General features: G+C 43.3%; 3 protein-coding genes across 8 annotated transcripts; all 3 read right to left on the reverse strand.

Annotated features, from left to right (window-relative positions):
• Positions 1–979: 979 nt before the first annotated feature.
• Positions 980–31,108, reverse strand: PBK (PDZ binding kinase). 5 transcript variants are annotated; one of them, XM_055345735.1, is made up of 9 exons: positions 31,056–31,108; positions 29,821–29,985; positions 26,977–27,047; positions 22,135–22,228; positions 16,287–16,429; positions 15,390–15,559; positions 13,646–13,775; positions 2,422–2,598; positions 980–1,930 (listed from the first exon to the last, which is right to left on the reverse strand). In XM_055345735.1, the coding sequence occupies exons 3-9, from the start codon at positions 27,032–27,034 to the stop codon at positions 1,731–1,733; spliced, it is 972 nt and encodes a 323-aa protein (XP_055201710.1). In that variant the 5' UTR covers positions 27,035–27,047; positions 29,821–29,985; positions 31,056–31,108; the 3' UTR covers positions 980–1,730. The 5 variants fall into 5 exon arrangements, with proteins under 5 accessions (XP_055201710.1, XP_055201713.1, XP_055201715.1 ...); XM_055345738.1 differs by having other exon boundaries at positions 30,951–31,065; XM_055345740.1 differs by lacking the exon at positions 15,390–15,559 and having other exon boundaries at positions 16,291–16,429.
• A 37,986-nt stretch (positions 31,109–69,094) lies between these two features.
• SCARA5 (scavenger receptor class A member 5) lies at positions 69,095–192,092 on the reverse strand. 2 transcript variants are annotated; one of them, XM_055299926.1, is made up of 9 exons: positions 191,715–192,092; positions 187,477–187,594; positions 162,238–162,366; positions 117,264–117,938; positions 107,437–107,517; positions 105,261–105,359; positions 103,367–103,423; positions 80,184–80,378; positions 69,095–71,226 (listed from the first exon to the last, which is right to left on the reverse strand). In XM_055299926.1, the coding sequence occupies exons 2-9, from the start codon at positions 187,586–187,588 to the stop codon at positions 71,090–71,092; spliced, it is 1,485 nt and encodes a 494-aa protein (XP_055155901.1). In that variant the 5' UTR covers positions 187,589–187,594; positions 191,715–192,092; the 3' UTR covers positions 69,095–71,089. The 2 variants fall into 2 exon arrangements, with proteins under 2 accessions (XP_055155901.1, XP_055155900.1); XM_055299925.1 differs by having other exon boundaries at positions 80,184–80,381.
• A 30,234-nt stretch (positions 192,093–222,326) lies between these two features.
• On the reverse strand, positions 222,327–264,486 carry NUGGC (nuclear GTPase, germinal center associated). Its single transcript, XM_055345809.1, has 18 exons — positions 264,453–264,486; positions 261,124–261,225; positions 260,166–260,274; positions 259,146–259,368; positions 258,459–258,686; positions 255,273–255,482; positions 250,226–250,401; positions 248,819–248,837; positions 248,461–248,550; positions 240,491–240,596; positions 238,528–238,661; positions 234,391–234,555; positions 230,655–230,812; positions 228,628–228,766; positions 227,320–227,428; positions 226,500–226,636; positions 224,374–224,464; positions 222,327–222,466 (listed from the first exon to the last, which is right to left on the reverse strand). Exons 1-18 carry the CDS (start codon positions 264,484–264,486, stop codon positions 222,327–222,329), a joined length of 2,370 nt encoding a protein of 789 aa, XP_055201784.1.
• Between the last annotated feature and the right edge of the window lie 12,322 nt (positions 264,487–276,808).

Consider the following 276,808-nt stretch of genomic DNA (forward strand, 5'->3'; position numbering starts at 1 on the left):
TAGTTCTTGGGCATTAGTTTGTTCCCATTTAGATATTCCAGCTATAGCAACTGGAAACTTCTCAAGGAAAAAAAAATTTATTGGGTTGTGTATTAAAAAGAATGCAATTCAGGAGAGAATGGGCCAAGAGACACACTGCTTTGTCACCTTGGCAGACCTGATGAGATCATATAAAACTCATGTGAGGGTAACTAATGTCAACGTGCAAAATTGTATGTAAGCTTTTCCTACGAGTCAGCTTTCAATTTACTTTGTCACTTTACTGGTATGCTGATAGAAGATACACCCATAAAGTACTATTGCTTGATACAATCTCATTCTAAAAGGAACCTCCGGTGAATCCTAGAATTGTTTAAAGCTCAGCGTATAATGGTTCCTCATCTTTCCAAGCTTCCCGGAGTGCCAGTAATTTTTAAAACTTTCTACAGTCAAGTCCAGGTATTATCACCTCGTGTCACAAACATAATTAATTAAAAATGCTCGGGGGATGCCTGGGTGCCTCAGCGGTTTAGCCCTGCCTTCGGTCGAGGATGTGATCCTGGAATCCTGGGATCGAGTCCCACATCAGGCTCTCTGCATGGAGCCTGCTTCTCCCTCTGCCTGTCAATCTCTTTCTCTCTCTCTCATGAATAAAATATTTTAAAAAATAAAATAAAAAATAAAAATGCTCGGGGAGGGAGGGGAGCCTGATGGCTCAGTTGGTTAGGCATCCAACTCTTGATTTCATCTCAGGTCATAATCTCAGGATCCTGGGATCAAGCCCCACGAGCCTGCATCGGGCTCCCTGCTCTGCTGGAGATTCCTTCTCCCTCTGCCCACCCCCCACCCTAAATAACAGACCTTAAAAAACATGCTGAGGCAGCTGTGGCACACAGAAATCACCCTCATCTTATAGGCCGTTAAGAAACTCATTCACTCACATTCATTCAATACATTTAACGGTGACTCTCAAATTAATAAAATACAAGACACCTTCTGGTAACTGAAGTCTCCTTTATTCTATATCATCCTACTAGGATTTTATTTTTATGCCAGAACTACAAAATGCTTAAGATATAGATTACTAAATAAAACAAATATTTCAAAACAGAAAATACATCTAATAAAGCGAAAGCCAAAGACCTGGGGAGAATGGAGAGAGCAAGATAAGCCTTAACCAAAAACATCTAAATACCCAGGAAGCTAGTCTTGTGAGCCATATTCTCTCAGCTTCTGGTGACCATATTTAATAATAAGCACATCAGCCAAAAAAGGCCAGGAAAAAGTTAAATGGCTTAAAAGATAAGCAAACGTAGACTTCTTTTTGTACGGCACAAAGTGCTAATTTCAATAGATCCATTAAAATAATATTTGAGAAACAGTAAAAGTGATGGTCACTTGATCCAAATTAATGTTAGGCATAGAGTTTATAGCATTGTATTACTGCTAGTGTTTTATATATATATATAAACGTTCAAATACATAAGTAGCTAGTTTCCTGAACTTAATAGAAAACCTATAATCTCAAAAAAAAGAAAAGAAAACCTATAATCTCAAATGCTTATCATCAGAAGCATATTAACAAATACAACTGTTGAAATGTTAACTAGGCGCTGTGGTCCTAAAGTGGGTCACTTCCAAAAAGTCTAATAATTACAGCTTATCATAGTAACTCTATAGTGTATTAGAGTAAACAGAACAGTTCTATACATGAGCCACACGTAAAGGCAGTAGTCATGAATATGCGGGGATCACTGGACATCTATTTCCAAAGCTTCCACGATGTGTGCGGCAGAAGGACGATCTTTAGGATCTTCGTTAGTGCATACAGAGAAAAGCTCAATTACTTTCTGGTACGTTTCATCCAGTTCTTCCATATTAACAGGTGGCCTCGTCCCCAAAGCTGCATAGTATGCTTCATCATCAAAGTCGCTTTCATCAAAAGTTCTATCTGTTTGTGAAGGAGTTGAAACAAACAAAATAACTAAGTCATGGAAAAGCTTAGCAACTGCTCAAACTCACCCTTCCGAAACAACTCATCATCCAGGATGCTTTTCATCATATATAGGTGGTCTCTTCAATACCCGGCCGTGGTGGAGATTAGCATAGGTCATGAACCCCTCCCCTCTATGTATATAGAGTATACTGTAGGATAGCTTTCCAATCCTTTCCTTAGGTGAGGAGAGTTTTTAAAGAAACTTTGCTCCGCAGGGTCTTCTCAATTTATCTCCCTATTATTGTCAATTAACCTACATCTCATTTGTAGGAGATTAAACAGAGATTGCACCAAATTAGTCAGTATAAATATAATCCATATCTCATGCCATAGATTGAAAAACTTCCTCAAATTTTAACAATAGAAAGGTGAAATATAATTTTATCAGCTAATCTTTAGTTCAAACTGAAGAGACTGGGGTTTATGTTAAAAATATGGAGTGATACCTTCATCATCATCATCATCTGGAAGATTAATGTGTGGAATAGACAAAGTCATCATTTCCCACAGAGTCAGGCCAAAGGCAAATATGTCTGCCTTGTCAGTAATAATGCCATTCTCTTCCAAAGCTTCCTTGGGTTTCCAAGGCTCAGTGCCAATGTAACAGGCCTCAGGATCAGTCACTGAGACAAGTAAAACACAAGTAAGATGGTCATTAGAGCAAGCACTAGAAAACGGGCAAACGATTTAACAGGTAGTAAGGTTAATAAAGGTAGGCAATAAACATGAAAATGCACTCAATGTCATTACTAAGAATTATTTTTTTCCTTATCCGACTATTAAATATTCAGGACGCTGACCAGTTGGCAAGAGTATAGAGAAACAGCACTTCTCTTAGAAGGTGGCAGGAACTGGGGTGCCCGGGTGGCTCAGGCGGTTAGGCATCGGACTCTTGACTTCAGCGCAGGTTGTAATATCAGGGTCCTGAGATGGAGCCCCACGTTGGGCTCCCTGCTCAGGGGGGAGTTGGCTTGAGATTCTCTCCCTCTGCCCCTCCCCCCACCCCTCTTTCCCTCTCAAAAAACAAAAAACGAAAGAAAAGAGGAAGGAATACAGACTGTGGATGTCAAGAGCACAGACTGGAGCCAAACTGCCCTGCCTGGGCTCAAAGACATTTGTGAGCTATGTGACCTCGAGCAGTTCACTCAATCTCTGGGCTTCAGTCTCTTCATTTTTGAAACTATGCTGTCATTAGGCTCAGAGAAGTACCATTTCTTTCCTTCTGTAATTGCTAAATCAGAGGAAAGGGAAGGGGTCAAATCACACATTGGCTCCAGGAGTAAGAGGCCCACTCACATTGTCACTTACATTACAAACAATTTTTAGAATTTTGACTGGGATTGTGTTGAATCTCTACATCAATTTGGGAAGAATTAACATGTTAACATGAGTCTGCCAATCCCCAATCATGGTTTCTCCATTTCTTTACATCTTATTTAATTTTCTCAGAGGTCTTAGACTTATTAGAATTACTCTTAAATATTTTATGCTTTGGGGTACTTGTAATTAAAATTTAAAAAATTTTCATTTTCCAATGATCTCCTAACATATAGAAATATAATAGCTAACTTCACTTATTAATTCTAGTAGTTTGTTTTATAGATTCCTCCAGATATTCTACCTAAACACTCAGATCAACTACAAATATGAACAATTTTATTTCCTTTCCAATCTTGATGTCTTACTTTTCTCTTGCCTTACGTCAATGGTGGGACTGTAGAACAATGTAACACTGGCAAGAGCAGGCAAACTGGCCTTGTTCTCTTGGTTGTGGGGTTGCCTCAAAGTTCTCTGTATACATTTTCTGAGGCTAAGTTCTGTTCTGTGTCTAGATAGCAAGAGGGGTTATTTGTTTTTTTAACTATGAATGGAAGTTGGATTTTGTCAACACTTCCATCATCTATTGAGATGACCATGTATTTCTCTCATCCATTAATATTGTAAATTCTGTTGACTTCTGAACATTAAAATAACTTTTCTTTCCTGGGATACACCCTAGCCAGTCAGATGTACTACCCTTTTTATATATTGTTTAAGATTCATTTGCTAATATTTTGTTATGGATTTTTGCATCTATGTTTGTGAGAGAGGTTTCTTGAAGTTCTTTTTTCATTATTTCTCAGGTTTTGATACTGGAGTTATGCTGGCCTCAGAACAAATTGGGTAGTGATCTTTACTCCCTTTTCTGAAAAAACTGTATAAAGTCAGTATCATTTCTTCCTTGGATGTCTGATATGAACAGTGAAAACATCTAGGTCTGTATCTCACACATTTTGATAGGCTGTATTTTACCTTTTATTCAATTAAAAATATTTTCCAATTTCCCTTTTCATTTTCCTTGATGCTAGGTTATCTGAATCTGTGTTATTGAATTTCCAAATACTTGGGGTTTTCCTAGATTATCCTACTGTTGTTTTCTAACTTAATTCCATTGTGGTCAAAGATATGCTATTATTTCTTCCACATTCTTATACATTTTCCTTTTCAGATTGAAAACCTTTACTTCTGGGGCACTTGGGTGGCTTCAGTGGTTGAATGTCTGCCTTTGGCTCAGGTCATGATCCCTGAGATTGAATCCCACATCAGCCTCCTTGCAGGGAACCTGCTTCTCCCTCTGCCTCTGCCTTTTTCTGTGTCTCTCATGAATAAATAAATCTTTAAAAATAAATAAGTAAATAAAAATAAAACCTTTACTTCTGCTAAGAGTACAATAATCTCAAGCTCTTGAACATTTTACAAGGCAAAAGTAGATATATTAACTAAAAATGGAAGTTTTTAGTATTTGATGCTATAACTTTCATTTCTCCCTAAGGTTAGTATGAAAACAAACTGAATTGATATAATTTGAAAAAACCAGGGAGCATGTTTAATGAAAGAAGCTTCTCTTCAGAACTAAAGGAAAGCTCTGCCTTGAGGGCCTTAAGAAATGTACTGGGAAAGGAAAAAACAAAGAAACTAACATTTAAAGAACAAAAGGCAGGAAAAAAAAAAGAACAAAAGGCAGGAAAGAGAAGGAAATATGAGAATCCAGCAGTCAGGAAGGAGCCAGTAGACAAACATTAACACTAAGGGTGGGGGATAGACCTAGTAAGTACGTACACTATGAAAACAGAACAAAGATGCCAAACTAGGGGAGTACCCAGCACTGGGCAGCAAGAACAAAAGCTGTCTCTATGACAGCCTTCTTACTCAAATCTGCTTTAGGAAAGTAGTTTGGAAAGCAGTCATGTCCAGTATAAGCTCCCTGAAGGCTTTTCCCCATCCCGTTTGAATTTAAGAGGCACCTAATGAAATGTACAAGGTAAGAGTATAGACATGGTTTTAACAGCAGTGATTCTGTGGTGATAAGGAGGCACACCTCCCTCTAAGTCAGTCAAATTCCTACAGAAATGCACCAGGCAAAGTAGTTTTTTAGAACTCTGGATCTAATATATGAGCTCCAATTGGAGATGCTAGCCAAGTGCATTTCCTATGTCTGCTTATATTTGTCCAAGTGTGAGATTAGAATTTAAACATAATGGAAGTGGTTCCCCCTCATATGTTACTGATTAAGACTGCTTCTCTGAGAAGATGGGTTGTTCTGACAAAAGTTGGGCGTGATCATATATTGATAGGTCACTCATTCCTTTTTGTCCATACAGAAACAATTGATATTTTATTGTCCTTTGCTACCTTCAAAGAGCTTAAGCAGACATTACCTTATATCTCATGGACACTATATCAGATTGAAAAATAATTAGACTGGAGCTTCTCCTCATCCTTCAATTTTTACCCGAAACATTATTTAGGGAGGCCTTTCTCAATATCTAGGGTGTGTTAACTGAGGCTCTCATGTTTACATAATCCCTTTTATCAAAATAGTCATTATACTTTAGTATGAATCATTCAAGAGCAGCTTTCAATCCTAGATATGAACCCTAAAAGGGTAAGAACTGAAAAAACAGAAGAGGAAGGAGAGCTTCCAAATATATTCTATGAGGTCAGCATTACCCTGATACCAAAACCTTACAGAGACACAATCAATAAAACTACCAGCCGATATCCCTGATGAGCATTAAGTAAAAATCTTCAACAATGTATTACCAAACTGCATACAATGGTACATTAAAAGGATCATTCACCACAATCAAGTAGATTTTATTCTGGGGATGCAAAGATGGTTTAAGATGGACAAATCCATCAGTGTGATACACCACGTTAACAAAATAAAGGATAAAAATCATATGATCATCTCAATAGATGTAGAAAAAGCATTTGACAAAACTTGACATCTGTTCATGATGAAAACTCACAAAACAAAGTGGATTTGGAGGGAGTATACTTCAAAGCTACAATGGAGGCCATACATGAAAAACCCACCGCTAACATCAATCTCAATAATGAACAACTGAGAGCTTTTCCTCTAAGACCAGGAACAAATAACAATGTCCTTCTGTGCTACTTTTATTCAACACAGTACTGGAAGTCCTAGCCATAGTAATCAAGAAAAAGAAATAAAAGGTATCCAAATCAGCAAGGAAGAAGTAAAGTGCAGATGACATGACACTATACCCCTAAGAGTCCACCAGAAAACTATTAGAAGTAATAATGAATACAGTAAAGTTACAGAAAATAAAATATACAGAAATCTGTTGTATTGTTGTGCCCAAGATCGCGAATCCGAGAAACCGCCAAGGAGCCGACACCGATGCAATCACACGAGGGTTTATTACAAGCTCGAGCCTGGGTCCAAGTATACCCGAACACAGCAGAGCAGGGACTTGGACCCTGAGACTAAGAGGCTTAGCAACTTTATAGGGGCCAGTGGCCAATGGGATACACAGCAAGTTGAACAGCCATGTCGGTCCACACGCAGGTCGCCGACTGAATTACATCTTACCCTGTAGTATCCGTTTGAGCTGGCCTATTACTTTGGTCAGAATTGGCGCGCAGCTTTGGTGGGCACAAAGCAGGGTTACATTGTTATAAGCCAATTTCTGATTAGGGTGTGCCCAGTGGTTTGACTAGGGTGGGGCAGCGCCTTAAGCAATAAGCAGGTTATGTGGGGGTCATACAGGAGGTGGCAGGTGTAGCACAAAATGGTATCAGTCCTGCTCTGTTTGTCCAGGGGTAGGGGATTTTTGTTAAATTTCCTGGGTCCCACAGTATCTCTATATGCTAATAACAAAGTAGCTGAAAGAGAAATTAAGAAAACAATTCCATTTATAATTGAATCAAAGAGTATATAAAACGGGGTGGCCTGGGTGGCTTGGTCAGTAAAGCGTCTGCCTTCAGCTCAGGTCATCATGATCCCAGGGTCCTGGGATGGAGCCCTGAGTCAGCCTCCCTGCTCAGTGGGGAGTCTGTTTCTCCCTCTGTCCCTCCCACCTCTGCTAGTGTGCAATCTCTCTCTCAAATAAATACAATCTAAAAAATTAAAAAAAAAAAAAAAAAAAGTAAAATAGCCAGGAACAACCTTAACCAAAGAGGTGAAATACCTGTACTCTGAAAACTATAAAGCAACGATAAAAGAAATCAAAGATGACACAAATGAAAAAATATTCCATGCTCATGGATTGAAGGAATATTGTTAAAATGTCTATACTATCCAAAGCAATCTACAGATTCAATGCAATCCCTATCAAAACACCAACAGCATTTTCACAAAACTAGAACAAATAATAGTAAAATTTGTATGGAACAACAAAAGACCTCAAATAGCCAAAGCAATCCTAAGCAAGAAAAACAAAGCTGAAGTTATCACAATTACAGATTTCAAGATATACTACAAAGCTCTAGTAAAACAGTATGGTACTGGCACTAGCAGACAAACGGACACATAAAGGAACAGAACAGAGCCCAGAAAGAAACCCATGCTTATATGGTCAATCTATGACAAAGAAGGCAATCAATCAATGGTGTTAGGAAACCTGGACAGCTACATGCAAAAGAATGAAACGACCACTTTTTTTTTTTTTGGACCACTTTCTTATACTACATAAAAATAAACTCAAAATGGCTTGAAGACCTGTGAGACCTGAAATCATAAAACTACTAAAAGAACACATAGGCAGTAATATCTTAGACACTGGCCTTAGCAACATTTTTCTAGATATGTCTCCTCAGGCCAGGGAAACAAAAGCAAAAATAAACTAATGGGCCTACACCAAGACAAAACACTTTTGTACAATAAAGGAAACCATCAACAAAACAAAAAGGCAACCTACTGAATGGGAGAAGATATTTACAAATGACATATCGAATAAGGGGTGAGTATACAAAATATATAAAGATTCATAAAACTCAACATAAAAAAACCAAACTATTGATTTAAAAAAAAAAATGGCCAGAAGATCTGAATAGACCTATCTCCAAATACACACAGATGGCCAACAGGCACATGAAAAGATGCTCAACATAACTAATAATGGGAAAACTGCACATCAAAATCACAATGAGATACCACCTCACACCAGTCACAATAGCTGGTATCAAACAGACAAGAAATAATAAGTGTTGGTGAGGATGTAGAGCTCACCCTAAGGAGCCCTAAGGTACTGCTGGTGGGAATGCAAATTGGTGCAGGTACTGTGGAAGAGAGTATGGAGGTTCCTGAAAAAATTAAAAACAATTTCCTTATGACCACTAATCCCACTACTGTTGTTTACCCAAAGAAAACAAAAACAAGAATTCAAAAAGAAATATGCACCCTTCTGTTTACTGTAGCATTGTTTACAATAGCCAAGATATGGAAGCAACCCAAGTGTCTGTCAATAGATGAGTAAATAAAGATGCGGTATATATACACATATACATGTACATGTACATACACACACACACACACACACACACACACCATGGAATATTACTGAGCCATAAAAAAGAATGAGATCTTACTATTTCTGACAGGATGGATGGACCTAGAGAATATTGTGTTAAGTAAATTAAGTCCAGGAAAGACAAATACATATAATTTCACTTATATATGGAATTGATAAAACAAAACAAATGAACATACAAAAAAGCAGAAATATACCTATGAATTCAGAGAACTGATGGTTGCCAGAGGTGGGGGGGTTGGAGGTATGGGTAAAGGAGAGTGGGAGGTACAGGTTTCCAGTTATACAAAGAGTAAGTCATAGGGATGAATGGCACAACATAGGGAATATAGTAAATGGTATTGTAACAGCATTGTATGGAGACAGGGGTAGTTATACTTGTGGTGAACACAGCATAATGTACAGACTTGTCAAATCACTTTTGTTATACACCTGAAACTAACATAATATTATGTTGTTTAATTAATGTCTAGATGCTATAGTCATTAAAAAATACATATAGGGCAGCCCGGGTGCCTTGGGTCCAGGGCCTGATCCTGGAGACCTGGGATCGAGTCCCACGTCCGGCTCCCTGCACGGAGCCTGCTTCTCCCTCTGCCTGTGTCTGTGACTTCTCTCTCTCTCTCGAATAAATAAATAAATAAAATCTTTAAAAAAAATACATATAGAAATTTTTAAGACAGACTGTATCTATCCCATTTTCCTCTATATTCTTAGTACCAAGCATAGAGCCTGACTATTCAGTACTAAAAATATTTGTTCAATCAATCAATCTAGAGAGTACCACTGATAAAATCAGGCTTATCAGAGAACATCTTATATATATTATAGTTGTAAAATGTGAATGTATCACCTATTAAAACACAAAAGTTAAAAATACGTTTTAAAGATTTAGGTGTATTTTTTCCAAATGTTTCTTAATATGTACATATTTAAGTGTTATTTTATGATGTGTTCATTTAACTCCATATATTTGGATATACCATTCCTACAAATATACACCTATATAATTTTAACGATATTCTATTGTGTGGGGCTCCAACAAATTAAACCATCCTTTACTGATGGGCATTCACTTAAAGTTTCACAGACTGTTCTGCTACAAGGTTTATTTTTGTGACAAATTTAGTGCATACACAATTAAATATAAAGAGATTATTTTTTTTTTCCCAGTGCCTGTTATTTTTAAGTGATCAGGAATAAACTTCCTCATAAAGAGAAAACCTTAGCCCAAGAGAAGAGAAATGCCTCCTAATGCATGGCTGGTTTGGTAGCTTTTTTTTTTTTTTTAATTTTTTTTTGATTTATTTATGAGAGAGAGAGAGAGAGGCAGAGACACAGGCAGAGGGAGAAGCAGGCTCCATGCACCGGGAGCCCGATGTGGGATTCGATCCCGGGTCTCCAGGATCGCGCCCTGGGCCAAAGGTAGGCGCCAAACCGCTGCGCCACCCAGGGATCCCCTGGTTTGGTAGCTTTTAAGAACTACTATGCTGGGGAGCCCGGGTGGCTCAGCTGTTTGGCACCACCTTCGGCCCAGGGCCTGATCCTGGAGACTCGGGATCGGGATGGAGTCCCACGTCGGGCTCCCTGCATGGAGCCTGCTTCTCCCTCTGCCTGTGTCTCCGCCTCTCTCTCTCTCTCTGTCTCCCATGAATAAATAAATAAAATCTTTAAAAAAAGTATCTATTGAAAATAAATGCCCCCAGGGAAGCACAAACACAGGGTTTACAGCCACACAAGATGGACTGATGCTGGGTGCCGGTGAAAATTTCATGTTGTAGTAAGCAGGCTCCATGCACTGGGAGCCCGATGTGGGATTGGATCCCAGGTCTCCAGGATCGCACCCTGGGCCAAAGGCAGGCGCCAAACCACTGCGCCACCCAGGGATCCCTCATGTTGTAGTATTTTTATCAGGATTGTTATGTTTTTGTTACTGCTTTGTTTTCAAAGCTACATGGGTTTTGATGCTTCTGTCTCAATGCTGTTTCTTCTATAAGCCTACATATCTTTGGTTTTGTAGAAATTAATGTATCAGATTATTATAAAAAAATGCCTACACTGCCCGATTATTTTTTGGAATATGTTCCTGGGAATTAATTATAGGATCAAAGGGCATTTTGAAAGGGTTTTGTTCATTTTTAAAAAATACATATTTCCAAATTGCCCACTGTAGTAGTTACCAGTGCTGTGCATCAATTAGTTCATCTTCTCTTCCTTCAAGACACACAGAAGGATTGCACTTTCTGGCCTGTCAAGTTTGGATGGAGCCATCTGCCTAGTTCGGGTCAGTGAGTTGTGAAAGAAGTGACTTGTGTCATTTCTAATCTCAAGCACTGTGTCCATACAAGACTTTCTAGAGCAGTACTTCCCAACAGAACTTTCTGTGACAATAGAATGTTCTATATCTGTGTTGTCCAGTGTGGTAGCCACTAACCATACATAGCTACTGAACACCTGAAAAATGGCTGGCTGGAGTGGCTGAGGAAATGAATTTTTTAAATTAAAAAAAAATTAAGTAGCCATATGTGGTTAGTAGATACTGTAGTGACCAGATCTAGAGTCTTTTTTACCTTCCAGACATACAACAATGGCAATATTCCATATAGTGGATGGTCCAGCAGCTTATGTCCTAAAATGAGAATGGCATGGAACATAGCCATATGGACCTGTGACTTGAATAAACCTTGGTTTGAGGTCACTGAAGTTTTTGCCACCACAGCAAAACTTATCCTAACTTGAATGATACACCAATCTCAACTTCTACTTAGCCTGTGAGGGTGCATGTAAGCTATCCTATTGCTCATAGTAGCATAGAGAAATTTTTCAAAGAATTTTTCAGCAGTCATGGCTTTTTTTTTTTTAATCGTTTCTAGCTTTTGTGCCCAATATTATGGAAATATTGACCTACAATTTTTTTCCACTACTTTTTTTTTTTACATCTTTAAACTACGAAGATGGAAGGAAAACAGCTTTATTTTTTCTAAAATGTCCAGACATCATCATTTATCAATTCAACTACCTCTAATACTAAAATGTCACTTTTATCATATCACAAATTCGATATATTGGGGAATACCTTACTTCCTTATATTTTTCTGCCTATTTTATCATGCGTATCACTGCTTTAATTACTGTGGTTTTATAATACTTAACATCTTCTGAGGAAAATTCCTACTCATCATTCTTTCATGAATTTTCCTGGCTAAGTTTGAACATGTATCAGGGATAAACTGTTCATATGTTTATGAACTGTTTTATGTGTTTATAAACTATGAACTTTGACATTTCTAAAATAAAATAGATCACATTGGGCTAATGCAGAATTTATGGGCTTTTTAATTCATTCACTTCTGCTTTCTATTTTTAAACCTTCATTTTTTTCTGATGAGCTGAATACTCAAACTTAATTTCACAGGGCTAAATAATGAAAATGTTTTCTTCTGTGTAATACTGACCATATCAAATAGGTTTGATTTGTGACATTCTCATATTTTCTAAATATTATATTGGTGGAATTTGATTTCAGCTAAGAATTATTTACAAATATTTTGAATTCCTAAAAAATGTGAATGTCTTTGTTTCCAATGATGTCACTAATATCTGGATTTATAGCACCGAGGATAATGAATGTCAACAATTAGACTCTTTCTATTTTTTGTAATCTGAGGTCTTCTCTTATAAATTAATATATGTTCAATTTTAATAAATACTTGGATATATAAAGATTGACTTATTATCTACTCAGATCTTCTCTTAGTTGTATCTATTTCATCTATTAAGGATTGAGAAAATTATGCTTAAAAAAAATCTTAATTTGGTTTCACAACTTCGCCTTTTATTTTCAAAAGCTTCAACTTTGTAGCATTTATATGCCTAAAGACTCATAATAACCTTATCTTTATCAATGATTATAGACATCTCTATAAAGTCACTCTATTTTTCTTGGCTTTTTCCTTTGACTTAATTCATAGACTTTTACTTTAGCCAGAAATTAAAAATCCTAAATAGGGGATCCCTGGGTGGCTCAGCAGTTTGGCGCCTGCCTTCAGCCCAGGGCGTGATCCTGGAGTCCTGGGATCGAGTCCCATGTCAGACTCCTTGCATGGGGCCTGCCTTCTGCCTGTGTCTCTGCCTGCCCCTGCCTCCCTCCCTCCCTCTCTCTCTCTCTCATGAATAAATGAATAAAATCTTTAAAATAAAAAAAATAAAAGTTCCAAACAGCATTCACTAATGTTCCATTTACCTTATATTCATATAAAGAAACAAATGTAAATGTTATTTATTAAATAAAATGTTGAAAGCAGAGGCTTTCTTTACAAGACTGGCTCTTGGTTCTCACCAAGATTTCAAATTTCCCTGAGGGGGTCAGTATTTTTATGAGAGAGAGAAGAATGAGTTAGTTGGTGCAGGCCAAGGAGCAAAGAGCAGTAGATCGGCTTTTATTACCATCCCGCTCTCCTACTTCTACCCCAGTTTTGTCTTCTACCAGTTTGCCCAGTCTTGTTCACTACACCATACTAAATGAATTCCTTTATAAGACCTCATTAAAACTTTGTTTTCCATTCCTAGATCTTTTACCACGCAAAAATCCCAATCCAGGTTAGAAACCATTCCTAAAGTTGCCATCAGTTAAGGTAGATATTAATAAAAACACAATAATTTATATTATAAGTATGGCAAGCGAGGGGGCTAGAGCTTAGTGGAAGACAGACAGGAGAGATATTGTTTACTATATACTTTTTATATATAGGTTTTGATTTTTGAAGTAAGAAAACTTATAACTTATTTAAATATGAAAAAAATAGAAATTTTAAAAACTGCATAAAGTTTTAAAAATTCGAATACTACTTACCAGTCATATTTTCATCAAGTGGCAGAGAGACTCCTACATCACAGATTTTAATTGTTTCAAAATCACCTTTAATTACAACATTTGAAGACTTTATGTCTCCATGAAGCAGTTTCTTTTCTTGGTGTAGATACTAGAATAGTGGAAAATTTAACACATATGAGCAAATACATAATAAAAAGATACGATAACCTTCAAACAAAACCAACTTGAACTCCCTTCCTGAACTGCATGCAGGATTTTATTTGTCCACCATTCCAGATTATTTGAAGTCAGACAAGGGAACATCCCATGTTACTTTGGTCTGCCACACTGACCAGACATAAAAGAGTCTTTGGAAATCAATATCTATTTACAGATAAGCTAACTTTTTATTTTCCAACCCATCTCATATTTTATAGCAAAAGGAGGATACTGCAGCTTTAAAAATGTATCACAATTTTACTCGAGGCTAGTAAATTTAGAAATAAATTTGGAATCTTCATGGGATGGCTGGGTGGCTCAGCAGTTAAGCATCTGCCTTTGGCTCAGGACATGATCCTGGAGTCCTGGGATAGAGTCCCACATTGGGCTCCCTGTAGGGAGCCTGCTTCTCCCTCTGCCTATGTCTCTCTCTCTGTGTCTCTCATAAATACATAAATAAAATCTTTAAAAAATAAACAAATAAAGTTGGAATCTTCACAATGAGGCACACATTTCCCAAATTGTCAAGATGTTGCAGAACGACAGATGAGTAGGGGCTACATGTAAGTCACAAGCAAAAGAGGAAGGAGAAATGTCATCTAAGAATGTATTTTATTTTACATATTAGCTCTTAGAAACAATATTCATCCATAATCAAAAATAATCCTGCAAAGCTGTTTGTTCATGCATTAGCCTTTGAGCATCTACTCTGTGAGCTGGGCTTGAAATGAGTGGAGACAATTTTCAGTATATATTTTGGAACACACTGCTTAATTAAAATGTTGCTGATCATAAATTGAGTATGCTCAAGTATTTTTTAGTGAAATTTATTATTTTCACTATATACATTTAAAGTCATTATTTATTAAATCATTCAAATTATTAATTTAGCTTAGCTTACCCATTTACAATCAGTTTTTCTACATACATAATATATATTTAGAAATATTGCTTTTATGCAGTTTCACATTTCATAATTCAATTTAACATGAGACTTTGACATCAGTTTCAATATATGATCCACTTTTGAGTCATCCAACAGTGTTCTAGAGCCATCATTACTTCTGTTTGGGTACCTATGAAAAAGAATTCTTTTCCTTCCTTAACACTATATCTATTCAAAGGCACAACAATTTATCTGAAAAACATGGAGAGGTTCTTTTTTTTTTTTTTCAGTTGATCTACATATACTGATATCCAAAACTTAACATCTCACAAAGCAATCTTTAAGAGGCTTGTTTATCAACACAGGATTAGGCTATACCCCCAGGAATAATTACTAAATTTGTGTTAAATTGATTAATCCTTTTAACTAAATCTAACATATGATCTCTATTAAACAAAACTGCTTGACTTGGGTTATTTCAGGCTACGTAAAGGCCTCAAAAAATACCTTGCTGAACAAGATAAGGAAATAGTGCCCTCCGCAATATGAGAGAATCTATTGACTCTAACTTGGGGCAACTACCTCTTTCAGGGGGGAAAAAATTCCACCCTGTAATTAGGTATGTAAAGTAGTTCTTTCATGTTCCACAAAAACCATTTAAAATATAATGGCAGTTACCTTTAACCCTCTTGCCATGTTCAAAGCAACTTTTAAAATTATGGCTGCTGGAAAAGGATCTTGGCTGTCTTTATTTCGTTCTTCTATTAAGTCATTTAGAGACTTTTCACCTCCATATTCCATAGCAAGACATAGACTACCATCACTGGCTTCAGTGAAGGCACGATAACCTTAAAGAAAACAGGACATTTTCTTACTAGAATAAGGAAGAATAATAGTATTTAAGTTTTTTTACTGTGAGGGGACTGAAAACATATCTGGATTAACACTGACAAAATACAATGGGACAATTATTTATAAAGCTAATTTAGTAGCTATAATTTAAAATGACTTCAGTGTTTGCCAATAGTATTACAAATTAAAATATTTTTAAATGTTTTATGCCTTCCTAAATATAATGGTTTCACTAGTCCTATTTACATTAAAAATGAAAATAAGGAAATTATCTAAATGAAGATCATTTTATATTCCCAAATTCTTTACAGTACCAGCATCATAATGAGTGTATCTACTCCCATGAAATTTTAAAAATATATAAGCATCAGGGGCACCTGGGTGGCTCAGTGGTTGAGTGTCTACCTTTGGCTCAGGGCATGATCCCAGAGACCTGGAATCAAGTCCCACATTGGGCTACTCACAGGAAGTCTGCTTCTCCCTCTGCCTATGTCTCTGCCTCTTTCTGTGTCTCTCATGAATAAGTTAAAAAAAAAAAAACCTTAAAAAAATATATAAGCATCTAAAAATATTACGTAATTCTTATTTTGGAACATTCACAATAATCTGATTCTTGCCAAACTCCACTACTGTCTTCATTTTTATTAGTGCAACTGGTCAAGAGATTTTATAAACTGTTTCTGAATAAACGTACATACTGTTATAAGATAAATTTAAACTTACCTACAATGTTTGGGTGATGGAGGTTTTTCAAAATCTTAGCTTCATCTATTAATCTCTTTTGATACATGCTTTGGTAATGATCATTACATTTAGGGTTAATCTTTTTCACAGCCCAAGGAGAATGAGACAAACCTCTTGGAGATCTTAAAAAAATAATCAAAAAAATGTATAGAAAGAATAATAACCATAATGCATTTCAAATGACTAACAACTTTCAAATTTTAAAAAGGGCTCAATAATACTTTGTTTAAAAATTTTTCTTTAAAAAAAATTTTTTTTTTCTTTAAATATTTTCAACCTGGGGCACCTGAATAGGTCGGTTAGTTAAGCATCTGACTCTTGATGTCAGCTTAGGTCATGGTCTCAAGGTCAGCACAGTATCTGCTCAGGACTCCCTCTCCCTCTTCCTCTGCCTCTGCCCCTCCTCACCCACCCCCTCCCCACCATGAGCATTCTCTCTCTCTCTCTCTCTAAAATAAATAAATTTTTAAACAGTTTAAAAAATATTTTCAACTATCAACACCTCTGCTCCACATCCTTTTAATTGGAAGACAGATATATAGCTGATATATCTATTAATTCCAAGAGAAGTCTGGTATCTATTGCTGAAAGGGAGGGGTTAAACAGACAACTAAAAGGAAAAAGATGAAACATTATAAATTTCAAACTTCATAATTACTGCTGTTCTCTAATTTTTCCCATTTCAGCATGTCAGACTACCAACTCCCTATCAAACATTTAACTGTATGTACCAGAGGTAAGTTACAGAATGCTAAGTAATAAGTGTTTATATCCAAAAAGTTGAATTTAAAGAAAAGATGTACAAAAAACATTTGGCCCATATATGGTTGTGCAAAGAATAGCAGATCCTTCTTTGCCAATAAATATTGTGCCTCTACAGTAACCAATCCATCCTATACCCTTCACCATATACTCAAAGACATACATTTAAGAAGATAATAAACATAGAAGGATGCCTGGGAGGCTCAGAGGTTGAGCGCCTGCCTTCGGCCCAGGGCATGGTCCTGGAAACCCGGGATCGAGTCCCACGTCGGGCTCCCTGCATGGAGCCTGCTTCTCCCTCTGCCTGTGGCTCTGCCGTTCTCTTATCTCTCATGAATAAATAAAATCTTAAAAAAAAAAGATTTTATTTATTTATGAGAGGAACAGAGAGAGATAGAGAGGCAGAGCCACAGGCAGAGAGAGGCAGAGCCACAGGCAGAGGGAGAAGCAGGCTCCATGCAGGGAGCCCGACGTGGGATTCGATCCCGGGTCTCCAGGACCATGCCCTGGGCTGAAGGTGGTGCTAAACCGCAGAGCCAACTGGGCTGCCCAATAAAAATCTTAAAAGAAAAAAAGAGATAATAACAGAAATGAGAAAAAAATGTAAACCATCTATTTTTCAGGAAGAATCAGACATTTTAAAACTATTTAAGGTATAGGGACACCTGGGCGGCTCAGCGGTTGTGCACCTGCCTTTGGCCCACGTTGTGATCCCAGGATCCGGGATCGAGTCCTGATCCGGCTCCCTGTGAGGAGCCTGCTTCTCCCTCAGCCTATGTCTCTGCCTCTCTCTCAATCTGTCTCTCTCATGAATAAATAAATAAATCTTAAAAAAAAAAAAAAGAGTATTTAAGGTATAAACATTTTGAGATCTAAAGAAACAGGTAAAACAAAGTCAAGGAGAAATTTACATGATAAGGTAGGTAGTTATTCATCCATACAGCAAATTAAGGACAAAATATATGCACCATATGGGCACAGAGGTAATGAAAGAATCTTGACAGAGATAAAAGTTTTACCATAAGATAAAACAATAGACTGAGGGGATCCCTGGGTGGCGCAGCGGTTTGGCGCCTGCCTTTGGCCCAGGGTGCGATCCTGGAGACCTGGGATCGAATCCCATGTCGGGCTCCCGGTGCATGGAGCCTGCTTCTCCCTCTGCCTGTGTCTCTGCCTCTCTCTCTCTCTATGTGTGACTATCATAAATAAATAAAAAAAATTAAAAAAAAAAACAAAACAAAAACAAAAACAATAGACTGAACTGAGAATCCACTTGGTTGTGCACTAACTCATGAATATTGGCTCTATGATGGCAGGACCCTTTTTTTAAAAAATCAAAAAACATGCGCTCAAAGGATCACTAGATTTCTTAATTCACATACATCTATCACAAATAAGTTTATCCAAATTTTTTTTATTTTTAAAGATTTTATTTATTTACTCATGAGAGACACAGAGAGAGAGGCAGGCAGAGACACAGGCAGAGGGAGAAGCAGGCTCCATGAAGGGAGCTCGACGTGGGACTCGATCCCAGGTTCCTAGGATCACGCCCTGGGCTGACGGCAGCACTAAACCGTTGGGAAAAATTATTCTTAAACCTCCAGTTTTAGATAACAACAGCATTTGGGGATGACCTCTTCCATGTCATTGTATTATGAAAAATTTATTTTTCAAGTTCCAAAGGGTACCCCTCAGCTCCCAAGTATTTAGAATTCAGTAAACATATCCACCTTCACCTTTCCCATAACATATCTCAATCTACAGAATGCCAAGAACATATTTATAAAATCTTTTTTTTTTTAAGATTTTCTTTATTTATTCATGACAGACACAGAGAGAGAGAGAGAGAGAGAGGCAGAGACACAGGCAGAGGGAGAAGTAGGCTCCATGCAGGAAGCCTGATGTGGGACTCAATCCCGGAACTCTGGAATCATGCCCTGAACCAAAGGCAGACGCTCAACCGCTGAGCCACCCAGGCATCCCAAGAACATATTTATAAAATCATAATAAAATATTTTGCCAAGATAAAAGTTTGTTCATTGTAAAGACAAATAAAACAGGCAGATTTTTAATGAGATTGCACAAGGAAAAAAAGTAAGAGGCTCAAATAATGTTGCCAACAAAAATAGAGACAATCACAGATTCATCAGAGAGAAATAAATTTAAGTGAATAAATACTACTACTTTTACCCTAATATATTTAAAGGACAAAATAAACAAATTCTTAGAAAAATCTAAGAAAACTGACAAAAGAGAAAATGTAATCAAGAGTTTAAGACATTCCATAAGAAACACAAAGTCCAAATGATTTTATAGGTGAGTTTACTGAACTTTCAAGGAATAAATCATTCCATCTTACACAAACTATTCTAGGGAATAGAAAGAAAATGGGGTAGAGGTCTAATATAACCTTAATAGACAAATCAAATAGGGACAGCAAAAAAGGAAAATCACAAGCTCATTTCACTTAAATCATAGATGTAAAAATCCTAAATAGCAAAATGAATTCATTGGTTTTATTAGAAAATAATAATGTATCACAACTAAGTTAATCTAGGAACACAAATTTAACATAAAAAATAGAGACTTCGAGATTAAAATACCTTGAACATACACATTAATTTTGATCTCTCCCAAGCCCCCACTGAAATAAAAGCAAGTGGGTATTTTAAGACCTATACCCAATGAAAAGGATGGAAATAATGAAAAGGAGACAAAACACTTTTGGAAGCTTGGAAAGCAGATGAAAGTAACTGACCTAACAGACCTAGTGAACTTCTTGAAAGTCACTTAAAAAAGCAGGTGAACTCCTAGACACTCTCCCTGATTCTGCATCTCTAGCGCCTGTCTACCTCCTATTCCCCTTCTGACGACTGGAGACTAGCTTTGGAAGGGGTTAAAGCAGAGGGTCTTTAGCTTTAGCTTTACTGGCATAGCTGAGAACCCATGAAGCACACAGGAAAGAGTAATTCATGACCATATGCATACTAAATGCTGAATGTGTTTTCACATGTGTATATTCCTGTGTTACTAACATCCAGATGGGGATACAGAGCACTGATAGCACCTTAAATAAACTTGGGGTGCTGTCTGAAAATGGAAAACTTTCAGATAATTAATTAAAAACAAGACAGACAAAAATGAAAAAATATAAGTTATCAGAAGATAAAGTTGGAGAAATGTCCCAGAAAACAGAGCAAAAAGAAAACCAGGCCAAAAAAAAAAAAAAAGTAAGTAAGTAATAGGAACTCTAGAGAGAGAAGAGAATAATGGGGGTGAAAATTATCAACAAAGTAATTTAAAAAAGAATTTCCCAAAATTTAAGAGTAGGAATTTTCAGATTCCAAAAGGCTCACACCCATGACACCCAAGTATGTCATTGTGAAATTTCAGAACACTGGTGACAAAGAGAAGATCATAAAAGGTTCCAGCACAGTGGGAGGGACAGATAACCTAAAACAGATTACATAAAAAGCAGGAGCAATCAGAAAGGCTTCAGAAATCTCAACAGCAACACCACAGGCTAATAAACAATGGAACAATGACCTCAAAATTCTGGAGGAAAATTATTTCCAAACAAAAATTCTGACTCAGAAAAACAAAAAGGCCATTCAAGTATGAGAGTAAAATGAAAACATTTTCATAAATGCAGATTCTCAAAAATGTTATTTCCTGTGCATCTTTTCAATGGGGGCTACTATATGCCCTCAGTCAAAATGAGATGTAAACCAAGAAATATTAGATAAAAGATACAGAAAAACAGAGGATCCAATTCACCAGAGAAGTGAGGGAAATCTCTAGGTTACCAGTAAAAGAAAACCCCAGGTTGAAAGTCCGCATCAGGAGCAGTGGTGAGGTCAGTCAGTGACTACCATTTTTCAGTATCAACAACATGAAGCTTTCTAATTAAGTCTTACATACAATAGAACTTTGTTGGCAGCATATTACATTAAGAACATTTTTTCAAAACGAGGGAAAAAAATGAGACTAGCCAATGAACCTGTGAGAACCTTTTCTTTCAAAAACTTGTTTTTAGACACTAAAAAATGAATGTCTACAAAACAAATAGCACAGAAACATACAAAGGTGGTGTTTAAGCTACAAAACTTATTCAATAGCCACACACATATAATTCTATGCTATTCTCAATTCATTAGCTTTTTATTGAAGAAAGCGTTTCTATTTGGAAACAACAAAAACTTAGATGAAGCTAACAATATGCTAGTAGGATGATTCCAAGAACACATTAAGGAATATATGTTGACCTAAGTTGTTTGCCCACTTTATAACCATGAAACCAGGTACAAAGTAATGAGTAAAAGAAAAAACTTTTTAAAAAATGTCTGTTGAGGGATCCCTGGGTGGCGCAGCGGTTTGGCGCTTGCCTTTGGCCCAGGGCGCGATCCTGGAGACCCGGGATCGAATCCCACGTCAGGCTCCCGGTGCATGGAGCCTGCTTCTCCCTCTGCCTGTGTCTCTGCCTCTCTCTCTCTCACTGTGTGACTATCATAAATAAATAAAAAAAAAAAAAAAAAAAAAAAATGTCTGTTGACACTTAGAATTTTATTTTTCTTTAACATAATTTTCCTACTTTAAAATCATATATATGCCCTTCTTACTTAATAGTGTGACATAAGAAATAGAAAAATTCACGTCTTTAAATGAGAGTATGCTAAGAAGGCTACTCTCCGGAAAAAAGAGGTTAGCAGTCACTGACATCCCCGACATCGGTGTCGACTCTGAGGTTTTCCTATTAAGACTCCTGCATTGTTACCACACAGGAAACACCTTCCCTCTGTCTCTTTCTCTTCCCACACAAGCCAAGGAAAAATCGTAAGGTAAGTTCCTTCTCCTTTAATAATCAGTAGGAGAGTAGGAGAAAAGTATTACCAGGCAAAACTCTGGCAAAGTTATAAAAGGTTCTAGGACCAGAATGTAGCTGTCAGACAAGATCAGGAACATACCTCAAATCTAAAATATTTGAATTTTCATATTCTTCATTGTCTTCAAGTACAGAGCAACTATGGTTTCATGTGAAAAAGTTAGTCTGGAATGTTATACTCACCTTTTCATAAGGTATACATTTACCCCAGTACCAAAGCCAAGCTTCTGCATAAATGGAGAGGCAGGAATATTTATACATGGAGTTGAACATAATGCTAAACGTCAGAAAGAGAAATAAAAAAATATAAAATTAGTATTTAAAAAGACCTCTACGGCAGCCCTGGTGGCTCAATGGTTTAGCGCCACCTTCAGCCCAGGGCGTGATCCTGGAGACCTATGACAGAATCCCATGTCAGGCTCCCATCATGGAGCCTGCTTCTCCCTCTGCCTGTGTCTCTGCCTCTCTCTCTCTGTCTCTCACGAATAAATAAATAAAATCTTTAAAAAAAAATTTTTTTAATTAAAAAAAATAAAAAGACCTCTAATAAGAGCATCCTAGTATTTTCAACATAGGAGTATTAATTGGCATAGTCTTCTGTAGAGCAATTTGATACTATCTACACTAATTTTAAATGGATACCCTTTGACCAAGTCTACTTTTGGAGCCCTACCTCACAGTAACCCAGAAGCAAGGATCTGCAAACAGCCTATTTTTTTTTTTTTTTTTTGGCTCACAGGCTAAGATTGTTCTTAGATTATAAAAGTGTGGGGATCCCTGGGTGGTGCAGAGGTTTGGCGCCTGCCTTTGGCCCAGGGCGCGATCCTGGAGACCCGGGATCGAGTCCCACGTCGGGCTCCCGGTGCATGGAGCCTGCTTCTGCCTCTGCCTGTGTCTCTGCCTCTCTCTCTCTCTCTCTCTCTCTCTCTCTCTCTCTATCATAAAAAAAAAACTATAAAAGTGTTGTTAAAAAATAAATAAAGAAGAATATGCAAGAGTCCCTATGTGGCCCACAAAGCCTAAACTATTTACTGTATGCTGTTTGCAAAATTGTGCACTATTGCATGTGCCCAAAGGCATTACACACACACACACACACACACACACACACACACACACACGAATGCACACACATTTCAATATTGGGATTTGATTTTGTGACGGCAAAAAAACAAACAAAAACCTAAGTAATCATCATTAGGGTCATAATTATATTACAAAGCATTATGTAGTCATTAAAAAAGATGACATACAGTTTTACTTCTGTTCAAAAACAATTAAACTGCCTTCTTGCCATGAATAACTAAAACACTTGACAAAATGTAAGTTTTCAGACATCTGACATCAGGCAGAGCAGGGCTGTGAACTCTGAGAGAAGAGAAACAAATGATGTGAGCCCTATCATTGCCCTTACTTACTGCCTGAAGGCAATTTCTGGGCTCCAACACACAGAAAAATAGCCCAGAAGTGTTGCTGAATTCAGAAGAAAGATCAGAGGTCAAGGAGATCTAAGCATCTAGAATTACAGGGAGAGAACTACAGGGAGCCATTTGGAAGGATGGCTCCAGAGACCTGAAAAGAGGTTTTCCTTGGAGTGTTTGGTTATCTGCACGTACAATGGATGGAACTCCCCAAAGTAAGCGAAAATACCAAACCCAAGTAGTAGACTAAACAACTGTTGGCAGAACACACTCTAGGAATAGTTCAATTACCATCAGCCAGAGTGTGGTAACTCTGTAACACACAGGTATGGAGTAAAGTCCTCTAAATGATCACAATTTAACAGTACCACTGTATTTTTGCCCAAGAAAAATGTTTACAGTAAAGCTTAAAACCAAACCTCAAAAGAAACAAGCTAATGTGCAGGTAACTTAACTGGACCATAACAAAACCACACACCCCCTCCACGGAATAAATCTAGCACTCCACAATGTAAAATATCCAGCAGCCACTTAAAGAAATTACCAGGCATGAAAGAAGAAATACAATCCATACCAGGAGAAAAATAAACCAAAAGAAAGGTACCATAAAATGACAGTGATATAGAGTTAAGAGGTAAGAATCTTAAATCAGAAATCTTAAAAATGTGCTCAATAATGTAAAGGAAAATGTGAGCATAAGTGAAAAAAAAAATGTTAAAAGAAAACCTAATGGAACTTCAAGGAGTAAAAATAATACAACAGATAAGAAAAAGAGCATCTAAAGATGCTGTTAGAGAAGCATCTAGGGAAGAATGTAACTGAATTTTAAGACAAAGCAACAAAAACCACCAAAAATGAAGCACAGAAAAAAAGATTTAAAAAAATACAAAGAAATAATCAGGAAGCTTTGGGACAAGAGCAAAATATGAGATTTGATCCAACCACAGAGAATTACATTAAAGGTAGTCTAAACAATGTTGTCCAATAGAACTTTCTGTCATGATGGAAATGTTATATATCTGTGTTGTCCAGTATGGCAGCCACTAGTCACATGTGGTTATTGAGCACTCGAAAAGTAGCTAGTACAACTGAGGAACTAAATTTGTAATTTTATTTAATTTTAATTCATTTGAACCTAAATTTAAATCACCACATGTAGCTAATGACTAAACAGTCCAATTAAAGGCAGAAATTGTCAGAATGGATAAAAACAAAATAAGACATAACTACATGGTGCCTATAATAAACTCACTTTAAATATAAAAACACAGGAGTTAAAAGTAAAAAGTTGGAAAACATCCTATTCAAACAGCAATCAAAATAAAACTGGACTGGTTCTATTAATATCACATAAAGTGAACTTTAAACAGACAGCACAATACTGGATAAAGAAAGACATTTCATAATAGTAAAAGGGGTAAGAAGTCATCAAAGAAATAATCATCCTAAATGTAGGTATATCTAGTAAAAGCTCTAAAACACATATAGCAGTCACTGTAGAACTCAAAGGGAAAAGTAGATAAATCACAATTGTAGTTGGAGACACCCCTCTCAATTACAAAGTAAAATTAGTAGAGATATAGAAGACCAGAACAAAACAACATAAATCAGCCAGCTTGACCTAAATGATATTCATCGACCACTTTACCCCAGAACAGCAGGAAGTATGATCTTTCCAAGTACCTGAAACACTCACCAAAATAAATAAATCTTAAGTCAAGAAAGAAAATGTAAATACCAATATCAGACATGAAAAGAGGAGGTATCACCACAGATCCTATTGACATTAGAAAGGTACTAAGAAATATGAGCATATCATGGATAACATTTTGCCAGTATATTTGACAACTTGAAAGTGAAAAACTTCCTTGGAAAACACTAACAAAGTTTACACAAGATGAAATAGATCATCTGAAGAGCCCTGTATCTATTATCTGTGAAGTCACAGTTAAAATCTTCCTCCTAAGAAAATTTCATCCTGCACGGCTTTACTATCCTCAAAGGAAGAAAAATCAGTTAAGGAAAAAAAAAAAACCCTATCAATTCTACATATACTTTTCAAGGAAAGAGAAGGAAACCCTCCCCATATTACTTTAAAAATATAGAATAAGCTTATATCAAAACAAGAAAGATATTCCAGGGACAGCCCCGGTGGTGCAGCAGTTTAGCGCCGCCTGCAGCCCACAGTGTGATCCTGGAGATCTGGGGTCGAGTCCGCATTGGGCTCCCTGCATGGAGCCTGCTTCTCCCTCTGCCTGTGTGTCTCTGCCTCTCTCTCTCTCTCTCTCTCTCTCTCTCTCTCTCTCTCTCTCGCTCTGTATCTCTCATGAGTAAATAAAATAAAAAAATCTCTAAAAAAAAAAAAAAGATATTCCAAAAAAAGAGACAACTACAGTCCAATATCCCTTATGAACACAGAAAATATTAGCAAACTGAATTAAGCAACATATAAAGTACATTATGACCAAACTGACTTTCCCCCAGGAATGGAAGGTTGGTTTAACATTTGAAAATTAACATAATTTACCATATTTAAAGACTAAAAAAGCAAACTATCTCAATAGATTCTGAAAAAGCTCTTGACAAAGTTCAACATCCATTCATAATAATGAAAGATAATAAAAGGAAATCCCTCACCCTTATAAAGAATAACTGTGAAAATCCTACATCTAACATAAAACTTCACTGGGAACAAGGCAAGTATGTCCACCCACATCTCTTCTATTCATTTTTAAGATTTTATTTATCCATGAGAGACAGAGACAGAGAGACAGAGACAGAGAGAGAGAGAGAGAGAGAGAGAGAGAGGCAGAGACGTAGGCAGAGGTAGAAGCAGGCTCCCTGCAAGAAGCCCGATGCGGGACTCCATCCTGGACCCCAGGAACATGCCCTATGCTGGAGGCAGACGCTCAACTGCTGAGCTACCCAGGCATCTCAAGATCTCTTCTATTCAAAAATATACTAGAGTCAGTGACATAAGGAAAGGAAAAAGAAATAAACTAATACAGATGGGTAAAAAAAAAAAAGTAACACTGTCTTCATATATCCATCTATAACAGTACCAACTATGTATATAATAGCCTAAGGAACCCATAAAAAGCTAATAGAATGACTGTAGCATGGTTGCAGGATACAAGGTGAATATATGAAAATCTGTATACCAGAAATAAACAAGATTAGATTTTCTCCTCTATTATCTTCCAGAAATTGTATAATTTTAATCATTTTTGTAAGTGATGTAAATGGAGAGAAATCTGCATATGAATATCCAAATGTTTTTGTTGAAAAGATTATATTTTATTCATTGATTTGCCTTGGAAAAATATCTTTCTCTCACAAGAGCATTGAATGTATGAAAAGGGGAAAGGTAAAGTAGTTCATGGGTCAAACTGATTCTTTACTAGGGAGAATCTCCAAATCTGTTAGAATGTCGCCAAAAGATGGCCAAACCCTGGCCTATAAAATAACTCTTAATTGTTAAAATCAACATTACAAAGAGGACTTATGCTGAAATTATGTATAAGTAATAATTAAAGGATCAAACTCTAATAATGCTAAAACATTTCTAAAAGCGGTAACAATGAAAAAAGATTTTATATCTTACCAGATTTCTTTTTTTCCGATAATTTGCTTGGTGTCTTGAAATTATTGATTTCTTCCATTGTAATAAACACTCTAGGTGATGAAAAGAAATTCAAAGTTACACTGCAGTTATACAGAATACAACTCTAATTCATGAAGAAAAATAATCCTGTAACTCCTTTTCTCATATAAACATAAAATTTGAGAACGGAAAAAGACCATGATAAAGATTTGGCCTAATTTTACTTACAATGAGAAAACTGAAACCTAAAGAAGTATAACTACTTACCCAATGTCCTACTACCAGTGATTAGGTTTTTGTTTATTTGTTTGTATTAAAAAGTAATACACACACTTGGAGAAAAAAAAGTAATAAAAGCAATTGATTAAAAAAAAAAATCACCTAGTACAAAAGGTAAAGATAAGTTTCCTTCTCACATTTCCCAGGGGTCTTTGTTAACAGGTCTTTATACTTTATACCCTTTAAAGAAACTGTCTATGCAAGCAGCATTTACTCATAATAGCCAAAAAGAGGAAACAAGTATTCATCAGATAATGAATAAATAAAATATGGTATACAATACATAGAACAGATTATTCAGTCATAAGAAGGAGCCCTGATATATACTACAACATGAAACATGCTAAGTGAAAGAAGCCAGATGCAAGAGGCCACATATATGACTCCATTTACGGAAAATGTTCAGAATAAGCAAATCCATAGACAAAAAATAGATTATCAGTTGCCTGGGACTGGGGAGAAGGGAGAACATAGAGTGATTCCTAGTGGGAGTGGGGTTTCTTGTGATGATAAAAATGTTCTAAAATTGGGTAGGGATTTGATATATTCACCTCTGACTACCCCTAAAGTCACTACATTATATACTATCAGAGTGAATTTTATAATACGTGAGTTGTATCTCAGTAAGTTATGTAAAAATTGTTTAGGAACAGAAAATTTACATACTGCATATACAAGCAAGTTATTCAAGCTCTTTATTTCTTCTGTAACAATTGTTAAATAATCCTTTTTAATAAAAGTTTTATTTTATTTAAAAAAAATTTTTTTTAAAGATCTTATTTATTCATGAGAGACACAGAGCTAGAGAGAGAAAGAGAGAGGCAGAGACACAGGCAGAGGGAGAAGCAGGCTCCATGCAGGGAGCCCGACGTGGGACTGGATCCCGGGTCTCCAGGATCACAACCTGGGCCGAAGGTGGCGCTAAACCACTGAGCCACCCGGGCTGCCCTTAATAAAAATTTTAAATATTACTTTTTCTTTATTAAAAATAGTTTGGTTTCCTATTAAATTTACTGTAAAGCAAACTGTTACTACATGTCTGGAAGACTGTTTGGTCTGTCTATTTAAAAAATGGGAAGCTGACAGAGTGTTTGCATCCAAAATATATAAAGAACTTATACAACACACACACACACACACACACAAAATCCAATTAAAAATGGGCAGAAGACATGAACATTTTTCCAAAGAAGACATACAGATGGCCAACAGGCACATGAAAAGATGCTCCACGTCACCCCATCAGGGAAATGCAAATCAAAACCACAAGGAGACATCACCTCACACCTGTCAGAATGGCTAAAATCAAAACCACAAGAAACAGCAAGTGTTGGTAAAGATGTGAAGAAAAAGGAACTCTCATGCACTGTTGTGGGAATGCAAATTGGTGCAGCCACGGTGGAAGACAGTATGGAGGTTCCTCAAAAAATTGAAAACAGAACTACCCTATGATCCAGTAATCTCACTACCTGGTATTTGCCCAAAGAATACAAAAATACTAATTCAAAGGGATACAAGTACCCTGATGTTTACTGCAGCAAAGTACAATAACCAAATTATGAAAGCAGCCCACGTCCACCAACAGATGGATGGATAAAGAGGATGTGGACATATATACAGTAGAATATTATTCATCCATCAACAAGAATGAAATCTTGCCATTTGCAACACAGGTGGATCTAGAGAGTATAATGCTAAGTGAAATAGTCAGAGAAAGACAAATACCATATGATTTCATTCATGTGTGGAATTCAAGAAACAAAGTGGGGATGAAACAAAGACTTTGAAAAATAGACTCTTAACTACGGAGAACTAATTGATGGTTACCAGAGAGGACGAGGGTTGTTAAGATGGATGAAATAGGTTAAGGGGATTAAGAGTACACTTATCATGTTGAGCACTGAGGAATATACAGAAGTGTTGAATCACTATACTGTACACCTGAAACAAATATAACACTGTATGCTAACTACAGTGGAATTTTTAAAAATAAAAATTGGCAGGCAGAGAGAATATATGCTTAAATTTTGTATAGCGCTCTCAATAAATAGCATTTTTAAAAACTCTGCCAAGAAAAATCGCCTCAAAGGCCCAGCTTTATTTGTCAATTGACAAGAAGCTTGTTTGTTTTTTTAATGTAGCTACAATCCCCAGTCTTCAGATTTGCCTGAATTTGGAACACCAAAGATCTTTTTGTCATGCAAAAATACACAAATTTGGGCAGCCTGGGTGGCTCAGCCGTTTGGCGCCGCCTTCAGCCCAGGACATGATCCTGGAGACCAGGGATTGAGTCCCACGTCCGGCTCCCTGCATGAAGCCTGCCTCTCTCTTTCTCTCTCTCTCTCTCATGAATGAATAAATAAGATCTTTAGAAGAAAAAGACACACAAATTTGATCAAGTGAAACATTTAACTAAAATAAGGAACACGTTTTTCTGGAACAAGTTTCAGGCCTTTCCGGAACGATAAACTACTGTAACAGAGTGGGTGAAGGAGTACTTCTACTTTGGAAATAACTTCCCCACATGTGGTTCTGATTGCCCTTCTTCCATCTTCATTCACCTACCCTCACAGGAAGCAGTGAAGGAGCACCTCGAGGAGCTTTCTACGACTTCTACCTACCCATGGGAAGCCACTCTTCATTCACTAAGTCAACATACACTTACTGAGCGTGTACCATGTGTTAAGCACTGTTCTAGGCACCGGAGGGAGACCCAGCAGTGCACACGACCTAAACAAACAAGAAGATGCATACGTAAAATAGTATACTTTACGCCAGTACAGGGAAAAACAGGCCAATGAAGTGAGTCGGTGTCGGGAAACCGCTTGAAATTTGAGTTGGGCTGGTCGGGGGAGGTCTCCCTGAGATGTCCTTTGAAGGAAGTGAGGGAGCCAGACCCTGAAAATATCTAGGGGGAAGTCTGCAGGACAAAAGTAGTAAAATAGGGGACGCCCGGGAGGCTCAGCGGTGGAGCGTCTGCCTGCAGCCCAGGGCGTGACCCTGGAGACCCGGGATCGAGTCCCACGTCGGGCTCCCGGCATGGAGCCTGCTTCTTCCTCTGCCTGTGTCTCTCATGAATAAATAAATAAATCTTTTAAATAAATAAACAAACAAACAAATAAATAAATCTTTTAAATAAATAAAATCTTTTTTTTAAGTAGTAAATGCAAAGGCCCTGAGGCAGAAACGTTCAAGGGAAAGCTAAACTGGCAGGGCTAGCACAAGGGAGAAGGAAAAGCAGCCAAAGAGCTTGAGGATGCAGGATGGCAAATCACGTAGAGCCCTGAAGCCATAAAGACTTTAACTTTTATTCGCAGACCTTTGGCCACAGTAAGGATTTCAGCTCCTGCTGAGAAAGGAGAAGCTACCGGAGGGTTTCTAACAGCCTGTCCTTTGTAAGCTCCCGGATCGAGGGGAGACAGTCTGCGCCTCTACCTTCTACCTCTTTCCTGAAATCCCCCCGCCCCTCCCCCACCCCACCCCACCCCCACCCTAAGATTCGGACGCGCCCTCGGGCTGGGTCGCAAACGCTCCAGCGAGGTAACTCCCAGCCGAACGCCACACTCCCAACGCCGTCACCTCGCCCTCTGGGCCCGGAGCCGTCACGGAGCCAACGCAGAGGCCGCGGCGGCGGGGTCGCTCGGCCCCAACCCGGGCCCGCCAGCGGCCAGGGGTCCACAAAAAGCTCCCCTTACCGGAGGCACGCCGGGGAGGAGAGGTCTCGGCCAAGCCGGTCTTGAAATCTGATCCCGAGCGGCGCCCCCACCGCCACCCGCCAACCCACCAACCCACCAACTCACGTTAACCGTCTTTGCGACCGGACCCTCCCCACTTTCAAAACCGGCGCGCGCCGCTACTGCGCAGCCGCGAACTACGGAGTGGCGAGAAGGACAGAAGAAGCCGATTCGCCGTTTCTGCACCTTCTCGCTTCTTTCTCTGTTTCCAGGATCCCACCTTACTACCAAACGGGGATGCCTTGAAGACCAATAAAAGGAGCTCAAGAAAGGATAAACTGATTTTTATAGCCACTGTCAGCCTTTCAAAATAGCTTCGGTAAAAAAAAAAAAAAAAGAATATTTATCCATGTACTGAAGGCTGGAATTGTTCCCCAATTAAAAACACCTTTCTCAAAATGTGGTGATTATTTTATAAATTTGTACTACAGATTTATTTGGCCTTGAAACACTCTAAACATGCATTAGCTAGAGTAACAATCATTTTTTTGGCTACCAAGAAAAATAGATATTTGGAAACTTTGCTGACTCTTGTAATCACTACATTCAATCCAACGTTTGTTCACCTATTTCTAGAGCATCGTTGGTAGAGCACCTGCCATCTGCCAGGTGTGTATTGGATGCCCCCTGCATAGGATGGGCTATAGTAGTTACTACAAGAGGTGCAAAGATGATTAAGTCATAGAATGACCTCCCACTCAGGAGAAGCTTGGACTCTAGGAGGTGGGAGAAGAAGGAGAGGGATGAAGATATGCCCTAAGAACACACACACACACACACACACACATGCGAACGCACATGCACACAACATAATACCAAAAATACATATTATACATATTAATACATAATACCAAAAATATCTATTTTGTAGGTTATTTTGATCATAGATCAATTTTTTAAATTTAAAATCAATTAAATAACAGTGTGTCATTGGTTTCAGAGGTAGAGTGTAGTGACTCATCATTGCATATAACACCCAGTACTCATCACATCAAATGCCTTCCTTAATGCCCATCACCCAGTTACTCCATCCCTTTACCCACCCCACCTCCAGCAACTGTCAGTTTATAAACCCTATTTTTCAAATGAGGACAGTATGGCACAGAGAGGTTAAGTCATTTGCCTAAAGTCACAGAGCTAATAAATGGTAGGATCAGAATTTGAAATCATGTTGAGCTTAGACATCTTTTTTTTTTAAGAGTTTATTTATTTATTCATGAGAGACACAGAGAGAGAGGCAGAGACACAGGCAGAGAGAGAAGCAGGGAGCTGGATGTGGGACTCGATCTTGGATCCCGGGATCATGCCCTGAGCCAAAGGCAGAACCAACCACTGAGCCACTCAGGCATCCCAGAGCTTAGACATCTTTAACAAATGTGCTCAAAATCTCTTCCAACACACACACACACACATACACATACACACACACTTCTACCTTCTCATTTGGGCATCCTCTCCTAAAGCATAGATGGTCTCATTGCACCTTCCCTCTATCTGCTTGCTAATGTTTTTTCTACAGGCACAACATAAACCTCATCATCTTTTAAAAAAAATCTTTAATTTTCTTTTTTTGGGGGTAGAGATTTGTTTATTTATTTAGGGAGAGAGAGTGAGAGCATGCAAGGGTACTTGGGGGAGGGGCAGAGGGAGAGGGAGAGAGAATCCCAAGCAGACTCCATAAGCACAGAGCCTGAGGTGGGGCTGCATCTCACCACTCTGAGATTATGACCTGAGTGGAAATCAAGAGTTGGACGCTCAACCGACTGAGCCACCCAGGTGACCCCAAGTCTATAATTTTCTACACTTTTAATTAAGTCCTACATTTTTACAATTCTCTATTTTCTATTCTTACTGGTTAATAAAATCCTGCCTAAAGCCCGAGACTGAGTGCTTCTTAAATAACCAGTGCTTGTGAAAAGGAACTCGAGGGAGAGGGGGGTGTTGACACAGGTATAACACAAGGCAGAAAATATTCACAAGAAGGAAGGCCCTTGGGTAAAGACTTAAACCATCTTGTTCCCCATCTTGTAACCAAAAAAGTATCTCCAGAGATTATTCGTAGAAGCATCTGAACTTCACAAGCTTAATGTTATTGCCTGTGAAATGGAATCATTAATCTCAAAGTCTTGCATACCAGTCAGTTGTAATGGAAGCAGCTGCCAACTTGGATTGGCTATTTCTTCCAGTGTATAAATGGTCTGGAATCCTTGGTTTACGCAAAAGAACTGCAAACCCTATTTGGCTCTCGGTTGGTTGTGCCCAAAGGAATATCTGCATTGTCAACTTTTTTATGACATAAACTCCAACTTCTGTTCCAATCAGGGCCTCTCCTGCTGGCTTTCAAGAGCCTAATTTGAAGGAAAAAAAAAGAATATTAACATTTTTTTTTAATCTTTTCTACTGCTGTTACATTTGCATTCTCTTTGAGGCCATATGGATCTATTGATTGGCTAAAAGATTTGGTAGGAACGTTTTGGGAAGAGGGAGAAAAATAAATTACAACATTTCATCTTGTTACATCCGTACATCCAACCAGTCAACTTCACATGTGCCTGGGGTGGTGCTCAGGCATCCTGAAGGGTTTGTCAGGCTTCTCAAGATATGGAAATGCCTCTGTGTCACCCTGTTCCAGGGGGAGGACTTCAGATATGCCAAGTAGCCTGTTTGTTCTCATACAGCACTAATTTTCAGGAAATTCTTTTCAATTTGGGACAAAAGTGGAAATATCATCACAAACTCTAGCCTCATGAAAACATTTAACTAATATATATTTTTAAAGTAATCTCTACACCCAATATGGGTTTCAAACTCACAACCCCAAGATCGATAGTCACATGCTTTATTGGCTGACCAGCAGGGTGCCCCCTTAACTAATATTTTTGATGCAACTACTGCATGCCAGCCACAGGGGTACATACTGGGGAGTCAGCATGGGCAAGGTCAACAACTTGTCCCCTTGAAGAGTTTACTGTCTGCTGGGGAAGGTAGATAATAAATGAGTCATTAAAGCACTTGCGAATGTTGATCAAGGCTGTGCAGGGCATATGCAGGCTGCTGTGACAGAGAATGATGGGCAGTTGTGTAGAAGGTTCTACTGTACAGGGTAGTTGGAGAAGCTTTATCTGAGGAGATGATTTTAAATAGAGGTTTCACAGAATAGAAGAAGCCACTCTCATGTGGAACCAGGAAAAGAGTCTTCCAATCAGAAGGAAAGGCAAGCACAAAAGCAATTGGATTGTTTAGGGGGCTGAAAGCAAGAAAAGCTGACTGGGATATAGTGGGAGGTAGGTGACAGTTGGCCCAGGAATAGGTTGGAGAGCTAGGCATCCTCTTAGTGCAGTGAGAAGCCACTGAAGAGTTTTCTTTGTTCTTTTTGTATATTTTTTTTTATTGGAGTTCGATTTGCCAACATATAGTATAATACCCAGTGCTCATCCCGTCAAGTACCCCCCTTGCCACTGAAGAATTTTCACAGGAAAGGGGCATGGTCTGAATTTTACTTTAGGAGGATCACTTTGGCTAGAACACCTGTCCTGCTTTTTCAACAAATGATGCTAGAGCAAGCAATTGGACATCCATAGGCAAAAAAAGAAAAGAAAAATCTTTACCCAAACCTCATTTTATTAAAAAATTAACTAAAAATGTAACATCATCATGGGGCATGTGGGTGGTTCAGTGGTTGAGTGTCTACCTTTGGCTCAGCTCATGATCACAGGGTCCTGGGACTGAGTCCTACATCAGGCTCCTCACAGGAGCCCACTTCTCCCTCTGCCTATGTCTCTGCCTTTTCTCGCTCTGTGTCTCTTATGAATAAATAAATAAAATATTTTTAAAAATGTAGCATCATCCACCCCTACTTACATACCTAACTGAAATGCACATGAGTACACCAAAAGACATGTACAAAATTGTTTATAGCAGTATTATCTGTCACAGTCATACTGGAAAACCACCCAAATGTCCATCAATAGTAGAAAGGCTAAATAAATGGTGATATAGTTATATTGTGGAATACTATACAGCAATGTCACTATCTGCACTAAGGATAGTGCAGGATTCACCTGAATCACCTCACAATGCTGAGCAAAGAAGCTAAACACAAAAATATAATATGGAATAATTCCATTTATAAAGCCCAGAAACAAGCAAATGAAACCATAGTATTTAAGGGCATGTATTTAACTGGCAAATATATATATACAAATGTATATATACATATATATTAAAACCACCAAGACAATGACCAGAACAGTCAGGTTTGTTGTCATTTAGGAGGAAGGGAGCAGAAGTGATTGGGAGGAGGACAAGAAGGACTCCATAGTGCTGACATTCTAGCTCTCACCTGGGCGATGCTACATGAGGATTTGCTTTGATCAATCATTGAGCTCAAAATTTTGTTTTGAGTACATTTTTGTCATCTTTTATGATACAGGAACTTTGAAACAGAATAAAGGAAGGAAAAGAAAGTGCATGGCGGAAGGTGGGCCTCAGAAGGTGGACAGTGTGAATGGGCTCTGATTGTGCATTTGACTCTGCTGATGAGATGTAGCCACTGCAGTTTGGAAGGCAGAAGTGAGATGGATCCTCCTTCGTGCTCCTTCACCTATACCCCCTGACAAGCAGAATTGTGGCATTTGGAAGTTTTGGCAGCTGTGTTTAGTCACTCACTCTTGTGGACATGAAAAGACATCTGAATGGACATGGTGGTGTCTTCACTCCTGGATTACAGCTACAGCGGATATCCTTGAACCTGATACTCCCAGTCTCAATCTCCTGCCTGGCAACAGGCACAGATACCAAATATTCCCAAAGGGCAAGGGGAGAGGGAACAATGCAAGCAACAATATGGTTCACCATAGTATCCTATAAATCTTCATAACTGTGTAATAAAGTTCATCATGGCAAACAACAGGAAAAACACACATTCAAATGTAAGACATAAAACTCTAAAACTTCTAGAAAAAAATGTAAAACGTAAAACCATAAAACTTCCAGAAATTAACTGGTGCTACTTGGGGAAAAAATTCTGAACCAAGGGCTAGGTGAAGAGTTGGTGGCCCTGACATTAAAAGCATACTCTGTAAGGAGAAAAAAAAATGATAAATTGTGCCTCATCACAATGATGAGCAAAAAAACTTTTGCTCTGCAGAAGACCCTGTGAAGGGAGTGAAGAGACAAGCATGGTAAAAAAAATATATATATTTACGAACCATGTATCTGCAAAGGATTTGTATCTAGACTGTTAAATAAAACACTCTCAAAACTCAACAATAGAGAAAATAAACAATTCAGACAGAAAATGGGCAAAAGACATTGTAATAGGCTGAATAATGGCCCCCCAAAGACTGCAGGTTTTAATCTCTGGAATCTGTAAGCGTGAGCTCATTTGAAAATCAAATCTTTGCAGATGGGATTAAGTTAAAGGATGCTGAGATGGGGAGTTCATCCTGGATTATCCAGAGAGCCCTAAATGCAATCACATGTGTCCTTACATGAGGAAGCAGAGGCGATTTCACACACACACACACACACACACACACACAGGGGAAGGCAATGTGAAGATGGAGCACAGAGCAGAGATGTGAAGATGTGGCCCTGTGGCCACAGACCAAGGAAGCTGGCGGAGGCAAAGCACAGATTAACCCTCCTCCCTCGCACTGTATTCCACAAGGATCCACAAGCCTGCCAAAGCCTCCTGCTGTCTCTGAGACAATGTTTCTGAGGATCCTGTTTGCCCTTTGCACTTAATCTCACAAAGAAACCACCTTTGCCTAATTTTTGGGCATTTGCCTCACAGAGCACCTATGAGAAGTGGGGAAATGGTAAGACATCGGGCAAATATAGCATCTTAATACAGTTTTAATTATGTTTGGCTTCATCATCTGCCCCCCTCCCCCGAGGACAGTAAAAGACCACGTTAGTTCGGATGGATTGTGATCAAGAGACGGAAACATTGGAGCCCAGAAAAGAGAAGACGGGAATGGGAATATCCGTGAACTCTAAGAGGAATGCCGCTTGCCTGGAGCAGCATCCTGATGCTGGGGATCTGCCTGGTGCAGCTGCAGCCTTGGAGTAGAGCAGGAGCTGGGAAGCCCTCCACGCAGCTGCCTGCCCTGGTCCTCCTGAATACCAGCCTTTACTCATCCTCAGTGGCTAAAGATTTCCACTTGCAGCTCTCTGATTTTTCCTACCACCCAATAAGAAGGGAAAATTTGCTGGTTCTGGGAACATGGAGCTTGAAAAACAAGAAATGCTTTGGAAAATGTGCTGGGATCCGAGTGGCCTGTAATTGATGAGTTCCTTCCTCCACTGTGGTCCAAAGAACTGAGAAGATGTGACAGAGAATTCTAACCTCCCTCAGGGAAGCCGCCTACTTACTGCCTAACGAAGATGAATATTCCAGCCTCTGTGATTGTGGGAGACTTCTGGGCTGGCCCTGACATCTGGCCACATTTTGGGCACCCTGACATTGTTTTTGCTCCACAGTGTTCCTTGCTTTCTAATCCAGCCAGAAAACATTTTCTTGATTCTCAGCTTCTTGGGATAAATCAATACAGTGAGTAACAGGAAAGAGTTTTTAGTAGTTTATATTTTAAGTACTCAAATCCCCCCTGGAATGTATAGGGAACTTGGAATGGAAGTCCTGCTCACTTCATGCTACTGGAAATTATCCCACCTCTAAGGCAACAACATCTATTGAACAGATTGTGTGATGAGAAATAGACCAGATGATCTCAAGACATCTGAAAATCATAGGTTCAGGGCCTTTTCCCCAGGAAGATAGTTAAATGGAGAAGCTGGTCAGGCTGTACACATACGTACCATATATTAAAACCAATGAAGCAGAGCCATAAAAACAAGCTCAGAGCTTATTACCACCAAAACACCATTAACCAGAGATCACTTTTCCAGTAACATGATACACACAGTTTTTAAAAATAATTACTCCTCAGGAACTGTGAAGAGCTAAGCAGATATCAGAAGGGAAGGACCCCCTCCCCCACCAAATCCCCAATGCTGTGACCAGTCATGTACCTATTGATATTCCCAGCACAAATCAGCAATCCTGAATCAGAACAGTCCTAAGCTAGGTATATAGCTTCTTAAGAAGTGGCTGTTATAGTGAACAGGAGCTATTTATTTATTTAAATTGTAAGGGGGAACTAGGTAGACTTTGATGAAGCTCTTCCCTGAGTGTGGAAAGAGAGATTACACTTTGACAATCATTCATGCAGGGGCACTGGCTCAGTTGGTTAATTGCCTGACTTTTGATTTTGGTTCAGGTCATGATCTCAGGGTTGCGAGGTTGAGCTCTGTGTGGGGCTCTGTGCTCAGCAGGAAATCTGCTGGAGATTCTCTTTCCTTCTCCCTCTCCCTCTGCTCCTTCCCTGGCCCTACTGCTTGCTGCAGCACAGGCTTTCTCGCTCTTTTAAGTAAATATATCTTAAAAAAAAAAAACAAAAAAAAAAAAAACGAATTGTTAATGAAATATCCAGAAGTGGGTGAACTCATTCATCCCCTGCCTCCTTCTCTTATTCATTTCATTTCTTCATTCACATGATCCTGAGCCAGGTGCTAGAGATTAAAAAGATGAAAACAAAAACCAAAAATACCCTGTCTTCAGGGAGCACACAGACGGATTAACAAATAGATATAATACAATGTGTTAAGCAAAAAACTGGGAGTCTCTGTACCTGAGAACTCACCTCTGTACTTGAGGTGTGGGGAATGTTTCACTGATGTGGGTCTTGCAGGATGAAAAGTTTGCGTGACTATCCTACTGGTGGGTAGAAGAGGCTGGCAGGGCTCTCCCTCTCCAGGAGAGGACAGAGTTTATGGAGGCATGAGAAAGGATGTATAGTCTTAGAGCAATAAATAGCAGGGAAAGTGACTGGGAAAATAGGTAGAGCATGCGCTTTTCTGATGGTAGGAATTTGGATTTTGTTTTGTTGGTAGTGGGAAACCACAGAAGGAGTTAAAGCAGGAGAATTGTAGGAACAGAATCGCCTATTAGATGGAGAGATCTCCTTGGTGTGCACTGGTTGGGCAGACGACGGGATATTGCTTCAGAAGTCCAGGGGAGAAATCAAGAGGGTTAAACTGGCCACTGAATGTGTGTGTGTGGGGGGGCTGGGTGGACAAAATTAATCTGAGCAGTATTTGCAGGGCAGAATCAATTTGCAAGACTTGGTTTGCAGAAGGTCCTGCCAAAACAAAAGGTTAGTCCCTCAGAAAGAGTATTGGAACATGGTTAAAAGAGGGAAAGGGCCAAAGGGGCTTTCCCAGATATTGCTCCCCTGTGGTAGGAAGACAGAAAGCTGAAAGGAGAGGAAGCTAAGAAAGGCGTCCCCCAAACTGAACTGACATCACGTTGAGTTCCCCTTGTGACTTAGGTCTAAAAACCCATTAGTATGACATTCCAGGCAGGATCAAGACTGAAAGCATGCTTTTTTGCATCTTCTGTTAAGTTTCTTTCTTTGTCTTTCTTCCTTTCTCTTTTCAAAAAAAAAAAAAGACTAATTTGAAAAATGCATTTATTTTCATTGATGGCGAATCAAAATTCACATACAATGAAACACATAGATTTTATATGCACAATTAATAATTGTGTGTGACTTATCTCACACACAAAATGCAAATGTATACCTCTGGATAACAAATACTGCAATCAAAATAACATATATTTCCATCACCCAAAAAGTTCCCTCAGCCCCTTTCCTGATAATCCCCACCACCCGTAGGTAACCATTGTTCTAATTTTTATCATCAGATTAGTTTTACTTGTCTTTGAGTTTCACATAAAGGAGTTATACAGTATTTACTGGTATTTTGTCTCAACGGATATATAACAATTTGTTTCTGTAATTTTCTCTTGATGGATATTAGAGCTGGTTTCAATTTGGAGCTATTATGAATATAACTGCTATAAACATTCTAGTACAAGCCTTTTTGTGGATATATGTTTCATTAGTCTTGGATAAATATTGAAAGTGGAATTTCTAGTTCATGGAGTAGATATGTATATTTAACTGTATGAGGACTTGCCAACTCATTTTTTCAAAATTGTGTCATTTTATACTTCCACTAACAATGTATGATTTTATTTCTAGTGCAAAGTAGTACCGTGTTATGGTTTTAATTTCTACTTCCCTGATGACTAATGATGTTGAGCATCCTTTCACATGTCTATTGATCACTCACATTCTTTTCTAAAGTGTCTGTTAAAGTATTCAGCCTATTTTTTTTAATTGGTTGGTTGTCTTTTATTATTGAGTTGTAGGAGTTGTTTATGTACTCTGAATACAAATCCTCCATTGGATATATGTAATACAAATACTTTCTCCTAGTCTTTGACTTGCCTTTTGATTTTCTTGACATCTTTCGAGGAACAGATTTATAAATTTTTGATGAAATACAATTTAACATTTTTCATGGTTGGTGCTTTTTATGTTCTTTATAAAAAGACTTTGCCTAACCCAAAGTTGCAGAGATATTCTAAGTTTTCCTTTAGAGGCTTTATAGTTTTAGCTTTTAGTTTAAGTTTATGATCATCTCAATTTTTGTGTATGGCATGAGGTAGGGCTCAAGATTCATTTCTGGCACATACATATATATCCAGTTCTTCCAGAACTGTTTACTGAAAAGACTTTCCTCCATTGAATTATCTTGGTGACTTTATTGAAAATCAATTAGCAGTATATATGTGGGTATATTTTCTGAACTTTCTAATATGTTTTGCTGATCTATTTGTTGTCCTTATGTCAAAATCATACTGTGTTGATTATTATAATATTATGGCAAGTCTTTAAGATCAGGTCCTGGAAGTCTTCCACTTGTGTTTGTTCTTTTCAATGTTGTTTTGACTATTCTATGTTCTTTTCCATATAAATTTTGGAAATATCAATTTAAACAAAAAAACCCTCTTGGAATGAGATTGCATTGGATTCATAGATCAATCTGACATCTTAGTAATATTGTATCTTCACAATCATGTGAAGATTTACTTCACAAAGTAAAGTATTTCACATTTATTTAGGTCTTCTTAGCAATTCATTATAGTTTTTTTGTGTGTGTAGAGGTTCTGCATATCTTTTGTTAAACATGTTCTTAAGTATTTTATGTTTTTTGATGTTATTATAAATGATCTTGTTTTCCACTTTAGTTTCCATTTTTTGTTACTAGTATAAACTATACAATTGATTTTTGTATGTCAAGTTTATATCCTGCCATTTATTTTATTTATTAGTTCTACTGGTTTTTTTTTTTTTTTTGAGATTCCTTAATATACACAAATCATATACATGTATTTCTGAATTTAATTTACTGATATTTCATTAAGGATTTTTCTACCAATATTCATGAAGAATATTGGCCTGCAATTTTCTGTTCTAGTAATATCTCTATTGGGTTTTGGTATTCAGGTTATGCTGACCTTGTAAAATATTGTGAAAGTATTCCCCCCTTATCTGTTTTCTGAAAGAATTTAAGATTAGTATTACTTCTGCCTGATTTACAAATTATAAATTTAACTCTTAACAGATATGGACTATTCAGATTTTCTATTTCTTTTCGGTATCTTAGTATTATTGATTTCTAATTTAATTCTATTTAGTTAGAGAACAAACTTCATAAGATTTTTAAAAATTTATTGGGACTTATTTTTATGACCTAAAACTTGGTCTGAATTAGAGAAATTTCCATATTTAGAAACAGTATGTTCTGCATTTTGGAGTGTTTTGCCCTATGAATGTCAATTAAATCAAGTTGACTGATGGATTTGTTCTAAATGTAGAACAACATATATTTTATTTATATAGTGGCTTCTATATCCTTAATGATTTTCTGTCTACTTATTCTATCAATTATTTAGAGAAGGGTGCTAAAATCTTGAATTATGATTGTAGATTTGTCTTTTTTTTTCTTACTTAGTTCTATTAGCTTTTGCTTTATGTTTATTAAAACCTAAGTAGCTGCATGTTTTTTAGAGAGGCACAGAATATGAGTGGCTCAGTTGGTTAGGCATCTGAACTTGATTTTGGCTCAGGTCATGATCTCAGAGTTGTGAGATCAAGCCCCATGGAGCTCTGTGTTCTGTGGGGAGTCTGCTTGAGATTCTTTCTCCCTCTCCCTTTACCTCTCCCTCTCCCCCCACCAATAAATAAATAAATAAATATTTAAGAGGGAAAAAAAAGAGGCACAGAATGTATGGTTCTGTCTCTGTTATGTTAGTAGTTATTGATGCTCAGTCCCTAGATCCATTAACTTCTTGGAAGTTAAAGGTAATATTTTAATTCTATCAGTTCTTTTTCATTTAGTAGTTTCTTCTCAGCTATTATTTTTTTATGTAGTTATACCATTTGCATAAGTGCTTCATTCTTTCCATTTATTTATCAATTTTCAAAGTAATGAATTGGTTGAAATCATCCTTCTAAGGTGACCACTTAAGGTTTTTCTAAAAATATTATTATAAGTACATAGATTTGAACAGATCTGATGGCTTTTTAATCCACTGCAACTGTTGTCCTGACTGACACTCATACTGTAACATCTTTGGCTTTATGGGAGCCTCTTCAACTTGGCTTCTGAATCTTGTTTACATGACTTTAATAGTTTTTTGTAACTTCATCTTTGATTGATGTAACAAGATATTTCAGATTCATCTTGCACATTTCTCACCCAAGACTTGGTGTTGGCCATTGCTCCAAAAAGCCCCCATGTTTTTCTTTTTATTATTTTTTTTATTTTTTAAAAGATTATTTATTTATTTATTCATGAGAGACACAGAGAGAGAAAGAGGCAGAGACACAGGCATTGGGGGGAGCGGGCTCAGTGCAGGAAGCCGGTTGTGGGACTCGATCCTCAGACGCCGGGATCACATCCCCAGCCAAAGGCAGACACTCAATTGCTGAGCCACCCAGGCATCTCATGATTTTCTTTTTAAAGTGGAAAATGAGAGGCACCTGGGTGGCTCAGTTGGTTAAGCATCTGTCTTCAGCTTAGGTCATGATCTCGGAGTCCTGGAATCGAGCCCTACATCGGGCTCCCTGCTCAGTGGAGGGGGCGTCTACTTCTCTCTCACCCTCTGCCCCTCCCCCTTGCTCTTGTTTTCTCTCTCACATACATAAATAAATTAAATCTTAAAAAACAAATAAAGTGGGAGATGATATTTCAATTCCACAATATGGGTGCTAGGGATGACCTTTTGATGTGGTTCTTGTTTCTAGGTCTGTTTCTTTTTCTTTTCTCTCTCTTTTTAAAAAGATTTTATTTTTAAATAATCTCTACACCCAACATGGGGCTCAAACATACAACCCCAAGATGAAGAGTTGCATACTCTACTGACTGAGCCAGCCAGGCACCACCTAGGTCTAACTATTTCTTCAACAGACATTTAAACAGTCCTCTAGTTTTAGCTAGACTTTTATCCCCACTTCCAAAAGTGGCTACTACCACTGAATCCTAAGTTTTCCGGGAATTCTGTAGCCTTCTCCACTTCATTCAGCCTTTTCATGTCTGTTAAGTCATTCACCACTCATCCATCAGCTTTCCAGTTTCAAAAATGTTGTTGCTTTTGTCTCCCAACTTGTTAACCCACTCTTATAGATTTATGCCTAAAAAAGACAAAATAGCTTTATTCTTATCTCTTTCTCTTTGTTTTTTATTTATTTATGATAGTCACACAGAGAGAGAGAGAGAGAGGCAGAGACACAGGCAGAGGGAGAAGCAGGCTCCATGCACCGGGAGCCTGATGTGGGATTCGATCCCGGGTCTCCAGGATCGTGCCCTGGGCCAAAGGCAGGCGCCAAACCGCTGCGCCACCCAGGGATCCCTCTTTCTCTTTCTTAAAAGATTTTATTTATTTATTCATGAGAGACAGAGAGAGAGAGAGAGAGAGAGAGAGAGAGAGAGGCAGAGACATAGAAGGAGAAGCAGGACCCATGCAGGGAGCCGGATGTAGGACTTAATTCCAGGACTCTAGGATCACGCCCTGGACTGAAGGCAGATGCTTAACTGCTGAGCCCCCTAGACGTCCCACTTTATTCTTATCTCACAATTGGGGGAGAGAGTAAAAGAAGGTACATATGTCCAACCTACCATTTTTAGTTCTGAAAGTCTCTCCTTCACCTTTATGCTCCTGGTCCAAGCATAGGCTGCACTACTCCTTGGTAAATATTTATAAATAAAAACTACCCTCTCACAAGCCTTGCTTGTGACAGGATAGGTCAGTCCAAGACATGGGACAAGTTGTTCCTAGACGTTTTTCACTTCAGTCCCTGACTTTGTCTTGCATATTCCTGGCAATCACCTCATCATTTAGGTTTTAGATCCTAAACTGTGTTGTCTCAACGACTCCTAGTTTAAGCACATGTCTGGTTGATCTGGACTTTCTGATTCAGTCAGGGTCCTTTCTTGTTTATTAACCTTGCTAGTGACTGTCTGACCACCAAATCTTGACCCACAGCTCTGATTCCCAAGTAAGTTGCAACAGAAAGCCTGACGGCAGAGCTTTGCTATGACTGCCTGATTATACTGACTTTTAAGGCAGTTAGGCCTTCTCAAACAGAAAAAAAACTTTAGGAAAGGACCATTCTGATCTGTATATGAAGTATGGAATATCATCAGCCTAGATCTCCTTTTGGCTTGATGGAATCTGAGCTTTACTCTCCACCCTACAGTCCAGGGAAGAGACTTTTTTTTGCCAGAATTATTATTTATTTCAAAATATTGTATATTCTGAGAAAGGGGAGAGAAAGACACTTACATTGTTTGTTTTGGAAGATATTTTGCTTTGCCCCAGGTTATTTCTCATCTTCCAAATAATTTGTGGGATGAGTGGATTACCTGATTTCTCTTGTGAAAGGGAAAAAGGGAGAGAAAAATAACTCATAATTCTCTGGAGAAGCAACAGGGAATTAAAAATGGAAAAAGAGGCACCAGTTATACATACCATTTACCTCCAGCAAACACTGTGTAGGGGATGCCTTGACCACAGAATCCACAATGCCAGAAATGAATGCCGACTCCTTTTTTCAAATGTGACATATTTTCCACAGAATTTGATTCTGATCTTTGCTATGACTGCCTGTGGCCACTCAGTTACTGGAAACCTACAATGCCAGTCCTTTGCTAAGTGGCTTTGGCAAGGTCTTTCCTAGCATTTAATCTCAGTAAGAAGGCTCCAGAGACTTTATTAGCTGTATAAAGAATTATAGAGATATTAGCCTAAGTTGGATGAGGCCCAGAGCAGCTGTACCGCTCTTTAAGTACAGGAAAATTTCTCAGAGATATATTATGCTAAGAGAAAAGTATCCTGGGATTTAACCATAAATTATGTAAATAATGAACATAAGTATTCCTGAATTTTACAAAATCGCTATATTCCTGAAAATTGTTGTGTTAAATCTAATGTTTCATACTCAATCCTGATTCCCATTTAATACCTTATAATTTCAAAAATTTTTAATCTCTATTTATGGTTGAATGTCACTCTCATACTGTCATCTTTCAATCCCTCTATTCTCTAAGTTTCTTTGACAAGTACTTGAATATAAAAAATGTAAATATAGTATGATGGCCATGTATTTAGAAAAGAGTTGTTAAATATTTTGGTAAAGTGAATATTCAGTCAGTATTTTTTTAAAGATTTTATTTATTTATTTGAGAGAGAGGGAGTGAGAGAGCATGAGTGAGGGGGGAGGGTCAGAGGGAGAGGGATAAGTAGACTCCCCACTGAGCAGAGAGCCCCACATGACACTTGATCCCAGGACTCTGGGATCTGGATCCAAGCTGGAGGTAGACGCTTCACTGGCTGAACCACCGAGGCACACAGTATTTTGGTTTTTATATATTGATTGGAGTTAAGTCTTGGCTTCATCCAAAATGTACAGGGTAACTTGTGGAAACAAAGTTTGCCATTTTTATTTGTTTAGCTTACAGATTTTGATGGTGCCAAAATGCCAATTTTCCAATCCGTCTATAACAAATTTCCTACATGTGTACCATAAAAGGAGTAAAATTAGGGAAATAAATGATATTTTAGAAGGCTAAATGAATTCAATTTATAATATTTTGCTTCATAATCCTGAGATTATTACCTTCTTTCTTTATTGATGCTTAAATGCCCTCTTAGATCTAAAATTGTGGCAGTTTGTATAGATGGTTTTTCAAAGATGTCCTTATAGGACAAATATTAAAAATAGGCAATATATATAACAGTCTCTCAATTTGGAGGGAAAAGTAGCTGGTCAGTAAAATTCCATAGTGTGGAATCTGCTGGCTTGCTTAACCTTCTGAAATGTATTTTCCTGTAATTAATATGTACTGGCATGAGGTGGTGATAATGCTTTGACCATGCATACTTTATCAAATGAGATAAATATCCTCTTCCTTTTAAAATCCTAAATAAATTGCATTTCCTGTTGAAATAGGTATAGTCTATATATTTTCCATTAATAATTAACTATCATCATTCTAATCTTACTCTATTTCTCAATTTACTCCAATGCTTGATTAGCCTATATCTGTGCTTTTCAAAATAAGTTTTCAAAATAAATTTTGTACAGCACTAGTTCCTTGTATAATAGTTTTCCATGCTACATAATAAATTACCTCAATCCTAGCAGCTTTAAACAACAGACCTTTAGATTTCAACTTATGGAATGACAGCATGAAGAGTTCCACAGTCTCCAGCAAAACAAGCATAACTAGTGAAAATTATTCTTCAAATCTAATATTTAAAGCCTCAGGAAATTGTCCTTAAGAGTATAACAAATAAAGAAATATTTATTCAAGAAAATCTAGTAAAACTTGGTAGAACAGTGAGAGCATTTGAGCAATGACTCATTGCTTCCCTCCTAAACCCCAGCCCAATGTGACAGAAACTCCATTCCAGGCAGGTAAAACCAAGAACACAGGGCTCCCTCTTCTCCTAGTTTTCACTTAAGGGATATATGGATCTCCCTGGGAGGGGCAGACCATCAGAATTTTTCCAGCACCCCAGCTACATATTGGCAAGGATACAGAGAATCAGAGCTCTTGGTAGAAATGTAAAATGGCACAGCTGTCTTAGAAAACAGTATGACAGTTCCTCAACAGTTTAATCACAGAGTTACCATATGACACAGTAGTTCTACTCATGCATATATTCCCAAGAGAAATAAAAACATAAATCCACACAAAAACCTGGGCATGAATGTTCACAGCAGTACTATTTATAACAGCTAAAAGGTAGAAACAACCCAAATATCCATCAACTGAAGAATAGATAACCAAATGTAGTATATCTATACAATGGAAAATTATTCATTAATTTAAAAAAGTTAGGTACTCATCCATGCCATAACATGAATAAACCTTGAAATATTATGCTAAATAAAGGAAGCTAGTTGCAAGAGACCACATATTATATGATTTCATTTATATGAAATGAAAAGAATGGGCAAATTTGTAGAGATAGGAAGTAGATTAATGGTTTGCCTAGGGCTGGGGGAATGGGAGAATGACAACTGACTCTTAAAAGATATGAAGTTTCTTTTGGGAGTGGTCAACATATTTAAAATTGATTGTGGTGACGGTTTCATAGTGCTTGAATACAAACTATTGAATTATATACTTTGAATGGGTGAATTGTAGGATATGTGGCTTATATACCAATAAAGTTGTTATCTTTACCTACAAAAACCTACACTTATTATTTCATATTTTCTATGGATCAGGAGTCTAGGCATGGCTTAACTGGGTACTCTGTTTAGGATCTCACAAAGCTGCAGTGAAGATGTTGGGCAGGGCTGGGATCTTATCTGAGGTTGAGATCCTCATCTAAGTTCACTGGTTGTTGGCAGTATTGAGTTCCTTGTAATTGTAGGACTGAAGTCCTCAGCTTCTATAGGCTACCCTGTCATTCCCTGCACATGGCCCTCTCTGTAACATAACAGTTTGCTTCTTTAAGGCCACTTATTAGCTTTTGTGATTTTGAACAATTGATCTAACCTGTATATCCTTCATTCTTTGTTTGAAAATGGTAATAATAATAATAGTGATAATAATAATATCTTATTATTACAGTGGTGCACTACCTTCAAATAAAAAGCCAGTGCATGTGTGCCTGGCTTTTTCATATCCAGTCATTTAATCTTAGCTAATACAGTTAATAATAGCATATTATATATTATACTATTAATAGGATATTAATAAATGTTGCATAAAGAGTTCAACTTTTAAAAAAAGTTTGAAGAGTCCAACTTCTATAATGATGTATTAAAGATCTACAAAAACCTACTCCTCCATAAAGCCATGAAAATTGAGAAAAATTGCCAAAATCAACTTTTTCATAACTCTGAATATTGAAGATTTGCAACAGGCTGAAGAGCTTTTATTAAAAAAACAAAGACAGCTGAATCTTAGTAAAAAGAGTGAACTGTGTAGCACTTTAACTTACCCTATTCCATTCCCTTCTCCTCAGCTCTATGGTAGCCCTGAAAACCAACAACCTCACAATGATGGTATCCATGAATCAGCAGGCTAGCAACCACTAAAGGGGAAAATGTGTTTAAGTTCCCCTGAAAGTCCCATTCCCAGAGCATTGTCACTATTTGACCTGACTGGAAGTTCTCTGGAAACACTCATTTGCAGGGCTTTTCTTTATTTGATCTGACTCAGAGTTCGCTCAGTGTGATCAGCCTTTTCCCTAGGGCATTTGTTGAAAACAATTAGTGGCAATTGCTTAACATCACAGCTGGCTTTGGTAGCACTAAGAGTTGGGGCAAACAAACAGCTGACCAAAAATTGTAAAAAGAAAGCTGGGAGATGAAATTTTCATAGGGGCTTTGAAAAGCTCTGACACATTCCTGGGAATCTAGAAAGCCACATATATTTGTAGGACTGTGAACATGTTCAGGAAAGTCCCATGAAGGCTGTAATCTCTCACCTCTGCTTGACCCTGAAGCTTCATGCAAGCAGGGAGTGAAGGCCAAGGCAGTGTTGCAAACTGCTTGCTCTATCACTGAAGGCATTTCCCGAATGAACTCATTGGTTCAAGGTATTTAAGGAAATCGCTATCCTTCATTAGCTGACCACTAAGATAATCTACTTTGGTGGCTACACACTGACTGCAGACTTTACAGATATCACTTAGGAAAGTCACTAAACAAACAGTACCAATAACAACAAACAGTAAAAACAAAGAACCCTGTGGAACGTAAGGAGGGGGATCTTGTGAAAGAGCTTCAATTTAAAATAAAACTAAAGAATATAAAGTGGAGAATCTCACTCGTGCCCTCAGAAAGACAAAAGTTAAGGATTAAGATATTGATTTACTGTAAATGCCTGATTTACAGAAAACTGATAGTGTTGGAATTTTATTGGATAATGAGATGGCAATCAGAAGTTGTCTTAAATTGGGGTGCCTGGGTGGCTCAGTCAATTAAATATCTGCCTTCAGCTCAGGTCATGATCTTATGGTCCTGGGACTGAGACCTGAGTCAGGTTCCCTCCTCAACAGAGTCTGCTTCTCCCTCTTACCCTGCCCCTCCCACCTGCTCATGCTCTCTCTCTCTCTCTCTCAAATAAAGAAATAAAGTCTTAGAAAAAAAAAAAAGGTTGTCTTATATCATATATCAACCTTGGGAAGTTCCAAAGGCATGAGTGGTAGATGACCCAGGTCAGATTAATCTCCCAAAGTGGGCTGAATGAGTTTTGTGTTTGACTGGACTGATTCTGGCTGCTTGGGAAATTTTCAAGAATGGTCTTCATTTGTTTTTGATTTTTAGCTGACTCTAAGTGAAATGTTCCTTTATATTCCCTGTCTATAAATACAACTATCTCAAAGCCTTAGTAGACTCAGTTATAGCTTGCTACAATTCACCTGTTTTGAATTGCAATTCCTCTGCAGTCCCTGTATAAACTAATCTTTTTGAGTTTGCCTCAGTTTACCTCCTTATTTAGGCCAGCATTGATTTCCAGGGTTACCACAATATATTACTTATATGTCCAATTTTCAACAACAAAAAATTGTTGGAATAGCAAAGAAATAGGAAAATATAGTTCATACACAGGGAAAAAAATAGCAGGCAACAAAACAGTAACCCTGAGGAATACCAGATGTTGGAATTACTGGACAAAGAGTTTAAATCAACTATTATAAATATTTTTAAAGAACTAAAGACAACTGTTTAAAGAACTAAAGGAGAATATGAGAAAATGCCCAACAAATAATGAACATTAATAAAAAAGATAGAAGTTATAAAAAGAATGAAAACAGGAAGAGAACAAATGTGTTCTTTAAGAAATACTAAAGGAAGTGAGTCCTTCAGGGTGAAATGAAAAGCCACCAGAGAGTAATTTGAATAAAGAACATTGGTAAATAAAACTGCATAGGTAAATATAACATAGCTTTTGTTCATAAGCCTCTCTTTCTTTTATCTGATTTAAAACAATTGTATAAAGCAATGTAAGCAATGTAGTTGGCCCTTGAATAGTGTGGGGGCTAGGGGTGCAGTTGAAAATTCACGTGTAACTTTTGACTCCTCCAAAACTTCACCACTAATAAGCCTACTGTTGACTAGAAGCCTTGTTGATAACATGTTAACATATATTTTGTATATGTATTGTACACTGTGTTCTTACAATAAAGTAAGCTAGAGGAAAGAAAATGTTATTGAGAAAATCATAAGGAAGGGGTGCCAAGGTAGCTCAGTAGGTTAAATGTCTGACTCCTAGTTTTGGCTCAGGTCATGAAATCAAGATTCTGGGATCAAGCCTGTGTTGGGCTCTGCACTAAGTAAGGGGTCTGCTTGAGGACTCTCTCTCTCTCTCCCTCTGCCCCTCCCCCTGCTTCCACTCTCTCTCAAATAAATAAATAAATCTTTATAAAAATCATAAGGAAGAGAAAATGTATTTACAGCACTGTATCAAATTTATAGAAAAAATCTACATATAAGTGGACCCATGCAGTTCAAACTCATGTTGTTCAAGGGTCAACTATAATTATAAATTTTTAGTGATGAGCACACAATGTATAAAAATATAATCTGTATGATGAGAATAACAATACTAAGGAAAGTGAAGGAAATGGACTGTATAGGAGCAAAGTTTTTGTGTAATACTGAAATTAAGTTGGTATTAATTCAAACTAGATTGTTATAAATTGAGATGTTACTTATAATTTCCAGAGCAACCACTAATTAACTTTTAAAATATAAACATTTTTAAAGGGAATTAACAAAAAAGGGAATTAAAATAGTATATTAGAAAATATTAAAGAAAAAGGCAGTAATAGAAGAATAGAGAAACAAAAGACATAAGATACAGAAAGCAAATATAGCAAAATGGCAGACATAAATATTGTCTTATTAGCTATTACATTAATGTAAAAGGATTAAAACAGTCCAACCAAAGGCAGAGACTGGCAAAACAGACCTTTTTTTTTTTTTTTTTAAGTTTGGGGAGTAATGGCCAAAATAAAATGAAATAGGTTTCTTTACTTTTCAGAACCCTAAATTAGCTGAAGGATATGCTGGTTTACATCATTCTAATGAGTAATAAATCCTATCTTGAAGTCAAATTTCTATGCACTTTTGGTCAATTTTGTGTCAGAAGTGGTTTGTACATAGTATTGCAGATTTTGTTGTCAAAATTTCCTTAGTTTCTCTAACATAGTTTGGTTTCTGACTTTTTCTCTTGCAGCTCCCTCATTTTAGCTATTAAAAATATTTCTTTAAGTGGAACACATTATCACTTTTTAGTTCTCCTGGGTCTCTTTCATGTGGCATAAATTGGAAGGCAAAGAGTCAGTTAACAGTGTAATACTCCTGTTGATGAAAATAACCTGGAGACAATTCTTTTCAATTATTTTCATGTCTCCACTATGAAAAGGTATTTTCAATGTCAGCTATCAAGGTGTTACTTGCACATGAAAACATTTCTCCACAGTTCACTGAGACAGGGTATTAGACTAGAAGCCACAAATGTTTTATTCTAATTTTGTTATCTACCAACTGTCTCAGTTCATTCAGACTGCTATAACACAGACTGGGTACCTTATAAATAACAAAACTTTATTTCTCACAGTTCTGGAGGCTGGATGTTCAAGACCAGGGTGCCAGCCTTCTTCAGGGGTGCAGACTTCTCATTGTGTACTCACATAGTGGAAGGGTCTGGGGATCTCTGAGGAGTCTGTTTTATAAGAATACTTATACCATTTGTGAGGTCTCCACCCTCATAGCCTAGTCACTTCCCAAAGGCCCTACCTTCTAATGCCATCACATTGGACTTTATGATTTCAACATATGAATTTGGGCAGGGCAGTGGAGCACACAAAAAAAATTCAGACCATAGCACTAATTATGTGACTTTAGGCAATTTACCTAAACTTGCTGTGCCTCAGCTTCTTTACATAACGGAGATCATTACTGCCTAAAGAACCTCACAGGGCAATTATGAAAGCAAAATTAAATAATACATAAAGCTGCCTTAAATTAGGTTATACTATGCAAATATAGGGGCTTATTTTTATTGATGATGATAATCATGATGATTAATCACTGATTGACTACAAATGATTGGTTACTTTAAGAAAGCCTGGTTATTCAAGTCATTTATCCTTTTTAAAAAAAAAATATGGGGGAACCTGGGTTGCTCAGTGGTTGAGCATCTATCTGCCTGCAGCTCAGGTCATGATCTTGGGGTCCTGGGATTGAGTCCCACATGGGGCTCTGAGCAGGGAGCCTGCTTCTCCTCTGTCTGTGTCTCTGCCTCTCTGTGCCTCTTATGAATGAATAAATAAAATCTTTTTAAAAATGAAATTAAATTTTAAAAATTATTTATTTGAGAGAGAGAGAGAGCATGAGCTTGGGAGTAAGGGAGAGGCAGAGGGAGAGGGAGAAGCAGCCTCCTTCTGTTCCCTAATGCAGGGCTCAATCCCAGGACTCTGAGATTATGACCTGAAGGCAGACACTTAACCAATTGAGCCACTCAGGTGCCCCAAGTGAGTGATCCTCGATTAAACAGGTTTATTTATTCATTTATTTATAGAGAGAGAGCTGTTAGCATGCCAACCGAACAATGGTGTGATGTTCACTGCCTTAGAGAGAATTGAATGGCAGAGGGCCATTGTGTGATGGTGGTCATGCATAGTTGTAGATCCTAGATTCAGTTTTGGACATACTATATTATAATTTTTAAAAACTGACATACAGTAAAGTTCAGGGATTTTTTGGGGGTAGGCAAAGAATATACTTTTCTATGAATCTTGGCAAATGCATTGATTCACATAACCACCACTGTTATCAGGATACGTACTAATTTCATCTCCAAAAATTCTCACATGCTGAACTTTGTAGTCAACTCTTTCTGACTCCCACAACCTGGCAATCTGATATAGTCTTGGGCCTTTTAATTTTACCTTTTCAAGAATATCAGATAATTGGAATCATACAGTATATAATCTTTTGGGTCTGACTTCTTTCAGTTAGCATAACTAGTATTTGAGATCCATCTGTGGTGTTGTGTTTATCAATATTTCAATTTTAAAAATTCCTTTTTTAAATTATAAGATCTATACTCAGCATGGAACCCAATGCAAGGCTTGAACTCACGACCTGTGATCAGATCTGAGATCAAGAGTTGGATGTTTAACCATATGAGTCACCTAGGTGCCCCTAAAAAATATCATGAGTAGTATTGCACTATATGGGTACACCACAATTTGTTTAGTCACTCACCCATTGAAGGACATTTGGGTTTCCAGTTTAGGGCATTAATGAATAATACTGCAAGAAAGATTCGTGTACATCACCAATGTGAACATAGGTTTTCATTTTTCTAGGATAAATGTCCAGAATTGGGGTCGTTGCCTTGTGTATGTTTAACTATAAAAATATTGCTAAGCTAGGGACGCCTGGGTGGCTCGTGGCTGAGTGTCTGCCTTTGGCTCAGGCTGTGACCCCAGGGTCCTGGGATGGAGTCCCACATCAGGCTCCCTGCATGGAGCCTGTTTCTCCTCCCTCTACCTGTGTCTCTACCTCTCTCTCTCTGTGTCTTTCATGAATAAATAAATAAAATGTTTATTTTTAATATTTTATTTATTTATTCATGAGATGCACAGAGAGAGGGAGAGAGAGGCAGAGAGAGGCAGAGACACAGTCAGAGGGAGAAGCTGGCTCCACGCAGGGAGCCTGGCATGGGACTCAATCTCAGATCTCCAGGATCACACCCTGGGCCGAAGGCAGATGCTGAACTGCTGAGCCACCCAGGGATCCCCAAGAAGATAAAATATTTAAACAAAAACTGCTAAGCTATTTTCTAAAATGGCTGCACCATTTTGCATCCCAACTAGTGAAGTATGAGAGTTCTAGTTACACCACATCTTCATCACTACTTGGTAATGTCATTTTTTGCTTTATAAAAATGTGGCCATTCTAATGGATGTGCCTTGGGGTGGTTTTTATGGCACTGAATGAGCGTTTATGCATTTATACCCATGTGTATATCTTCTTTGCTGAAGTGTCTGTTCAAATCTTTTGCCTAATTTTTAATCAGGTTGTTTGCTTTCTTATTGATGAATAGGCCAACTTTGTGATATATGGGTGATAATAATGTAAGCCATTGGAAATATAAGCTTGAGGTTCAGGGGAGATGTCTGGTCTGAAGATACTCATTACGGAGTCAGGGGCATATAGATACCTGAAAGTCCAAGGAGTGCTTATAGAACTGAGTCTTGAGGAATTCCAGCACTTAGTGGCCAGGAGGAAAAGGTGAGCCTACAAAGGAGAGTGAAGATAAGCAGTCACAGAAGTTGAGGGAAACCTGAAATGTAAGTGTGGTGTGAAGGAAGCCAGGTGAGCATGATACAAAAGGAAGATGATAAACAACAGAGCTGAGTGCTGGTGAGTGATCATGCATTATAAACACGGCAAAAGGCCCATTTGGTTTACCAACTCTACTCACAACCCTTCTGACACCAAATGTGGAGTTTTTCACACCACCCATTTCTTCAATTCTCTGTAGACACCAACTGGATGTCCTGCAATTTAATTCAATTCTGCTAACTATTGGGAGTTAACACAGACACCACAGGTGAGAGGCTCAGTCCTAGAAGACTGCCCCACAAAATGCCAATCATAAGTCTGGGCCTCCTATATTTCTAGCCAACTGGCTACATATCTGGGCTTCCCATGAGTCTCTCCTTTGGACTGATCATTTTCTAGAATGGCTAAAAGGACTCAAGGAAACACTTCATTTATGATCACCAGTTTATTCTAAAGCATAAAACTCAGGAGCAGCCTGAGTGGAAGAGATGCATGGAGCAAGATATAGTGAAGAGGCATGGAGCCTCCATGGTCTCGCCAGGCGTGATGCCCTTCCAGGACCTCCAACCCAGAAGCTCTCCTAATCCCATGTTTAGGTTTTTTATGCAAGTTCCATTATTAGGCAAGATTGATTAAATCATTGGCCATTAATGGTTGATTCAGTCCCCACCTCCTCTGCCCCTTTCCAGAAATCAGAGTGGGGTTAAAAGTTCCAACCCTCACATCAAATGGTTAGTTCCTCTGGTAACCAGCCCTCATTTTCTAAGAGTCACCTCATTAGCGTATACAAGTATAGTTGAATGGGACTTATTATTAGTATCTAAAAACTCCTCTTCTTGTCCTTATCACTCAGGAAATCACAAGCACTTTGGGAGCTCTGTCCCAGGAACTAGAGACCAACACCAAGTTTGCATATTTCATAATATCATACCAACTTGGAAGTCACTGATAAGCTTCAGACTATTTCAGTGTCCCTAAAGGGATAAATGATGAGAAAGGGAGTAGGAAGTGAGGAAATGGAGTCAGCATTTTTTTTAATTATAAATTTTAAAATTTTAATTTAAAAATTTTTTAAAATAATTTTTAAAAAATTTGAGTATAGTGATACACAATGGTACATTAGTTTCAGGTGTATAACATAGCAATTCAACTTCTCTATACATTATGCTATGCTCACCACAAGTGAAGCTACCATCTGCCACTATGCATCACTATTATAATATCATTGAAGCAGGTCATCTTTTGAGATTTGGTTTTGAAGAGGAGAGAGAGGACAGCAACTGGAAGCAGATCAAGGAAATTGTGTTCTTATACTTTGCCAAAATTTTAGAATTTCTAAATTAAGACTTGACTCTTTTCATTCATTCACTAAACACATGAGTTCCTGCTATGTGCCAAACACGATGCCACTGATGCAGGCAGGACAAGTCTAAGGATCCAGAGGGGGTCCCACAGGATGGGTCAAGAGGGTCCTTGACTATGCTCAGGATAGAAATCAAACACGAGTCAGCAAGAAGTGAAAGCAGAGCTTATTGAAGATATATAGAGAGCAGATACATAGAGAGCATCTGGGAGATGCAGAAAGGAAAAGGAGAGTGAGTCTCATCTTTGTTTGGGGCCTGGGGTTTTTACTGATGATGATTGTGCTCCAGTGCATGTGTCCTCTCAGTCATCCAGAAACTGGTCAGAACAAGGTGAAATGCTCAAATGTCCATCCCAACCCCACCGCCTCCCAAGTCACTTATGCCCAGGAGCTGGGGATCTTGGGTCAAGGTGGAAAAAGTATATGAAGACCTCACCCAGTCACTCCTTAGATGATATCTATTGGGCTGGAAGACTCCAAAGAGGTCATTAACTCCTTGATCTCTACAAGGAGGACATACATTATCGATATGATAAGCTATGTGTAGGGCAAGGGTGCAGATCCCAGCAAGAACAGAAGCAGGAAAAGGAGCAAAAGACCAGTTTTTTCATGGGACCCCTTCAGTTTCTCCATCTCATTATTTGCTGAAGAAACAGCTACATATGATCAAGATCCCAGATGACAGGCAACTAGCTGTGTAGATACCTCCTGAGAAGAACAGTTCTGTGTACAACATTAAGGTACAAGTATATTCTTACCAGCAACATTTTTCTTGTGTAGATACTGTGAATTGTCTCTTGCAGGTTTTGAGGTCATAAAATATTGGGGCTGGAAGGGAACTGAGAGATCATATAATACAACCCCTTCACCTCACAAATGTAGACATTCGAGTCCCAGAGTGGCTAAAGAGCTTCTTGCCCAAGGACACATGTCTAATATGTGGCAGATTCATGGAAATTTCCACTACCCTTGCCAGATCGTACACACAAGTGTCAATTTCTGCATTTCCGAATTCAGATAGCTTAACCATTACTTTAAATGATAATGTTAATGAACTCCATGAGTCAGTGCTTATTTCCCATATTTTGCCAATTAATTGTGGTCTGGGGGTAAACCATTCCAAGGTCCTGGATTATAAAGTGCAGTGTCAGCTGCTTTTTCAAGGTAATTCATTCCAAAACTTGGACCAATTACACCTAATACAGTTGAGACTTAGCTGAATTTGTTTCTAAATGTCCTTGAATTAAAAATCAATAGTCCTGTTTATTTCCTCAATTGCAAGGCTAGAGGGAGCAATTGTGACATCGGCTGGGGCATCCACAAAACCTGGAGAAGAGAATACTCTGTCTGGATGTTAAGGGTCAGGCTTGAGGCAACCCTGCTGGACCTGGTGGATGATATGCTACAGTGACTATTTTGGGAGTTGGCCTTTCTTTGTTGTTGTGGTCAGATGACAGCAGGAAGAACCTATGGTGATTTCTGACCTTGACTCCCCTTCAGCAATCTGGACTGGGCTCTTACCATCTGGGAAGCATCAATTTCATTTGGAACCAGGAGCATCTTTTACCTCATCTAGAACTGGTTACTACCCCAGCCAGCAGCACGTCAAAGAGAAATGGGGAAAAAGCATCCGTTGCGCAAAACAGCCATTTTCATGTCTAAGTGGTGTAGCTCTGGGCAAGTGATATCGTCATTAAATATTAGAGCTGGAAAGCCTTTCTCAGCTCACAGAATTTGCTGGTACAGACAAAAGAGCCAGGTTTAGAGAACTGAAACATCTTACATTATTCACATTTGTGGCGCTGCCCACCTTGTCTCTCTGTTCTCAGCTTCCTCACCTGTAAAATAAGGAGGTTGAACAAGATGACCTCTAATACCCTTTCATCCCCTGACATTCAATACTCTGAAAGTTCCTTGGAGCCTTGCTACTTGACATGTGGTTGTGGCCAATCAGCATCGTGGCGTTACCAGGGAGACAGACCTGCAGAATCTTGGGTCCTGCCCCAGATTGACTGAATGAGCATCCAGGTTTGAACAAAACACCCAGGAGATTCATGTACACAATATGGTGGGCTTTAGAAATCTAGTTGATTTTGGCCCTAGATGTGTCTTTCCCTAAAGCTTTCAGTTCTCATTCTCTCATTAGTCTGAAGATGTCACCAGAGAGCCAGCAGTGGTCTTACTGGAGAGGAGGGAAATACACATGGCATTTTTCTCCATTTACTTGCTATCTACTCTACCCTCTGGCCCATCAGATTCCCTTAAACTCTTTGGCCTGTTACCCAGTAAGCTACAGAGAAAGACTACAAAGTGTATTCTGAAGCTGTCCACACTACAGATTCCTCAGTGTCTGCTTTTCCAGGAAAGAACTAGGTCCCTAGGGTAGGCTCCCATGGAGTGATTAAAAAGCTCAAAATCCTATGTTTGCTTAACAATTCTGGTAAATATGTGATTGCTATCATCACTCTAACAATGTAATACAAGGAAATATGGCTTGTTTTGGTACCAGAATTTATTTAATAGGGGATTTGTATTGTATCACATTATCAATCAATTCCTTATAATTTTAAAATAGAATCTCTCCAGTAAACCAAAGGCCAAAGTCTTTCAAGTTATTACGTAAATGTCATGATTTGTATAGCCCTTTAGATTTTGTAAAAGACTTGCAATTTAACACATATTTCTTAATCGTCATAACATAAGGTGTGTAAGAATATCCCAGCTTATAGATGATGATTCTGAGGCTGAGTTCCTAAGTTGAGGAACTAAGACTTGGATCCAGGTCTTCTAATTCCATATTCCATAATCTTTCTATTTTACCAAATGGTCCCCCACATTATAATAAAATTTCTGCCCAATGAATGATGTCAAACTATAGTTACACACCATTGAGATGTGTTTTTTTTTTTTTTGGGGGGGGGTGGAATTTTAACATTTCTGCCTACTAATCTTTTTTCCAGCAATGCAATTCACCAGTAATAACAGATTAGATAGTGGAATTTCTAGAGAAGATCCCATTATGTCTGTTGCTGGGAAGCTGCTACTGGGCAACATGGACTTCAGAAATAATAATATTCTAAAATACTGTGGGATGGGGATGTTTCCCCAGAAAGTAAACTCCACACCAGCTTCACCTCCCAACCATCTGCCTACCCAGCCCCCAACATACAAGTTCTCTTTCTTCTCTCTTTAGTGCAGAAAGGAGATTTTTCTTCCTCCCTATTTCCCATTCTTTCTTCAGATAGTAAGCCTCCCATATTTGTCAGGCCCTCTAGCAGGTGCTTATGACATAGTGGAGAACTAGTTCCTTTCCTCGTGGAGTTGACTGTCTACTGAGGGAATTAGACACTGAACAAACAGGAACAGTGATGTGAAAGGGGGAGAGCAGGGAAGCATAGTAGATGGTTATAAAGGGGCATACTCTAGTGTGGGGCTCAGGGAAGGCTCCTCCAGAAGTAGTATATTGGCTGAGACCTGAAAGACAGTACAAGTGAGGTTTAGGAGAGGGGCAGTGGAAAAAAATAAAAATAAAAAATAAAAATTAAAAAAAAAAAAAAGGAGAGGGGCAGTGGGAGGAAGGACTCTCTCTGCAGGGGCAACGGCATTGGGCCAGTCAGGTAAACAGAATGGAGGAGGGCAGGAGAGTGGGCAGTGGACTATGATGCAGCTAGAGAGATGGCCTGGGGCTGCATGGTCCAGGGCTTGGTGGGCCCCAACACAGTGCTCTGTGCTCCATCTGTTTAAACACTTCATGGAAGCAATTGGCTGTTATCCATATCTTTTGAGGAGCTTGAAAATTAACACTGATAAAAAAAAAAAGAAAATTAACACTGGATTATAATTTTTCATTTTTTTAAAACTTCAGAATTAGCAGTATACCTGAAAGTGAGTAGATATCAGAATGAAGGACTGCATGTTTACATCTCTTTTTCTTTCCATTTAACTTCCATATTAATTCTAATAATTCATCCATATTCTCAGTTTTCTGTGTGTAAGATCATATCATCTGCAAATACTTAGCTTTGCTTCTTTCTTTCCAATCCTCACACTTTTTATTTCTTTTTATTTTCTTACTGCAGAGGCTAAGGTTTCTGTTGCATTGCTGAAAGTTTGTAGAGATAGCTAAACATTTTTACCTTGTTTTTGATGTTTTAGAGGAAAATTGTTGATATGTGCATTCAGGTATATGTTTTATAAGCTTTTGATCAATACAGAGGGAAAGGGAGAAGCAGGCTCCTCTCAGGGCAGGGAGCCCAATGCAGGGCTCCATCCCAGGACCCTGCTGCAATCATTACCCAAGCTGAAGTCAGACACTTAATTGACTGAGCCACCCAAGCAACTCAAGTATTGAATTTTCTATCATCTATCCAGATAATCATACACATTTTCTCCTTTAATCCACTGATGTGATGATTACATTAATAGATTTTCTAATGTTAAACCAAGTTTGCATTCCTAAGATAAATGCAACTTGGCATGATGTAGAATGCTTTTTACATTTTGCTGGATTCCATTTGCTAATATGTTGTTAAGGATATTTGTGTCTATGCTAATGGGTGAGATTGACCTATAATTGTTCCTTATTCATGAATTTTTGTCTTGTTTTTGTCATGAAGGTTGTTCAAGTTTCATCAAATGAGTTGAGGGAGTGTTCTCTCTTTTTCTCTTCTCTGGAATTACTTGTTTGAGATTTGCAAGCTCTGTTCTTTGAATATTTGTTAGGGCTTACCTATTAAACCATCTGCAGATTCTATTTCTTTAGAGATCATTGCACTGTTCAAGTTCTTGATGCCTTTTTGGCATTGAAAAATTATCTCTAATTTCACTTCAATTTTCATCTAAATTTCATCTGAGTTTTCCAAAAACCATAATACAAAGGCAAAGAGTCTGTACTATGTGACTGCACTCTCTTGTTGGCTCCTCTAGCTTGGCCACAGCTGATTAGACCAAGTAATGTGTGGCTGGCATGCAACTTTTTAGGTGAGCCAGTAAGAGTGTGTCTCTTTTTTTTCAATCATTTGAGACCCGGCTGGAACAGACTGTCTTATAACTTATGTCTCCAGAACATAGCAGAGTGCTTGTCTTAATGAAAAGTTTCAATAAACATGTGGACATGTTATTTCCAGCTATTGTACAAATTAAGAAACTTAAAAGCAGGCCATCATTCAGTTTCTTAATATAAATTAGGCTTCTTAATATAAATTAGGCATAACATATACTGTTTGGAGGGAGGAAGGAGAAAAAAAGAAGTGTAAGGGTCAATCAACTAGGTGGAAGAGGTCCAAGGAGCCCTTGTTATATACCTTGAATATGTATCTATATGACCTTGAATGTACTTGTTCAGAAGACTGCTTATTTACCAATAGGCCTGCCTCATCTAAGTGCTTCTACTGGAAGGTGGGGTTTTTAGCACCTTCATCCCCCTTATTCCTCCCTACTTTCCCTTCTGGCAGGGAGGGGATCACTTAGCATGATACCAGCATTATGTTCGGTGAGGCAGTCAAGATAAACAACAGAAATTTGCTGGTATTTGCATTCCCTGCAAGCATTAGGAGTGACCATTGCTTCCAAGATAGCCTTGGTCCATGCAGCAGCAATCAGATGAAGTGAAGACAAGTTTTGCAGCAATATTTGGATTCAGGGTGTACTCATGATAGATTGTAAGAGTGGGACAGACATGCCATAGATTGATAGACATACTATTCACTATTGTAAAAGGAGATTTCAAAAAGAAGCAAGCAAGCCCAACTAAGAGTCTTTTTAAAAATAGGGTCAGGAGGCCATATGGGAAGAAGAATTTATGCACATCCTTGTTGGAAGAGCTATGAACTTTTAGAGCTTTTAAGCCAGCCACAAGCCCTCAGCCTGGACTTCACTTCCTCCTTACTATGGCAATTGGATCATCCCCATTCTTCACTTGGAAAGGGGTCAGTTCAGTTTAACAAGCTTCAATCCCTTATTTGCATATTACCCCAATCAACCTCACTTGATCTAATATCAATCTCTGTTTTGCATAGCAGACCTAAGTGAGAACTACTCTTATAACCTTTCTCCTTTATTACTTTGCTTCTCTCTGTGTTCCTCAGACAGTTTAGGTTTCTTCCTGATTTTATGTCTCCTGAATTACAATTCCGATTGCCCCCAAAAATGCCTGTTTGCTTAAATTTTCAGCAAATTCTTTCTTAATCTACACTCCAAAACACTGAAGAACAGAATAGGCTCCCCCCTCCTAACATGGTAGCACAAATGTCAGCAAGAGAATTAATCTAATTTTCTTACCCTAAGGAATTCCTATCTCCTTTCTTTGTGAGCTTCAGTAGTGTGTTGGACGCATAGATGAGGCACAAGATAGTTGGTTTATAAACTTATCTTTCATTTTGCTTTATGGAGAGCCAGAAACATCAAGGATAAGCATCATTTCCTAAATCTCTCAAGTCCAAAATTTTGTCTCCAGGCCTGTGGCCCTGGCCTTAGTCGAGACAGGAACTTAAACCTAACCCTACCCCCTGAATAGCTACATACACTAGGCAAATTACTGAACTCCTCTGGGCTTCACTTTTTACATCCATAAAATGGGAATAATAATAATTTTCTCCTCATGGAGTAGCCATGAGGATTGAATAAATCAATGTATGTAAAACATGGGGCACAGTGTCTGGCAAATATTAGGTAACCAATAAATACAGTTTCCTTTCTTCTCTTAATTTTTTTTTTCTTTTTCTTTTCTTCCCCTCTCACATTCCACATTCTTGATATTCCACAGCAGAGTCAATTACTGACTGCTAAAGAAGAGCTAATAATGACATGTTTGTTCAAGGATCACTGTTCATAACACCAACCATAAAAGAAAGGTCAGTTCTTACCCATTGCAATTTTCCCCACTCCTTAGGGTTGCACTAATTAAGACCACATTGGCATTATCTTGTCTTTTCCACTAGAATGAGAGCTTTCTGGAGGCAAAGAATGCTGCTTTCTTCATTTTTTTAAGACCCACTTTCCTATGTTCTAGTACTGTACCGTATGTATCCAGTTTGAATTAATTCATTTCCTTTCCTTTGAGAAGAGATGGATCCATGCCATCTAGCTTGTGGAGGCAACATGGTATGCCTTTGGGTTTAGATCTGAGCATAAGTCTCACCTCTGCCGCTTATTGGTTGTCATCCTGGTTTGCTTACTGTCTTTTCTCGAGGTCACTCTATCTATAAAATGGGAATACTTTTCCCAGGTGGCTCAGCGGTTTAGCGCCACCTTTGGCCCAGGGTTTGATCCTGGAGACCCGGGATTGAGTCCCACGTTGGGCTCCCTGCATGGGGCCTGTTTTTCCCCCTGCCTGTATCTCTGCCTTTCTCTCTCTCTCTCTCTCTCTCTCTCTCTCTCTCTCTCTCTTTGTATGTCTCTCATGAATAAACAAATAAAATCTTTTAAAAAAATAAATAAGATGGAAATACTAGCCTACAGAACTGTTTTAAGGCTGTCACAGGTAGAGTACCTTACAAATTTCAATTCTACTTCTTTGAGTCCAAATGAGGGGAGAGCCAATTTTATTTATTGATGTGTTTCAAAATCTTGGGTTTTTTGCTTGTTTGTTTAACTGTTTAAAAATGTGACCTAGTCTAGAAAAAAAATGGTGGCCTTTGGTGGCTCTCTTTAAAGGAGAGAGTTCCCTGGCAATGATTTTTTTTAAAGCTTCAATTGCTGTATCCATCAGGGTCCAGCCAGAAGGCAAAACCATACCAGTTATTTGGAAGAACATTCAATATAAAGAGCTGTTAACGAGGGAACTAAAAGTGCAAAAGGGGAATTCAATGAAACCATGGTGGTAGCAGCTGTAGGAAGCAACCATTATCCCTGTAGCTGTGAGAACAAGAAAAGTCCTGTAGAGGTGCCACGCAGAACCTGGACAGGATACTGGAGCTTGGTGCCAGTGTCTCTGAGAGAGCATGAGGAGGCTGGTTCCACAAGCATTGGGAAAACTGCAGTCTGAATCCAGCTGATGCTACAGGAAGGCACCTTGGATGTTACAGGAAAATGTCATGCTGGTGTGATGTTTACAGAAACCTCAAGCAAACAAGGAAAGCTCACAGAGGGAACAGCTTTCTCCCTGGAACAGCAGAGGAGCAGACAGGATCAAGCCCTTCTCTGTTCTTCAGCCTCACAGTCTCCCTCTGGTGCAGTGCAACAGGGAGCCCACAAAGCAGTACAGTTTGTGAAGTATCACAGAGTATCTCAAAGATGAGTGTTACGATGGGTTTGGAGCTAAGAGACAACTAACTTAAACATTGACACAGATGTTCAGAGTGGCCATTGCAAAGGACAAAGGAACACAGGTACAGGGCTTTGGGCTCTAAAAGAAGCAAGGAATTACAGTGGAATCTTTGTAAAAGGTTAGAGTTTGAATGGGCATTATGTCACACAGACAAGTAGGTACATGACTGGACAACTTATCAAATGTTTGTTTTGGTCATCATTTTAGTAAAATGAGCAAATATTATATGTAACTGTTCTAATAAAGACTTCTGGCTTGACATTTACTGGAATGAGTAGAAAGTTGATGGCTCTGGATTTTATATTGGCTGTGCTGTTCCAGCAAAAGCCCATATAAGGCAGCTGGTGAGAGATGACCCTAAATGAAGGCACAGTGTCCGAGGAGATTGATCAACTAAGTATATGGAACAACCACCAAATCACATACTCAAACGTCTTGTTTCTTAAATGAGGAATCTTGCTGTCAGAAGATACTAATGCCTACAATTGTAGATAAGAAGGTGACTGTAGGAGAGGGACTCCCACTATTTATAATAAGAGCCCTGATTCCAATCGCCTTTCTCTGGGTTTGTTTATATCACAGAATCTGAAGTTTCTGGTCCCCAACTTGAAACTCTAATTCCTCATAAAAAGCTCCACAAAAGTTGGTTTCATTGGTTTACTTGCAAAACATAAATCATCTCTTTTCCCCACTATTTAACCTCATGTCCTACTCTGACCCCACTCTCTTCTGACACACCCCTCTCTCTGCAAATAGGGAGACATCCCATCTGCCCTTTGCCTTCTACTGCCCAGTAATAAGCTACTTGTGAAGGACCTCAAAAGACTGTTCTTTGAGAAAGATTTCTTAACCTTCTGGTTTTCTATGCTTGTGTATGTTTCAGAAACACATGGAAGGAATAAGATATTTGTCTGATTGGAACTGGATAGCTCAGGAAATCTGTTCAGTGTAAATAGTAAATGGCTCTTAATCTTGATTCGGGAAATGTTACCCCATTTGCTATGATTAGCGTGTGCTGTGGTGGGACCCGCCTGACATTCTTCTTTGCATAAAGTTATACAGCTCCAAATGTCAAACAGCTTCCTTTTCACTCTGATTTGTGATACAAGAATAAATAAATATGTCAAATGATTTTAGAGAGGGAAGAAATTATACCCAAACATGATTTGAGTTGAAATCCTTAGCAATGAGGGAAGATTTTAGGAATCATTTCAGAAAGACCAAAGGTGCTGAGTAGAATGGGAAGAGAAAGAAAGACACCAAAAGTATTTGGAATCACAGATGGACTCCTTTTACGATGTAGCAGGAGAACAGACCCTGGCAACTCCATAACTTCACCCTCCTCTAACTCCTTTAGAGGCTCTGAAAAGCTGAGATCTCCCAGAACTGGCCAGAAAGAAAGAGACTGCAGCCTCTTTAGGGAGTCCATTGGGGGTCAGAGGGAGTCTGTGATTGTTCTGTGCGGGTTGGTCCTTGTTGTTTTTAAAAGACTTATTTATTTGAGAGAGAGAGCACACAGAGGGAGAAGGAGAAGCAGACTCCCCACTGAGCAGGAAGCTCGATGGGGGGCTCGATCCCAGGACTTTGGGATCGTGACCTGAACTGAAGGCAGACACTTAACCAACTGAGCCACCCAGGTGCCCTAGGTTGATCCTTGTTAAAGGGCTTGCTGTGCATTCACTCTATAGGCAATGCATCAGGATCATTTTAGCGTAAATAATGGAATACACAATGGTTTATTTCAGTAAGCAGGTTAACAGGACTCAAGGGATGAAATATGATGTATTCATAATTGGTCTATGGTCTCCATTTCCCCCTTCCTCAGATTAACCTCTTAGAATTCTAGTACCATGGTTGCTTATGTTATGTAGGGTGTTAGTTTAAGATTTCTTGGATTCATGGGATCCCTGGGTGGCGCAGCGGTTTGGTGCCTGCCTTTGGCCCAGGGCGCGATCCTGGAGACCCAGGATCGAATCCCACATCGGGCTCCCGGTGCATGGAGCCTGCTTCTCCCTCTGCCTCTCTCTCTCTCTGTGACTATCATAAATAAATAAAAATTAAAAAAAAAAGATTTCTTGGATTCAAGTCCTACCTTCTTCACTGTATGATCCTCCCAGGACTTGAGTCTCCCCTCCACCCCTACAGAATTGGGATGATTAGAACAGAACCAGTGGTTATAAAAATTCAGGTAGTCCATTCTCGTCTGTCACACAGCAAGTGCTCAAGGGGTGTTAGCCGTGGTATCTGTCATATGATTTCTGCTTATCTACTACTATTTTGAATGAATGGGCATGTATACTTACTGTTTAATCATCCCCATTTCCTATTGATGATTATTTGCATTACCAGAGCCACCCGTGCTACTGTCATCTCACTAGCAAGAAGATAATTTTTTAGACAATTGGGCTATTTGTGTTTTGCATAAATAGTTTGGCAGGCAACCACTGTCCCTTTTACCTGTACATTTCTTGCTGTGGGACATTATTATTCTCTTATGGTTAATGTCATGCTGAAAGCCTGTTAAAAGGATAAAAGCTAGAATGGAAGCTCAGTGAGGGCAGGAACCAAATGGGTCTGGTCTACCACTCTATCCCTTTTACGTAGTATGGGGCCTTGCACACAGTCGATACTCAGTGAATACTTATTCAATAAACATGCACATGATAGAAGGGAAGAACTGTCAGAACCATTCTCCTGTGGGTAGAGCATGAGTTTCCTCAGAGAGGAAGGTGCTTCACTGTGCCTGGTAAAATGGATCTGAATCCATCCGTCAAAGGAGGGAGAGTTCTTTCCCTTAGATCTAGAACAAGCTCCCAGTGACCGAAACCCTGGTAGACAACAGAGCCAGCACACTCTTCTGCTCACTGAGGAGAACACAAGGTGGGATAAGAGAGCATCCTGGTGTGGACACAGGTGAGCCTGAGAGGGAAGTGGGCCAGGCAAGGAGCCAGGAAATGTTTATTAAAGATGTTCGTTATTTTTCTGGAATTATTTCTTTGTTGCTCATCCTCAGCTTAACTTAGCCAGTAGTAGGAACAGCCCTCATGGAGAAGGACAATGACTCTTCTTTTTCTGCCCTGTCTAATGTCTATAGGGAACCACTGTCTCACTTCAGATGCTGGTGAGAACCAATCCTTGGGGCCCTTGTGTGCTGTAGTTAAACCAACCACCACGGTGGACTTGATATGTGGAAAGGAGCCCAAACTTTCTCTACCATAAGCACCCCTTAGTTTCTCCAGTTGCATTGTTTTATGACAGTCACATTTATATCAAATAGATCTATGGGGGGGCAAGGTGGCGGAGGAGTAGGTGTCCTCAACTCACCTGGCCCCACCAACTTACCTAGATAACTTTCAAACCATCCTAAAAACCTACGAATTCAACCTGAGATTTAAAGAGAGAACATTTCTAGCAAATGTCAAATGTGTGAATCACTTGTGTTTCTCTTCTTAAAATGGTTCTCCTTTCAACCCTTAGAATACCCCTCTCCCTTTCCTCCTTTTCTTCTCCCTTCCCTCCACCTTCCACTCTTTTTTGGAACTTAGATGGGGTTTGACTATAGCTCTATTTATCCCTCTCCATCAGCTCACACCCCATCCCCCCAAATAGAATAGGCTAAAGAGCTTTCAAGAAGGATTTTCAGTCCCCTAGGTGATTCTCCCACTCTGCCTGGAGGGAACTTGAACAATTCTCAGCTCTGCCTGAGCTCTGATAATGATACTTTCCTCAGAAGTTGTTTTAGCTGGCTGCATAGGGGTTCACACAGGTTGTTATTCAGCTGACAAGTCAAGGGAACCCGTTTCTGGAACTTTATTTGTATAGTTCTCTACTCTTGAGCACTGTGCCCTGCAAATTCCAGCCATCTTGGCCTCCTCTACTTTCGATCTTTGTTTCTTTGCCTTAGTAATATTTCTGGACTCAGGGCTCCCCTCCACTGTGCCACAGTCTGACAGAGAGCCTAAGCCAGGGTAAGCTCACTTCACCGTGTTGCCTTTTCTCAAGTATCACAGTCTTGTGTTACATGTTGTTCAATGTTTGAAAGTATATGTCTCAAGCACTTTGGACAATGTTCTGGTTATGACAGAGGGAAGATAATTATAGAGAGCACTCTTTCATTCCCAAGTATGAACTCTGGAGATGTGAATAAATAAATAGGTGTTCTTTCCTTGATTGAATAAAAATGCAATTCTCTTATAAGCCAGGCCTTGATTTTTCTGTTGCCTGGGACTCTTTCCTTAGGTCACCTACTAAGGCTTGAGATGTCATGTTCCACCATGTTCTTGGTCTAGACTGTGTTTTTTTGTCCTCCAGAAGTATGAAGACAGCTCCTCTCTCTCTCTCTCTCTCTCATTTCCTCTCTTTCTCTCTCTCTCAGAGATTGAGTGGGGGAAAGGGGCAGAGAGAGAGAGAGGGAGAGAGAGAATCCCAAGCAGGTTCCACATCCAGAGCAGAGCCTGACACAAGGCTTAATCTCACAACATTGAGATCATGACCTGAGCTGAAACCAAGAGTAGGACACTTAGCCAATTGAGCCAACCAGGTACACTTGAAGGCAGCTTCTAATAAGCTGCTCATTCTAACAATCCCCAGTGAGAAATAGTCAAACCATTAAGTTTTTACCAGCCCACCCCACACTCACCAGAATTTCAGGAGAAAGAATGTGATGCAAAACTTGTTAGTGACATGTTTTTAGCTTTATTGAAATTCTTTCTTACAAAAGGTCTGATGTATTTTAGGCCAGGCCTAATTTCCTTTAGTCCCTGAAATCCAGGTCCATGGTTATTTCCATGTCCTCTTAATATGTAAACTAGTAGACTTTTTGATTAAGGTTCAAACACTTATCATTGTGATTTTTATTTGATGTAAAACAAGACTTGTGAAAAGACCAAGTAAGAAAGTTATGTGGGTCTCCATCAATGGGATAACTGGATTCTTTGCCAGAACTGACTCGGAATTTATTTCCTTCAGTGTGACATCTCTCACCTTCACTATTTCTTTTTTTAATGCAAACTTTGTAATGCTCTGAGCTATGTAGTAAAGAGTGCCATGTTTATATATGCATACATATATTGGTTCTGGGAAAAGATGCATGAGTACATGCGTGTTATGTAAACATAGCAATTGATCAGGAGAGTCTCTGATCTTTAGGACATTAATGGATAACAAGCATATTGTAAGCAAAAAAACACCAATAGTACATATTGGTTTAGTTGTCAGCCAGGAGCTTTGCTGGTCCTGTACCTGGAGGGTCCCAGGTGTCACTTCCCCCAGCTAAGCCGATGCTCACCCCCATGTAACAGGAATTTGTGTATCCAAGGCCTGACTCAGTCTGTGACTCCCCCAAAGGAGGTAAGTCTGTGCTCACTTTCTACCACGTACTTTCCCCAGTCCTAGAACATGTATATGGTCTGGTTTGACTTCCTCCTCATGTCAAAAGCTGAATATGATCCCCCTGTTGCTAGGAGAAGGGTGTAGATTGAGGACTGGCAGAGCCTTGTGGCTCCTTCTTCTGCTAGAGGTTATAGGGAATCCTCACTTCCATACAGGATCCATCAGGACATGTGTTCTGATCACAGGAGCACACCCAAAGAGGCCTGGAAGGTTCAATATCATCACCTTCAAACAGCTCTGAGACACAAGTCACTTGGTTTTAACCCTGACTGCCAGGTGACTGAGTGTTGGTCTCAGTCTCACCGGACAGACCCCTTGTCATCCTCCAAATCAGCTTTCCTCCAATATGGGTGGTTGGCCTGGAAGCCAGTCCATATCTGATCTTATACTCTGTAGGTTTGAAGTATGGAATCTTGTAATCCCACATGTTTTGTACCTGAGCTCCCTGCCCAAGTGTAGTAAAGACATGCTAGGATTCAGGTAGAAAAAAATGGTTACAGTCATTCTCAGTCTTCTGGCTTTCTGGCCAGGTGAATGGGTCAGCTGAGTGCTATCTAGAGGTAAGGTCTTACCCAAGCTAGCAAGCCTTGTAGGAGTGCTGCAAAGTAGATAAATGAATTTAGCAGCCAAGATGCTACGTAGTACACACGGTAGTCACTTAATGAATGTCAGCTTTGCTCCCCTTCTCCAAACCCAGGCTGTCTCCTGCAGGTGATGTGCATTTCCCTCTCATTCCTACAGCTGGCCCATCCTCTATATCACTTCTCCGAATTAACAAATGGTGTACAGAGGCAAAGAGGGAAGAATGAATCGTTTGCTGGGAAGGAAGATGTCAAAACTCATGGCCTAACTAAGGGAATTATCTGAAGAGTAAATGACCTGTCGGGCCTCCCTCTCATCTCCACCTGCTGCATTTCTCTCCAGCATACTCTCAGCATTTAACTGACAGACCAAAGGGGAGCATGGATATAGAGTCCTGATGCGTGGTATTTAGAAGGCTGAGCAAAATGACGATCCAGTTGACCAGGGCTTCACATGCAGGACCCCTGGTAGAAGGGAGAGACAGGCAGTAGATCCCAGAGTTGCACTTTGGAGCTGATGTCCAAGAGGAGAATGACGACAGGCCACTATGGGCCTGGGACAGGGATTTGGGGCTAGGGAGGTGCTGGACTGAGCAGGGCAGAGGCAAGGTCCCAAGTGATGCCCCCACCCCAGGAATGCAGAAAGGAGGCTCGGCGGCAGGGTCTGGACTGTGGACTGTGGACTGTGCCCACTCTCAGTGTCTGTTGCACGTCACGCCAGCATCCTCAGCGTGCCCACAGTTTGTCACCCCCCATTTGGAGAAGCTGCAGCGGAAAATGGTATCTTCTGTGCCCTTGCAGGCGACATCATCCATCCAAATTCTCCCTGTGCCTGTGGGGACAAGTCCACATGGTTTCTTAGTAGATATGCAGGAGAGCAGGACAGAAGAAAACAGAGTATTGCTGTGTCTGTTCTTGACCAGGCTGTCCCAGGCTCTGCCGGCAATTCTCAAATCTGATGGTTCCCACCTGCCCTCTCCACCCCACTAAGACCAAATACTCATTTTCTAGGCCCAGTTTCTTGAGGGCAGAATAATTATAATGGTGGTCATGGCAGTATTCATTGGTATCTCTTATGTGTCAGACATCTCACATGTGTGATCTTCCATCCTTATCATGGTGCTGTGCTAGACATTAATACACTCATTTTATAGATGGAGAGCTGAGGCTCAGGATGCAGTCAGTCCAAGGTTGCTCAGCTTGTAAGCATCAGGGTCTGAACTCAAGACCAAGTTGGTCTTGGCCCACACTTTAAGTGAGACACCTTGTGGCTTTTGAGACACCTTGTGGCTTTTGAGATATAATGCCTTTCAGTCTTTGTTGATGAGTACTTAAGTGTGGCCTAATATGAGGGACAATGTCTGGCAGGTCTTGGATGGTACAGATACAGTGCCCCATAACCAAGTATGTCAGTGCCAACATTACCTCCAATCTTAGGAAATTTAAAGCAGATGGTTCCATTCTATGAGCCCAAAATAGTTGTGCTGGAATGGCAAGGGACCCCAGAATTTAACATTATAGCCAGACATATATTTAATGACAGGCAGAAGCATCCCTAATTATAAGTAATTAGGTCAGTTCCCAAAGCATAAAGTCCCTAACACAATCTATCAGTCCTATTTACTCGATCTTAAGGAGACAAACCTGCTGGTCTGCTAGTAGGCTTTAGTTGGCTTTCCTAGGATTGTCCCAGAGCCTTGAGAGATACAAACTTGGCACTGAAATTCCTCAATGAATGTCAGAGGAATAGGGCAGCTGGGTGAGGCTCCAGGAGGCAATAGAGAGGGCTTTTCTGGGGTCAGAGGGGTCAGTGGAGAGGGGAGTGGACTGCACCAGAAGTCACCTGGAGCCCCCACTGATCAGTTGGCAAGCCCATCACCCGTGGTGCTGGCATGCTTTCTGTGCTAATGGTCAGGCCAGGTCCCAGATGATGGGAGCCCATTTAGGAGGCCTCTGGAAGCATGACTAAGCCTCAGGACATTGACAGAAGCAGTGGCTTAGAGCCTGGTCACTCAAAGTGTGGTCTTGGATCAGCAGCATCAGCACTACCCAGAGTTTATTAGAAATGCAGAACTTTGGGTCTCACCTAGGACAAATGAACCAAATCTATATTTTAACCAAGGGGTTATACATTGAAGTTTGAGAAACACTGATGTGGCAGAAAAAGTAAGGATTTACAATAGGTGGGACAGATCTTGATTCAGGTCTCAGCCCCCTCTTGGGGACCAAGTTTTAAAACTTGGCAGGGGTTGGTGGGGGGAATCCCAGGATGTGAGATTTTCAGTGCTAAAACCAGGTACATTCTGGATAAACCAGGATTGTTGGTCACTCCAGTACCCTCGCTTGTTAGGTCTATGAACTGGCCCCAAAAAGTAAGGGGTTAAAAGTCATAAACTATTATGTCAACCTGAGCAAGTCAGATGAGGTAATAAATTGTTCCTGATTTTTAAAGGGCTTTGAAAATTACCAAAACCCTATAAAAAAGGTAGCTCAGGGATTGGCACCATGCACTGACCCTAGCCCTTCTCCTCCCTGTCCCATCTCTCGGTATCCAGACAACTTCTTCTTTTAGAGGAATTGTGGGGCACCTACTAAAAAAAAAACCCTCAAAACCATCATTCACTCTTGACCTGCATGGGAGAAATCCCTTTACAAAGAATGTCAAGGGAACATCTAAACCATTTTGCTGCCCACAAAGTCTACCGCATGAGCTATGTGGTTTAGACATATTTTCGTTATGCAGGGATTTTGAGTGTCTGTTGTCATGGGATGGCTGAGTAGTGAATGTGGGGACAGAGCTGGGAGGAGAGGCTCCCTTCCACTGGCTTGGCTGTTGCTTCTTCATAAGAGCCTCTTCCCTGGCCAGATACCCGGTGCCTCTTACACAATAAGCCTTTTGAGGCCCAGCAATAATTTGCAGATTAAATGTCTCCTGGAAAACACATCAGTTTACAAATTACCCAGGAAAAGCCTGCAGGCCCTAGAGCTCTGTGGGATTAGTCACACCCAAAACAAATAAAGAAGCAAATAAAGGAAGCTGACAAATACAGAACAGGCCCAAGGTAACCAGCTCAAATGCCTATATAGGATCACGAAACTCCATACTCTAGCTAGTGTTTTGTCAGGGAATTTTAGCTAATAAAATAAAGGTAGGGTCATTAAATCAGCAGCACAGTATAACAGCAGCACGGGGGCATTGCTGAACAGCCAGTTAACCCTCTGCTTACCATGTCCAAGAGCCTAGAACTCCCACTCTGTGTACCAATCATCATTTTAGCCTTAAAACGGACATCTGATGACTGGAAGTGTGGCCCCAAGACTGGGAGTGTCAGCATGACCTGGGAGCTCTTTAGAAATGCCTGCATCCACCCAGACTTGAATTAGAATCTGCATTTAAGAAGATCTCCATGATTCATGTGCACATTCAAGTCTGAGAAGCCCTTTCCTAGGTTAGGTCTGCACTTCCACACCGGTGTCTCTGCAAGCTCCCTCACAAAGCCCTGTGAAAACCAAGCAGGGTAAGGTACTCTGCTCCCCACTGTCCAGGTCAGAAAAAGGGAGCAATAGGATGACATTTATCTTGGGGGTGGGGGGCAAAATCGGAACCAGAGGCCAGGTCTTCGGACTCTTAGACACCAACCAGGGCCTGTCTGAAGGTGATATTGTTGGGACGAGTAAGTGGAGATTTTATTTTATCTGTATCATTAATTTGTTTGTTCATTCACTCATTCAACATATATTTGAAGGCCAATTCCATGCTCAGCACTATTCTGGGTGTTGGGACTCCATCGGTGAACAAAAAAAATGATGGAACAACAATAAAAACCTCTGCCTCATGGAGCTAACGTTTGAACTTCTACTTATTTCTTTGGAAGAATATTAATAGGAGGAATAAGCTACTCTGACTTTATTTGGAAGAATATTAATAGGAGGAATAAGCTACTCTGACTCCTCCAGGCTCCCATCAGAGCCTCACACAGAGGTAGCCAGGGCAGTGTTTCAAACAGATATTTAAGAGATGGGAAAACTCAGAAAGATTAAGTGACTTGTCCCATAACGACTAAGGGCAAGAGACATGGCCCACACGTCTGACGGGCAGGCAGCAGGGGGCTTGTGCCTCACGGTCCACAGTACACAGCATGAACATTAGGCTGGGGGTGGGAGACCCTGGGCCATTCGGCCCACTGTCTGCTTCTGTAAATAAAATCTTATGGGAACACAGCCCCACTATTAGATAATGTTTTGTGCCACAGAGCAGAGTTGAGTAGTGAGAGAAACCATTGGCCCACAAAGCCTAAAATGTTTACTCCCTGGCCCTTTAGTGTTTGCTGACTCGTGCACAAAGCCATCTCCCAGTATTTGGACTTTATCTTAGAAAAGAAGGGCAAAACCCAGTAATAATAGCATGATTAGAAGTGAACACTTCCAGTTCCATGACTTGCATTCTCCCCTGCAAATCTAATGCATTTGGACTCATCCTTACCGCCTTTTGTCTGTCTGTATGTCTATCTGTCTGTCTCACAGAAAGATTTTTCTCTGCAGATCCAAGGCTACCTCCCAGCTGGGCTATACTGGGCTCCTTCCATCTCTTCCTAGACCTCCTTCTGTCCATCACCCGCCATCTGCTCCATCTACATTTCCTCCCTCTCCAGCAGCTCTTAGACCAATTTAAATTTTAAAAACACCTTTAAGTCTCTCTCATTTGGCTCTTTCCTTGCTTTTTCCCAGAGAAACTGATACTTTGATGATTGAGCCCTGTCCAGGGAAAATTTTATGGTGCCAGAGCTCTAAGAGAACTGCCAGGGATTGGCAGTTTCTTGTATTCTACTGGGGAGGACTCAGGTTAGGTCGACACAGAAGTTCCTTCCTTCTTCCTTTCCTCCCTCCCTAGTCCCCTCCACCCACCCTCCCACCCTCCCCTCCCTCTCACATTTATCCAGTATCTATTATATCCTAGGCACAGTCTTGGGGTTTGGAGCTGTGAAGGTAAAGCCCTCAAGATGTTCACACACGCATCCAAGCCCAGGAGCATATAAAAGGTGCCACGATAGAGACATGACACCAGGGGAGCTCAGAATGGGGGGAGGATGGAAGCAGCCAGCAAAGCTCCCTTCAGGAGCTGATAATTGAGCTGACTTTAAAATTTGAATAGGAATGAGCTAGATGAAGACAGACGGGTAGGCATTCCAGACCGAACCTGAGAAAATAAGGAAACACGAAACAGCCATGGGAGCTTAGAGAAAACAAGTGTGTTCAGCATGTGGCTGAAGGGTGAGAGGGATATGGGAGGCAGAGTAGGAGGGGTCTTGTTGCAGAAAAATTCCACGAGGAGGAAGGTGACAGGAGCCAAGCTGGAGGTGGAGGTGAGGCAGCGGCATTTGCCATCATCCTTCAAAAGTGGAAGGTTTAGGGACGGCTGGGTGTCTCAGAGGTTGAGCGTCTGCCTTCAGCCCAGGGCATGATCCTGGAGTCCCGGAATCCAGTCCCACATCGGGCTCCTGCATGGAACCTGCTTCTCCCTCTGTTTATGTCTCTGCCCCTCTCTCCGTATCTCTCATGAATAAATAAATAAAATCTCTCTTAAAAAAAAAATACATTTCCAAAAAGTAGAAGGGCTAAGGCTAGGGGAGGTTATACGATCTACTCCAGGTCACCAGCTAGAAGCAGCAGATTTAAGATTTTTTTTTTAAAGACTTTATTTATTTCTTCATGAGAGACAGAGAGAGAGGCAGAGATATAGGTATAGGAAGAAGCAGACTCTTTGTGGGGAGCCCAATGTGGGATTTGATCCCAGGACCCTGGGATCATGACCTGAGCTCAAAGCAGACACTCAACTACTGACCATCCAGGTGCCCCGAATTGAAGATTCTAACTTGGGTTTGATCCACAGCCTGAGCTCCTAAAGCACTGCTCTACCCTGCTTGGGCTCCTAAGGCAAGAGCAGTAAGAGTAGGACAGGTTCAAGGGACATCAGAGTAGACACTGGGAAAATCTGTGGGACCCACGGACTGGCCAGATGAAGGGATGGCAAAGGGAAGAGAGTGAGATGGGGGATGGGCCAGCAGCCCTGGCTGGCAGGGCGGGAAGCACATCTGGAGGGCACAGAGAGAAGCTCAGCCATGGAAGGAGGGGCCAGGGCTTGGGAGACTGAGGCTGGAGATGAGCAGACTGGGATTAGGAGTCGGGGCCCTAGTAGGGAAGGGGGCTGTGGTCCGAGGGGCATCCCGATCTGCTACACAGCCCCACCACTGCCCAGAAAGGCCACATCCCCTTTCCTCTGCCCCCAGAGCCATCACGACATGAGAGCCTTCACCATGCTATTTAGAATTGGTAAACACACCTGCCTTTCCCTCTACACTGGACCTGCTGAGGTTGGAGAGTAGGTTTACTCAACCCTAGTCCCAGCACTGAGCCTAGTGCCCACCAATGGGAGGTGCCTAGAAGCTGCTGAGGAAAGCAGACTCTGTAGCCTGGATTAGAAGCAAGGGCTCAAATGAGCCTCAGCTAGGCCAGCCCCTTCTCTTACCCTCTGTGATATGAGCCCATTAGTGACACCTGGCCAGCTGACCTGTGGAGGTCTCGTTTATCACATGACATAAGATATTCGACCATGATGGGGAAATGACAGTGCAAATGTGACCTGCATGGGCGAGGAAGTCTGGATTGGCATTGACTGGTTTAAAGTCATGATTTTGGTGGGGCCTGGGTGGCTCAGTTGGTTGAGTGGCCGACTCCTGGTTTCAGCTCAGGTCATGATCTCAGGGTCCTGGGATATGGCCCCATTTAGGATCCGCACTCAATGGGGAGTCTGAGATTCTCCCTCTCCCTCTGCCCCACTCCCCCACCCCGAATAAAGAAATGAATCTTTAAAGAAAAATAATAAAGTGGCAATTTCAGAGCTTCCCCACACATCACATGCTACAACAAAATCAAGGAGGAATGAAAGAGGCCACAGAGTCTCAGTTTGAGAGGAACACTACCCATGACAGTCAAACGACTTGTTTTGGCTTCTTCCAAAGAGATGTCTGATTTTTTTTCCCCCACAAGGTTTTACTTCCACTTGCTAGGAAGGAGTCTTCACTGAAGCCAAGAATGGAAAAGAAGGACTGTCCTGACAGTTCCTATTGCTCAGGTAAACAGAAATGACATTTTTCTTGAAGAAAAGAGGCTGCCATGTGGCCCAAAGCTTTAAATGGGAGGAAAGTGCTCTCTCCCGGTGGGCTGCCCTCCGAGGAGCTGGACTCTGTGAACTCCCCATGCGCCCTGGCCTTCGGTGGAAAGGACAGGACGGGTGGGGCCGGTCAGCTGCTCTCTGCCAGCTGTCACAACAGATTTCACCCAGAGTCACTTTCTGTGAATGGGATCATCTTAGCCTGTTGAGACGGCTGTAACAAAGTACCATTGACTGGGTGGCTTCTAAACAACAGACATTTATTTCTCACAGCTCTGGAGGCTGGAAGTCTGGGATCAGGGTGCCAGCACAGTTGGGTTCTGATGAGGGCTCTCTTTTGAGTTGAAGACCACCTACTACTCTGTGTGTCCTTGGGGAAAGAGCAAGAGGGAACTGTTTGGGGTCCCTTTTATATGAGCATGAGTCCCATCGTGAGGACTCCACTGTCATGACCTAATCACCTTAGGATTAGGATTTCAATATATGAATTCAGGGGAGATACACACATTCAGTGTGTGGGTTAGGATTTCAATATATGAATTCAGGGGAGATACACACATTCAGTCTGTAACAGTGACTGAGGTCTATGGGATGAGATTCAGAAGCAGAATTACAGCAGCTGCTGGTGGGAATGAAGGGAATAGTGACACTGAGGAGTGGAGGGGGCCACAGCCAGTCTAGATATGACCTGGCTCTGTTTCCCTATCTGGAGAGGATGCATCAGCCCCTCGTCTCACGCCGCACCACGAGTCCCATTAGACATTCAGCACAATGGGTCGGGTAGCCGTGGTGTCAGGCAAGACAGCGAACATGCCTGGCTCCACTCCAATGACACAAGGAGCCCCCACAGCAGGGCCAGCTGCTCCTCCGCAGGTCATGAGGGGGACCTGGCAACTGAGTGTGAGTGGGTCAGTCCAAATCCCTCCCCACACCTGTCAGAACTTAGGTCCTCTTGACAGGTGAGCAGGAGTGTTTCAGATCCCAAGGGGCTCAAGCTGGAAGGCACATCACAGAATCCACAAGTCCTTTTAAGTTACAGATGGGGACGCCAAGACCCACAGTGAAGAAGCAACAAGATCACAGAGCCACGGGTCAGCACACTTTAAGATGGGTGTGGGGAGTACTGCATTTGTGCACATGGGACTATTGTTTTAGTTGTGAGTCCACACAGGTTTCTTCAAGTTCACAGTTTGATGGAGGAAAAAGCACATGTGAATGTGAATGCTATATTCGAGTGTGGAAGTGTAGGTGGTGCTGTGGATGTTTTCAGCACATGCCAGTGGTGTGTAATAAGTGATCCCATTTTGTGTGTAGACCTTCCTATCAGCTTGGGTGGTGGTCACAGCAAGCACGCCAAGGTATAGAGAGTGCCATGTGCTGAATTGTGTTCCCTCAAATTATTAAGTTGAAGTTCTAAGCCCTGGCACCTCAGAATGTGGCTGTGTTTGGAGACAGGCCCCTTAAAGAGGTGATTAAGGTAAAATGAGGTCATGGGGGTGGTGTCCTGATCTGATAGGACTGTGTCCTTCCAAGAAGAGGAGGCAGAGACACACAGAGGGAAGACCATGTAAAGACATGGGAAGAAGACAGCCAAGTACAATCCAAGGAGAGAGGCCTCAGGGGAACCCCAACCTGCTGATACCTTGATTGTGGACCTTCCAGAACTGTAAGAAAAATACTTTCTGTTGTTAAAGCACAGGTCTGTGCTATTTGTTTTTGTTTGTTTGTTTGTTTTTGTGCTATTTGTTACAGCGGCTGAGCAGACTAATACAGAGAGCTGGCCTGAGGGACAGACACAGTGCCGTGGAAGGGGCCGCAGCTGGGGTAGAGCTATCCTTCTCGAAGCAGAAAAGGGATGGATGGTTCAAATCAGCTGTCTGCCTGGAGAAGGTCTGCACCCCTCCCTCACAGCGTCTTATACCACCTGTTGAAAGGAAAGCAACCAAAATGGTGAAGGCTTTTGAGATCCTGTCTTGACATGAAGACAAGATGGAATTACTGGAGATGTTCACCTGAAGAAGAAAGAACTCAGAGAGGGTCAGAGACAGCCAGCGCAATGGATAAGAGCCTGGCCTCCTAAGCCACCTGCTAGGGTGTGAATCCAGGCCCTGCCACCTGCTAGCTGTGTGACCTCAGGCAAGTCATTCAACCTCTCTGTGCCTCTGTTTCCTCATTTGGAAAACAGGGCTGCATCTGTATCTACTTCCTAGTGTTGTAAAGACGAAATGAGTGAATATGAGTAATGTGTTTAGAACAGAGCCTGGACACAATGGGAGCTATCTAAGCACTCAGCCCTCGCTGTGCCCCATCACAAAAATGTCAGAGGCAAGTGGGAGAGTGTTTGTGCCTGAGTCACAGGGCTGCCAACGAGGGCCTGTAGGGGAGTGTGATGAGATGAGAAATAAAAGGGAGTCAATTCGAGAAAGGGGAGACTGTTCTAATAATCAGAACTGTGTGGGGACATACCAGCTTGCCTGGGGGACAGCGAGCCTCTCGCTGCAGGAAGTACAGGGCTGGAGTGCAGAGGCCAGGTGACACTTGGCGGGACTGCCGTGGAGAGGACTTGTGCCAGGATTCCTGGGCCCTCTCCCCGTGTCCTCCTCCCCCAGGGGACTTACCTTGCCCAAATCGAGCTGTCCGGTACACCTCCTCCACACCACGGAAGCCCAGCATGCGGCACACCACGTCGCCATCCTTCTTGTCCCAGCCGTCGTCACACACGGTGCCCCAGCGCCGCTCGTGGTACACCTCCACGCGGCCCTCGTGTGGCCCGGAGCCATTCACCAGGCGGATCATCACGGCCTCCACGCTACCTGCTGGGAGCAGCCTGTAGTCACCGTTGTGCTCTGGACACACCGGGGCTGCCCAGGGACCTGCCCTGACTTTCCTCTGCCCCTCACTCCACCCCTGCGCAGGGCAGAGGGGACCAGGACCATTGCCAGCAGAAACCCTGGGCTCTCACCCCTGTCCTGGATCTGCCTGCTTCTCTCTACCCTTTCTTTTTTTTTTTTTTTTCCTTTTTTCTTTCAGTAGACTTCCTTTTCTGGGGCTCCTGGGTGACTCAGTTAAGCCTCTGACCCTTGGTTTTGGCCACCATCTCAGGGTTGTGGGATGGAGCCCTGCGTGGGGCTCTGTGATCAGCACAGAGTCTGCTTAAGATTCTCTCCCTTTCTCTTTCCCTGCCCTTCCCCTTTTGCTCCTCTTCCTGCTCTGGTATGAGTGTGCAAGCTCTCTCTTTCTTTCGCTCTCTCTAGTAAATAAATCAATAAATGACATCTTTTGAAAAAGATAGACTTCATTTTTTCAGAGCAGTTTTAAGTTCACAGAAAATTTCCCATATCCGTAGATGGAACTAGAGGGTGTTATGCTAAGCAAAATGACTCAATCAGAGAAAGACAACTATCAGATGATCTCATTCATATGTGGAATTTAACAAACAAAATAGAGGATCATAGGGGAAGGGAGGGAAAAATAAAATGAGATGAAATCAGAGAGGGAGACAAACCATAAGAGAGTCTTAATTATAGGAAACAAGCTGAGGGTTGCCAGAGAGGAGGTGGTGGGGGATGGGGTAACTGGCTGATGGGCATTAAGGAGGGCATGTGATGGAACGAGCACTGGGTGTTATATACAACTGATGAATCACTCCTCTACCCCTGAAACCAATAATACATTATATGTTAATTAATTGAATTAAAATTAAAAAAAAATTTTCCCAAGTCTCTTTGCCCCTACACAAGCACAGCCTTCCCCACTGTTAATATCCCACACCAGAGCAGTGTATTTGTTATAATCAATGAACGTACACTGACATGTCATTGTCACCCAAGGTCCACTATTTACCTTAGGGTTCGTCTTGGTGTCCATTCTATGGGTCTGGACAAATGTCTAACGACATGTACCTACCATTATAGTATCATACAGAACAGTTTTATTGCTTTAAAAATCATCTGTTCTCCTCCTATTCATCCCGCCCCACTTCCCAGCCCCTGATGACCACTGATCTCTTTACTGTCCATAGTTTTGCCTTTCCTAGAATGTCACACAGTTGGAGTCATATAGTATCCAGCCTTTCCAGTTACACTTCCTTTACCTAGTAACACGCATGTAAGGTTCCTCCATGTTTTTGTGTGGCCTGACAGCTCATTTCTTTGGAACACTGAATAATATTCCATTGTCTGGATGTGCGACAGTTTATTTATCCATTCACCTCCCACAGGACATGTGCTTCCAAGTTCTGGCAATTATGAATAAAGGTGTTATAAACCCTCCTGTGAAGGTTTTTGTGTGGATGTAAGTTTTTAACTCATTTAGGTAAATCCCAAAGGAATGTGACTGCTGGATTTCTCTCCACCTTTTGGGATCTGGTGACCAGCAGTCATGCCTGCCAGGGAGGAGGGGGAAGCGGGAACAGAGAAAAGCAAGAGAGCATCCAGACTGTCCTAGCAGGTGGCCCTGCTATGCAGCATGGTAGGATGGGGAGGTCCCCAGGAAGTGTCTCAGCCTAATTTCCCACTGGGCTGTGAGCATGAAAGTGTGAAGCCAGACTGACCTGGTTGTGAATTCTATCCCTGCCACTCACTATCTATAAGTGGGAGACAGTAATTCATCAAATCAAAGATGCCATTTTTTGGAAGGCATGTCACTATTGTACATGCTACTAAGAAGGAAAAAGTTCTGCTAGTTACAGTGGCAAATTATGTCAATTGCTAGATGCTTCTAGGCTTCAGAGATGTGAAATTGTGTGTCATAGAATCAGTGAGATGTGGCAATACATGAAGAACTTAGAACAGTACCTGGCACATAGAAGGCTCTTCTTTCTACATGAATGACTTTATGAAAGACTCACACTCTCTCTAAGGGTATGTTCCCAACTCTGGCCATGCGGACAACACATAGCACTACCATGCAGACTAAATGAAATCATGTGGGGGCACCTGGGTGGCTCAGTCGGTTGAGTGTCCTACTCTTGAGTTCGGCTCAGGTCACGATCTCATGGTTGTGAGATTGAGCTCTATATAGGACTCTGTGTTCAGCGTGGAGTCTGCTTGTCCCTCTCCCTCTGCTCCCTCCCGACTCATGATCTTTCTTTCTCTCTCTTATTCTTTTAATTTAATTTTATTTAAATTCAATTAACATTTAGTGCATTATTAGTTTCAGAGGTAGAGTTCAGTGGTTCATCAGTTGCATATAACACTCAGTCCTCGTTACATCACGTGCTCTCCTTAATACCCATCACCTAGTTACCCCATCCCCACACCTATCTCCCCCCATAAAATAAATACATAAATAAAATCTTTTTAAAAATAGATGAAATCATGTGTATTGGGCTCTAGCATGGTGCCTGGCTCACTGCTGATCCTCAGCAAATCCTAGGCTGTTTCTCCTCTAATTGCTGAAACACTACACATTCATATCCATAAAGTCCACTTAGCACAGAGCCTGGCTCTAGGAATGAACAGTAAATGTGCTACACAGATGAATGAATGAAGATTCATTCCTTTGCAGTACAAAGCATTCTGTTATTTCTCCAAGGGAATATTTGGGGGACTCGAAGAATACCAGAGCAGCTGAAACAGGACTTAAGATCATCTCAAAGCCAAGGTCTGGCTGGGAATTTATAGTATCAGGTCATACTCATTGTTAGTGTCAGAGAACAACGGGTCCCCTCATGTTTCTTCCAAGGTCCTTTCACCATCCAGTGACAGGGTAGTAGACTTCAACCCTTGGGAACCAGAACTCCCTCACTTGACAAGATACTGGAGGGGTCGTTGGGTCTTAAATCTGGTCACACATCAGAGTCATTAGGAATGCCTGTGACATGCAGATTCCTGGGCCCACTTGGACCTACTGGATCAGAGTCTTGGTGGTGGGAGTTAGGGATCAGTGTTTATTTTACAAGTGTCCCAATGACATGGACAGGCATTTGGGAGTGACAGGAGTAGATGATCTGTAATGTTTTCTCCAGCTCCAGTGTTCAGTGATTCCAAAGCCAGGAAAAAGGTGGAAGAGGTAAAAGTTGCCTCTCTCTCTCTCTTTCAGTCAGAAACCACCTGGGACCTGTAGGGTGGTAGTGAAATCACCGTACTATGACATGGTGACAAGCAAGTGACATGATGCAGAAAGACCCTTATGGGAACTGCCAGAGAAAACAGCAAATCAGATCAGGTTCTGTGCCCACTAAGTACTGTACCTTTGGACTATTTTTTTCTTTTTTGGGGCAGGTGGGCTAGGAGATCCCCCCTTCCAATGACTGTGACCTTCACAGGTTCCTGGAGAAGATGGCAGAACTGATATAGCCCCACATCTGTACCACACGAGGAAGGGCAGGAGTTAGAATTGGCCACAAGTCTGTTATGTGCGGCCTGGGCTGGGGAAACCCCAGAGTTTTCTGCACTGGGGAACCAAAGAAGTCACCAGAAAACCACACCATCCTCAAGGCGCTGAAAGATCACAGATGGATGACTTCGAAAGGCTTCTTGAAATGTTAAATGGCATTTTCTACACATTCTTCATCCCTGACCATTCTCCCCATATGGATTTGCTGAAAACACAAGCTCCTACCAGGCTGTCAAAAACGGCTGAGGATGAGCAACAGAACACAGGAATCCTGGAGAAGGAAAACATGGAGAGAAGCTGGAAGGCAGAGACTGGGTCTGAGACGAGGAACTCCCCAGGGAGCGGGAATGACAAGCTAACCTGGAGCCAGCAGCAGCAAATGAGGCCTGGCCCCTGGCTGGGGGCATGCCCTGGGTGGGTTGGCCGAAGCTGAGATGTCAGCCCTGATTTCTCACAGACCTGCCTCGCCTCTGTCAGCAGCCTGTCACGGTGGCAGTGGGCCACACCAGGCTGGCCTCCAACAGAAACCTCAGTGTGGGGTCGTGAGTAGAGAGAGAAGTGAGACTGGAGAATGTTTTGGGTCTCCAAGCAAGCCAGGCAGAGTCCAGGGTGTCAGGTCAAAATAATAGGAAGGGGCTGGCTGTGGCACAGGAAGCCAAGGCTGCCGTTCAGAGATTCCCCATATCCGCTCTGCTCGGGCCAGCCTGAACTCACTTCATTCATGCCTTTGTTTAGCTAAATAAGTGACTAACCATCTGTTAAAGGTCTGGTCCTGTTCTAGGGGCTATGGATACATCCATGAACAAAGTCTCTGCCCTCAGGGGCTGGTATCTTAGTGCTAGTCAGCAGTAAAGATAGGAAACAAAAATCTAACTCTGGCCAGGTAGTGGTGTGTGCATAGACAGGAACAGAGGCACAGAAAGGGAACAGAGAATGAGAGGAGGTGTCATCTTGGATGAGGAGTCAAGGAAGGAGATAGAGAGTGAGCGGAGGTGCCATGTTGGGTGAGGAGATAAGGAAGTGAATGAAGAGTGAGGGCAGGTGCCATCTTGGGCAGGGACACAAGGAAGGGAATGGAGAGTGAGGGAAGGTGCCATCTGGGATTGGAGGGAACAAAGGTGGCCCTGAATAGAGACCTGAATGAGCCAGAGGAGTACTTGGACTCCCTCATCTCAATAAAACCCCTCTTTGTGCTCTGGCCGAAGTGTTTCTTGTCCTTTAAACCCCAGCTTACAAGGCCCATCTCCCCAAAAGCCTCTCTGCATCCCTCACACCTGGCCAGGGCCTCTTCTTCTTCTTTTTTTTTTTCAGGGCCTCTTCTATGAATGTATTTATCATTTCATCGTAATTGCCTATCTACCTTCTTAGGACACCCTGTGCATTCAGGGGACAGGTCAAATGGCCAGATACAGCGCTTATACACCAAGATGCCCAAACTGTACAAAATGAAGGCATTAATGAATGAATGAATGAATGAACTCAGATAACACAGACCCATGTGGGCAAGTCCTGTCTGTTGGACATAGCTTCTCAGATCCTAGGGCTTTGGTATGAGCTTGAAGAATTAGCCATCAGAGCATATCACAGCTCCCAAACCCCCTTTATTACATCACAGCTCCTTCTACTGACTCATTCACTAACGGCTTCTTTGGTGGGACAGTCCTGGGTTCCGGACCCCAGGGCTAGGCTATCGGTACAATGAACATACATTCCAAATGAGAAAACGGGATGTGGTCTGTCATACGATTATGGTGGGTACTGGAAAAAAATCTGGAATATGTCATCTGGATGCTGAAATATTGGAATTCACAGGAGGCTCCAATGTATATGGAAGTGGCAAAAGAATATTTGGAAACAGGACAACTTCAAAAAATTGGACACATGTGGTAACCACAATTATGGGACTCACAGCATCAATTTCAAGGATGTCTCTCTGATTTATGTCCCATGATCCCCATAAACCAAGCAAAGTTGTGGTCCCAAGACTACCATGCCTCCCAGCCCTAGGTTGGCTCATTGAATACTGGAACCTGTTCCTTATAACTTTTCCCAGACCCTCCAGATTTAGGGTTTCTCCACACAATGGAGGCTGAACACAGTCATTAGCTCATGGGATGCTGCATGCCCCAAAAGAATGAAAATGATTCTGAAATCCACATGACCTACCCTGGACTCATCCAAAAAACATGGCACATTCCATCCTAGTTCCATCTTATAGAACTTGCCAGTCAAGCTGGTTTTTGCATCCTTTTCTTTGCCACAATAAAAGTTCAACTCTGTGGATCATTCTCTTGGAAAGACATAGGCTAAGGTTTGACATGATGATGCGAACTGCACCAATGCAGGGCCAGGGACAGTCCAAGGAGCTATTCCATGAACAGTATCCCTGGCCTTCTGAAGAGCAGCAGGGGAGGCCACAGGCAAACATTACCACAGGCCTGAGCAATGGTGCCTTCTCCTACAACACATTTGGGGAATCACAGAATGACTACAACAGTGCCTCCCTCTCTGGCCAGGGAAGGACGTCAGGACTTGTTGGAAGGTTGGGGTTTCTGTGGGCAGAGGGTTTAAACTCTTTTTCCCAGCAGCTTCTGCCCCAGGGCAGAGCTTTCCCACCAAGCAACCAACCACCACTCGGAAACACTCTCCCCCCACGGATGTGTCAGCCCCCACAGAACCAGATGCAGTTGAAACGTGAGAGGCGGTTTCAGCCTGGTTTGTGACACCTCCCCCCACCCCAGGGCACTTCTTGTAAGTCCAGGGAGCTTCTTCCTCAGACACCCCCCTAGAGGGGTCCCCAAGGACTATGTGGGGCCACTTTAGGTCAAGGAGATACCTCCCTGCACATGACAGGAAAGGCGAATGGCAGGCAGAGATTTTGGACTGCACGAAACTCAGGCACCCCTAGGCTGATGGATAGAGGGCTGGCCCAGTTGGAGGGCAAAGGGCAGAGTGCTCATGAAGACCTGAGGCTGTTGCAACCGTAGGTGACTTCCCTGAAGAACTGCCTTTGCATTGTCTGAGAGGACCATTGACCTCTTTCTTTCTTTCTTTTAAATATTTTATTTATTTATATATTTGAGAGAGAGTGTGTGTGCATGATCAGGGGGAGGAGCAGATGGTAAGGACCAGGGAGAAGCAGACTCCCTGCTGAGCACGCAGTCAGATGCAGGGCTGGATCCCAGGAATTTAGGATCATGACCTGCGGCAAAGGTAGCCGGTTGCTCTACCGACTGAGCCACTTAGGCACCACCACACCCTGCCCTTAATCTCTTTCTTTGCATCCCACCTCAGTGAACCCTGGAAAATCTTTCCTGAGCAAAATGAAAATCAGCAACCCTACCAGACACCCTGCCCCTCACGGATCCCCATGGGGATATCTGATTTTGCTTCATAAAGGGAACCCTCTGGGTAAAGAGAAAATCATACTCATTCTTTTGTTCTGGGGTCTCTATCCTGTAGACTGGAATCTACCTGGACATGTGCCCACGGCTTGCAAATGGAAAGGGCAGGAGTGACTGCAAGGCTGGCCCCCACCCTGCTCTTTGCAAAAAGAGCACTGTCTGGATGATCTGAGGTTAACGGAAATCCCAAGGAATTATTTCTCATCAAAAACCTGGAGGACAACCTGGAGAGTTTTCTGACTTGATAGCCGGGCCAGTCCCTGGCCTGCTAAGTCTTGAGCAGAGCTTCTCCTAGTACTCTCCACAGCAGTGACATCCAGATGTTTACAGGTTCGGGCCTCTGTTTCTATTTGCCTTGCTACCCCAGATTTGGAGTCAGAGGGGCTCCCCATTTATTCAGAGGAGCAGAGAGAGAAGAGCCCTTTCAAAAAAGCTTACATTAGAAGTGGTCACTTCTTTGCCTCACTGTGTAACCCTAGGGGAGGAGACTGATGAACCAAACCCAGGGCAGAAGACCGGCCCTCTCCAGCTGGTCAGCCTCCCTGCCCTCTCCCAGATCAAAAGGATCAAGCATTTCACCAAAAAATTTTCCAGAGCATTAGTGGTTCTCATCTCTGCATGGAACTTTCTGCCTAGCTGCAGCACCAGACCATAGAACCTACCTCCTCATTCCCTGTCCTGCTTCTACCCCCAATTCATAGGAACAGTTTGGCTTCTCCTAAGTCTTATGGGAGGACCAAGAATGCAGCGATGCCCTTGTGAAGCATGGCTATTGCTGAGTTTGTATAGGAATATGAACGTGTCTCTGTTTCTGGGCAGGGGAAAGATAAACCAACCTTAGCTTTTGACAGCAGGGCTGATATTTATTGAAGTCCAAGGTGATTCTACTTCCTATGCAGAGATCTGGGGTGCTGAAGATGCATTATCTTTATTAATTCTTTACATACAAAGATATATATATATATATATATATATATATATATATCCTTATCAATGTATGTATTTCTCTTTTTAATTATTCATGTACTTATCCATCCAGATGCACTTACGGAATCCTACCACATTCCAGAATCGTAGTAGGGGCTAAGGATGAATAAGTGTCATCTTTGCCCTCAAAGCCATCTAATAAACTGACAGCCCACAATGGATAAGAGCACAGAGTGTCAGACCTGGTAGAGACGTCCTCAGTCCAAATCCTCACCTAGGGATGAGGGAACTGAAGTTCAGAGAGAGGAAGTAACCAGCTGTCACTGGACCCCAGATCCCTTTCTTCTTCTTCTTCTTCTTCTTCTTCTTCTTCCTTCTTCCTTCTTCCTTCTTCTTCCTTCTTCTTCCTTCTTCTTCTTCTTCTTTTTTAAGATTTTATGTATTTATTCATGAGAGACAGAGACAGACAGAGAGAGAGGCAGAGACACAAGCAGAGGGAGAAGCAGGTCCCATGCAGGGAACCCAACATGGGACTCGATCCCGGGTCTCCAGGATCACACCCTGGGCTGAAGGCGGCGCTAAACCACTGAGCCACCCGGGCTGCCCAGATCCCTTTCTTTCTAGACCACTGCTCCTTCCAATGTGGGCCACTTTCAGTGTTGCCTCAGCCACAACACGCAGTTGAGCTGGTCTGAGGTTAAACCAGTAGGGGGTCAAGATGATGGCAGACTGGCACTCCTCAGACCGGGGCACTGCTTGAGAGAGCTCAAGCAAAGCCAGCGATCTCTGAGCATTATGGAAAGACAGCCGATTTTCCCTTGGGCACAGGAATGGTGTTTTGTTTGTCCATGATCCCTCGATACTTAATATCGTGCCCAGTCGGCTGAACATGCTGATTAAGTGTTGGATGGGATGGAGGGCAGATGGGTGGATGGATGTGTGACTTTGTTAGTGGGTATGATTGGAATCCCCAGCTGAATGCCTCATGTTTCCTCTATGTCTCTGGATCTTTCCTGTATCTCTGGTTCCAGTCTTAACCTTCAGGGCCTGGCTGTTCAGAATGCACACTGTGCCCTTCCACTGATCCCACCAGCTCAGGCAGAAATGATGTTACCCCGGAATAGAGACCATGCACACCCTATGCACGTAGTGACTAGGGCACCAGACGCTGGGTTGCATCTACTTGGGCTTTCTGTGGTTCATTCTAAATTCCCTATTGCCACTTGATCTCTAATCAAGTACTGACCCAGTCCTGGGAACAGAGAGGTATATAATCATGTTTTTCCTCTGGACACAAAAATGTCACAAGGTGATTCCAGGCCATTCTCGCCAAGTGCCACAAGAAGAGATTCAAGACAGGTGGTGTGGCATGGTGAGGAGAGCAGCCAGTCTATAGGAGGGGACTGGTGGGGGCTGGTCAATCCATACTTCATCTTTTCACTTGTCATACTCATTTCCCAGGGTTGTTGAGGGGATCAGTGATGAAGATTCTCTGCTTGACCAAACCCTAGCCAGGCTCCTGAGCCCTCTCAAGTAGGCCTCAACTCTGACCCATAAAGTCTTGAACAAAAAATAACAATTTCTAATACCCTAAGGCCATATTCCCAGAATGACCCTAGCTTCCCTTCATGTGCCTGCCTGAGAAAACTCAAGGCTGTCAAAAGAATTTACTGTTTGTTCCATCCAGCCAACACCTGAAGATAGGGTCCTGTCTTCTAGCCTCCGTAGGAGGGGAGGAGCCTAAGGATAAGAACCAGTTAGCCAACCAAGATGGGTTTCACATGGGCCAACCCCCTTCCTGCTTTTTGTCATTTCTCACTTTTCTGACTCTACCAAACCCCACTCACTCCCCTCCTTCTTCCCTCACTCTCCCTTTAAAACACCCAGTCACCTCTGTACAGATGGAAGTTGCATTCGGTTCACACTGGCCTCTTTTCCCTATTGCAAGTGTATGTTACTAATTTAACATCTGTCCTGACCACTTTAACGAGCATCCAACTTTGTTTATCTTTGACATCAGATGTGATAAGACTGACATTAGACAAGGTCAAGGTGTACGCCACGCTCCCAGCCTGTGAGTACTTCCTTACACAAGGGTAATGCCATGAATGATTGGTCTGGCTCAAGAGCTCGAACCACTATACCACTATGATGATGATTATAGGACCACCCAGATTCCCTTAGGAAGGGGAGTTGGGGTCATATGGAGATAACTGGGCAGAAGCAGACTCAAAAAGAGGCAGGGACAGCGAAATTAAAGAGCCAAGGTGGAAATAAGACACTAGACTGAAGCATGAATCCCCACTGCTGTGACCCCCAGAACTGCCTGGGAATCTGGATGACCTTTGCATCCCAGGCTCTGCAAGGCCCATATGTATTATGAGTTCTGGTCTTCCAAAGTCTTCCCAGTGTCCTTACTATAAGCCCTCATTACTTGAAGTGACCCAGTGAGTCTCTGGTCCTTGCTACCAAAAATGCCCAAGAAAGGATCTGGGAGTGCCATCCATCAATCTAAGGGCTGGTTAGCTACTTACTTCTTGGGTGCTGAGTGGATTTGGGAATTAGGATGGAGGAAAACATGGTGGTGAAAATCCCTGTGGGGAGGCAAGTAGAAAAGGGGGGAGTAGAAAGAGGGGAAAGTAGAAAGAGCCTGGCTCTGGACTCAGAAGCAGTGTTCGAATTCTGACTCCACTATTAGCCAGATTCAACCTCTCTACACCTACCCTCTTCTTAAAATGGGTATAATAGTGGTGGTTGGGAGCAATAGCACATGTAAAGGACTTGGTATATCATGGGCACCCACCACTGTGATCTTGGGCACCCACCACTGTGATCTTCCACCCTGCCTGTCCAGTACTCCGTCCGGGAACTTGGACAAAGGTCCAACAGAGGCCCACAGGTCCACAAGTCACCTCTGACAGGTCTTTGTGTGTTTCTGAGGATGGCTGGGATACAGTGGCCTGAGCAGAGATCATCTCCTTGCAAGCTTCTTTGCAAAGTAATTCTGTTGTGTGGGGATTGGGGGTAGGGGGGCTCGCCCCTGCCATTGGATTAATCTCCCGACTTCCTCTGCTCTCCCCAGAGCACAGTTCCTGGCTCAGTATATTAAGGGAGAGGACAAGGGCGTGAGCAGAAGACTGGCTCCTGCTGTCAGCAACTTTCTGCTCACTAATGTGAGCTGAATGTGACTCTTTAAGCAAAGCAGCTCCAGAATGGTCCAGGAATGTAGCGCTCTGGCTGAGGTCGCTCTGGGGCTCTTAGCACAGACCTTACAAATCTAATATGCGGTGATTCTCTTCTCGGAACAAAAGTTTCTTTGCTCTCTTTGCCTTGTAAATATATAATGTAGGAAAAGCAAGGTCCTAGACAAAGCAGGCTGCGTCTGTCCCAGATTCCCCTGGCTCTGAATCGCTGAACCCCACAACTGGAAGGAGCCCTGGATGTCAGTCTTGAACACCCTATACCACCTTAAACCCAGGAATTCTCTCCACTTTGTACCATGCCTGACAGCTGCTCATCCTGCCTCCTTTGGGAACCCACGCCAGGATTTTACAGCCAGCATCTGGTTTCATTTACAGGGCGCTGGCATCTCTGGATGGCCCCGCTGTTTTTTCATCAGATTATTCCTTACCTTGTTTTACTCTATATGCTTTGGGCTTCACAGTTATTGGGTAATGAGATGCAGAATATCTTCCTCTTTCTCCAGCATCCAGTAGGAGCACAACCAAGGGAATAGCTTCATTATTGGGTCCTCAGCGGGTCGGAGAGGACAGCTTAATGGCCAATGGCTACCATCTCAGAACCGGTTTCCAGGGCTAGGCTAGCCTTAGAACTGTCTAATGCCCTTGGGGCCTGTCCACATCTGGCTCAGAACTGCCCCAAACCCCAACTACAGAAAAGCCATGCTCTGGACACCATCCAGGAGATTTCACGTCAAGGACAGGCACCAAAGACAACTAATATATAATCAGTTCCTACTCCACACCAGACACTGTGCAAAGTAATTCATACATGCATTCTCTCATTGATTCTTAAGGACAGATCCTTATCTTAATATTTTAGTTATTATGGGTCTCACTTAACAGAGATGAAAAATGGACCCAGAGAAGTCAAGCAACTTGCCCAGGGTCACACAGCTGCTACCAGGTAGAGCCAGGGAGAAGAGCAAAGGCCTTTTGTTTTCAAACCACAGAGCCAACCATCAGTCCTAATACTTCAGACAAATATTTCATAAGGGCTCTCTGCATGCAAAAAGGGCTTTTCACCTCCTGCCCAACAGCCTCATGGGCGTCTGCAGGAATTAGTGTCTTTAAGAGTAAGGGAAGGAGCCTTGGTGTTAAGACCGTGGTTCTCTGGCCTGGAATGCATGAACAACCACCCGGGGGTGCTTTAAAATCTAGCACTGCAGGGGACACAGCTTTGACCAGCTCACGGGTGATGTCAATGCCCATCGGGGCAGAGAAGCATTGCACGAAGGGACAGATCAGGGATCAAGCACCAGCTACACAACTTACCAGTTGTCGGGCCTTGTAAGACATGTGGTGGTCACCTCCTCTGGGAGGGTTCCCCTGATTTGTCGCTCCAACATGCGCTCCCCACATATGAGAAATATTATACCATCGTTCCCTCTTTCAGGCCTGTGTGTACTCATCATTGTAAGCTCCGTGAAAGCGAAAGCCATCCGGCACCCTTCTGGTCCCCATCTGTGGGAAATGTGGTCGGTCCTCACTTGCAGGCAGTCTGGCGGGGCCCCACAGATCGTACCGAGTGAGTGACTGAGTGATCGGCTGTATGAATGGGATTCACAGCCTTCTGCTGGGCTCGAGGAACAGAACGGATCCCTCACTATCTCACAACCTGCTTGGCTGTGCATCAGAAGGACCCCCAAAGCCCAGGGAACTTTGCCTCTAAAGAATAGGAGAGGAGGGAAACCCAGCCTAAGCCCGAAACATCACAGCTCCTTTCAGTTTGTTTATCCTGCCTTCCAGGCCAAAGCAAAACAAGTTAAAAGAAAGGAGGTTGTGTAGAATAGAAATAAACACACGGGGCTGGGAAAATCGGCTCTGATTTTCTGCAGCTGCAGAGTAGAGCCCCGGGGATAATTTGGACCATCTGCCCATTAAGGAAGTTGAACTTTTCATTCTCTTGTGAAGAAAGAACTCCCCGTGGCCCCCGCCGGCCCGCAGCACAGGGGCTCTGCACCCCACCTCCCCGAGGTGGGGGATGTTGGGCTCCATCCTTCTCTAGACATGACACTTCTCTTTTCCCTGACATCTGTGGGAAATGTGGTCCATATGGGAAGGACAGAAGCCATCCCACAAGCAAACGAAGGAATTTCTGGTCAGGCTCTGCTGGAGGGCATTGCTTTTAAAATGTGGTCTGGCCTGTGGGTGCGTTTTATAAAATGCTACTTCCTAACGGTAATCTGCTCTTAACTTAATATGGTGCTTTCTGCCTCTTCAAAGCACTTTTGTTAGCCGGTTTCATTTTGATCTTTGTAGCCCTCCGCTCAAGTGGGTGGTACTTATTGTACCCATTTTACGGGTGGGGGAAGCTGAGAGTCCGGGAAGGAAGAGTTGCATGGTAAAGTGGTCCCACTAGGGTCGGGCTCCAGACTCAGAGGCCACTGTACAGTGTTTCTGATTGGGGCTCACATGGGGTATTGGGCCTTTGCTGGGTAGAAAAAGCAGCACAAATACCTCCCATGTTAGCACTGTATGCTGGATTTTTTTTTTTTTTTGGTAGATTTTTTTTTTTTAAATAAGCTATTTTTAACGTTGGTTCTCCGCCCCCCCCCCCAACTCTATTGCCTATTCTTTTGGAAACTGGGAGTCTTGTCTGATTTTGCTTCTCCAATGCTTTATTCGTGGCTGCCCAACTACTCGTAGAGGTTCCATAAAAATGTGTCTGATAGGGGCGCCTGGGTGGCTCAGTCAGTGAAGCATCTACCTTTGGCTCAGGTCATGATCCTAATATCCTGGGATGGAGCCCCACATCAGATTCTCTGCTCAGCAGGGAGCCTGCTTCTCCCCCTGCCCCTCCCCCTGCTTGTGCTTTCTCTGTCTCAAATAAATAAAATCTTTTAAAAAGATATGTCTGATCAAACAATAAATGAAATGCTTTCCCTGCCCAGCCCTGAACCAGGAGCTTCCCATCACAGTGGGAAGATGTTGCTAATGTTCAGAGCTAGATTTGTAGGAATTTACTGGGCAGTCCAATGGAGAGGTGGAGTCCTTTGCCTTGCTTTTGCTCTTGGGCCTTTCAAAGATCAGTGAAGGGTCAGTGAGGCAACAGGCTTTTAGGAGTAGAAAGAAATGCACTAGAGCCAGAGGAAGTCAAAGCCACTGAATTTTCATTTTATCATGCATGTAGGAGGCTCTGAAGTTTATATGGTATCCCTCTAAAGTCTTTGTGGACCTGCCTCCTTTACTTCTGGGTCCCCTGTCCAGGATGGGTGGCCTTTGTTAAGAAGGCACTTCCAGGGATCCCTGGGTGGCACAGCGGTTTGGCGCCTGCCTTTGGCCCAGGGCGTGATCCTGGAGACCCAGGATAGAGTCCCACATCGGGCTCCCGGTGCATGGAGCCTGCTTCTCCCTCTGCCTGTGTCCCTGCCTCTCTCTCTCTCTCTCTCTCTCTCTCTCTCTGTGACTATCATAAATAAATAAAAAAATAAAAAAAAATAAAAAAAAAAAGAAGGCACTTCCACCCTCTGTCCTCTCCCACACTGTCCCCACCCTGCCCTGTTTTCCTCTCTCAGTTCCAATCTCCTTCAAGTTCAGGATCTGAGAGTCCTTGTCTAGGAGGCTCCCCAGCCCCCATATTGTAACTTCTTAAAGGCAGGACCTGCCTCCAGCAGCATGTACACCACTTTCTAGATCTGACCTTGGGCAAGTAATTTAACCTCTCAGAGTTTCCCCATCTGTTAAATGGGATAATGACACACACCTTAGAGAGTTATTCTGAAATATGGGTGAGCTCAGTAACTGGGGTGGTCGGTTCTCAAGAGATAGCATTGAACTCAACATAAGCCCCAAGGCTCGCGATGGGGGATCGGGGGCCCGAGGCACCGTGGCAAGGGACTGGCCCAGCATTGGAGTCAGGGAGGAAACCAGCCATGACCCTTCCACCACAGCATCCACAAGACCTCCCAGGATGTCCACAGGCTTGGCTTCCCGCTTTCATCTTCTCTTTCTCCCATCAGAATTCTACAACAGCGGCAGACAGCACTCGGGGCAGTCAGTCCATCGCGATAACTGGTTCCAAGGACACCCCAACAGTGTTTACCATTGTCCAAAGACAGGACAGGAAATGGAGCCATGCATTTAATGTGGTGGTAGCTAAAACTGATCCAGTTACGTCAAAAAGACCCGGTGGGGACCTCCCGGATTCCATCTGCAGTGCCTTCAGCACGCTTTCCCTCCAACAGAAGGGGGCATGCAGGGTCATGGGGTTTAAGAACAATCCCTAAGTTTGTTTGAGTTGCTTCCTAAATAAACAGTTTAACCATGCCTGGTTGTAATGTATGTCTCAACCGAAAACTTTCTTCATAAAAAACCCACATCAAAGATGACAACTTCAGTTCTTCAGTGGTTCCAAGGTGTTGTTTTTATAGAAAAATACCCTGTTCACCTTCAGCCTGAGGTCTGTATACTAAAAAGAGTGTTCTTCAGGGGTGCCTGGATGGCTCAGCGGGTTCAGCATCTGAGTTCGGCTCAGGTCATGATCCTGGAGTCCTGGGATTGAGTCCTGCATCAGGCTCCCTGCTCAGTGGGGAGCCTGCTTCTCCCTCTTCCCTTCTCCTCCCCCCTCTCCTGCTCTTTCTCTCTGTCTCAAATAAATAAATAAAATCTTAAGGAAAAAAAAGTTTGCTCCGGGCAAATCCCAGAAACCACATGCATTTGCCAGGGAACTGGAAATGCCAGTCCTTGTGGGAGCTGCCTCTAGACTCCTCTTGGAACAATGGGTAGTAGAGTATGTCAGCTAAATGTGTCAACTAAATGAGAGAAACGAAGGCGTAGCATGTGACACATGCCCTTGCTCACTCACCATAAAAAAGAGTAGGTGCCTAGGGGACAAGCTGATTACCTCTCCTCATAGGGCGAAAGAGCCCTCCCTACACATGAACAGTTAAAAGAAGCAAATCTTCCCAAGTTTCGCTTACATACCTCACCCCAAATTCTTAACATTAACTGCAAACACTGGCTTGCTTCTGTTCCAGCTAGCCCTTGGCTTGGGCCCTCGGTTGGCTCCTGCTTTGACTTAGCATGTGTATAGAATTTGGGTACAGTTGACCCTTGAACGACGCAGGTTTGAATTGCATGGGTTCACTTTTACGCAGATTTTTTTCACTCATTACAGTACCACTCAGTGAATACACGTATATTCTCTTCCTTATGAGTTTCTTAATAACATTCTCTTTTCTCTAGCTTACTTTACTATGAAAATAAAGCATAGTGGGGCACCTGGGGGGCTCAGTCAGTTAAGCATCTGTCTTTGGCTCAGGTCATGATTCCAGGGTCCTGGAATTGAGCTGTGCATCAGGCTCCCTGCTCGGGGGGGAGTCTGCTTCTCCCTCTCCTGCTGCTCCCCCTGTTTGTGCTCTCTTTCCCTCTCTGCTAAATAAAGAAAATCTTAAAAAAAGAGAGAGAGAGAGAGAGAAGAATATAGTAATATAGAGCTCCTGCTCATGACCTCTTAGCATCCCTCTGCTTCTCTGAGAGCACCCATCCCCCACGGGGCTCTGTTCCTCTTCACCTAACCAGGTTTTCCTCAACAGGCCCACACTGCAGCTCTTACTCCCTTCCATTTTATAAGATACCAATAGCTCCGATACCTAGCAAGGCTGCCCCTGACTCTGGGGCAGCTGCCCCCCACCCATAACCTCCACTCTACCACCTGGCATCTTAAAGGAGCCAGGTCTTTTGTTTTTTTCCAGGCTCTTTTGAATCTATTTTAAGCTGTTACACCAAGGGCAGCACGGATTAATCAGAGCTGAACTGTTTTCTGCACATAGCAATTTAAAGCTCTCCTGGAAGGGGTCACTAGGAAGCTTTCAGGAAAAGTCAGTAGATTTGTTTTTGGAAGGATTAAGATAAACTCTTGGCAAACCAGATCGTCTGGTACGCCAGATCCCATCCCATCCTCTGCATAGAACAGGAGGTAAAAAAAAAAAAAAAAAAAAGAGGAAATTGCAGCAGGGGAGGCAGAGGGCCTGGCCTCCATGCCATATCACCAGTAGGGTCAGAAGGGGACTTGGCTCTCAGTCTTGCTACTCCACGGCTGATGCTGCTCCTCTAGAGCTCACATCTCATCTTCTTCTCAGGAAAACTTTCTAAAAGAAAAGATGCTCAGCCAAGAGAAGGAAGAGCAGCAGAGAAATGTGAACTTGGGATATAGACCTTTCTATGGGGAGGGAGACGGTCTGCCTACTGGGTGCCTGGCCTTGGTCTCAGAGCTGAGGGTTACTAGGGACAGCTGAGGCTCCCTATGACCTTGGCTCATTACCCTTTGGGCCCAGCTCCAGCCTGCTTCTCCCCCTGTCAGTCACCTCTTATTGCTGCCATGTCACTCCCTGCTTACAGCCAATCCCGGCTTCCCAGGGCCCAGAGGTCCTCTCTGGCCTTATTTTTTTGTTTCTTACATCCCCAAATCTCATCACACCAAACTATTTGGGTTTATTGGGCAATGCTCACCTGTCTCCTGCAGGGTTTTCTTTACCTGGAATACCCTTGCCTTCCACACCTACCTATCAGACACCAATTTGTCAAGACACCCCATCAAGTGACTCCCACAAGGGCAGGGAAAATTCGCCTCTGTACATGCGTCTGTGAGAGCCCTCACCACACTCCACTGGGATCGTGTGTTTCTGTGTCTTTTTCACCTGCTAGACAGTGAGCTCCTCAAGATGAGGCCAGGCCTTACTCATCTTTGGTTTCCCAGCCATCAGCCAGCACCTTGATACCAGTTTGCCAACTAAGTGAATAAAGCAACCCTCTCCTCCCTCAATGTTTTCCTTCCTGCCACATTTCTATCTTGTCTTTATGACGGAAGTGAGGGAGGCCAATCTGTCGGGCCTCTGCTCCTTTCCCCGGCCAGCTCCATGGCATCCCGGGTTCCTGACCCACAGGCTTCTGGCCTTTGCTGTCTCTGCTGCTCCTGCCTGGTTTCCATGTCCACCTGGTTCCTGCATCCCTCATCTACCATGTCCTGGTGCTCATTTCTGGCCTCAGCCAGGACTGGAAGCTTCGTCTGCCTCAGGACAACTTTTCTGAGTGAGCTCTGTCTCCCTGCATATTTTCAGTCACTAGACATGAACTTAGGGGAGGAGACATCTGAGAGACCCTTGACTGTCTCCACATAACCTGTGGGTCTGTCTTTGCATCTGTCCTGCGCTCGCTACATGAGGATAAAGAGAAGGAAGGAACAGATGTCTCAGAGTGTGCTTCCTTTCACTGCACCTTGGCTGCCTTATGCTGCTATGGCTCCATGATAGGCCAAAGCCAAGTGGTTCACACTGGGTGAACTCTGCATCCACCAGCGAGGCCCTGCTGGTGGGGAGCCTGCTTTCCCCACCCTGGGTAAACTGAGTCCCCTGGCTTGACCAAGATAATGTATGACACAGCAACCCCCGCACGTACCTGGTTGTGTTCACTCACCACCTGTGTGTACTAAACAGAACTAGCACTTTCACATTAAACCCATCGAGAACAGACAGTGGCCCCCAAAGACCCCATGCTGTCAAAGGCTGGAGAGAATAATAGGTAGTCTCAGGATATGGCAAAGGGTGGAGAGTGGGCTCGAGGCCAGCCAGGCCTGACCTGTAACCTGGCACTGCCCCCTTATGAACACTGGTGACCTTGCGCAACTTCCTTCTTCTCTGCCCCTCTAAGATGGTCACAACCGTGCCTTCCGAACAGTACTGCGAGAATTGAGTAAAAGAGTGTGCACAGAAACTTTACTCCTCGTAATACCACTGTACGTTTGTTAATAGTAGTATTTAGTGGTTCATTTTTCTTAGAAGTGTGGTTTACTTTTATTTTATTTTATTTATTTTTTGTGGTTTACTTTTAGATCGTGCTGTTGCTGGGGTATTAAAGTTGTATAAGGAATTACAGATATATACACAGTTAGGTTAGTAAAGAAATATATTTGCATATAAAAGGTCCAGTAGCTCTGTCTCTTCCTGCCTGCGAGAATGCTAACTTCTGGTGCCAAACAGATTCCCTGGGGCACCTGGTGCAGCTAAGGGCAAGTGCAGGGATGGGAAGAAGGGAATCCATGCATTCTGAAAGACTCTTTGCAATCATTCCTTATTCTAAAACAGAGATAGAAACATTCTGGCAGCTATGGAAAAAGCTGTCTAGAAATCACCTCCCTGATAATCTCTAGTGAGCTTACACTGAACTATAGGCGGCCCCCTGCTCTTCCCCCACTACGAAATTACTCCCTTAAATATTGAAAACACACACAAGGTGTTAGACATATTTCAAGTTTTCTGAGATGCCACTGAAAACTATCAACAAGCACTGGCTTAGAATTTACCCCTGGGTCAGTCTGCATATTTTTTTTCCATGTGAAACCAAATTGAGGAAAAGTTTTTAAACAATCTGAACTTATATCCTGCTTTAAATTCATGTTGTGGGATTTAAACAAAACTGGATCCTTTACCCGCCCCTGAGCTGCAAAAATGCTATTTATTTTTCCTGCAAATGGACCATATATGAGGGTAAAACAAACATCTTTCTGTCTTGAGATATGTATATGTAACTTTTTTTTTTCTTAGCCAAACTCCCAAAAGCCAAACATGCAACAGAATGACTGATAATCACTCTGTCCTAAAAACAAAAGAAAAGAAAACTTTACCTCTTGTCCAGCAGAAATCAGGAGATCTGGATTCTAGACTCAGTTTGAACCATGACCTGGCTGTGGGACGTGGGGATTCTCTCCAACTCTCTGTTCTTGGTCCCTGTTCAATGAACTGAGGGTGGTGGCAGGGGCGGGGGGGGGGTGTGTGCGTGGGCTCAGGAATGGGAGAGGAGTCGGCCTGAAACCCCATTCGACTCTAGAATCGGATGACTTCAGATCAAAACACGGGTAAGCGATTGCAAGATCCTATTCTGAAAAGGATTTTCATATTGACTCAAAACACAGGTCCCAAGAAATCCTCTGTGATGCCCTCTTCAAAGGAAAGCCCCCAGTTTCTGATTCTGACCTGAGGGGTGTGGAAGTCATGTCCCTTATCAATCCCTTTATGTAGTAATATCCCCACCTGCTGGAACTTTAGGTTTTTGCTGCTAAAGGTGGGAGGTGTCTGGTAAAGGCTCCCCAAGGTGGGTTCCTGAAAGATGACCCTTGGCTTCCTCCTCAGAGCCTAGGTCCCGGGGATCCAGTGAATGCCTCTCAAACTGGAGCTTCTTAGAAACTGAACCTGGAGTCTGAACACAGCATGGGTTTGGTGTGGTCAGGGGCAGGCCAGGGGGTGAAGGCCGTGGGAAAGCAGCACCCCTCATAGGGTGAATTGCTTCAGTGGTTTCCTTAAATCCATACTCTAGGTGAGGGACTCACTAGGAGTTTTAAGGAGCCCAGGCTGATCCTTCAAGACGGGGGGCCTAAGATCTCATTCCAGAATTAGAGAAGCCAGAGGCCTGGCTGCTTCTACTCCTGCCCTTGGAGAGTCAGCCTCCCACTGAAATTCTTTGAATGCAGGAGATGAATGGACGGCCTGCCAGTTATGTCCTACAGTTCCTGTGAGTCTCCCATGTTCCTCTGCACACTGTACGGCCTCCCATCTGCGGAGCCGGCACTGCTGAGCCAGCTCACTTTCCACGTCCATCACTCATGAAGATATTTTTTTTGAGTCTTGTCAGGATACTGCAAGGAAAAGCTTAGAGCTTTGCATAAAGGCTACCATCTGAGCTCTGGGCTCCAGGGAGGGCGTAGCCTCTTCAGGGCAGGAAAGAACTCTGTCAGTCCCTGGAGAGAGGCTGTCCCCAGCTGACATCAGCCTCTTGTGGTGCAGTCCAGAGACTCCAGGGCCGAGTGCAGTCGATGCCCTTCCCCCATGCTCCTCACCCACACCACGGTGGCCCAGCTCCCCACATGGTGCCTTCAGCCTCACAGCCCAATCCCATTGCAGAGCCCAGCCAGCCTGGCCCACAGAAGCAATGTATACAGTAACAAAAGCGTCCTTTGTATTAATGGTGACTGGCAACCACCACCTCTTCCCAGGCTAGCAGAGACCTCCTCTCTCCTCTCAAGTTGGCCAAGGAATATTTGCCAAAGAGTTCCTGACAAGAACCCCCTAGTATGTGGGCAGCATTTCCGATCTCCCTCTGAAAGGTCATCTTTCCACAGCTCCTCCCTTCCTGCCATCCCATCAGGAATTTTTTATTTCACAGAGCTAAATGCCACAGTCCTTCTCAGCTACATTGGCAGCATTCCATCGGAAAGCAGTCAACGCACAGAGCCGAAGGCAGCACCCAGAAGATGAAGTATAGTGCCCAGTCCATTAGATAAGTGTGACTCAGATCTCTCACAGATGTCCTAGATCATGTCCAGACTCCCTTCTTTTTTCTTCAAAACTCTCCTTTTGGCTCCTAGCAAAGTCCACCAGGTCTCCTCATCTAGCCAGGACACTCCCAGTTAGACCCTTGGCAGCCTGAGAAAGGGACTATCAACAATGCTAGAAAGACTGAACCACATAAACTGTTTTGTGGATTATAGCATCTAAGGTAAGGTGGACGTAGTGAGGCCAGGGTAAGCATAGGCATAACCTGTCCTCGGATATGTCTATCACGTTAGAGTGACAAAGTGCTGTCATATACATTTTTCCTATATGATCCTTTTTTTTTTTTAAGATTTTGTTTATTTATTTGGGAGACAGAGAGAGAGTATGAGCCGAAGGGAGGTGCAGAGGGAGAGGGAGAAGCAGACTCCCCGCTGAGCAGGGAGCCCGATGCAGGGCTTCCATCTCAGATCATGACCTGAGTCGAAGGCAGACACTTAACTGATGGAGTCACCCTGTTTGATCTTGAATCACTGTCCTGGGAAAAAGAAATCCAGAGGGAGTAGGAGACAAGTTCAAGATTCAGAAGACCTTGGAAAAGAGCACTACTTAGGAGAGAGGTCTCCTTCTGGGTCCTGCATGATGGCGATGGAACTATCATTTTACTACTAGAACCAAAGATCAGCCTTAGGGAAGCCCTTGGTCCGGATCCAGTGTGTGAATCTGCAGTGGCATCTGTCCCTGTGTGTTAATGGCAGAACCTGGGCGCAGGTGCTCTTTCCCCAGGCCCAGTCTAGCTAGTGAGCCAGGACTGGAGCACAGATGCCTAGAAGGGGATAATCTGCTCATGGCTTCACATGGAATGGTGGCATTTCAAAGTCCAGGAGATATTACATGCTAGTATTTTGTTGAAACTTGGCTGGGAGACTCATTCTTCTCTGACAATCTCTTTAAGGTTCTACACGTAGCTCTTGGGGGGTAGGAGGAAGAAGCCCCAGAAAAGAGTATCATAAATAGACTGGCTTCCCTTGTTAACACTTTAGGGAGAAGCCTCATCAGAAAGATTGCCATTCCTAGACTTGGTGCTCTACCCAATAATGAGGTCTCTAGCATCACTGCTCAGCTCACGGCAAAAGAGGAAAACAAAAGGGATTCTGTTTTGCCCATGTAAGCACCAGGGAGGTCAGTAGGTCTGAACTAATGTAGCACACAGAGTAATAATATCCAACACTTACTGAGTCCTAACCAGGGTCAGGCACTGTAATAAGCACTTTATATGAATGAACTCATTTAATTCTCATAATGATCCTATGAGGTAAGGATTCTTCTTATCCTTATACCGTAGATGAGAAAACTGAGGCAGAGAGATTATCTAGCTAGCTAGTGAGGGAGCCCAGGCAGTCTGCCTCCAGATCATCCCCTACAACCACTGGGCTTATACCACGTCTGGAAGTGTGGATTGTGTCCTTGGATATAGCTGTCTTGGGCTGGACCAGCAGAGCCTTGAAACAGGGAGGGAGCTCCTCTGACACTGGAGCCCTGGCCCACAGCTCCAGCCTCCAGTCCCCCAAACGTGCTAGGAGGACTGCTGACACAGAATCCAGGGACCCCAGTAGAACGTCCTTACCCGCATCCCCTGCTCTGTCCCCTTTGTCTCCTTTCTCTCCTTTTGGGCCTCGGTCACCTGAAACAGAGGAGGAACACTGGCATTAGAAGTGGAAATAAATCCTGACTGTGAATAAAATATTATCTGCAGGAGCTGTATCAATCCGAGACCTAAGAAACTCTCAGCAGGAGCCCCCAGCACTGGAGGGCCTGGCAAAACAGGAAAATAAGAGCTTGAGTCAATGACACTGTGTGTTTTGCTCATCCCAGAAAGGAGGAGGGTGGGGAGGGTCCAGCTGAGAAATTTTGTTCCCTCTTAACTAAAGCATAGAAGGGCAGCATCTATCAGCACAGACTAGCATTAGGTGGCATTCAGCAGGAAGAAGACAGGGCAAAGATATGCCCATTACATAGTCAAGGTTTCCGAAGTGCACATCTGAGTTTGCTCTAATAAGCACAGGAGGAAAAGATGGGAGAGGGTCTTTAGTTACTTAGGGAGGACAGAGGTTATATGTCAGGCAGATTTACCGGGGGGGGGGGGGGGGGAGGGGGAGAGGCTACGTAACATGAGGGAGAGCTTCCAGGGAAATTATAGAAAGTTCTCAGGATATGGTTGAAAGAACAGGACCCTTTTTTCCAGCTAGCATCTCAGCCTACAAAGAAGTAGAAGGTCCTGACTCCACTTGAGGCAGCTCTAAAATGACCAGGGAATTCTATTCCAAGTGCCTTCAGAAAGATATCTGCAAGTCAAAGGCTTATGGCATACTGTCTGGTGCAAAACGCAAGCCAGCATGTTCCAGGGCAGGATGCCTAATGCGATCCAGGTTTTTTTAAAAAAAAAAAAAAAAAAAAACAACAAAAACCAAAAAACCCCAAGGTAACCATATATGTAAATATGAATACGCTTAGAAAAAGATCTGGCTGGATATGCCCCAAAGTGTTTATAGTAGTTACTCTAAAGAGTAATAGCTGAGGGGGAGGGGTCTCCCTTTCTAGTTTATACTTTATGTACTTCTGTATTCTCATCTTTTTTCAACAAGCATGTGCTGCTTTTGTAGTCTGTTTTAAAGTCATTTTTTAAAAAAAAAAATCGTAGGTCATAAAAGGAAGGAAAACCTCAGCCTGTTTAATCACTAGGAAGTAGCATAAAAGTTCCCAGTGATCCAAGACGCAGAGACCATCCGAGACATGGGGTGGGAATGATTAATGGCACTTTTTCCTCGTTTTCATTTTCACAAGTGAGGAGGTTTAACACAGCAGAACCAGCCCCAGATTTTCGCGTCTTGTGCTGCGGTTAGGGTAGAAGTCTGCACACTCTCAAAGGGAATGTGGAAAGCCAGGGCCTGACTAATAAAGTGAATGCCCCTAAAAATGAACAAGGTGGCTGTCATCAGGCAGAAAAACAATTCATTGCTACTGGCAATGGAAGTCTGAGAACTGAATGAAAATGTCACATATTGGGGGAATCATAAGTGTAGGACAGGCTGTTAGGAATCTGGCAGTCCAGGAAAGGAAGTGAGTGTCCTGGTTCTGCAGCAACCCCCCACCCCCTTTTCTCCCGAGAGCCTATTCTCCTGGTGTGGCTTCCTCTGGCTACATCACCGAGCCACAACCACTAGTGACACTCCCTTGCTCTTCTGCAGCACTGTGGAGTTTACAAAAAGTTTTCACGCATATATGACCCACTTAATTCTCACGACAGCCCTGCAAAGTCTGGTATCCTGAGGATTTCAGGGTTGGGGACCAAGAGACGAAGGTTTAACAAGACCAAGTGCCTTGCCCAAGGTCACTGAGCTAGCTGGTCAGTGGCAGAGCCAAAGGCCAAACCCAGTCCATTGGCTCCAGTGTCCATGCTGGTGCCTAGGGGCTGGCGCTAAGAGCAAGCCTACAATGGGGGCTCTGAGATTCATTCTTACCTTTGAACCCACGTATGCCCATTGGTCCTGTGGCTCCCATGTTCCCCTCATCGCCCTTGGGGCCTGGCAGTCCTGGGGTGCCTCTCTCCCCTGGCAGGCCTGGGAAGACATAGGGCAAGTTGTGGAGCGTCAGACTCAGAACTGGAAGGGCCTCTACGGGTCATCATCTGGCCCAGCAGTCAACCTCAACCATGTGTCCTCCTGCAGCTTTTCCTTCTTGATTCTTCTCAGTTAACCTAAAGAAAGTTCTTGACCTTCTCAGTTAACTGCTGCGAAAGCAGTGTCCGAAAGGTCAGCACAAAACTTCCCCACCGGTACCCTTTATCCAGTTAGGCTGGACCCCCTCCCCCCTCCCCCCCCAAAGGTCCAATTCTATTGTGAGTGATGGCAGTGGAACCCACTCCATTTGGGAGATGTCCCTTTACCTCTAGCTATGCTGGAGATTTAAATTCGGCGAACATTTGAAAAAAATTTTTTTGAGTCTTTTTTATGTGTCAGACACTGTTCTGGATTCTTCTCATAAAGGATCCCACTTTATCCTCACAATAAACTGAGGTATTATTTCACCTATGGTACACACGGGGAAACTGAGGCCCAGAGAGGTTAAGTAACCTGCCCACGGTCACGCAGCAGAGGGTGCTGCTGGGGGCAGGATCTGAGCCCTGGCCTTCCTGAACTGAAAGCCTGTGGTCTTCATCTCACGCTGGATGAAAAGCGCTTACTGGTATTTAGGGCAGAAGGAAGATGAGACTTCATCCTCTTTAAGGAAAAAACCCATGAAGATCCTTTCCCTGCTGTACATCCAGGGAGGTAGAGCAAAGGGGGTCATAGGCTGAGGAGGAGGGAGAAAGTCAGCAAGGCCAGTAAATGAGATGGGCGACTGCTGCCAGAACAGGCCCCAGGGCTTGTGGCCACGAGGCCCTGTGGCCATCGCCTGCATGTCACCACCGAGAGCCAGAATCAACAAATGCTTTCACCCAGTGAGAACCCTGCGCCCCCAGAGGCCTGACCTAAGCCCAGAGTTATCTCTGTAAAGCAGAGAACTCTTAATTAACTGATTACTTGTTCTTTCCTGCTTTGAATGTGAGTTGGCTTTCTCTGGTCTTTTTCCGTGACTTGGAAAAACCTGTCTTCCAGTAATTATTTCTCCAGAGCTAACATCAAATGTCTGGAAGAGGACGATGGGCCCCAGAGGATGGTGGGACCTCGGAGAAGGGAGGATTGGTTTCTTTTTTTCCTCCCTAATGCAGGGTACCTGTGTGGAGTCCAAGTGCCCCGTTGCCACAGAATTCTAAATCTGTATGAGATATGCCCAGAACTCCCCATCGTATAATTTAATAAGGCAGAAAAAGAGCTTTCACAGCCCTGCGAGTGTCTAGGCATCCTCAGTTCTGAATTTGGGGAGTTCCTGGGGTGGGGAGCCAAGGGGGGTGGCCAGGCCATGAGCTCTCCTCCTGCTAGCGTCTGTCCACTCTCCTGTTTGCAACCTTCTCGGGATTTAGGAAGGGGGTGGTTTAGAGATATAACTCCTGACATAAACAGACATCTCTCCCCAAATAAACTTCCCCTTTTCTTATATCATTTAGAAGGCTCTGCACTCTCCTAGAAAAATGCTGCTCACAGCAGAGGCTCAGAAGGGAACAGACTGGGATCAAAGTCTGATAAAGCAGCAAAAGAGGAACTTCCGAGACAGTGAATCTAAGAAGAACACACTCTTTCCAGAAGGCTGCAAGCTCCCCTGCCCACCAGCCACCAGATCTTCAGAGCTGTCTCTAGTGTGTTCACTGATCTGGGCAGAATCAGCAAGGAGGAGGGAGCATCAGGTGTCTGGTGACTCCGGAAACGCTGCAGAGGAGCGACCTACTTGCAGAACATGTTCCATTCCTTCTGATGGCTCTGGTCCTATGAACCCTGACCCCTGCGGTGGGAAGTAGGCCTCAGGGAGCAAGGAGCCCCTTGTGCATCCTCTTCCTTCTGATCCTGGTACTTTACAAGAAGAAGTATTTGCTCCATCCTTTTATTATACAAACAACTTGTCGGTCTCTTGACAGAACAGGGCATTTGAAGCTGGGAGGATTGGGCACCCTTCCAGGGAGAAAGTAGGGGGTCAGAGATGGATTGGGGGCACCCTCCCCTTCTTGGTATGTCCAGGTTCCTCCCGGGTCCTCCCAATTACCTCGAAGTCCAGGTAATCCAGGGATCCCAGGCTCGCCTTTCTTCCCTTCATCTCCTGGATCACCTTTGGGGCCCGGTGGTCCTGAAAGGGTTACAAATGGCACCAAGGTTAGAAGGTAGCTATCTGGAACGGGCTGCCTGTAGAGGAAACAAAAACTCCCTGTTAAAGACAGGAAGGGTCAGCATTGATGCTTAGGAAGCATGTAGGGCTCCACCTAGCCCAGCCTTGTATGTATGGGAGAATCAGGGAAAGCTTTCTGGAAGAAGTAATCTCCAAAGTGGAAGTCAAGGAAGAAGAGAAGGCAGCTAAGGCAAGGGAGGATGGAAGTGTGTTATGGACTGATTATCTCTGATTCTCCATCTCCCCCACCCCCCGCCAACAAATGCACGTGCTGAAGCCCTAATTCTCAGTGGGATGGTATTTGGAGGTGGTGCCTTTGGAAGTGAACAGGTTTAGATGAGCTCATGAGGATAGGGCTCCCGGTATGAGGCACCAGACAGTCCTCTTGCTCCCTCCCTCATCATGCTTGGGTGCTCTTTCTCCCTCTCCCTCTCCCTCTCCCTCTCCCTCTCCCTCTCCCTCTCGCTGTGCCATGTGAGGACACAGCAAGAAAGTGGCCATCTGCAAGCCAGGAAGAGAGCTCTCCTCAAAACCCAACCAGGCCGCACCCTGATCTCAGACTTCCAGCCTGAGGAACTGTGAGAAATAAATGCCTGCTGCGTAAGCTGCCCAGTCCGTGGGCATTTTATTACAGTGGCCTGGACTGAGACAGAACGAAAAGCAGAGCTCCAGGCAGAGGGAACAATCCCTACAAGAGCTTAAAGAAAGAGGTATGGGAGCCATAGTAGGATTAGAACCGGGGGGCACATGATAGGATGAGAAGGGTGAGGAAGCGGGGGTCTTAGAGGCCCGCCTAACTGCTGTACTTGATCCTGAGGGCACCTGAAGCCACAGCAGGCCTAAAGAAAACATGAGTGTGATCAGAGCAGCACACGAGGAAGAGGGCTCAGGCTGCCATATTGGAAAATGGCTCAGGATGGGAGGGAAAGCAAAGGCAGGGAGGCCATGTGGAGGCTGCACTCCAGATGGGAGCCCTGAATTAGGGCAGTGGTCATCTGGAGGGATGTGAACAGCTGTTTGGAGGTAGGACAGACAGACCTTGGCTGAACAGAGGTGAAGGTAGGGGAGAAGACCAGGATCAGGTTCAGATTTTGGGCTTGAGCACCTGAGGGGAAGAGGGGCGTCTAATTGCTCCCAAACTGGGCTTTCTTCCAGAGCCAGGCTCCACCATGGGATTCCAGCATATGTGACTGGATTAAGTCCCCACAAGGCTGGGTGTTGAAGTTACTTGTCTGAGGCCACACAGTCAGGCAGTGAGAAAAGGAGCCCAGGTTCCGACTCTGGTCTGTCTGGCCCATCCCCTCTGCCTCACTTGTCACACTAGATGGCTCACCGTTCCCAGAATACAGTTAGACCTTCCTGCCCCCCAGTCAATCTCCCATGTTGTCCTGTCCCCACCTCCACCCCAAGTGGCTCATGGCTGCCCTCCTGGCCAGAGCTTCTCTGGACCAGCACTCCTGCCAAGGGTGGACACAGCCCATCTGAACAGATATACGTGGTGCCCTTTGACATTTATCTGGCACCGCCTGGTCCTGGACTCCTAGGTGTATGTGTTCTCTCTTCCCTAACAAAATTGCTGTCCCAGCTGTGAAGATCCAGACTCCAAGCTCCCCACTCCTGCTGCCTTGCGACAGAAAAAGAAGACCAAGGAAAAATACCAAAACCATATTGTAGTGAATTAAAAGAGTGTCCTTTCAAAATTCATGTCCACTTGGATCCTCACAATGTGACCTTATTTGGAAATACGGTCATTTGCAGATGGAATTAGTTAAGAGGGGGTGATCCTAGAGCGGGGTGGCCGGTGTTCTTATAAGACGATAAAGCACAGACAGACACACAGGGAAAATGCTATGTGACAAGCGAGGCAGAGTGTCTACAAGCCACGGTATGCCAAGGATTGTCAGCAACCATCAGAAGTTAGGACGAGGCCAAGAAGGATTGTCTCCTAGAGCTTACAGAGGGAACATGACCCCGTGGACACCTTGACTTCAGACTTCCAGCCTCCAGAACTGTGAGAGAATCAATTTCTGTTGTTTTAAGCCAATCAGTTTGTGGTCCTTTGTTATGGCAGCCCTAGGAAACCAAAACATGTACACTCACAGCATAGCAGCGATGGATTGCACAATAAATATTTGATGAATGAATGAGATCAGAGGGTGTTAATACATACAAAACAACCGGGCAGCCAAGACCGAGATGTACTGATACATTCCAAAAGTTGGCACCATCCTCAGACCCTAACCCAAGTTGACAGCTGAGTAATGATTCAGTGGCACATACACAGGGAAAAATCAGTCAACAATTTAAAAATGCATGCGTTACGCACAATCATTTAAAGGGGACCGGGTTCTGTGGCCATGTTCCTCTCTTCTATGAAGAAAAGCAAAGTGAGACTGATCATGTTGAGCCCAGTTTTCAGACGACTGCATTGAGAGCCAGAAACTGCTTAGAACACAGCTCAGATTCCACGGCAAAGGAAAGGCTTGGTGGAAGGAGCCGGGGAGCTTTCCACTCCCTTTCCAGCCATCTCGGCAGCACGGCAAACAGGGCTGCCTGGATGTCTGCACTCCACGAGCTGTCCCTGGGAAGGGCCTCCTTCTCCCTGTGCCCAGTACACTCCCTTCCTTGTCCCTCTTCACTGTCCCATCCTCCCCACGTGGAACTCAGTGCTTCCAGACTGGAGGGAGTCAAGGAGGCAATGAACTGAACACTCCAATGATTTGTTCTATTTGCTCTCCTATGACTCAATGTATGGATCTTCCCAAGAGTAATTCTCACAAAGGGAGGATGTTGCCCAGGGAATGACCCTGGTGGTGGTGCCTCAGGGTGGCGGAGATCATTTGGAAGGTAGGGGTTGAGTATGGCTATGGAGTGTCTTGGGTTCAGGTCCTGGTTCTAGAAATTCTAAGTTAAAGTTCCTTCCCCAGACATTTGAGGAGTAAGTGATTACATGGCATGCTGGATATAAAGGGGCTGGGTAACTTTTGAGTGGGCAAAGCCATCCTGACCATCTATCCCCCCACTTTCATAATGCTTCATCAGAACTATTCCAAGATCACCACGCACAGCCATGCTGAGCTGCCTGTGGAATCACCTTGCCAAGCTTGGCTGGCTCATTCAGGGAGAGGCAGGTCTGAAGACATCCTATACGTGGGTATAGGATGTTTTTAAGACACAGATAAGTGGTTATTGGGGGCTTTACTGGAGATGAACTGGGAGGATGTTGGGGTAGACAACGTGGTAGAGGTGGGTGCTGATTTCCAAGCCTTAGTCATGCCCTTAGATGGAACTGGCCCTGCAGACTTAGGAGGACCTAAAACGTGGCCAGTGTGAGTCTCACGGGGCCAGGCTTCACCTTAGGAGCTCCAGCTACTGAGTGCTTCTTCAAATCACTGCTGCCTGTGGGTCATGTGCCCTTGAGGGTCTGACTTTTTATCATTTCCCCTGGAATCTGGGCCAAAACTCTTGAGCTTGCATTAACTCCTCCTTTTTCTCTGTCCCCCATGCCCCCTTACTCACCAAAGCTCATCATCGAGGTGATTCTTTCTCCTGTCATGTCTCTGCCTCGTTCCTCACGGCTCCCATGCTCATTGAGGTCTTGCTCCCAGTCTCTTTAAAGATCTCCTTGTCTGCGGTCTCTCTAAAACCCATTGTGCACATGGCTGTCCCATTAATCTTGTCAGAATCTAGTGACCTCACAGCCTCTGAGATCCTTCATAGCACAATGGGCCAACACTCCTCTATCGGAGACCCCTGCAGATCATCCCCCATCTGACCCCTTCTGCAAACTCACAGTCGGATACTTCTGGAAATAAGCCCTCCTTTACCTCAACAAAAACATTATCCTGTATTCCCAAACATCCGCCAAATCTCTTCCTTTCCAAGAGCCCTGTCCCCTACAGGCCTGACGCTCACCTCCACACACACCGTTCTGACCTCTCAGGGTATCTGAGCAGAGTGCTCCCCAAATCTCAGAGCTGGAAGGCCCCTCAGACATAACCATGCACCAAGTCCTCATGGAAGCACCCCTGAACCCGGGCAGGCCACCTTGTGAGCTATTCATGGGGCCTTGTCATTCATCTTGTGTTGCAGCAGTCCCCAAAGAGGACAGGCCTGTCTGTAGGGCCGGAACCCCACCTTCTGTGGCCCTGTGCTTCACACGGCACCTGGCACATCGTAGAGATTCTACGAATGACTTGTGGGCACTTGTAGAAGCCGTTATGGTACCAGCAGTCCTAATGGGACCCAGTGAGCTTTTTAAGATCTTGACTCTTTATATTGTGACTTGTGACTCGCTCATCTTTTCTGTCACTAGAGCAGGCCAGAGCATGGAGGCGGTCTGGGACAAGGAGAAGCAGGGTCTTTTCTCCTCAACTGTGAAAACAGGTCCAGAGCCCTCATCTACTCCGCTTCTAGTCTGGGGTGCCAGCTTCTCTTTCATCCCATGTTCTACATGGAAGATAGGGAGAAGGAAGAGGAGGATGGAGAGAACCCTGCACCCTGTGCCCAGCCTCCCTCCACACTGTCCCCAGTGCGGCTCTGCCCCCAAGGGGCTGCCCATGAACTGTGCCAGCTGGAAACATTTCCTGAACAGGATGAAGGATATATGACTGAACATTTGGGAGAAATACCAGGGTTCTTCTGGGGACCAGCCAACAGGGAGGGAGAAGCAATCCGTTCTCTCTTCCTGGATCCTGGAATGAGTGATGGGGTGGAGGACCTGCCTGTGCTGGAATCAGGACAGGGACAGCTGATGAACTGGGCCTGAAGCCAGCAGAACAGCAACCAAAATCGTAATATAAATACCACCTCCTGCACCACGCTAATCCAAGGGCGGCTGACCAAGGTGGAGTCCCTCAATTAACTACCCTACTTCCACCCTCGACGTCACTGGGGCACTGGGCTGCCAGTTTTACCTCTACAGTTTTGCACGCTCTCCAATGTCCTTTGCTACGTGTGTGGGGCAGGGACTGTCAGCTGTGTTTCCCAGCCCTGGGGACACTTGATCCAGAGGCATAAGGGGCTGTCTCTGGCTCCCGCCCAACCTGCCGGGGTGGCTTTCCTCTGGGCCTCCTGGGCTAAGGGGTGGTGGGCCAGGCTGGGTGGCACTGCTAGTGCTCAGGGCCTTTTGAGCAGGGAGGCCGATGCAGAAGGCCACCAGACAGACTGCCGTCCAGCCCACCTAGGGAGCAGCCACCCGGGCTGTGCTTCCTAGTCCTCAGTGAGGTACAAACACTAGTTACATATGGCCCAGTTCACAGAGACACTTGACACTTCCAACATGTCCCTGTGCACTAGAGGCCGGAGTTGGAGCCCAGGACCCAAGGCGTCGCTCCATCATGTCATCCCTCTGTAAACACGGCTGGGCTCTCTACTACATGGTGTGTTTTCTTGAAAAAGCAGCTCACAGGTAAGTCTGCTCTGCCAACTTGTTCTCATGACTTGAGAGATGTATTTTTGAGACCCAGCTGGGTCTCTGGCTTGGGATTTGAGTCACCTCCCTCTCTGGGCCTCACATCCTCAACTGTAAGGCAAGAGGAGAGGACTAGCTGATTGCAGAGCCTATTACTACTGTGATTCTATAACCATCCATCTAGCAAACAGGCCATCTGAATATGGCAGAGAGTCCTGCCTTCCTGCCTGGTTCACTCCTTCCCCCTCCTGTAGGCCTCCCCTTTCTGGTTATTTCCCTCCTCTTGGTATGCCCTCCTTCATCTGGTTATCTCTCCCTTCCTGATATGCCTCCTTTCTCTGGTTATCTTTCTCCCTCCTGGATGCCTTCTCTCTCTGATCATCTAAGTTCTCTGCTTCTTTCAAACCACAGACAGATTTCAACGGATGTGATTAATACTGAAAATCCAAAGCGGAAAATAGAAAGTACTGCTGGGGGTGTATATAAAAGACAAACCAGAGACAAAATTCATAGAAAACTGTATAATGAAGTGAGAGAATGAAAACCATTTGGGGTCAAGCCCAAGAATAACATAAATAAGGTCATGTTTGAAAAATACACATAGTTGAGTATTTTTGGATTCTGCACCAGCCAAGGGCAAAGAGTGGAAGAGTGTGAGTGTATGTGTGAGCGTGAATGTGGGTGCATGTGTGTGTTTAAAGGCTAAGAGAGGAACTGGACAAAGTTAGGGCAGAAAGGCCATTCCAGAGAGCAGTACGGAAATGCACAGAAGCTTAGCTGGTAAACCATCCCTTATCCAAAAGCCAGGGTAGAGTTTTGTCTCATTAGAGTTGAATGGTAATTACATCAGATATGTCCAACAGAATCCTCGGGAGTCATCCCAGTTGGGTCCCTGGCAACCATGAGAGAAGGAGATGGGGAAGGGAAGTACCCAGTGCGGTGGTGATTCTGGGAGCCAGAGGGACTGAGGGGCGTTCATATCCAAAGTACAGTGGCCCATCATGAACCCGAAGCTTGAGGACTGGAAGGCAGGCCTGGGCAGCATTGACACGAAACTTCCAGTTCCAGGGAACAGAGTGTGAATCTTTTGGCAAGATTCTTTGGTAAGAACCTTTTGGTAATGTTTAGTAATGACCAAAGAAAGACTACTTAGAGAATCCCACTGGAAGAAACTTCACAAATGAATGCCCAGAGCAGCTTCAGTTCAAGCCAAGGAGAGCGCGCTTGCAAGTTATAGAAGCAAGGCAGGATGTGAAATCTCAGAGAGGCCCAGGAGGAGGCACCAGCCGGAGGCCTGGTGACCTCTGCTGACTGCAAGAGGAAGGAAGCGGGAAGGGGCTACCCCCAAGGACCCTCCAAATGGAGTCCAAGGGACCACCCCCTCTTCTCCCTTCATTGCTCAGAGCTGGCAACTTTCCACCCTAGAAATCAGGATGGTCAGGTGACAAGAACATGGTTTCTGAACCAGGAAGACCTATATTCACACCTTGACTTGGCTACTTGCCAATTGTGTAAGAAAGAGTGGGAAAGTTATTCAAGTTTCTCATCTATAAAATAGGGACAATCATACTGTTTGGCAGGATGTGAGGAGTAGTAGTCTTTGATGTCTATTGGGAGAATTAATGTCAGCACAGCGTCTGGCTCAGAGTGGGTCGTAATTCGGTAGAGTTGCTATTATCAGTAACTACCTGACCGACTGCTATGGGCAGAGGAGACCAAAGGAAAGAGAAGATGGGAAAACGTAAAATCCCAGGGGTGTGGATCTAGAAGAATGAATTCTACCTCCTGTCTCCCTTTGATTTCTGCGAAGTGAAAGCCCGAGTGACCCAGGAGAAGAAAACCAATATTCTGACTGCTTAGGTTGAAGATCTAACATTGCTTCACAAACATTTATGGGATCCCAGTTATGTGCACTGGACTGTCAGGTGTTGGGGGGAGCAGGGTGGGACACAGGAGGGCGGTCTGGGGTGTAGTGCACCGGGCAGTGGGTTCAGTATCCTGGCCTGATCGTTGAATTATACACTTCAATGGGTGAGCGCCGCGGCATGTAAATTAAACCTTATTAAAACTGTTTGAAAACAGAAAATCCTGGGTCAGATCATTACCAGCTGCGTGGCCTTGTGTAAATCAGGCACTTCCTCTGGGAGCCTCACTTGTTTTTCTGCAGGAGTCCTACCCTGCCCCCAATAACAAAGTCTGCCTTCAACCAACCTCACAGTCAGTCATAGGGACCCACTCTAAAATGAAATGATGTACCCCAAAGCAGTCTGTGGACTGGAAAGTACTATGCAAATGGAAGGCTCCATCATTACTCTTTTCTGCCCTGAAAAGAATGGAGAAGCTCAGAGGAGGGAGACTTCAGTGAGCTAGAGGGTCCAGTGCGGTTCTTGCAGGAGGTTGGTTTGAGTGAGATCTGAAGGATCCGGGGATCTGGATGATAATGAGGAAAAGGAAGGAGGAGCCACCAGTAGGAGCAATAGCTAGAGTAAAGGATGGCAGTGGGAAGGGCGGGCTATGTCTCTGGGGCAGTGACGAGACGTGTCCCACTGGACCGGATGCTTCTCACAGGGCAGGGGGATGGAAACTGGCTGTTTATGGACAATACACCACCTACAGAATTAGACAAATAAAAGTTACTAGAACATTCCATGTTTCTGGTTTCTTGTGAGAAATGGGAGACTTTGTGCATGTCAGGTCCATATTTCAGCCTGGCCAAAATCGAGTGGACCTGCCATAAGCCGCTACTACTCCTCTGACACCAAGATCACTTTACTCAATGACATTGCTCGACTTGCTCCTACAGACTGTTCCATTTGTAACCTCGGGGAGCAGGGAACAGTCAGAGAAAAAGTCAGGGAAGACAGGTGGGGGTCGGGTGTGCAATAGACAGCACATCAGCTCTGGGATCAGAGCAGCTTGGGTCCAAATCCTGGCCCCATCACCTCCTAGTGGGAGGCTGTGAGCAGCTTCCTGAATCAGTGCTCCCACTGTTATTTTTAAAAGATATTATCTGGCCATAGCTACATTTGCAGTGAACAAGCATTAGGTATAGAATTTTCTAATCACTATGCTGTACACCTGAAGCTAATGTGACATTGTGTGTCGACTATATGTCATTAAAAAATTTAAAATAAAAGACATCACACGAGGCATGCTTCTTAAGAGGCACAGTACCTGGCAGGCGAAGTCCACCGTGGTATTTATTATTATTATTATTATTATTATTATTATTATTGCCTACTGCCTAAGGAGTATTTATTGAATCTGGCAGAAACTGGCAAGCCATGGTGGGGTGCTGAGCAGGAGGGTGATGTGGGAAATGTGCATTTCACGATAGGTGCCCCTGACAGTGATGTGCAGGGCAGACGGTAGGTAGTAGGAAGGGGTGGGGGAGAAGGGAGGGGGGGACCAGTTAGGTGTGGAAAAGAGAGAAGCTGGCTCTAAAGGCTCTAGAGTTCATAGGCCTGGGGCAAGAGTACCAATGGAGGCTTACACATTTTTGCCATTATTTTTAAGAGTTAGTTATATATGCAGCTAAGAAACTGTTAAATAAAATATGTTCTTGGGTGGCCCAGGTGGCTCAGCGGTTTAGCGCTGCCTTCAGCCCAGGGCATGATCCTGGAGACCCGGGATCGAGTCCCACGTCAGGCTCCCTGCGTGGAGCCTGCTTCTCCCTCTGCCTGTGTCTCTGCCTCTCTCTCTCTCTCTCTGTGTGTGTGTGTGTGTGTGTGTGTGTGTGTATTCTCATGAATAAATAAATAAAATCTAAAAAAAAAAAGAAAGAAAATATGTTCTTCTGTCTGGATGCGTATAGTTCACAACAGCCGGGAAGGTCAAGTTCAAATTTGGGATTCTCCAATTCATTGTAGCTCTAGCATTGGAGGAGTGCCTCTCCTTCCCGGCCTGAGCCTGTGGCCGGACCCCTCTGCTTTTTCCACAGCCAGAAATGCTGGGAGGCTCCCGCTGGTACACCCAAGCTCTGACTACCCGGCCCCCCATTAGCCACCCTTGGCCATTCTTATGTCTGGGGGGTGTGGACCCCGAGTGTCCTCTCTGGGAGGTAGAAGGGAGGTTAGGTCCTCCAGGGGAGAGACCTACACAGGCTGGGGAATGGGCACAGGCCATTTGGGCAGAAACTTCCAGGGTCCCCTAGGTCACGATTTAGCAGAGGCATTGGAGTCTTCCCAATGGCAGGTGGATTGAGGGAGCAGCAGGGGGCTCCTGAGCCCTTGGGGGAGAGGGAGGGGTCCCCAGGAAGAGGGGCCTAACAGGTGGGGCGGGGGCAGGCGGCTACCTTTGGCGAGGGAGATGTTCCTCAGCGCGATGGAATGCTCCCAGTCCTTGAGGCGCAGGTCCTCGGTGACCGTGTTGAGCACGGCCAGCTCCTGCTTGAGCTGCAGCTCCATGCCCATGTGCACCAGCCGCATGCGGCGCGCGTCCTCGCTGGCGTTGCTCACCAGCACCTGCAGGTCCTGCAGCCGCGTGCTGTGCAGGGCCACGTCGTAGGACAGGCTGTGGTTGAGGCCGCGCAGCGCGCCGCCCACGTCGGCCAGCTCCTCGCCCAGGACGCCCACCCTGCGCGCCAGCCCGTCGAGCAGGCCGGCGTGGCGCCGCAGCAGCAGCTGGGTGCGGTTGCTCTCTACCTGCAGCTGGTAGAGCTCCAGCTGCGCCGCGTCGCTCTGCTGGCCCGTGCGGTCGCGCAGCAGGGCCACCGCCTGCTCGGCCTGCGCCGCCTGCGCCTGCAGCCCCCAGAGCGCGCCCTCCAGCCGCTGCACCGCCCCCGCCAGCGCCAGCAGCGAGTCCGACTGGTTCTGCAGCGCATCCTGCACCTTCCACACCTGCTCCGTCAGGTCCGCCTGCAGCGGAGCCTGCAGCAGCCGCAGCTGCAAGTCCCGGAAGCTCTCGTTCAGCCGATTCACGTTCCGAGTCAGCGCCTTCAGGTCGTCGGGGGAGCTCCGGGGCCTGGACACTGCGGAGGGGGGAGGGGGAGAGATGAGCTCCGCGGGGGAGGTGCCCCGGGCCCAAGAGGCAGGCCCCGCCACAGCCTGGCGTGCAGTAGGTGCTCAATAAACGACAGATGAAGGGAAATTAGAGGGTGACTTTGTTTGAGTGCCTTGGTAGATCCCGGGCACTGCGCTAAGTCGGTGGTCCCCAAACTGGGCTGCCCATTAGACTCACCTGCTCACGTGTCCCGCCCACAAAATTTCTGATTTTTTTTCCTTTTTTTTAAAAAAAATAAATTTATTTTTTATTGGTGTTCGATTTGTCAACATACAGAATAACACCCAATGCTCATCCTGTCAAGTGCCCACCTCGGTGCCCGCCACCCAGTCACCCCCACCCCCACCCCCCAACCTCCCCTTCCACCACCCCTAGTTCGTTTCCCAGAGTTAGGAGTCTTTCATGTTCTGTCTCCCTCTGATTGAACTGGTTTGGGGTGTGGCGTTCTTAAAAGAGCCCAAGATAATTCTAAGGGGCAGGCTAATTGTACTCATCTAACCATTATGCATGAGGTCTATCCATATGGCATTGTCATTTCTGTATGTTGAAAATGACTGGCTATCAGCAGTTGCACCTGGTAGCCCCTAAGATATTGAGGGCTAGCCTCTCAAGGCTGGGAGGCAGGCACCATCATTAACCCCCCTTTAGGGTGAGAGCTGTTGAAGTCACCCAAGGTAGAACAGCAAGGAAGCTCAGAAGCCAGGATTCCAACACACATCCAGAAGTGGGGTGCTTCCCTATAAGGCTGCTCCAGAATTGTTTGAAGAAACCATGCCAGCAGCAGAGTCAGCCAGGATCTAGGTAACACTCCCAGCTTCCTGATGCCAGGGTCCCACCCCACCCCCCACAACCCCCTTATTGGGGAGAGAGTCCCTCTGGGCAGGTACAGATGCTTTTATATACTCCCTACTGGGCCCCCTCCAATCCTTTTTCTAAATCCTCTAATTCCTTCCTCAAGCAAACAACCCATCTCAGTGACTTCACCCTTTCTCCTTAGAGAAGTTTCCTTTTCTTGGTGATAAGCAGCTATTTTACAATACTAAGGGGAGGGATGTGCATCTTAATTCCAATCCAGTAGAATTCCTCCTGGAAGCTTGTGGGCTGCACTGACTCAAGTACACCACAAACCCTGGTGCTGGGAGTCTTGGGTGCTTGTGATCAGTTTGTTGTGCATTGTCCAGGGCTGTACCCACCTCTGGTCTACATGAGAGAAATGGAAACAAACTAGTAGTAGAAGTGGGGGGACAGAGTCAGAGGTGGAGGTAGATGAGGCACAGGAGGAGCTCTGCCTCGGAAGTCTTGAAATGGGGAGAGCAGGGGCCTTCATCCACAGCCTGTTCGAACAATGAGAAATTGGGATAGGATAACTCTTCCAGAACCTCAGGTTTGGAAGGGGGCAGATAGCCGTGTGGGTGCTTGAGCCACTGGAAGACCAGCTGCTGCCGTACTTTGTGATGCTTCTGGAGGAACCAAGTCATTTCAAATTAGATTCAGAGACTCATAGCGCTAGGTGGAGCCTTGAAATCCCCATCTCAGCTTCCTGCTCCCCCAGAACTTTAATCTCCAAGAAAATCACATGCCAAGTGGTTACCCAGCCTCTGCTGATACCTGCCTCTCCGCCTTCAATTACTTCTAACTGTTGGAATGTTTTGCATTCTGTTCAGACTGGAGATTTGCCTTCCTGTAGTTTCTATCCACTAAGCCTGCCCTTTGGGAGTCATATAGAGCTCGTGAAATATTTTTTCCACAAGACAGCTCTTCACAATTTCAAAATTTCTGGTTGAAAATCTGCATTTCCTGCATCTGTTCTCTCCCGACTAGGTTTTAAACCTCCATACATCCTGGCCACCCTTCCCTGCACATTCTTGAGTGTGTCAACATCCCCCTAGAGGTGGTGTGTGATCCAAGTGTGGTTTTCCAAGATGTGGACAGACTGGGCAGATCATGGTAGCAGGATCATCTCCTTCACTCTGGACATGAGACGTCTCATGTGGCCCAAACTGCACTCTGTTTAGCTTCAGCTGGGCTTTTCAGACTTTGGCCATTGGATTTGGGTCTATGCAGTCCTTGGTGAAAATTTCCCACAGCTTCCAGACAAAAACACTGAGGCCAGGAAGAGTATAAGCGAACTGCCTAATGGCGTGCTTTCGGCCTCCTGGTCTAGTGCATTGCTCTGGGAGCTTAGCTGAAGAGTTGTCAATAGAAGTAGAGGTTCTGGGGGAATGAATCTGTGACCCAGTCACCACCTAAGTAACCACAGGAACTGTCTGCTGAAGAAATCACCATAGGCCGGGACTCAATTTTAAAACCAGCATGTTTGTCCAATATTCAACCCAGATTGGATGGCAAGTATTAGAGACGGAGCAGTTGGAACACAGCCCGATAATTTAGTGCCAATCCCTGCCCACAATGCCCCTGGAGTTCAAAGAGACACCGCAGCTTATCAGATGCAATAAAGAATGCTCAGAGCTTTGCAAGTTCTGCTTTGAAAACTGGGATTTGTGAGTGACTCAAAGGAACAGGGCAACCTCCTTGCTTTCACCTCCAGGCCTGCCAGTGGCAACATCATGAGGTAGGCAAGCTCCCTTACTCCCGCTCTCTGCAGGCTCCCCACCCCCTGCCCTCCACAGGCGGTACCCATGCCTAACTGGTGTCCTGTGCCCTTGGGGAGCCCTGGCCTTGCCCATCAGCTCCCCTCTTAGAATCTGGCAGTTCTTGGGTCCCCTCTCTCAGTCCAGGCAACTGAGCTGACACTAGCTCACACGAAAACGATGGACAGTCGGCTACTCCTTCCCTGAGAGTTCATTTGGGTCTTTTATTATTGTTCATGGCACAACCAGTATTAACATACACCCAAATGAAAGAAAGAAAGAAAAGTCTTCCACAAAGCACACTGGCTTTCTTTCTCTTGCTCCATCCATACACATCCCCAATCTTTACAGTTTGATTTCTGAGTTGCTTGTTTTTTCCCCCCTAATATGACTATTTCATAAGCATGTTCTAATCCTTCTCTCTGTCTTTTACAATTAAAACTTGGGTGGCCCCGTAGCACCCATCAAAGGAATGTGTTGTAATTTACCCATTCTCTTACTGTTGAATTTTTTTTTTCTATCATAGACAATAAAAGCAGAAAGGTCTCTCCTTGTTTTGAAAATATTCCTAACAATAAATTCCCAGAAGTTGGATTAGGGAATCAAAGGGTATAAACATTTTTGTGATTCTAAAAAACTCCAGCCAAATAACTTCCCCCAAAGTGATGCCTATTTATATGCACACTTATAGATGTTCTAGTGTGCCAGGTTAAACAGACCAGATAGTGCAACAAGTGCCACAGTCCTCATATTGTTAATGTTGCAGATATAAGACGGTACCTTGTCATTTTTTGTTATGTTAATATATGTGCATTTTAGAAGTGGCCTTTTCAAGGTAATGCATTAGCTTGAAGGAATGGTTTTGGCATATTAGGTACCCAGGCTAATCAGAACAGAAATTATTTGGAGGAGTAAAGAGTATCTGGGCATCAAATCATGCTGTATAAGCCCAGAGCAACCTCCCTTTCTTCGGGAATCACCCACCCCAAAAATGAATTATCTCTTTCCAACAGTCACAGTATGTTCTCAGCCCACACCACCACCACCACCCACCCTCTTCCCCCATTTAATTCCTTCCAGATGTTTGTTGTCCTCAACAGGGAACAATTCTTCCTTGAGTGTGACTCTCCTAATTCATGTTTATGCAAACAGTTCATTTATCTCTCTGCGTGGCATATTTTCTTTTAATGTGCTTTCATTATTCTTCAACTTTTATACTTCCCCAAAGGGGATGAGAAATCAGAGAGTAACAATAATCACTGGCATTTCCCGAGGACTTGCTATGTGCTTGCAATATTCTAAGGGCTTTTCACATGAACACAATCACTTACCGGCCCTATGAGATAAGTACTACTATGACCCCATATTCTGAACGAGGAACCCGAGGCACAAGAGATTAAGTAATTCATGGGGTCACACAGCCAGTAAAGGGAGGAGACTGACTTTGAGCCCTCGGAGTGTGGTTCTAGGGCTCCTGGCTCTTGGCCACTCTGCAATACCGCTAAAGGATAGAAGGCACAGAACAAATTTTTTTTTTTTTTTTTAACAGAGACATGCAGATATGGAATAAACTCTGAAGGTGGTGAGCTCCCCATCCCATCATAAACCCAGGCCGGAGTCAGGCTGCTCAGCAGTAATCATGTAGGCATTCAAATTTGGATTCTGATTCAGTATTGAGTGCTGAGTCCTAATTACGTGTAACTGCATGTGATTCTGTAATAATATATGATGAATGCATTAGGGTCTGCCTCAGGCTGTGCCCGGGGCTGGGAGGCTTGCTCACACACCTCTCCTGCAGCCCTCTTACCTGAGCAGCAATTGAACCTTGCGTTCCCACCCATACCTGGGCCTCGAGTTAGCCCTCTGATCCATAGTCATCCTTTATATTCATGAAAACAAAAATCACGTGCTGGTTAAGTGAAGATGCTCTGGATGTGACTGACCACGGGGGCTGCCTTCCCCAAATGCATCTGGCACACCTGTAAGGCCAGCAGGGCAGAGGATCCGTGTGTCGGTGGGGAGGAAGAAAGCTAAGCATTCTGTTTGATGTTTCGTGGCCTAAACCTTGGGCAGTGGTGTTCATAACCCTTTATCCTTGTATAAAAGTTCACATCCAGCACCTCACTTAATTTCCAACATAATTCACCTTGGGAGGTAGGCAGGGCAAGTATTCATAATTTCACGTAAGGAGGGGAGAAAAAGAGTCTCAGAGAAGTCAAAAGATTGCCAGAAGTATAAAATACAGATGAATCGGGGTCCTGTGTCCCTTAGTCTAGTATATCATCCTCTAACACCTTCTGCTGGGATTGTCAGCCACATGTGGAACTACCAAATAAGGGGAAGCAGGGCAGGAGATGACATTTATTAAGCACCTGCTGCATGCCAAACTCAGTTCTTATAAGAGACTCTTCCCGACGAAGTAAGAGTTACTATGCCCATTTTTCAGATGAAGAAGCTAAGGAAGGTAGCAGAGCATGAAAGCAGGCTCAGGCTGCTCTGTCTCTGAAACCCTGGGGGCTCTCCCACTTTTCCTCCCTTGCACAAAACAGCATAGGGCATCTGTTCCCCATCTTTCCAAGGGAGCACTGTTGGAGTGCTCCGGCAGGCCACCTGAGCAGAGGCCCTACTCCAGCCCACAAGGCGGGAGGACTAGTTAGTGGCTTGGGAGGGCACGCAGGGAAGTGGCATCTGAGCAGTCTGAGGGACGGTGGGCCATGGTGTGGGGGGATGTGGGTTGGGGACAGGTGCTAGAACACTGCTGAATGCCATGCAATTCTCCTGTGGTCCTCCTAAGTCTGCGGGCAGATAGTGTCACCATTTTACAGAAGAAAATACCAACACTAGAGATATTAAGTAACTGGCACAAGGCCACTCTGCTGCTCGTGGGAGTCCACTCTCCTTCCATTGCACCTTGCAGTCGTACTGCCTTGGGTTCATTTAGGCCCATGGCACTGAGGGAAGGCAGGCAGGTGGGTATGAGAATTCATAGATCATATACAAGGCACCTGTGAGAAAGGATGGGGCTGAAAGTGAGGATGTTGACCTAGCACCAAGAGGCAGAGAGGGGGCCTCCTTTCAGGGGGTCTGTAGAGCTGGCTGGAATTTGCTGAGCTCTGGATACACGTGACTTTAAGAGAAAATGAACTTAAAAGTGGAGCTCCACACCTTTATTAGGGTTCCCCTGACTCCAAGATGTGGGAGAGAACCAGGGCCAGCCTCAGGGCATTACCCGTGCAGGCCCCCAGGGCTCCAGGCTCAGAAGGACACCGTGCGGAGGGCTTCATACTCTGCAGTCACCAGCTGGAAATTTTGAGAATTTTTTCTTTGAGTTTGTTTAAGTGAAGTCTGATGGGGCCCTGGCACCTCAGCTCACATGCAGCCCCACTCCAACCAGCCTGGGATGAGGTCTCGGCCTCTCACTCCCCAGGGGGCCCTGCCATCCTCTCTTCTACCCCCATGAGGATGTCAGGGTCCAGTCACTTCCCATGAGGATCTGTAGTCATGCCTGAAAATCCTTATGCCTGTTTTTGTCATTGTAAACAGCAAATAAAAACCTACATGACAGGTGGAGAGACAATAGGAGGTAAAAAACCCAGCTTTTTTTTTTTTTTCTTGCTTCTGAACCAGAGAACCCTACATTTTCATTGTGCACTGAGCCCTGTTTATGTAGCTGGTTCTGGAGAAAACTAACAACTGTTTATCCTCTGGGGCCCATATAGCAACCCTATGAAGAGGCAAATCCCAGGCAGGTCTGTCTTAGCTGCCTGGGGCTACCATAACAGAATATGGAGCCTGGGTGGCTTAAACCACAGATATTTATGCTCTGGTTTTGGAGGCTGGAAGCCTAAGATCAAGGTGCCAGAAGGGTTGGGTTCTTCCGAGACCTCTCTCCTTGGCTTGCAGACGTCTGTCTTCTAGTTATATCCTCATGTGGCCCTTGCTCTGTGTGCATATCCCTGCTGTCTCTTCCTTTTCCTATAGGGGCACCAGTCCTATTGGATTAGGATCCCACCCTTATGACCTCGTTTAACCTTAATTACATCCTTAACGTCCCTATCCTTAACGTCCCTATCTCCAAATGCAGTCACACTGGGGGGGGGGTAGGGTTTTGACATATGACTCTGGAGGCAGGGGCAATTCAATCCATAATGGTGTCCTTTAACACCCCAGTCACCAGGAGCTGCATAGGCATAGAGAATGGGTTTCTGCTGCCCTCTTGGGGGTACAGAGAGTAACATTTAGGACTAGTATATGTATGTAATCGACTCTTCCAAGCAGTTGTGCAGTGAGAAGTGACCAGAACAAGGCAGATTTGCAAGATGACTGTTGAGGGGAGCAGGTTGTTCATACTGTTTGAGGTTTCTTTTTTTTTTTTTTTTAAAGACTTTATTTATTCATGAGAGACACAGAGAGAAGCAGAGACACAGGCAGAGGGAGAAGCAGGCTCCATGCATGGAGCCCGATGTGGGACTTGATCCCAGGTCTCCAGGATTACGCTCTGGGCCGAAGGGAGATGCCAAACTGCTGAGCTACCCAGGGATCCCATGTTTGAGGTTTCGAAGGCACCTCCAGGGAGAGATATCCAGGAGGCTGTTGGAATTGGAGAAAGTCTGAAGCTGGAAGTACCGGTTTGGTAATCACCAGTTGTACATAAATGTTGATGTCATGCCAGTGAATGAGGTCAACCATGATGGGAGGACAAGTCTTGGGATGGGGTGGGTGCCCCAGGGAGAGAGGGGAAGACCTGCTGCTACTGATGAGCATTAACAGATACTCTGTAACGTCACCTCAGACAATGAGCATCCCCTGTGCAAGGGAGGCACATGGTCTTCCAGTCTTCTCCATATCCAAGTGCTGAGTTTAAAGCACTCAGTGAAGGTTTTTGCCAACCCTGGAGAAATAGCCACGTAGCTAAATATCCTCACATTTGTGGCTGGCAAAGAGAGAGATGAGCCAGGAAACAATGCTCGGCCTTCCAAGGGGCTCTGCATGGCTCTCATTCCCTGGGCCATCTGCCAGGGGACAATCACTTATAGATGGATGGGACAACTTCCTGGCAGCCCCAGATACCAGGTGAGCTGTTTACCTCTATGGGAAATCTGTAAGGTCCTATAAGAGATCCTGAAAGGACTGCCTCAAGTATTATGGTCAAACTGGTCTCTCTTCCTGGAATGTCTTGTTTTTCCATAACTGTCTTTTTTTTTTAAAAAAATATTTTATTTACTTATTCATGACAGACACAGAAAGAGAGGCAGAGACACAGGGAGAGGGAGGAGAAGCAGGCTCCAGGCAAGGAGCCCCATGTGGGACTCCCTGGGATCAGGCCCTGAGCCGAAGGTAGATGCTCAACTGTGGAGCCACCCAGGCATTCCACTATTTGTCTTAATCATCACTCAGTTCACATCTCTTCTAAGAAGCCCTCCCAGATGGGCACCTGGGTGGTATGGTGGTTTAGCTTCTGCCTTTGCCTCAGGTCATGATCCTGAATCCTGGGATCGAGTCCCACATCAGGCTCCCCTTGGGGAGCCTGCTTCTCCCTCTGTCTATGTCTTTGCTCTCTCTCTGTGTCTCTCATGAATAAATAAATAAAATCTTAAAAGTAAAAAAAAGAAGCCCTCCTAGAGCCTTCTTTACTCCCAGTTGGATAGAATTTGTTACTTTTATCTTTATTATACTAATAATTACCATAAAATGCAATTCCAGAGCTAATCATACCCATCAGCCACTCTCATTATCCTGAGAATTCCAGCAGGGCAGGGACCTGATGTATTTACATAACCTTGGCATTTGTTTAAGGAATTGAGTGTGCAAAGCACAGGTAGGATTTAAAAGAAAATAACTCCTTTTTTTTTTTTTTTTTACTATACCTTAAAATTTGAGTATTGTAGTGGATTGAATAGTGTCCTCTCAAATTTATGTTTACCTGGAGCCTCAGAATGTGACCTTCTTTGGACCTATCTAAAGATATAATGAGTTGAGATGAAGTCTTACTGTTTTAGGGTGGGCTCTAAGCCCAGGGACTGGCATCCTTATAGAGGAAGAGGATACACAGATACACAACATGAAGCAGAAGGCCAGGTGAAGATGGAGGCATAGACTGGAGTGATGTAGGCACAAGAGTAAGAACACCAAGGACTGCTGGCAGCCACCAGAAGCTTGAAGAGATGCATGAACTGGAATCTCCATCAGAGCCTGCAGAAGAACTCAACCCTGCTGGTGCTGGAGTCTCACACTTCAAGCCTCCTGAATGGTGAGAAAGTGTGGTACTTTGTCAGGTAGCCAAAGGAAACTAATACAGGTGTCCAAGGCTTGGTAGTTCTTTTGGTGTCAAGGAACAGATCGAGGCAGGAATGAGGTGTCATTGAAGGGAGGGAAACGGTCAATAGGAGGTTTACCAAGAGAAGAGAACATGTGCTGCTATGAACTGAATGTTTGTGCCCTCCCACCCCAAAATTCATGTGGGAGCCCTAATCCTCAATGTGATAGCATTTGGAGGTGGGGTCTTTGGGAGGTGATTAGGTTTAGATGAGGTCCATGAGGATGGGGACCTCATGATGGGCTTAATGTCCTTATAAGGAGAGAAAGAGACCCCATGAGGACATAGCACAAAGACAGCCATCTGCAAACCAGGAAGAGAGATCTCACCAGAACCCAACCATGCTGGCACCTTGATCTCAGACTTCCAGCCTCCAGAACTGTGAGAAATAAATGTCTGTTGTTTCAGCTGCCCAGTCCATGGTATTTTGTTATACTAGCCTGAGCAGAGTGAGACAGGGCCTTCAGCAGGTGGTCTGAGTGTAGGACCAAGGCCACGAACAGGCAGGGTGAGTCTTGAGCTAGCCACATGGGTGTCATCCAAAAGGACCACCTGCAGGATGGGGGCATCTCAGCCCTGAGATAAGTCAGCGAGCAGGACAGTAGGGCACAGCCTCAAGGGGAAGAGCCAGGAAGGGCGGGTGCTATGCAAGCACCAAAGCAGAAGCCAGGGCTGGAGCTAGAGGCACAAAGGAATGGAGATAGCTGAGACTGAAAGAATGTGAGCGGGTCAGGATCCCAGGACAGCTGGTGGTACAGAGTCAGGGTGCACCCAAGAACCTGGGCCTGCAGGGACACATCTGGATTCTAAAACTGGCCATTCACCAGATGGGGTGGGGTGGGGTGGGGTAGGGTGTTTCTCAATACCACCTGCTCTCGGCCACATGTGGGCATGGGAAGCACTGAAACAGGGGAAGTGAGCAGATGAGGAAGGGGAGTATTGGGGGGTCCTTATGACCAATGAGGAGAACAACTGATCAGTAGACTTTTGGTGAGTGAGCTCTATCTATCTATCTATCTATCTATCTATCTATCTATCTATCATCTATCTATCTATCTTTAAGTACCATACACCCTTGTTTCTGGCTCAGCAGGATGCCCAGGATAAACATTTCCAGGTTGGACATGAAATTCTTCTTTGCTTGTGGCCCCACTAGCCCCTGCAATATATGAGGGGGAGTCAGGAGCTTTGAGCTACAGCTCAGAACAACACGAGGCCCCTTGAGAAAGAAGCCAGACACACTATCTTTGCACAGGTGGCCTGTGTTTTCTGATGCCCTGTCAGGCTGGAGACTCATCAACCAATGGCTCCCAGGGTGAGACAAGTTTTGCCAGCTGAGGTCTGGTATCCTGAATGCCTACCTGCATTGGCCTTTATCAGCTCATAGACATGCAGGTGTCTCTAACTGAGCAAGCAAAGGTAGCCAATTCTGAGTCTCCTATGCAAGGTCCAACAAACAGGCAAATGACAGGGACCACCTGCCCACTGGAATTGGCTGCAACCAAGATGCACAGCCTTTACAAATAGATCCTGTCTCTGGCACACTGGTTAGCCCAAACTGAACTGGGGGATCCACAGAATGCATGCTGGCTAGCAGCCATCTGACGGCCATAGATGCCATATTAGGATGCCCTGGTACAACTTCAAAGGAAGAAAAACCCTACCAATGTATTTATTACTTTCTGCAAAGATGTGTCTGGATACTCTGTGATCCTGGCACAAAGGTTCCCTTTGGTGGTCCAAGCAGATAGTCTCTGATAATTCACTGCGGATTACTGTGGAAATAAGATCCAAGATGAATTATAAATCAAAAGGCTCCTATTGAGGGGACTGTCCCCAGGATTCCCATTACAAGGCTAGGGCATCTGAAATCATTACCAGAGATGTCAGGAAACTCAGCGTTTCGATTACATGCATAGGTCTAATAGGAAAGAGACTAACTCTTTGTGAATTCACAAGTGGAATTAGGGACTTGCTATTTAGACCAACCTAGTGTCTAACATAGAACCTTGAACCCAGTATGTGGTCAGTGAATAAGTTGTCAATGACTAAGTGAATGGTTTAAAATGGAGAGCATCTACCTGCATCTCTTTTCAGAATTAGAGGGGCTTGGCTGAGCAGAGACGGATGGAGCAGCCCTTGGACCCTGCCTCACACTATCAGCCTACATTTCATCCACCCAGAGCCACAATGATCCATTTCTAGACTGGTGAAACCTAGTAGCACCTCACTTCATCTACACTCTCATCTCTTGCTTTCTACCTCCAAGGCATCTATGACTTCTCAGAATTGTGGAAACCACCTGGATCTCATCCAAGAAATGGCTTTGAAACTGAGGGGAAATCTGACCTATGGGGTCAGGGTCTGGTGGATAAATGCTCTTCACAATGACAGGCAATTCTGTAGCTCCTACGACATAGCTCATTAGAAGTCCTGACAGGACTGACCCCCAGTGGCTAGGACACATCCTTGTGTTTGCTTTCCCTACTTTCGGATCTTCCCCATCCTCCACTCCTGCTTGCCAGGATCACTTCTCACAATAAACTTCCAAGCCCATGTCTCAGGCTCTGATGTCCGTATCCCAGAATAAAACAAGAGGCATCCTTTTCTCCCTCAGCACTAAGGGGCTGGCTCTCTCCCTTTCTTCTTCTTCTTCTTCTTCTTCTTCTTCTTCTTCTTCTTCTTCTTCTTCTTCTTCTTCTTCTTCTTCTTTCTTCTTCTTCTTCTTCTTCTTCTTCTTCTTCTTCTTCTTCTTCTTCTTCTTCTTCTTCTTCTTCTTTCTTCTTCTCCTCCTCCTCCTTCTCCTCCTCCTCCCCCTCCTCCTTCTTCTTCTTCCTCTTCTCTTTGCTTCTTGATTCCCCATTGTCCCAAGAGGCCACAGATAAGTTCAAAATTAGGATATTCATTTTTCATTCATGCATTCATCCAATACACGTGTGTGAGGTACCGACTCACTGTATGGGTCTGGGTGATAATAAATACAGAGAAATCTAGAATACAAGCTTTCCTATCAAAAAACTTATCATTTACTTAGGAGAAAACAACACACCAAAGGAAACCTGTTTAAAATTATTCTGTTCTAAAGTGTCTTAAGATGTTCATTGGGAAGAGAACATGTTAAACCCAACACTAAGATTATCTGAAGTAAGATGGTTGCGATTAGTGTAATCCGTGGACATTCTTCAGTAGTCAGGAGGACAGGGTTCTGTTTATATTTTGTCAGATGCCTCTATCAGCAATGTAGAGAAGGAACTGGGAAGGTCAAGAACTCAAGGAGGGAAGCGGGGTAGGGACAGAAGTGGTCCTGGTGACAAAAGAAGGTCTAGAAGCAAGTAAGGATGGAGAGAAGTGACACACACAAGGCATGATAAAGAAATAAGATTGTCAGAACTTGGTGGCCTTTTGGAATTGTACACTGGCAAAGAGGAAGGCTTCAATACCATTGAATGACATGGCATCTGGTGACATGCAATCCTCAGCCCTGTTGAGTCAATACACAATTGATGACTAACAGCAGATGACCAAAGCTGGTGAGAGTAATGTTGCAGATGGCAAAATCAAGATTCATGGCAATCTCTTGGGTTTCCTCCCTCTTCGGGAGCTTTGTACTATCACTTTACTATCACTCAATAGACTTTGCTTTGCTAAATAAAAAGAAAATCAAAATTCAAAATTACCATAATAGATGTAAATTCTCAGCTGAAGGTAAGAGGATTACATGTAACAGAGACAAATGGTCTCTTTTTACGGTCAGACTCTGAAAGAGTCTGGATCCCACATTAGTTAGCTTGTATTTGTCAGGTTCCTACCTATACCTTAGGCATTCCTTGCACCTCATGCCACTTAATCCTCAAAATGACCTGTGAAACAGGCATTGTTTGTTATCCCTATTTTAAAGTTGGGGTAGCTAAAGGTTATAGAAATTAAGTAAATAGTTCAAGGTTTTAGAGCCAGGGAGGGAGGCAACTCAGAATTGAGAGCCCAGGTGTTCTGATGCCAACTCCAGAGTCTCTTTCTTCACCAGAATCCCCTCTTGGCTTCACATCATAGAGAAGGGAAAAACAGGCACTATGAAAAAAAGTGGTACGATGCTATAACCAAGTGTTGTAAATAAGATTACTGCTTGTGGTTATCCTAAGCTGCACCTTAAATCACCCTGCAAGCTTCAGTGGGTCATCCAGGGACGGACAGGACTACTAAACATTCTCCTCATGGATGACTTTGTTGTTCTTTCTCTCTCTCTGGTCTTTATTTTATTTATTTTTGGCTGGGAAGATAAGTTTTTGAAAACACAAGTAAGTGGTGTAGTAGTCTGCTCGGGCTGCCATAACAAAATACCACAGGCTGGGTGGCTTAAACAACAGGCCCTTATTGCCTCATGATGCTGGAGGCTGGAAGTCTGGGATCATGGTGTCTGTGGGGTTGATTTCTCCGAACGTTTCTCTTTTTGGCTTGGAGATGGCTGGGTTCACCCATCTTTACGTGGTCTTCCCTCTGTGTATGTCTGTGTCCTCATATCTTCTTCTTCTTCTTTTTAAATATTTTATGTATTTACTCATGAAAGATACAGAGAGAGAGGCAGAGACATAGGCAAAGGGAGAAGCAGGCTCCCCAAGGGAGCCCGACGGGAGACTGGATCCCAGGACTCTGGGATCATGACCTGAACCAAAGGCAGGCGCTCAACCACTGAGTCACCCAGGCATCCCCCTAATCTCTTCTTCTTATAAGGACACCAGTCATATTGGATTAGGGCCCATCCTAGTGACTTTATTTAAAGACTGTATCTCCGAATAGAATTCCATTCTGAGGTCCTGGGATTTAGGGCTTCAACATAGGAAATCTTTAGGGAAACACAATTTAACCTCTAACAAGTGTTCAGTGAGGCCCTTTAATGGAAATGAACTGGAGGATATTGGGGTGGACAGTAGAGGTGGCCATTGATCTCCAAGCCTTAGTCATGATTTTAGATAGAAGAGGCCCCACAGACTCAGGAGAACCTAAAATGTGGACAGCATGAGTCTCATGGGGCTAGGTTCCAACTTGGGAGCTCCAGCTACCAAGTGCTTCTTCAAATTGCTGCTGCTTGTGGGTCATGTGCACTTGGGATCTGACAATTCTGCTTAGAAAATTTAAAGTTTTTTTGTGGGCAATCTTCTCCACAGTCCAATGAGGCTTGTTGGTCCATTCTTGCAGTTAGTGGGAGGAGTGGCCTTCGAAGACTTAGTCATTGAATATAGTTATAGAAAAAATAAAAACCAAATCCAAAGCCAGTTTTCAAAGCACACATGGAAAATGAAGTCCCTTTTAGCGAAAAGTGACTTGCCCAATGATATGCAGGTTTTTCCTAGTGTATCATTTCATCTATGTCGGCATCTAAGCTAAAGTCTTCATTGATATACAATATGATAAAACCCCTAATCTGTAATGACACAGCACAAGAATAAGGAGTGTAAATACCACTCTTCTAGGGCTCAGAGTTGATCTTACCCTGGCAGTTTTCATTGTCTTGAAAAGTAAAGGGAAAAAGACCCTAACTTGCTGGATTTCACTTCACCCATGACCCTTCTATATAAATGTGGTGACTCCCCATCACAAAACAAAAGTTCCTTTCTAGAATCTCATCCCATCTGAGCTAGCAAATTGACCATTTATGTATTTTTAAAAACAAATACATGGCTTGAACTTTATTAAGAACAGACATGAGATAATTTCAGCACTTATTGCAGAAATATCCTCTGCCTATGTAATAATCAGGTCCAGAATGATTAATAAGAGGGGAAACTTTCACTGATTCAGCACTTACTGACCACGAGGCATTGTGCTGGACACTCTACCACATACAGACTATTTGATACACACCCAGATCTTTTAATTTTTATAGCATTCCTCAGAGATAGATGTCATGGAGAAACTTATGGTTTTTGATCTACAGGCCAGCTACTCACATCAATGTGAAAATTCCATGTATGGGGCACCTGGGTGGCTCAGTTGGTCAAGCATCCAACTCTTGATTTCAGCTCAGGTCATGATCCCAGAATCATGAGATTGAGCCCAGCATCATACTTTTCACTGAGCATGGAGTCTGCTTAAGATTCCCTCTCCCTCTCCCTCTGCCCCCAGCCCTGCTGCTCATGTGCTCTCTCCCTAAATAAATAAATACAGTATTTTTAAAAATTATATGTATGTGGTGGAACCGGCATTTTTGTGTGTGTGTTCCACTACCTTAAATAGCATGCTTTCTCTCTGCCTCGCCCAAGACTGGGCTCATGGTTGGACATTGGAGAGATTACTTGTGTGGCTTTACAAAGACTATCCAGGGGCAGGCCACTGTATCAGACCTGAGGTCTGTTCCTGCCAGGTGTGGGCAATCTCTTTCTCAATCTGATAGCATCGTTCCAACCTCCAAGCTCCCTTTGCTGCGTCCCCCAGTGGGACCTCTTATCCTTGTCCTTGTGACCCACAAAGGTACATTGCAACTCTCAGCAGGAACCAGACAAGCGACTGGCAACATCCGGCCTGAAAGTTACCTTGGTGAGCACCTGGATACCCCACTGTACTTCACAGTTAAAAATGGAGTCCTGGACAGAAGAACCTTCTTGCCCTAGCTCAAGACAGAGGTATAGATGGGCTATCTGTTGAGCTGGATGGAAGAAGAGAGAAAGCTACTATCAATGGGTGTCTAACCCAGTACCAGACTGTGGGCTGGGTATTTTCACGTATCTAATCCCATGTGATGCTCTGAGATCACTGTTCATATGTTCAGTTTTAGTGAGAATGTGTTCTGTATTGTAGAATATATATATTAAATATGTATTATAATTATATAAAAATTATGTGTTATATGTAATATATAATATATGTATACATTGTATATATATGTTGTATATATCATATATAATGTACACACATTATCTATACACAATGTAATAGTATACATCATGTAGATATACTATATAACATATATGATGTATAATATATACATCATATTTGTTATACCTAATGTATACAAATGTTATATTTGTTATAATAATGTATACATTATTATATGTATGTATGTAACTGTTTCCTGTAAATTATGGTTTGACATCTTAAGAAACCTTTCTAGCTGGGAAGAAACTGCTCCTCCTGGATCTAGGCAATTCTTAGAAGTAGGAAAGGCTCAGCTGGGAGCATACCTTTGATACCCAATCTGGAGTCACCTCTCCTCTACCTGGCCCCAGAAGCAATCTTTCTCTGCCTTCCTCATCCTAGGGCCAACTACGAGGCAAATAGAGACCACCTCTGTAGCCTAAAGTCCACCAAAATTATTCAAACTAGCCAATCCTAAATTATTTACCCTGCCCTGCCTTGCCTGTCTCACGGAAACCACAATAAAGGCCATCCTCTAAAGTTCCCATCATTCTAGTCTTGCGCCGCCTGACCACAGTGGTGTCTCCCCTCGAGGCCTTGTGTGGGCTCCACACCTCCTGTCTCAGGGACCTGTTGCATACACTAAACTTTGTTTTCCTGATCTTCTCCTCTGCCTCCTCTTGTGGCATCACCTGACTGACCATTTTGTAAAAAAAAAAATACAAAATACGTTCACATGTCCAGCTTTGCAGGCAAAGCTTGTAGAGATTTGGCTCACTCAAGATGACACTGCCAGTAATGACAGATCCAGCCTGAGCCCCCTGCTATCTGCTTTCTGCCCTACACCCAGTACACGGCCACCCCTCTCGCTCTAGCAAGAAGCTACTCCAGGAGCCACACGAGTCTAATTCCATCCCTCTAGTCTGCCCCCAGCCATAGTCACATGAGGCCCTAAGCCGAAATCAGCAAGGACAGCAAGCGTATTTCTCTATCTTTCCAGACAATTTGTTCCACAAATGTTTGTTTTCAAACAGCTCAGTATCAGTCCCCCAGGGTTTCCACGCAGCTCTCTGGTGGAGTGGTGTGAGCTTCTCCCTGTTGGACGATTTTCTCAAATCCATCTTTCTTCGCTTGTTGAGCTTGTCATAAAGTATTTTAAGGAGGTTGGAAATCATTCTCACTAATAGGCATGTAAGGAATCTGGGCCACACTTGCCAGGAATCTAGGCACTTACTGGGTTTCCTCTTTTCCAAACATGAGGCTGGCTGCCCCCGTGTCAAATCTCTCACATTGCTGTTCCTCAAAAATCAGGCTTACGGTGCAGTAAGATGCTCTGAGCTGAAAATGTCCTTAATGAGCATTTACTTCTCATTTTCAGATTAGGAAATGAAGGCTGAGAAAGGTGATATGAAATGTTCCAGGTCATTTAGATGGTGGGTGGCAGAAGCAGGTCTAGTATGCATATTTCTTGAAACCCAAGTCACATCTCTATCAGACCATACTGCTATCCAGGACACCAGAATTCTCATCCATCTAATCCATCCATTTACCACCCATGAAAATCATCATTGACAATAATGCAAGAAGCATTTCCACCTAAACAGAGAGAGCTTTTCCAATTAAAAACCTTGACACTAAGAGTTACTTTGAAATATTAATTAGTTCCCCAGAGCACCTTGAATTATTAGGTTGGATATCCCTAGTATTGCAAAAGAGATCTATGAAATCGTGCCAGTGATAATCATCAGTCACAATATGATATTATGTGAATTCACAGCCTTTCTACAATAGGGAAAAATTTTAATGACAACTTTAAATATACTATAATAAAAAAAAAACATTGCCTACATGTCATGTTTACAATCTGTTTCAAAAACTAGCAGCTTTGTGTGAAGTACAAAAGATTACTTAAAAGTAGAAAAATTAAGTTTTTCATAGATTCTAAGAATTGTATGGGCCCTTTGACACATTATAAAAGAAGGAATATTGAATTTAGAATCCAAAGTACTGGGGCACCTGGGTGACTCAGTGGTTGAACGTCTGCCTATGACTCAGGTCATGATCCCAGGGTCCTGGGATCGAGTCCCACATGGGGCTTCCTATGGGGAGCCTGCTTCTCCCTCTGCCTCTCTCTGCCTCTGTCTCTATATTTCTCTTGAATAAATAAATAAAATCTTAAAAAAAAAAAAAAAGGACTTCAGGGTCCTGCCCATCACTCAACTTGTTACTCTCAGACAAGGGAATTCATTCTGAGTCCCTTCCTTTTCATCTAAAAATAGAATTAATGACATCTACCACAAGAGGTTGCTGCCACTTCTAAAGAAAAGAATAAGCTTTAATTGAGCATTTACTATGGGCAATGCACTGGGTTACGTGTTTTATGCCGATACTATTTGAGAAAAATATGTGGGAAGAAAACCCCACATATATTGCAGATCCCTGTTCAAATTCAAACTGTTTGTATTCCCATACACTCTCCACTCCAGCCATGCTCCCTTTCTTCACTGATTATCAGGTTTGTGGGCACGCATAATCATCACGGAACATGGAACAAGGGTTTACATTTCACAAAGCACTGTTAGGCACTTTATCGTTTCCACGTTTGTTACTTTCTGGCAACCTGAACACACAGCTTTTTACCTCCGTCCGCAGTGTCTCCCAGTACTGTTCACCCTAGACCTGTAATCATTTGGTGCTTTGAAAAGAGATCCCAGAACATTGATTCCCCTCTTTCCAAACCACCACTAACCTTGTTGGCTCTCTCACTGTCTTCAGTGGGCAGATCAATCCTGGTAACTTGCCCTCTCCTCCCTTTGCTCCCCCCTCTGGCTATACTCCAAACACTGTCATACTTGGACTCAGAGCTGCTTTCACATGCCCCAAGCCTCCGAGGGAGTTTACCTACCTCTCCAGATATCAATGTTAAACCCAACGCAACTGCTTCTACCTCCTGTCTTGCGGTACCTCTTGAACTGCACAGTACTGCTAAAGAAGTGTGCAGGCTTGGCCCATTCTTTTGCTATTTGAATATACCTGGAGTTGAACTGCTTTGAGTGGGTTGGTGGGCTGGGGGAAAAAAAATCCCTTAGCTGTCATTCAAAACCTTCCTCAAGCCCCTTAATACCCAAGTTTGCTTTATCCCTCACTCTTTGAAGTAAAGCCGTACCTACTTTACCAAGATGATGAGAGCCACTTAGCATGAACTCTATGTCCTCTGTCCTTCATATCTCTCTGCATCCACATTGTTTCCTCTAGGATCAGTGGGGAAAGCATCCCGGTCCCTTCTCAAGGTAACCCACAGCCTCTGCATTCTATGCCACCCCTGCTAGCTCCCCACAGGAAGCCTGTAGGGGGAGATGCCTGTGATTCCTTCAAGGATTCATGCACAGCTGGGGTGCCCAGTGGGAGGTAAGGCAGGATGTGTTAAGGAATTATCTCCTAACTAAGGAGGATGCCCCAAATTTAAATATTTGAAGATAGATCTTCTTTCCTTAAGATTTCTAGACCCTCCACTAATAAAGTTATTTTTTGAATGTGTTTCAGCTTGTCTGCATCCAGTGGTAAAGATTTAACAACTGGTCCTCCAGGGGAACAACGAAAATCCCACTCTGTAGCATTTGCCAATTTCTGAGGTGTAAATACTCTCACTATGTTCGATTTCAGGCTACCAAGGTGACGTCACTAAATATGGAGTTGGGAAAAGATGAATACAGTTGGAGCCAACTCCAGCACTCCACGGTCTACATCCACCTGTAACTGTAGTACCCAGACAAGAAAACAACACTGAGGATGGTTAGGAAAAAACCTCACCTTATGACCAGCTGTGTAATAACAGGAAAGCATTATCAATGGATGCTAAAATCATTGATTGAAAAAAATTGTTAGTATCTGCACAATAGCAAAGTGTCTCCCATAGACCATTTCTTAATTAGAAAAGGAATAAAGATACCTTTACAGTAGAAAATACCTTAACCAAGTGACCAAATTTAATGTTACCAAATAAAGGGGAAAAAATGATACAAAATACCCCCTGATGTGATGCACCAAGCAGGATTTATGAAGTATTTTCCCCAAGAATACTTAACCTATATCTAATCATGGGGAAACCATCAGACACACTCAAATTGAGTAACATTATAGCAATTAACTGATCTATGTTCTTCAAAAATATCGATGTCTTAAAAAACAATGAAAGGCTAGGAACCATTATAGATAAAAGAAGACTAAAGAGACATGATATAACTAAATGTCTAATACTGGATCAGATCCTGAATCAGGGTACAAAAAAAAAATGCTATGAAGGTCATTACTGGAGCAATTGAAGAAAGTTAATTATGGAACTATATGTAATTGTCTTGTACCAAACTTAAACTTCCTGAATTTAACAACTGTAAGGGGTGATATAAGAGAATTTCCTTGTTCTTGGAAGTACATACTAAAGTATTTAAGGGTGAAGCTTGCAATTTACTCTCAAATGGTTCTGCAACAATAAAAATAGTAATAACAACATGGAGGGGGGATTCAGCGGGGTGTGGAGGATGTAGCAAAGTGCTAACAATCGATGGACCAGGTAGAACGGTATATGAGTGCTTATTATACAATGTTGGCAATTTCTCTGTAGATCTAAAATGTTTTCAAAATAAAAAATGGAAAAGAAAAAAGACAAATACTGAGGGTTTGTGGAGTTGTCAAAACCACATTGGGCTCCACAGGACTATCACCTCCCTAATTTCCCATACAATACCTCTATTAGTTTGACTGCGATCACTTTTGGTGAGCAGCCACATCATTCAAGCTGCCAACCTCAAACCCTTAACCTTGCTTTAATTGCTATCAAGTGCATCTTCCCTCTGCTGTATCATTAGATTCTAAAGTCTGGGCTAACTCCTTGGATCTAAGACTCATTTTGGATTCTGATTCTGCATTCCTTTGAATTGAATGCAGATCTCTGTGAACCACAAAGAACATAATAAACATGTTATCTGGGATTGAACTACATTCAATAAAATTTATTGAGCACAATGTGCAAACCAGTGGATCGGGTACAAAGAAATCGGCAATAACTAAATAAGATGTGATCATTGATTGTAGGCATCTGGAAGGTAAGAACTAGGCCTTACACTTCCGTGGCCATCCCATAGCACCCCATGGTGGTAGATACCCCAGGTGGTAGATACTTAATAACTATATGTTTTGGCCTCACATATGTAAGCAAAGGGCTTAAAGAGAGTTCCCTTAAGAGATGATATAATGAATAATCAAGTATATGAAAAACTTTATGAGATCATTAGTTATCAAAGAGATATAAAATAAATGAAATCTCTCTAAAAATAATGGCACAGTGCTACATCATGCTGGCAAGAGTACGGTGAAAACTAGTATGTTTATACATCGCTGATGACAGTGTAAAATGCTTTTGGAAAGCAATTTGGCAAGATGTATCAAGAGCCATAAAAATGTTCACATCCTTTGTTCAATAATCTCACACCCGGGAATTTACCCTAAGGAAATAATCCAAAAAAAAAAAAGGGAAACACTATATAGCACAGAAACCCAGTGCCCTTTTATTTGTAGAAGTGAAAAATGGAGAAATCATGAATGAAAAATTCAAGAATAATTAAATCATGGGTACATCAATTAGATGGACTGTGATGAAGCCCTCCCTGTAAATGATAGTGATGAGGTCTATCATGCAACGGTGTGGGAAACGCATATGCTAATATTAAGCAAACACATATACACACACGGGAGTGAAAGAAAACTGGGATTGTAGGGGCACCTGGGTGGCCCAGTCAGTTGAGCATCAAACTCTTGATTTCAGCTCAAGTTAAGATCTCAGGATCCTGAGATCGAGAACTGCATATGGCTCTGCACTTGGCATAAAGCCTGCTTGAGTCTCTCTCTCTCTTCCTCTGCCCCTCCCCCACCCCTGCACACATCGTTTGTGCGCTCTCTCTCTCTCAAAACAAAAAAAAAGAAAAGAAAAAGAAAGCTGAGACTGTTGAAAATAATTGATTTTTTTTAGAGCAGAGGAATTATGAGTAATTTTTACTCTATTTCCTGATGGTATTGCTTTGTTTGAGCCGTACAAAGAATTTAAAATAATCAAGAAAGGGATGAAGGAGGAAAAGACTGTGTTATGAGCTAAATTATGTCCTCCCCTGGCAAAAAAATTTTTGTATACTGAAGTCCCACCCCTCATTACCTTAGCATGTTAACAATATTTGGAGATAAGTTCTTTAAGGAGGTGATTACATTAAAATGAAGTCATTTGGGTGGACCCTAATCCAATATGACTGGTGTTCTCATAGGAAGAGGAAAGGACATCAGGCACATGCCACACAGAGAGGCAGCATCTGTACATGGAGGAGGACGGCCTCGGAGGAAATCAGCCATGCCAGCACCTTGATTTTGGACTTCTAGTCTCTAAAACTATGAGAAAAATTCAATTGCTATTGTGTAAGCTACCCAGTCTGCGATATTCTGTTATAGTAGCCCCAGCAGACTAACACAGACTATGATCATCAACCTAGCCAGGCAGGGCTAACCCCGCTACATCCAAGGATCTGATGACTGGATGTGCTGGAGTGATCCCTTTTGCCACCTTCATCCCAGTAAGTGGAATGTCCAGTTCACAGACAATGGCTCTGAAACTTGCTACAAGTCAGAAGTACCCAAGTAATTTGAAGATTATAGCCTGGAGATTCTGATTCAGGAATGGGTGGGCCGGGGCATTCTGCATGTCCAGTAACAACCCTGCCCCATTCCTGTTTTAGTCACAGAGTCCCATGAGTGCTGGGGATGATGGAAGCTCATTATCCCCTGAGTCCTTTCTTTTCTTCTCTATTCTCTCTCAACCTCTTCTGTCTCTCCCAGGAAACAGGTCTCAGGTGGCCAGAATGTCCTATGGAAGTTCATGTGTAAGCTGATTTAAAAATCCAAAAGGCAAGCAAGGCCACTTCTGAGTATGCACCCAACAAATTGAAAGCAGGGATTCACACAAGTATTTACACACCCATGTTCATAGCAACGTTATTCACAACAGCCAAAAGGTGGAAGCAACCCAAGTAGTTGAACCAAACCACTGATGGATCAATGAACAAACAAAATGTGGTCTATACCTATAAAGGAATATTACTCAACCCTAAAAAGGAAGGCAATCCTGTTACATGCTGCAACATAGAAGAGCCTTGAAGACATTAATTATGCTAAGTGCAATAATAAGCCAGTCACAAAAGGAAGAATATTGTATGATCCCCCTTACATGAGGTACCCGGAGGAGTCAAATTCATAAACACAGGAAATGGAATGGTGTTTGCCGGGAGTGGGAAGGGAAGCAGGAAAGAATGGGAAATCAGTGTTTAAAAAAATACAGTGTTAGGGCACTTGGGTGGCTCAGTGGTTGAGCATCTGCCTTTGGCTCAGGTCGTGATCCCGGGATCTGGGATCGAGTCCCACATCGAGTTCCCTGATGGAGCCTGCTTCTCCCTCTGCTTGTGTCTCTCCCTCTCTCTGTGTCTCTCATGGATAAATAAATAAAATCTTAAAAAATACGAATACAAAGTTTCAGTTTGGGAGGATGAAATGCGCTGTGGATGGGGATGACGGCACAGTGTGAATGCCCTTACCACCACTTCACTATACATTTAAAAATGTTTTAAAAAGGTAAGTTTCATGACTATTTTACTACAATGAAAAAAATTCTAAGGGAGAACTAAAGAGAGGAGCTGGGGTGGAGTGGAGACAGGAAGATGGACTAAGCCGGGGCTGGGGCTGGGGACCCCCTGGGGTGAGGGTGGGACCTGGGGGAAGAGTCTGGCTGGGTCCCCGCAAGCACTCTGGGCAAGCGTTATTCAGACTGCCCAGTCCCACCCAAGGCCGCATGATAAATGGGCCCACTGAGAGCCACTCTGGGCAGCTCTGCTCCGCTTTCACAACTGGAGTTTCAGGACCTGGCCTGGGGCCCGGGGGCTGGAATCTTCTTTCCCTTCCCCCACCTTCACAGCCATCAAATGTAAGGTGGAGGGGCCTGGAACTGGCCCTGCTCTTTGGGGACATCAGGACTGCCAGCCAGCCTTTCAGCCACCGGGAGGGAGAACGCATCCTGTAGGGCTCATGTGTTTGGGGTTTGTGCGTCTGGGGCTTGAAGGCTCTTCAAACTGCCCATTCCTCTGGGGTTTGGTGGGTAACGTTCCCAAGTCCCTCTCCAAGGAAGAAAAACAAACAGCTGAGAGCTCGCGGTTCCAGCTGTGGGACATTTTCCAAGACACAGAGGGAAAAAAAAAAAAATCCCGGCCCCAAATGCCTCATTAAATGGAAAGCAATGGGCTGCAGAAAGGAATGGGAACTTCTCCATAACCTCCAGTTTTATCAAGGAAATTTAAAAATCCATCCCTGCCTTCATAATGTGCAATGTGGTACTACAGCCCTGTCCGTAGATGTTTGTATAATATGTACTGTGGGGGCCAACATCATAAAAAGCCACATGGCCAGGCTGTGGGAATCAGTGCACATAGGTGGAATGGAGAATTAGCTCAGAACTAGCCTTCTTGGGTGCCTCGGTTTCTCTATCTCCTTGCCTCGAGGCCATGTGGGGAGGCAGACAGGACAGGGAGCCTTCGGATGACTTAGTTTCAAGCCTGTTTTGATCCCGTGGGAGCAGAGCCCTCCCTGCACGGCCCAGAGCTCTGGTTTCAAGCTGACCTGCATTCCCTTGGTGGGAGCCAGGTGGAAACTAGTGCAGGGGCAGTAGGGGCTCCTGGCATGAGCTCTTGACTAGGAAACCAGAAGCTGAGCCCCGGCTGAGACACTACCACCAGTGCCATTTACATTTAATGAACAGCTATGCACCTGGGAGGACTATCCGGCTCTTTGAGCCTCAGTCTTCTCACCCGTAAGTGGGGCTCACTGTATCTGGCTCACAGCATCACAGGAAAATCAGGTGACATAATGAATGTGCAATACAACACTGCATGGTGGCGGCGCCAGTGGGTGGGAGCCAGTGGGTTGGCAGCTGCCACCTGTGGGAAGCTGGGGAATCAGGTCCTGGGGCCACACGATAACTCAGAGTGGGAGGAAGGCAAAAAGGGTGCAGATTAGCTATAGTATATGATTCACCCCCAGCTGACCTTCCGCCTTGACCGCATCCCATTAAAAGAGCTTCTCCCCACGGAAACTGCTGTGCTCACAGTGAGTGGAGCCAGATGGGAAAAGCCCCTGCCTGACAGACAGTGTTCCGGGTGTGCGGCCTGCCCTGCAGGTGGCCTGGATGAGGACAGGGCGGTGGACACGGGTGTGGCTCCTGAAGAGGAGCTGGGGGCTGCAGAGGGGTGGGATGCCCCAGACGCTGTCCCAGCCACAGGAAGGAAGCTGCTGAAAGTCCTAGGGCTGGAGTGAGCCAGTGCCACACAGGAAGGAGAGCCCAATGCCTCTGGGCTGGGCTGGGGAGCATGCTTTGATATGCAAACTAACCAGTGACCCAGGCTCTAAATCTCTAAGTGGGTCCCAAGCAGAGAGCCTGGAAGGCACAGTATGTTCAGCACACCGGTGTTCCCACTCCTCTGGCAAGACTTGGGCCAAGAGCAGCGTCACCCCCTGGCTGCCTCTGAGATGAATCCTTGCAGCAGGGGGAGGCCCAAAGCCCCCAAGGAGGGAAGAGCTTAGCACATTGCCACTGCCAACAGGAGGCCACCCCCCACCCCCCGCCCCCATCTGAGGCAGTGACACCAAACACATTCATTGCTATTATGCCTGGGCCATGTCTAGGCTTTGACAAGAGCCAAACTTCAGGGGTACCAGAAACACAGATGCCTACCCAGAACTTGGTCCAGCCTCCCTCCCATCTCCTGTGCAGTCCTGCACCACAGTGGGCCTCACACCCATGCTTAGGGACACCAGGCACGACTGCACCTCCAAAGTTCCAACCCTCCCACGCCCAACACCTGCAAACAGCTCCTGCTTTGCTGCCTTCTGGCTAGCAATGTGATTTGCCCTCAGCAGGATGATCCAGTGCCCTGGAAGACAGCCGGGCCTGCAGAACAGCAAATTCCACAGTGCCAGGTTCCTGGAGCATGGCCCAGAAGAAGGGGGTAACAGGCTCTGGAGTGCACGTTCTTTTAGTCCTGAGGGCTCCTCACCTTTTGGAATGGGATGTGGCTGGCTGACAGCCTGAGTGGGGACCTCTAAAGTATGAGGAGAGGACAGGGGCTCCAGTCCTTTTGCCTGGGTCTCAAGGCAGCACTAATCTTTTCCATCATCGGGAACCTCAATGCTGATTTTTCCCCCTCAAATACATGTGCACAGATACCATCTATGCACACATTCCATCAATTTCATTGAGGTTTGTTATAAAAAGCCTGTTTAAGGGCTCAGCTCTATGAGAAAAACATAGGTTAGCATGGACTAAGCCACTTATTATGTACTTCCCATCAGGAATTACCATAAGATTATCTTGCACTGGAGTTCTTCTCCAAAAGGAATGATGGCTCTTGAATGCACTGTCTCATTCAAGAGCCACCATATTCCTCAGAGGATGGCATTAAGACCCCCCACTTCACAGATAAGCAAACTGCAACTCAAAGAGCTTAAGTAATTTGCCCAAAGTCATAGAGTGAAAATGCAACAGTATGAGCTTGGAACCCCAAGGCTGTGTAATTCCAAAATCTAGGCTAGTGTGGATGACACAAAGGTATTCAAATATGGTCCCTGCGCTCATGGAAGTCATAGTTTCTTGGGGAGTCCAACACAGAAACCACCGGCCTTTGTACAAGACCAAGATGAAAAATGTGCTAAATGCACACAAAAGGGAAATGCTGCACGGTCAGGTGCCAGGGGTACTTTCTAAGACCTAGAATTTTCACAGCTGAAGGGACTTCAAAAGTCCAGTTCAGAAATTGTCAACCGGCAGTCCCTGTATAAACCTCGAAAGAGCCCCAAAGTAGAAATGGGTTTTGTCAGAGGCCAAAAACTCGTGACCACTGGTGTGTCAAATAATCAGGTCCTAAGGCTCTCAAGAGGCAAGACCTCCTGCCTGGGATCACATAGCCAGCGGCAGTGCCTGAACCAAGAGCCGAAGGCCGGGCCACTAGTGTGGGGACCTGTCCTCCCCATGCCGCCACTGACCTTCCTGTGGCCATAGGTAACGCAGGAGATGAAGTCCCATCCAGAATGTGAGCACAGCCTGCCGAATGTCCAGAAGACTGCATTAGTTTATAGGAGCTGGGGACCAAGAGAGCCGGATCCTTCCTCTTTCCCATGAGAATTGGACATATTTTTAATTTTCTTGTATATTCTGTTTTGACATCTTAAAAAACTTTCATGGCAGGGGACAGACTGCCTCTTCCAGGGCTAGGCAATTCTTGGAGATCACCAAGGACCCCACCAGGAGAGTGCTTTTGATATGCAAACTAACCAATCCAGAGCCACACTACTCCTTGTTGGGGGGGGGGGGGCGGTGGTGCTGGAGCACCCCAGGAGGCAATTTTCCTCCATCCTAAGCATCAGCAGGTCCAGGTCCAGGCACCTGGAGAACACCCAGATAGCCCAAAGCCCACCAGAATTATTCAAACCAGCCAGTCCTGAGCTGTTCATCTTTTGTTACCTGCAGAAACCCCAGGGAAGGCCATGGCCTAACTCCTTCTCTGGCTCCTGTCTTCCAAATCCTGACCCCCTGCTGCTTCTCCTAGTGGCCCTGCACTGTGTCTCTAAGACTGGTGAGTACCGTAAACTTTATTTCCTGAGCTTTTCTTCTGCCTCCTCTGTGCTGACTGACCACATCATGAAAGAATACAAAACAGGATGGTTTCTTGAGATTCTGCAGGAGAAGGGGAAGCCCTAAATGCTTTCTTTCTTTCAAAGCTTTCACCAGGAGGAAACATGTACTTCCCCAGTGAAAGTACTTTCAAGTGCCCTTTCATTCCCTGGTGGACTGGACTGAATATTTCCCCCCAACCCAAATTCATGTCCACCTAGAACCTGTGGGTGTGGTCTTTGGAAAGAGGGTCTCTGCAGAGGTAATCCAGTTAAGGTCATACTGGATTAGGGTAAACCCTGAATCTAATATGACTGGCATCCTTACAAGAAGAAGGGAATTTGGATGTAGAGACACAGACCCACAGGGAGAAAGCCATGTGAGGACAGAGACACAAATTATAAAGATGTATCTTAGAGGCCAAGAAAGACTAAGGTTGCTGACAACCACCAGAAGCTAGAAGAGATAAAGAAGTTTTCTCCCCTAGAGTGTCCAGAGGAAATACAGCTACTTACATCTTGATTTGGGACTTCTTGTCTCCAGAACCGTGAGGAAATAAATCTCTTTTGTTCTAAGCCACTCAGTTTGAGGTACTCTGAGAGCCCCAGGAAATTAATACATGTGGACAGTCATTTTCTGACCAACCCAAGTTTAAATATGAGGGTCTAGGATATCAGTTCGTACAAGCGAACTCATTGGAAAGGTAGTGAACAGTGACTCTTTCTGCCTTTGCTGCCACCACCTAAGGGCATGGGCTGCAGACCCAGCAAAACACTGCTGGCCCCTGAGCCCTCAGGCCAGTGCCCATTTTTCCAGAATACGGTCTGATGCACATAGATATTTGACCCCTTGAATAAAACTAGTGGAGGATTTTTTTTTTCATCCTTGTTATGGACTGAATTGTGTATCTCCTAATTCCCACTGTGACTGTATAGAGCTTTTGTGGAAATAATTGAAGTTAAATGAGGTCATAAAGGTGGGGTCCTAATCCAACAGGACTGTGACCTTATAGGAAAAGAGAAAGAGAGATACCAGGGATGCATGCGCAGAGAAAAGATCATGTGAGGATTTAGTAAGGAGGTAGTTGTAAGCCAGTGAGAGAGGCCTTGGGAAAGCAAACCTGCCACCATCCTGATCTCAGACTTCCAGCCTCCTGACTGTGAGAGAGTAAGTTTCTGTTTTTTAGGCTGTCTGGTTTGTGAGATTTTGTTATAGTAACTCAAGAAAACTAATATGATCTTGTCCCCTCTTTCAGCAGCCTAATCTGGAGGGAAACCAGATGGCCCAAAGGTGATAACCAGGACCAATGGCTATGAGGAAGCAGTAATAAGAGGGTGGGATAGTGGAGTGGGTTGCCAAAAGGAGGGATATAAAAGACCTAGGGAGAAGGTCCCATGGAGCTGGATAGTCAAAGCAACACAGAAGCTCCCACAAGGGTCAGGAAAGAGACCCTTCAAGTGGCCCCAAAGTCCAAAGTGAAGGGGTGTGGGTAACATGATGCAGGAGACCTTTCATCTTTCCACACAGTGGAGACCCAGGGGGCCACCGGGGCCTGAGCTCAAAAGGGCAATCCTGCACCCTCCTGGACTTGGCCAACCACAGAACAACATCTTCATCAACCAACTGTTGTGTCCCAGCCCTTACGCCGAGTTTGAATCTTGAGCATCCAACAACAGGAATTTGGTTAAAGAAAGGATAATATAGACATAAAGTGGACTTCAGTTTGGGTTTGAGCATGTTGAATCGAAGGTGCCCAGGAGTACTTCACAGAGAGCTCCTGGGAAGGCAGTTGCCTGTATGGAAAGAATTAGGGACTGGAAGTCCTCAGAACACACTCGAGATGGCAGAAGCTGAAAGCAGGTACATGTTAGGGGTTATGGGTCACAGCCCTGAGGTGTGTTCCTAACAAGGAAGGAGGGGGGCATGAGTCAGGGGAGGGTGGGTAGTCAGAGAGAAACACTTTACCCTGATGGGAATGCAAACTGGAGCAGCTGCTATGGAAAACAACTTAGGGGGAATCCCTGGGTGGCTCAGCAGTTTAGCACCTGCCTCTGGCCTGGGTCGCGGTCCTGGAGTCCTGGGATGGAATCCCGCTCAGGCTCCTGGCATGGAGCCTGCTTCTCCCTCTACCTGTGTCTCTGCCTCTCTCTCTCTCTGTCTATCATGAATAAATAAAATCTGAAAGAAAGAAAAAAAGAAAGAAAGAAAGAGAAAGAAAGAAAGAAAGGAAGGAAGGAAGGAAGGAAGGAAGGAAGGAAGGAAGGAAGGAAGGAAGGAAGAAAACAACTTAGGGAGGTTCCTCAGAAAAATTTAAAAATAGAACTATCTTTTAGGTCAACAATCCCACTTCTGGGCAAACACCCAGAGGAAATAAAATCAGGAACTTGAAGAGATAGGTATTTGCAGCCCCATGCTCATTGGAGCATTATTGACAATAGCCGAGACATGGAAATAGCCTAACCCGTATCTGGATAAAGAAGATGTGGCACAGACATTCAGTGGAATATTGTACAGTCGTAAAAAAGGAGATCTTGCCATGTGCCACAACATGGATGAACCTGGAGGACATGATGCTGAGTGAATTAAGTCAGACACAGGAAGACATACTGTATGATCTCACTTATATGTGGAAGCTAAAAACCTCAAACTCATAAAAACAGAGCAGAGTGACGGTTCCCAAGGAGTAGGAGTTGGGGGCATGGGGAGATGTTGGCCAAAGGGTACAAAAGTGGGGTTATACAAGATAAATAAGTTCTGGAGAGCTAATATACGGCCTGGTGACTATAGTTAACATGACGTAACGTATACTTGAAGTTTACTAAGGCAGTAGGTCTGAAGTTTTCTCACCGCATGCACAAAAATCCTAATTAGGCAGGGTGATGGTTATGTTGATTAGCTTGATTGTGGTGATCATTTCATAATGCATATGTAAGCAAGACATCACATGGTATGCCTGAAGTATATATACTTTTTATTGGTCAATTATACCTCAATAAAGCTGGGGCGAAAGAAAAAAGGAAGGAAGAAAGAAGAAAACTAGTTTAAAGAAAAACTTGGAGCATTTGACTTTATTTCTGTTACCCCAGAATAATGACTTTAGCCCCAAGAAAGGTAGAAGTTATTAGAAGAAATAATCTTTTAGCCCAACAGTGAGCTTCAAGAACCAGGGGAGGCTCCAGAAAGCCTGTCTGGGGGTAGGTGACAGCTGGGACCCCTGAGGAGGCAGAGCCTCCCAGAGGATCAGGAATCTGGGGGCCTCTGAGGCCTCAGAGGCGAGTTCCCATCAGCCACTGAGGCTAGGGCAAAGCTGAGCAGGACACTTCCCCACCGCAGCCTTGGTCTCATTTACAAAGTTGAGGCCAGGACTAATCCTTCCCAGCTCTGGTTTCCTTTGTCATTTGGCCTCTCCCTTCCTGCGTGCCCCTGGGGCACTCGCCCAGCTTCTCCATCTGCAGCTGGAGTGTCCTCTTGTCAGGGACACTCTGCTGGCAGCCCTCCAAACCCAAGTTGGGGCAGCACATGCACAAAATCAGGAAAGACCTGCTGGCCCCACCTGAGGGTACCTCCAGGACAGGCAAAACTATGCTAGGTGCCATGATCTCAGGGTTATAGAAGGATTCCTGTGGCTTTTTAAAAGGGTGGCTTTATTAAAACACCAACATTAGAGGAAATTGAAAGAGAAGAATGTGTACCAATAAGCCTCTCACTCCAGCATAGTGGTTTCCATTCCTCCCAGTCTCCTCTCCCTCCTTCTGGATGCATGTCCGCTTGCACGTTGCACTCGGAGGGCACACAGGCAATAGGGCAGTTTCTTTTCCCCTGAACATTTCATACACACTCTCCCATGCTGCTTATTAGTTCGCAGTTGGAATGGCTATATAATATTCCTTCGTGTTGTTTTGTCATAACTTAACCCGCTAAGGTTGGACATTTGGGTTTTTCCCAGTTTTGAGTGATCCGGAATAATGTTGCAAAGAGTTTTATATACATGTCATTTTCCTTCATTGTAATCATTTCCTTGAGGCCAATGGAGTAGGATTTCTGAGCCAAAGGATATAAACGGTTTTTATAGATCCTGAAAGGATATTGACTTCCTTAAGGCAATCTCCTTGTTTATTCGTGCTCAGTGGCCCCAGCTAATGATCAGAGGACGAGTGTTAATGGGTAAATAAGAGATGCCTTTCCTCAGACTCCTCCCAGAAAGATGCAGTTTTTCCAAAACTCTGGCAGATAATATGCTGAAATGTTTCACAGAGGACAACTGGCCGGATCCCGTCATTGTTGACAATAGCAAGAAGGAGAAACAAAGCAGTGAGCAGAAGAAACCCCTCCCAGGGTGACTCAGGGTGGCTAGGGCTCTGATGAATCCCCTATTTCCCATCCTGGGAACTGGCACCATTCCCTAGGAGTCACTTTGGACACCTTCTTCACTGCCATCCCCATATCCATGCAGGTGCTAGGTGGGGGTGTGGGGCTCCAGAGACCCCTCTTAGAGATAGGGATCTCTAGGGAAATGGGAACTGGCTCCAGCTGAGCTCAGACAGGTGCTCTCATTAGAGAGAAGCATGGTGAGAGACCATTGGGTGAGACCACCTATGCCCTCTGATCTGGAGCAGAGCCTGGGCATGCCTGCCTATTTTCTGGGACTTCCCTGAGATGGGGAGGCTATGGGATGAGACTATAGGAAGGGGCTGTAGAACCCACCCCAGCTCCCTGTATCCCCTGGATTGCTCTAAAAAGGATCACAGGGAAGGTGGGGCTCTCACAAAGTTGCACAGAGTAGGGCAGGAGCCCAGGGATGTCTGGTAGCCATCAGGCCACATGGCGCTGCCAGCTGGAAGGGCAGTTGGGACCAAGAAGGCAGGCTTCCCATCTCTGAGGGACTTCTCAGAAATGGAGGGCATGGTTTGAAGCTGGACATTATTCTAACAAGACCAAACACACCATCTACCTGGAGGCCATAGCAATAGGTTACCATCAGCCTCTCCTCAAACAAGAGAGATACAGGGAGGGTCACCACCCACGACCACCCACCATGACCACCCACCATTGTCCCCCACAGACTTGAGACTGGCGAAACTCTCTGCTTTGTTATCCTTCCTCCTGGGCCTGTAAAATCATTCACCATGCATCTGAAATTTGAATTTATCAGGGCATCCTGTATTTTTATTTGATAACTCTCCACAATTGGGAGGTAACTGGAGCAGTCCAGGGGAGAGATGATGGGGTCCATCAGGGTGTGCTGATGAGGTGAACATGGGAGGCAGGCGAAAGAAATCTAGAAGGATTCCCTTGTTTTTGGTTAAGACAACCAGATAGATCATGGTGTCATTTACAGAGATGGAGGAGAATTGGGGAGAAACAATTTGGGGAGGGCAAATCAAGAGTTCTGTTCACATGTTGAGTTTGAGATGTTTATTAAATCATCAGGTGGGAATGGTACAAGTAATAGTTGAATATATTAGTCTGGGATTTGGGGCAAAAGTTAGTGGTGAAGACAGAAATGAAATATGATGGAATTTAATGAAAGGCACCAGCTCAGTTAAAGAAGGAAAGAAAGCCAAGGACTGAACTCCTAGTTACTCCAAGATTTAGAGGTGAACCAGGTGGGAGCAGAGTGGCATAGGAGACCAATGGATTGCTTCCCTGAATTAAATCCGAACTTCTCAGAATATGTCAGTACCTCTTTTTTTGAGATTTACAGAGAAACATTTATTGACTCCCTGGTGTAAGTCAGGCATTGTACAAGGCACTTTATGTGTTACCTTGGTCACAATACCAGTAAGTGATCATCGTTATTCCCATTTTAATGTTTTTTTTTAAGAATTTTTTTTAAATTTTTATTTATTTATGATAGTCACACACAGAGAGAGAGATAGAGGCAGAGACACAGGCAGAGAGAGAAGCAGGCTCCATGCACCGGGAGCCCGACGTGGGATTCGATCCCCGGTCTCCAGGATCACGCCCTGGGCCAAAGGCAGGTGCCAAACCGCTGTGCCACCCAGGGATCCCCTAATGTTTTTTTTTTTTTAATGAGGATTAAATAATTTCCCCAGATCACAACTCATAAGTGATCTAACTGATACCTGAATTCAGGTTTGCCTGATTCTAAAACACCTGACTTTTTTGAACTGTACCACATTTTATAGGGTTGCTTTGTTTTGATTTTTTTCATATCTGCTCTTCCGGTTGGTAAGATCTTTATGTCAGGGGCCTTTCTTTATTTCTCTTCATATTTCCCTGTACCTCAGTGCCAGGCACATTGTTGGCACTCAACAAATGCTTGCTGTTTTGGATTTGATGCAAGAGGGCTCTAAGCCCTTGGGCAGGGGCAGAAGATGCACAATGCCTACCAATCCTCACAAAAATTCTATGAGTTTATAGCTTCTCTCCCATAGGGCGGAGAACAAAAGCTTGTTACTTGCTCAGCTTCAATCCCAGCCCAAACTCAAGGCCATCAGTTAGTGACAAAATTTACTTGATAGCTCTGGCACGTGCAAGCAGAAGCTAGAACTACAAGGCAGACCGAAAGGTAGGTTTGGAAAGTACACAAGTTGAGCCATGAAGAAGGAAATATGAGCTGCAGAAGGCATCAAAAAGACTAACTCAAGCCCATTCCCATCTATTTTTGCTTAAATAAGAAAGCTCATTTTCTTAACAAAATCTGGGTGCTGCATTCAGAGTGCCTCTAAAATTTCCTCCAATCTTGGCTCCTTGGACAGAAATCAAAGCCATTGACAAGTGTCTCTTGATGTTTTCTGTATAGCATGGGGAAAGGAGGGCTGGATTATGGTACAGTTGGAGGGAGTTATACTCGATTATAATCACCTAACAACCACTGTAGGAGGAATACTACATGCCATGGACTACTAGGTAGTTTCCATGGATGAACTCATTTCAGCCTCATCACGATACTTAGAAGTGGGGAGTGTTAGCCTTTCTGCTTTACAGATGAGGACTCTAAGGCTCAGGTAGCTTGAATAACTTGCCCAAGGGCACACATTAGGTAAGAAAGTCAAGATTTATAACCTGGCAGGCTGACTCCAGTGCCCAGAGGCTTTGCCACTGGGCCATAGATAATGCCTCCAGCAGGGTGAGAGGGTGAGAGGAGTGCTGACTTCACACAATCCTGTCATCTGTGGTCCAGGCTCCAATCCCCTGCTGGGGGACCATGAGCCAGCATGCACAACTTCTCTGAGCCTGTTTCTTCAGTATTACATTATGAACTCCTTTCTGGATTCCTTCAATTGTTAGGAGATTTAGATGACGTATCATTTGCAAAAATTCCTTGAAAGCCATAGAGCACAATCCACAGGCGAAAGATTAAAGGGCTACTTAGTGGTCAGTATAAGTCTAAAGGGGAGTCGGCAAACTTTTTCTGTAAAGGGCCAGGGAGTAACTATTTTTGGCTCATTAGGCCATTCGATCTCTGTTAAAACTACTCAACTTTGCCACTGCAGCGTGAAAGCAGCCATAGACAACACATAAATGAATGAGCACAGCTGTGTGCCTATAAACCTTCGTTGGCAAATATAGGCAATAGCCAGATTTAGGCCTTTGCTTACAGGAAGGATTCCAGGGAGATGTAGCTGCGATAGGTCCTCTGTCCTATCTAATTTTGTAACAGTTTGACTAAAGACCCAGAGAGCATAATGTCAAATGTGCAGGCGGCTGGCTTTCCTTCATGCCCACTTCTCTCACCTTAGGGTGAGATGCCACCTATCAGAAGCATCCATGTAAGGAAGAGAGATATGACAGGTCCTTCCTCCTGGGTCATGGAATCTTTTGTGGAGAAGTCAGGATGTCAAAATTCTCTCTTTCCCTCCCGCTCACCTAGAGCTAAGGAGAGTCTGGGGTGCCTTCTGCTGGGGAAGGTCTGATAGCTTGGGAAGTCTCACACAAGGTGGGATGCAGGGGGCAAGGGAGTGTCTCAGGTAGGGGGGTCTAGGTTTCAGGAAAGAGACTGGTGGGGGGGTCTTTGAAGTGATCCCACCTCACAGGACAATAAAGTGTGTACACAGGCTGGTGTGCCCTTGGTCATATCCTCCTGGGAACTGTACACGTGGCGGCAGGCTAGGGAATGGAGACTGCGTTGGGATACTGGCTTAGATGTGACCGATGACACAAGCCTGAAAGGGAAAGCTAAATGACAGATGTCCAAATCCAGATTCAAACTGATCCAACGGGCTGCAATACTTGGCAGAAACCAGTGTGATGACATTTCATTGGGATTACTAACAAGATCTGCATTTAAGTTAAGGCAACAACAAAATTAACAAAATCCAGTTGTACTGACTACAGGGGATTCAGGAGCCCCCACTAGGCAATATCTCCTTTGAAAGAAATCTGGGGTTGGCGAACGGACATGATAATTAATGGCTTCACAATATCCCATCATTTGGATGTGCTATCGTGTATTACTATGAGTCACAATGAGCAAGGCTCGTGCAAGTGTGGGCTACGTCAGCATACGTGCAGTGTCCAGATCAAAGTTAGCCACAGCCCAGCACACCCTGCCCTGGCCAGACCACACCAACAGTGCTGTGTCTAATTTTGTTTTCCACGAAAACCTGGTGTTTGTTGCGTGGGGATGGCCATTACGTTGAGGCCAAACATTAACTAAGCATCTATTATCTATAAAGCACCATTCCAGGTGCCAAGAGCACAAAGACAAACACAACACAGTACCTTATCATGAAGGAGCTCTGTTTTGGACTATAAAGGGGTGCAGGCACGTAAACTGATGATTTCAATATCACGTGGCAAGTGTGAAGGCAGGCACGTGCGTGCACACACAGGCACACACACACACGCGCAAGCACACACAGGTCTCCTAATCAAGATCTAAAGGGCCTATTTGAAAGAATGAAGATTGCTTAGCCTATTTTCACCCTGCTGAAGAATGATCACAAGAATAAGGAGAAAGCCTTGTTATGAGCTTTCTTAAATAAGAAAGCTCATTTTCTTAACAAAATCTGGGTGCTGCATTCAGAGTGCCTCTAAAATTTCCTCCAATCTTGGCTCCTTGGACAGAAATCAAAGCCATTGACAAGTGGACAATCTACAAGAGGAGCTAGGAACAGCATGCATGAGATAGTCAAGGAGGATTGGGCAAGAGCTGCTGTCACTTGTGGCTGTTCTTCAGTAGAAGTGCAATATCTCATTTGTCTGGGAAATCAGGAGGGAGGTTCTTGCCTGGGAGGGAGGAAGTTTGTACAAGATGTCCTCTGAGACTCCATCCAAGGCTAAGCTCCCAAGTGTTGCGGGTGGGAACGGCACCATGGAGCTGGCTTGCTCTCCCCTAAGGAGATACAGTGCTAGAAACCCTATCCTGTTTTTTGGCACACTGAGCCCTGCTCTGTCACGGCAACTCCAGGATCCCTCAAACAAAGTCTCCAGGCTTCCCCTGCGGGTTTATTAGAAACGTGTGGGCTATGGGTGCATACCCTCCCACCACAACAAGCACACCAAGTTCTTTGTTTATAAACAAAAACCACTGGGTGCTCAGTCTAAACAAGACTTAGCATCTAAACTACTTGGCATGTAGTTTTTACATGCCAACCACTAAGAGTTTTCATGTATACATTAATCCTTACAACAACCCTATGGGGTAGGTACCATTGTCATCCCATTTGACAGATGAGAAAACGGAGGATTTGAGAAGTTAAATTTTTTGCCCCAAGATTATAGAACCAGTCAGTGGCACAGCCCAGATGTGAACCCAGAAGTTTCCCCTCAAAGCCGATATCCTATAGCTATTCACTTAGAGTGTTTAAAAGACACATGGAGCCCATTGTTTTTCGGATTATGGTTCATATCCCATTCGTGGATCATGACACCAATGTATGGATTGTGGATATTTTTTTTTAAATGAGCTGTATAGAATAGGATAGAAAACCACTGGCATCCATTACACATTTAGGATTAGTTCGGTTATGGGTGGATGTGGGAACTAGTTGTGATGTTAAATACATTTATTAATGTAGGCTGTGGTCAAAAAGTCTGGGAAATGCTGACCTGGTCCAATCTGCTCACTTTACAAATGAGTGTACTAAGATTCAGACAGTGATTTTTCCCAAGATTACAGAGTGTTAATGGGTGAGCTAGGACTAAACCCAAGTTTTTCTGACTCTCAGTTTCCACTATCAAGCTTAACTGACCACAAAGAAAACCAGGAAAAAACAGGAGTAATAATGCTCATAGCAGTGGTAGTACTCCTGCTATAATAACAATAGTCTACCTCTATCATGCTTGCTGTGTGCCAGGAGCCATTTTTCTAAGTGCTTTCAATGTATTAACTTATTTAAATCTCAAAACAATCTAATGAGGTAGGCATACTTATTTTCCCCATTTTCAGATGATGAAGCTCAAGTACAGAAAGATCAAATAACTTGGTCAGTATCTCATAGCCGGTAATGGAGAAGACAGGATTCAAATCCACACAGGCTGGCTTCAAAGTCCATGGTGCTGGGATGCCTGGGTGGTTCAGTGGTTGAGCATCTGCCTTTGGCTCAGGGCATGATCCCGGGGTCCTGGGATTGAGTCCCACAGGGAGCCTGCTTCTCCCTCTGCCTATGTCTCTACCTCTCTCTGTGTCTCTCATGAATAAATATATAAAATCTTAAAAAAAAAGTCCATCATGTTACCCAGCATAAGGTACTGCGTGATGCTGCCTGTCTTACTATTCTCCCTAAATGCCATAATCCCAACACAGTATGTACTATGATGTATGTGTAATAATATAATTAATTACACACTCATTTCTTCCACCAGTCACGTGTCCTTGAGCGGTGATTCTGTATTTACTGTGCCATTCAGATACTTGACTAAAACTGAAATAATCCTATTTCCCCTGATAAATAAGATCCCCTCCAAGGTTCCATGTCTCTGTCATTTATTCATTCACGCACACATTCATTCACTTATCATCTGCATATTTAAAAACATCATGTCCTTGTAGAACTGAAGAGAAAAGGCAGATTTTTTTTTAAAGACAAAATTGTGTCTTCCTTGTTCCAAAAGGATTAAGGTGTTTACATAAAATACAGTAATATAACAGCAGATGAGAACAAGATAAAAGAAGAATGAGTAAGAGATGCTAAATGGACGTTGGGACAAGAGTAACAGAAAAATGCTTTCTGGAAAGTCTATACAGTAGCTGTGGGTGGACCACAGATCTGTCTCCAGGTTTTCATTTTAATTACCTTCAAATTCATACATCTTGAATGGGATGACAACTCACTCTCAGTTTGCATTAATTACCTCTTGAAAGCAACTGTAATTACTTTCAGATTCACAATCTCCTTAAGGTGAAACCAAACTAATTCCTCAAGGCGAGCATACCGCCTTCTGAGACTCAGACAGATAATTTCTGCAGGCATTGACGTTGGGTAGTAGAATGAATAGAGCCCTCAACAGCACCCCTGCAATAAGCACAGGGTGGAATTTCATGGCACTATTTCCAACAGGTTGTCCCAGTAAAGTGCAAGGGCATCACACTCTTAATTCCGAGATGCATAATGAAATCAATAATCTGCCATATAAATGGATATGGGCTCTGAGCACACTGTTCTCTGATTGCAGAGTCAAAGACAGACCTGTTTGGAGTGAGGTCATCAGAAAAGGGGCTTGTTTATTTATTTATATTTATTTATTTTTATAAATTTATTTTTTATTGGTGTTCAATTTGCCACATATAGAATAACACCCAGTGCTCATCCCATCAACTGCCCCCCTCAGTGCCTGTTACCCAGTCACCCCCAACCCCCCGTCCACCTCCCCTTCTACCACCCCTAGTTTATTTCCCAGAGTTAGTAGTCTCTCATGTTCTGTCTCCCTTTCTGATATTTCCCACTCACTTTTTTCTCCTTTCCCCTTTATTCCCGTTCACTATGGGTGCTCTATTTAAACGACATTCAGATCACTTGGAGGTTAGCTCTCTCCATGCTGAGCCTCCCCAGCCACTCCAGCTCTCAGGAGTCAGACCCTCCTTTGCATAAACAGACTCTCCTCTGGCACAGAGCATTCCCTACATCATACTGTCCTAATGTGTATTGTGTGCTTATGATTTGAAACCCCTCCCAGAATAGGAATCACATCTCATGATTCTTTTTAGTTCCATGCTATGAATTGAATGTTTGCATCCTCCCAAATTCATATGGTGAAATCCTAACCCGCAATATGATGGGATCAGGAGCTGGGGCCTTTGGAAGGTGATCAGGTCATGAGGGTGGAGCCCTCATGAATGGGATCAGTGTCTTTATAAAAGAGACCCCAGAGGGCTCCCTCACTGCTTCCACCATGTGAGGACATAGAGACCAGACAGCTGTCTGTGAGCCAGGAGGTGGGTCCTCACCAGACAACAAACCTGCCAGCACCTTGATCTTGGACTTCTTGGCCTCCAGAGTGATGAAAAATAAATGTTTGTTGTTTAAGCTGCCTGGATTGTGGCAGTTTGTTATAGCAGCCCCAGTGGACTAAAGTACTAAGGCTTGTTCTATTGTTCTGTACCCACTAAGCACTCATGTACACGTGAAGCAGTTATTAAGGGGATGATGACCACGTCTAACTGTTGCTGTTATGTTTTTTAAGGTTTTATTTATTCATTCTTGAGAGACACAGAGAGAGAGAGAGAGAGACAGACATAGATAGAGGGAGAAGCAGGATCCCTGTGGGGAGCCTGATGTGGGACTCAATCCCAGGCCCCCAAGGACCATGCCTGAACTGAAGGCAGATCTTTAACCACTGAGCCACCCAGTTGCCCCCTGACCATTGCTGTTAAAAAAAGAATTCAGGTAAGCTGTGAGAGAGGAGCCCATTTCACCAGGAACTCTCTCTGTTGTAGTTCCCTAGTCTATGTTGCAGTAGAACTCCAGCTTCCCATGAAATCAGATGCCGAGATATTTGCACTTCCCCTGTCTGATATTACATTTTCACTAAATTCCTTAGTTGTGGCATGACAGAAGGGAGGAAAAGGTCGTTCTTCATGACCACCCTTTGTCACCAAAGTGATGTCCCAGAATAGTCATGAATAACAGCGGACCTCCTCTAACACTTTGCCTCCATCATGTCTTCCCTAAAGTGCTGGACCGAGGACCTCACAACACCATGACCATCCAATCTCAACTCTCCTGTTCAGGAACTTAAGCCTGATGGTTGATACTGTCCAAAACTGAACACGGAACAGAACGAAAACTTACTATGCGACCATTGGTCCAGGTAATGAGCAATGGGTTGAAGAGATAGAAAGTCAGAGGAATTTGGGGGTGGCAAGAAGGGACTAATGCAGCCTTCTTGGGAGACGTTGGAAGGCTGGGTGGATAGAACCTGGCAATATTGTGGAAATATCAGGAAAGTTCCCAAGAGGATGCTGATCAGGAACGGATAGTTAGATGGTGGGTAGAAAGCCCAATTGAGATAATAGTTTGGGTGAAAATAATTTAAATCCAGATGGCTGGATCAGACCAGGTTATGCAGGATGATGCATAAATATGAGGTACAGTATTTGCTTTTTATTTCAAATACTTGGATAAAGAGATGAACTGAGAGAAGTGTCATGTGAAGTTTTGTAAGAGTAATATTTTTATGTAGTTGGATTATCATTTCGCAATGTTGAAACACAGTAGAAGCAAGCATTTGTACCCTGGTCATTTTGTGGCAGTCAGCTACTCAGACATGGCACCTGGTTGCAGTGGGTGGTTTTGTCAAGGCTGTATGAGCTTTGTGTCAACAAGGAGGTTTTGAAGTCTGAGAGTGGTTCAGACAGGACTCCTGCCTCAGTCTGCCTGGGCTACTCTAACAAAACACCACAGGCTTGGCGGCTTAAACAACAGACATGTATCTGTCATAGCTGTGGACACTGGAAAGTCCAAGATCAAGTTGCAGGCCAATTTGGTTGTTGGTAAGGGCTGTTCTCCTGGCTTGCAGGTCACTCCTTTTCTCTATGCCATCATATGGCAGGTATCTCTCCCCCTCTTCCTCTCTCTCTTTCTCTCCCATCCCCTTCCTCTCTCCCTCTCTCCCGTCTCTTCTTATAAGGGCACTAATCTCATCATGAGAGCCCCACTCCCATGACCTAATAACCTCCCAAAGGCCCCACCTCCCAACACCATCATATTGAAGGATAGGGCTTCAACATATAAATTTGGGGGTGGGGCACGATTCAGTCCTTAGCACCTCTTGTGCAAGGCAACCTCAGCAGGGCAATGAAGAACATGTTCCACCCAAGATGAGGAAGCAGCCACAGCAGAACTCCTTACAGAAGGCCGGGCAAGTTCTAGTTTACACTGAATCATGGATCTCCCCATTGTCTTGGTATTTTCATAAAAGGAGCATCACTGGAGGTCTTCAATCAGGGTAATATGAAGAAATATCCTACCTAAGGTCAGGCAGGAGCTCCTTGAAGAACCCCAGACTTGTCCATCACATTCCTAAGTCCCCTCCTGAGGGGAGAGGCAGCAAGTGACTATATTTTTCATTGGCCTCCCTCACCTAACCCTTCCTAGGGGCCAGCATGATTTTCCAGGCAAGAACCTGGGGAAGAGCCAGTGGCCATGCCACAGATCCAAGAGATAAACTACAATGCTCTGTGTCATCAGATTAATTCAAATCCACCCCAAACTGTCACACCACACAGGCAAGCTGGTACTCACTCCGAAGCTTCAGGCACAAAGGTGATCATATTGATCAACATCCTCCCCAGGTCTCCACACACAACAACGAGGAAGCACGGCAACATTTTGGTTAGATTGGAAAACCACATTCCACCCACCCTTCTGAAACTTCCAGGATGTCATCATAAATCCCATTCAAACTCCAAGTTCACTTAGCCAGGAGAAAAGTCTTTCTGCACCATGCCAGGCAACAGTACTTGTTAGGAATTCTCCTCTGTTTTGAATGGGAATCTATCTCCTCACAAAATCCACCCATTTGTCTACTTCTGAGGCCACACAGGATATGTCTGCTCTTTTCCACATGGCAACCCTCCAGGCACCAGAAGAGAACCTTCCTTCCCTGGCAGGTCTTCTCTCCCTAAGAGATGATGGTCTTCCAGACCCTCCAGGCTCCAGAGACCTGCCTGAGGGTCTCCATCGTCTGACTCTCCTAGACCCTCTTCTGTCACCTAAAAGTTCCTATTCAGCAGAGAAGTTGTAATACCATAGCCTAGCTTTCCTGCTGGGCTGAAACGGTTTCCAAAAATTCTGGAAATTTGTTATGGCTGTGGCTGCCAAGCCCACAAAACCCAGATCCCAATCTCCCACTGAGCAGCCCAAGAACATGTTCAAATCATCCTCTGGCTGGACATTATCCCTGGGTCCTTGAGATGAATCATGAGTTTCTCTCATTGTTGCTGTTGGCCGCCCCTCTACCCCTAGGTCAATGTCTGTCCCTGCCCCTCTACCCCCAGGTGTCTGTCCCACCACCCCTAATGATGCCTTTTGCCCTGAGAATAGAACCCTGAAGGTGAAGGCAGCATTTAACATCCCATCACAGGGCCCAGCTGACTATGCTCACTTGACAGAAAGTGAGAAAAGACCAGTGATGTCCTGGGCATCTGCCTCACAATTTCCAGCAAAGGGTCATCTGCAAGTGCTTAACCTCCGGATCCCTGTCCTAGAGTTAACTCAAGGACCCCACCCTCAACACTCTAAGTCATCCCAGCCTGGCCAGCTGCCTTGCTCTGACCAACCTCCCTCCATGCAACACCCATACTTCCACTGCGTGTGCTCCTCTAGATTACCACAGCACTTGTGTCAACATAGAGTCTCCGTCATCATCCCCATCACATTCTGCTTAAAGACGATTCTATCTCCATGCCTCTGCTTCTTCCCCCAACTGGAAACTCCTTGAAAGAAAGCCATGGGTCTTCCTTAGCTGTATCTCCACTCCTAGCATGGAATCTGACACAAAGCAGGTGATCATGTAGGACAAGGGAGGTTGAAATAAACTGATCCCTTGGCTTTACTTTGTCAGCACTCACATATCTCCACTGAGAAAGGTGGGAATTGTGCACCTCTTCCTCAGGGTGGGAGTCATGAGAGACCATCATAACCTCTCTCCCTATCTGCTTCCCCATCTATATCACAGTGGAGTAATCTGTGAGTGGTGAGCTGGGCTTGGTAAAGCATGGGGATCCTCCATTTGATCCCTTTCTAAGCCCATGAGATCTGCTTCCTCCTGGCTAGAGAATGTGCTCCCAACTCCGGCATATGACTGGCCTATCTTACAGATGGAAATTGGGACAAGGAACCCTGCCGTACTGGGGCAAACCCATCCCACACCCAATAATTGCAAAAGGGCAGCAGGTTTATTAGGAGTCTGATTAGCCTCAGCAGCAAAATGTCTCATGACTATTTTCATCATCACCAGGAAAAGGAGCTTAGGCTACTCTGTGTAAAACTCTGCACAGAGCTCCAGGGAGGGCCAGTGAGATGCACAAGTCACACAATGATGTGGGGAGAGTCAGAAGTCACTCAGAACAGCTCGGTCTCTGCTCTTGGACTCAGAGATTTCCCAAGATCACATAGCCTCTGCCAACTCCGCATCCCACATGAAATGGGCAAAGCTGCCAAGAGTCTTGCCGGTCTAAAAGACCAGCCAACTTTCTCCTTCTTGGTTTCCATGGTGACCAAGGTGGTGTTTGGGCTTATGACTGTGGAAATGAAGAGCAGAGGCTCCAGCTCTCCAGTTCCCACCTGCCCCTGCTTCCTCACACACTTCCTGCTTCATGCTTAGAGGCCAGAATAGGGAAGGGTGGCCTTACCTGCTAAGATGAAGATGCCCACAAGAATCAGGAAGACCAGCAGGTAGAGCCCGAGGACAGCATGCTTCAGGGCTGACAGGGAGCCCAGCTGAGTGCAGCAGCCTCCTGCTCGCCGTTTGTGGCCTGGACCTAAACAATAAGGGTAAGAAGAGGAGGGAAAATCAAGCACATGAAAACCCCACAAGCTTTTTTTTTTTTCTTTTTGGTCTCATTGCTCCCCATGTAGGCAGATGTTCAAATGCAACCTCTCACACCTTCTGCACATCTGCATTGCAGCTGTAATGATGGGGAACTTTCCAGAACATGACAAGCTTTTGAGTTTCTGGCTCTCCTCCCATCCTCTGCATTCATAAACAAGCCAGATAGCCATGTCCACAGCTCACATGCCCAACAAACCCACCCTCCTGGGAGCCAGCCCAAGCAGCAGAGAAAGCTCAAATAGGCTGGAATAGGGGTCCTTTACAAAGCATCATTGTCCCATGTGACCCAGAAAATATGGAGAAAATTTAAAACAGAGGTTGCAAATTTTAACTTCTACAGTGGCCCGGGAGGGATGGAAATGAGCAAAGTGGGCCACGTGGGCCTCGGGAACCTAACCGCGCACTCACAGTCTGGAAAAGGTTGTGGATGTAGGCATAAGGGTCAGGTGTTGCCAGACACAGAATTTTCAAGACGAGCCAGACGTGATTTTGAGAAATTGCCCTATTTTTAAAGTGTTGACAACAACAACTAATAATAATAACAGACAAAAAAGCTTACAAAACACTAGGGAGTGTAAACAAAACACACTTCCATGCCAGATCTGACCACCAGTTTGCAACCACAGGTTTAGGGTTGCAGGAAGACATAGTAACTTCACTCTGTGAAACTACACAAGGCTCTCCAGCTTCTGGCCAATACAGGAGAGCAAAATACCCATGCTCTACTGGACCTCATGGATCTTTCGGTCCAACCCCGTCAGATTACAGATGCAGGTGCCAAATGTTAGTGGCAAACCCTAGGTGAGGACACAGGTGCCCTGACTCCTGCTCATCTTTTAGCTAGACTCCTCCTTCAAGGCAGTCTTCCCAGATAGCCTGTGCAGAGGCTGGAAAGCCACTAACCTCCATCTGCTTCGTCAACTGACAGTAGAAAGGAAGAGATGCTATGCTCTCCTGCCCTGACTCCCACCAGGGCAGGAAGGAATCCAAAAGGGCTTTTTTTTTTTTTTTTTCAAAACATACATGCCCCCATTATGCTTATTCCCTTTCTCCTGTGAGAGACAATGTTGTTATCTTACTACAGTGTGCTATACATGGAGGAAGGTGTGGGAGCAGAAAAAGGTTGAAATAATTGATATTCCGAAACGTTTCTAAAGATGGTGCAATATTTGTAATTCCTTGGCTACTTTGGGTTTGCAAGGCAGTTGCTTCAAGGGATACTCATTACCTCTCAGGTACCATGACCACCTCTGGGCCTTGGGGAGGTTTGGTTACTGGGAGGGAGAGGATGAGTGACCACACTGGTGTGCTGGCCCCCGAGAGGGAGGAGGGAAAATGAAGAACATTTTCCCACTCATTTACTCCATTTCACTGAAAATACTGCTGTTCAAACAGCCAAGTAGAATGATTACATAATATTTTCACAAAACTTTGGGTACAATTTGGAGTAAGTTTAAAAAAAACACAAATTTAATCACCATTCTCATCAACCCTTAACTGCTAGCAAATTTTGAAAAGTTAATCTGCTTTTCCACTAAGACTTGAGCAGAATACATCTTTTTGAGTTCCCCTAAGTATTCTTTTCCAGGATTTTCTATCCCTTTTACACAATAGACTCTATGAGCTGTTTTGCTCCAGAAACTAAAGACTGTTGTCACATTAAAAACATTTTTTTTTAATTTTCAAAAAGATTTTCTTTATACATTCATGAGAGACAGAGAGAGAGAGAGGCAGAGACATACGCAGAGGGAGAAGCAGGCTCTGATGTGGAACTCGATCCCAGACCCCGGGATCACGAAATGAGCCGAAGGCAGATGCTCAAATGGTAAGTCACCCAGGCATCCCTCTTGACACATTTCATCTTTTTGTTGTTGTTGTTCTCATGAGAGCCAAATGACTAGAGACAAGGCTGTTTCCCTAGAAAGACAGAATGGTAGGCATGGCATTGGATACTACACAAATATGAGTTCTGGGTGTCATGACGGTTGTCCCTCCTCTACACCCTGCTTTTTCTTTAGATGATGACAATACTGCTGCTGCTGACAGTGGCCACCCAACTGCGAAGGGTCAGAAGATGCCCATGCTGAAATGCTATTATCCTTATGTTTATCCCAAAGCAGTCTTGGGCTTTTCTTTCATTGCCTTTGTTTGATCCTCTTCTTATTGAAATATGGATGGATTTCAGCCATATTCTGTTAACTGTTTCAATTTTAGTGGAATCTTGCAGATCTGGTTCATTATAACAAGAAATCATTCTCTCAAAAAGAAAAGAGTTGACATATATACATATATATTTTTTTTGCACGTAACTTTTTTTTTTAAGATTTTTATTTATTTATTCATGAGAGACACAGAGAGAGGCAGAGACACAGGCAGAGGGAGAAGTGGCTCCATGTGGGGAGCCCGATGTGGGACTCCATTCCGGACCCTGAGATCACACCCTGAGCCAAACGCAGATGCTCAACCGCTGAGCCACCCAGGCATCCCTTGCATGTAACTTTTTCACTGAGATCTAACAAGTCATTATAACTTGCCTGAACTTGAGGCAGTCAGTTCAGTCAGATGAATGTTAACATAGTTAAGGATTAAGTGCAGCGACATACATTTGCAGCTTGACTAGCAAGGTTATGTCACAATTTATCAAGTGCCAGATGAGTGCTAATTGTCCTTCAGCTTGAAATTTTTCATGTGGGGAGGAAAGCAAAAAAGGAAGAACTCCTTCCTTTCTCTAGGAATGAAAAAATTTTCCTAAACTAATCAACCACAAGGGCAAGGACTGCTTTTTCTTCAATTCCACCAATTAGAACACCATCCCTTTCTTGTCAAGTGTGTGCTGACTTTTAATTACGGCTGAATAGGAGGAGGAAAATCATATAGCTAACAATACTGCCAACTGGGTCCTGCCTTCATTGTGAGCACGTGCATTGCTAACTCACTGTAAGAATGGGGCAAACTGCAATGATATAGCCATATACCCTACTTTTTTCAATTGAGAAAGAATGGCTCCCTTCCCCTCTATCTGAGGCTTCTGTTTAACAGCCAGTACCCCACTGAGACAGGTCCCTTCATCAACTAATACACAACACAAGACTTCTTCTTAGCTTAGTTTTTTTTCTTTTAACAAGACTCAGCTATGTACATTAGACAAAATCTATCTTAAGTAGAACATATAAGAATTTCAAACAGAGGTTTTCCATAAATGCAATAGACAAGCAGAACATGAATGAATCTGGCAAGGTAGCTAGAGAATGTGATTGCGAGGGAAAAAAGACAATTTAGGGAAAAGACAAGTTACTAAGTCTGCCCAAAACACATTTACTGACTTTTTAATTTAATGTGGCAGCAGCATGTTAGCTGGGTAAACCATTCAAATTATTTAGGCTTAGTGGAAGATTAAAAACACTCCACAAGGATACAGTCAGTAAAACCAAGGCAAAAAGTATGTTCACTTATTTGTTAAAAAAAAAAAAAAGTAAACAAAATGAGCTATCAAGCCATGAGAAAACATGAAGGAAGCTTACATGCATATTACAAGTGAAAGAAGCCAACCTGAAAAGGCTACATGCTTTATGATTCTATATGACATTCTGGAAAAGGCAGGGGTTACGGGGAAGGAGGGATGAATAGAAGGAGCACTCTGGATTTTTAGGGTGGTGAAATTATTCTATATTATACAATAATGATGGACACAAATCATTGTATGTTTGTCCAAACCCATTGACTACACAACACCAAGAGTGAATCCTAATGTAGACTATGGACTTTGGATGATAGTGATGTGTCGATGTAAGTTCATTAATTCTAACAAATGTACGACACCAGTGGGGGATGATACTGAGGGAGGCTGCGCATGTAGGGAGACAGAGAGTATATAGGAATGCTCTGTACTTCCTCCTTAATTTTGCTGTACGCCTAAAACCCCTCTTAAAAATGGTCTATTTTTTTTTTAAATTAGAAGTTTTGACTTACGGATTATTGGGGTAAAAACTTTCACCGGCATTTATCAAACACCCACTATCAATTGCCCTACTGTGGTAGCCAGCCTTCAAGGTGGCCCCCAACGATCTCTGTCCCCTTATTTAATCTTCTGCACTGCACCAGGATTTGGTTGGTGTGACCCATTGAAGTGATAGTGTGTCACTTCTGAGATTAGACAAAAGACACAGCAGCTTCTCCTTACTCACTTTCACTCTCTTGGAACATCAGTTTGGGGGTAAGCCAGCACTATGTCATAAACACCCTGTGAAGAGGCTAATTGATAAGGAACTGAGGCCTTCAGCCCACAGCCACATGAGTGAACCTGGAAGCAGATCCACTGGCCAAATCAAGCTTTCAAAAAACCACACTCTGGCCAAGATCTTGACAGCAGTCTCACGAGAGATCATGGGCCAGAACCAATCTAAGCTGCTCCCAGATTCCTGCCAGATTATATTATACGTAAACATGTGTATGTAAACATATAATTTTGATCTGAAAAAGTAGACAAAATCTTGGCTTTCCTTGCATACCCATAGCTTCCTCAGAAACTGGGAAGATTGTAAATCTTTGCTGCTTTAAGCTGCTATGTTTTGGGTGAACTTGTTATGCTGCACTAGATAGCCGATACACTTATGACAGACACTGTAATGGGCAAAGACAACAAGCTGCGTGAGAGACAGCCAGTGCCAGCCTGTTCACCTCCCACCTTCCCAGTTCCTGCCCAAGGCCTGGCATGTAGTAGGCATCCAAAATATTTATTGAATGAGAAATTAAAATGTGGCCACAGCCCTTCAGATGTGAGCATCTGAAGGGAAGAAGACAAGTACACGGGGATCTGTTACGCAGGCGTGAACGAAACAGGTACGTAATAGAGAGATGGCACAAGTAAAGTGCTTCGTAGCAGAGATGGTGATTCATTCTGTGTCAGGAAGTGGTCCCAGAGTCTGAATGAAGAAGGCAGCCACTCAGCAGGGCTTAGGAGGACAGGCCTCTGTAGATGAGCTAAAATCCATTATCTTTCTCGTCAGTGTCGTCATCATCTGAGTAACAGCTATTATAAATCTGAAAACTGTGACTTTAAGAAGAAAAATGTCTTCCTCCATGTGAGAACAGTTATGAGGAAAGCACCAGGCAAAGCTGTTAGTTATTAAACATAGCTGTTGTTTGCAGACATGGTCGCACACAAGACCAGATCGAGGGAGAAAATGGCACACACACAATACAAACAAACAGAAAGCTCTTCCAAGATCTAGAAGAATCGAGGGAAAGGTTTTTCCATCTTGCAGTGGCCTCCAGAAGTGAGGGTGGCTTCTCAGGAGATCGGAAAGCCAGGGGAAGGAGGCTTGGGGAGGGCAAGGCCAGTGGCTCCAAGGACACAAATAGAAACCAAAAAAAACAAATGCAAAGTGACTCGCAGAATGCTCCCCCTCCCCAGTGCCAGGCTGGAAGACTTTTCTCTCAGCATGGGGCCTATGGCTTCCTGGTCAGCTGGAAGCAGATAGATGGTTTCCCCACCTCCAGACATTCTGTCTGCATGAAACCTGAACAATTTTGCCACAGCCCAGGATTTCTGGGCTATTCTTTAATTTGTCGCTCATTTTTTTTTTTTTTGACTTTAACTTATTTGAGAGGGAAGCTTTATATCACTGCAAGTGGAAAATGAGTATCTTCCCATTACACATTGAGATAAACCCTTAGCTATTAAAATAACAAATTTATACCTGTATATCATTTAAAGTCCTCTTGAGTATGACTACGGTTTATATAGCCACTCTGAGGAACACTGACTTCGGTAAAAGTAATTAAATTAAAATACAACAACAAATTGCAAGATGAATTTGATTTCATATATCGAGAAGCAAAGCCAGACTTCTTAGACGTTCAAGATTAAGAATATTCTAGGGGTGCCTGGGCGGTTCAGTCAATTAAGCACCTGCTTTTGGCTCAGGTCATGATGTCAGGGTCCTGGGATTGCGCCCCACGTCAGGCTCTTCACTCAATGACGAGTCTGCTTGAGGATTCCCTCTCTCGCTCTGCCCCTCCCCTGCCCCCGCTTATGCTATTTTTTTCTCTCTTTCAAATAAGTAAATATATCTTTAAAAGAAAGAGAATATTCCAGAAGGTAGAACATTAGGGATTAGGTATCACCGAAAGAAAGACGCCAGAACCTTGCACACATCTCTAGCACTAACCTTATTATTCACAATTGTCTCTTTACACTTCTGTCTGCCAACTTGTCTAAAAAGTCCCCTGGGGACCAACGTGTGTCTCGTTGACTGCTCTCTACCCATCCACCCGCACACAGCAGAACCACAATACGGTTCTCTGCAGGAATGAAGACATGTGTAAGGCATTTATTTTCGCTGCAAAGCTCCTCTCTCATATTGGTCTTATGCGAATAGTTGATACATTTCTGTTGGCTGTGAACACATATTTTTGAGCAAAATTTTGCTCTTTAAATTAAATTAAATCTTGGCTTCCCTTGCTTACCCATGACTTCAGATTGCCACATGGTGCCCATACAGGTAAACTGTGAGAGCAATTCACTAGAACTTAAGAGACACTAATTTTGGCTGAGCAGTATAGTCATGCATGGAACTTCTTAGCCATCCTGAGGCCTGCGCTCCACCCCTGGATGTACTGATTCTGATTCAAGATGAAATCCCACATCTATGGCACAGAGATACACAGTTCTGGAGTAAGACATTTGTCATACCAAAAGAGAATGTGAAGACACTTTCTTGGAAAATCAATGAAAAGCCTTACTATTATAAGAGCTTAGTTTATTTTTTTTAAAATTTTGATTTCTTTTTAATAAAACACATTCAAATGGGGTTCTCTTAAGCAATTTTATTATTCCCAGGTTAAAATTGTGAAGGGTTCCTTTTATCATGGAAACAAGAGTTCCCCCCACCTGCCAAGAGTTTTTGCTAAAGTACTGTCTGCTGGGGGTAGAGAGGTACATGGGAGCAAGGGTTAAAGAACAGAAAAGCAAAATCTATCTGTAAGCCATTCAATCCCAGACAACTGAGCTGAGGATGCCTCAGGAGATGGTCCCTGGTGTCAGGGCCACTCTATGGTGGGAGCCTGGGCAACTCTGAGTCCCTGTTTCCCCACACTGCCACCAGGCAGGAGAAAGCTGGAGTTTGGGTCTCTGCAGAGGTAGGTTAAAAGCCTGCCTCTGTCTCATGTTAACTGTGAGACACAGGAAAACATTCTGAGCTATCCTGTCATCAGTCTAGCCTCTCCTTGAAAAAGTAAGTTTCCAAATTCTTAATCATATGTTTAGAGCACTTGGGGAGTTATCTGTTTGTTATTTTCCTCCCATTAAAAAAATACAAATTGATAAAAATGAGTATTTACTTCTTCCCAAAGAACCGGAATCTAACCAACATAGAAACCAGGATGCAAATAATCCAATTGTCACCTACTTCAGTTATACCAACAACAAGCACTCAGTCGTTTTCCTTTTGTTCTTTGGTCCCACAGCTTCAGAAACAGCAGGTGGAAATAAGGGCTCATTGCTGGGAGGGACCTCAGGGCTCATCTCATCCAAGGATCTCTTTAAAACCACCCAAGGTTGACATCATCATCCTCACTCTGGTTACTCACCACTCACATTGTTCATTGTAACAGGCAGCCCCAAATAACCTCTTTTTTTTGAAGCTGCTTGTCCCTTTATGGCTTTAATGGGCAGCACTGTTTACTTCCCCTAAGTAAAGGGAAGAGGAGGGTGTGAGGCAGGGAAACTGCAGAGAAAGTCATGTGCTTGCACTTTCATCTGACCCAGGTCTGGGAAGCTCCTGAACCACCAGCTGCGGTACAGTGAACGCTGGTCACCTGTGCCCCATGGCACCACAGACCTAAGTCCTAGAGGCAGATGACCCCATGGGGGTGGCAGGCAGAGGCAGCCACTGTCTTCTGTGTGATTAGATGAGTCTGAGACTTTCACAACCATTTCTAGGAAAGGAGCCGGGTGAAGGCAGGATGGCCAGAGGCAATCTGGTTTAGCTGTTGTGAGGATCTAGGACAGTTTCTTCTGGTACTTCTAGAGATATCTTGTAATTTTGTAATGCCCCTGCAATATCTGTTACTCTTCTCAGCCCCCATCTATTTCCCAAATTACCCGGCATAAAAGTTCTTGAAAACAGTCAAAGGCTATGTGCTTATTTTCAGCAGGAGGAAAGTGGGAGGAGGAAGGGACTCTGGCCGATGTGCATATTATCTTGCAGCTGGGCTGAGGAATGGAAAGAGAAAGCCAGGTGGGAGGAGAGATGAGGGCAGTCAAGGTGAGCTGGAGTCACCTTGACTCCAAGAGCAAGTCAAGAGCAAGAGAGGGGCCATGGAATCCCAAGGAAGAAGAAGTGAGTCTTGGGTGGGTAGAAGATGCCTATACTCTTGCCCAACATGGCAGGGCATGGATTGAAGAAATGCTGTCAATGCAGACACTCAAACAGCAGGCTCAGGCTTCTGCCTAAATTCAGGCCCAAAGATGCTCCTCCTAGAGTGGCCCTGGGTCCCTCTCAAAAAGATTCCCAATCCTTCTCCTGACCCCTTCTTACAGGATATAAGCCACCTGATGATATGTTTGCAATGTAGAAGCCAGAGCTCAGCTCTGTTCAGTTTTAGATCACTACTCTTCTCAGGCCACTAGGGGAACCTCCCTCCATTGCCTGGTCGCCTTGTTCTGGTGAATTGATCTAGCCTCAGCACAGGAATGGATAAATTTAACACCCCTTGTCTCTTCTCCCCAACTCCCCCGGTTGAGTTGGGAGGGCCAAATGGGTGTCTGGGTTTAAAGAGGAAAGATCCCAACCAGTATGGAACTGAGCTGGAAGTGTCCTAAAGCCTATATAGGCTCGAAACCTCCAGCTGTGTGGCCTCTGCTGGAAAGCAGAGTTGGCTGAGCCACAGAAGGGGGTTGAGTGGATCTGAATGAAGACGATGGACCTCAGATCCACGGAATCTTTGTCACCTGGGAAGGCCTGGAACCAGTCATAATAGTTATCATGCATAGAGCTTTGTTGGGAACCTGTGGCCAATTATGGTACAGGTAATAATGAGAAAAGAAATGCACCCACAAATCAATCAACAAAAATACAGATTTGTTGATGGTCAGCTCCCAGAGGGCAGGGTCTGTGATTCATGCCTGTATCCCACAGGTCCTGGCCTATATAGCAGGTGTTCAATGAACATTTATTGGCTGTTTGTTAAATGAGACTAATAAACTAAATGCAAATCTCCTGGATACCCCAAATCATTATTTAGGCTTTTGTAATAACCGTGTTTTGTAGTTTCTATATTTGATGTTTCAACATCTTGGGGCTTTGCTGATTCTGGAGACTGCCCCTCCCAGGGACAGCCCCAATTAAAAAACTCACCTGCAAGCAAGCCTTCCATGTGCAGACCACCCAATCAGTAGCCCATACTACCATTACCTCCTTTATCACTTCCTCCCTCCAGGCCTCTATCCACCTGCCCTATCATCCTAGGGCCGGGTACCGGACAACTAGGGACAGTCTATGGCCATCAAGCTATTGGATCATTCAAACTATTATATCCCATGCTTGCTCATGCTGCCTCACCTCCCGTGGCATGGGCAGTGTGAATGACAAACTATCTTTTTTTTTTTAGAGTTATTTCTTTTGGGATGCCTGAGTGGCTCAGCAGTTGAGCATCTGCCTTTGGCTCAGGGCCTGATCCTGGAGTCCCTGGATTGAGTCCCACATTGGGCTCCTTGCATGGAGCCTGCTTCTCCCTCTGCCTATGTCTCTGCCTCTCTCTCTGTGTGTCTCTCATGAATAAATAAATAAAATAAATTTTATTAGAAATTTATTTAAAAAATTTATTTATCTTAGAAAAAAAAGAGAGAGATTTTTTTTTATTTTTTTAATTTTTATTTATTTATGATAGTCACAGAGAGAGGGAGAGAGGCAGAGACATAGGCAGAGGGAGAAGCAGGCTCCATGCACCGGGAGCCCGATGTGGGATTCGATCCCGGGTCTCCAGGATCGCGCCCTGGGCCAAAGGCAGGCGCCAATCCGCTGCGCCACCCAGGGATCCCTCTTTTTTATTTTTTTAAAGAGAAAAAGCACACATACACAAGCAGGTGGAGGGGCAGAGGGAAAGAGAGAATCCTAAGCAGGCTCCCAGTGCAGACCCCCAAGTGGGGCTCAACCTTTCAACCCTGAGATCATGACCTGAGCTGAAATTGAGAGTCAGACACTTAATCTACTGACCCACCCAGGTGCCCCACAAGCCATCTTTTATTTATTTATTCATGAGAGACACAGGGAGAGAGAGAGGCAGAGACACAGGCAGAGGGAGAAGCAGGCTCCATGCGGGGAGCCCGACGTGGGACTTGATCCCGGGTCTCCAGGATCAGGCCCTGGGCTGAAGGCGGCGCTAAACCACTGAGCCACCTGGGCTGCCCAAAGCCTACATTTCAAAATTGTTTTGGAACCTCCAACAATGGGACACAACAGAATAACAGCTGCCACCTCCCAAGCACCTATACTGGGCTGAGCGCTTCGATAATATTAATTCTAAGGCCAACAACGATCACGAAGACAGATATTATTACTTCCATTTTATGGATGATACAGCTGAGCCTCAGAGAGATTAGGTGATTTACCCAAAGTGGCAGGGCTGGGATGTTTGTGCTGCCTAGAAGAAAGGAGGAGATGTGAAGTCCAGGGTTGGGATCCTGGTGCGCATAATGGGGAAGTCAGAGGAAGAAACCTAAGGATAGTTCATTCATTCATTCATTCAGCAAACATTTCTTGAGCAAGATGTAGTGGCTAAGGCTGCTGATTCCCTGACTCTGTCTCCTTGGACCAGCTAGTCCAACCATGGAAAGGGAAGTTCTCTCTCCCTCAGCTAGCCGGTGCCAAGACCAATGACAAGAGCATGCTGGAGAGCACGGCTCCAGGCAAGGCTCGGGGAGGAAGCCACACTCCCTGCCTTGTCTCAGCTTTACGCCAGCGCCAGCGTAGGAACTGCAGCCAGGGAGCTTGCCATAGGAGTCATCGTTTAACCACTCAATTCACCTTGGTATCCAGGTGCTGTCTGTTTCTGGGTTTCCTTTGGTGATGGAATTTTGCCCTTCAAAAAAAAGGGCTCATCACCTTCTGGAATTTAGCTTTTTTTTTTTATAGGTTTTTTTTTTTAAATTTTATTTATGATAGAGAGAGAGAGAGAGAGAGAGAGAGACAGGCAGAGGGAGAAGCAGGCTCCATGCACCGGTAGCTCGACGTGGGACTCGATCCCAGATCTCCAGGATCGCGCCCTGGGCCAAAGGCAGGCGCCAAACCGCTGCGCCACCCAGGGATCCCCACCTTCTGGAATTTAGGATCTAAAGTAGCTACAAATGAGACTTCGGAGCTTTGAAAACTTACCTAGAAATAGAGTAGTGAGAACAACATTTGTTGTTGTTGTTTTTTTACTCCTGACCACAAAACAGAACTCCTTTGCCAGGAGGACCATCTGCAGAGGGCAAGGAAAGGGCACACTTGAGGAGCCAAAGGTCCTAGGGGGCTGCCCTGGGCTCTTCTCGCGTACACATCCACCCACTGGCAAGACAGTGCCCAGCTTATCTTTAGAGTGTCAATACCTTTCAAGGACCCCCCCCCCCCCAGTATAAGCCTACATGTTAAAAAAAGCAACTCCCCCTGGATACCCTGGAAATATTTAACATACTTAAGAAATTACATTTATGTCTTAATAGATGTCCTTAGGTCAGGGCTGGGGGATTGTCATAACTCTGGAGGGAAGGGATGAATTCCCACATTTGGCAGACTCTGAGGTCGAACAAGACTGGACAACCAAGATGACAACATACAACAGGGCAAGGGGGACGAGATCAAGCTCCCTTTTACTCGTGGACAAACTGTGAGATCACCTTCAAACAGAGACCCTTTTAAGAGCAAATTGTGTGGCAGCCCGGGTGGCTCAGCGGTTTAGTGCTGCCTTCAGTCCAGGGTGTGATCCTGGAGACCTGGGATCGAGTCCCACGTCGGGCTTCCTGCGTGGGACCTGCTTCTCCCTCTGCCTCTCTGTCTCTCATAAATAAATAAATAAAATCTTTTTTTTTTTTTTTTAAAGAGCAAATTGTGCTCTACTAATTACTATGCAGAAAGAACAGGCATAGACCAAGACCATTCCTGCAAACCATGGTGTATGGCCCTCATCCGGAAGGCTTGTCCTCAGTTTCCCTTGCCCTGCGTAATTCTCTTCAGTCTGCCCCTCCAGATCTGATTACTGCCATCCACCCCCTTTGAGTCTCTAGTATGTTCTGTTTTTCTGCTCCCTCCTCCCCAAAGTGACAGGTGGATGATAACAAAGGTACTCACACCCTGACACCTGCGGCCAGCCCCCTCCTTGCGGCCTCCTCTCTTAACAGGACTTTCTACGGACAAGGCTTCCGTGTGGGTACTCTGAACACGTTGGGTTTCTTGACTTGAGTGGATCTGAAGCTGTAGAGCAGGAAGTGCGAAGGCAGAGGAGCAAACAGGCCCCAGGACCCTGGGAAGGCAGGGCCCATCGCAGGCCCCCATCAGTTCTGTGAGCCTTATGTTAACCAGCAACCAAGTCCGCAGGGCTGGGCCCCGTCCTCACAGCTGTGTTTATATCTCCCAAACCCTGCTGCATATGGAAGTTAGACTCGGGGCCAGAAGTCCCAGGAGGTGGTGGGCGCAGGACTGGTGGGGAGGGGGGGCACCCCTGGGGAGGGTGGGGCACCTCTACTCTGACCTGAGGTCTGCCTTGAGCTTTGAGTCCCAGGCTTCCCTCTGAAGCCTTGTAAGACCCTGTCTCTGTGCTCTTGTCCAAGCCTAGTTGCATTTATATCTATTTCCTGCCAGCGTCACCTCTTGCAATAATTCATCCCATCTGTCTCCTGCATTGCAGTCATTTATTCCCACAGCCCCACCCTGGTTTCGTCATCACCCAGAATGTGTCCACCTCTGAAATCTTAAACCCCAAGAATCCACGCTCCAGCCGCCACTGCCACCAGCTCGGCTCCTGATGGTAGAGGAGTCCCCAGGTCTGTCCCAAGAGGGAAGGCCGGGAGCTGCGCAGAGGGGTGGGGTTTAGGGACCAAACATCAGGGCAAATCTGAATCCAGGCTCTGCCTCTGGCTGGCTGGGCCACCTTGGGCGATTGACTTCACCTAAGCCTTCACCTTCTCATCCACAAACTGGGGATAATAATATATACTGAGGTTGAATGGGGACGATATACTGAGGCCCAAGTACAGTGCCTGCCTGGGCCACTTGCTCACCCCAGGGGAGCCATTGTATTATCACTGCATTAGGATCACTTCTCACCACCCTGCTATGGGCCTTGCCACCTCCCCTGGCCTCCCCTGGCTTCCTCACCTCCACAAGAGCCCAGATGAACTCCAGAGCTCCTGAAGCTGCAGGACAAGGCCTCCCTCCCCTGCCCACACACCACCCTGGTGGGCAGAGAGTTTGCCCTAGGACATGTGTGCTCCTGGCAAGACCCCTCCTATAAACCCAGCCTTATCTGCCCTGAAACCTGCCTAACCAGTCTCACTGAGCCCTTGCTCCTGGCTTCTTGCAGCCCCACAGAAGCCCCAGGACTCTCAGGACTCCCCATTACCCACAAAAATCCCCAAACAGCCTTGTTTATGCTCCTTTGACCATTTCCTTTCCCAGTTACTGAAACCTTCCCACTGGGCAGCCCCTGGACCTCCCAGCAGGTCATCTAAAAAAAAAAAAAAAATCCCTTATTTTGTCGATCTCCGCTCTGAACATTTCTTTCACATTCTTCTTGTTCTAACTGAACCTCTCTCCCTTGTCTTCCCAAGTGTGGCTTTCTCCCTCCCACTCTCAGACAACTGGCCTAAAGATGCAGTAGGTGTTTTTCTTTGCTCTTTGCTGCTATTTCCAGAACCTTCTCTCTCTCTTCTCTCCTCCCTATCTTGGACTCTCACATCACAACTGCACACTTCTCATTGCTAAGGGTCATGTGTTCACCCTTCCCCTCTTGGCGCTCACTCTGGCTCTCTTTCAATCTCCGTTTCAAACTCCTCCTGACCTCCTTCCCTCTCTTGATTTCAACCTCCGCCCTGACGCACTTGACATGTGGCTGCGCCAAACTAAGGCCGGGCTTGAAACGCAAAATACACACTGGATTGGGAAGGCTCAGCATGGGAAAAAAACAGAAATACTTCAATCATCTTTTTATAGTTATTACATATCAAAATGATAATATTTTGGATACATTAGAGCAAATAAAATATATTATGGTGTCTAAATTAGTTTCATCTGTGTGTCCACCTTTTTGTGTGGCTACTAGAAAGTTTAAAATTGCATATGTGGCTCACATTCCATTTTTGTTGGCTTTACCAATAATCGAAACCCTTTTTTTATCGCCTGTTTAAACATCCCACATTATTACCACCTCTCCCATCTTCCTGAGGGACTGCCTCAAGAACTCTGGACCCTACTGCCTCCCACCTCCTGCACCTCCCCCCACCCCACCCCACTCCCACTTGTCCCACTTACATTCCATGATTTGCGTTATTCACTCTCTAGACACACCCTCAATCCCCTTGCCCCTCTCTGGAGTCCTCACGCCTGGCAAAACTAAATCTCATTAGAGCTAACTCTACAACTCTGCATTTCCATCCAATGGAAATGGAGCTGAGCATAGCCAGAAATGGGAAAACCACGCCACCATGCTTGCTGGGCTGACTTTAAGCTCATGATCATTATACCCGAGTGGGCCCTGATCCTATCCAGTGGGCTTGCTACCTGTTCCTAGGCCACCTGCACACTCATCCCCAGACATCTGTCTCCTACCTCCACCTCCACCTGCACTTTTGGTTTCCCAGTTGAGGAAACAAAAGCAAGAAGAAGGGAGCTTCCTCAAACTCCCCACTCCCCACAGTGTGACCTCTGACCTGTGTCCAGGCCCTAGCACTTTGCCTCTCCTTTTGTCATTGTAGTCAAACCATCTGTGCTCTTGCCTGAGGCAACACCCTTGACTCACATCAGATTCCTTCTGTACTTACTCCAGGACGTAATTCCAGCACTTCTTCTTAGCCAATGTTTCCCTCTGCACAGTCTCACTCCATCAGAATAAAGCATACTATTTTTTCCATCTTAAAACAAAAATCCTTCTTGACCTCTATTCCCCTCCATTTCTCTGTCCTCTCGTACAGTAGCACTTATTGAAAGAATTGCAGGTACCCACTGCATCTGATTCTTCTTTTCCTATTCTGTCCTGAACCCACTCCATTTAGCCTCCTCCCATCCATCATCACTGAGATTGCTTTTGCCGGATGTTATGGGCTGAATGGTGTCCTCCTCAATTTCCTGTGTTAAAATCCTCACCCCACTGCCTCAGAATGTGACTCTATTTGGAGATAGGGCTTCTAAAGAGATGATTACATTAAAATGAGGCTGTTAGGTTGGGCCCCAATCCAGTTTGACTAGTGTCCTTATAAGAAGAAGAAATTTAGACACAGAGAGACACCAGGGATGACATGTGTGCACAGAGAAAAGAACATGAGAGGACACAGCAATATGGCAGACGATTACAAACCAGGGAGAGAGGCTCTAGGAGGAACCAACCTTCCCAAACCACGGTCTGAGACTTTCAGTGCCCAGAACTGTGAGAAAATTAATGTTTGTTGTTGAAGCCATGCAGTCTGTGGCATTTTGTTACATGGCCTAAGCTGACTAATACATCAGGTCACCTCCAATGGCTCAGTCTGATGGCCAATGCTCAGTGCTCCTCCAACTGACCTTTCAGTAGCACTGGCTCAATTGGTAACCCTTCCACTTCATTGCATTTCTGGGGCTCAGCACTCATGGTTATTCTTTACCAATTGGTCCTTCTCAGCCTCCTTTGCTGCCCCTCCTCATCTCTCGACCTTGTAGACCTTTCAAGCATGGCGCTCAGCAGAGCCCCTTCCCTGAACCTCATCTCATTTCTCACACACTGCCAATCTGTCAGTACTAATCTAAACACACACACCAGAACTGAGTCACCTCTCATCTCCTCCACTACTTTCACTTCTTTGGAGGCACAGCATTTCTCACCTAGGTTACCCTAACTGGATTCTACCCAGCATTCCCCTCTATCACTACCCTGCATCTTAGCCCAACCCCAACCTCACCAGGCACCTCCAAAGCAGAGTCTGAACTGGGTCTTCACCCTCTCTTTCTGGCCAGACTTAATCCACTGCACTTTGGCTCCTCTCCCACTCCACTGAAATGACACAGCAGAGGTAATTGCTGGAAAATCAAATGTTCTACTGCAGAAAGACTGATCAAGTGAAACTGGAAATTAGACCTTTGAAACCCTTTGCTGGCTTCCTATTGCCCCTAGAGACCCAAATTCTTGTGGATGCTAAAGAAGACCTTCCACGATTTGGCTTTAGTTTCAATATAATTCAGAGTGTAGGCTGTACAATCAGGTAATCCTAACTCCAACTGAATGTTTGTATCCCCCCCCAAATTCATATTCAGCCAATATGATGATAATTAGAGGTAAGGCCCTTGGGAGGTGATCAGGTCATGAGGGTAAAGTCCTCATGAATGGGCTTAGTGATCTTATGGAAGAGATACCAGAGAGCTCCTTCGTCCCTTCCACCATGTGAGGACAATAAGAAGATGGCCATCTATGAGCCAGAAAGAGGGTCTTCACCAGACACGGAATCTGTATGTGCCTTGAACTTGGACCTCTCTTCTCTAGAACTGTGAGAAACAAATATCTCTTGTTTATAAGCCACCCAGTCTGTGGTATTTCTAGAGCAGTGAACAAAGACACCAATCCCTTCTAACTGTGAGCGCAGGCAAGTTACCAGGTCTCTGCGTCTTGGTTTCCTCATGTGTCACTTGGCTGTAATTACGGCACTCATCGCACTGGTTGATGTTAGGATCAGGTGAGCTCATACTTGTCACATGCTCAGAGCAGGGCCTGGCCCAGCAGAGTTCAGTAAGTGAACGTTCATGACCTCCCACCACTATCCTTCCTCAGCCCGGGCTCTGTGCTCCCTTACTTGGAAACCCTTCCCTGCCCTCTCTAGTGGACACACTGCTGTCTGCCCTTCCATATTTCACTCCAGTGACTATCCCTGCAGGATGCCTTCCTTCCTCCCCAAGTCAGACTTAGGGCTCCTTCTTCTCCTCTCTATCGATATGTTGCACCCAATTTCATTAGAGCATGAATTAAATTATAATGCAGGATTGGTTTACCTGTCTGTGTCTTTAGGGGACTTTAAGTCCTTAGAGGGCAGGAACCATGACCTTTTATTTCTGCACCCACCAGCAGCACCATAAAACCTATCATCTTTGGATGAATGAAGTCTCCATTACTTTTTTTTTTTTTTTTTAAGTCTCCATTACTTTTGTCTTAAACTCACCTCTTTAAGCATTCCTTCACCTGGTACTTATGGATTTGGTGCACGAGGATGTGTGCATTCATTCAACAAGCAAAAGTGCCTTCCATGTGCAAGACACAGTGCTAGGTGTTGGGAATATTAAGACAAATCCAAGGCAGACAGCATTTGCACTCAAGGAGCTTACGGTCCAGAAGGACTCAAGGGCACACAGCTGCAGCATAGCGCAATTGGAGGCACTGACAAGGACCAAGGAAGCCAGGCCAGAGACCTGGGAAAGAGAGAGAGAAGTCAGAGCTTCTAGACTCAGGGGGCAGACTCACGCTGCTTATTGTCTGACACCAGGAATCAACACCAGATAAACCTGGGAATGAGGTAGGAATGAAGCTCACCATCCTAGAGACTGAAAACAAAGAATATAGAGGAAGTAGGGCACCTTGGGCAGGCGTCAGGGTGGAAGCAGACAGCAGAGGGATGCAGCCATATTTCTCCTAAGATCAAACTTGGATGGAGTGCTCAGTACATATCATGCACTGTTAAAAAGACTTGACATGGACTAACTCAGGTAGCCCTAAAACAACACTGAGTTGGGGGCTGTTGACTCATTGTATACAGGAGGGGAACCTGAGGCTAAGAACGGACTCAGGGTTTCCCAGCCAGCACTTAGCAGAGCTGGAGTCAGAATGCAGCCTGTCTCGCTCTAAGCCTATGGCTTCACCACCATGCAATGCCACCCCCACAACGGACAAGACTGTTAAGGATGTTAAGTTTGGACTAGGGTGCCTGGAGTGAGCAAGGCTGTTAGGTGCGCTGCACCAACTGTGTGATCCAAACCCTGAAAATATCCTTCCCACCAGATCACCTCCAGGGAAGTAAACTTTGCTTGTGGATCAAAGTTGTGCTGGAGGAGAGAGGGCGACAGACTAACCACAGTGACAATGAAATGACAGTGACATGTCTCATGCTTTCTGGCACCTCTCCTTGCACATAGCCAGTGCAATGCACTTGTAGGAAGCATGCAAAGCAACTTTCTTATTGAAAGATGAGAATGAAAAAATGAATGAATGAATGAATGAATGGACGAACAAGGGAATGAGGACCAAGAGCCACCAGAGCAAGGTTCCTGGGTGGGGAGAAGTTGGTGATGTGAGGAGGAATAGGCATTTCCTGACTCATCACCCCTCCACTCAGGGCATCTCCCTAAGCTTCTTTCCCATTTATGGCCCTGCTTTCCCTGCAGACCTCCTCCCAGCACTCCCACTCCAGACTGTGCCGGGCCAGTGGTCAGGTCAGTGCCATTCCCCTCATTGGGAAGACCCCTTGGGGCATCTGGACTCCTCTCACTCTTCCCTCCACAAGACACCAGGTCCCACCCAGGGACAATGAAACTCATCCCTTGACTCTCCTGGTGGCACACCGCAGGAAGGCCCTTGGAAGGTACTACCTCTGATCTGGATGGGGAATGGTTAGACTCACACGTGCCCTAGAACCAGGAGCCCTTGGGTCCAGGACGTGTCCTATAGATTCTGCTATTGGGGACCAGGACTAAAAATCTTTGTTTGATTTCCCTGAAAATTGAGGCTTCGTGAGGGAGCCCACTAACCAAAATTCTGCTTTCCTTAGCAGAAGGTAAAAACCAGCCTTAAGACACCCTAAGAAGTGATGTGGGTGTTTCCTGGGAGACCCTGGGGGGACAGCAGTTGCTCTTTCGTTCTCCTTCTTCCTCATTTCCCCAGGATTTACAACGTACTCCCCAAGGGCAGGGAAGTGAAATGTGCACTGTACACAAGTTGCTTTCCGTGGGTTATGTCACCTGATCCTCCCCAGCCCTTGTGAGGTAACATTATTCCCATTTTGCAGATGGGGACACTGAGGGTTGGAAAGTCAAGGCCCCAGTGAAACAGATGGCTCGCTCAGAATAAGACACTTTACAGGATTCAGTAAAGGAATATGGGCAAAGTGCAGCAAGGGTGTGAAATGCCCACAAAGGCTAGAGTGGTGCCATCTGGATGTGACCGCCTCAGTCCCAGGGTCAAGGAGGGGAATGGTTGCTGGAACCTGGAAGGAGAAAACTGTGCGGAGAGGGTGGCTTACAAGAGGCTGTGACCTTGTGGGGAAGGACACGGGCAGCCTGAGAAGACCCCAGAAGGCAGGACACGCGGGAATAAATATTCCAACCTCCCTGTCTCCCCCCCCACCCCGCCCCCCATCTCCTGCCAGGGCTGCTCCCCAGTGGCCCAGAGCAGGGTGAACTGTGGCCAGTGGGCATGGGGGTGTGGGGGGGTAAACACAAGACATCCCAGCGCGGAGCCCACCCAAACTGTCCAAACTTCAATGTCCAGGCTCTTGTCACCTCCCCAGGCTGCTCCGCATCTTACAGAGGGGACAGTCCATTGGGCAAGGGAGACCCAAGACCCATCCTGGCCACCCGGTGACCGCGGATGGATGGAGCAGCCTTTGCTGCCAGCTCCCCGGGGCCACACCCTGAGAGCGCCCCGCGCCCCGCAGCACCAGTGAACACCCCTGCTCTCCTGCTCCAGGGCCCGGGTCTCCAACCTGTAGAGGGCGGTGGCCCTCCCGTGACCCGTGCCCTCCCTCCCGGGAAACCCACCCTGCCCTTGGGGGAGCGGCTCCAAGGTGAGCCCGGGGGGGATCTGATTGAGGAGGAGGCAGGATGAGAGGGTTCCCCGAGGAGGATCATTTAATTTTATGGGGAGAGAACAGGAACCAGGACGGGGGGCTCGGCCTGGGGCTGGGGAGCGGCCTGGCTGCAGGCGGCGGGGGGCCAGGAGCACGTGCCACCATCACCTCCCGGGCCTCCCATCTGCCGCCGCCAGCGTGCTGGAGTGTGTGAGGCCGCGGGGTGAGCAGGGCTACAATATTTTTCTGACACTAACACCTCTCTCTGGCCCTCAGGAAGGGCGGTGGAGGAGCCAGGCCCCGCCAAATACCGCCCACAGCCTGCTCTCTGCCTCCTGGCGCCAGACCCCAGAGGCCTGCAGCTAAGGCAGCAGCTACGGGGAAGGTGAGAGGAGAGGGGAGGAGGGAAGGGAGGAGAGAGAGGAGGGGAGGAGCCCCCATTTGACTTGCTGTTCCAAGGGAAGTAGAAGTGGTCCTGGAGGTCACAGGAAGCTGGGCTCAGGGACCTTGGAGGTCACAGTGTGCGATGAACCCTTCCATGTAATTCCAACAAGACAGGTGGAATGGAAGCTATTTGCCTTGGTGGCACAGAGGGGAGGCCGCCCTGCACTTGGGGCCTTCCCATCAACAGGGGGGGCTCTGATTGGATGCTAACAGCTTGGATACAAGGGAGGAGGCAAGATCCTGAGACATGGCCCAACAAGGGGTGCCGAGGGAGAGGCCCCAAGAGGTCCCTGAGCAGGGCGTGTGGGCCTGAGCCTGGAAGGATGTGGGGGTGCACCATGTAGGAGATGGCCCCTTGCCCAGGGGACAGAGGAACCAAGGCGGGTAAGAGCCCCTTCCTCCCCCTTCTCACCTGCTACATGGAAAAGAAGGGGAGAGATAAAGACAGGGTGGAAGGGAAAGAGGAGACAAGTTAGGAAAGGAGGGGGGAGGGGAGGTGTGGAGGGAGAAGAGAGGAGGCTGATTCTCAGCTCATCACCTCTGAAATAACAAGTTTACGCCCTGATGTGTTTAAAATCCCACCTGCATTAAAGTCCAAGTCATACTGTAATATCTGGGCTGCAGTTTCTTGACTTTGCTTCTCCAGATCCTAATAACCCCAGAGCAAAGAGGAGGCACCCCTCCTCCCCATCGCCTTTCTGTCAAGGGGGGAAATCCTGGAAGGGACCCCGAGCCCCTGCAAGGCCTACCAGACGGCACAGTTTAAAACTCCTCAAGGCCCGTGGGGCTCGGGCCTCCCTCGCACTGTCCACCCTCTGTTTTCCCATCAGTCTGCCTCTCCCCTCACAACCCTTCTTCTCCCTCTCGGGTTACACTCTCCAGAGATGAGGATCAAAGAACAAAATCCTGGGGAAATGGATCAAATCTGGCTTGAATTTCCCCAAGTCAGAGCTCATGGGTTTCCTCTTAGAAATGAAAGGGAAAGGGGAAGAAGTCAAACCAGAAACCCCTGAGCTTAGGTGGCTGACTTTATCTCAATACTCTGATCTCTCTGGGTTCCTCACACCGCCCCCACCCCCACCCATGCCTGGAGGCCAGGTCATTGAAGAGTGGGGGACAGACACCCAGACAATTTAGAAATCGGGCTTAGAATGTAGTTGCTTTGCCACCTTTAGATTTCAAGGACCCAATGTCCATTCATTCATTCATTCATTCATTCATCCAATAAATAGTTAGCAAGCACCTACTATGTGCCAGGCTGAAGCGACAGCAAGTAACAAAACAGAGGTGCCTGCCCTTGTCGAGCCTATGTTCTTCCCACTAGGAACGGACAGTAAATGATAAACATGATAAATAAGAATTACATCATGTGTTCAGGGGGAATAGGAATATGGGAAAAAGACAAAAGAGAAGTCAGGAGGAGGCTGGGAGTGGAAGGGGACAGGAAGCTCAATGGGGAAGGTGACATTTGAGCAAACACTGGAAGAAGGTGGAAGAGCAACTTTCTGGGGAGCAGAGGCCGCAGGCGAGTATGCCAGCACGTCAAGGTGAATGTCAGCAGTCTCCTTGGCCGCCGTCAGCACCTGGGTTATCACTCTTATTGAGCGAGGCAGGATGCTTTGAGGGATCTGCTCAGGGCAGCAGCATGTTCTGACTTTAGGTTTTAAAAGGACCGCACCCTGAATGCAATGACCAGGTCTGTTTCTACACACAGAATTTTAGAATTGGACAGAACCTCACAGAGACCCCCACCCACCCCCATTTGGCAGATGAAGACACTGAGGCCCAGAGAAGGATGTGACCAGGTCACATGCCCCTGGAGGGGTGAGTCAGCCTCCAGCTCACATCTTCCAACCTGGCTGCACTTCATGGGGTGCCGGGCCGCAGGTGACCCCCTGAGGACTCTTACTAGCAGGTCTCTAAAACTGTCCTCTGATCAGATCTCCTTGCCACTGGGGGGGCTGGAAAGCCCAGTGGCTGAGATTACCGTTATTTTCAATCTTTCTGATCCAAATGGTCTTTTTGAATCTGGGGTTCAGAAAAAGGGACAGCCAGATGATGTAAGGGGAAGAGGGTATGATGGCCAGGTGACACTTCACACCCTAGGCCTCTCCCTGCCCTGCCCTGCCCTTCCCCATCTGGTACCTCAGGCTCCCCCACAGTGCTGTACCCCAGTTCTTTCTTGCCAAGCCAGTCCTCTTTCCAGAGGGGCTAGCAGGGAGAGGGTGGGGTTAAGGATGCAAAAGCAGCTTGGCCTTTGCTGAGCACTGGCCAGTGACCTGGCCCTCCCAGGTGGCAGTAACCTACCATAACTGCTGGCCTGGCTTGGTGTGACTCGGCTGGTGATACCTTTTCCCACCTTCCTCTTCTCTTACAAAATTGTGTTCAGTCTTTAAAGCCTTTTCTGGGAAGGCTTCTCCTAATTTCAGTACAGTAGCCTCCCTATATCCAAGGGGGATACTTCCAAGACCCCCAGTGGACACCTGAAACCATGGATAGCAGTGAAGCCTACATGTACTATGATTTTTTTCCTCATATATACTTAGTGGGTTGAAGTTTAATGTATAAATCAGGCACAGTATGAGTTTGACAACAGTAACTAATAATAAATAGAACATTTGTAACAATATACTACGGTAATAAAAGTTAGTTGAATGTGGTCTCTCTCTCTCTCTCTCCATCAAAATATTTTATGACACTGTACTCATCCATCTTCTAGTGATGTGAGGATAAAATGGCTACATGAGGAAATGAAGTGAGGTGAATGACAGGCACTGTGACACGGCATTAGGCTGCCACTGGGCTTCTGATAATAAGTCAGAAGGAGGATCATCTACTTCCAGACCACAGTTCAGTGCGGATAACAGGCCGTGGAAAGCAAAACCACAGATTGCGTGCTCACACCTATTTTCACTTACTTTATGTTATGGGTAATCGTTCCCAGACCAGTCCCTTCCACTGAGATCATAGCCCTTTGAGGGCAAGGATGGTTCAATTTCTCTTTGGAGCATCCTTGGCACCCAACGCATAGCTTGACACATTGTAGATCCTTAAATTTGTTTGTTGAACGGAATTCAGAGGAAGAGTTACAATACTAGAAGTTTACCAGGACAGGGTGAGGGGGCTTACTGGTCAGGAGCCCAAAACTCATCTCCTCTCCCTGCTGAGACTGTGCCTGATCCCTGCATCTCTGAACTATCCAACTTCCCTTCTGGCACTCAGCAGCTTGTGGGAGGAGAGACACAGTTAGAGCAGGATGGGGAGGCATTTCTCTTTTTGAGTAACTTTGACACAACGGCAGCTAGCAGAGTAGAGAGAAAACATGGTGTCTGAGAAAAGCCTTGAGTAAAGGCCTGCATGGTGGTTAATTTCTGTCAACTTGACTGGTCATGGGTGCCAGGTAAAACATCATTTCTGGATGTTTCCAGATGAGACCAGCATTTGAATTGGTGGACTCAGTCGAGCAGATTGCCCTCCCCAGTGGGAGTGAGCCTCATCCAATCAGTTGAGGGCCCAAATAGAGCAAAAGGCAGAGGGATTTGCTTTTTGCTTCCTGCCTGCCTGTGGAGTTGGGACATAGTGTCTCCTCTTCTCCAGCCCTCAAACTTCTATTTATACCATTGGCTCCTCTGGTTCTTGGGCCTTCTGACTCAGACCGAATTACACCACCCACTTTCCTGGGTCTCCAGCCTGAAGAAGCAGATCGTGGGACTTCTCAGCCTCCACAACCATGTAAGCCAATACCTCATAATAAATCTTTTTATATACATATATATCCCCCTGGTTCTGTTTCTCTGGAGAACTCTTTATAGCCTGTCTCCACCTAATTGGCCACAGGTCTTTATGAGGCTCTGCTGTGAATTTCATTCTATTCGGCTCTGAAGTAGGGACAATGATCTCCTCCCCTACACTCACTACAAAGAGGACGGTATTCATTCGTGTAGCAAGTGTTTATTAAGCACCTGGTAAGTGTCAAGCTCTGTGCGGCACACACGGGATCCAGTCTGTTGGCAAGGTGCTTTGGGCTCCTTTGGAGGAAACATCAGTTGAATTCCCAGTTTTAGCAAATAACCAGCTCCCAAAGATGCAGTGCCATCTGGGTCACTGGGATGGGGAACTACTTCCTGCGGCGTGATCTGGGGCCTCAGACCCAGGGGGAGGATGAGCACCTTGACAAGGTGTGTTCTCTCCTCACAAATGCTTTGAGAAGTGGGTTGGGGGCTCCTCACCTGAGAAGGTCTGGGTTCATTGGCTCAGATGCCTTTGCCTGACCCCAGCCTGACTCAGAGGAGAGGAAGGCAAAGAGGCAAAAGGCCTGTCCTAGGAATCAGGAGACTAAGTGCTCAAATGCCTCTCTGGCTGATGAGCCGTACAGTCCTTAATGCTTTCTCAGCCTCCGGCAGCTCATCTGTGAAATGGATACACATCTTGCAGATTGCACTAATTTGTAGAGATGCATGAATTAAAAGACCTTTCAAAGCATGAAGTTCAACATAGGAAGCAATCAATGGGGAGACTCCCCAACCCCCGCCCTGGGACAATGCCGAGGTTGGGTAGGGAAGCAGGGCAGGTCTTGTACTGCAAGATGAAGCCAGAAGCACTCACCATCCTCACACAGGTTCAGCTTGGACAGGCTCCTGCCATCAAAGGGCTCCTCAAAGATGGAGCTGGTGTCACGATCACTCACAGTGTGCAGGTACATGGCTTTGTTCTCCATTCTGACCTGCAGCAGAAAGAACAGCAAGGGGAGAGGAGAGGGAGAAAGGAGGCAGGGGAGAGAGAGAGAATAAACTATAGGTGGACACAGAACTGAATGGGCAGAACAAGGCGCCCATCCCCAAGCCCTGGAGCCTGAACACTGGTAGCCCCTCATGGACAGGTGCCAGCCACCAGGTCCTCGGGATCCTGTCTTGCCTCCCAACCTCCTCGGTGCTTGGGAAGGCCAAGGCCCTTTGGACCTTTCTGATGACAGGATGGGTCCATTCATTCCAACGGCCCTTGGTTGGGGCCAGAGCCTGAGCCAGAAGGGCCCCGAGGGTGATGCTTGGTGGGGCCTGGAGAAGCTGGTCCTCCTCACCCCAATGGAGTGACTTCCTGGCCTCTGGAGCTTTGCACATATTAAAGAGACTTGGGCTCTTGCTCTGTGTTGGAAGCGTGCTGCCTGGAGTTGGGTGCTGTGGGACCAAAGCAGGGATCCGTCTCTCACCAGAACCAGAGGAACAGGCAGCCGCAATGGAGTCCCCCAGACATTAAGACCTGGGCAGCCCTAGGCCAGGCGAGGGGCCCATGTCTACAAGGCCTCCTGAGGCTGGATCGCTGGGGCTCTGGGTCTTCCCCGTGGTTTTCCAGGAATGCACCCATTTACTCGGGGAAAGGGCATGCCATTTGAAGTAAACCAGCGCCATTTACGGAAGTGCGTACCTCTCTCTCCCATTTTGTAATATACACACGTGCCCTGAGTACGTTACAGGAAAGATTATATTTGGAGATGTTCTGGGTTGCTCTGGATCAGAAGACTCTGGTGGGGATTGTAGGGATTTTGTGCTTATTTTTGTTTGCCGGATATTCTGGGTTTTCTACAGTGAGTTTGCATTCTTCGTGTAATAAGAAAAATCTACTTTTTCAGCCAAATTACAAAGTATTTATTTACATAAAACACTTGCTATTCCCTTTCTTACATATATGCTCAGTGATTTTACAAATTACGTTCTAATTTCAGCTCCGTTCCAGCCATAAGGTTAGCTTGACCTTTGGCCCTGGTGCTCTTGGACCGTCTGGATATTGAACCAAAAAATCCACTTTTAGAGAGCAAATTCTTCAGAAGATAAAAGCCCCTGGGAAGATGGATGGGTCGCAGGCCAGGCATGAAGCAAACTCAACTCTGAGGCCTGGAGAGCTGAGGCAGGGGTCTAGCACCTGGGAGGACATGACAGGGGCCTGGCAGGTGGCATGGGGGCACCTTCCAGGTGAGCAGCCAATCAATTTCTCTTCGGAGGCAGACTGGGAAGGGAGGCATCAGCATCGGGTCAATAGATATGGATAATGAAAGAGGAGCCCGGATGAACCGTCCCAGCAGACAGAGCAAAACACAAACCCTTTATATTCATGGCTTGACCTTGGTCTCCAGAGACCTCTGACTTCAGGGCTGAGAAGACGTCAGAACTGGCCAGTTGCTACACAACTGTCCTTCTGATGTCCCTCCCTGCTGCTCTTGTCTCTCCAGCAATGAAATGCCACATGCCCTGCACACAGGTGAACACGTGTGCATGCGTGCGCACACACACACACACACACACACACACACACACGCATGTGTGCACATATGGGCAGGGTGTTCACAGCCTCTGCAGGCTTTTCTTCCAGCCTGCAGGAGGAGGGGGCCAGAGGGCAGCCCACAGCTCTGCCAGGATCTCAACCCCCTCTGCCCCAGGAGTTCCTTGGAGCCCCCAAACTGCTCCCAGCCAGCTTCTCTGTGCTGCAGTTATGTCTGATTTGCTAACGTCGCAACACCATGCTCCATCCAAGTCCTCCACCCACTGTGGGCCTCTAGGTGGGGCCCCGGAGCAACTCCACTGCTGCTGAGCTGCAGGGGACCCTCCCTTGTTTCATAAGCACTGAGTGCAGCATCCCTCCCTCTGGCCTCCATCCTGGGGAGCTGCAAAGCAGGAGGCCAGTGTCTCTTCTGCAAGCCATAATCCTCTCTCTGCCAAAGGCAACAGGCGCTGTGTGACCTCTGGGCAACACTCGATGGGGTGCCGCCATGCTGACCATGGGGCTGTGGAGATGAGCTCAGGCCAGGTTAGCCCCGACTTCATTTCCACCTTCCCCACTGCCAGTCCACCTCCTGGATCAGAGCTGGAACACATGGCTTGTTATCTGGAATGTGTCTATAGGGTGGCCCCTCCTTTACCCCCTCCCCACCCCAGGGCTGGTGGAACAGGAGCCCTGGGGAGCCTGTTGAGAAGAGGGGCTGGGGTGGAGCAGAGGCCAGATGTGAGATGAGGTTGGAAATGCTCAGCCAGCTCCGTTAATGTTTGTTACTTGGGAAGGAAACCTAAGAATGTTCTGACTGCCCCAGGTTTTATTTTCAGCTATTTTTCCTTCTTGGGAAACGGGGGGCAGGAATTTGAACCCTTCAATCATTGGTCTCATAGCCTTTGGGGCTAAGTTTGTGCTCTCAAGCACAGTGCATCTCACTGCCAAGTATGGTGGTAATAGAATTGATATGCACCCCTTGCGTGTGTACACACCCCATGAGCTACAGACCATTTGCCATCTAGGATCTCTCTGCCCTCGCAGGACCACTGTGAGGGGGGCAGAGGACATTAGTGTGTTGTTCCCACTTTAGACATAAGCCAATCTAGGCCCACAAAGGCAAGAGCCAATGGTGTCAGTGAGACAAGCGTGAGGCACCAGGCAAGGGCTTCCCACCCAGGACACTGACCCTACCACAAGGCTGCTTTGTCCAGGAAGTATGTATTCATCCATCACGGTAGCTACCTTTAGAGTCACAACCAGGCAATGAAGAGGGTCAGTGGAGGCCCTGGGGCCAAGCAGAGGCTCCAAGAGCTAGAAGGGAGGGGACCAAAATCATGGAAACATGAGCAGGGTGTGGAGGCCAAAATGACATAAGGATAAAGCCCGAGGAACTTGGAATTTTGTGTTCAAGTCAAAGAATGAGGCCTTCCTCCCCCAGGGACAGGACATACTGGCCTCTTAGGGATGTCTGGATGCTACGTTTTAGAGCTGAAGCATTCAGGCATCCTGCTCTACCCCAGGAAGCTCCATGCAGGCCTGTGGCAGGTGGGGAGCTCAGGCGACATGGGATCCTGTCCTGGGGCCATTTCCTACTACTCGGGATCCTGGCCCAATCAGCTGAGCTTGTTCAGCCTCAGGTCATCACCTCTATGAGGGAGAGAAGCACATCTGCCAGCCACTCAGTTATTTCAAGGCTCCAGTAGAACAGTGCACATGGAAGGTCTTTAGGAGCAGGGGCAGCCAGAGAGCTGGTAGTGGAGTCTGGAGAGAAACAACCCCTACCCCCCTACCCCGCATCTTCAGATCCTACCAAGCAGTTAGGTGAGGGGCGCGGGGCTCCGTCTCTAGGTTCCTGAAGTTTCCCTCAGGCCCGGAAACAATGCTCTTTGGGGTTCCCTTTGCAAAAAAGCAACTGTGAATACAGACCAGAGCCAAATCCCAACCCTTGCTTGAAGGGTTGCCTCTCACTGCCTGTCACTCTCTGGGCAGCAGAAGGACTCAATTGATCCTTCCTGCTGAAGGGGCATGAGCCTCACCTGTTGCTGCGAAGACCGGTGTGTCTGGGTCCCAGCATCTAACTCTGCAGGGCTCGCACCTTCTCTTTGAATCGTGAAGCTTATGGAAATCGAGTCCAAAGCACCATGAATACGGCCCTGTCCCGAGGGCCCCCTCCTCTAACTGTACTTAGTTCACTCAAATTATAACCCAAAGCTGGAAAGGTGCAGATGTTTTATAAATAAGCTCTCCCTTCATACATTCCACCACTGACATGCACATGTGCACACGCATCATGCACCTAGAGGGACAATCACTTGTACTATCCGCTCCCAGAATAGGCTCCCGAGCTGCAACACGAGTTGCCATGAGGCAAGAGCTTCCCCAAAAGCGGGCTCACGCCAGCTCGATGCCCCCCGACCCCCGCAGAGACCCACCGCAGGGACCTCCCCACCTGGCGCTGCACCTCGGCGCTCTGCATCCTGAGATGCCCAAATGCAGGGCCCTGCTCCCTCGGCCCCCTCTGCGTCCCCCAGCTGCCTCTGGGGCACTCTGCTCAGGTGCAGGGACGGAGTTAGTGCAGGACTCACCTGAGTGTCCCCACTGAGTCGCCAGAAGTACCTGTCTTCTCAGCTCCCCGCATTCGCCGTGGTGCCCGAGGAGCCGCCTGCTGTCACCGCAAGGAGACCCAGGCTGCCCCGCAGAGCTCGTCCCCTCGGCCAGACCAAGTCATAGACGGAGGCCGCCCCCTGCTCAGTGACTGGTCTCAGGGGTCACTTCTCCAGGAGGGTCAGGTCAGCAGCAAGACTGCACCCTGACCCCGACCCAGGCCTGCGGCCGGGGAGCCCCTGTCTTGGTGCCTGGCCTCAGTCGGCCGCGGGCAGCGCTCAGGACATGCTCCGGGCAGGCACCAGCGGCTCCGCTAGCACCGACTGCGTCCTGAACTGCAGCTGCTCTGGCCGCCAGGCTTTATAAATATAAAGTTCTTGGAGCAATTGCTGGAGCTCCCTTGGGGTCTGGAACACATCCCCCCTCTGGTGGCCAATCTCAGCATTACAGACCCCCCCCCCACCCCCTTCTCCCGCCCAGTCCGGAGCCGAGAAGTCAGCCTTGCCCTGGGACCCCACACACCTCATCTAAAACCCCACGCAAAATAAGTTTTGGAAACTTCTGCAGGAATGACCGCTGGACCTGGCTCACGGGCCACCCGAGAAACCAGTCTCAGAAACTTATTTATAGGACAGAATTTGCATTGCTCAATTCATTCACCAAACTTGGCTTAGAATTAATTTACGCGTTTTTCTGAAGTCACATCCACCCGCAGAGGACACAGATTTGGCCACGCTGGAGAGGTTCAGAAGAGCGTTCCGTGAGCACTGAGGGAACCTCCCCAAGACAGTGTCAAAGCGACTCGGGAAGGCGGGAAGCAGTGATGGAGCGTTGGCACTGCACCAGGGCCGGGGGCATACAGAGATGGGGAGACGGGCTCCCTGACCTCAAGGGGGCTGCAATCCAGGATGAGAGGTGCACTCAGGCACAAATAACTGAAAACCTAAGGGTCATCGAACACATCTTCAATTGCGATCTCGCCAAAATATTAAGAGAGTAATTACATTCAGACTGGGGAAAGGCGTGGGGATGATTCAAAAAATAGCTGGAGCCAGTGGCCGGCACTGTCAGTGTGCAAGCACGCCCCCTGCCCACGAAGACACACCCACTGACTGGTTAAAAACTCAGATTCAATGCTAGAGGGTCAGACCTCGTACAAGACAACAGTTTGCCAGGGCTCAGCATCTCCCCACAGCGCAGGTGCCAACCCACAACTGAGTCAGAAAGGTCTTGCAAACATTATATGGTCTCATTCTTTTGGGGAATATAAAAAATAGTGAAAGGGAATAAAGGGGAAAGGAGGAAAAATGAGTGGGAAATATCAGAAAGGGAGACAGAACATGAGAGACTCCTAACTCTGGGAAACGAACTAGGGGTGGTGGAAGGGGAGGAGGGCAGGAGGTGGGGGTGACTGGGTGACTGAGGGGGGCACTTGACGGGATGAGCACTGGGTGTTATTCTGTATGTTGGCAAATTGAAAACCAATAAAAAATACATTTATAAAATTAAAAAAAAAAAGAAAGGTCTTAGTCATGTTCAGAGACTGAGCCTCCTGACCATCTCTGGAAGCAGTTCTAGTATGAGGCTCCATTTCACAGAGGGAAGACGCAGTAGTAGTCATAGTAATAATAAAATAATAATAATAGCAGCAAGGAGGAGATGAGGTGGAGAAGCAGGGAGGAGGAGCGGGAGGAGGGTGGGAGGAGGAGGCAGGGAGAAGCAGGAAGTGGAGGAAAAACACTTTCTAGTCTATACTGTGTGCTAGGTGATTCCGAGTGCTTTTCATATATTAAGTCACATTGACAGCCCTGTGAGGTTGGTCCTATTACTATTCCCATTTTATAGAGACAGAGGCTTTTTAGTAACTTGTCCAAGGTCAAGCAGCCTGTAAGCAACGGAGCTAGATTCCACCCTAGGCAATAGGATGCTACACTGTGCCCTAACCGGGCCCCTACACTGCCTCTCATGAAAAAGTGTTCTTTAATCACCCATCAATTCACCAACAATCCTCGGAATACAATCTTAAAAATAGCCAGAGTCGGGCTCAACGTGTTCTGTCCGGGAGTCTTTGTTGCAGAGATGTGTATATTAGCAAGAAATGCCAGTGGGTTAATAAAACCCTGGTGATGTCCTCCTTCACCCAATACAAAGGACGTTTTCTAATACTCCCACACTGGTGTGCCCTTGCCTGGAGGGGAAGGGAAGGAGGGGGACCCAAATGCAGTCCAGGCTATTGGCTGAGCCTCTCCTTACCATTGATAATTAATGATACACAAATGGCAGAGTCTAGTGTCTGCACATGAGACCCACACGTAGGCATAGAACTGTTAAAACTGTAACATTTCAGGAGAAACAAAGCTTATCCTTTTAAAACCCATAGCTTCAGACAAAGGATCATTTCTCTCTCTTGTTTCTGGTTCACCTCACTTCTTATAAGATTGGTCGTATTGCTGCATGTAGCAGTCATTCCTTCTTTGATTTTTATTTTGTGCCGAGTGACGTTCCGTTATATGCATTTACTGCAATTTGTTTATTCACCTGTTGGAGGGCATTCGGGCTGTTGCCAATCTTTGTCTGTTATGAGTAGAGCCTCCCAAACAGATAAGGGCACATTTGATAGCAAAGTCTAGGAACGACCCGGAGGCCAGGTTTTCTAGGGGATGAGAGTCCTTCAGGCAGCTGGGAGCTCAGATGGCACCTCCTTGTCACCTAAAACCAGAAGGGTCCAAAAAATGGTTTGTTTCCGTTCAATCGCAGAAGGCATTTGTCATAGGTGTTTCTCCCCAGGTGGTATTATGAAAATGCGGTTGTGTTGAAGGAGAGTTGGACAGACTTCCAAAGTAGCTCATCTATGGATGTGGAAGCAGGTCGGGCACACCTGAACACAGCCCGTGTGCTCAAGTGCTTCCTGCTTTCTTTGAATGATTTCTTTTGACTGCCCCAGTGACTCTGTAGGGTGCCGCTGGGGAGGCAGTTATCATCCCCAGTCTCTGTATGGAGAAATTGAGCAACACCGAAACCAAACGTCACGATGCTGGGCTCCGGGACACAATACCTACAACTGTCCTCTGCTTCCAGAGAACATCTACACCTGCAGGGATGCCCTCCATACATTCAGTTATTCATTCAACAGACATCTGTTGTGTACCTTTATGCACTATATTCCAAATCTTCTTGCAAACATGAATTAGATCCAGCCCGCATCCTTCGGGATCTGGCCCAGGGGGAGAGGAGGCACCAGGGTGGGGAATCATAGCCCGGCACCCCTCAAAGGGCTCCTTGTGGCTTCATGTACAGCTTTTGCTGGATGAATTGCAAACCTTCATCCTCAGCCTTGACTTTGTTTCCTGCCCCCAACAAGAATCTTTCTAAAAAGTCTAACATACCTAAGGAGAAAAGCACAAACTGTTACTACCCACTTGTACATTGCTCACCAACTGCATAGGCCTGATGAACCACATCTGGATCTGGGTCACAAGCAGAATATTAGAGGCACCCCAGAAGCTCTCCTTGTGCCCCTTCTGGTCCATAATCCTCCCAACCACCAGGTAATCACTATGTCACATGCCATCACCTTGGATGATTTTGCCTGTTCTTGAATTTCATAGAGATGGAACCACGACCGTGTGTCTGGCTTCGGCATCATGTGAGTGAGATTATTCCCTTTCCTTGGGTTTAGCAGTTCGTTTCTTCTTGTGGCTCTAAGTAGTCCATTGTGTGAATTGACCACAATTAATCTGTCCTTTCCCCTGTTGATGGGCAATTGGGTAGTTTTTGGTTTTTGACCATTACAAAGAGTCCTGCTGTGAACATTCCCGAGCACACCTTCTGGTGAACGTACAGGTGCATTTCTCTCGGGGGCATCCCTTGGAAGGGATTTGCCAGGTAATAGGGTGACATGCTGTTCAGCTTGAGCAGATAATGCCTGTGAATTTTCCAGAGTGGTTGTACTGGGTACTGGTTCATCCTCCCGCCTGCACCATGTGGGAGTTCCAGCAGCTCATCACCCTCCTCTGTGTTAGTAACTTCATCTTGAATATTTTATCCATCCTGGTGGGTATGGAGCATCATCATACTATGGTTTTAAGGTGCATTGTCCTGATGACTAATGAAGTCAAACACCTTCGATTAGTCACTTGCTAAGTCATTCTAATATTTTTTATCTGAAGTCTGAGTCTGTAATTCTCACTCTCTGTGTGTCTCCATTGACCCCAGCAGGTCCCTGCATGATGGATTCGTGTGGACAGTTCCATGGGCCTGGAATGGCTCCCCCAGGTGTTTGCAAGACTAATTCCTTTGCATCCTTCCAACCATTTCTCCAATGTCACCTTCTCCACAAAGCTAACCCTAATAATGATCCAGTTTCAAATTGCTATCTACACGTCTCCCCCACCCACACACCTGACTCTCCTTACCTTGCTCTACTTTCTCTTTTCCATCGCCCTCATTGACTTAACTTACTATGTAAATCACTCTGCTCATCAGTGATGACTCATGTACTGCTTACAATCTGTAGAATGTCAGCTCCAGAAGGTAGCTCACGTATGCCTCCCAAACACCTAGAACAGTGCCCGGCACATAGTAAGTCCTCAACAAGTATTTGTTGGATAAAGATGTGGGGAAAGTACATTCTAGGTACTGGGAACAAGGAAGTTCTAAGACCCTAGGATGGAAACAAAGTGGACATGATGGAGGGGCAGAAAGGAAGCCCATGTGGCTGGAGCACAGGAAATGCAGTGAGCCAAGAGATGAAGGCAAAAAGCAGGGAGACCTGAATCTTCTTTTTTTCCTCTCAAAGATTGTATTTATTTATTTAAGAGAGGGAGAGCACAAGCATGGGGAGCAGCAGACTACCCACTGAGCAGGGAGCCCCACATGGGGGCTCGATCCCAGGAAAGACCCTGAGATCATGACTTAACCATTTGAGCCACCCAGGCACCTGGGGCTTGGATCTTATTCTGGGTAGAGCTAGAAACTAGAAACTGCTGCTCTTTCTATATGTCTCCCTCTTCTCCCCGGGAGCACAAAGGTCTATAGTGCATATTTATAACTTTTTAAATTATATCTTCCCTATAATTTTCTAGTTCTTTAATTAAAAATTTTTTAATTGTACTAACATACACATAACATCTTAACCATGTTTTAGTGTACGGTTTAGAAGCACATTCATACTGTTGTGCAACCATCTCCCACCTCCAGAATTCTTCATCTTGTAAAACCACAGCTCCATGCCCACTGGACACTAACACCCCATTTTCCCCACCTCCTGACCCCTGGCAGCCCCCACTCTATTTTCTGTCTCTACAAATTTGACTGTCTAGTCACAATGCTGTTGCTTCATTTGTGGCCTGCTCTACAAAACATATATTCTTTAATTTTTGCCCTCTAGAATTTTCTTTTTCTCTAGCTTTTAACTAAGTTTATGTGACATATAAATATTTCAGAAACAACTTTTGTCCATTGTTCACCATCTTTTTCTGTTGTTCAGCTTTGTAGGAATATCCTGATGAAAAAGTATGTCATCTCTCAAAACCGAGAATTTGGAGTTACTGTTTTTAAAAAGTAACCCCTGTTTAATGACACAATAAATCTCATAACTTAGGTCTTGTTCAGGATATAGTTTTGGTAAAAGTGGTTATTGTACACATGAGATGATAGTGGAATTTGGCTTTTGTGGTTTTATAAAAATTTTTTTGATCAATAATATAAGTGCTTTCTGATTTACCATCTTATTGTTTATCTGAAATCACTCATCTGATCTCAGCTGGAGGCCACCAATCACCCCAGCCACCAGCCCTCTTCCCCCCTGCCAATAAGAACTAAATGTGAGAGAGGGAAGACAGATCCAAAGAATGGGGCTTCCAAGTCAGAAAAGAGTCCAAACCTCTGGGAGAGTACACTTGATCGGCTTTAAGTCATTCCTGAGGATTCTTAGTTCCTCTTCTATAACTCTCTGTATCTTCCCCACCCCACCCCTGCCAAAAAAAATAATTATGCATACTTTATTAATTAGAAAAACTACAATAACCTCTTTACAAGATGATTCACACTTTGTAAGGCTGAATTAGAGACAACACCCATAGTGTCAAGTCCAGACTTTAATTTGACCATTCCCAGTCACACGTCCTTGGGCAAATCACTAAACTTCTTGATCTCAATAGCCTTACTGGACGTCAAGATAATCATGTCTTATTACAGGGTAGTTGTGAGGATCAGATAGGATAAGGCAGAGATTATGTCTCGTGACACCCACTAGTGTCACGAGATGTTTCCAAGAATGCCCTGAAAAAGGATTCTCTGGTCAAAGCAAAAGGTGTTCCTTAGTTACAGGACTTATCAGAGCTTTTAAGATGCTATTGAGCACAGTGACTCTCCACAAAAGCGGGGGTGGGGAATGTAGTATTTAGGCTTTTCCATTTTTAATTGAACACAGAGAACAGGGCTAGTGTTCCACAGGATGCACTCAAGGAAATTCTGCGCTAAGGTAGTAAAAAAGACGTGTTTACAATTAAACAAAAACAAATCTTAGAAAACTGGAAGGCCTTTCGTCTGAGTGCCAATCAGTGGAAGATGTCTCATGCTACTGGACAGTGAGGAGGAGCCATTCATTCTGAAAGGACAATGATACAATCCTGCCTGTCACCTTCTGGGGAAGGGATCATGTCCCACTGGTCATCATCTTCCCATCCTGCCCATAATATAAGTTAGACACCCAAGCACGAGTTAGACACCCAAAGCACGAGTTTTACATCTTTGCTCAAGGCCAGTGGCTGCCCACTTGATCCTGTTTTCTTCTACCTTGACCCCCCCCACCCTTTTCTCTCTTGGTACTTAGGCTAGTACCCCACTCACCTACTGAGACTTCACCCACAGACCTCCCTCCACCTCTATCTCCGCAGACTTTCCAACATGGTCCATGTCTCAGGGCCAACCCAAGTCCTGTCCCTCACCTGACACCTTCTCCATTGGCAGGGCCTCCTTTTCTTCTGAGGGCCATTGTTTTCTGGGACTGCTCCATCTGTTCAGGTACCTGAACAGAGGGCTTTAGGTTGCTCTGAACTCACTGAGGTTGGGGTTCATGTGTTATACTCTTGCATGTCCCCTCCTCCCAGCATTGAGTCCAGTGATAGACCCAAAGCAGGTGACAGGTCAACTAACTGGTGATGGGGACAGTAGGCTTCAGAGATGCTGTGTGAAGAAGAGACAGGATTCCTAAGCACCGAGGGTACGAGCAAATCATTCAACATCTTTGAATCTTTGTTTCCTCGTCTGTAAAACTGGGTTACTGCTTCCTGGCCTTCCCATCTCAAGGGTTATTACAAGGAAGAGGGATGTTGAAAACTCAAAGCACTTCACGAACGTGAGCCACTGTTAATATTTTTCACAGTTGACAGCCCTTGACAAATGGAGTATTCATCGTAATGGTTCTTTCTCTAGTGTCCAGCTGCTGACAGCTGGCGCTGAGTCTAAGACAGTGGGAGCGAGAGCCTCTGCGTTGCAGAGTTCCCTGCTCCTCATGCATCATGGAATCCACCCAACCATCTGCTTCATCTCCCTGTGCTCAGCTCATTTTCATTCATTTCCCAGAAGGTGTGGGGATGATGAATTACATGAGGCAGCCCAGGTTTTCTGACTCTGTTCCAGGGTTGTAGGCAGCAAAGATGGGGAGCCCTCTCCCCATGGTGTACACAGGCCAGAAGACCCAAGGGGAGGGCTTGCCCAGACCTCTCTCTGTTATAAAATTTAATGGCCCAGGGTACTCGAAATAGGTCATAGAGTGAGGGGCTCCAAGAGGATCTGTCCTGGAGCTGAGATGATGTAAATTTTTTTTGGGAATTGGATGATGAAGTAATTTTAATGTGAGCAATTTGTAATGTGTAGCCAAATGTGTTCATTCAAGTGAATCATAAGAAACTTCTCAAAACAGGGTGAGAATGTGGGCCAAAACTCAGAAGAAAAGATTTAGTGGAATAAATATACAACAGACAGCAAGGTTAGAAAAATTCATCTGCTCACAAACAAGATAGGAGGTAAAAGGCTCCTCAGGAGTGCATAAGAAAAAAAACTAAGATTTTAGGTGACTGAGGTTGATATAAGAGTTGAGAGAAACAGCGATTCAAAACTCAGGCTGTATTAATAGAAGCATAGTGTGCAGAAAAATGGAGGTGACAACGTTCCTGCAGTCTGCATGGTGAGCTTATTATATCAGGTAAAGTATGTTCAATTCTAGGTGCCTCTGACTGAAAGACTAAGTCCCAGCTTGGAGGTTGCTCATGGGGGTGACCAGGGACGTGAAGGGTTCAGAACCAAGAGGGAAGAGCATTGGTTAGCCCAGAGCAGACCCAATCAAGGGAACATGATTTCTGTTTGCAGATATATTGAGGGCTGATATGGGGAGCAGTGTTAGGATTTTTTTTTTTTAATGATAGTAGAGAGAGAGGCAGACTTCCCACTCAACATACAGAAGCTCTAGTTCCCCACAGAGCTGTCTGGATCTGGATGTCTCAGCTGAGGGACTGCAAACTCCCCGCTCAAATTGTTTAATCAGAGCCTGGGTAGCGTGTGCCAGGCAGCAGTACCACACACAGGCGACTCTTACATCAGGGGACTAGTTGGACCCAGGGACCTTAGGGATCTCACTCAAGTCTAAGAGAGCCTTCACGCAAAAATATTCTCCACCTTCATAGAAAATAACTTACAACCAATATTGCTGCTTAGGTTGTTTTGGATTGGGGGAGAAAAAGAGCATTCCATGCATGCTTTTCACATTAGGAACTAAGAACAGGAAATATTATATTCAGTAAATTTAATAAGTAATAATAATAAAGATATTTTGGCTGCATATTATGCCAGGAGAAGAGAAAAGGAGAAAAAAGATGGAGAAAAATTGAAAGAATGTTGGAGATAAAGGAGAGGAAGACAAGGAAAGGAGAGGAAAACAAGGCAGATAAATGGAATAAGAGAGAAAGAGAAAGAGGGAGGAAAGAGTGAAGTGATACAATATATTTTCCCCTTTTTTGCTTTCTTGAAGCATGATACTTATCTTGACTAGCACAAGATGGAGCTTTTCTTTTTCTCATTTAGATTTTACATTTATCAAGGATATGCATACATTTTAAGAATCTTCTCAAGCAATCTTTTCAATTAATCTTGTATCAGATAACTCTACAGGCTTATAATGGAAACAGCAGCTCCTAACCTCTCATCCCCAGGTTCTATTTCCCACAGGTACCTATTTCAACCCGTAAACAGTTACGTTTTATATTTATTTCCCCATTTCTAAATAATACAGTTATACTGCTATTTCTTGATTTTTTTTCTGTTTTGTTAAATGGATTATCTGCTCCCACTATGGAGAAAAGAGTTAGCTTTCTTGACTCTATTTCTCATTTTACACATTCTTTCCCCTATCCTCCTGGTGCAGTTATACGATGCTTTCCTTTAGATTATTTTTGTTTACTTTATTATAATTGTATAAATATTATTCACAACCAAGCCATGCACTTTATTTTCTTTTGCAACATTTTATTGCCCCTAGAATTCATAATGATCTTATTTTTCTATTTATCTATCTCCAGTTCTTCTCCAATTTTCCCCACCTCAACTCCTACACCATTTTCATCTATCTCCTCTAGATGTAGTCAAATACACAAGGTATTCTAATTTATATATATTTTAAAGATTTTATTTATTTATTCATGAGAGGCACAGAGAGAGAGGCAGAGACACAGGCAGAGGGAGAAGCAGGCTCCCTACAAGGAGCCTTATGTGGGACTCGATCCCAGGACCCCAGGATCATGACTTGAGCTGAAGGCAAATGCTCAATCACTGAGCTACTCAGGTACCCCTCTAATTTATATTTTTGTAGAAGTCTCCTCCAGACATTCTGATTTGCTCCATGCTGGACCAATTGCTTTCTACTTCTAGCTCATGGGTGTTATCCAGAGATTTTCCTTCACCTTAATCCTGGAGTTTCTTCTTGACTCTGTCTTGGGTCAAGACCTCTGTCTTCTTACTATTATGCTTTTCTCTTTTTTAATTTACTTCTCTATTTTGGTGGATCACATTTATTGTGGGATACATTTATGGAGACCTTGCATGTCTGAAGATATCTATATTACCATTATCCTTGACTGATACTTTGGGCATAAAATTCTAACGAGATTGCCTGCAAATTCTGAAGGTATTCTACCATTGTCCTCTACCTTCCAAAAGTATGAAGTCCGAAACTATTCCCGTTCCTGACCTTTATACGTGACCTTCTTCTTTTCCTTTCTAGAAGTATTTGAAATTTTCTCTGTCTCCAGTGTTTTAACATTTTTTCCAAGATCAGTGTTAGTGTAGGTCAGTTTTTATTTATTGTTCTAGGCATTTGATGAGACCTTTCAATCTAGAATCTCAGGTTCAATATTTCTGGGAAACTTTTTTGAATTATTCCTTTCATAACTGCCTTCCCCTCCCCATCCCTTTCTTTTGCCCAAACACTTCTTGTTTAGATATTGGATTTCCTGGACAGGTTCTCTCATTTTTCTAGTTTTTCTCCCCCAGCTTCCATCTTCTCATTTTTTTTCTTGTTTTATTTTTGGGGAATTTTCTTTGAGTTTATATTTCAAATGCTCTTTTTAATTCAAATTTTTTTTCTTTTTTTTTAAGATTTAATTTATTTATTCATGAGAGACACAGAGAGGCAGAGACATAGGCAGAGAGAGATGCAGGCTCCATGCAGAGAGCCCCATGTGGGACTCGATCCTGGGACTCCAGAATCATGCCCTGAGCCAAAGGCAGACGCTCAACTGTTAAGCCATCCAGGCGTCCCCCAAATGATGTTTATTGACTGCTACTCTGCACTGTTGACCAAGTCACCCAAACCACTTTACACATGGGCTATTAAGCCAGGTTTTCTCCATCTTGTTCTTGTGCAGTTGAGTTGCAAATTCTGAGTCTATTTTACATTTATCCCTAATTATATTTAATCTTACTAGCTTTAGTTCATTACTCCAATCTGTTGAGATCTTTTGAATTTTGATTCTATCTTCCATTAGCTAATTCTAATTTTGTGTGTCATTTACAAATCTGATAAGCCTGTCACATGCTACAACCAAGTCACTGATAATATACTGAAAAGCTCAGGACTAAGGCTTTAGGTGACTTCACCAGCTCTCTCTCCTCAAGATAATGCTGAGCCACTGAGCAACTGTGCTTGGTTCTTATAACTCAATATCTTTATCTTCCTGGCATTCAACCCATAACTTCTCCATCATGGCTACAGAAATGTCATGAGTCTTTTTGTTTCTCTATGTCAATGGAAAAATTTTAAGATATAAGGCATTAGTCGACCTGAGGTAGGTAAGACCAACAGATCAGGAGACAATTGACACTGAAAAGATAGCTTGTTACTCAGAGTTCTCAGGAAGAAGAAGCCTGCCACCCCATGGGGTGGGGGCTACCTGGGAAGCACCAGTGTTAGTTAGGAGGCAAAGAAAGTGAGGAGGAATAATGGGCAAGAGATTTTGATGTGATTTCCTTGGGAAGGAACAAATTAAACAGGGTAATCAGGTTTAGGATTGGCTAGTTTGAAAAATTCCAGCAGGATCTGGGGCATGAGGACTGTCCCTATCATCTTGTAACTGGCCTTGGGATTATTAGTGGTGGTGGACAGTTATCCAGAGTATGAGAGCCTGATAAAGTTTGGGAAGCCACTGAAGTTTTAAGAGAGTAACATTACCTATGCTATGTTTTCTAAGATATGAGGGAGAATGAGTTATAAGTGGACAAGAGTGAATGGGAAAATTGTTAAAAGATTGTTAGAAATGGTGTGAGAAATTAACAATATCTAGCAAAATTATGTGGGATTTACCCTTTGACCAGCAATCCTGCTTCTAGAATTCTATCCTCAAAACTCACTGGCAAAATATAAATGAAGTCTGTACAAGGCTATCTGTTGCAACAGTGTTTGTAGTAGCAAGACTGGAAAAATCCAAATGCCTACCAAAGGGGGATTGCTTGAATAAATTATAGTGTAGCTGCCACTATGTAACTATAAAAAGACTTGAGGAAGATGTTTAATACTGCCACGAAGTGATCTTGATCTCTAAGATATGTTGTTGAAAGAGAAACATGTGGACAGTGTATATATAGTATGCTATCTTTTATGGAAGGAATGGGTGAAATATGAGTGTGTATTTCCGTTTGTTTCCAAAAAAACAATGGAAGGATAAACCAAAAACTAATAAAAGTGGTTACTAATTAGGGGGAAGAAAGGAACTGGATAAAGGGGACAGGAATGAAAGTTAAAATTTATTAGAATGTTCCTTGTTTATAGTTTAGAACCATGTAAGAGTTTTATATAATACTGAAAAAAAATTGGATCAAAAAAAAAGCAATCCTTCAAAATTGAAAACATAAACCTAACTATATTAAGTTCATATGATAATCACACAAAGAATTATTTTTAGTATCTTTAAATCCTAGTATTTTGGCTATATGTTGTCAGCTATATCTTAGGGGGAAAAAGAGCAGCAAAGTAATGTAAGTTGAACTCAGTTATCTTGTTATTAATAGTATTGGTATTGGTATTTCACCATTGTCTGTAATAAGATAAACATATAACAATGTTATGAACCAAGAGTTTGAGCATAAGAGAAAAGATATACAATTATAAAATAAAGTAAGCTAAGCAGGAACTCTGTAATGTTAAAGTTAAATTGGAAATAGAGTGAACTCATTTATTTTCAAAATGTAAAAGTTTTTAATTTTGATGAAGTCCGATTTATCAAATATTTTCTTCTGTTTCTTATGACTTTGGTGTTGGGTCTAAGAAATCATTGCTTAAACTGAGGTCCCAAAGAGTTACACTTATGTTTTTCTGAGACTCTCATAATTTTAGCTTCAAATTTAGGTCTGTAATACATTTTGAGTTTTTTATGTATGTATAGGATGAGGTAAGCATCCAAATTCATCATTTTGCATATGGATATTCATTTTTTCTAGTACCATTTGTTGAAAAAAACCATTGTTTTTCCCATATCACCTTTCTCAAAAATTATTTGGCCTTAGATGTTTATTTCTGGACTCTCAATTCTATTCCATTGATGTCAGACCTTATGCCACTACCACACTGTTTTGATTACTGTAGCTTTGTGTAACATTTTGATAATTGGAGGGTATGAGTCTTACAGCCTTTCCTTTTTTTTTTTTTTGAGATTGTCATGGGGATTATGGGTCTTTTGCATTTTTAAAGAATTTTAGGATCAGCTTGTCAATTTCTATAAAAAAGTTAGCTGGGATTTTAATAGGGGCTGTATTCAATCTGGGGACAATCAATTTGGGGACTACTGTCATAATAATGACATTAAGTATAGTATCTAATCTATGAGCATGGGACATCTTGCCATTTATTTCAAGATTTCAAAATTTCCTTTAACAGTGTTTTATCGTTTTTAGCATATACATATTGTACTTTTTTGTTAAGTTTATTCCTGGGTGTTTATTTCATGCTACTGAGAATGGGAAAATAATTTTTCTCAAAATAAATGGAAGTTGCTTTATTTTGGATAGGTAAGTAGCCAGGGAGTTTCAAAAGTAGAGCTACATGTCCATCCATACTAGATAATGACAGTAAAATAATTTTATGTGTCTTCTGTTTTTGAAGATACACCTTCCAAAAATATGCTTGCACTTTTATACATTGGGAATTGCTTCCTTAATTTCATTTTTGGATTATTGTTGTGAGTATATATTGCTCTTGTATCCTGTGACCTTGGTGAGCTTCTTTATTCTAGCAGTTTTTTCAGTGAATTCTGTAAGATTTTCTGTATAAAAGACTCATGTTGTTTGTGAATAAAGAATTTTACTTTTTAAAAAAAGTTTGGAGTGTGGGCTCTGGACTGGTTGATTTGCATTTAAAAGCACATCACACTCATTGGAAGGCAAGTTATTCATTATCTGTAGGAAGTGGAGTGGAGGTAGTCCCTCCAGGGTTGGCAAGGCCCCAGATGTCAAATCAGAATGTAGAAAATAAACGATGTGATTAATACACAAATACAGTGTGTTAATACACAAATACATTGGGCTAATGTTGATGCAAGGTGAGTCTGTGGACAGTCTCAAAGAAGTCCTGCCTCAGTGCTCATGAGACTATAGTTGCCCCAAATATTTTCTCTTTTACTTTCCTCAACCAAAAAGAAGGAGGAGAAAGTGTCAGAATAATCTGGTCACTATTTCCCCAGACTGTTCCTGACTCCTCTCAGCTCATGAGCTTTGGGGATGCTCCACTGGGGGGCTCAGCAAAGGTTCAGCCTGCAGGGAGTAGCCAGCACCTGAAGATCCCTTCCCTATGTCCTTCAGTGTGCTCCTTGTAAAGAGTGTGCACATGTGTGTGTATTTCTCAAGATAGAATCATTCCTAGATCAATAGTTTTTCCTTCCCCAATTCCTACTGAAACTTATTATGCATAGAAACCTCAAATCCAAGTTAAAGGCAATGAGTTAGAATTAAAACTAGCTGGGATTAAGCGTCTACTCCCTAACATCCACTATGATGAGGTCTTGGCAAGGGTGAGTGAGTATTCTTGCCATTGATCGTCTCTCCTCTTCTCTGGATTGGGTAACTTTGGCCACTTCCCCAGCACATACTGGCTGGCTCTCCGCCACACACATGCCACTGTGCCCCTGACAGAGTAGACCACATCCACCAGGATTTTAGCACATGTGAGAACACGCTTGGGAAGCTCATTGTCTTTCTCTGGAAACTCTTCCAGTCTCTTGAATGTGTAGAGAGAAACTGCTAAGGACACAGATTAAGAAGATGGCCAGATCTGGGCAGCCTGGGTGGCTCAACGATTTAGCACCACCTTTAGCCCAGGGCGTGATCCTGGAGACTCGGGATCCCTGCATGGAGCCTGCTTCTCCCTCTGCCTGTGTCTCTGCCTCTCTCTCTCTCTCTCTCTGTGTGTGTGTCTGTCATGAATAAATAAATAAAATCTTAAAAAAAAAAGATGACTAGATCTCAACCAGAGGCAGGATTCCCAGGAAGAATTATAACCCTTCTACCCTGGTATTTCCAGGTCTCTATCTGTCATGTCACCAGATGAAGCCAGTGTGCCAGCAGACAGCATATCAGTGTGAGCATAACAGACTCTCCATTTAATCATACTCCTTGGGTCATTGTCTAATTACCAGTAGATGGAAAGATAAAGCTCATCCAGTCCCATCTCCCTCCACATCCTTCCTCAGAGACTGTGTCCCCAGCAGGTATACCTTGGACCAGAGATTCATCAGGAATCCTTGCTGACTATGGGTTTTGATCGAAGGATCCAACCTTTAGAAGCCTTCCTCCCTGGGAGCAAGGTCTGTTGTCTGATTTTCTTCTTTGAGGGTTCTTCTATACAGCCACATTCCTGACTTTGGGCACACACAGAGCCCATTCCACTGCATGACTGATCTTCAGACTGTATGACAGTATCTCTAGAGACGACAGGCACATTGCTGAGGGTTTGAAACCCAAGCATCTGGATGCTGACATGCCAAGCCCACACCCTTGGCCTCTCTGAGTCCTGGTGGCTTTTTGGGCTCCTTTGGTGCTGGCATTCCATTATTCAGTTCGGCACATTCAAGCCTGCAGTCTCATATTACTAGCACAGCTTGGCACACATTCAAAGCACTGCAGAGTCACTCCCAAGCTTCCCCTTCCAGACACCATGTCCTCTTACATCTAATCTTTTCTGGTGGAAAGGTAATGGTCCTTCTCAGGGGGTCTGGGGACCTGCCATTGGGGGGCTGTTGGAAGTATATTGATCCTTCAAGTATACAGCAATCCTCTTAAAAATCACCAAAGTACTCTACATGGAAAGGAACTTTGGCGGGAACTCAAAAGTTGAAGGAATAAACAGACATAGGAAGGTTTGCTTGGTAGCCTCAGGGCTGCTCCACTGTACAAATACAGGTGGTATGACTCACATGGTATTTTCTGGGAGCTGCACTCTGTGGAGTTGTGCAGCCCTGCTACCTGCTGATTCTTCCCTAATTCTTCATCTGGTCTCATTACCATTTGGAATGCAGTGCCCTACCCCTTTGGCAAACTTCAAGTTAATCTCTTAGAATGTGAGAGCCAGAAGGGACTTAGAGTTCAGTGACACACTATTACCTCATTTTGAGATAAGGAGACGGCAGCCTGAAGAGGTGAAGTAACTAGTGCAGGCATCCCAGGAAAAAGAGGCAGGAGTTGCTGCCAAGGCTCTTGACTTCTTCCTTACCTTTACCTCTAAGAATGGTCTACAGACCAGCAGCATGAGCAGATCCAGGAGCCTGCTGCAAAGGCAGCGTGTCCAGCTCCCCCTCCAGCCCTGCTGAATCAGAACCTGCCTTTAAGACTTCCTGGTCACTCACATATGCACATGAAAGTTCACCATACCCAAGAAGGAACAGTGGAGACCTCTAACTGTACTCTCGTTTTCAGTGTAACCCAAATCCTCCCCCCACCCCACCCCCACACACACTCTGGGAGGAAAAGGATCGAAGTTGTATGTGAAGAACAAGAAGGGGTTAAAATGTGTGCATTTATGCATCTACGTGTCTGGAGAGGCTTACCCTTCCAGGTAGATGGCTCTAGAGGGGACATCTGTAGACCATGTTCATGTAAGTCTGGGGAGCTGTGACCTCACATCCTCCTCTCTCATTTTCTCACTTGAGCAAGTTTTTGCTTTGACTTCTGTATGCCTGAATGAAGGCACAGCCTCTTGGCTCCTCACCCTCTTGATGTCAAGAATGTGACCTTTTGGAAATGGGGAGGCCCTAGACAAGTGAGGCACCTGGGATTTGAAGAAGCCCAGCTCAGCTACTGTCTCCTGGAGCCATTGCTTCGTGGAAAGAGGCTGCAGCTGGGGGCTATGGACCAAGTATTTGTGTTCTGCAAAATTCATATGCTGAAAACTAACCCCCTCTGTGATGGTGTTAGGATATGGGGCTTCTGGGAGGTGATCCTGACTTCCCATGAAAGCAGAGCTCTCATGACCGGGATCAGCACTCTTATAAAAGAGACACCATAGAGCTGCCTTGCCTGTCCTGCCATGTAAGGACATAATGGGAAGGTAGCCATCTATGAGCTTGGAGGCAGGCTCTCACCAGACCCTAAATCTGCCAATGCCTTGATCTTGGACTTGTAGCCTCCAAAACTGTGGAATAAATTTTTGTTGTTTATAAGCCACCCCAACTGTGGTATTGTTATAGCAGCCCAAATGGACTAGGACATGAGGCATAGTCTCCCTCTTCCCACCAAATTCCATGACATTTTGGACCTCTCTTTAGGTTTGGTTTGGTTTGGTCTGGTTTGGTCTGGTTTGGTTTACAGAAGTCATCCCCATATCTCCACTTCATTGCAAGCTGTTTTGAGAAGGGACTGCTTCCAATGCATTGTAGCCTTAACTGGATTTAGTAGATAGGTGGAGAGATTAGTGGAGAGGGACTGGTGAAGAAAACACATCTGGAGAGTGGAGGAGGCAGCCACCTCCTGGAGGTCAGCATCAAGAGCTTGACCCAGTTCTGCCCTGGACTTCCCTTGGTTCCAGGAAGACTGGCTCATCGTTATGGATTGCATGGTGCCCCACTCACACACATGTGCTGAAGGTCTAATCCCCCAATGCCTCACTATTTGGAGATAGTCTCTTTAAAGAGGCAATCAAGTTAAAATGAGGTTAGGTTGGCCCCTAATCCCATCTGACTGGTAGCCTTATGTAAAGAGGAAATTTGGACATATCAAAAGACACCAGGGCATACAGACAGAGGAAGATCATGTGAGGATACAGCAAGACAGTGGCCATCTACAAGCCAAGCAGAGAAGTCAAACCTGAAACCAATCCTGCTGACACTTCGTTCTTGAATTTCTAGTCTCTAGAGTTGGAGAAAGTATATTTCTGGTGTTTCAGACACACAATATGTGGCATTTTTGTTACAGCAGCCTCATGAGCAGACAAAGACACTCATAAACATGCATAGCAACCCAGATTCTGAATCACCAAGAACTAAATATCTAAGCACTTACCATATTTTATTTCTATGAAGAATAGCAATTTCTAGGCTCCAAATGGAAAGGCTTATTTTGATATAAATATTAGAAGGAAGTAGAAATTTGTGGACAAAATGTAAAATGTTCTCTCCACTGGAAAAGAATCTGCAATGTGTCTGACTGTCATATGGCTGTGGTCTTTATTAGCATATTTTGCCACACAGAGTGTATATGCAACCTTTTCCAGGCATAATTCGATTTCCTTTAAAGCTGGAAAACCTACAGTGTGGGTTTGATTTGACGTTTTTGCGTATTAGCTCACCACCAATATTTCTAAAACTCTATGCCCAGGAAAGCAGCACTTAAAAAAAAAAAAAGGTAGTTTTAGAGCATGCAATCTATTAAGTGCATGACTGTATTCAAATATGTAGGTTATATTTGCGGTACCAAGTTATTATTCTATTTTGTGATCCTATCTTACTGCTTTGTATGTCCCTCCCTCCAGTCATATTACAATTTCAAAGAGGTGCCCCATCCCTGTTATAGGAGGTCAGTTCTTACAATCTGGAGCTGTAAGACGGCCCCTCCTTAACCACCTATTTGTAGATACCAAGTATAAGTCTAAGGTAATGGGTCACCTCTGGTTTCTTTCCTGATCTGAGATTCTAGGTTTCCCCTTTTCTCATTCCAATGTCCCCAAGTGGGGGCAGACTTTGAGACTCAAAAGACTTAGCATTGATTTTCCTAGTAGGAGAAGAACACAAAAACTCCTAGCCCCAAGAAGATGCCTGTCACTGAGGAAGTGGGAACATTCACCCACAGATATGGGTCAAACAGAGTGCTCTTGTTTACCCACGGTGGCTGGGTCCTATATCCTGCACCCCTCTCTTCTTCCCTGTACGCTCCCACCTAGTTACCCTTTAAATCAGTCTCCCTGAAGCCAAAACTCACACCAGTCATCTGAATAGAGAGAATTTAAAATAAGGACTTGCTTACTAGGTATAAAGTTGATAAGTAGGTAATGGGAAGGGGAAAAGAAAAACCCTTGCTGCCAGTTGCCAGGAGTATGTGTGTGCTGGGGTGGGGGTGGAGGGGTCTCCCCTTCTCTTCATGTCTGTGAGGTAGAGTGAAAGCCTTCTCCTTCCCCTCTGCTTCTACTCAGCTCTAATTTCTGTGAAAACCTACACAAGCCTGTCCTCTCCATCGCCTTCTGGAAATTGCTCTAAAATTAACCTTTGAGGATAGATTTTTAACCAATCGCTGCTCCCTGATGGTGGCTCTACCCAGTCTGGGCTTGAGTAGGCATGTTTTATGCATCCTGAACTCTTGCCAAGACACAGATAGTTCCAGAGTTTCAAATATTCTAAGTTTTTAAAAACTTTTCTACAGGTTTTAATTTCTGGGAAAGAGAGAGAGAATCAATTGCCTTGGATTTGTCTCCCAGAGATCAGTCTTCAGCTTTCTTTCCGACCAGCTATATACAGCCTTTTTTTATCTTCCAGCTCGAAGCAAAATCCGCCTTTTCCTCCATGTGATGCCAGAAGATAAAGATCATGGTCAAATAACTTGTCCCCTTTCCAGCAGCAAGAACCCTCATGTTTCTTCCAGGGTGAAAAATAAATGAAAGAACATTTATATAGGCTATGTAGCAAGATTTTAAAATAGAGATTTAAAATAGTTTTTATCACTGATGGTATCTAGAATATAATCTTACCCGGATTTTATGGATCATTATCAATTTTCTCTTTGTCTCTAATCAGATTAAACTGTGAGGTTAGGAGGAGGGAGGATATACTGTTTTGACATGGTATTTAGATAGAAGGAAATAAACCAGCATAAATTCATACTATTCTGGGTAATTCCATTGGAAGGGAGAGAAATGCAAAAGAAACAAAAGACCCAAAGATCAGTTGATAACACTGATTGCACATGATACTGTTTTCAGGGAAAATGAGGAGTCTCTTCTCTGTGGTCTCCCTGACATGGAAGTGCTGATGTTGTTGTAGTTTGATAATAACACCTCATTTATCCAGCATCGTCAGGTATGAAGTGATCCAAAAATAATATTTCCCTATGTCCTTGGGCACAGATAATTTTTATTTTTACAATTTGGATGATGTACCTTCTAAAACTATCATTTCGCTTCTTTCTTAAGCAGAGCTTACTGACTATAATTTAACATTTTTAATGAATTAATCATCATTTATGACTGTCATAATGTCAGATACATGTGGCATCCCCCAAGGAAGAAACCCAGGGATAGGGAAAAAAACTACCTGAGTTGACATGACCCAGCTGAAAAGGATCTAACAGAGTCTGTCACGGGCTTTAGTGACATCAGGCCAGAGCAGGATGGTGTGCAGGTGCCTTAGTGCAATCATGCCAAGAAACAACCCAAAAGTAAGCTCACCTCATATGAGACAAGGCAGTGTTGGGTTCAAATAATAATAGCAACAACAATAATAATAATTTGCTTTGGAGACATGTGCTTGCCCACAGATAATTTGCAAGGCCACACAATTCTTGCTGGTGGAAAAGCTGAAGCTGTAGTATTAGGTCCCATTCCTATCCACTATAGAGTCAACAGATCTGGGTAGAAGAGCATTTCCATTACTTTCTGGCCAAAGTCTGGGCTCTGGAGTTTTCTACCAAAAGGTAGAAGAGAGCAGAGTTCCCAAAGGATTGTGAGCAGGGCGTGAAGAGGGGCTATTGGAGCAGGGATGTGAGGAGCAGAGAGAGAGGGAGGTCAGGAGAAGGGGAGCCTCTGAAGGCCTCAGCCTGGCAGGTTCCTCTCCTTAGTGGTGAAGGCCTGCCTCCTGTTCTCCCCCTGCCGTGCTCTGAGAGATCCGCCTGGCCCTCCAGTAGTTCAGCTGATCTGGAGAGGCAGGGACACCGAAGAAAGGAAGGTATCTGCCTCCTGATCCCCACAAACTGAAATGCAGCTAAAGGTCAACTGCCTTCTTTCTCGACACCACATTGTAAAAGTATCCACAGTAGTGCCACCCCTGGCCACGGGCAACCAACCATGAGCAGGCAACGTTGCGCTAAGCAACCGGGAGGCTTATTCCTGATTCTCCTCAACCTCCCTGCAGGATCGCCCTGCAGGACAGGAAGTGAAGGACTGCTTCTACACCCCATTAGTCCTGTATCAGTTTTTATTTAGCTTCTAGTCTCCTTTCTCGTTGTCAGTCAGTAGCAAATTTTGACCTTTTTTCATTAAAGAGAATGAGGCATTTATGTGGTTACTTTAACCAAAGATTTTAAACCTAATTACGAAAAAACATCAGACAACCCTAAATTTTGTAAAACAGCTGGCCTGTATTCCTCAAGAATGTCTGAGATTAAAGGAATCAGCGATGTGACCCATATGTGAAATATGTGGTCCTGGGCTGGTTGCTGTAGGCTGTAACTGGGCAATTGATGAAATCTGAACGCGGACTGTGGGTAAGATGATGGTACTGTATGGATGTGGAATTTCCTGAATTTGATCATTGTCTGGGGTAATACAAGAGAATATATTTGTTTCTGTGGAATATACTAAAATATGAAAGGGTAAAGGGACATGACATAAGCATTCTACTTTTTGTTGTTGTTGTTAAAGATTTTATTTATTTATTGAGAGAGAGAAAGCATGTGTGAGCATGCATGTCAATGATGGGGAGGAGTAGGAGAGGGAAAGAGAGAGAGAATCTCCAGCAGACTCGGTGCTCAGCATGGAACCTCATGTCAGGCCCCAACTCAGGACCCTGAGATCGTGACCCAAGTAGAAATCAAGAGTGAGAGGCTCAACTGACTGAGCCACCCAGGGGCCCCAAGTACACTCTATTTTTTTAAAAGATGTATTTATTTTAGAGAATGGAGAGTTGTGGGAGGGGTAGGGGTAGGGGGAGAGGGAGAAAGAATCCTAAACAGACTCCCTGCTGAGCACAAAGCTGGATGCTGGGCTTGATCTTACCACCCTGAGATCATGACCTGAGTGGAAACCAAGAGTGTTGCCTAACCAACTGAGTCACCTAGGTGCCCTTAAAGTACACTTCATTTATTTATTTTAAATATTTTATTTAAATTCAATTTGCCAACGTATAGTATAACACCCAGTGTTCAACCCACCATCATGTGCCTGCTTTAACGCCTGTCACCCTGTGACCCCATCCCCCTACTCTCCTCCCCTTCTGCAACCCGCAGTTTTGTTTCCCAGAGTTAGGAGTCTCTTATGGTTTGTCTTCCTCTCTAATTTTTTCCCACTCAGTTTCCCTCCTTCCCTTATGGTCCCTTTCACTATTTCTTATATTCCACAAATGAGTGAAACCATATGATTGTCTTTATCCGATTGACTTATTTCACTCAGCATAATACCTTCTAATTCCATCCACATTGAAGGTAGTCATCCACGTTGGTAGGTAGTCATCCTTTCTGATATCTGAGTAATATTCCATTGTATATATAGACCACATCTTCTTTATCCATTCCTCTGTCAAAGGACATGGTGTCTCCTTCCACACATGAGAATCCTACCTTGAAATATTTCAGAAAAAGTAGGCACACACACATACACAAACACAAAGAATGGTAAAACAAATATAGCAAAATATCAGCAAGTTGATGCATGGTGTATAGGAAAGAGGTCTTTGTACTACCCCAAAGTCTTTCCTGTACATCTGAAAATTTTTTCGAAGAGAAAATAAAAAGGTCAAAAAGAGAGTGAGCAGTGCGAGATGGTAATGTTAATAATCTGATCCCATTAACCTACTACAGGAAAGGGTAGTATCCATTTTTGGTTAAAAGACAAAAATCAGTGTCAAAGGAGTTCTTCTTGCTAGTAAGTAGACAGTGTTTCCGAGAAGCAATTTGAGACTTTTTTTTTCTTAAATATTTTATTTGTTTATTCTTGAGAGACAGAGAGAGAGAGGCAGAGACACAGGCAGAGGGAGAAGCAGGCTCCATGCAGGGAGCCTGACGTGGGACTTGATCCCGGGTCTCCAAGATCACACCCTGGGCTGAAGGCGGCGCTAAACCACTGAGCCACCTGAGCTGCCCACAATTTGAGACTTTAAAATGCTCTTATACATAGATCCTGCAATGAAAGTCTTAGAATTTTTTTTCTAGGGATCCCTGGGTGGCGCAGCGGTTTAGCGCCTGCCTTTGGCCCAGGGCGCGATCCTGGAGACCCGGGATCGAATCCCACGTCAGGCTCCCAGTGCATGGAGCCTGCTTCTCCCTCTGCCTCTGTCTCTGCCTCTCTCTCTCTCTCTGTGACTATCATAAAAAAAAAAAAAAAAAAAAATTTAAAAAAAGAATTTTTTTCTAGGGGTGCCTGGGTAGCTCCGTCAGTTGAGCGTCCGACTCTTGGTCATGAGCTCAGGGTTGTGAGGTCAAGCCGTGTGTTGAGATCTGCACTCAGTGAGAAGTCCGCTTGAGATGTTTTCTCCTGCTCTCCCATGGCTGTGCACTGTCTCTCTCAAATAATAAGCAAGTCATAAAAATATTTTATTCTAAGGACACCTGGGTGGCTCAGTGGTTAAGTGTGCTGCCTTCTGCACAGGGCATGATCCTGGTGTCCAAGGATCGAGTCCCACATTGGGCTCCCTGCAGGGAGCCTGCTTCTCCTTCAGCGTATGTCTCTGTCTCTCTCTGTGTCTCTCATGAATAAATAAATAAAATCTTTAAAAAAATTTATTCTAAAAAAAATCAGAGATAAGGACAAAGATTTCTTTTTTATATATATAAATTAATTTTTTATTGGTGTTCAATTTACCAACATACAGAATAACACCCAGTGCTCATCCCGTCAAGTGTCCCCCTCAGTGCCCGTCACCCACTCACCCCCACCCCCCGCCCTCCTCCCCTTCCACCACCCCTAGTTCGTTTCCCAGAGTTAGGAGTCTTTACGTTCTGTCTCCCTTTCTGATATTTCCCACACATTTCCTCTCCCTTCCCTTATATTCCCTTTCACTATTATTTATATTCCCCAAATGAATGAGAACATACACTGTTTGAAGGACAAAGATTTCTATATAAGAATATTCTCTACAATATTATTTACGATGGAGAAAAATAACACCCTCTAAATGTCTAACAATAGGATAAGGGTAAAATTGATAGTACATCTATACTTAGAATACTGTACAGCCATCTAACGTTGTTTTTTCTAAACTATCGTTTTCTCTGCCCACCTTGTGGTCTTCTGTGCAACACACCTCTTCCTTGTTCTCCTCTGGAACTGAACCCTGCCCTGAACCTCAGTCTTGCTGTCTCTGCTGATAGCATCCTGCCTGACCCTTTCCTGGGAAGATGGATCTGCGGTGATTTAGAACCCATGACGGAGCCCATGAACTAGACTAAAGAATATGATGAAAGACTATTTCTCCTAATATTAACCTCCCAAACCAGCAGCTCTTGTTTCTGAGTCTCCCGTATTCCTATTGAGTCTATCCTTGGTGTTTATGGTTTTCTGGCATCAATTCTGATCTTCTTTCCTGGATTCATGATGTCTTGACATGTCACCCGATGTCTCTTGCCAGGACTCAAAACTCTGCCCCAGCTTCTTCCTCATTTTTTCTGCTCCACCAGTCTTGGCAGCTTCCTGATGGATAGCTCTTAGCTACATTCTTCAGGCAGTTAACAGCCCCACTGTCAGCACCAGCTCTGACTAACTTTCTAAGGTTTGGCTGGAGTTAACTCCATTGCTCCTGAAAACAACAAGGTAATTTCATCTGGGGAAAACTGAGATTTAGAGGAGGGAGATATAAATCCAACAAGATGTTGATGAACAGCTCTTACTTGGCCCGAAGGTTATTTAGAAATATGTTGTTTACTTTCCAACTATTCGGAGATTTTCCAGATTTCTCTCTGTTATTGATTTCTAATATAATTCCACAGGGATCAGAAAATAAACTCTGTATGATTTCAATACTTTTAAATTTATTGAGATGTGTCTTGTGGCTCAGAATCAAAGTCTATCTTGGTAAATGTTCCAAGTACACTAGAAACAAATGTGTACTCTGTTGCTGTTGAGTACAATGTTCTATAAATATCAATTTATAAAATTGTTTGATATGTTGTTCAAGTCTTCTATATCTTTCTTGAGTTTCTCTATTTGTTCTATCAGTTATCAATACAAGATGTTGACATTTCCAACTATAATTGTGGATTTGGCTATTTTTCCTTTAAGTTCTATCAGCTCTTGCTGCATGTATTTTGAAACTTTGTTATTAGGTGCATAACATGGGTTGTTATGCCCTCTTGATTACTTAACTGCTTTATCACTACACAGTGACTCTATCCCTGGAAATATTCCATGCTCTGAGATTTACTTTGCCTGATATTAATATAGTTACTCTAACTTTCTTTAGGTTAAGATTTGCAAATATGTATTTTTCATTCTTTTACTTTTAACCTACTTGTGTATTTATATTTAAAGTGGGTTTCCTGTAGACAATGTATTATTGGATCTTGTTTTTAAAAATGGAATATAATAGTCTCTGCATTTTAACTAATGTTTTAGACCACATACACTTAATGTGATTATTTATATGGTTGATTTTAAATCTACCACCTGGCTTTTTTTTTCCTATTTTATCTTCTGTTATTTGTTCTTTTTCCCTATTTTCCTATTTGAATATTTTTAATATTCTATTTTATCTTCTTACGTGGTTTATCAGATATATCTCTATTTGTTCCTAGGGGTTGCTCTACAGTTTATAGTATACATCTTTAACTTATCACATTCTACCTTCAAGTAATATTATATCACTTTACAAATAGTATAAAAACCTTACAACAATACACTTCCATTTCCTATGGCCTTTGTGCTATTGTCACACATTTTACTTCTACATGATACAAATCTCATATTATAAACCTCATTGTTATTTTTGTTTTAAATTATATTTTAATTCATTTAAAGAAATTAAAGAAAAATAAGAAAAATCTTTTATGTTTACTCACATATTTATTGTGTCCAGTGCTCTGCATTTTTTATATAGATCAAAATTTTCATTTAATACCTTTATCCTTCTGATCGCAGGACTTTCTTAACATTTCTTGTAGTACTGGTCTCCTAGTCCTACAAATATGTCAGCATTCACATATCTGAAAAAAATCTATGTTACTTCATTTTTGGAAAATATTTTCTTCTGAGTACAGAATTCTAGGTTAACCATTTTGTTTTGTTCAATTCTTTAGAGATTACTTTCTTGTCTTCTGGGATGCACTGTTTCTGATGAACAATCTGCTGTCATTGTTATCTTTAATCCTCTGTGTGTAGCATTTCCCCCTCTGCCTGATTTTAAGATTTTTCTCTTCATCACCACTTTTTAGCAATTTAATTACAATGTGTCTTGATGTGATATTTCTACATTTCTTGTACTTGGTATTCATTGAACATCTTGGATCTCTATATTTATTGTATTTATAAGTTTGAAAATTCTCAGCCATTATGCTTTCAAATATTGTCCATGTCTCCATATCTTTCTGATCTTGCTGTGATTCCAGTAATATATGTGCTAGGCTGCTCAATGATGTCCTATAGTTCATTGATATTCTCTTAAAGTTTCTTTCCTCTCTGTATTTCATTTTGGCTATTTTCTACTGCTCTGTCTTCAGGCTCACTAATCTTTTATTTTTTTCAGCTTTATTGAAGTATGATGACAAATTAAATAGTAAGAAAATTGAGGTACACAATATGATGTTTGTTTTTTGTTTTCATTTCAATTTTTTATTTAAATTCTAGTTAGTTGACCTATATGGTAATATTGGTTTCAGGTGTAGAATTTAGCACTTACATATAACACCCGTGCTCATTACAACAAGTGCACTTCTTAGTACCCATCACTCATCTAGCCCATCCCCTGTCCATCTCCTTCCATCAACCCTCAGTTTGTTCTCTACAGTTAAGAGTCTCTTATGGTTTGCTTCCTTTTATCTCTTTCTTTTTTCCCCTTCCCTTATGTTCATCTTACAACATAATGTTTTGATATGATCATCATATCAACCCTCAGTTTGTTCTCTACAGTTAAGAGTCTCTTATGGTTTGCTTCCTTTTATCTCTTTCTTTTTTCCCCTTCCCTTATGTTCATCTTACAACATAATGTTTTGATATATATATATATATATACAGTGTGAAAGAATTTACCCTCATCAAGTCAATTAACTAATATATTGACTACCTCAAAGGTATCAATTTACCTTTTTTAAACAAATCCTTTATTTTGCAGTATCTATTTTATTGTTAATTCCAGTTTAACATTGAATCTTTAATCTCTAGAAGTTTTCTTTGGGTCTTTTTTTATTTTTTATATTTCTCTCATTAAGTTAATGTTTTATTTTATCTTCTTGAGCATTTGGAGTATATTTATAGTGGCCATTTTAATATCCTGTCTACTAATTCTATCCCGTGTCATTTCTGGATCTCTTCTATTGACTTTTCTCTTCCTTATTGGTCATATTTCCCTGTTTTTTTTGCATGCTTGGTAATTTTTATTTTGATGTTATACACTGTGAATTTTCCATTGTTGGGTGCTGGAATTTTTTACTCCTTTACATGTTTTTGTGTTTTGTTCTTGGATGCAGTTAATTGTAAAGAGTTTAATCCTTTTGAGCTTTGTTTTTAATCTCTGTTAGGTGTGTGATCTATGACGTTCTTGGACCACTACTAAGGTAATATTCTTCTGAGGATATTATTTGATGCTCCATGTGTAAGGTCTTTCCATTATAGCTACTACTAGCTTGATGTGGCATTTGGGGATTTTTATGTCTGCTCCTTTCCAGTCGTTCTTTCTTGGTAACTTCATGTACTAATCAGTACTCAGTTAAAAGATTTGAGAAAGTTCTGCTTCATATCTCTGGAGCTTTCTCTCTGTGTAGCTTTCTTCACAGTAATCTGCCCTATGAATTTGAATCATCTTGGATTCCCCAAACTCTGAACTCTTGTCTCTACAAGTCAAGGAGACCACCAGGCTCTGTTTGGATTCCCTCTCCCTGTACAGTGGCATGGAAACTATCTAGGCAACAGGATGAGGCAATAGTAGGGCTTACCTTGTTTGTCTCCCTTCTTTCAGGGATCAATGTCCTGTACAATTTTCCTATACCTGACAACTGTTGTTTCATAGAATTTGTTTGGTTTTTCAGTAGCTTAACATTAGAGGGTAAATCTGGTCCCTGTTACTCTGTCATGGCTGGAGGTAGAAGTCCTCCACATCTCTAACTTGAAAAATAAAAAGTGAAACTATGCAAACTGTGATCAATCTGTGTGTTTAGAAGTTTAAAATGAAAAGGACCTGAGACCCACTGAGACCCACTTGTATGGATGAATACTTTTGTATCCTTCTTAGGCAAAAACCATTAAAATAAAAATGGAAGGACTTAAAATCCTAGAATTTCAAAGCAGCAAAACATCGTTTTAATCATCCAGTTCACTTCCTTCATTTGTTATATGAAGAAATGAAATCTTAGAGATGTTCAGGAACTGTCAAAGGTCATATTAGTACTGGGCAAAGGTGGGATTGAAACACAAGTCTCCCAACAAACAACCATTAAGCCATATCACCTCTATTCTGCCCCCAAAATAACTATTTACCAAGGCCATTAAGTACCATGTATCAGTACTTTGTAAGCATGATTTCAAACTTCCTGACAACTCTAGTAGTGTCAAGGTAGGCATTACTATATTGCCATTTTATAGATGAATAACCTGAAGCTCAAACAGTTTAAATAATTTGCCCAGTAGTTCTCAAAGTGTGGCCCTTGAAACACCTCTGGGGGGGTATCCTAGGTCAGACCATTTTATGATAACATTAAGAGGTTGTTTATTTATTTATTTATTTATTCTTTTAATCTTAGTGCATGTTGACGCTTGCACTAAAGATTTAAAAATAAAGGTGGGCAAAGGACTTGCACTTTGGCATGAAGCAAGGCAGTGGCATCAAACTATATTAGTAACTATTGTTTTTGTCACTGTGTATTTTTAGTTTATAAAAAAAAAGCAAGTTTCAAAAAAAAAGCAAGTTTCACTTGAGAATGTTCCTAATGAAACAATGTAAGTTATTAATTCCATTAATTATTGATCCTTAAGTAGACACCATTTTTTTTATTTCATGTGACAAAAAGGGAAGTACACTTAAGGTACTTCTACTACCTCAAGGAAAAACACTTGTATGATTGAGTTGAGCTGAACTTGATTTTTTCCCCATAGAACATTATTTATACTTGAAATAATAGTTGACAGACAAATTATGGTTAATTATACTTGGTTAAGTGGTGGACATTTTCTCAAGAATAAACAAAATGACCCTACCACTTCAAAGAAAGCAATTGACCATATTTGTTGCCAATCATAAGATAAACTTTTAGAGAAGAAATTAGAATTTTCTAAAACTTGTATCCTCTACCATGAACTTGACAGCTTCTTGAAGAATACATCAAAGCTTTCCTGATTAAGTTGGTAAAGATATTAACAAATATGATTTTTTAGTATTTTATAATAATTAAATGTGTCAACATTTGGAACATCTACTTAATTCAGTGAACAAATATTTTCAATATGACCAAAGCCACAAAATCATTGGTAAAAGACACATTCAAACTGTGAGATAGAAATGTATTTTAATGTAACAGAATATGAAAAGGTTCACCCATATAGTTTCAGATTCTACATTGCAACCAACTTTTAAGAAACTATCTTTCATTAAGATTATTGTATCAAATAAGATTATCCAGAAATTATCTGAAAAGGCTAGTAAGTACTTTTCCACATTTCAACTCTGTATCTGTGTGAATCTGTGTTTTCTTCATATACATCAACTAAAACAGGTTGTGACAGATGCAGAGACAGTAAGAGAATCCAGCTGTCTTTTATGAAGCCAGAGAATAAAGAGATCCATGAAAGTGTAAATAATGTCACTCTTCTTACTAAATTTTTTGGAAAAAATTTTTTCACAAAAATGTTTTTCTGTTAACATGTAACAAGTTTATTTTAAAAGAATTAGTAAATAATTATTTCCAATATTTTCAGTTTTAATTTGAATACAATAACTATCAACAAACATAATCTCTAGAGAGTTCTCAATAAATTTTCAGAGTGTAGGATCCTGAGTTCAAAGTGTTTGAGAAGTAATGATCTTAAAGAACACTCCTGGGAAGTGGTAAAGCCAGGTCTCTTGTCTGTCTGGCTCTCCAACCCATGTTTTTTCCATGGCACAATGTTTCCTCCTTACCCAAAAGTCTCATTAGTATCAAAATGGGAAATAGAATTGGGCCCCTAAAGCTTTATTTTGCAAGGGGCTTTTTTTTGTAATATTTAAGTTTTTCAATATTCAGATATTTTTCTTTGCTGAAACATGAGTTTCTTGTCCTAAAACTTTAAGACTCCATTAGGGACTCAAGATGATTCTTTTTTGGCTGTCAAATAAAAATGAAATGATGATGCTCAGCAGTCAGCTGATTCCAGAAGTAACAATATTTTGAGTTTTATATCATATAAAAAGTCCAAATAGTTGGAAGATATTCTTTATTAGATTTTTAAAAACAGAAATGATTCTGGTTTGTTTTTCAGGCTTGTTTTTCATCTACTTGGTGCTAAGCCCTAAGAAATAAATTTATTCTTTGTGGGGAACAGCTTTGCTTGGGGACATTTTCAAAAGGAAATCTTGCATGCCTCTTCGCAACACTGCGTTCTCAGCAACCTCTCTCAGGCTTCTGTGTAGCTTCTCCATCTCCTTGTACTCACTTTTAACATCTATAGCAGAGCAGAAAAGCATGCATCAGGAGTTAGTGTCCTTTTCAGAAATGTCCCCAGAAAACAAATCTCCTAGGGATCCCATATGATCTGGGTCACTTGTCCCAGAATGTGATATCTGGAACGGAACTTTGAGGTCAGATAGTCTGATCAATTTATTTTATAGAAAAAAACCTGATCAAACTGTCATTTTTGCTCTTACCTTAAGGCTTATCTCAGTATAGGGGTCGTCCTCAAAAGAAACACAAACCTACTCACAAAAAGATCCAGGAATTCACTGAGTCCTTACTAAGTCTTCACAAGAGCTCAGTGGAAGGCGATACAAAGCCCACCACATAATAAACCTCCCCTAAATCCTCTCCAGGTTTTTCTCCCCTTTCCCTGATCCCTGTGTTCCCAACAGTTCTCTTTCTAAGTGAATTTGCTCTGTTTTGGCCTCTCGGGTTTTCACCTCATGAACTGCAATCAAATTATATCCTTATGATGGTGAATTTTATGTGTCAACTTGTCTGGGCTATGGTGCCCAGATATTTGGCCAAACATAACTCTGGATGTTTCTGTGAGCATATTTTTGGATGAGATTCACATTTAAATCAGCAGACCTTGAGTAAAGCAGACTGTCCTCTACAATGTGGGTGGGCCTCACATAATTAATTGAAGACCTGGCCAGATCGAAAGGCTGGTTTCCTCCAAGCAAGAGGGAATTCTCCAGCAGACCACCTTTAGACTTCATCAGCAACATTAACTCTTCCTTCTTCTACAGCCAATTGCTTTGGACTGGAACTCAACTCTTTCTCACGTTGCCAGCCTATTGGCATCCCCTACCAGATTTTGGATTCCCCAGATCTTCACATTCATATGAGCCAATCCCTTAAAATAAATCTGTCTCTCCATCTATCTATCTATCTATCCACACATATTTATATCCTACTGGTTCTGTGTCTTTAGAGAACTCTGACTAATACAGTCCCCTTTGAAGGTACACTTCAGACTGACCTTGGGGTTGGTTCTAGCATTGCTCCTGGCTCTCCAATCTACCTTGGCTCTACATGCTCCATGTCATTATCCAGACTCACCCACCCTGAGATTGACCAGCAATGGGACTCATGACCAAGAAAGGAATTAGAACCTTGAGTCTATTTGTCTTATTCCTGAATTTAGAAAGTTCTCCACTAGTTGTGTACCAAACTTGACTTAAGCAGTGCTCTACTGATGGATATTTGAGTTGTTCCAATGTTTGACATCACACTTCCCTGAATAACACTGTCCATGTGCCATTCTGCTCGTGTATGAGGATACCATGGGATAAATTCCCAGAAGTAGGATTTCTGGGCCAAAGGATATGTGCATTTTAATTTTCCTAGAAATATCCCGATTGCTTTTTGTGCCAGTTAGCATGCTGCAGTTTACCCCAGGAGGCATGGAAGAGAGATGGTTGCATGCAACAAGGCATGGGCAGCTGGTAATGCATCCCCAAGCTTCTGGTAGATGAAAGGAAACCTTTCTCCGCCACCACCAGAAAATGAGGCTTTTCATGAAAAGGTATCTACTTCAAAGAATGGGTAATGGAGACCACAGAGCGGAGTTAGCAGTTTGAATTTGCCACTTTCCAGTTATGAAAAGTCCTGGAATGCATCATCTAATCTAAGTCTCTGTTTCTTCATGTGCAAAATGAAACAATAACATCTCCTGTGAGATGAGGGAGAAGTCTATGAGATGCTGCACACATATCCTGAAGTATAATGCATGGTCTCTGGCAGATGCTCCAAAATACAAAGGGCAGGACAGTCATAATTCTCTCCATTCCATACTTTGGAAAATTCTTCCTCTTCATTGCTTTAAATCCAGCAAAGAGCAACCACAGCAAAGGGTGTCTGCAAGGTCACTGCTTCTGCAAATGTATTTACCTGCAAGCTCCTTGTAGAGACCATCTCCCTGGGATGAAGCAAGGGTCAGCATGGTGGTGATACTGCCCTTCACCTTCTCCGAGATTCCATTCTATACAACAAAGCATGGTCATTCTGTTAGGATGGCACAGCCCAAGGGAAAGCTTAGCTTTTGAAAGGGACCCCAACTAACCCCCCAACCAGAGTGTGTACAGACTGAGTTGCCAGTATAAAAGTTTATTCCAAGGATGGGCCACCTTTAGAGTATACTGAATGGCTCAGGAGTCAACAGGGCATCACTTTTTTTGGGGGGGTGTCCCACTTGTCTCAGCATCTCCTTTTCTTCCTATCAAAACTCATGTGGGATTGGACCTCTGGTGCTGACCAACTGAGTCAGGAACTAAGGAGATCTAATAGAGGTGGGAGTCAGGGGTAGAGAACAGCAATCGCAGAGATGGAAAAGGAGGAAAATTGCCGGTCACTAACCCATCATCCTATTGTTCATTTAGTCATTGGGTATGTTTATTAAGTACCTGCTTTGTGCAGCACACCATACTTGACACTCTTGATTCTTTGTCCCAACTTCCTGAGAAATGTCTTCTTTGTTATCTCAGCTCTGTGACCAATGAAAAAGCTTTTCCCTCTTCTAACCATCTCTTGACTACCTTTGAAAAATACTTGACTCTCCTCTAGCCTGACACAGCCTCATTTTAAGCCTGGATCTCTTGACTCTGGCTTTTTTCTTCAACACATCAGGCCAAGAGCCCTAAGCTCTAGTCCCACATCTAGCTGTGAGCCTTGAGCTAGTAACACAGGCTTTAGCCTCCTTGTCCATAAGGTCACCAAATGGGGATGCTCTGTGGCCTTGTCTAATTCCAACTTCCTCCATTTCTGTCATTTAAGATGCATTTGTACATGGCCAATATATAAATCACATTTTTTAGTGGAATTGTTTTTAGGGGTCTCTTTAAGGGCCAATTTCTATATATCCAATGGGGACTGGATGCTGTAGGGGTTGGCCAGTTTTCTGCAAGTATTTGTAGACTTTGATAATATGTTATTTTTTTTATAATATGTTAAATGACAGAGAGTAAACTGCTATTGGCAAACAAGATGCCTCTTAGCCTATTCCAAGAGAAATTATATGCTTCATATTGTGAGGAAAGGTATTTTTCAAAACTGCGGTGGGGTGGGGGGAGGGGAGGGCACAAGGTTGAGTGGAAGCAGGTTGGAAGCATTTCAGGAAGAAGGCTGATTCAGGGGTGAATGGAAAGAACAACTAGCCAGGTTCCTTAGATGCTTAGGCAATGGTCTGCTAAGTCAGGACTGAGGTAGAAGAATTTGGAAATGCACATGGCCAGGGAGGGGCTAATAGTGGCTTGGACTAAAACAAAGAATTTTTATTACTTGGGAGGGTGGTGGCACACAAAGAGGCCCAGAACTGAGACAAGGTGGCCCAAGTGTACTTGATGGATGCTTTAGGTTCAAGGAAACTGTTAGGAACTGTTTTCTGAGATAAACAGAATTAAACTTAAATCTATGCTAGGTGTCATAACTGCTTGATCGATAATAGTTTGTTGGCATTGATTTATTGATTGATATTTTACATAGATTAGACATTCTCATTAAAAAAAAATCTCTCTAGAGATTATACTATTGTCAGAGACCCTGGTTATCAAGTCCCAAATCCTAGCCATGCAGCTTAGTAGCTATGTGGCCTGTTGCCACACCTCTCTCTCTCTCTCTCCCTCAGTTTTCTTATCTGTAAAATGAGAACAAAAGTCCCTACCTCACAGGCTTGCTGGGGATTAAATGAGCTAATGTATGTCAAGAGCTTAGGACCCCCATCTGGCTATTACAGTTGTTCTACTGGTGACTTGGTAAAGACAGGTGAGAGAGAGCAGGAGTGGCTGCATTTCTGAAGCCACAGCCCCACAGAAACTACACCAGCATGTAGTGGCAGTGAAGGGAGAATGCCCAGTGCCAGCTGGCCTCTTTCCTGGCATCGTGGGCATTGGCTGGGCCCACTCTGCAGAAGGCATCAGCTCCATTTGGGTCCAAATGACTACTACTTCTTTCATCTTTCTGTATGGGCTTCTTTCACCCCAGGAGGCCCAACTGGAATTCAGACAATGGATGTAGAATACCTTCAGTTGCTGAAATTGGTGTTGCATCCTTTCCTGAGCCCTTTCAAACATGCCCTCAGCCACTTGCCGGTCCACCCCTCTTCTGATGACATCTTTCATTCTCTCACATGCTTTCTTGCCAGTGATCTGAGCTGCCTCTGGCAAAAATGATAGCCACAGTCACACTGCAGCAAGGACTTGCTGAGAAATCTTTAGCATCAGAAAGCAAGGCAGGCAAACAAAAAATATTTTATGTATATATACACAGACACGTAATACGATACATACAAACACACACATATTTATATATGTTGCATCATTTTCCATGCAGTAGGAATTGTTTAATAATAGCATGATAGAAAAAAATCAACACTCTCAATATTTGGATAACGATCATTCAGAAAATCTAATGAATGAATTAAGCAGAAGTTTACAAAATTCCAATGCCCCCCATCAGAAAAATCAATGGGACTACCAAGATGAAAAGGAGTTGGAAAGTGAGTTTACAAATACTTAAAGGGAATAAGAATGAGAATTGGGTAAGGGATTTTATAGTTTAATTAGCTGAGATGCAGCAAGGAGAGGAGAAGCGAGGTGAATAGATAAAGAAAGGGTGGGTAGAAAGCACCAGAAACACACAGGAAAAAAAAAAAAAGATTCACGGGTCACCTCTCCCCACACCCTTGCAATTACTTGGTTTTCAATTTGCGGAGTAAGAGGATGAGAGGGACTCAGGATGCAGGGCCAAATACTACGAGGGGAAAGCTGAAGAAAAGGATGCTGAAGTAGTTGACAGAAAGACCCCAGAGGAAGTGGATAGGTCGCCCTCCAGAGTCCCCACCTTCGTAACAGGGCTTGAGGTCGTTCTGAACAGAGGTGGTGAGAGATTCATAGATCTTCCTTTTTTTTCTGAAGATATAATCCTCCAGGCCTCCCAGAATGGCACTTATCTGCAAATCCGTGTTAACAAAAGGTCATTTGTGACAATTCCTTCGCTAGAAGCAGGTCAGGTGTGCCCCTGTGTGATCACCATTTCCCTCTGCCTTATATTATGCTTGGCTATCCACGTGTCCTTTCTTCAACTAGGCTGTGAGCTTCTCATAGGCAGGAATTTTGTCTTAAGCATCTTTATACCCCAAAGTGCTTCCTACAGCACTTGGCACCTACAAACGACTTGAATATTTCTGAGTTGAACTCAGGCATGTGCAAGGTGCTGGAATTGGCTCTTTGGGAGAGGTTGGGGTGGGGGGGCACAGGACAGTTCTCTAGTGCTGCCATGTAATTCAGGCTGGGCTTGTGCTATGAGCTTAATAACTGTACCCCCCCCACCGCCGCCCCGCCCAAATTAGTACGTTAAGATCCTAATCCCCCAGCTGATGGCATTAGGAGATGTGATCTTTGGGATATGACTGGGTCATAAGGAGGGAACCCCCATGATTGGGACTATTCCCCTTACAGAAGAGATCTAGCAAATTGCCTTGCCCCTTCCACAATGTGATGTGACAGTGAAAAGACAGTCATCCATGAACAGGGAAGTGGACCCTCACCAGACACCAAATCAACTTGTACCAATTGACCTTGTACCTCCAGCCTCCTATGAGCAATAAATTTCTGCTGTTTATAACCTACCTAGTTTATGATATTTTGTTCAGCGTGAGCAGAGTAGGACAGTCTAGAGGAAAATGGATCACAGACAAGAATCTTGACTATTCAAAATTTTAAAATGATCTGCAAAAAATGACACTTCTTCAAGCTTCACTGCTTTGGATAATACTTCATAATATTGGCAAAAAATGATAGAAGGTTAGTGGATGTGTTACAAGTGGGTTCAAATGTTTGTACATCTAAGGGTTCCTTGAAGATTCTTCCTGGAAACTTAATTTCCTTTCCAACCTCAGGACTCACTGCCAGTTGCCTTGCGGTGTCACAGAGCTGGCCCAGTGTCCCATATCCCCACAGCTGTCTCAGGACTACTCTCACCTGCCCCATCCCACTGTACTTTGTGTCTACAGCATCTGCTATGAGACATGCCCAGACCTCAACACTCCAGAGGAACAAGGGGAGGAGAGACACGTAACACCTCCAAAATCCTGCTGGGAAGAAAGCCACTGCCCCACCTCATACCCTCTTCCCTTTACAAAGATCTCACCTCCTGGATAAGGAAACTCTTTTTGTAGCTATCATATTTCCATCCATTTCTTACTCCCATTTCCATCATTTTCTCCTGTAGACTGTGCTTAAAAGCTTCTATATGAGGCAGCAAAGTGGAACCAGTGGGCTTTCCAGCCCTATGAAAGAAACAAAATAAAATGTTAAGAGACAACAGTAGCTACTGTGAGTCTAAAACAAAGAGGAAACTAGCTGGTCCCCTTTTATTCGCTTTTAAGCCCAGGGGATAAGAACAGTTATCAAATTCCTATTGTGTGCTGGGCACTGTGCTGTGCCAGGACCTGGACACCAAAACCTAGGAAACCAGTGCAGTGATTCCCATTTTACAGACTAGAAGACTGAGGTTCAGAGGGTTGCTGATGTGTGCACAGCCACACAGCTAGTAAATGGAAAAGCTAGGCTTTGGACATTGATCTGTTCAACCTCAAAAGTCAGTCTTCCCAGGTATCTGGGTGGCTCAGAGGTTGAACTTCTGCCTTTGGCTCAGGTTGTGATCCCAGGGTCCTGGGATTGAGTCCCACATCAGGGTCCCTGTAGGGAGCCTGCTTCTCCCTCTGCCTATGTCTCTGCCTCTCTGTGTCTCTCTCATGAATAAATAAATAAAATCTTAAAAAAAAAATCAGTCTTCCCACTGCCAGGAGGTTTCCCTGGAAGGGTGGGACTTGAACTACATCTTAAAAGATGCATAAGATTTGGGGGAGTGAAAAGTAGGAGTTATCCCCCATGGGGACAACATAGTGAATGAAATTTCAGAACATCCTAACAGTAAGAAGCAGCGGGTTATAGAGGAGAGGGCATAGGCATGAGCTAAGGGATACTGGAAAAGCTGCATGAAGTCCTCTCAATCTCAGCTTATACACTTATAAATAGACAGAAGCTACTTCAGAGGGTTGTTGAGAGGATCTGATGAAATCCTGCATGCACAGTGCATAACATAGGTCCTGGCACATCTCAGTTGCCTTTTGCTACCCTCCAGGCTGGCTGAAGCAGGGGGTTGGCATGGAGCAAGAGGATGAGGAGAGAGTGGAAAGGCCAATTGGAGGCAGGTGGACTGTCTTGAATGCCATTCTTTTTTTTTTTTTTAAGATTTTATTTATTTATTTTAGAGGGGGAAGGGGCAGCGGGAGAGGGAGAGAGAAAATCCCAAGCAGACTGCCCGCTGAGCACAGAGCCCGAGGTGGGGTTCACTTGAGATCACAACCTCATCCTAGATCAAGAGTCCGGATGCTTAACCAACTAAGCCACTCAGTCACCCTTTGAATGCCATTCTAAGGAATTTGGAGTTTATCCTATAGACTTGTAAACAGAGGTAGGGTGGACGGAATGGCATGATCCCAAGGGAGTCTAAAGGAAGATGGAGGAAGGAAAGGGGAAGAGTAAGAATCCAGCAAAAGTAGAATGGTTCAAACAGCAGCAGCTGGTGAAACTCCAGAGGCAAAGGAGGGAGACGGAGGTGGTGGGGGGAGGTGTAGGCTCTGGCACTGGGGGATTAGGAGAGTTAGCTTTGTTGACAGAGAAGAGGACTAAAGGTCAAGGATGGAAGGAGGAGACACCTTGAAGCTCACACAGCTAGTAAGTGAGTGAGCACGTGGTATATCAAAAACAAACACATCGGTCAGCCACTTAGCCTTTCTACTTTCAGGAAAATTGGTAAAGGCCATGTGTTTGCTTAACTCCACACTCTCCAACCAAAATAACCTGCCCTGGGCTCTGATCCACAAGAAAATGTATCCCTTGCCACATGTATGAGATATTTTAAAAATACCGGGAATCATAATATTAGTCTGAAAGCAACATCTCCAGCTGCACTCCAGGTCACCATGAGAAAATAGGTAAACCAAACCAAGATGGCTTTTGTGTTTTGCCAGAGACTAAACTTTCCTTCTTAAGTTGCAAGCTACCCTTTACACATCCAGATCTAAAGTACAAATTCTTCTAACGATGAGACTCTGGCCCAATGCTCTTCAGATGTTTGTTCACAAAGGAGCAAGAGAAAGGGTCCTTTACCTAAAAATGCCTCCAAAAACGGGATCAATCTGGTCATAGATGGGCTGAGTGATGGCTTCATTCAGATCTATTCTTGCGAGAGTCCTGGAGGCATAGATGCCATTTTTCAGGCAAACAGCTTTCAGAGTCTGGTGGAAGCCCTGGTTTCCTCTGCTCCTCTAGGTAATTAAACAATACATTAGGAGAGTTAGCACACATTAACTAGAATGTCACAAGGTCAGAATTATACTGCCTTTGGCCAAAGGCTATGTATGACCAAGAGTCACAGGGAAGAGTAGGGACAACATGATCTTTTAACATAGGCTTAAACTGGACAGAGGGCACAGTAGTCATGCCTCAAGTTGGCAACTCCCCTGCCCTGGCTTCCAGAGTGCCCTGTGCTGCTTTGATCACAATTCTCCTCATATAGTTTATATTTGTCTGTTTATTCATCAGGCTTCTATACCGGAAGAGCAGCTTGTTGTGAGCAGGCACGGTGTCTTATCCATCTTGATGTTCTCATCATCTGGCAACAGCGTAAGTAGTCTGTGATAAATATTTGTTAAAGGAGCAATTTTTAAATGAAAATGTGCTATGACCCTACTGAGGCTGTATGTTTCAGATTTTCCAAGCATACCCCAAGGTTTTCTTATACTTTTTGTTAAACATCTAATGAAATGTAATGTTATTTATACATCTTCATGATATATTTTTACCAGAGAAATAAATTAACAAGTCAGAAGCAAAAAAATATGATGAAGCAAGAGCCACGTGAAACGCTGATAAATCTCACCCAGATGGTGATCCTTAGTAAAGGGAATAAAAATATATTTGCACCAACCAAAATTTCAGTAGTGGTCATTGTGATCAACAATATATGCTTTAAGGAACTCTGTTTCAAGTGCATGGCTGTGTCCCATGATATAGTTGGCACATACCATATATATATATATATATATATATATATATATATATATATATATATTTTAATATTCTGTCCTTTTCATTTAATTTTATAACATCAGCATTTCCTCAATTCATTGTAAGTATCTTAAAAAATGATTTCAAGATCCATAAAATATAATATGTGGATGTAACCTAATTAATTTTACCACTCCTGTATTTTTGCACATTTTAGGTTATGTTGCTATGTTACATAATGATATGATGTCGGCATATAAATGTTTGCCCACATTTCTGATCACAAAGGAAAGTGGCCTATCAAAGACACCCCAGACATGTTTGCAGTCACAGAGAAAAGCGCCATTGCAGAACTGATGAGATGAGACAGTTCATGAGACAGCATCCTAGTGAAGGCCTCGAGATGGCTGAATTGTTCCTTCTCTTCATGAACAAACAGTCTCAAAGGAATGGTCTCCACTTTGTGTCTCCACCTTCTCAGCATGCACTTACTGACTTTTGGTGATCTGGAATCTTTTACATCATGACTTGGTTACCTATTGCTGTGAAACAAATTACCCCAAACCTAATGGCTTAAAACAACAAACATTTATTTAGTACTCACTAGTTTTCTGGGTCAGGAATTCAGATACGGCTTAGCTGCTGTTTCACTGTTCACTAGATGGCCACACTGTGTGGTCAAGGTTAAAAGGCAGGTAAACGTCACCCAGAGAAGAGATCAGTGCATGCATGACTCAAGGTCCCCAAGAACACACAATATGAATACTAGGCTCAGGTGGTACAGCATTTACTTACAACAAGAGGAGAAAAAGTATGGGCAGGATCCAGTCCTTTGCAATGCATGGGTCCCCTATGGCCAGCAGACCCACTCTGTAGCCAATGCAGGCAAGCGTACCTGCACACATTCCACATTGTGTGCAGTGGAAGGACCCAAGCCCTCCCACATAGGATCTGAAATACAGAAACCTGGGAGCTTGCCTAAGGGCCTTGGATGCATAAAACAGAGGATAATATTCCCACACAAGGTGATAAGTCCAGCACAAGCTGAAGGCTCTTTTATCTCTCAGTAAGAAAGTATTCCAGGTCCAAAGCGCATTCTTATATGGCCAAGTAGGGGCGAGGAGGCAGGGGTCAAAAGACTACATGCATGGGCTGACCTTTCCCAACAGCTGGCCTGTGCTGGCTCAGGGCTCCTCTGTGAGGCTCTGTCAAGTGCTAGCTAGCGGTAGTTACTTGAATGGGGCTGGCGGATCTGCTCTCAAGAAGGCTCACTATGGAGCTGGCAAGGTGATGCTGGCTATTTGTGGACAAAACTTCACTACTTTTATGAAGATTTAGACATTTTAAACTAGGTAGCTGGTCAGCAATTACAATAGTTTGCAGAGTGCAATTAGGAAAGTACAACAGGCTAGTGCAGGGTTTGAGCATCCTGGCTTTGAAGTCAGACAGATCTGCGGTAGATGTGGATCCCATATGCAACCACAGAAAGTTGTTCAGCCTCTGTAAGGCTGTAAAATTAAAATAATAAGAGTGTTTACCATTCAGGATTGTCGTGAGGACTGAATCGGGTAATGCATAGTCTGTGGCACCAAGGTAAGTATTTCATCCACATTTGCGGAATGCATGAGTGAATGCATGCATACATACTACGTTCATGGACACTCAGACACTCACCAGCCACAGTGAAGGTACTCCACCTCTCATTCTCCTGTGTCACAATTCTAAGGGCCCCCTCCAGTGACCCCAGAATCATTCCCACTTCTTTACTCTTTTAGCCCACAGAAATGTAGAGCTTTGTTACACTACCTTCTCACTGCTGGCATTCTAACATTCCAACTCATATTAAAACAATGGTAACAACATGCACTATTCCAAGCTCTGAGACTTCTGCATCCTCTTTGTCACACGAGAAGTGTTGTTCGTCACTCCTTACTCTTAACAGGTGTCATAGAGTGAACTGTATCCCTCTGAATTGACATGTTGAATCCCTGAGCCCAGATGTGACTGTATTTGGAGAATAGGGACTTTGGGAAGGTAATTAGGGTTAAATGAGACATAAGAGTAGATCTTTAGTCTATTGGACAAGTATCCTTATAAGAAGAGAGGGGGGCACCAGGGAAAAGATCATGGGAGGACATGGCTAGAAGGTGGCCATTTGCAACCCCAAAGAGGACCCAGGAGAAACCAACTTTGAACTGCCTTCATCTTGGGCTTCTAACTTTCACAACTGTGGGAATAAATATCTGCCCTTTAAGCCACCCAATCAATGGTATTTTATGTGATAGCAGTCTTAGCAAACTAATGTGAGAAGCCTCTTTTTTCACCCATTAGGCTTAGATAAATAGGGTCTGGCACTTACATTTTTATCCTTTAGATACCTCATATAAGTAATTAAAAGATAAAGCAACAATTTGCTTGTTTAGCAAGAGTTACAAATGTTTCCTTACTACGTAATCTAATTAACATTTATATCAACCCTGTAAGATAGGTAGGGCAAGTATTCAGCATCTCATTTTCAGAGGAAAAACCCCACAAGCTTAAGTGGGTTTAAGGCCTCACCCAGGGCTACAGAGTGCATGATGGGTAGAGCTGGCACTCAAAACAAGATCCTCAGCTCCTAAATTCCAACTGTTTCCACTGAACCATGTGCTCTCTCCTGGGTCCTTGAAATGCACAGTTGGACAGTTCCTTCTGTGTGCTTTCCTGTATACAATTTTCACTCTCTCTTGCTCTCTTTTAGCTCACTATTTCCTTCAGAAGCTGTGGAAGAATGTAAAAAGAGCTTGGAGATAAGGCAGATGTCACTGTCAGCTTCCCCCTGGAAAGGGTCACTCACCACCAGACATGCCCCAAGGATCCGTCGGTAGGAAGTCCTGGCATTTCGGACTCCTTCTTGCAGAGGCTGTTCTATATGGGCAAAGCACTGGTCAATGGCCTTCTCTAGCAACTGTATCTTCTCTTCTACAAATCTCCGCAGGCCACTCATGTGCAAGTATTCATTCTAGGGACAAAGGCCATAAGAAGCATGAGGTCACCCTCTCTCTAAGGGCACTTTCTCTTCAAACTTTGCTTCCTTTATGCTTGTCTAGAACACAAGATTTAGCTTGAGCTTATCACCCTCAGTTGACTTCTTTCATCCTACTAAAGCATCCCTTGGTGAACAGACCTCCTTAAGATTTGTGGGTTGGAGAACACAATATATATGTACCTCCTGCAACTTACTTTAAGTGTCTAATCCATTAGGGTATTTGAGGGAATAACTAGTCAAATAAACTCCAATTGCCATTAAAACAGATTTTTTTCAAAAAAAAAAAAAAACAAACAAACAGGGTTTTTGCAATGATATCTGATTCTATAAAAATTTAGTGGGCTTTGACCATGCACAAAGCAGTTTTTGAGAATAGCATTTCTCAAAATTTAACATGTGTACAAATCATGGGGAGAGTTTGCTCAAATCCAAGGACCTGATATTCTGTATTTCTAGCAAGCACCCAGGTGATACTGATATTCTGGGCCCTGGACCACACTTTGAAGAACAAAGCTATAGGACACAATAATAAAGATGTGGTCCTTTCTTCAAAGGAGAATATAGTCTAGTCAAGGAAGAAAAGATCTACTCAATTTATACAAGGGAAAAATAGCCTTGACCTCTAGAGTCCAAACTGGGAACTCTGTAGAGTTGTTCCCTATGTGAGAATCTTGGGGGAATCTCACAATGCCTGCAGCAGATAGAAGCCACATTACTTAACTCAGCACTCAAAGGCCCCACATTTCCAGGACTCAGCCAATTTCTCCAATGCCCCCAGCTGTTTCCCCAAAACATCACCCCATCCCAGGGTAGCTTCTCCTGAACTTGCTACCATTCTCCATCCATGTGTCATCCCTTTTGTGACCCCATGTCTTTGCACATGCTTCCCATCCTTCCAGACAAAGCTCAAAAGCCACTCTCCATGTGATCACTTTCTCTGACTCCCCTGGGGCATTGGGGCTCTCTTTCCTGTGTTTCCACTGAATTTTGTACACCCCTTTGTACAGCCTTCCTCTTGCTGTGCTATGTCTGTCTCATCCCCTGGACTAGGAACTTGCTAAAGGATTGTGGACTGTACTATTCATTTTTGTTTATTCTGAGACATGGCACAGAGTGTGTAGTTGATAAACATTTTGGAGTGAATGAACATTGCACAGGGTGTACAGCTGATAAACGTTTTAGAGTGAATGAACACCATAGAGAAACTACTAGATAATGTGAGCTTTTAAATTCTATTCCAAAGCTAATGACAAAGATTGTTCTCAAATTGATACATGACCTTCTATAAATGACTTAGCTTTTCTAGATCTCGATTGCACTGAAGTGAATGAGGCTGAATGTTCCTGAAAAGTCTCAAATTCCCACACTCTGCAAGATTTAGAGTACATGAGTTTTGGAATTTGTGGAGACTATTCAGCTTTAGGTGTACCCTGTGAATTCTCATAGGTTTTCACTATGAGAATTATATATGCCATACTTTTCTTTCCGAGTGCCCTCTGGATTCTTCTGAGTTTGTAGTGTCACTGGTGATCAAAAGGAAATAAGGAAGATGTCGCCAACAGAAACTCTATGGGCAAGATTCTCACAAAGTCACACATTCCACAAACCATTGTTAAATAAACAAAAGTATAAGGGCAGGTCTGGGAATAAAAAACAATAAGAAAGGGAAAATCTTACATCTACTATAAATAAATGCAGGGTTCATTTGACATTGAGATGTCATAATTAACTTCCTACTGATTCATAAAAATAATGACTAGATTCCTATTCACTTAGAATTGCTAAATATTCAGACTCTTTTTTTTTGGTTTGAGTCATAATCTTAAAAAATGATCAATCACCACATGTTTAGGTTTGATCTATTAAAAAAGCAAAGGAAATAACAAAAACTCTTGCTTTCCAACTTTCCATCAATGAACTAAGATTGAGACCAATATCTGAGGTCAAAGGATTCTGATGAAAAATGCTGGCTAATGCCTATGTAAAGGGCTACCCCAGAAGTGCCACCCAGACCCTTCATCTGTGTATTCTGTTGCTACAGCCTGGCTTTGAGAATGGCACTGAGTTTCCACATGGGCCACTTTAGCAGAGAAGAGCACAAAGGGCAGGCACTTCTCAGTTTAATTGCAAAATGCCTTGTCCTTGTGTTTGTAAAACAAACCAACCACACAGAGCACCACATCTGATTTGTTTTCCACCAGCACTTCCAAAAGCAATCTTTTACTGGGCAGTGAGGCAATTTTCACTCTGAAGAGCATTTTCAGGAAGTTAGAAGGTCAAACGCTTCCCTGGTATTTCAGAGTGCAAAGTTAAATTAGAAAATCTCAGGTTCCAGGAGCTTATTGTTGTTGTCATTGTTTCTCACAGAAGTAGGCCAAATCAAAGCATAAGAAATATGATGAAAAAGACAAGGAACCTTGCTCAATATGTCACTTTTATATAGAATATTTAAATGCAGACATTTGACCAAAACTGCAAAGACCATCTATAGTTGGCATTGCTTCCTTACCACATTGAAGCCAGGTCTCCATTATCTGCCTCCCCTGACCATGCCACAGGGCCAGCCCAAGTGTACCTTCCCATATTCTTGGGACTAGCCCCTTAAATGTTCATAGAGCCCTACTGGTTCACTTTCTTTGCTCCTTCCTTTTTGGTATAACAAAAAATGGACAATTTGGTTGGGAAAACCTGATGGTTGATAGTAAGTAAGATAGTAAGGAAATAAACACCAACCAAATGAGAACATGCAAAGCTATTTATTTATTAAGAGCTTGCTATGGCAAGAGAGTCAGCCACCATCACTTGTGTTTTGCAGAGAGTCAAAGGCAGCCAGAGGAGTGGGAAGGCTTCAACCATGCCCTCATCAGAGGCCACTGGCATAGGGGTTGCCTGGTGGGCTAACTAGAAGTGAAGGTCCCATGTGTTCCATTAGGGTGCATGTTTGGCTTCTCTGGTTGGAAGCAGGGGTGATGATTAGGGAAACCATCAGTTATTAACCAATCAGCCCATTTGGGGCTGATTGTTACAGACATTATTGCTTAGCTTCTTGGATTATTACTAGAGATAGCAGTCTGACTCCCTAGGAGTCTAAGTTACAGCAGACTGCCCTCCTGAGCTGTTTATGGTAAATAAGTAGTTGGTTTCCTAGGCAAGTTGCTGCAGGCTGTGGGTCAGAGTTCTGTTTTAACATATGATTATGCATTTGTATATTCATTCCTCACAAAGAAGCAGTGCAGTTGGTGATTGATTGCAACACCAAATTTTTTCTCCAAAACTCTCCTCCACCGCTAATTTAGCAGTCAGTCCATCTTATTTTAGGATAAAAAAATACATCACCCATCAAAGAGATAAATGTTTCCATTATTATGAGAAGAGTAATTTGGAACTGGTCATTCAGAAGGCCTGCATTCCAGATTGTGAAGATATATATCTAAGCTCTTTGCTGAATGTCCCTGCCAGCTCCCTTCCTCTCATATTATTGCACTAGGCTGCTCTGAGTTTGAGATTCTGACAGCACCAGGGTATAAAGGAAATCCATAGACAGATGTCATTTTTTTGGACTATATGAATAACCATATAGCCTCTGTAATATAACCAAGAATTGTCAGTATTCTATTAGGACAAAACAAATCACTTCTGTTATCACTTAAACACATTCCATCTTGTTCAAAGTCTCAAGAGATATGAAAGTAGATGCTAATCATTTCTACATTTTCCTCTAAACCCATCTGTCTTAGGTAAAATAGTATTCCTTTCTTTTTCACTCAAATGTCACCATTTTAACCCTTTAATTATCTTTTTTGTCTTTTTAAAATTTTCTGAGCTTGGTATCTTCCTTTGATATGAAAAGAAAAATTATCGTATGTTATTGTTCTAATTTGGTAAAAGGGAATGTTCTGCTCAGGCTAGGGGGCAGAGCACACTCATAGACATCATCTCTCATACCGGCAGATGTTCCATGCAGTTGAAACTGTCTGTGAGAAGCAATAAACCAAAGGCTTCAGTCACATACTTGGTCACCATCGTCTTCTTCTTGTCCAGGAGTCTTTTCCTGATATAGCCTCTTAATCTGGGGATTTCTGGAATTCACAGACAGCACAAACAATTTCAGAAAGCCAGAGTTCACAGCAAAGAGAATTCACAAAAATTAACAGATCAGAATGGCAGCCTAAATTAGCTACAGCTGAGGTCCTATGTGGGCTGACTGCCCAACACAGCAACTTTTCTGGGGCTATTTTTTCCAGGTCTATGATCAACCAAAAGGAATGGTAGGTCAGCAATGATGAATATTAATTTCATATAGTGGTACAAGTCAAACTAAGTAGAAAAATGCAGACTGGTTAAAAACACTGGCACTTGGGCACCTGAGTGGCTCAGTGGTTGAGCATCTGTCTTTGACTCAGGGCATGGTCCCAGGGTCCTGGGATTGAGTCCCACAGCAGGCTACCTATGGGGAGCTTGCTTCTCCCCCTGCCTGTGTCTCTGCCTCTCTCTCTGTGACTGTCATGAATAAATAAATAAAATATTTAAAAAAAAACACTGGAACTTCCCTCTGGATTGCTACTTATAAAGAATTGAACCGAAGATGCTCATAATCCCAGTCTCAGCTCTTCCACCTTTCTAGACTTTTCCATCAACATCAAATAACCCATAATATGAAATTCTTTCATGCTTCCTATAGGACAGATGAGAGTCTCTGCTGAATGGGATTCTCGATTAGAAATTCACCTTAATGAATGGATAAAGAAGATGTGGTTTATGTATACAATGGAATATTACTCAGCCATTAGAAACGACAAATACCCACCATTTGCTTCAATGTGGATCGAACTGGAGGGTATTATGCTGAGTGAAGTCAATCGGAGAAGGACAAACAGTGTGTCTTCTCATTCATTTGGGGAATATAAATAACAGTGAAAGGGAATATAAGGGAAGGGAGAAGAAAAAGACTCCTAACTCGGGGAAACAAACTAGGGGTGGTGGAAGGGGAGGAGGGCAGGGGTGGGGGTGAATGGATGACAGGCACTGAGGGGGGCACTTGACGGGATGAGCACTGGGTGTTATTCTGTATGTTGGTAAATTGAACACCAATAAAAAATTAATTTATTTAAAAAAAATAGAAATTCATCTTAGTCCTAACCTTTTATTAGTCAGAAGACAACAGGTGTCATCCTATTTTTTCCCCATTATTCCCAAAAGTAGAAATTCTTCTATATCGTTCCTAGTGTATACCATTATGATTATTTCTTTTATATCCTTGTTCAAGAAGTTCCCCCATTTCTAGGAACATTTTACACCTTCTGCCCCTTTGCCTCCTCTCCCATGCCGACATGTCAGGTAAAACGCATGTATGTCTTAAGCCATTTTAAGCTCGGGTCAAAGTCAAGCTCAGATCCTACCTGCTTGCCCACTTTGCACTGAGTGCTCCAGACCTCTAGGTTCTCTGGGATTCTATTTAATTCACAGCACCATTTAACTAAGCCTTATTTTTCCTTTGAGTTTTACACATGGCTTAGTATTAGCTCCTCATCTAGATTTTAAGTTCTGTGAAGAAAGCAGTCACATCATCTGTTTTTTCCTCCTCAGAGACAAAGCATACAATAGATGCTTGGTAAATACTTCTAATACTTGTAGCTGGATGAGTGAGGAGTTGCAAGCCAAATACTTAGGAAATGACAACCCAATCTCTGACCTCTACCAATTTTGGTAAAATTTAGATGAAAGAAGAACTGTAGCCTCAGGTGCCACAACAATGCAGAGAGAAAAACAAATATGTTTGCTAATAGGTATAGAAACTGTGACAAGCTGGAAATGTAGCATGGAAAGTTCTAGAGAGAGAAATTCAGGGTACCAGGCTTAACCTTGGGAATTCTAGTGATTGAGATAAAAAAAAATATATGTAAGTTACCAGTTTCCTCCTCAGTGAGGAGAGCCGGCTGCCAGTACTCCTGGGCGCTGACTGTGTATACCAGATCTGAGGTCTTCAGAACCTTGGAGTCAGTGGGCAGTTTTCTCTGAAGTGAGAGAGGTACACAGGGAACAGAATAACTCAAACATGGTGAAGGAAACGATGCACAGGTCTTACAAGAACCTTTAGCAAATTTCAGCTCACTCACTTTCAATCCTGCAAGAGCCCTTTAAGGAACACACAACACCTATATGGCAGGTGTTCCCATCTGTCCATACTTCACAAGGTTATAAGAAAACTGCCACATAGAAACTATTATCTTGGGAGTTAAAAATAGCAATTATAGAAGAAAATGTATAGAGAAAATAGTTCAAAGTGCACTGAAATGTTCAGAGAGGGGAAAAGCTCCAGGGTGCTTCATAGGGGGTCAGGTGGGGAGCACAATTCCAGCAAATGCAGTGACATGCTAGAGCCAGCTGTACCAGCTCCTGAGAGCCTACTGTACACAGCTCTCCCCAACCCCGTGTTTAGCAACATCACTCCAGTAGCTTGAAATTTGCCATGGTGGGAGTATTACATCATAGGAATCAGCAAATGCTAGAAATCAGGGCCTTTTTAGGTGGTTTGTTTCTTTTCTTTTTAAACAGAGAGCTGGTTGTTAAATATTTACCTACCCAAAACAACACTGTGCTGTGAAAGTGCAAGGTTCTTAGCTGGGTGGTTAGTGAGCAATCAGACACATTTAAAAGCAGAGTAAAAAATAAATAAATAAATAAATAAATAAATAAATAAATAAATAAATAAAAGCAGAGTAACATTTAAGTACATCATAGTTTCAAATGTCAAGGAATTAAGGATGTGACAAAGTCTTTTTTATGATTAGAAAAATCATCATCACAGAGAAGTTACGCTAGGATTATACACAAATATTGTTCCATAATCTTTCATTATTCTCACTTAAAAGAAAAGAAAGGACACCTGGGCGGCATAATCAGTTAAATGTCTGAGTCTTGGTTTTGGTTCAGGTCCTGATCTCAGGGTGGTGAGATGGAGCTCCACATGGGGCTCTGTGCTATGCACAGAGTCTGCTACAGTTTCTCCCTAACTCTCCCTCTGCCCCTCCCTGCCTCTCTTTCTTTCTCTCTCTCTAAAATAAATAAATAAATAAATAAATAAATAAATAAATAAATAAATAAATCTTTAAAAAAGAAAAGAGAAAAACCGTAAAGGATGTGTGTGTGTGTGTGTGTGTGTGTGTGTGTGTGTGTGTGTTTATGGGTGTTTGGGAGCAGTAGAAAACTATAGAGTTGTCAATCTCCTTCTGATGCAAAGATACCAAAGAGCTGAGTGAGTAGTCCACTGGGAGAGGCAAGAGACCACATATTCGGCACGCTGTAAGCCAATGTAGTTAAGGCTGGAATAGAGATGACAGGGTAGACTTCCAGAAGCCCCACACACTACAGTCAAGGCTGAAATAATACAAAGGATCTAACAAGGTTAACCTTTTTCCCTTCTGATAGAGTTTTGAGTCTAGCAAAAAAAGCTTAGAGAATGTTGAAACTATTTTCTACTGGGAGATAAAACTAACGCAGAATTAAATTTAAGCAGGGTTTTAAAACATTTGAAAGAAAGGAGTATGCCTCACTGTATCTAGGTGTTTACATTATTTAAAATCTTGCTCTAAATTTTGTATACCACTTCCAAAAACTATTGAATATTAGTTAACATTTATGCTTGTTATGATAGTACAGAGAAATATTTTTATAGTGTCAATGAAGTGACTACAGTGTGCAGGTTCTATATTACTATAGAAGACATGTAGAAACAGTTATAGCTGGAAAGTAGGATCCGAGAGGTGAGTGGATATTCATTGAATTATCCTATAGAAAGATTAGTCACTATTATAATTTATACACATGGCTTGTTACTACAGTGTATAGCACCATAGATATTAAAATTTGTAAGAAGATATTACATATGAGAGAGGAGAAAGTCTATAGCTCAAAATATAAGGGGTACTAGATGAAAGCAGAATCAAAAGCGGGGATAGTGAAGCTGGAGTTAGCTTAAGGTCAGTAATATAAATCATGACCCCATTTTCAAAATAATCTCTTTTCTAGCTTTTTCATTACAATAATTTTGCAGAAAAAAACAAAACAAAAACTATAATAATTTTGCAGTGATTTCACCCTGCCCACTTATTTTGCCTGTATGAAATCATTTGATATGAATCCCTAGCACCCCAAATTTTATTTTTGATAGTACTCTTTAATAAAAGAGACCCAAGTTTACTTGAGAGTAGTAGGTCCACATCTTGGGGCAGGGAAAAATAAAAGGAGTCTGAACATCTTGTTGTTGCCAAAGAGCAAAAATGTTTTGAAAATGTATGGGTAAGGTGAAAATAAACCAGCTTAAATTATAGGCTCTCACTGGCCAAGAGGCGAACTAGAATACCATAAAGAACACAGTAATTCTGTGAAAAGTCAAGAGTCCATCACAGTCCTCAAACTAAGTAAAATAAGGAATAGTAATAAGAAGGACTATATATGTATTGGTCTCTGTCCCCAGTTCCTGACACAAGGCCCCTAAATTCCTTATAAACTGGGGTGCTAGGATAGTCTTCAGTTCTAATATTAGTCCTGATCCCAGTTCTCAGCACAGAGCTCCTAAAACCACCATCATTTCCTAAGTGATAAGCACACCAAAAGCATCTGTTGTTCTAATATTTGGTCTTTGACATTAGTACCTGACATAGACCCTAAATCCCTTGGAATTTCCTAAGTGATAGGAGTGTCTTCTTTTTCTAATGAGGCAACTCTGGGTGAGTTCCTGAAAGGGCGCTGGTCACAGAAAAAGTCAAGTGATTAGAAGTTTGAAATTTTCAATCCCATCCCACATACCCCCCACCCTATTCTCCAGAGAGGGTAGAGGGGCTAGAAATAGAGTAATTGATGATGCCTATGTGAATAAGCCTCCATAAAAACTCCAACAGTATGGGGTTCAGAGAACTTCCAGGTGGGCAAATACATAATGGTACGGTGACATACTCCAACTCCACAGAAACAGAAGTTCTTGCATTTGGACTCCTCTCAAACCTCTCCCTATATATCTCTTGATCTGGCTGTTCATCTGTAGCTTTTATCCTTTATTATATTAAAAAACTGGTAAATATAATTATTTCATTGCATCTTGTGAGTTACTCCAACAAATAATCGTATCCAAGGGAGAAGAAGTCATGAAAACCTTCAATTTGTAGCCAAATCAGACAGAAACTGTGAGTAAACTGGGGACCTATCATTTGCAGTTGGCAACTGAGTAGGTGGCAGTCTTATGGGACTGATCCCTTAACCTGTGGGATCCAATGCTATGTCCAGGAAGATATTTTCAGCTTGAGTTAAATTGTAGGATGCCCTACCTATGGCTCAGCAATCGCACTACTAGGTATTTATCCAAAGGATACAAAAATAGTGATTCAGAGGGGCACATGTACGCCAATGTTTATAGCAGCAGTGTCCACAATAGCCAAAATATGGAAAAGCCCCGATGCCCATCAAAAGATGAGTGGATAAAGAAGATGTGGCACATATATACAATGGAATATTACTCAGTCATTAGAAAGTGATGAAATCTTGCCATTTGCAATGACATGGATGGAACTAGAGGCTATCATGCTAATTGAAATAAATCAATCGGAGAAAGACAAATACCATATAATTTCACTCATGTGTGGAATTTATGAAACAAAACAGATGAACATATGGGAAGGGAAGGAAAAAGAAAATAAGATAAAAACAGAAAGGGAGGCAAAGAATAAGAGTCTCTTAACTATAGGAAACAAATTGAGGGCTGCTGGAGGGGACCAGGTGGGGTAATGTGGTAACTGGGTGGTGAGCATTGAGGAAGGCACAGGATGTAATGAGCACTGGGTGTTATATGCAACTGATGAACCACTGAATTCTACCCCGGAAACTAACAATACACTATATGTTAACTTAAAAAAAAAAATCATAGAACACCCTGCTGGTGTCACAGAGAATTGCTTGGTGTGGGAAAAAATTCCAACACTGGTGTCAGAAGTGTTGTTAAGTGTGTTAGCATGGATTAGAAGAATTAATATAATTAAAATGTCCATGCCACTCAAAACAATCCACAGATTCAAGGGAATCCCTATCAAAATACCAACAGTATTTTTCACAGAACTAAAACAAATAATACTAAAATTTGTATGGAACCACAAAAGACCTCAAATAGCCAAAGCAATGTTGAGAAAGAAAAACAAAGCTGGAGATAACATGTGTCCAGATTTCAATTTCAAACCATACCACAAAACTATAATCATTAAAACAGTATGATACTGGCACAAAAACAGATACATAGACAATGGAAGAGAGTAGACAGCGCAGAAATAAGCCCATACTTGTATGGTCAATTAATCTACAACAAAAGAGGCAAGAATATATAATTGGGAAAACACAGCCTTTTCAATAAATGGTGTTAGGAAAGCTAGTCAGCTACATGCAAAAGAATGAAACTAGACTACTTTCGTAAACCATATACCAAAATAAGCTCAAAATGGATTAAAGACCTAAAAGTAAGGCCTGAAACCATAAAATTCCTAAAAGAACACATAGGCAGTAAACTTTTGGACATTGGTCTTAGCAGTGTTTTTTTTTTTTTATATGTCTCCTCAGGCAAAGACAACAAAAGCAAAAATAAAATTGGAACTACATCAAAGTAAAAAGTTTTTGCTCAGGGAAAGAAACTGTCAACAAAACAAAAAGGCAACCTACTAAATGGGAGTAGATACCTTCAGATCCTATATGTGATAAGGGGTTAATATCTAAAATATGTAAAAAGTCCATGCAAGGGAACACCAAAAAAACCCAAAGAATCCGATTAAAAATGGGTAGAGGAATTAGATAGTCATTTTTCCAAAGAAGACATATAGATGATAAAAAGACACATGAAAAATGCTGAACTTCACTAATCACCATGGAAATGCTAGTTACAACCCCAAGATATCACCTCACACTGGTCAGAATGGCTAGTATCAAAAAGATAGGAAATAACATGTATTAGTGGGGGTGTGGAAAAAAGGGAACCCTCACGCACTGTTGGTGGGATTGTAAATTGGTGCAGCCACTGTGGAAAACAATGTGGAGGTTCTTTTTTTTTTTTCAATGTGGAGTTTCTTGAAAAAAATTAAAAATAGTCATACCAAATGATCCAGCAGTTCTACTTCTGGGTATTTATCTGAAGAAAACAAAAACGCTAATTTGAAAAGATATATGCTCCTCCACGTTTCCTGCAACATTATTTATAAATAGCCAACATATGGAAGCAACTTAAGTGTCCATTAATGGATGAATGAAGATATATGTATATACAGTGGAATATTATTCAGCCATAAAAAGAATAGAATCTTGCCATTTGCAACAAGACAGATGGGCTTACAGGAAATTACACTAAGTGAAATAAGCCAGAGGAAGACAAATACCATATTTCATTTATAAGAAATGTAAAAAAAAAAAAAAACAAATGAGCAAACAAAGCAAAATAGAAAGAGACTCAGAAATAGAAAACAAACTGGTGGTTGCCAGAGGGAATGGGGATGGAAGGTTGGGCAAAATAGGTGAAGAGGATTAAGAGGTACAAAATTACAGTTACCAACTAAACAAGTCATGGGAATATAAAGTACAGCATAGGGAATATAGTCACTAATATTGTACTAACATGGTGACAGAGGGTAACCAGACTTATTTTGTGGTGATTGTGTTGTGATATATAGATCTGTCCAATCAGTATGCTATATACCTGAAGCTAACATAATATTGTGTGCCAACTATATGTCAATTTAAAAAAAGAAGTAGTGTGAGCGTGTTAAAGCATGAGAGGAAAGGAGAGACACATAGGAGGAGGAGTATGGTTTTCTTTATAGGTGTCGTCATGCAAAGGTAAAATGCTGTGTGATAATCAGCTTAAAGGTTGTACCTGAGAATGTAAACACCCAGCTCTCTTTCACCTGCCACAAGACTTGTGGATGTGAACTCCCTGACATCTCTTGAACGCATCTCCTCTCCTCCACTCCTATAAGTGACTGCCTTGCTCAAGCTCTTAGCACTTCCAGCTGGATTACAGGAAAAGCCTCCCAAATGGTCTTTCTGCATCCAATCTTCACCACCCTGCCCCCTCATCCATTCTTCTGAATGCTGAGAAAACAATCTTTCTAAAATACATAGTATTTCCAGACTAAGGCCTATAAATGGAATCTCAGGGATCTGTCATTTTTCTTACAGTATATTTTCCCAATCTTTATTTTTATAATACAGTATAAGCATAGAGATCTATATGGATGACCACCTTATAATCAGCGTCATGATTAATATAAAACCCAAATACAATTAAGATTAAATTTGCTCCAAGTGAAGGCATGCAGTACAAGTGAAGATTTCACAATACTTCAGACTGAAGTAAAGTGGTTGGAGAATTAAGATATTACCTGGCCATCAGATGTATAGGGGTGCAGACCTCAAAAGACTTGCATGGTAATAGAATGATAGTCACCCTGCAAGCTGAGTCACTGTTGTCCAGACCCTATCTCAGACACACCGACGTGCCATATTTATTAGCAATAAATATAGTTGTGAATTGCAAATTGAAGTATCTGTGTTTTGTTTCCAGAAACAATTTTGATGAGGTACTCATTAAATGCATATTTCTTTAATGCCATCCAGAACAATTAAAGAGAATAAGAACAGCTTTATTCAGTTATTGCCTCATTAAAACCGGCATTCAAGAATTGGTTGGTCAAAAGTTTTGGCTTAAGTACGAGGTCTGGTTATCCTGAATTAGAGACAAAAGCTTTGAAATTTTCAATTCCAGATTGTACATCAGAAGTTTTCTGCATCAGTGTAATTGAATTCAAAATACAGAATGCAATTAAATGTAGAACAGGACATCAGGCCATATGTTTTTACTATTACCCAGCACTGAAAATTTAGTTTCAGCAAGACCAAAATTTCTATCACATTATACTAACTCTGATATACCACTTCTACATTTTGTTTATAGTTTATCTTAAAATTGGTTTTAGTTTTATAGTTGTATAAAGCTATTATAATAAGGAGTTTTATAAGTCAGAATAACAAAAATAATTTAAGAAAATACCAAGATTCCTACAGAACAATTTCTCAAGCTTGAAAAATACAGCTCAGGGGGTGCCTGGGTGGCTCAGTTAGCCTCCAACTCTTGATTTCAGTTCATATCATGATCTCAGGGTCGTGAAATCGAAACCCACATTGGGCTCTGTGCTGGGTGTAGAGTCTGCTTAAAATTCTCTCTCTCCTTCTCTCTCTGCCCTTCCATCACCCCCACCCCTCCCCCTGCCCCCTCTACACACACTCACTATAGCTCAGCTGCTCTCTCTGCCTTTCTAAAAAATAAAATAAAATAGCTCAGGCCTTATCTCCCAGAAGTCCTGCAGAAGGCCCTTTCTCCCCCTTCCTTGCTTACTAAAGACTACTGGTTCTTTAAAATTCTTCTCAAGAGCATGAGTTTTCCCTGCACCTCTCTACAACAATCCCTCTCTGACTGCCAGGGTGATCCGAGCATCCTTCTGTGTCCCCACACCATCCTTTGCATTCCTCCAGCGAATCATGCTCGAACACTGTGGTGATCTCTGATTTTACCTGCACATATTTCTCAATAGACCATATGCTTACTCCATCCTTCCAACAACCACAAGAGGTAAATGTTATCATTTCCCCATTTTACAAATGGGAAAGTGGAGATTCAGAGAGGAATAGTAATTTGTCTGAGGTCACAAGTTACTAATCAGTAGGACTAAGTTAACTCCAAACTGCTCCAAGGCTTTTGATGTGGCTACTACACAAGACCAAATAGACATTTGTTTCTGAAAATCTGAATGGTTGAAAAGCAGAAAAAATACATAGGGAAATCTGTTAACTCACCTTGAGTTTTTCCTTGAGAATTCTACTCCTTTGTAGTTTTATCAGGTCATTTCTTTCTAAAACAGCCTCCCGCTGACTTGAAATAGCCTGCTAGTTGGGGAAAAGAAATGAAAGCATGGTAAAGAGTTTAGAGTTATACGGTGATAAGATGCACAATATGGGGGGCATATCTTCATTTGGCCCAGACAAATGTGTATGTATTTGGGTTTTATATTAATCATGAAAAGTATTATTAAAAATAACTAGTTCATGCATATGTCTAAACTCATTAAGCTGTTACATTAAATGCGTAAAGTTTTTGTTATCACTTACATATCAATAAAACTTAAAAAATAAAAAAAAACTAGTCTGTACTTACATTTCCCACTTTTCTTTCCCTGAAATGAAAATTGTAACAATTACTTAACTCATTTGATGTGTCACGATAGTCTTTCAAATTTCCCTAAAAGCAGCATATATTGTGATGCCTTAATACCTTCACATAAGCTTTCCTTGGTACAAATGTCCTCTCTTCTGATCTACCTGCAGTGTCCACTTGAAACAAGTGTCTTTATTTCTCAGTGTTTTGTTGGTGGTGATCTCACCCCCTGACCCAGTCGAATTGCAGCCCTCTCTCTCTGGGTCTCCATAGCACTTTGATTATCCCTCTCTTACAACCTTTAACCCTCTTCTAAGGCAGCAGTCTCAGTGACAAGGCACTATCCCCCTCTGAATCTGCAGGTCCTACCATGGTGTTCAACAAAGGTTTCATAAATTTGATTGAATTATGTTCATTTGCAGAGTTGGCACTTGAAGGGAGAGCTTGAGATACCACTCTGGGGTAGAAGGCGGGGTGAGGGAAACTGCAGGCAAAAACAGTGAAGCTGAAGTTCCAAACTAGCCCATGAAAGCAAGATGTTAGGGGGAAAGCCTTGGCCTATCTCCTTACCTGAGATGTTTTCTCTGCTTAGTGAATTCCTGAAGACACAGATTCAAATTTCAGTGGGTGTGGGGGAATGGTAGAGATGACAGGTGACCAGCAAAAATGCTCTTATTAGAGCAGAGAAGCATTAACATTATATCTGATGGCCATATGCCCCACAGACCCAGGACAGACCAGTTTATACTTGCTGTAAGGGTAAATAACACCCCTTTCCATTTTCAAAGGGTGCCAACAGAGAAGGTAAGTTATAATTCTCTTGGTTACAGAGGTACAGAGATCCACATGGAAATCGGCATATTTTAACATTTATTAAACTCTAAAATGCTTACCTTCCATTAAAATTTTGCCAGAATATGACTCTATAAGAATGCTGTTACTGTTGGCCAAAGTTCTGAAACATTGAGAACCTTGCTCCAAATGAGTTTAAAATCTGAAACAGAATCTGACACTTCAAAGCTGCGCCAGACAGTATTACAGAGTGCCTACTAGCTGTGGGGCATTTACATGTCCCATATCTGTGGGAGATGGGGCAGGACCATCACACCACACAACTCCAGGAGGCGCTCTTTGCATCTCATATACATGAGTGCCCCCCCATGCCCAGAGCTGCACAGGGAACAGCCTATTGGGTATTGAACAGCTACTCCAAAAGAAGGGCCACAATGTTCAGATTCCCAAGGCAATCTATCCAAGGGTCTTGATGTCCTAGGAAGTCACCCAGATTTTTCTTTCATCCCCAACCATTACTTCCTTAGGTCTATAATGCCCAGGGGTCCAAGCCCTGTTGTTACAGAGGTCGGAACCCACAGAAGAGCCCATAGGCCTACAAGCCCAGCTTGGTACCTTAGATATTCCGGCAGGTGGAGTTTGTCAGTCTTGGTGACCACCAGAGCAATGTCCCTGCAGAAGCCCCTTTGGCAGGCTTTGATGCTCTCATTCAGAAGGTCTTCATGGGCTCTTCCTCCAGAAATTCTTTCAATGTCACTGATGACCCAGATCACTGAGCATTTATCAATGGTCTGTGAAACATAACCACAGTAGTTTTAAGAACATAAGTGGCATCTCAACTGTAGAGGACATGATCCCGTAATGTATCATTTATGTCCTCTATGCTCTGCCCTATCTCTCTTCCAGTCCCACCTCTCATCTCTCCCCACTGCACTCTCCATGTACTAGCCAGACTGAGCTTCTTGAAGTTTCTCAGATGTAACTTACTCTTTTATCTCTCAGGCCCTTTGCACTGGCCACAACCTCTGCTTGACCTCCATTTGCCCTTTGAGACTATGCTAATGGCCACGTGATGATGGATTGGCCACCCCTCCTCTGCATTCTACAGCACCTAAATTTACCTGCCATTGCACCTTTCAGAGTTACTGAATAGGGTTGGCTTTCTACACCACCCCAACCCCACTCTCAGATCGTGAGGTATTTGGCGGGCTGCACTTTTCAGCTTGGAATACATGTCACGTTAGACACAGTGCTTGGCCCATACTAGAGATTTCACAGATATTTGTGGCATTAGTGATTGGTAGAATTAAAGAAATCAGACCTCCAGCCCCAGATCCATCACTGGCTTGCTTTACTTCAGTTGTCTTCTAGGGAAAATTATTGTTTTTCCAGAAGAGGTTCTGGTCATTCATCAATCCCAAAGTTATCACCAGAGGGCATCGTTTTGATGTTTGACTGCCCCTGCATATTTAGCACACTGCCACCATGTGGGGGCATGGAGCCAGAAACTTTATGATCCCAGTTGTGAAGGTCAATGAACATGAAATTACAATTTATTATTAAAGTCATAAATACTGGGGCACCTGCGCGGCTTAGTCAGATAGGTGTCTGCCTTCTGCTCAGGTCATGATCTCAGGGTCCTGGGATTGAGCCCCTTATCAAGCTCCTTGCTCAGTGGGGAGTCTGCTTCTTTCTCTTCTTCTACCCCTCCTCCTACTCATGTGCTATATGCTCTTTCTCAAATAAATAAACATCTTAAAAAAATCATAAGTATTGCTCTATTCGATATGCAACTTTTATGTGAGAAGTAATCACATGTTGCCTTGTGACATTTCTCTTACTATACTGTTTCACTTGTCACCTTTTCCATATAAAGAAAAAGCTGGTCCAGCTCAGGGACTGAGTTTATTTGAGGTTCCTCAGGACAGCACTTTGCACACAGAGGTGTAACAAGTTTGTGACTTGCTAATTAAGTCATTATTTCGCCTTATGCCAATAGTTATTAACTCAGGGCAATTCTGTACCCTAGAGGACATTTGGTGATCTCTGGAGATATTTTTAATTGTTATGACTTGGGTTAAGCACTAGTGGGTAGTCAGGAATGCTAAACATCCTTTGATGCCAGGTCAGCACCTCCACAATAAAGATTTATCTGGCCAAAAATGCCAAAGGTGCTGAGGCTGAGAAATCTTGGGTTTCAAGCTTATTTTTAGCAGTGGAGCCTTTGTCAAATGAAATCTTAGGAAAACCTCCTTCCTATGTGGATGAACTCACATTTAGGCAGGAGAATAAAAACAACTGCTCCCTCCCATTTCCCAAACTATAATCTATTTAGGGAAGCTTCTAGCTATTCAATCAGGTTGTGGAAGATCATAGGATACCAGGCTGCAAGCTCCACAATGGCAGGGCCTCTTTTGCTTTTGTATTACTCTGGTCCTGGGAAACTGCACGTGCTTAATAAATGCTTATTAACATAAGAAGAGGAGTACACATTTCAGGCCCTATACAAAGCTCTGACTGCCAGGGTTTGGTCAAGTTCGAGTCGCAGAAGACACAAAAAAGCTTATCTAGAGTAACTGAACTTATGAGTGGGTGGGGTGGCAGGGATGCCATTCCCCTCCCCTGATGCGAAAGGGCCTCAGAGAGCTCAGGTGACATATGCCTAAAATGTCACAACTTCAAGGTGGCAGACAGAGACACATGAATTCATAGTAGTCTTAGCTTAGGGAAGGCAAGGCTGGCAGCTAGAGAGATGGGGGGAGGGGGCATTGTGCTATGTTCTCCCTAAAAAGAGGGGAGTCTTTAGTCACTTCTTGTGAGAGAATATCCCAAAACCACAGGAATGCAGGGGAGCTGAGGCCAAGCGGAGCAGGCTGGGAACCATCCCTTCACTGTAGCCCGACCTCCTCAGAGCGGGTGTTCTGAGCCAGATCTGCTGGCTCCTCTGTTCTGAGTGGCCTTTGATAGGTTGCCCAGCATATCATAACTGGCAGCAACCATAGCTCCATCCAGGGAGAGAGGCTGGCTGCCTCCCTAATCTGTTGCTCTTGGGGCCTAGCATGGAACTAGCCAGGGCTGGGGATTCCACTCCAAGAGCTGAGACCCTGCAGAAACCAGGCCTTCATGTCAGGACCTGAGCAGTTTACCAAGGTGAAGGACTCTGGGACTGCCTTTATCTTAAAACACTTAGGGGGTCCTATGGGGAGACATGGAGCCAGCCGGAAGGAACCTGCTTTCTCATTCAAATTCTGCCATTCAGTAGCTGTGGGGTTTTAGGCAAATTATTTTCCCTCTCTGAGCCTTAACTTCTTCATCTGTAAAATCAGAGCATAGACTGATTATTTGTAGGCTGGCATCCTGATCTTGTCAACCTGATCTTGGCTGCAAACTGGTCACAAAGTTCCCCTGGTCACATTCATTTAGCACAAATCCGCAGAATTTAAAGCTTGCATATAGCAGAGAATAGATGGTTCTCTGATAGATCCTTTTATAGTGCTGGACTGATTGTGACTTACGGATCCCAGCTCTCCCTCCCAGTCCCCTTCCAACTCCAGTCCTATGCCTTGTGCTCCTGAGCTCCTCTGCCTAAAGACACCCTTTCTCTTCCTATCACATGCCCCAGCCCCTCTTGTCTTCCAAGCTTCCCCAGGAAGGGTAGCATTCAAGCCCAACCTCCAAATTTTCCGGGCTTGCCTTCTGTGCCTCTCTTGTCTACACCCCACACCCCTTCCCTCCAGCTACCCAGGAAGACTCATCCTTCCCCCAACACTTGGCTCCTTCATTCCTCTGGGTCTTTGCTGCTCTCTGGCCTAGAACAGCGCTCATTGGTCCCATTCTCAACAGTCTACTGTGGTGACAGCTAAGCCCAAGGAACCTCTCTGAAGCTTCCTTCACATGCAAAAGGAACTCATCCCTTGGTGCTCTCATTTTTAAGTAATGTGGTTTGTTAACTAATGGAACTAATTGGTTCCTTTCTGGACTATAAGACTGCCGAGAGCAAGTCTTTGTCTTCGTCTATCCAAAACCTAACACAAAATTGAGTAGGCGCTCAGTGGATGTCTGCTGAAGGAATGAGGCTGCTTGTTGAAAGTAATTTCTATTTTTGTGTTCATAGCACCTTGGACTTCTCTTATATCACCTTTTGCCAGGGGTTAGTCATCTGTAGATTTCTTCTCTCTTGTTAGACTCTAAGCCGCTTGTAGGAAGGCTCTGCTTCTCATTCAACACTTCTATTTTGCTTTCAGCTTTTTAGTTATAAAGGTAATACATGTTCATCCAAAATATGCAAACAATTCACAAATGTATGTAGTAAAGAGTGGTAGTAAATGCAGAAACTCTTGTTTACAGTTGGGTGGGTATCCTTCTAAAAGGCAAGATTCTACTTCTGCTATTCATTTTCAAACATTACACATGCATACACACATGCACCTTTCTTAACATTAAAGGTAATGCTCTGCATCTTTTAATTTAGCTTTGTTCCAACATATAGGATTACAATAGGATTTAAGATCAGAGAGGCTCTCCAGCCATCCTGCCTGGGTTAAAATCCCCAGGGTGATAATGGGCAATTTACTTTACTGAGATTAGTACCTAGCACAAAGTAAATGCTCGGTAAATGTCTGCTATTACTGGCCATAATCACTGCATTCTCAGTGCTAAATTTATTGTCTTGCATATTATATGTGTTTGTGAATGAAAAGCAAATGAACAAAGAGATAAATTTTTTTTTGAGATAAATTCTTAGATATTTCGGTCTTTCATCATTAGGTACAGATTTAGCTACCACAATGCGTAGCTCTCTGACTGTAGACATATCTGTGGGTGCCTGGTCAGCTCCAACTTCTTTGCCGGAAAGTGAAACTCTACCCAAGATTTTGGCTGAAAGGGTAGACATTCAACCACCACCTCCAGCCACAGCTGATTGTACTGGATACCAAAACCAGAGAGGGTTAATCATTAGCTGAGCAGTAAGCGATCCCATTTTCCTTCTTAGGAATCTGAACTAAAGCACATAGAGACTAGAATCAGACAGTTGTAGGCATATGAACCACAAAGTAATTTAGAGATAGGGCTAGGGGAGCACCTGGGTGGCTCAGTGGTTGAGCATCTGCCTCCTGCTCAGGGCATGGTCCCGAGGTCCTGGGATGGAGTCCCAATTTGGGTTCCCTGCAGGGAGCCTACTTCTCCCTCTGCCTATGTCTCTGCCTCTCTGTGTCTCTCATGAATAAGTAGATAAAATCTTAAAAAAAAAAAATAGAGACAGGGCTAGAGTGGTCATTGTCCACAACATGGATCCTAAGGGCTAAGCAGAGGAAGCTAACAAAAAGAAGGACCCCACAGAGAAATGCACAAAGAAACAGTCACAAAAGCCAGGCAGAGGACGAGAGAAAATGGCAGGTTCTATCCTGATAGGTGGCCTTGAGGCCTGGCTGTCACAGGAGACCCTTGGATACTCTTTTGATGAACCCCTTCTTGCTTGGGATTGCTTTAGTAGGTCTCTGTTCTTTACAACTAAACACCTTAGCAGCCTCCTGGTTCCTTGGAGCTTGGCTCTGAGTCTCAGCTTCTCTACTTTGTACCCAGAACAGAAAATTCTTTGTTACTTTAGAAAGGGTGGGGGAGTTGAAGGAAGAGGAAACGAAGTCACATGAAAGAGAATCACCTTTTTCCACATCTCATCTCTCTTGCTGTTGAAGTCGCCTGTGCCTGGAATGTCCACCAGCACAACCCCTTCTGGAATCAGCTCTGATCTGGGCAAAGTCACTTCCACATGTTTGATCAAGGGCCAGATCTGTGTCTCAGTTGGTTCTCCAGCCAAATCTCTCCTCTGAGTCCGGATGTAGGGGTCCAGCTTGACAGATAGCTCCTCTGCCTGAGGAAGGACAAAATCACACACACCAGACATTCTCCTGGTTCTCTGTCCTGGATCAGCTGTGATTTGGGCTCAGCGAAGGTATGCTGAGTAATGGTAAGAAACAGCACTGGGCAATGGGCACTGGGATGCCTGTGATCCAGTCTGCAAGGGCCCACACTCTGAGAGCCAGAAAGGACCCTGGAGATCAGAAAGTGCAAGCTCCTTATGTACAGATGAAAAAACCAGAGCCAGTTAGAATGGGGCTTCAGCAAAGTTATAGTTTCACTGGATAATGATTTCATCCTCTAAATTCCATTTCAATTCTAAAATTAATGCTATTAATATGCAATTGTCTACATTTTGGAGAGAGAGCATTTTTCCCATGTGGCTAATGCAAATATTTGGATTTCCAGAAAGCCTTGACTATAGAAAATTGATAGTGATGTGATGACCATATTTTCCAAATTGAAAATTGGTCTGAAATTGATCTTTAAAATGGTTTCTAAAATTTCTCTTCCAAATACAAAAATATCTTGATGTGTAGGCATTTCCAGCATGTTTTAATGATGGTAGGGATGGGGAATTTTTCTCAGCCCATTGTTCCTAGCTAAACATATCTTCAGACAATGACACATTCATGCCAGCAACTATGTGTGGCAGCAAATCTCTACTGGGATACTACTTCAGAGGACAGAAGATCTGGGATGTATGGTGGTCATTTAAAAAAAATGTATTTATTTATTGTAGAGAGAGAGAGAGAGAGAGAGAGAGAGAGAGCACTGGTGGTGAGGGACAGGGGAGAAGGGCAGAGGGAGAGGGAAAGAGAATCTCCAGCAGACTCCCTGCTGACCATGGGGATGGATCCCATGACCCTGGGATCATGACCTGAGAAAAAATCAAGAGTCAGACACTTAACCAACTGAGCTATCCAGGTGCCCCATGGTGGTCATTGTTAATAAATATTTTTAGAATGGTCCTGAAAAAAAAAAGATAAGAACAGAAATTCTTGACAGAGTTGAGATTATATAAAGGATTTGTTGCAATCTGGGTAGGGAGTCATAGAATTCATTAATTCTAATAAAATAATAAGAAATTGTGAAAGAAAACATGATAAAAGTTCTTTAAGATATTTAATTTAAAAATAGAGCAGATACTGGGGTGCCTGGATGGTGCAGTCAGTTGAGTGTCCAACTCTTGGTTTCGGCTCAGGTCATGACCTCATGGTTGTGAGATTGAGCCCTGTGTCTGGCTCCCTGCTCAGTGCAGAATCTGTTTGGGATTCTCTCTCCTCCTGCCCCTCCCACTCATGCTCTCTCTCTCTTTCTCTTCTGAAATAAATAAACAAACAAACAAACAAACAGATTCACTAAGGAGAATGTGAAAGAAAACACATGGGCTTGAAAAGTCCCTTTGTATAAGAAGGTGTCTCAACCCAATAAATAAACTGACTCAGGACAAATCATTCTAGAAGCAAACTCGGCTTCCCTCATTCCAGTCTAGAATCTTGGAATCAAATTTTGAATCTGTGCCCTCACTCACTGAGATGTAATTATGTTTCAATGAGTATTTCAACTCCTAGTTTCATGGGGTAAATTTGTATCATTGGGAAGGAATATATTTCTAAATACAGAGTAGTAAAGAAATGGGCACTATACTGATACCTTGGTATAACTTATTTGGTGTAAGCTGTGTGTGTCAAAATAAAGTAACCAGTTTTATAATCACTGAGTTTCTTTGGACATGCTCAATCTATGTCTTAGACATTAGGAATATAACTATTTTTAATAGTAATACTCATTTAAATATAAGGAGCTAAGTACCTTGAAAGATTTCATTTATTTGACCTCTAAGTGTGCCTGGTCCAGTATTTAAATTTTTTTGAGAGAATGTAATATATTTAATCTGAACTATAACACAAAAAGTCTAAGGAAACTTAATTAATTATATAAATAAGCATTCGCTATTTAAGGAACACTCACTATGTTAACCTTAGAAGATAACTGAACATTAAAACTTAGAACAAGTGTAAGTAATTGTTCTTATTTCATACAAAAAAATTGCCAGATTTATAAATAGGTAAGAATATTTAAACATGAATTTTAAGAGACAAGAAACACTAAGTTTTAAATGTATAATTTTAATAAGTTACATGTTAGTTCCACAAGTACTTTAATTTAAAATGAAATTTTAATTTAATAAAGTGAATATTGATTATAAAAATGAGGAGAGTGTTGTTCTACTTGCTGCATATCCAATATCCATCCTGTCCTTCACCAATGCTAGCAGAATAGTGACTGTTTGTTTGGGCAGTGGATTGAGATTGGTCTCAGCCAATCATAACACGTTTATTTCTTGCTTTAGATTCCCTTTCAGCTAGGAAAGGCCATGTGACTGAACCAGAGTCCAGTTCTGTATGAGGAAATCTATCCAGAAGTTTGTTGGGGCTGTTTTTGAGAAAGTTTTTACTTTCCCAGGAAAGGGGAGATATGGCTAGTGCCAACTTTTTATCCATCTCTTTCTTCCATGAAGCCAACTGTGAAATCTAGCATTTCAGTAGCAATCTTATGAGTATGAGGCAACAAGTACAGTGGAGGGCCAAGGGAATCCAGGAGGTGTTGATCTTGACATTGTTAAGCCACAAACCCAACTATTTCCAGACTTCTTATGTGAGAAAATGAATAAATCCCTATTCATTTAAGACATTATCAACGGGGTGGTTTTGTTTTTAAACATTTGTAGCCCAAAGCATCCTTAATTAATCCTCAAGTAACTGTAAATAGCCTTCCCTATTCGCAAAAGATCCCCCAGTCAGACACTAAAATTTCTCAGTTGACAGCCATAAATAATACAAAAGAACTTGGTCAGGGATACTTCTGATTTGGGTATCAACTCATTTCCAATAAAAACATTGTGCCTTGAGCAAATCTCTTAAATGGATTCAATTATTATATTTGTGACTCATGATACTATGCAGGAAAAAAATCTTGAAGCTACCTCTTCTGCCTTGAGGGTGATGATTCTGGAGGTGGGAATCTTTCCTTTGGGCTTTGCCCTTAGTAACTCTTCATAGCTCTTTCTTTCTGCTCCATTTCCATAAAACATTTGTAGCTTCCAGATGGCTTCCTCCACAGCATCGTCCCTGTCCCAAGTGTCCACCTCTTCACCCAGGTCCTCTGTCCTGTGCAGGAGTTTAGTCAAATTCTTCAGCTCTTCCTTCCACTCCTGCCAAGAGAGTAGGGCCAAGCCCCTCATGACACAGATTCAGAAAAAAAAACAAGGACAAAGGGAGGAGTCCATTGTTCTTGTGGAGATGGGTAGGGACTGCATAGGCAGGAACTCAAAAATCACCTAATCTAGCAAGGGATCATCTAATCCAAACCCCTTGTTTTGTTAGTGAGGAAATAGGGACCCAAAAAGGGAAATGTCTTGCCCAAAGTCCCCTAACAACAGTGATGGGATGCAGGCTAGAATCTCCAGCTCACTCTACAGAACTTTTTCATTCCATACTATGTTTTTTTTTTTCCTTTCAAGAAAGTCATAAACTATATTTACAATTTAATCTCTGAGAGAGAGGGAGAGGGAAAGAAAGGAAAGAAGAGAGGGAAGGAGGAGAGAAAGGAGGGAGGAAAACAGAGAGAGGAATGAAGAAGGAAGGAAGCAAGCAAGGAAGGAGACACTTACCTGGTCAGAGAGAAGGTGGATTTTGGCCTCATACTGCTCACAGCAGCCCGAGCTCACTTGCACAATACATGACGTACATATACTTTCTCCAGATACTGGTAGAAACATTGCTTGCTGGATGATGGCATTGATCAGGGAGCTCTTCCCAGCCCCTGTGCTTCCAAATAATCCAATGTAGATTGGGTCCAATGATGGTTTTTCAATCAAGGCCAGAAGCCTGTTTCTGAATTGATTTTTAAATGCATGTTGTCATGGTCATCAAAGGGCAGTGGGAAGAATAACAAAATAGAACATGAAGGAACTTAGTTTCAATTCTAGGCAAGTCATATATCTTTTTGAATCTCTGCTACTTTCTTGATCAGATGGGGAATATTAGTCCCTGTTTCCTGCAGAGAGTTGTCATGAGGATCAAAGGAGATTACACAAAAATACTTGGTAACGATAATTCTATACAAACTCTATAATGCCTATATAGATGTGAAGCATCTTTGTTTGTGTTCTATGGAAACTATGTAGTCTTGATCCTAGAAATAAATTTTAGGCAGAAGTAAAGTACTACTGGGAGCAACACAGAGTCTTACCAGGCTGGAGATTCAGTCCTGACACTAATCAAGGGCTTCAGGTCAACTCAGCCCAGCATTTGAGGGCACCAGCTAGAGTTTCACACAGCCTGGCTTGGATTCAAGCCCTTTTGCTTACCAACAGTGTGACTTTGGTCAATGTCTTGGCCTCTCTAAGCCACAATTTCAATAAAATTGGGGTGATAATACTTTTTACTGTATACGGGTATTGGGACAATTAAATTTGATATATGTAAAGTATTTAGCAGGTTACTTAACAAGAGTGGCAACCCAAAGAATGGCAACTATCAGTATAAATAATAATATCCCATAGCTACATAATTTTTCAGCCTTCTTTGCTTGGTTTCTAACTGAAAATTCCCTTTCATTGTTGGAGAAAAGCATCTACCTAAGGAAAGAATGGATGGGAGGTTTGATGGGTAGCTGATATCAGACTCACATGAGATACTTGACTCCATTAGGAATGTTGTCATCAAGGAAGACAGACTGAATAAGTTTCTGATAAGTGTTGCTCAAAACCCTTCTGGTCCGTGACTCCAGTTTTTCATCTGGAATCAATAGGGATGTATTACCTGGGATGTACCTGACAGGGATCAAGTACTAGGTCTCCAAAAGAGGAATATGCTCAATGTTGCAGAGAAAGAAAAAAGGGAAAGAAATGAAATGAAAAGCCAATTAAATATGATAGCAAGTTATCAGACACTAGAGATAATAACTCATGGGAGATAGCAATTATTGAGTATGAGAACCTCCCAAGGAGCTAGTCTGCTCTGAAAATCCTTGTAATGGGAGTCAGCAAATGCTTTGCATTTGGCTATTGCCCTTCTAGAATCTTTCCTCCTGTGGTCATAAAAAAAAAAAAAAAAAAAAAAAAAAAAAAAAAAAAAAAAAAGCCAGGGCATCAAAGAAACACCAAGGCACCAAACCAACCATTTTCACAATCTTTGTCCTCACCAGGAAGAGGTTATTTTTTTTTCTTTTTTTTTTAATTTTTTTTTTATTTATTTATGATAGTCATACAGAGAGAGAGAGAGGCAGAGACACAGGCAGAGGGAGAAGCAGGCTCCATGCAGCGGGAGCCCGACGCGGGACTCGATCCCGAGTCTCCAGGATCGCGCCCTGGGCCAGAGGCAGGCGCCAAACCGCTGCGCCACCCAGGGATCCCCGGAAGAGGTTATTTTGATCAAAACCCTGCTCTCCAGGGACTTCTAGAGATGAACTGTCAAATTAATAGATCTCTGCGAGACTCTGAGGTCCCCTTTTCTGGATCAGGATCATTTGAAAATGTTTCATCCTTCTTTCCCATTTAACCTCCTCCTCCATTGAGCATTTTTATACATTTGGAAAAGAGCAGAACCACATTAAAATAAGTCACACAGCATTGTTATGACACTCACATTCCTTAAAAGCACTTTGTTCCACAGGAGGAAATGCTCTGAACCGCTGGTCAAGAGAACGTCTTCTTTTTTTCATTGGTTCTTTAAACACATCATCATCACCTAGAGATAAACAGAGATTATATAAAATTAAACGTTTTGGGGTACAATATACTTGCCTGACCTCTATCAGTCCACAAACTCAATAATGTAAGAAGTCTCCTGCCAGCTCCTTATGCCTCACATCAGAAGCAGACACTGTTGGACCATTCCAGTCTGGTTCCTATTTCCCAGAGTCGTAGGACTTTGCAACTAACTCCAAAATGCAGCCTAATGTATCTCCTCAGAACATATGTTGAAATGAAATGAGGTTTAGAAATCCCAAGAAGCCAAAATGGCTGGATATTCTTCACTAAATGCCAACTGTGTACAGAGAAGCCCAAGATAGGACTAAATGTGTGGTGAAGAAAGGCCTCTGGGAGGTCTTTTCAAACTGGGAAAGAAATTGATCAGGGAGCAGAATGCAGAGAAATAAAGGGACACGTGACCAGGGTAAATCACTTCTCTGTGACCATCTGTAAGATGAGAGGGCTGACAAAAACACAAAATGTCACAGTGTGGGAAGGTGTTCTATCAGTGGATGGCCTTCAGAGGTTAAATTTGGGAGAATTTTCCCCCTTTCTCACTGAAAGTCATTAATAGCATCTTCCTTAGGTTAAAATTTTAAAAAGAATAAAAATCCGAAAGAAGCAAATCTTTGCAGTTCTCCAGAGATTTACTCACTTTAATGGTTTCCCTTGGTTATGAAGTGAAGGACTGGTAGGAGCCATAATCCTCAGGAAAGGTACAACCGAAACATTGTGTTTTGGATGAGTTTTATTTTATTTTTTTAAAAAAATTTTTTTAATTTTTATTTATTTATGATAGTCACACACAGAGAGAGAGAGAGGCAGAGACACAGGCAGAGGGAGAAGCAGGCTCCATGCACCAGGAGCCTGATGTGGGATTCGATCCCGGGTCTCCAGGATCGGGCCCTGGGCCAAAGGCAGGCGCCAAACCGCTGCGCCACCCAGGGATCCCCTTTGGATGAGTTTTAGAAAATACCTGCTGGCAGTATCCACCAGGTTAGAAAAGGGCCATAGGTGGGTCTTTGGAGTCAAGGTTATTGGAAATTATCCTAACCCAGTACTCCTGGGATTAGTCTGTACCTTGGGAAATGGCCATGACAGGAACCTGAAGAATTGATCCCTAAGAGTCATGGCACTACAAGCTCATGCAGGGGCAATGAGGCCCCAAAACTGAGCATGACATTGGGAGGTCATCTTCCCTGAAGAACCTCAGAGGAGAAGTTTCACTTTGGGACCCAGGATAGCAGCCTGAGCAGAAGGCCCAACCTCCATTGGGCTCTAGACAGGTCTTCCAGATGGTTCAGCCAGTCTTTACCCTCAGTTCAGCCTTATGGCTTCCAGCACAAATCCTGCCATGTCCTGGAGCCAGCTCACACCCCATAAAATATCACAGTGCAGTTGTATGCTGCGCCAAAGCCTGACTCTCTGCCTCCTCATGCTCATGCAGTGACAGGGAGTTGAAACACCTTGTATTTCAGACTCTCTGTCTCAGACATTCTAACTTCTTTAATTGAGTTCAACTCAAAGAAATCATCATGGCTTAGTTTAAGGACTGCATAGAATTAAATACCAAATTGCTGGCTCAGGGGTTGGAGCTGGAGAAGAAGAAGCAAGAAAGAAAAGAATCTGCCACTCAGGCAACCCTAGGCCAGATATAGGCTGATGACTACTTTAGTCCATGTTATAAAAGGTGCCTCAGGATTCCAGGATGTTTCTGTAACCTACGTGTGGACAGTGAAGGATGTCGGGCCTTGGTCAACTTTGTAACTTAGGAACTCTTTTTTGTGAACAATATTTCCATAGTATCTTAGCCACATGTATGAAGCAAAGGATGGGTCCATGTATCCATGATCTTTATCTCGATTTTTGAAGCACTGGCAACTAATCTGATAAAAGATTGGAAGCTTATTTCTCAGCTGAAGCAAAGGCTAAGAAGTCAGATGAACAGCAGAGCTTTAAACTTTTTCTTCAAATTCTCAAATGAAAACCCATTTGGAAAGGAGAAAGTATTCTATCTGGAATTCAGACCATTCAAGGGTAGTCTTGCTATATAATTGTAACTGGAATGAACTGGCCTGAACTGACCACATCTCTTCTCATTCCCTGTAACTGCTCAAGCACTCTCTCCTCTTTTCCAGTATTTTACACTGAAGCACCCAAGAAAAAGTCAGTAGGGGCAGGTGGGGCAGTCTAAAGAAGTTAACCTAGTCTACCGCTGCTGTTGCTTCTTGCTGCCACAGGTGTTGCTTTTGAAAACGCTTCCTCCAACAGCCCCACAGGCTCATTGTTGTCACGGTCATGGTGTGTGTGTGGGAGTGGGGGTTGTGGGTGGTGGTGGATCTTCCAAGCAAACTCTTTCAGCCCGACACTCAACCAAAGGCCCCAAAGTTGTGGTTCTTTCATTTTATGTGCCCAGCCATGCCTCAGATGCTAGCCACCACCCCACTGACCCCAAAACCCTGGATCCCTGGTCCCTAAAGGATTTCACTCCTTGTGAGTGAGAAATTTTTTCTCTCAATTCTCAAAACAAAAAGCATGTGATTTTCCCTGTTTTCTGCACATAGGAGTTGCTTTTCTGCATCCCCCAGGGAAGGTTCCCTCTTTGGTGCCAGGGGTCCTCCATCAGCCTTCTCGGGCCTTGCCCTCACTGGCTCCCAGAGCATTCACCCTATATCTCTCCTTCTAAGGAAAGCACCTGATATTATTCCAGGGGCCTTACCTTGCCCATTCCAAGAGAGACTACTCTCAGAAAATCCAAGATGGCGTTCTGGAACCTCATTTTAGAAGGGGGGGGTGGGGGAGTGCATACACATATAATTATTGATCAGAGTCCACTACATTATGAATAGGCTATTTTAGTTGTTGAAATAATTTATATTGGGGCACCTGAGTGGCTCAGTCTGCTTTGGCTTAGGGCATGATCGCAGGGTCCTGGGATTGAGTCCTGCATCGGTCTCCTCAAAGGGAGCCTGCTTCTCCCTCTGCCTGTGTCTCTGACTCCCTCTGTGTATCTCTCATGAGTAAATAAATAAAATATTTTTTTAAAAAAGAAAGAATTTGTATTCATTCAATATTAAACCATGTCATAAGAAAGCAGATTTTGATTAAAGAGGAAGAACACTATAGTTCAGTACAGTCTCAACCCACTGGCCTTTATTATATTATGGAACTATTTACTATAAGAACTATTTACTTCATCAGGCAATATTGCAGGGATGTTACCTGAATGTGGTCCCGGGCCGACAAAATCGTCCATGTCTTCCATTTCCTGTTATGCAAATACCTGGTTTTGTCCACTTAGGAGAATCAGCCTAAAAATATATACAAAGTACAAGTGCAGGGGCAGGGATGGGGATAACAGCAGAAATTGTAAATATAAAAAGCAAAAACAACAATGGTTAAATCTCTTCATGCTTTGTTTCCCCAACTAGATTCCAAGTTCCTAAAGGGCAGTAGCCTTTCTATCTTACCTTGAATTCCTCACAATGCATTGTATGCTACATGTCATTTTAAACAGGATAAAAATCCATGCCTGACCCTTGGTTTTCAATAATAGTTATATCTATAGAACTTGAAACTGATATGAGATCTTCAAGACAGCCCACACTGAAATAACAATAAACCTCTAGTGACCAGAACCATAAAGGTGAGATTATATGGCTTTTCTGCTTTGGGTGACATCAAGGCTTCAAACAAGTAAGCCTTGGGTTCAGTTATATTTAGTGCCAGCAGGTCTCCGCAAGAATCTGGAACATGGATGGGATATTTGATATTCATAGGGTTCCTGGAGTTGCTTGGGGAGCTACTGAGTGGGGAAGGAGTGATGGAATAACTAGGTTCTCTGGATCTTTCCACTCCACTCCACTTCACCAAGGAAGACACCCCTACTTGGGTCTATAGTCAGCACCACAGCTTGGACATCCACAGGATTAGGGAGTTGGGGGAAGAGAGGCACATTCAAAAGAGGTGTCAGATCCAGCCTGAATCCAGTCCACAGACAGACAGAGCTTGGGCATGGAGGGAGAACGGGGCCCATCAAGGCCCAGAACGGAGTGCACTGCACAGACTGGGAAGGGATGGGCTATCCTGGAGCCTCTTTGTCCCTATGCATAGAGGAGGATTTAGGCAACACAGGTGGGGAGCACCCGAGGTGTTTTCTCTCCCTGATTGATGTTGCTGTTCGGATCACTCAGCCATGTATTTCAAAAGCAGAGAGTCACTGGTCCTTCTGAAAAATGCAAAATCTCACCTGATCTGTCAACTGTCACTAGGCTCTAGGCTGTTAGAGTCAAAACAGCCTCTTATTCTTAGCTTGGCTGGTGGATATTAACTAGCCAAATGATTTCTGTACGTAGTGGATGTTGGCTGGATGTGGTGGAAATCACTACTATGTGCAAAGTCCTGAGTGTTAGGTGGAGTTCCTCACCTCTCCATTCCTTATCTAGAAGCTCCCTCTCAGACCATCCCAAAATCCTTACAGTTCTCCAAGGCACGGTATTCTAATCCATGCAGTTTAGCATAGGCTGTTCTCTCTGTGTGGGGTACCCTTCTCCTCTCTTTCCCAGTGAATTCCTACTCTTTCATTGAGATTCTGTTTTAGCATTTCCTCTGTGAAACTGTCCTGATTCCCACTCATTCCCCTCTTGTGTTACCACTGTTCCAAGCATACCTCTGTTATAGTCCTTTCTTGCTCGTTCCTCCTTTCTGAACCATAAGTTATTTGAGGTCATATCTACATTTGTTTTCATGTTGCATTTCCATCAGGAAGCACAATGACTGATAATAAATGCTGAATGAATGAATGAATAAAATAATGGATGGGAAGTTTCTGATGATATTCTACACCATAGGATGCTTATTAGCCAAATTAGTTTTGTTTAAGTTTTTGTTTAAACCAAATTAGTTTTTGATACAGTTAGAGTCTTAAAGAGTAAAGCAAAGAGTAGGAACAAAAGAACAAGTCTTTGGAAATGAGGCAGTATCAACCATGAAGAGTGTCGGGAATGTTGAACTTGATAAAGGGATGATACAGGCAAAGTCAGAAGATGTGGAGAGGACTTCAGAGCAGTCTTCAACTACATGACCGTGGAGTTGCATATACAAGAGGGATGACACATGTTTTCTGAGGTCCCAAGAAAAGACCATTAGGTTCCTTAGGTAGAAGGTACCTGGAAGCATATTTTGGCTTAACATTCTCTAGTAGTTAGAATTGTCTAAAATGCAATGAGCTCCCTTAGAAAGTAATGAATTTTCTGCCACTAAAGGTGTCTGAACTTATACTGGTATGACCACTTAACAATGGCATTGGACTAGATAATTTTAAGGCCTCCTCAAATCCCAAGATTCTCTATTACCAGCAAAGCTGGTAGTGGAAGTCATCTATGAGGTCACAAAACTTCATGAGAAACACAAGCAGCTCCTGATTTGTAATGTCAAGTTGGAAATACTAAAAAGCACATCAAAACCTAGATAAGATAGGAAATCAAAAAGGTAGATAAGCTATAATGCGTGCAAGTATAGTAATGCCTCTCAATAACTGTATTTTTTTAAGTAGGCTCTGTGCCTAACATGGGGCTCGAACTCATGACCCAGAGATCAAGAGTCACATGCTCTACTGATAGAACCAGCCAGGCACCCCCCATCAGTAACTTTAGATACAGAACTAGGAATTATCCCTAAGGAAGAAAGTGATCTGTTGTTTTCTGAAGACAGCAGCTTAATGAGCCACAGTCACACAAAATGTTGGGTACCATATCATAGTGAGCACTGGAAACAAAGCAAAATATATGGTCCTCTCAATAGACAAATCCACTGTAGACCTCCAGGATAACTTGTGTTCTGGTAGCAAAAATCTAGGAAGAAATAGAGGAGTCAGATGAAGTCCGAAAGAACTAACAAGTGTTACCACCATACAAACAGTGAGATTAAGACCCTTCAATCTGGGGATCCCTGGGTGGCGCAGCGGTTTGGCGCCTGCCTTTGGCCCAGGGCGCGATCCTGGAGACCCGGAATCGAGTCCCATATCAGGCTCCCGGTGCATGGAGCCTGCTTCTCCCTCTGCCTGTGTCTCTGCCCCTCTCTCTCTCTCTCTCCTCTCTGTGACTATCATAAATAAATAAATTCAAAAAAATTAAAAAAAAAATAAGACCCTTCAATCTGAGAGAGAAGAAGATTTAGAAAAGAAGGAGGATTCTCCAAATCCTGGGCACTGGTTTGGGCTTCCTTTAGGATCACAAGATTTCAGCTCATCTAACTTCACTTATGAAATCAACTGCACACAATGGCCACAGCAAAGGTTGTTCATATGTAACTACCTGGGGTTAGCCCAGGCTTAGCTGCAGCAGTGGAGACACAGAACCATAAGCCTCCCAATGCAGGAGTATCTGTGGTACTAGGACATGAGTAAATGTGATCCCTAACTGAAATTTGGAGAAATTGGAAATTATTTGAATTGTGGTTGTGGTGAATTGGGCTTCCAATTCCTTCTGCCAATGTTCAAAGACCGGTAGGAAGGGACCATTTGATCAGCAAACTAAGACACTGTAAAGTGGGAAGGGATCACTAACAAAAAGGCTGAGAAAATAAAATGAAAGAAATACTGGGCACTTAAAAGGAAAGCTTATAAACAAATATATCAGTGGGGGATTGTATGGTGCAGAGACTCCGTCCATAGTCACTAAGCTGGACTAAGTGATGGTAGGAAGGGCAGTAAGCTGCCAGTCAGGTGTAGAAGGTACAGTTCTGGCTTTGTCACCAGTCAAAGGAACTGTGGGAGTTCATACAAGTCATTTTTATCACCCCAGGTCTTAGTTTTCCCATCTATGAATGAGAGATTGAACTAGTCCTTAAAATGCGAATATTCTCTGATTTAGTTGGATGCCAAAAGGATTAAAATTCTTAATTCAAAACATCACCTGCCTTTGAAACCAAGACTGTACCAGTGATTAGGGGTCCTGTGTAATCAAAAATAGCAAAACCAAGGTTTCCTGTAATTTTGGGTTCATTTCGCTTTCAGGAGCAAAGGACTCAGGGGTGCACAGTCCTTCCTCAAATTAAGTGGGGATCTACTTTACCCCAAGGAGAGGCAGTAATGGTGGTTGCATTTTGTGAAAGTTTGGCTGCTGTGGAGAAGCAATTGAAGAGTTCAAATTTATTGGTCACACAGGCAAGATTTTCACGTGTGGTTTATTTCACTGGTATTTCAGCTATGCGGTTAGCACTTAAGTTTTGATTTTAGTACTTATTTACATTCATGTGCACTGAGCCTAAGAATAGCATCTTTTAAATGAAACTCTCTGCATATTTAGCTAGATATGGGAAGGTTGCACAGAACGCATTTCCTGTTAAATAATTGTGACTTTTGACCGTTATTCTTGCTTCTCCCATTCTCCCTTTCTTCACTCTGTTTTCCTTGATGTCTTTTTTTTTTCTTAAAGAAACATAACAGAGGTGCAATGCAATAGTTATTCCTTTGCTACAACAGCCTCATATAGTGGAATTAAATAACGAATGCTCTTGAGCCCCTTCTTTTACAGATATGGATGTAGAGGCCCAGACACGGGAAGGAATTCATCCAAGGCCAGAGTGGCTGCAAGTTGAATGATTGCTCCATTCCACCAAGCAGCCTCTCATGGATGCTATATAAATAAAGCCTTTGGAGCTTAAGTGTTGGACAATGGAGAGAAGGGCACTCACAAATGAGGGGGTCCTTCAAATACACGACAAAGGCATTTGGGGAACAAAGGCCATTGAGTAGAACCGAAGAGTAGTGGGATGCCTGGGTGGCTTGGTGGTTGAATGTCTAACTTCAGATCAGGGCGTGATCCCACATGGGGCTCCCCGCAGGGAGCCTGCTTCTCCCTCTGCCTATGTCTCTGCTTCTCCTTGTGTGTCTTTCATTAATAAATAAAATATTTTTTAAAAAAACAGAACGAAAAGTAGCTACTCCATAAAACTATACTTAGGACTCAAACTGAGGCAACTGACTGAACATTCATTCTTTAGTGTCCTCAGAAGTAAAACAAGCCTGTGTGTGTGTGTGTGTGTGTGTGTGTATGAGAGAGAGAGAGAGAGAGAGAGAGAGAGACATGGGGTTGGGGGAGAGACTGAGTAATACACTTTCACTGCATTCCTTCTGTGTCGGATGTAGAATTGAATGTGCTTAAGAATCACAAACATCCTGTTCTCTTCCCCTAGCTCTTCTCGTTAGCCAGAATCTCATCTCAACCTACCTTGCTTTGCACCATTAACCTTTGCTAACATGATTCCTTGTTTTCCTTGCATTTCTATCTCCTACCAACCCTCCCCCACCAAAGGAAGCACTAATAAGAAAAAAATAAAAATGCCCAGCCTAGCAAACTTCCTTTAAGGGATATTTTGATCTTTAACTGGTTTATTCCCTACTTTTATTGAATATGGGAAGGACTTGGTCCCTAGAAAGCCCCAGGTAAGTATTTGTTGAAGAACTGCAGTGCATCTTTCGAATGTATCTTAGATGGCAAGATTAATAATGGCAGGAATTATATTCATTCATTCATTTATTCAAATATTTGTTGAGGGGGAATCCCTGGATGGTTAAGCAGTTGAGCGTCTGCCTTCAGCCCAGGGTGTGATCCTGGAGTCCTGCATGGAGCCTGCTTCTGTCTCTGCCTGTGTCTCTGCCTCTCTCTCTCTGTATCTCTCATGAATAAATAAATAATTTAAAAACAAAAAAAAACCCACAAATATTTGTCGAGTGTCTATTATGTGCCAGGCAATGTTCCTAGGTGTCAGGGATGCATCAGGGAACAAAATGGGGAAGGCATCTACACACACAGGGCTTACATTCCAAAATGTGAATGATGTAGTGGAAATTACTCAGGATTTGGAGTCAGAATGTCTGGATTTGTGGATCATGTTCCAGGACTACAATGTAACACTGAACAAATCACCTAACCTCAGTAAGCCTCAGTTCATCCACATATAAAATGAGAGTGTGGGGCACCTTGGTGGTTTAGTCAGTTAAGCATCTGCCTTTGGCTCAAGTCATGATCGAGCTCACATCAGGCTCTGTGGGGAGTCTGCTTTTCCTTCTCTCTCTGTGAACACACATACACACTCTCTCTCAAATAAATAAAATCTTTTAAAAAATAAAAGTAAATGAAAATATAAAGAGATCTATATCAGGAGTTCATTGCAATGATTAAATGTGATATTGCATTATACAGTTGGTCTGTAGGCATTTAAGCATCTGTACAAATGTTATTTATTTTTAGAATATTTGGCAAAGATGGTTAAATTAGAAATTAATACTAGTATTCACCTGGGCCAAGTATATTTAGTTTTGAGGGTACATATGCCACCTTCACTGATAAAGTGACTCTACTCTTGTACACATTGATCAGTCACCTTGAGAGTTCTATCCCATAGTCCTTTAAGAGTCCTTGGTGAAGTTTTATCCTCCTCCCATAGGGAGGTGAGCTGGAGTATGAAATAAGGAGAAGGGGATTCTTAATACATTTATGGAATGCTGATGACATTTAGGATTTATGTCCTTTCTTTTTAAGTACCTTTAGTATTGGCAACATGTCCTAACCACTTTGTTGGACATTGCACTGCTCTCCCAAACTAGGTATGTGCCAAAAAACCAATTTAAATACATTAGCTCAGAAGCAAAAGTGAAACGAGGGCCTTCGAATCCCCAAAGGATAAGATTTATATTTTCAGCATTAATACATGAGCTAATATGTGCAACATGAGAAATACACCCCCCAGAAGTAGATATAGTAAAGGAGTTATTGGAATAACATGATTTTCTCCTTCCTTCCTCTCCCACCCTGGATGAATAGGTAAGCAAAGTAAGCAGATATTTTCATAATGTACTTTATCAGATTCTAACAGGATGAATTTGAATCCTCTCATACTGCTCCCCCAAGCTTGCCAAAGCTAGTGAGGAATAAGGTGACATTAATAGGGGTGCCTGGGTGGCTCAGTCAGTTAAGTGTCTGCCTTTGGCTCAGGTCATGATCTCAGGGTCCTGGGATTGAGCCCCCATGTCAGGCTCCCAGCTCCGCAGGGAGTCTGCTTCTCCCTCTGCCCCTCCCCCTCACTCATGCAACTCTCTCTCTCAAAGAAATTAATTAAATTAATTAATTAACTAATTAATAAAAATGACCTTAATACTACCCTTAATGATGACTTAAACTACTGGTTTGTTGTTGGTTTTTTTTTTTTTTTGAAGGGAAGAATGATTAGTAACTTGCCTAATCACACACTTATGTAAAATTCAAGCTAAAACCTGATTGTCCAGATTCTAGTTCATTGGTCTTTGCATACCCTCAAAATTCACTTAAACCAACCCGGAAGTGTAACTCACTTTCCTTAAGGAAAAAAAAACTTACTTTAAGATGATTAAGAGATGGAGGAGAAACAAGTCTTCCATATAGAAAAATTCCAAGTAATTTATGTAGATACTCTACCATCAAGGAAAGGGAGCATAATCCCCCACTCCTTCAGTGTGGGCTTTGCAGAGTGATTCCCTTCCAAAGGGTACAGTATGGAAAGGAGGGGAGAAAAGTGACTTTACAGTAGTGAAGGGTGACAAACATGTCTCAGCCATGTGATGAAGGTCAGCATCAACAGTCATAGATCAAATGGTCTGTGTATCCCCTTGATGTGAGGTGATGAGAGTGGCACTTTAACTCTGTTGATTTCCTCCCCCTAAACTCATCACTCCCATCTAATCATGAGAAAAACAGAAAAATTTCAATAGGAGTGAATCCTACAGAGTATCTTAACCTCAAAACTGTCAAGATCATCAAGAGCAAAGAAAGTCTGAGAAACTGTTACAGCCAAGAGGAGCCTAAGGAGACATGACGATTAAATGTAATATGGTGTCCTAGATGGGATCCTAGAACCCAAAAAGGACAGTAGGAAAGAAGTAAGAAAATCTAAAAAAAAAAAAAAAAAAAAGGAACTAAGAAAATCTGAATAATGTATAGCCCTTAGTTAACCATAATGCTATGAATATTGGTTCATTAATCATGGCAAATATACCATTCTGATGTAAGATTAGAGAGGAACTTGAGTGAGGCTTCTATGGGGACTCAGTACTATCTTCTCAATGTTTCTGTAAATCTGAAGTCTATTTCTTAAAATCAACCAGATATTACAGCATAAATTACATAAGAGATACAACTTACCAGATGTCACTTTTTCTGCTTCGGCTCCACAGAGTCCACACTCTTCGGAGTCCACAGAGAAGATGGTTGCAGTTTCTTTGCCTTGGTATAGATACGTGGAACCAGCTGGGGTATATAGCCCTGTGCAGCCCCAGTCACAAACCACATTCACACAAGCAGAAGTGAAACTCTCTTGCCATCCGAGGGCTATTTATGATGTTTTGTTCCTTCAGAAATTGATTCATGCTATTTCCCCCTCTCATTTAGACTTAAATTGTATGTGAATTGGGGATCTCACATCCTTCTCTGCCTTATTCTTATAAGCAGGTAGGTATTATTCATTTTTTTTCCAAATAAATTGCAGCACCCACCCTGCAGCATCTTTTCTTTGAAGGGGAAATTTATTTTGATGGATCTAACATGTTGAGCAGATAGGGAAAATGCCCTAGTCCCAAGAGAGACAATGCACAGGTTTCTGTACCCCCAAATACAAGACCAATTCACGAGATAGATGACATGAGATGGTAAAGATAAACTGACTCTTGGTAGCAAAATCTTGAAGCTCACAAAAACCAAATCACATTGGATTGTTTGTAGAAATGAGGGTCATACAGTTTTAAAGAACTTTTTCTGGAACTTAAATTTTACATCCATATTTAAAAAAAGAAAAGAAAAGAAAAACAGGGGTACCTGGATGGCTCAGTTGGTTAGGCATCCGACTTTGATTTCGGCTTAGGTCATGATCTCAGAGTCATGAGATCGAGCCCTGCATCAGGCTCCTTGCTCAGCAGGAGTCTGCTAAGATTCTCTCCTTTCCTCTCCCTCTGCCGTTCCCCCTATACACACACTCTCTCTCTGTCTCTGTAAAAACAAACAAATAAATCTTTTAAAAAACCCAGAAACACAAATATTTTTTAAATGCTGTCCGATGGAGAGGAAAGTAGAACCTACTCTACTTTGCTGTTTGGCAATCCAAACAATCACGTCAAGTACAGGGAAAAAGCAATTTTTTTAAACCTTTAGCTTCAGGTTGTGTTTGACCTTCAAAGGCAGACTCAATCATTACTAGGGTAGCTCTCAGAAACTGTGGGTATGTTTTAATCCAAAGTGGGGACTCAGAAAGCAAAGAGGTTAAAAAGAATTAGAGATAAATATTTAAACTGTAATCTTAAAAATTACTTTGAACTTTTAGCAAGATGGTATGCCTCCTCCATAAGAAAACTATAGAAACACCAGTATAAAGTTCAAAGCAAAGAAAATCAACTTGAATACCATCATTAGTCTTGGATCTCATGTTTCTGGGCAAAATCACCTTATTGTGTTCATGTGACACATGCTTAGCTCTCCCCCTACTGGCTGTTTCTTTGCTTCAATAGTTAACTGTATTTTAAATCCGAGGTACTACTAAAGTACCTAATAACTAAAATTAATTTTGATCACTTTTAAAGCTGCTTGGGTTCTTTATGGTGGTCCTTCATACCTATTATTAGACACTGAATGCTGGGTCTGTTAAAAGTTTGGGAAATCTACCAGGTTGCATTGTCTTCTTTTTTTTTTTTAAGATTTTTTAAAATTTATTAATTTGAGAGAAGGGGAACACAGTAGGAGGAGAGGCAGAGGGAGAGAGGGAGAAGCAGACTTCTCACTGAGCAGGGAGCCTTATGTGAGGCTGGATCCCAGGACCCTGGGATCATGACCTGAGGTGAAGGCAGATGCTTAACCAATTGAGCCACCCAGGTGCCCCTACCAGGCTGCATTTTTATTGAATTCACTGGAAACACTGAAGCAATTGAAAGAAAACTTCCACAGAGCCCCACCATCACACCAAGAATCTATCAGAATCTGCACTTGTGTAGTCTGCTTTCCAGCCCGTTGATAGAGGAACCATCCATATACCCATCAAAAGCAAATCCCTTCCCCTGTGCACCTTATTTCATCCACTCTCTCCAACTGCAGGACCAGGAAGATTATCTTCTTATAAGTCATCAAATTTTCACTCTCCATTGGATTATTCCCATTGACATAAAAACTGGCTGTTATTTATTACTGTCTTATTTTAAAGATTTTATTTATTTGCGAGAGATTTTATTTATTTATTTGCGAGAGAGAATGAGTAGGGGGAGGGGGGAGAGGGAGAGGGAGAAGGACCAACAGACTCTCTGCTGAGCAGGGAGCCTGACATGGGGCTGGATTCCAGGATCCTGAGATCATGACCTGAGCTGAAGTTAGATGCTTAACCGACTGAGCCACCTAGGTGCCCCTTTATTATTTTAATAACCACTTTCTTTGACATCATTTTCCCTGCCAGCTACTACCCCATTTCTCTGTACCTCTTGAGGGTAAAATCTCAAGAGTTGTCTAAACTCACTGTCTCAAATTCCTCTCCTGTCAATCTGTCATAAACCTTCTCTAGTCAAGCCTTCACATCTACAGTTTCATAAAACTGTTGTCAAAGTCCCCAATGATCTTAGTCAATTTTCTTTTTTTTGTATATTTTTTATTGGAGTTCGATTTGCCAACATAGAGTATAACACCCAGTGCTCATCCTGCCAAGGGCCCCCCGCAGTGCCCGTCACCTAGTCACCCCATCCCTCTGCCCACTCCCCTTCCACCACCCCTTGTTTGTTTCCCAGAGTTAGGAGTCTCTCATGTTCCGTCACCCTCACTGATATTTCCCACTTATTTTCTCTCCTTTCCCCTTTATTCCCTTTCACTACTTTTTATATTCCTTGTATGAATGAGACCATATAATGTTTGTCCTTCTCCGATTGACTTATTTCACTCAGCATAATACCCTCCAGTTCCATCCACGTTGAAGCAAATGGTGGGTATTTGTCGTTTCTAATGGCTGAGTAATATTCCATTGTCTACATAAACCACATCTTCTTTATCCATTCATCTTTCGATGGACACCGAGGCTACTTCCACAGTTTGGCTATTGTGGACATTGCTGCTAGAAACATCGGGGTGCAGGTGTCCCCGCGTTTCACTGCAACTGTATCTTTGGGGTAAATCCCCAGTAGTGCAATTGCTGGGTCGTAGGGCAGGTCTATTTTTAATTCTTTGAGGAACCTCCACACAGTCTTCCAGAGTGGCTGCACCAGTTCACATTCCCACCAACAGTGCAAGAGGCTTCCCCTTCCTCCATATCCTCTCCAACATTTGTTGTTTCCTGTCTTGTTAACTTTTACCATTCTCACCTTTCAACCCTCATCTGCCTTGACCTTCAACAGCAGTATTTGACCCAGTGGATCACTCCCTCCTCCTTAACGTACTTTCGCTTCTTTCCCAGGTAACCACAACTCTCTTAGTTTTCTTCGCACCTCTCGAGGGGCACCTCCTCAGTTTCCTTTGCTGGTTATTCCTCTTCTCCTCAACCTGCTAAAAATAGAACACACCCAAAGCTTGGTCTTTTAGGCTTTTAGTCTTTTCTTTCTTTTCCACACTTATTTTGTTTCATAGCTTTAAATTTCAGCTATGCACCTGTAACTCTCATTTGGTATCTCTAGCCTGAACCTTTTTCATGGCTTACTGCTCACTAGGCATCCCAAACGTGACATGTCTGGATTGACCTCCTCCCCCACCTCCCTCTGCAAAACCCCACTCTGCCTACAAGCTTCTCCATCTCAGCTAATGGCAACTACATGGCTCCAGTCCCTATGTCCAAAAGCTTCAGTGTCATCTTTGATGTTGATGACTTTCTTTTACTCATATCCCACATCTGGTCTGTCGGGAAAGCTTGTTGAAATCTTCAATGTATTTTCAGAATCTGAGCACTTCTCATCACCTCCACAGCTTATTATCTTGACTCAAGTTATAATAATTTCTGGGCTCGTTCAGTAGTTCTCAAACTCTGCTGTGCATTGGAATCCCCAAAGATCTTTAAAACATGACTGGATCCCACCCCTTGATATTTTTATTTGGTATGGGATGTGATCTGGGCTCTGGGATTTTTCACTACTCTCTAGGTGATTCTAATGTGTAGCCAAGTTTGGGAATCTCAGCATAGATATGATAATAACCTAACTGATCTCTCTGCTTCCTCCCATCGCCACTTCCAAGTCTATTCCTAACACAGAAAATAGAGATAATTTTAAATTATAAATCAGATCATAGCTCTGCTAAAAACTTTCCAATAGCTCCCCATGTCAACAAGAATAAAAGCCAAAGGCTTTACAATGGCCTACGTCTTTTTTTTTTTCTTTTTAAAAATATTTTATTTATTCATGAGAGACACAGAGAGAGAGAGGCTGAGGGAGAAGCAGGCTCCATGCAGGGAGCCCAATGCAGGACTCGAACTGCTGAGCCAGCCAGGCATCCCTGGCCTGCAAGGTCTCATATAAACTGTTCTGTCCTTCACTCCACCCTGTCATTTCTCTGATCTCTATTACATGTTGCTCACTCAGTGCTCCATTGACA

This window comes from Nyctereutes procyonoides, unplaced genomic scaffold (assembly GCF_905146905.1).
Source record: "Nyctereutes procyonoides isolate TBG_1078 unplaced genomic scaffold, NYPRO_anot_genome, whole genome shotgun sequence".
In the NCBI taxonomy this organism is placed as follows: Eukaryota; Metazoa; Chordata; class Mammalia; order Carnivora; family Canidae; genus Nyctereutes; species Nyctereutes procyonoides.

Excerpts from the sequence above, each read along its gene's own strand:
- PBK (XM_055345735.1), bottom strand. The coding sequence starts at position 27,034 with ATGGAAGAAATCAATAATTTCAAGACACCAAGCAAATTATCGGAAAAA. Across the intron at positions 22,229-26,976 it reads ATCGGAAAAAAAGAAATCTG|CATTATGTTCAACTCCATGT; the intron begins GTAAGATATAAA and ends TCTGACGTTTAG. Across the intron at positions 15,560-16,286 it reads CCATCACCCAAACATTGTAG|GTTATCGTGCCTTCACTGAA; the intron begins GTAAGTTTAAAT and ends GTTTTCTTTAAG.
- SCARA5 (XM_055299925.1), bottom strand. The coding sequence starts at position 187,588 with ATGGAGAACAAAGCCATGTACCTGCACACTGTGAGTGATCGTGACACC. Across the intron at positions 105,360-107,436 it reads TGGATTACCTGGACTTCGAG|GCCTGCCAGGGGAGAGAGGC; the intron begins GTAATTGGGAGG and ends ATGTCTTCCCAG. Across the intron at positions 80,382-103,366 it reads GGACAGAGCAGGGGATGCGG|CAGGTAGCGTGGAGGCCGTG; the intron begins GTAAGGACGTTC and ends GGCTGCTCCCAG.
- NUGGC (XM_055345809.1), bottom strand. The coding sequence starts at position 264,486 with ATGGACGATTTTGTCGGCCCGGGACCACATTCAG. Across the intron at positions 227,429-228,627 it reads AGAGTTTCCTTATCCAGGAG|ATAAGTGCCATTCTGGGAGG; the intron begins GTGAGATCTTTG and ends ACGGATTTGCAG. Across the intron at positions 224,465-226,499 it reads ACCAATTTCAGCAACTGAAG|AATGGAATCTCGGAGAAGGT; the intron begins GTATTCTACATC and ends TTTGTTGTATAG.